General features: G+C 36.5%; 3 protein-coding genes across 4 annotated transcripts; all 3 read left to right on the top strand.

The window, feature by feature from the left end:
- Positions 1 to 31,248: 31,248 nt before the first annotated feature.
- On the top strand, positions 31,249 to 47,089 carry LOC149792979 (uncharacterized). The gene is made up of 3 exons (XM_089968931.1): positions 31,249 to 32,854; positions 43,982 to 44,147; positions 46,840 to 47,089. The coding sequence occupies exons 1-3, from the start codon at positions 31,939 to 31,941 to the stop codon at positions 47,087 to 47,089; spliced, it is 1,332 nt and encodes a 443-aa protein (XP_089825057.1). The 5' UTR covers positions 31,249 to 31,938.
- Positions 47,090 to 85,657: 38,568 nt separating this feature from the next.
- On the top strand, positions 85,658 to 217,988 carry LOC149792980 (uncharacterized). Of its 2 annotated transcripts, none has more exons than XM_089966843.1 (2): positions 85,658 to 86,630; positions 217,447 to 217,988. In XM_089966843.1, the coding sequence occupies exons 1-2, from the start codon at positions 85,712 to 85,714 to the stop codon at positions 217,629 to 217,631; spliced, it is 1,104 nt and encodes a 367-aa protein (XP_089822969.1). In that variant the 5' UTR covers positions 85,658 to 85,711; the 3' UTR covers positions 217,632 to 217,988. The 2 variants fall into 2 exon arrangements, with proteins under 2 accessions (XP_089822969.1, XP_089822970.1); XM_089966844.1 differs by lacking the exon at positions 217,447 to 217,988 and adding an exon at positions 121,136 to 122,541.
- On the top strand, positions 147,390 to 164,169 carry LOC149792981 (uncharacterized). The gene is made up of 2 exons (XM_089966845.1): positions 147,390 to 148,363; positions 158,207 to 164,169. The coding sequence occupies exons 1-2, from the start codon at positions 147,433 to 147,435 to the stop codon at positions 158,377 to 158,379; spliced, it is 1,104 nt and encodes a 367-aa protein (XP_089822971.1). The 5' UTR covers positions 147,390 to 147,432; the 3' UTR covers positions 158,380 to 164,169.
- Positions 217,989 to 224,676: the final 6,688 nt, after the last annotated feature.

Consider the following 224,676-nt stretch of genomic DNA (forward strand, 5'->3'; position numbering starts at 1 on the left):
AATCTCGACTTCATGCCAAATTAAATTGTCCATCATATGCCATCAGTTGGGGTAAACAAATTGCACAAGTACGGTCGTGATTGTTAGAATCGAGTCTCAATGAAGTGTTTCAGAAGTGAACTTTGAGAGCACGTCAGGTACTACAAGGCATCATTCACATGCCTCATTAAACTAAACATTTATTTGTTCGAAAAAAAATAACGTAACTTTATCACAAATGGCGGATCCAAGAGTCTAAAACAATGGCCTCTTCTAAGACGAAACTATCAGACAGAACAGTTGTGATACAGTGGTTATTGGGTTTATCTAAGAACAAACTGATAAGATTTTGTGCATTTAAAATACCTCACCATCGTCTGTTTCACATAATGAAGTCGATAAGACGCGCCGAAAAGTATTGGAGTCGAACTCGAGTATTCAAAGAACGTGGGATAAGATTAACGTCACTTCTTTTGCTCTGAAACAAAGATTTTACTCAGAACTGCACACCACCCTAATCATCTCATAAACAACCATCCTCCAACATAAAGGGAACAGATAATGGACTCCCTCCTTGTTTAGTTAGACAAACTGTTTCCTACGAAATGACCAAATCAAATGCTGTGATGCGAAAGCAAATCATTCTAAGAGCACCCAAGGAAATCATTGTGACCGTGTCTGAAAGTTACTTTAACATTTTGAAAGGAACTGCATTTGTGAAAGATAGAGAAACAGTGAATAGGAAAACATTAGAAAGTTCTTCACCAAAGTGTGCAAAACAAAATACCACCAGTCAAAAGAAAATGTTGGTTGATTCAAGGAGGATATATCAACCAATGCTGATAGAACCATTGATACAAGCGGCTGGAGAATAGTTAAGATTGATTGCTGGACCACCTTTAGAGGAATGGAGATGATATGGAGAACGATATAAAGTACACCATTTTCTGGAAAGTCGTTACACTTCTACCTTTGGGTATTAAAGAAGTACGAGAATTCACTGTAGTTCATATGAACATTGCATGGAACTCCATCATTGGTACGAAACACCCATAACTCATCGACTTTAGAATCGTAATCTCACCATCATGTTACAGTTACAACAAGAATTACACTCGTTGATGGATATAATCAATTCATTTACCCAAACTGATTCGACAAATTTATTCCAGACGTCAAAGGCAGCATACCGTATTCTCCCGAAATACTTGCTTTCAGGTATTTTCAAAATCAACTTGGGTAGTTTATTTGACTATATAAGTTCCAAGTTAGTGCAGGCTTTTAAACTGGTTTTGAAAACAAAGATAACCGACATCCTCGACGATGAGAAAGAGAAAAAGGCGCCGAATTTTTAATCAAGCTTTTCGAACAAACCTTTAAGAGACACCTTAATGTTTGCACCATTGTAATTCCAGAGGAAAAACCTAGTGTCATAGAACGTTTTCAATGAACTTTTAACGAACGAATATACAAATATGTTGCACATCAATACAAGTCTTGTAAAAGCTTACAGTCAATCGTGCCATCGAAGCACTGGATGTGCATCCTAACACGTGATACCTGAAAACAATGTGATGGTGTTTGATCGATTGTTTGGCACCTCAACTACCAGAAAAAAGAAAGAAGTGTTACACACCGTAGATTGGGTTGGAATTGAGAAAATCGCATGGACATTTTGGCAAAGTTTATTTACTTAACTGGAAAACCGAACTGGTTCGTTTCACTGGACAAGTGTTTGGACCCGATTCTCGTGTCTTTATGTTCAACGACATGGAAGAATACATGTTAAAAGGAACTTTGTATTTGCCTAAGTTACATAGAATATTAAAAAACTGAAGAACACTTAAAGTGATAAAATGTCGACTGCATGAAGACAAAATGCGTTGGAATCTATACCCACTGAGTTACCAGAAGTAATTGACTATAAAAAAGAAGACGCGATTACCGTGGTGTTAAACGCAACAACTTCCTCCTCGTTTGAGACTTCCTTTCTTCAAGAACTACAAAACCAACCCCAGTGAATGTGGTATAGATAAAATGCTACAAAAATCAAATCGTCTTTTTCTGCCAAATCTTGGCAGTGTATTGCGTTAACAGAGCCGAGAATGCAAATTTGAATTTTCAATGAGACAAGCAATTGTGGATGGGTTTACTCAGTGGTTATTTTAATTATTTTCTTCCCAGTCCGTTGTTCAGATGTAACACTGACAGTTGCAACAACAACTATTCTCCAGTGAAATTTGAACAACACGTATCCCGTTTACCAAGGGCTCGTGCGACAACAAGGACATGGCTTAGTAGATATGATAAAATCAGCTTTCGTCCGTGCAGCAGCATCTTTACAAAGATATCAAATCCCTCTAATAAAAACGACGTGTCATTGGCATATTGTGCCACTTTGTTTTCATATCTATTTATGCATCTGCCTTTAATATCATTATTTTTCCAAACCAAAATTCCTAAAATTTCTACAGCTAACAAAATAAGTGGATCCCACTGACAACAACCGCGTCCAACATAAATTAAACTGTGTTGCAAATCCATTTTGAATCACACTGCTCGCCAAAATTAAAATGGAAAACACTTCCTGTATAAATGTCCAGGAGACAGAGTTAAAGGCCTTTTTATAAATCAACCTGTAAAATAATACCATTCATATCATTATCTTCTGTAAAGCATATGTTATCATATGTCAGTCTGACTACCTCCCTCCTCATTTAATTGCCTTTGCCAAGCCTTTTTGACTTTAATATGTTAATTTTGGCAAATATTTTATATATAATCTGATAGCTATAACTAATTAGGCTATTCATTATGAAATATTTAGCAAAGTAATGGGTCTCCAATTTGTCAAAAATTCTTTACAATTTTTTTCTTTGAAAGTGATGTGAGACTTCACTCCATCTGTGTGACAGATAAACTCTATTTTTATAAATCCTTGATTTGCACTGATTTTATCAAAACCTGTCTGAAATCGTTCCAAAGGAATGTATAAGATTCAATAGTGAATCCATCACTTCCTGAACATTTACCATTTCTCATGTTAGTAGTGAATGAGGACACTTTAGCGACAATGGGAATTAGCATTACATGACCCACCCCCTGGGCCACCATAGCGACAACATTTATAAAATCTCCCCTGCCACTATAGCGACAATGGGAATTAGCATTACATGACCCACCCCCTGGGCCACCATAGCGACAATGGGAATTAGCATTACATGACCCACCCCCTGGGCCACCATAGCGACAACATTTATAAAATCTCCCCTGCCACTATAGCGACAATGGGAATTAGCATTACATGACCCACCCCGTGGGCCACCATAGCGACAATGGGAATTAGCATTACATGACCCACCCCCTGGGCCACCATAGTGACAACATTTATAAAATCTCCCCTGCCACTATAGCGACAAGAAAAAAAGTTAGGTTTTGGATAGGGACATTAGGAATGGAACGGGTGAGGTGACGGTACTGGAGATTAATAACAATGTAGCAAGGAGTTGACCTGAATACGCGCTACTCTAGGGAGAGACAAATGCAGGAGAGATATAGGCAAAGACATACAAACACACATATATGGCAAAGAGAATAAATATCGTTTAGAGGCATATGATTGGACCCGAAAAGGGCCTTTGATTTTTTTGTTATCATCATTCCGTTAACACAGAAGACATCGCATAGGTCTCCTCAAACTTCTTCTGACGTCTGGACCGTAGATGAGGACTCTCTTCAAACAGCCTTGTCTGTCCGCATAACTTCTGCTTTTCCAAACACTCGTATTGGTGATCCGGATGATTATCCATGATGATTTGACATAAATGGGTAAGTCCGTACAGAACAGTATTGACGATACGAGGGTAGATGATTCAACGTTAGTCCACTTCTTGTGACGAGAACAGGTGAAGGAAATTTAGTAAGCCGCTGTCATTTATAGTGGAAGAGTGGATCGAAACGGATTGAGATTTTTCACCAATCCCAATACGCGTTACAAAATTCAGTCACAGTGTGAAATCTGTCTTCAAATACGAAAAGAGCTGCCTGTGACGTCAAATTCCCTATATAGATGCGCTAGCTTCTATGCGCAGTGAATCAATGCAACAAAGTTTTCAAACATGATGGAAACTAAGAAGACGATGAATTGGGATGCACCGGCCGTGGAGACGATAAGCGATGGCATAGCATTGGCTACCAAAGTCAACCCAGTATTACAGATTTTAATTGGGATTTAGTGGATTTTCTCTCTTCGCAAGAATTTGTTCCAGTATCAGCACCATAACAACCTTCTCCTTTACGACACGTCGAGGATTTTAAACAGAGACAGAAAGAATAGGAGAAATTTTTTATTGAAGCAGAAAAAAGGACCAAACCATTTTTCCTTCAACAGTAACGGCTAGAAGAAGAAGAAAACAGAAGGAAGCGACAGAAAGAATCAGCAGCAGAGAAGAAACAAGGTCTAGGAGAGAAAGAGGACAGTGAAAGTCAAACGGTGACAGTACTCATTGTCATTTTGGAAGAGTTAATGAGTCTGAAACAAATGTATTAGACTTCTTTATTACTACCCAAGAGAAAAAGACCTGCCCGAGCCAAACAGCCCAATCCCGTTACTACACCTATAATACCCACCATAGTGATTTCTACCAAATCATTATCGACAGGAGCAAGTCCAGAAGTAGACCATGGCCGTGGCAAAGGCTCAAGGCTGTAAAAGCTGATTGCTTCCCGTTCGTGATTGTTAAAAAAAAAAAAACAACAAAACAATACCCAACGGTCCTTTTCAGGGCCACCCAACTCTCTTGAAAAGAAACAGATTTTATTTTGCCAAAACCAATTAAAACTTGAAATCCCTTTTTGTCCATGATGTACGTATGTGAGTGAGTACCGAGAGCAGGTCCAAATTAAAAAAATTCAAGACCAAGAGACACTTAATGTTTTCTCTCGGGTCTATTCTGTTACACATTTTACAATACAATTTACATAAAAAACACTTTAAACAGTTCATAGACTGCATCGGTGTCATTGTTCACTCTCTTTGTTTGAATTCCTTCACTTTCACGTGTTTTCCCTCCTCCTCTTCCCCACATTCGTCTCTTTTTTTCTCTCTTTTTTTTCTCTATTTCTGAACTTGTTGGGGTTCCTCATTTTGAGAGGGTATCCCTTCTTTTTTCCTGTTCGGAACCTCTCTGTTCCTTTTGCTCCTTTTGTTTCTTAGGGGTTAATGAAGACCAATGTCCTTTCCCTTGACAATGATAACAGGTATCTTGACTTTTGTCTCCTCTGACAGCTATCTTGCTTTTTTGACGGTCTCGACATTCCGTAGCCCAATGCCCTTTCTTCTTACAGGTATACCAAGTATCGTGACTTTTATTCGAAAGGAAGGGGAGTAGTGCATCGGCTTGTCTGAAGAAAACGTTCGTCTGACACCTCACAAAGCTCTGACCAGAAGTTCGATCTGTGTTGAATCTTAACCCGTTATAGTCGGTTTGAGAGTGAAATGAATACTGGATGGGAAAACACTGACCTTTTATATAAGGAAGACACAGGTCTTATATTGATGTAGGGACCCATAGTGTTTCAAATGTAGTCATTTGACTTTTTCTCTGTCAAGATGAAACGATCGCATCATTTCGTGGAGAAAGGAGACGAAAGTAAGAGGTAGAATGTTTGATTTATCGCCCCGCACAGTAGCTGCAGTCTTGGCTAAAATTCATGCCAGCGATGTTGAAGATGTCATGAGTGAGCCCGAATCCAGGCCTAGAGAGTGTACACCCAACCAAAGTCCACCAGAAAACCTATAAACGTACTACCACATCAGAGAGACGGAAAAGCGTTCCTCTAGAAATTTAGAATTATGACCTACACATACAAGGTTAAGTTTAAAGATTTCAGGTCCGAAGTACCGTTGGAGTAAGCAGAGGGGTTCATCACCGATGTGTGGGATTCTTTGTTAACTACACTGAAACGACAATGTTAAGCCAAAGAAGACGATAGCTTGAGACTTTCCATTCATCATAACAGTTTGAAGTCCCCCGTTTGGATCGAGTTTAACATCCCAACAGAATTAACATCTTCCAAAGTCATCGAGAAGATTCAACTCGTGCAACAATCCAACGGAAAATTTCACATCACCGATGGAAAAGCGACATTGTTTATGTCCCACGTTTCTTTTCCCCAAGGGACAGGATACAAAAAGGTGTTATTGGCGGACGACATCCACTGCACCAAATAGAGCCTCGTCCAAATCAACAACACTCAAGACCAGATATGTTTAGCCCATGCCATCCTGGTGGGACGAACTTATGCCGACAGGAACGACACGACAGAATCGAAAAAAGCCTGGAAAAATATTTAACGCTCGGACTGAGCCAAACAACGAAAATAAGCAGAACTCCTGTTACATCATGTTGGTATATCCAAAGACACACCCTGTGGCATTCCTGAAATGCAAAAGTTGCAAGACGTCTTGGCTGCATGCTACGACTTGAAGGTGCATCCTCAAGATGTGCGTGGACCTCTGTTGTTTCGAGGCAAAGATTCCAAATACTGAAAATAAATTCACCGGTATTATCACGATTAACATTACGATGTATCACTGGATTCCCGTGATTTAGACATCACGATTAACATTACGATGTATCACTGGATTCCCGTGATTTAGACATCACGATTAACATTACGATGTATCACTGGATTCCCGTGATTTAGAAATTACTTTGATATATTTAACTATAACATTTGAGAACAGCACAAGCATTCTGGATCGAAATGCTCAGGATCTTTGGCTTCAAAACCCTGTATTGACGAAGACAACAATGAGTGCATTGCCTTGCTTGTCAGCGCACTTTTGTCGGTCCAACCTGTTACCAACAACATCTGAAGACGCAAGGTTCACTGAAGAATCGTGCTTGTCAGCTGCTAAGATTGTGCCCTACTTGTGGACGAGGCATACATGCCAATAGTGCCAAGGCACACGTTTTTCGAAGAAAGAAACGATGTCTCATTTGTCACCAAATGGTGGACTTAGAACATGAATTCTACATTCAAAAATACCATTCCAAACATGAAGAGGAATTTGACCAGAAGAAGAAAAGGCAATTTCATCTTTTTCGATTTCGAATGCATGCAAGAGACTGTCATTCACATTCCTGATTTCTGAGTGGCTCACAGAGCGTGCTAGAAGTGCATCTTAGAGCCTAGCTTTAGTCATTGCCCTTACTGCAGCAAGATTCCTGGAGAACGTTAAGAAAAATATATTTCGGGGACCGAACACGTTGGTCGATTTCGCCCGATGGATCTTAGACGGCATCGAAGAGACGTGGAACCAATAGGACATCGAACGTTACGGAGACTGTCATCGCCATGCCAATGTAATGGCTCACAATTTCCGGGATAGTTTCTTCTGATACTGTGCTGAACAAAGTACCGAGCGTCCTAAAGTGACTTTAAACGGTGCCAAACTCATCTCCATGCAAGTGGGCCGAATGCAGTTTAAAGATTGGATGAGTTACTTGGCCATGCCTTTGAGCCCAAAGCCTAAAAAGTCTGTAATGACAGAAATGACCAAAGGTTATTTTCCGCACTTTGTCAATACCAAGGCCAGTGAACACACCGTTCTAACTCATTTGTCTGAGGCTTACTACTATGACCCTGACAACATGCGAACTGAACAACGATACGTGGACCGTTTATGGCGTTTCTGTGGAAAAGTTCGAGAATTATTCATGGAACACGGAGGGATCGATCCTTTGAAAGAAGCCTGCACCATTCCTAAAGCGTGTTCTTTAGTATACCCCTAACGATTCATGGCCCAAAACACCCTTGCTGTCATAAGCCCTCAGACGATGAACTTTATCAAACGTCGATACTTGGTGAAATCCTTACTCTGGTTACATTACTTGTGCGACAACATTACATGTGCGACAAGGACGAAAAATGGATCCAACATGCCCTCAACGGAGGAGGTGAAAAGCCCATCAGAACGTATTCAGTGGATGGTCATATAAGAACGTAAGCACAGCATAGAAAGAAGTTTGCACATTATATAAGGACGAAAGTACCGCATATAAAGAAGTTTGCACATCATATAAGGACGAAAGCACCTAATATAAAGAAGTTTTCGCATCATATAAGGTCGAAAGCACATCATATAAAGAGGTTTCCATATCATATAAAGAGGTTTCCACATCATGAAGTAAAATTGATAATCTTAAGACAGCTCTGACGTTCCATATATATCCACTGATATCTTTGAAGAGACTGGAAACTTTAAAATCTATATTTATTGCGAAGAGTATTGCCACGCCATGAGATCTGCCTGTACCAGAACTAAAGTAACTGGGTGAGGTTTGAGTACATTCTGAGACTGTTCTATCTACTTTGATTTTTTTTTTGCGTCTCTACCTACCTCTTTCCTAACAAACAAACTAGGTATCAGGCTAGATATATGTATGCGTTAGCAACAAAAATAAGTAAAAATATTAATAATAGAGAAAGAGAGCAGCTAAGTAAAGAACTGGATAAGCAATCTATAAAGTGACATAATTACCCTTATATGTAGAACTGGACGAAATGACTGAACGACAAAGGTAGAAATTAGGTGGGGAAATCGTACGTTCGTATGGTATAATGAAGAGACAGTCAATCAATGTTTCAAAACCATATCAAAGAAATTACTATTTCGCGTGTTCTATTAATTGAAATGTGTAATGAATAATGTAGTGACTATATTGAATATTTCATACTGCATTGTCAGGGAACACAAAGGTATCGATTTATTTTCCATCAAAAATAGTGAATACAGTATCTCGTTGCAGTTCTACTGAACATGCTTTCTGTTGATATTTTAAAACGAAGTACAACAAAACAAATTTTCATTTTGATTATAATTGATGGTGGAATGTATTTAATAGCTTTTGTTATTTTAATTAACGACCTATTTACGCAATTCAAGTCAAGACAAATGTTGTGACATTTGATAACATTAGCAAGCATGTATCAAGCATGATTCTATCACAATTTCCATGGTAAACTATTGGTAACCTTGGGTAAAATCCGTCATTAGAACGTTACAGCCAAAATACCTTCTTTATTACAGAGGTTGCAATTAATTAATTTTAATGGTGTTCAATTCTATTCCAGTTGTAAAAAATTATTTTTGTTTTAACTCTTATTGTGGGGTTTCTTTTCATTGTAGAGTTGTCATATCCCACATGAGTGGTTGGTGCAAAAATAATATTATTAATCTAAGAGAAAATGGTCAGCTTTTTCAAACTCTGGGTGATTACACTTTTTGTATTGGTTACAAATTTGTCTTCGTTGGAAAAAAAATTAGATACAAGCTTTCGATCCTCACTAAGACCTAGTTTATCTGTTGGGTACCTCTTCCATTGACACACACATTGTAAATTCTCTGACAGTCGCACAAAAGGGATATCAAATGAATCGATTACAATTACTGATCATTATAAATTCTGTGTGCCCAAAGAATCGATTACAATTACTGAGCATTATAAATTATGCGTGCGCAAAGATAACCGATACTCATTTTAAACCAGATGGAATACCTGAGCAATGCCCTATATCAGATGCCTACAATAATAATTTGCATCTGCATTTCCCAAAAGTAGTGTTCATATTGTGTACGTATAAGAGCTAATTTAATTAACTCTGTATACCATTCATATAGTTTTATTGAAAACAATCACACAATGTTATTTTTAAATTGTGTAGTGCAAAAATGAATCTGTAAAATAAATTCACAATAGAGACTAGAATTATCGACTATTTATCTTACTATCCAACACACAACCTCGCTGCCTAGCTAGTTATATTCTTTATATTAAGTAAGTTTCATCCAATGTGCATTTTTTTGTTCAACGAACCCCCCCCCCCCACCCACACACATACCAGTATAATCTTATTCAGTTGATGACATATTATTCTTCGCACGTGTTACAGGTGGCATACTATGCGAAAAGCTAGGAACTGGCATATAAGGTACATTGGACAGGGACCGATGACGTTATTGTAGTCCAATCTATTTAGCTGCTAGACGGTATTGAATAATTTGATATCGATCAAAAACAAGAACCGATCCCATTCAGATGTCACACATTTTAAACCCTTGCATATCTCAATTTGATCTGCCACTTCCAGTTACGAATAAGTACTATAGAAGTTCGTTTTATTTTTTTTTCTTTTCTTCTATCTTTTCTTGCGTATAATGTGGAATTGTCACTTTTTATTCAAATAAAACATATCGTAAGCATCGTAGTCAGGAACCTTCAGAGTACGTTGTTGCGTACAGCCAATTAAAATCTACATTTTCAAAATATATTTAGTGCTCGTAAAAGTTGTATTTATTAACCTTTTGCAAAAGTTCATTGGTATGTTCACGGTCTTTAAATGAATGCGGAAATAGATTTTAAAAAATAACATTGTTTTATTATTTTGAACCTTTGTTACTTGGAATCAACGTTAACACTTCATCAATAACACTGTTTAATTTATGACAGGCAATATGACTGTCCACAGTTTCATGAGCTTTCGCCAACTAGCATTTGGAACAATTTGTCATCGATTTCTGGTTTCGCACAGAATCCAATCAATATCACTCATACCAAGCATGTAAGGTAGATAAAATCGATCAATATCTTGTTATATTTTTAGACTTAACTTGAATTAATCTTTAAAACGGTGGGGGAAAAAACCCCATATGTTTAATCTTACAAATATGTATGTGCACCGATCGATTGGAACTGGGTTTCCGGTGCATCCTGACTCTAATCAATATCGGATCAAGTAGATTCTCTTTTATTCTTGATGAATAGAAGGCTTGGTTACCTTGACGTAAAGAACAAATTTAACATACACAAAGGTCTTAATGACGTCTCAAAAAGTGCCTAGTTAGACCATGTCGCAGTGTTATGTACTCAAAATATAGAATTGGTTACGAAATGAAGATTAACTAAAATATTTGATTACAGCTATCACAGAAAGTATTAGATTATAGTTAAATGTCCCGATCCTCTCAAAGTACAATTTTTATATTATATGCAGTGACGATGTCGTCATGAAACATAACTAAAATGCGAATCAATCAACAAATAACATCATTACATATTTGTGTGTGTGTGTGTGTGTGTGTGTGTGTGTTCTAGATAGATAGATAGATAGATAGGTATGTAGGTAGTAGGTAGGTAGGTAGATAGATAGGTAGATATGGTTAGTGGGAACGGGAAATATTAGACAAAACTCTTACATTCTGGCTTGAAACCGTTACTAGGATACCAAGAAAGTGGTCAGAGATTTAGGCTCAAGATTAATTAATAGAAATAGGTACACCTAAAGAAAACTGAATAACCCATTGTGATAGGATAGATAGATAGGCAGGCAGGCAGGCAGGCAGGCAGGCATAGAGATAGATAGATAGATGGATAGATAGATAGATAGATAGATAGATTATATGCGTGTTATAAATGTTATTGAGTTTACAAGTGCCTATCAAAACCATTAGACTACGAAACCTTACCAGCCATAGACACAGATCAACATACGAAACCTTTCCAGCCAAAGACAGGGATACACATACGAAACCTTACCAGCCATATACATGGATGCACATACGAAACCTTACCAGCCAAAGACAGGGATACACACACGAAACATTACCAGCCATATGCATGGATGCACATACGAAACCTTACCAGCTAAAGACATGGATACACACACGAAACCTTACCAGCCATATACATGGATGCACATACGAAATCTTACCAGCCAAAGATAGGGATACACACACGAAACCTTACTAGCCATATACGTGGATGCACACACGAAACCTTACCAGCCAAAGACATGGATACACATACGAAACCTTGCTAGCCATATACATGGATGCACATATGAAACCTTACCAGCCAAAGACAGGGATGCACATACGAAACCTTACCAGCTAAAGACATGGATACACACACGAAACCTTACTAGTCAATACATGGATGCACATACGAAACCTTACTAGCCAAAGACAGGGATACACATACGAAACCTTACCATCTAAAGACATGGATACACACACGAAACCTTACCAGCCATATACATGGATGCACATACAAAACCTTACCAGCCAAAGACAGGGATGCACATACGAAACCTTACCAGCTAAAGACATGGATACACACACGAAACCTTACTAGCCAATACATGGATGCACATACGAAACCTTACTAGCCAAAGACAGGGATACACACACGAAACCTTACCAGCCATATACATGGATGCACACACGAAACCTTACCAACCAAAGACAGGGATACACACACGAAACCTTGCCAGCCAAAGACAGGGATACACATACGAAACCTTACCAGCCAAAGACGTGGATACACAATCACCAGGTTTACAACTATGCAAAAGCCTTTCTTGGTTTTCCTTAATCTGTACAACCTGTTAATCTCAGCTAGTTATTCATTTGGTGAGTGACTTTTCAAAATCAGGGCAATCACAATACATATAATTAACGTGAGAATCATAACGTGCGTCTTGCAAACGGTGTACCATAAGAACACGTCAGAAATTCACCCTACTATAGATTAGGACATTTAGTTCAGATTGTTACATGTAACTGCTACATACATCACCGCTTCGAGTGGGCTCGATACTCAGGAAATAACCCGAACTTACCGTAGTTTAATATAGAAGGGATAATACCATAGAAAATCGCTATTGGTCACCTCCCTTTGTGCTTAAGTACTTTGGAGTAATCCGTCATGTACTTAAATTTAAGAGTAGGGTTAATATGATCTAAGGCATCAATAACCAGGCCACGATTGAATGATCTGCCAGTTGTCGTTAACACCAACAACCAGGCCGCGATTGAATGATCTGCTAGTTGTCGCTAATAGCAAATGAATTTGATACAACTTGCCACCGCAAAGTACACAAGGTAAATTTAATGAAATTATGGTATGGAAACTGAATATCATTTCTAATAACACGTTATCACTCTACCAGCAAGACTTATTGTTTGAAGGTTCAACTGTAGAAAACTTTTTAAAGCTAATACTACATTATGTTGCATGTCTTTAAAAAATATGATAATTTTTAAACTTGAAAGAAACAATTAATATGCTGTTATTCCTCGAACGGGTGTGGCAAACACCATGGTTAAACAGCTCGGTATTGTATGTATCAGACCCATAGAACTTAAGGCTAATAGATTAAAAAATTACAAATAAGAATTCATTCGCATACAAATAGCCCATGGTTCCATTTATAAAAGTTATAGACATTTGTTTCAATTTTTCCACACAAAAGCCAGATGTGAACAGCAGCTTCTATCATTGCGCTCCCAAACAAACTCACTTCTACACCCCTAATAACATGAGAAAATTAAACACAATTTATCAAAATCAAAGTAAACGTTCCATTGATAACCACTGAATAAAGATTGGTGTTTCTCAAAAGTGCAAAGGAAGAAAATCAAATTTATTGACTAGTCAATGGGTACCTCTGAAAATATCGAATACTCGATTTTGATATTTTACCACCACTAAACTGGATCTCTGGCTATACAGTAATTAGTTGTCCGATTCGTGCATGTATCATCGTGTAGTAATAGCGATAGTTGTGCATTTCATTTGTAACATCTGCAAAGTCGACAAAGTCAAGGTTTTGTTTGCCATTTCATTGTTGTCCTATATTATTATACTTATTTGCATGTATTTATACTTATTTGTTATGTGAAAACCCCTTCCAGCAACATCAATAGGTGTATCAAAAATACAAATACACGTGGGGTACATTTTATTTTCAGCTTAATCCGATAATTTAAAGATTAGCAAGATAATGGCAGGATTACAACTATTGTACTAACACAAATACTAAGCATGCAATGTATAAATTACACTGATTATGTTACTCTGACCTAGTGGTTAGAGCGTGCGCCTCGGAAGCGGGAGGTCGGGTTCGAACTCCGGACTAGTCATACCAAAGACTTACAAAAATGGTACTAACAGCTGCCTCGCTAGGCGCTCAGCATTAAGAGGTTAGTGTTAGGTTTGGTCGGCCTAGTGTCAGGATAATGTGACTGGGTGTGACATCATGATATATGTGTGTGGCATCATGCCACGGTGCTAGACATCACTGTAAACTGCCACACTACAGATATCGTAGCGATACGACTGAAAAATTGTTAAAGCTGTAGAGTTAAAAATCCAAATCACACACACACACACACACACACACACACACACACACACACACACACGACCCTAGATTCACAGATCAATCTACTGTCATGTATTTCTAAATACACGTCACTGTGACCTATATAGCTAGTGGATGCTAGAAGCTCTTTACAAGCAAAATCACTGGCAGTCAGTGTTAGTCATAAACCCATTGACATCATGGTTTATCTTTTTGAGGACTAGCTGGTATAGGATTTTAGACAATTGGAGCACAGTTTGCTTTCTTCAACAAGGCATACTGAGACAAAATCGGCACAGGCATGACTGGCATGGATTCCGAAAGTAAACATACTTTAGCAAGATTGATTGAAAAGTGTTTTATAATGTTGACTTATATATGCATTGATACTCTTACACATTCATGGAAGGACAGGTGGAACTTTCGGTAACTGGATATTTACATATATAAATAACTAGTCAAATCTGCTGATAATTATTTTACAAAACTATTTATTTATTTATTTATTTATTTATTTATTTATTTATTTATTTTAAGTAGTTAAATGACTGATTGGTTGTTCGTAGTAGGTGTTGCTTAATCGAATGATGCTACAACCTTTAGACATAATTTTGCGAGGTTTTATCACCAAGTTACAACTAATTTTATATTCGGTGTAGGTTATTTTATGGGCCACTTAGGCCGTAAACAGGACTTCTGTGTTAAGCCTAGTAAAACATTCATAGCCTCAAGCGGACATTTAAGACGCCGGAAATTATGGCTTCCAATGGGAATTTAACACTGAGTATAACTTATAACATCTGTAAAAGTAGTGGACTTATGCTGTAAACCGTTATAGGCACCCTGGGAATTTGACACTACATACTCAAGTGGAGAAATAAAGATTAGGTTTGCATTGAGGATAATTATTATATTAAAATTTATGGCCTCAAACATGAATGTTAATATAAACATTTTATGATAGTATCAAATAATCAGTTTGTGATATACTATCCAACACCCACATTTTGATAAATATCCAACAGAGACTTTTGGTATACTCTCCAGGACATATTTTTGACATACTATCTAACACCCACCCTCCCCGACTATTCAACGAAAGGATCGGTTCGAAACGCATTGAAACGTTTCACCAGTCAGAATGTATGCAACGTCGTTTAGTCAGGATGTGTTGTCTTCCTTCCAATTAGAAGACAGCAGATAAGTGACATCGCTTTCAATATATATATATATATATATATATATATATATATATATATATATATATATATATATATATATATATATATATATATATATATATATATATATATATATATGATTTACCGTTGCAGAAGAGTTTGAGTACATTGACTATGACTAATAAAATGAAGACGATGTATTCGGGTGCGCCTGCTTGTGATACATCGAATACAAGGAGTGATAGTACGACTACTACAAATTTTGCTATAGCAAATATTCTTACCGAGTAGGATGGCTTTGTGCGTCTATCGTTGCTGCAAGTGTTGTTGCAAACGCTATGATCACCTTCCCCTCCTTCTCCATCATTACCAGTTTATGATGAGTTCAAATAGGAAAACGAAGTTAAGATCTGGAGAGTTGTTTGTAACAGAAGAAGACCGAGTATTTGTTCAACAAAAACAACGACAACATCAGCAACAACAACAATAACAGCATCATCAGCAACAAAAAGAGAGTCTGAATACTTTGAACAGCGACTAGAAGGAAGATATTGAAAATAAAACGGATGGTATATTAAAATAACTTTTAGCAGGTTTTAAGCATTTGCTTGAAAAATTTCAGATTTCTTCAGCCCAACCGATGACAAAGAGACCTTCACGAACCAAGATTTCTAAAATGTCTATGACTACATCGACAGTTTCACCACCACCACTGAGACGCTAGCAGCAGCAACAGCAGTTATTAATGCCACTACCACAGCGATGACATAAATAGGACTTAGTTGTGGGAAAGGTTTACGACAGTTACAGCTGACGACGTCAAGATATACTGTGATTCTTCTTTCATCCTCGCAGATTGCAAATCGCATAAGAAAGGTGTCTTAGGGTGATCTCTCTCTCTCTCTCTCTCTCTCTCTCTCTCTCTCTCTCTCTCTCAGTATAGAGAAAGTGTGTACTCTAGTCAAATTAAATTCCGAATCAACGTGAAAAGTTCGAAACCTTACCATGCAGAGAGAGAGCAGAAGAAAAGACGATGATTTTCGATGTCGCCTAATAAGTAACCTATTAACAGAAGTACGTGCTAGAGAGTTTGAATATGACATGAGTGAACTTGAAAATACACCATCTACCTTTACGATAAGGTTGAGAGAGTCAAAATCGGCCAAGAAAAGAAAATCGTTTGGTAGTTCCTGAAGATTGTTTTTATATTCCAGAGACCCCAAACGTGATTTTCACATATTTAGAACATCACCTCACAAATGAATTGTTAAATTTGAATTCTTCTATTCCAAATGGTTGTCGTGTTTTTGCACGTACTGTTCATAAAGTTGCCACAAAGAACCTAATGGTTAATGAATCAGTTCTCTTAAAAATACTTGCTTACCTATTAAGTCTTGAACAACACCAGCGATTTTCTTCCATGGCATTTGGGGCAACACCGATGGCAGAAGTCATTGCATAACATACCTTATCCATTCCTCGGAGATGATTAATGTCTGCCCATTTGAAGACTTTCAAACTAAATATTTTTCTTATACCATTCAGACACCGATGATCAGAATGTATATGCCGTTGTGGATGCAGTTGTTCCTCACATTATTTCACTGGAATCTGTACAAAGTAGGGACTAATGTGTTAACGCAGCTCAGAAAGTACATTCTGAATGCACGTCTCTAAACAGTCTATGTACATGAATATCTTCTGACCATTTGAACATTTTCAAACTAATCACGATTTATTTATAATATTCAGGTACCACTGGCTAAACTATATTGGCAGTTGTTTCGTTATTTAATAGTAAATTCGCAAACCTTACAAATGTGAAATATTTTTGTTATTTCATGTTACACGCTCTAACATAGCTGCATCCTACTAAGAAACGGTTAATAACAAAAATAATTTATAAAAATGTAATAAATTATTTATTAGTGGTACAGATCTATTCATTCTAAGCAATTAATCAGGTATATTGGTACCTTTTCTAGTGATCATAGCTTAGACGCGATGTAGTTCAAGAAAAGTATACAAATAATGAATATGCGAAAAGTCTAGCAAACGAAAACTGCTATGCGATTATCCTACTGTCAGACAGCATGTAATAAAAGAGATTTTTGGACCCTTTGATTTTGGATATATCCACGTGAAATGTGATGCAAACAATGTCAATAGCTTTATGGGCTTCGATAACCTATATAGTTATGTAGAATGAATTGGTAGTATTTGTTGGCTTTTTCTTAATGTTTGTACATCCTATTTTGGTGCTTGAACGTGTCTAAACTCAAGTTCATGGTATACCTGACCAGTAACATTTATTTTGTAAACATCATGATACATTACAAAATATTTCTCTATCATTATGGATTAAATATTCAGATCATTATTAGTACTACATATGTTACGTCAATTTTAATTAAAGATACAGTCTTGATTCTGACCTTAGAAACTTCCAGAATGGAAATTTCCTCTATGTAGACAGAGCATTTTTATAAGCTTGTCAAGTAGAGGGCTATATAATCCTGTGTACCTAAGAATTACTCATTATTGCCTTTACATCAGAGGCAGAATCTGTCTTATTGTCATGTTCAGTTTTTTCATGTTGCTGTTTCTATTTTTCAAGTAATTATTCACTGGAATTTGAAGAGACCTTGACTTAGTGCTATATTATTTATTAATGAGATATCTAATATTTGACATTTCGTTTAGAGTGGCCATTGCCCGGTTGTTTTCTATCCTGTTTTCTACCATCAACACGCTGTTTTGGTACAACAAAACACCACGTTATTTACTATCCAGCACCCAGTTATCTACTATGCAACATTACGACTATACTATCAACCAACAACCAATACCAAACACTTAATATCCATTAAGCTGTTAGAGCGACCAAAACTCAACCGTCTACTATCCAACACTCCATATTAATTAGCCAAAGAAAATGGGAAGGAATATACATAAACTGTACTTGCAAGCAGACAAATTCATTACCATTCAAGAGGATATGATGTACAAGGTGTATGAAATTACACACAGACTATCACACACTACCACATTTTTTGTACGAATTAAGTTTCCAAATTTCGTTTTCAATTTTCATTTTCGATTTCATTTTCAAACAATTAGTTTTAAATTCCAGCTGTCAAATAATCATTATCATTTTATTTTCAAAGTTCAAATTTTCAGTTTTCTTTAACAATGACTATTTAGTTTTTATTTTTAAATTTTCATTTTTTATTTGGTTTATCTTTTTTCATTTTCAAATACTTTCTCTTTCACTTCATAATTTTAATTTTCGATTATAATATTTTTCTTTCTATTTTGTTAATTTTCATTTTCAAAGTTTCCTTGTTTATTTTTCATTTCCTTTCTTCAATTTTAATTTTTAATTTTTTAAACTCATATTTTTAGTTGGTAATTCCATCTTATTTTTTAATTTTTATTTTCAATTTTCTATTTCAATTTATAGCATATTATTTGGATTTCCATTTTTTTCTTTTTTGTTCATCTTTTAATTTTGATTTTAAATCTGGAATTTCAATTTTATGATTGTGTTGTTGCTTTAAATATAATCTTTTATTATGGCAAACCAAAGATTGAAATAGAGAGAGAGAGAGAGAGACAGAGAGACAGAGAGACAGACAGACAGACAGTCTGGCAGAGAGATTCTTGATAGGTTGAAAACGGTAAAACGCATGCATTAAACAGGATGGAAAGAAAGAAGGAATCAATGAATATATACGTTGTGCACAGAGTGTTTGTTCCTGCTAAGAAAACAATGTATGTCTATATGTAAAAATATGAAGGGTAGTAGTACTTTAGTTACAAATATGCATACGGTTTGATTTTGTTTTTCTTTTTCTTGTCTGTTGAAGGCATAGCCAGGTACAGCTGTTCCCGCAACGACTTAGCTTCGATCTCTTGGGAAGAAATACATTACTCAAATGATTAGGCTAAAGAAACACAAAAAATCCATCCATGATTACACCTGATATGTAAATTAGTGAACGTAAAAGTATATTTGTTTGTACAGTGTGTGTAAGCAGTGATGTTTTTTTAATCACCGAGCTGCTAGTACCAGCCAAAGAATAATAAACACAGGAGATTTGAGTTGGCATAGGTAAAGCGAAACTATAAAATAAAAGACATAAATGGAGAAGTGTTAAAAGGGACCTTTTCCTGGCCAGAGTTATAAATAGTGACTAAGAAAAAAGACCAATAACGATATCGATAGCATTCACACATCCAAGAAAGAAGTCATCCAAGACGAAGAGACATTATGTAACAGACCCTTGGAAGCTAACTTGCCACACGTAAAGCCACAGAAGAGCTGGGTGTCAACAGTTGTCACAGTATGTATCATGACGATTATATTACAGGATATGCTCTGCGAGGATTTGATTTCATTCCAGAGCAAGATATTGACGAGGGATATTTCCGCCCTATGAAATCGGGCAAATTCGTCTGGAATTTCAGTTTGCAGTAGTTTTGGCCAACACAACGGACATCATATTATATGCAAAATTTAACAATACTCGGGAAATCAAAAGATTGAGAGAATTGATCCTAGACTATTAGAAGAGAAAAAGATATGGAATATTAATCTATGGAAATAAGCGAAGATGAATTTTTCTTTCCAGAGCGACATCAACAGTCACAGACTGAAGACGAATATACAGTCGTGATGTCATGATAGCCAATAAAAGAATGTTTAGTATCCTAAGTCGCTTATGACTTGACTGAAAAAAGACCCCATCCATTGAACACGTCTGTTCCATTTTCCTGGTCAAAAACAACATGACAATTATTTGAGGATAAGTCACGACGAAAAGATCGAAGAGTATGAAGAAGACCCATTGGCCCTTCTCTTATAAGAAAAGAGTTGGAAAAAGTGATATAATGTTTGTAACCATTCTTTAGATCCGCCAACTTCATTGGAAATGAAACGCATCGAAGCCTTCCAGAAACAGAGTACGGAGATTGTTCATTCTGCTTCAAAGAGTTGGAAAATTGATGGAAGTAAATCAACATTCAAAGAGAGAGAGAGAGAGAGAGAGAGAGAGAGAGAGAGAGAGAGAGAAATGCTTTCCTTGAACATAGCAAGGGTTAATTATGAAAGTGATGCACGAAAGAGTGGCAAAGATCGAGGCAGCTTGGGCGAAGGAGACGAGAAGGCAAGGATCGGGAGAGAAAACATAGTAGGAATTCCAACGAATCAACACCACGTAATGAGATGTCGTGAAAAAGAACGATGTAAAGAGGGGATACAGATGAAGAGGAGAAAGAAAAGTGGGCGAGCAAAAATCACTGTCTCCGTTCGCCGTAAGAAGGAGAAGGATTACTTGGGGAAGATGTGTCTTTGTTGTTAACTAAGACCTCGGAGGTGCAGATGTTCTGGATATCGTTAGACACCAGCAATTTTGGACAACCCTATTGGCCCATTAATGGGCAACCCGTATCTCTAGAAAAGAGAGAAACTACCAATGGCACCTTGTGTTAGAATATTTGTGTATGTCTATGTTCACAATCTAACTGAAAGTTAAAACAATTTACCCCTCTTGTGTTTTATATATGTTTGCACAGGTATAGTGTGTCTAAAAATACTCTTACCCTTGTGTGATAGTATTGCGCGTTTTGTGTGGGAATAATATGTCTATATACCTACCTTTGCATTTCTTGTGTGATAGTATGTTTAAGAGTTTGTAAGCATAATGTATATATAGCCCTTTGGACAGTCGGTGTGTGTGTGTTTGTGTGTGATATGATAGAATGATATAAAGAAAGAATAAGTGTTGGGTAGTATGTCAAAAAGTGTGTTGTTTAGTAATCGAAGCATTGGTTTTGGACAGAATATCAAATAGAATGTGGTGGTTAATATTTTAAAATGTTCACAAATAAATCCCCGCTTAAATACCAAACATTTTTCAATTGTATCTCTCCTCCATGTAAACCTATGGGTTAATGTAATTTCCCGTTTTAGGCAATAGTGACCCAACCATATTTCATTTATTTCTTACGTGCTTGTTTTAAATTACCTGTTACAATTATAACTTTTTCGTTCTGATATGAACTTTCAAAATTTTTACTTTATGTGTATTGTGGTTACTGAAATTAATATTAACAAATGGGACAAGTTGGCACGTGCTCGGAAAGTAGTTAAGCAATTTTCGAAATTGGTGAGATATTTACATGGATAGCGGTATCAAAGTTAATTGATTATATGCAATTAGAAGTAAATATACATCATTCATGCAAATGAATTATAAAACACGTAGGGGTGGGTGGGTGGTGGTTACCTAATCTAAACAGTAATCGTCAAGACCAAAGACGGAATGGAATGTTGCACATCGGTAAACTGCGTTCACAATTTGGCATGCACTACACTGTATTGAGACGTATACTAGCTCAAATGTATAAATTCTCTTCGACCTATTGGAACAGTGCCTTTTTGTTTTCTTTAAAATACGTCACATGTAAATAGTGGCTATCTTTAACTGGTCTTAAGTCTGTGGTTGCTATTCTTCATATTGTCTTATTTGCTGTTACCTTCACCCAGTGGTTAATCGAAATGTACATCCGATGCGAGTCGAATAACTGGTCTAAAGAAAATTATAGAACAAAACAGTTCAATATATGAACAAGAAATTGTGTCTTAACTCCGTATTTATTGAATACAGTTTTCATGCATATCGTCGGTAAATGTAAGTACGCAGTAGCAATCCCAATTGATCTCTCCAGGGCATCTGATTGACTAGCCTGTTGTCTTTTTATTCTAAATACGTAGGATTGGGATTAAGGTGATATATCCTGGAATGTAATTTCAAACTACCTGTCACAACCAGAACAACTGGTTAAGCTGTGCTCATTTCAGAGTGACTGGGGCGACATGATAAAGGTAGTCTGACAAATATCTGTTCTTTGACCTTTCCCGTTTAGTATCTTTCGCAAATGATAGCTTTTACGTTACCATATAGTAAACACTAGATCCATTCTAGACTTTATTTTGCCAAACAGTAAACACTGTACAAGCATGATGCATTTAACTTTGCCAAACACTGTACAAATATGCAGACGATAATGCAACATCTTGAATACATGCATACGTTACTTAGATTATAGATGTCTTACACCGGACTAGGAATTCCAAAATGAAGGCCAACACAGACAAGTTCCAGCCCATTTGCATTAGCCAAACAATGCAAGAGGGTTGCTCCTTTCTTCATTGGGCACAATCAAATAAAATGCAAAGATGCTTTCTGGTTGCTTGGGGTTGATATAGGTTTTCTTTTTTTTTTTGGGGGGGGGGGGCACCAGACAGATGCCCCCCGCCCCCGTTCCAAAAAAAAGGAAAAGTTGTTATGTGGTCTGTATCCTCCGAAGGTGTGTATGTTTGTATCATTTATAATAGAATTTTGATCAAAAATTTACTTTTTTGAAATTTTTGATGGGGTATTTATTCCCTAGTGTTATTTAAAGGGTTGTTCATCCGACACTGGATTAGACCCCGGTGTCGAAATCCCTTCCCTTGTTTGTTTTGTGATCTATGCCAGAGATCTCTAAGTCCCATGTGTGCTATATGTGTATGCTATGTGTTTGTGTGCTATATGTTTCTATCTTGGGACGGCTTCTATAGTCAAATTTTCCCAGTTGTCTTCTCGTATACTATTGGGCTAATAATTTTTTCTTTCATTAGTTATTTAGATTTAGTTTTTGAGATTTGGTAGAGAAAACGATGTGATATTTTGGTTTTTATAAAGGAAACTTAGTGTTTTAAATGAGTGATTATGTGTGTCGTTTTCTCTCTATTTTGTGTTTCCGAAGGAGAGGTTTTGACCGGTGAAGGCTCCACATTTTTCTTTAATTTCTTAATGTTTCACCTTCAGCGGATTGTAGCTCTCTCCATTTTTTTTTAATGAAAAGTGTAATACGAAAGTTCCAAAAAGTTTTTATCTTGAGTATTTAGTATAGGTTATGTTAGTATTGTTAGTTTTATTTCTTCTCTAAATGTTATTATTCCCATGTTTCTGTTCTGTTTGTCCATTTCCTCTGCATGGGATTTTCTGTCACTATTTCGCAGGCCTGTTCACTTCGCGTAGCGCCTTGTGACTTAGCCCTGCGACGTCTATGCAACATACTTCTCCCATGCAGAAGTTCCCTGTATCCCTTTACTTAAATGTTAAGAACGTGAGGAAAAAAAAATAATATATATATAATCATATTTCATTTTCTAAAGGAATTGTTGGAATTAATTCTTTTTTGAGATTTCAAGTGATATTTGGAGGGAGATGGGGGTTGTGCCCCGGCGCCCTGACCCTTCCCGGTCAGTTCTCCCGAAGCTCCCCACCCTCCCTCTCCTCAAACCCAACAGAAACAATCCTAAGAAACTAAGATGATAAGATGAGTATGGTCAGGCGTATTTCATGTTTAGTATTAAGCTTGTTAAATTTATCCTAAGCTTCAAGTAAGAATTGGGTGTGTGATGGGGGCAGGGTCATGGCTTGCATATGCTTTACCGCTGATGGGTACTACCACAGACCCCGCCCCCTAATCCCTCATAACCGCAGAATTAGTGTTAGAAGGCTGTAGGTTAGTATATTCAGACGTTGCTTTGTTTTGGTAGATCTTTATTGTTTATCTTATTTGGAAATCGTAATTATTTGTCTACAAGACATCACTGTTTCTATTATATAATTTATTATTTTTAAAACAATTTTATTATCGTAATCTACATCTAAATATAAAATATTGTTTTTATGATAATTATATTTTTTGCTAATTTCCGTTATTAATATAGTCCTATTGTTTTACTTTTGTCGCATTGCGTTATCGTATGTACTTTGGTGAAGTTGGCCTTCTTACATAAAGGGCATTTTGGCATTACATTAATCATACGACGTTTAATTGCTTCTTCGCCTGTAAGCCAGGCGTCTTATAGATACTTGAAAATTATGCTTTGTATTTTTACAGATCTTATTTTTCCCCAGTTTTTCCAAGTTTTTGCCCAGTTTATCCCCCAGTTATTCTGCTCTACTCTACATATTATATATTTCATTTCTTCTTCTCTAATCCATGCATAACTTTGACTTAAATCTAAATTCCATAATTCCGTTTTGTCTCTATATTTTAAAAGTATTTCTTTGATGTATCTAAATTTTCTAGGTACTTCCAGTTTTTTAGTCAGCTTATTGTTTATATATATCTCTGGTCGGTTTTTCAAAGTGAAACCAAACCAGTATATATATACCGCTTCCCATGCTGTGACAGGGTATGGTTGTATCTTTTTGAATCTGTTGATTATATTTGTTAGTTTTAGTAATAGGGGGCTTGGCAAACCCAAGCCCCCTCTACTTCTGTCTCGATATAGTGTTTCCTTTTTTACTTAGTGCATTTTGAAATTCCAAACATAGTCAATTATTTTTTATCTATCCTATTTAAAACTGTGTTATTTATATCTATAGATTTAATTATGTAATTAATATTGGAGTATAGGTATGTCTTTGCCACTTGGGTCCGCTCTATGATGCATAGTGGCGCCATGGTCCAGATTTCCACATTTTCTCTTATTTTTTGGATTGTTTATTTGTAGTTTTCTATGGTCTCTTTTTTCCCAAAATGTATCCCTAGAGCTTTTGCCGTATCTCTTAGGAGGTCGGGGGGGGGGGGGCAACCCGGGGTGGTTGCCCCTCCAGTTTCCTATTTTTAAAATTTCAGTCTTGTCGTGGTTTATTTGTGAACCCGACGCTTTACCAAATTTTTCAAATTCTTCTTTTAAGTGTTTGTAGCATTTTCCCTCCCTTATAAAGTTGGTGCAATCGTCTGCATGTTGGAGCATTTTTAGTTCTATTTTTAGGTTAGGTATTTGTATACCTTCGATTTCTGGGTTATTCCTTATCTTGTGGCTTAAGATTTATATTGCCATTACGTATAATAGCATTGATAGTGGACATCCCTGTCTCACTGATCGTTGTATTTCAAATTCTTTTGTGCATTTCCCATTTACCTATACACGTGAAGTTATCCCTGTGTATAGAATTTCGGTTCATTTTCGGAAGTTCGGTCCGAAGCCAAATTTTTTTAATACACTCTGTATATAGTTTTGTTCTAATCGGTCAAAGGCTTTTTCTTGGTCGACGAGGACCATAGCACCCTTCGTACCTGTTTCGTTTATATAATCTATTACGGTTTTGATATTTAAAATGTTATTTTGTATATCCCTCCCTTTTCCCCCACAGGTTTGGTTTACATTTATTATTTTATTTATCCCCCCCCCCCCATTTACTCTGTTTGTTAGCATTCTGCTTAAAATTTGTAATCTGTATTTAGAAGTGATATTGGTCTCCAATTCTTTATCGCGTCTCTATCTCCTTTTCCTTTATATATGGTATAACGGTACCAATTGCACAAGTCCAGGTGGGCGGAGCTTAAGGTGTATGGAACATTGTATTCAGAATTAAAGAACAACACTAGCTGTGATTGGTGCATTATGTAAGAGTTGTACTTTCTGTTTGGCTTAAAAAAATGTTGAGCCTCTTGGCAACATGTGAGTTTGTGTTAATTTCTATCTAGATCATATTTTGTATTTTTTATGATTTTTTTAAAATATGGTACACATGGCTGAAAATGTGCTTGTTGTGACTAGATAACTCTTACCCCTGTCTAGTTCCAGTAGAGTTATCTCTCTTAAATGCAATGGAGTACCTGGTTATGTCATTGTCAAATTGACAATCTAGCATTGTTGTATATGACAGTGTGTGACATGCATGCCCAAGTAGGACAGAAAGTATATTTATTTCACAAAACATTAGCATTAAGGTATATGGAAAAACAACTGGTACCGTGATACCATATATAGTGTAATAATCCCCTCCCTCATGGATTTAGACATATGTTTCTTACTTAAAAACATATTATTGAATAAGGCGTTTAGGATCGGCGTTAGTTCACCGTGGAATTTCTGATAGAATTTCACGGTTAGTCCATCTTTCCCTGGCGATTTTTTCTTAGTTAGTGTAGCTATGTTCTTTTGGATTTCTTCATCTGTGATTACATCATCACATATGTCTCTATGTTCTGATGATATCCTCAAGCTATCGACATTATTTAAACAGCTGTCGATTGTGATGGGATCTATGTTTTGTGTAGTGTAGAGTTCTTTATAGTAGCTAAAAATATTGTTTAAAATATCTTCTTTTTCCGTGTAGGTTACATTATTTAATTTTATTTTGTTCATGATTTTTCCACAACCTTTTCTAAATTCTTCCCTTTTGTACAAGTCATTTGCTTTATTGTATAATTCTGTAAATTTACCCGCCCCTGTTATTCTCCCTTGGTACTCATTTTCTCCGATTTGTTTTATTTTGTCTGTCAGTTGTTTTTTTACCTCGTCGTTTGTCGTTTTTTGTAAGGTTGATTTAAGTTCATTTATTTCTTTTTTTTTGTTTCTCCGCTCGTCTGTTTGAGTATTGAATCGAAGTTCTTTTTATTTTGTTTTTAAGGATATCCCACTCCTTTATTATGTTTATATTTTCTGCATTTTGGAAGATTGTAATTTCTTCTTTTATTAATTCAATATATTCAATTTTGTTTAAGATTTTGTTGTTCAATTTCCACTGTCCCTGTCCCGATTTTTCCCTTGTCCTAATTTTTAGTTCCATAGTAACCATATAATGATCTGATAGTTTGGTGTTAGTTATTGCTGTATTGATATAGGTTAGAGTGTCATAATAATTGCCATAACATTTGTCAATTCCGCTTGCTTGGTTTTGTTTGTAGGTAAAAGTGAATTCTCTCCTTGGTAAGTTGAGTTTTCTATAGATGTCGTGTAATTGGTGTTTATTCAGTAAGTTTGTCATATCAGTCCTGTGTGCTTTGTCGCTTGCTGTTAAGTCTTTCGTTCTGTCAATTTCGTCCCCTGCCCAATTGAAGTCTCCCCCTATGATTAGGTTTTCCATTGAATAAGATTGTAAATAGTTTGATAGATTTTCGATATAGTTTGATTTTTTATTCCTGTTAGCTGGCACATACACATTTAGTATATGCCAGTTTAAGATTTTTACATGTATTAAGCGTCCTTTGAAGAACTCTCCCTCCTCTATCCTTTCCCAAATCTGATGAGAAGACAACTTTACGATCAGGAAGCATTAAAACGCTTCGTTATATGGCAAACTTTCAAAGGAAATTAGTAATAATTCAAATTTGCATTTTTTTTTTAGTTTGAGCTTTGGTCCCTTAACATGTAATTTTTGTATTAAAGCTGAATATTCTTAGTTGATAAAAATACAACTATGAGACCAAAGTTTCATCTACGAGATCTACTCTAGCTGCCACGATGGATCTCTAGCTGCCACGATGGATCTCTAGCTGCCACGATGGATCGCTTGCAATAGTAGGAATACCACTATTCCTGTTAAAGTAGTTTCGACCCATGGATGTGACATGAAATCAATTAACCTTTCAAATCTTGTTCCCCTACAGAATGTTTCCTAAAAATTCATGTGCAATAACATTTTGGATCTGTCTGTGATGAGAACAGCAATGTATGCCAAGACTTCTTTGAGGCTTGTTGTTCACCACGTCTGGACCAGCTGGCCAAACTAGATCCGGTTTGCTGTTCACCAGATCTGGCAATGCCTGCTAAACGTCATTCAGGTTTGCTGTTCACCGTGTCTAGAGAAGTCTGTCAAACGAGATCAGATGTTTTAATTCTTATGGAGTTTTCTGCAGGTTTTACAAACACGCGAAAATGCGACGTGTAAATGTAACCAATACAAAGTAAATTCATTTTAAAGAAAAACCAAAATTAATGTTATTTTACAATCTTTACCTTATGCTCAGCGTTGCTCTTTGTGTTGAAATATTACTATCTGTAAAAGATTATTGTATTGTAACAGGATTAAACAGGGTTATGATTCGATTTAGGGAAGACACTGAAAGGAATTTCGTGAATGAGATATTTTAGTAGCTTCGTTATATATTAAATCATTACATAAGAACTTTTGTACCTTGTTATTTTTTAATAACCATGTTCCTGCAATAAATCTGTGAACGACTAGAATAATCTCGTTGAATTACACAAACTCGAATATTACTCATCCTTTAATACATGCATATATATAAATTCAATTTGTCCTTTTTTATTTTTTTTATTTGTCTCTTCAGTTATAAAATGGCTATCTTGAAACAGACTATACTCTATCTAATAGCATAGCGCTATATGACTAAGGTCTGACCATCTGTGAAATTTACAATAAATACTGGAAAATTCATATATCAAAGTATTCTGTTACATAATATCGCAAGGGAAAAGCGAATCCACTTATATATTTCACATGCCTATACAGTGAAAGATTGCTACCGTAAAGTGGACAGCTTCCTGATAAAACACGTTGTGTTGCGATAAAGCAATGACAGTTCACTCTGCACGTACCCTCGTTGTGGTGAAATCCATAGTCGGAGAGCGTATATAATCATTACGGACACTTTGCTCGTGTAACAATGGGTAAGTCGAAGTCAGTATTTTTAAATAAATCCTAAAATAAATAAAGCTTAAAATAAATCACCTCCAGGTAACGCTTTACACGGTAACGAACCTCAATGACATTGTTGTTAATATATAAAACACTGAGGTTAAGTACACACAATTCCGTGGCATGCAGCCAAGTCTTTGTTTTATTAGCTTTTGAATGTGACTACTTTACCTCATCGGCTATTTTAATCTTGTGTTGCTTTGATCTCATTAGCCTCTTACATTCCCAATGACAATGTTTTTCTGCATTTTCTAAGTTTAAATTTTTTACGCCAGTTTTCATGCTCTGAATGCATGTTTTATCAGCCCTGAAATGTATGACTGTATATATGTATCTATCCTTTTTATAGCGTTGGTACGAGTATGCAATTATGGATGTGGCATAAGTGGTTAGAGAGTCCGCCTTGGATGCGGAAATTCACGGGTTCGAATCGCGACCGAGTCAGATCAAAGACTTATAAGAATAGTACTAGCAGCTGACACGATTGGCGCTGGTGTCATGATAATGTGACTGGGTGGGACATCATGCTATATGTTTGCGGCATGATACCCCAGTGCTAGACACCACTATAAACTGCCACACTGCAGACACAGCGATATGATTAAAGCTACGCTAAAATGCAAAACACACACATAAATAATTATAGATGTCAAACACAATATTAAGTGTTAATTTGTCTCCTATTATTTTTTATAAAAAAAAACTATTCGCACATCTAGAGTGTAATATGGTGTCCCCTGTCCGGTACTCACACGACCAAATGTCTTTACACGTGGTATTTTTATTCGTAAACAACCAACCTTTAATAACCGAAACTGAACGTCACACTGTTTGTCTTGATTGGTTAATATATGAGTCATTTAATTAAAGTTGCAATTATATTGGTCCTGACGGTCGGTTATGTATGTGGAAGAAACATTTTATAACCTCAAAACTGGGTGATTAAAGATTAATCAGTCATCGATGGGATCTTCTGTTAGGAGTTGGTGTTGTTGTTGTGGGGTTTAACGCCATTTTTCAGCACACGATAGGCTACACATGGCGGCCAGTATTAATGGTGGAGGAAGAACCCGGGAAAACCCGGGAAAGAACTACCGATCCACGAGAAGCTACTGGCATGCTTTCTCACATACCTACATTGGCTGAATCCGAGACTCGAACCCACGCAGACAGAGGTGAGATGGCAGTGATCCTGTTAGGAGATAGTTAACTCTAGTCGCCTGACAGTCGCCACGATAGGATGAGGCAATTATTTGTTACGAGTTTAATTGACGCACTTTACTATTCTCAAATTTGTAGTGTCATTATCTTCTAGCACAAATCTGTACAATGGATTGTTTTTATAGACGTCACGATTGAGTACGCAAACACCCACAATGCAATGCGCGCGCACCTTGCGCCGCCATTTTGAGTCCCTAACAGACCTTTGTCAACATCAGTCATCATGCATATTCAAGATAATAATCTGTTTTAACTGTCGATAAGGACATTTACTTCATTGAAACAATGGATAGATTAAACTTGAAATTAAGTGCCCTATAGAAAGAAAATAAAAATAAGGCTGGAAGTTCCCTTGCTTTTATAGAAAGACAGAATAGTGAATCTGAACCGTAATCATTTATATGACTATCATTTAGAAATGCATTCCTTTTTTACAAGCAGACAATATTGACATTTTTAAAAAGTGTGTCGTATCATATCCCTAAGATTGTCATCTTGAAAGAGTATTTCCGGACAATGATTTTCGGGATAAAATATCAGTTACGAATTAAAATTTCATAGCATGTGTTTTATGCCAGAACTTTTATGTACAAATACTTTTCGCGACAACAGGTGTTTGTGCCAAAGACAGTTGACAAACCAGTTTAATTAGTATGGTCAAATATTGTATTTAATGTGGAGATGATGGACGTAGGATGATACTGAATGAAAGCGATAACCGTTCAAAAAGACGTTTCATCTTCAGTGTATTCAAACGAAACACGTGCAAAACGGAACATGACTTTGTGTCTAATGTCAAAACGAAGTATTCCTGAAATGCTTTTAAAAATATGAAATTATATATTAACAATTAGTTTTTTAACTTGAACAATAACCAAATGATTCAGCCCATGAAAATTGAAAATCATTAAATGTTTATACTTGTTCGTGTATCCATTTGTTTATGACTTTGTTTATCGATCGATCTATTTGTTTATGAAAGAATAACAAGGATTGTTGAAATTTTAACTTTTTACTTGAAGAAAACAAGTAGAAAAGTCACGCATTCATCTCGTGCTGTTGACATGCACAACAGAATGTGATGTATTTTTATATTCTTATGCACAAAATGAGACGTGCCTTCGTATGCGGGAAGAACAATGTTATTAGGTGTCGGTTTATGGGGCAAGGGGCTCAAAATGGCGGATATGGAAGTACACACGTTTTGTGACGTCACGTGAAAACAAAGTCTTCAAGTTTGAGTAAATGGGTACAGCATGTTTCAAAATATCTCATGAACGAGGATAATTATGTTTGGCACATAACTGCGGATATAGAGTATGACAATAATGTGAAAAGGAAATAACCACTTATATAACCTTTGTATAATTTTCCCTGAAGCCTAACTACGTCTACAGTGAATGGATTATAGTGTATGTGAGTCACAAGGTCAAACAAATGCAGATCAAATGACCAATAATGTACACGGTAGATTTTTGCCGTTGATAAAGTGGAGAGTTGAACTGTCTCGACTGGATTTTAGTTTTATTACATCATGTGTCCATCAATCATCCATGGATTTCAAGTGATACTTATAAGATAAGACATGTTTGAACACAAGCAACTAGTACTACATCTGAGAAAATGTGTACTTAGCAAGTGTCTCGAAGCAAGAGCGTTTGAATCGCAACTTTTGATGCAGAGTGTACTTGGCTGTTCTCTGTCAATAGATGGTAATCGGCGAGTCGGTCTCTATAGCCAGCTATAACATAAGCGCAGCAAGCAGCAAGTAACATCTGCGGTATACGTTCCATTCACTTGGTGTTAATTACCAGCATACTACAAACATGATAGAACGAAATAGCAGGCTGTGTAAATCTCTGCTGAGACGAGTATCGCATCCAACGTTCAAATTCTTGTTTGTCGTTGTATTCCTTTTGATAATGTCCGTGATTGTTTTAGAACGCAAGCCAAAAATGTTTCAACCGAAGCATAGGATGTTTGACTTCTGTAAAATATCTGAAAGAAATAAAAGACATAGAGACGTTTCATTCGACAGTGATGTAGACTTGAGTATAATTGCAATTGTGTATGATAGAGCAGCATCTCTTCAGCGTCTGCTGGAATCTCTGAACAAAGCGCATTTCTATGGGGATAGCATCGTCCTACACGTTTGGATTGATAGATCAAAGAATGGGACTATCGACTCTAGAACATATATAGTGGCGAGAGATTTTACATTCAAACATGGCCAGTATTACGTCCATAATCAAACTTGTCATGTTGGAATATATGGACAATGGATAGGGACTTGGTATCCAAGGAATGGCAGTTCAGAATTTGCTGTTATTTTTGAAGATGATCTTACAGTATCACCTTATTTCTACAAGTGGTTGAAGGTGGTGCACAGTAAGTTTGACAATCGCCCTGATATCAATGGATATTCTCTACAAGGGATTAGCATCAAACACGGCATTGACCAGGGTGGATTTTTGGACGTAAATCAAACACATAAAGCATTTCTCTATCCCATACTAGGTACTTGGGGATTTTCGCCAAACAATCGAAATTGGCGTGCATTTTCCGATTGGTACCTGAAGGTAAGGAGTGATCCCTCATTCCAGCCTTACGTGGAAGGAATTCATCCAAGTGCATGGTATCGACACCAATTAGCAAGAGGACGGAGTGACCGGATGTGGTCAATGTGGTTCATATATTATGCTTGGATGAACAACGAATACACAATGTACAGTAATTTCAAAGGTGAGTGTATTTCTGTATTGCAAGTTTTAATATAACAGTTTAAAGGTGACATGTTCATTATCAATGCTGTAGGTGTTTTGCTTTTTTTGAATATTTGATTCCCATGAGTACTTTATACCTATACATTTCGTGTTTTATTGAAGTCTATATCACATATTTAGAATTCACCACCCACCCACCCCTGGATATTCTATCGAAAATGACCATTACCAAAGTTTGAATATCAACAGGTTTCTTGCCAGCAAAGAGAAAATTTCACACCTCCAAAACAAAACATCTTTTTTTTAATACTGTGATATTCAGCCATTCTTAAAGTGAATAAAAATAATACCAGTACACCTGCTAGATGGACAGAGTACTATTAAGAGCCTATATGTATCAACGGCAAATCGTCCTCAACGGTGGGCCTCATTTAGAATCAAACATAATTCAGCATAATCAAAATTTTAAATGGTCTTTATAAGATTCAGTTTTAAAATTCAAATCATTATTTGCCTAAAACGTTACCAGTTTTGTTTTCTAGCCGCCAATGACGTGCATATATAATTGTAGTACGTACGCCATGCAGGTGATGCGTCTTCTAGTTTGGATGGCCATTACCTATTTAATTTTAAACTCAGGCAGTGTTGGTGCGCTAACATGTGGAATGTCTTACGATAGGTTTCTATGGTAACCGTTGCTGTATCGAAAAATGGATGTGTATTTTGCAGATTAAGAGGATTCAACGCAGTTTAGACACTCCGTCAATCTTTCATTGACCAACGAACGAGGAATAAATTGTCACATTGCATAAATATCCATGATATTAAGGGCGATTGGTAATACACAATTCAGTACAGGTGTGGTGGTTGCTTGGTGGATAATGATAATAAGGGCGATTGGTAATGCACAATTTAGTACAGGTGTGGTGGTTGCTTGGTGGATAATGATAATCTCATTGTAAAGAAATGACAACACATTATGGCAATAGGGGTGTCTCATTCGTTTCAGTTAAGTGTTCTGCACCATTTAGCTGCGAGTTTGTGAAAGAAATAACTTGTGATAAAAATATTACGTAAATTTTTGCCCTCAACAATATGCAGTCTCTTTGTAGTGAACAAATGCCACTGACACTTGTGAATAATCCGTGTAGTGGCATGGAGAAGCAGATCGTGTATCAGACTGTCAGACACTAAACATAGACTGCTTCTCTGCACGTACGATTTGTAAATAAAATTCTAGTCAGTCCCGAAAAACACCGACAGTAGTTCATTGAAAAAGTACGAAGGCCTGTATTGGCCATATGAAGTCTTTCATATTCTCTGCTCACACATCTTCATATACATTTTATCTGACTGTGTATATATATATATATATATATATATATATATATATATATATATATATATATATATATATGTCTATCTGTCTGTCTGCCTATCTATCTGTCTATCCTACCACAATGGGTCATTCAGTTTTCTAATTGTTTACCTATTTCTATTTATTAATGAATCTTGAGTTTAAATCTCTGACCACTTTCTTGGTATCCTAGTAACGGTTTCAAGCCAGAATGTAAGAGTTTTGTCTAATATTTCCAGTTCCCACTAACCATATTATGCTTTCTCTCTTTGTATCATGCTTTCTAAAGCGCTCTATGTCTTTTGTGTCTTCGCAAACGAATACGCAGTACAACGATAAAAGTTAATGTACCCATTGTTCAAAGGTCACACACAAAGCAGCGTAAACAATATCTATCAAAAGTACAGAAAATTTTCACTAAATCACCACTAACATTTGTACTGTATAAGTCATTGTACAAACAAGTGTCCACTCTTTCCCTATATACTGCCTATTTGAAAAATCGTTCATTGCACAGTAGAAAAGGATACAAATGGATACATACAGGATACATACATGTACACGTCATATTTACTGCCACTAAGCATGTTGCGCTATACTTAGTTTTAAATTCACGATAAGTGACAATCGTAAAATTCATCAGAACTGAAAGAAGTACGGTCTTCTAAAGTATGTAACTTTTCGTTATTATCAGCACTACTGAACTTTTCAATATGGAATGTTTGATAGCCATCGAGTTTCATTTATGCGTGAAATATGACTGTCATTCCAGGAACTGGGTTGACATTTATATGGCATCGTGATGTTTGTCACAGGCATATACCTAATGACGCGATATTTTGAGCGTAAAATGCAATATCAGATTGCCAGGTTTAGCTCATATAAATACATTGTCCGAAAAACAGTTTTTGAAGTTCGTAGTTTATAACATTTTTCACTTATTACTTACTATACGTAATGTTGGTTATACTACACCCACTCATCGTGTTAAGCCTAGTCGTATTATCAATAGCCCTTAAGCTGGAAGCGATCATGCGATGAAATGCTTTAGAAGAGATATGACGGTACACAAATGATTATGCAAAACCTCATTATAACGTCCGATGACAAAAATATAAATGATGTCCTGCTTCGGTATGTTTGTCACACACTATCATAGACAGCAATCTTTGATTTATAATTTGACAAGGACAAAGCCTATACACTCCAGAACTCTTAAGAGACACAAACCAGCATTACACAGGGGTAAGAGTGATCCTGTGACAAGAAATAAGTTTCACTGATGTGCATTACATTTAAACCCTAGAAAGGTACAAAATGATTTAAACATAAATTAGCTAAAATTACATGTAGCCAAGAGATAGAAAGCACATGTCTTATCTAATGCAACAGTCACAGCCAGCTTTGTTATTTAAAACATGCTCCCAACAACATTAACTGCGCCCCATAAACACTTGCCTTGTGCAATGGGTAACATTATACCTATTACAACAGAGCAGTATAAGAAACGCCGCCTCGAGCAGTCTAAGTAGCATCGGCACCAACGCCATTTGGAATCTTTCAGAGCATGTTGCGCATATATATATATATATATATATATATATATATATATATATATATATATATATATATATATATATATATATGTTAAGCTAATTAATAGGAAAATTAAAACCAGCTAGGTTAGTGAAGTTCAATACAAATTTATTTCCCTAGAATACAAAGTGAAAATTTAAAACGAGCTTACTGCATTTTGAATTAAATCCCCCAAAAGTCTGCAAGTTCTATAACAAGTCCAAAGGTATGGAGTGTTTCGAATGAATCATGGGTCTTGCTTTTGAATGTATTGATGTACCAGTATCTTTGAACGAGATGATGTGTCATTAGTTTTGGTGTATTACAATAATATAATCCTGATTGTTTTTTAATGAATTCACAATAGTTCCAAAGTAATAAAGATGTCCGAAATGTGAATAATCACTCTGAAGTTTCAATGAATAATTTTTAAATGAAAGATTCATCTCAAATCATATTTGAACGCAACAGTAAATACTTCTACATAATGAAATTAAAGGAGGTATGAATAATCTTGTTGATCTCAAACTTATATCCATCCACACTTGACTTGTGTCGCAATAACTTTTTCTGAAGAAAGAGAGGTTAAAAGGGATACATGCATACATACATACATACATACATACATACACTAAAACGCTTGTGGGGGCCCCGAGTGGCCGAGTGTTCTAAAGCGCTCTCCGTTACGGATCACTGCCATCTCACCTCTATCTGCGTAGGTTCAAGTCTCGGATTCGGTCAATGTGGGTATGTGAGAAAGCTTGCCAGTAGCTTCTCGTGGGTCGGTGGTTCTTTCTGGGGTTTTCCCGGGTTCTTCCTCCACCATTAATACTAGCCGCCATGTATCGTGTGCTGAAAAATGGTGTTAAACCCTACAACGACAACAATAAAACGCTTGTGTGTATGTTATTACCTTTTAGACTATTCTAATTCATTTATATCTATTTACACCAATATCTGCTACAAAAACTTCAAAAGGTTCAAAACACAGGTGATAGGATATATTTGGATGAGCAGTAACTGATCACTTCCCCCACCCCACCCCCGTTTTGTACTCTCCCCTGCTTTGTACTCTCCCCTACTTTGTACTCTCCCCTGTTTTGTACTCTCCACTGGCTACCCGTTCGATCCAGAATCAAACACAACATCTATTGTTTGTGTTAAATTTAAATGACTATTTCCAGTCCAAAATACTATCTGACATCACCCTTTCTATATATTTACAGTCCTCCTCTGATACTCACTCGTATTCTCATTAACTCACTCGTATTCTCATTAACTCACTCGTATTCTAATTAACTCTCTCGTATTCTCATTAACTCACTCGTATTCTCATTATTGCTAACAATCAAAACCTAATCATAACGGGCAGCGCTCTTTTCGTATCAAAGCCTAGCTGCCTGGAACGACTTGCTTCTTGAACTTAAACAAGAGGACACAGTGATCTCATTCACAAGTACTCAAAACATAGCCTATTAGACTACAGGAACAAACTTAAGACTTAACAATGTTTCCAAACGTTTTTTTATATTTTCACTGTCATTTTTTTTGTAATGTTGTATATACAATATGCGTATGTTTGAGTGTCAGTAAGCGGTAACTAATACTTGAAAGCACTCAGAGCTATTAAAGATTGAGACGCTGTACTAGTTATTATTATTATTAGTAGTATTATTTCAAGTGCCATTTTATATGACTGTTGTGGGGTTATCAAAGTTACTTGCACAACTGATGTATTCTGAAAAGTATTGCATAATGAGGTAAAAAGCCTAGACTCCTAGGGTGATCGGTTGGAAATCCTAATGGAATAGACGGGCTCTAATGGATTGGAAATCCTAATGGAATAGACGGGCTCTAATGGATTGGAAATCCCAATGGAATAGACGGGCACTAATGGATTGGAAATCCCAGTAGAATAGACGGGCACTAATGGATTGGAAATCGTAATAGAATCCATGAGTACAACAGGACTTTTAAATTAAAAATTTTGGAGACTCTTTTGTTAAAGCCAAATCTTTCAGACTTTGACATCCGCTGACTTCTGCTTGGCCCCTCTTGACATGCCTCTTGGAATCGTTCATCAGACGCTCAGATTGAAGTTTCCATAGGGGAAATTTGCTATCTATGGCTAAGGATCCGGACCCAGGTTCCAGCATGGAACTTTTCAAAGATTACACGTCATCTCACGTCCCCATAAGGCAGCAAAGTGCTCGCTTTCGGAATTATGTTTCGAAAAGGGCTCAATACCTTGAGGTCCCACGTCTGAGTACACATTAAAAATAACTCTGTGAAGTTTGTATACGACATCAGTCACATAACATGCCGATCTGAGTGACCTCGCTTCAGTGTGGGTCTAGATGAAATCCGCTTACCTTTTTCAAAATATACAGCGTAAGAGACAGACGTATGAACAGTAATGTGTACACCTTATTGTTTATGCTAAAGAACTGGAATGAACTGATTCATTTCATCAAAGCTGAAGAACATTTATCAAATGAAAATTTAGATTTATTTTGTACTAATGATTACAAGTCTAACCCAGTGTGCATGAAACCTCTTAAGCCCAAGATGAAACTCTATCTTAAGTTTTGACTTAAGTCTAATTAGCGCTGATCTTAGTTTAAACTTAATTTCCCTATCAACCTCACGACATTTTGTTTCTGACTGGCATGTTAGGTTGCCTCTGTAGCTCATGATTTATATAGTAACTTTCATTCTCCAGGGTTTGTTTAACTCGTTCGAGTATACACTAACTCTATAGCTCATCGTTCGAGTATACACTAACTCAAAACTGAGTTAAATCTTTAAGACTGATCCTAAAGACGCAAACTCATAATTAAGCTTCAAACACGGCGGCTACGGGAGGGGGGGGGGGATTTTGTAGAAAATGAAATATAGAACACAGAAGCAAATAACATAACATTGTCCGAGAACTTTTAGAATCAATACAAGTCAGACATTTTGTAAAATGCCAGACCAAGTCAAGTATCACAGGTTCCGCATTTAGTTCGTTTGCAACTCAAATTCTGTGTAGGTAATACAACCAGTGTACAACATTTCAAAATGGTGTTTGAATGGTTTCTATTTCCAATATTTGTTTTTAAGGAAATGACTATCATCATATTCAGTCAAACGCTCGAGTTATGGTAAACCTCTCCCCTCCCTAGGTTGGGTAGGAGCGTGGCCTATTTCCACTCAAGAAAAAACCCTGATTTAAAGACCACCTTGAAATACAGTGCAATATGCAAGGTCTGATGAGTGCAAAACAGCAAAATTTACTGAGATTTTATTAACACCAGCAAATTTATTACCACAACCTTTATGCGGGTAATCTCATTGATGCCTTCTGTACGCAAACTCAATAAGAAAACCTTTCTTTGTGACAACATCTTCTAGAAACCAGAAGAAAATGTGTTACCCTTATTTGCCTTTCTGTGAAACAATTTCGCTATCACGAGTGTTCATGCCACCAATAGTGACTATAGAAATAAAATATTTCAATACCACTAACATATCAAAAATCAATTTATTATTTACAGATTACTTGCTGTCTTTCATTATATAAATCACAGAGAATAAAAAAAAGTTACCCAGGCACTGACAAAGACAGTATCTCAATCAGAAACTCAAATCATAAATGGAGTATATTATATTTATATGCTGATACGTATATAATTCACATATAACTAAATGGAACTAACTGGAACATATTATATTTACTGACTGGTACCTGTATATATAAATTTAATATATTATATTTATGTACCTGTAGGAGTGTGTAATTTGAACATTTTAACGTAGCTTTAACAATTTTTTAGTCATATCGCTAAGATGTCTGCAGTGTGGCAGTTTATAGTGATGTCTAGCACTGGGGCATCATGCCGCAGACATGTAGCATGATGTCCCACCCAGGCACATTATCCTGACACCAGGCCGACCAGTCCTAACACTATCCTCTTAATGCTGAGCCCCAAGCGAGGCAGCTGTTAGTACCATTTTTGTTCAGTCTTTGGTATGACTCAGCCGGACGCTCTAACCACTTGGCCACCGGAGCGGTTTGTACCGGTAGGACTATAATTCACATATAACTAACTGGAATATATTTTATTTCCAGAGTTGTATGTATAAAATTCACATGTAACAGTACAGTAAAAACTAAACCGTATTTAATCATCATAAACCATTTTGTCGATAGTTGTCAGTTCACCATTGTGTTATAGAAAATAAAAAATCTTTATTTGCGAGGTCCAATTTTTTCTGGTGAACGTTTCAGAAATGCAGAGATGTTGTTGAACATAGACTGGTATCGGTTTCAAGTGGCTCATTGAATGCATCATAAACGATTGTAGTGAAAGTATTACAGACTGATATTAACCTCGCAAACGATGCACGTGGCCAGTCGTGTAAGGGGACAGAGGACAGATTCGTCTGTCAGTGCCCACAAGGATCAAGTGAGACCAAAACCCATACATTTATTACGGCGCAATTTTTTGTCGAAGCTACCATGACTTTGGGCAACTTTCTTTTGTTACCCACTTGCAGCATGTTTTCAACAAACTATTATATCTACACCGTAAAACAAAACACAAACACGGAAAACAAAAATAAAATCCAAAAGCAAACACCGAAAACGAAATAATAATAATTTTAAAAAATCAACCAACCCCCTCCCGCAAGCAACTCCAACACAAATGCAAAATCCGAAAACAAACACAAACATCGAAAGTTAAAACCAAGTCAAAAACTAAACACAAACACCAAATCAAATCCCAAAACCAAACAACAAAAATCCAAAAACTCGCCCTACTATACAACAAACAACTGGAGAAATAGGGTAGCATGAATATAGAAAATGAAATACAAGGTCGCTACAAAATACGAGGCATCCGAACAAACCACAAATGTATCTTAAAATACCACCATAGATATTACGTTTCATAGGATCGGTCTTCGTGCACGAACATCGGTTGCATTACACATGCTCCAAGCAAACGCATACGACAGCAATCAGGTCCCGGACATATCTACTATCGACTATCTACAAGAGCACGAGGGTCGCACACATTTGTCGACGTATACGTGTTTAGATAACTTCGACGGAATAATCTGTATACGCGAAAGGCAGCATGCTCTGTACAACCGGAGATAGTGGATCTGCTCTCTCTCCAGACCTCAAACATTTGTCGACAACGTATACGTGTCTGAATACCTTCGACGCGAGGATCTTATATACACGAAAGGTACTTGGTCAAAATTTATTGCAACCCTTGCTGAAGGTTTATAATATATGGAAAATTAAATAGAAACAATATAAATATAATGTAATTCTTTTCAACTTAACAGTTTGACTGGCGATGTAGAAAAGGTTGAATTTGTCTGTTTTGTTTGTACGCTATCAACGGTTAAGCGTTCAGGCAGGATTAGTGCAAATTGAACATTTACATGACAATTGCGGGCATTGAAATGGTCTACCTTTCGCACTCGTTTTTTTTTTTTTAATACTCATTGTCAGAGATGTACTTGATATTAAAAACTGAATACTCTCCGATCAGCTGTATTTTTTTATGGACATGCTCACGTTGAACAAGATTGATGCACCATTGTGTGTATTGTAACGAATAAATACAGCTTATCTCGCTCAACTCACCAGCTTGTACCAGGGCCCCGAGTGGCCGAGTGGTCTAAAGCGCTCTCCGTTATGGATCACTGCCATCTCACCTCTGTCTGCGTGGGTTCGAGTCTCGGATTCGGCTAATGTGGGTATGTGAGAAAGCTTGCCAGTAGCTTCTCGTGGGTCGGTGGTTCTTTCCGGTTTTTTTCCGGGTTATTCCGCCACCATTAATACTGGCCGCCATGTGTAGCCTATCGTGTGCTGAAAATTGGCGTTAAACCCTACAACAGCAACAACAACAACAGCCAGCTTGTACCTCTGACTGAGACCCGTATTTTAAAAAAACGTGACGTCATATACATCTTTTCCTAAAGCGGCTATTTCGCCGTTTGCTAGTGATGAAACTATATAACTTACCCGTTTGTTGGTAACAACACCCCTCTTCCGATTTTAATAACGGAAATCTTTAATCTGATAAAAAGTGCACAGAACTTAGTCAATTCATTCATTGATATAACTTCTAACCTGACTGTGACTAGAGTGGTCCTAACACTGGCATCCTCGGAGCGTTTCATGTTTAATGGACTTTCCGTACTAGCACGGTGCCAATTTGCTTATACATTGTGGGAATCTTTTTTCCTCAAACAACAGAATATATCTCATCCTATTCAGTAACTACCGGATAATTCCGTAAATTGCCATAATGTGAGAGTTTAAAGTCATTTCTCTGTGCACCCATTAGCATCGAAATTACACAGCTTGTTAAATCCACGTCAAAGGCAAATTTGTACTTGTCATTCTTTGCCTCTGCGTGATTCGACATTGTAAATATCGGAAGCAGACTTCATGGTATTTTCCTTCCATGTACATACCTATGTAGTCGTGCACACACCCCATTCGCCGAAAATGGACTTGTCCAAGAACTGAAAATCACTAGAGAGTATAGGGTTCGTCTTTTACACTGAAAACTTCCGTTTGGAATGAAACGCGCAGACGATAATGGTGTTAAGGCCCCCTTCCCTCCCCATCGGTCTTAAACAGGTTTCACATTATAAATCAATGAATAAACTAAATTATGCGCACATTTTATCTCATTGTGCTTTTTCGTTTGTTTTTTTTTTAAATCGGTCGAGGGGGTATAACAAACGTGGAGGTATATTCAGACTCTAACATCTGATCTTACATGTATTGCCAAAATCTGGTTGGAACAAAGTTCCTCAAGCACAAATGCTATGTTAGTAAATAGATAGTGTCATCACCCAAAACGGGTTCAAAATCTCCATTCATATTTTGAATATGTTTGGAACATTCAGTGGATTCATCATTATTCAACTGATGCCCACACTGTTTAAAGTTGTATCAGGCATCCAGTCGTAGTTAGAAAATTACCAGTCAATGCCTCACGAGCACAGATAACTAACAAACTAGTTACAAATTGTCGTGTATGCAAATATTTCAAGTTCGGTTTCCAGCTTGCCTGATGACGTATTCACGTATTTATGTATAGGTTTACACTCGACCCGTTTTAGCATTTTGTTTCATATAAAAATCAACGATTTCATTCCAGATATTGTGGTAAGACATTATCCAGAACAAACTGCAACTGAATTTGCTATACAAGAAGCTTCCGTAAGATCTCATTGTTACTATTTTTATCGGTTGTGCACGTACGCTAATTTCAGGAACCAAACCATCCATGGTATTGTGATGAGTTTTCACAGACTGGCCAAAAGACGTGCGTTATCGTGCCATTTTCGTTTACCAGGATCAAGCATTTCGCATCATCATGGCATGCGATAAAGGCATCATCGTTTTGGACCACTTTATCAGAGACATTATACCTTTCGTTTCTTGAATCGAAATCTCCCCTTCTCTCCGTCCAGTAGTAGTTTCTTGCCGTATTTCAAACAGGAAATGTGGTAGACTGTCGAAGGACTTATTCTAATGTTCTTTGGAGCTTTGTCACCTTTAGATAAGACTCTTAGTACTGACTTCGCCTGTGGCGTTTGGTTCGTATCTTTTTATTTATATAACTTAATAAAATGTTATTGTATTGCTGTTTACAGTCCAAGTAGATTATGTTCGTTGACGGATTAAAGGTGTAACAGAATGATCCCGACTGGGATTATATTATAGCGAAGACACCGAAAGCAGTTTCGTGAATGAAAGGTTTATTTATAATATGCCTGAAAAGTTAGTTAAATCTGACACATCTACCAGTACGCATAAAATCCAAAAATGGATTAACAGAATGATGCGTACAGAGTTAAACTGATTTAAGGAAACGATATTGTTCCAACCTGGAACTAACAAGAACAGAAAACTTCATCAAGCAATTAAACAAGAGTGAACGGATGAAACGTATGAACAAATATGATTGATATATGTCACTATTACAATGGATGATCAATGTTTAGAATTTTAAACACAAAATGAACAATACTTCATATGCCACCAGAGGCATCAAAGTATAGGATTCACACAACTATGAATAAGGTATGATTATATCACCTTTGGGAATAAAAGTATGGATTTGTACAAAAATACGAATCATGTTTGGTCCACAAGTAGTATAATTATATACTTCATTTTCATTCTTATAGTAATACTGGATACTTATTTAACAACGGAATATACAAATCGTGACATCGAAGTGACGATCAGGAAGTATTTTCGGTTCCACAGCTCTCCTGGAATGGTCATGGAGCCACCAAACATAGACCGCTGTCCCCAGTCTCCCGAAGGATCCCTAAAGAGCCTCGTTGATCGGTTGGCTCTGAAACTTTGACCCACACCGCGAAGAAAACATTACCTTCCTCCTAGCCAACGTCACCACCGGCAGTAGCACACGTTACACGAAAGTCCTCAAAATCCTACCATTCCCCTAAAGGCTGCTCCCTGATAGTGGACTGCTTCTGGACAAAACGTGTTGAGTTGTGATAATACTGTCTTATGTTACGTGTTTAGGATCGATTAAGCAGTAACACAAGAAATTGAGAAAACAACAAGCTTGAAAAAATATAGTATATAATTTATTTCCCTGGAAAAGATATTGTAAAAATTAAAAAAATACGAACTTACGGTTTTAAGAATCAAATCCAAAAATAATACAAGAATATTCAATTTTAGAAGTCTTAATAATGAAATGTTCTAATGATTTCAAGTTCGAGTCACGACAAAGAATCCAAGATGGAAGGCGATGACGTATGCTTAACATGTACTGTGTTGAAGTCTACAGTTCCTTGTAGAAACACAATAATTAATTCTCCGGTGTTGGAAATCCAAATAAAATTTTTAAGAAATGTCCTTGTTCAAGAATTCTGTATGGATACGATAATATTTCCAGAGAAATGAATTAATCTTTTAGAGTCCAAATAATCTGAAGAAAACTTAACATGTAACTCAAAAACTCAAAGCTAGTCACAACAGAAGAAAACAACTTGACATCAAGTGTTTAAAAGCCCCAAAACTCGGAGATCTTTCTCTCTAAACATCGCTATTAATACTAAGTATTTTTCAATTTTAGAAATGCCTAATTGCAAAATAGAGGATCACGTGATCATGTTTACATATAAAAATCTTGTAGCCCCTGTATGTCTTTGATAAGACCCAATCATTTTACTCTGAGAAAAACTTGTTGACTTGACCTTCAATCAAGGCCAGGAACTAAGTCAAAAATAGAAACATTTTTTTCTATTATTAGGTATTTATGGAACGATTCAGGTCAAACTGAATTTTCTCGAAAATATAAAATTCTTAGTAAACAAAATTACATTACATTGACATGTAAAGAAAACAAAAAGATTCTAAAACCCACAAACAATAAAATCAAATCAAGCACAAATCAAATCAAATATACGTAACAACAGTCTGCCTTTACTCTCTACGTACCCTGGTTATGGTGCAATCCACGGCTAGGGGACTTAAGGTAATCGGCTTTCTCCGTGCAAGTACTTTGCTAGTGAAGCATTCGGTGAACCGGACTCAATATTTGAAATAACTAATGACGTTAAAAGAACTGCTCTCGGGTAACGTTGTACACGGAAACGAAATTCGAGCACATTTCAGTTCAAGTAAATGCATAAACATTAGGTACATACAACTCTCAAACAAAAGCCGCCATTCCAACAACCACAAAGTTTACCTCAATTTACGTGGCTGTTCTCGTGTTATCAACCAAAACTTCGTCCCCAACATTCAAACGCGCTTCATTCACCTATGCGTCATATTAATTTTGTTTCTTTTTTCTCCGGGGAGGTTTAATATTGTCAGCTACATTGTTTCTATTGCATGTCATATTACCATCACATCCATTCCTGAAGGAGTCATCCCCACGTTTCCGCACTTAAAGTTGTTATGTATGTGTGTGTGTGCGTGCGTGCGTGCGTGTGTAGTGTGTTTAGCTTTCAGCCATAATTGTAGATTATACTTTAGGTTATGATCATTTGTAAACAACATGTTTACTCGGATTTGAGTACAGGGCTTAATTTTCCCTTGGAAAGTCGTTGGTCAACCTCATTTTGTTTGGTTGTTCGCTGACATTTGAGTAAACAAACCTGAACTTGCCAGCAAATGTGTTGGAAATTTCTATTAGAAATGATCTGGCTCCAGCGGATGCTGTTTTGAGTCATAGGTCAGTCTGTATACAAGGAAGGCCAAGTAAACAAGTATTCATTCCTATTTTAATATCAGTCATTGTGGAATCACTTTTAGTTGTGTTCAGATATAATTTGAGAGGATTTTTATATTTTTATTATTAATTGAAATTACAAAGTGTTCATTTACATTTTGGACTTAAGGACATTCTAGATGATATTTCTTGTGATGCATCAAGACTGTTGGTGCGTCAGCACATTCAAGATTGGAATACAGTCTGATAAAAACTGGACTTCATTCGGAACACTCTATACGTTTGAACTTGTGATAGAACTGTTGGTTGTATTTGGGATTTAATTCTCACCACAAAAGTTCCTCTTAAATTTTCGTTGTACAACTTAGAGAATTAAATTATTTATTGATTTTATTAACCTGGTTGGTTTTTCTTCTTTCGGTTGCTAAGTTTAAAACCACAGAGTCGCAATAAAGGAATATCCATTTCCACAGTAAGTCTAGCAGCTCCGCCATACGCTAGGAAAACGTGGTGGAAACCTGTTCCGCTTTTCTGAGTGCAGAGGGAATGCATGACAATTTCTCAACGGAGTCATTGTGTTGTTTTTAGATATTTAGATAACATGTTGCACTGTGACCTATTATATCTTTCACTTTGTCCAGCAGCTTTGTAGGTGATTCTGCGAAGCTATGCAGTGCTGAGTTCCCAGCTTTTGACAATAAACTGCATTTAGGTTATTGCAGAAATCTCTGCCATTGTCTGTAATAAGCACTTTACGGAATATCATGGCAGGAAACAAACTTAATCAAAACATCAAGAACTTTTCTGCTATCTTGTCTACCATTGTTTCAGCTTCCACCCATTTAATCAAGATTTTGTGAAAACTACACTGTATGTTGCCTGCTTACAAACTGAGAATATCAGTGTCACACAGACTCAGAATATCAGTGTCACACAGACTGAGAATAGCAATGTCACACAAACTCAGAATATCAGTGTCACACAGACTCAGAATAGCAATGTCACACAAACTCAGAATATCAGTGTCACACAGACTCAGAATATCAGTGTCACACAGACTCAGAATAGCAATGTCACATAAACTCAGAATAGCAATGTCACACATTCTTGAACCGGAGCTGCGAAGGCTCAGTTGTTAGCTTGCCGAATTCGCGACAGAAACAATGCGGATTCGAATCCTAAATGAAGGAAGGTACAGTTAAGAAATTGACGTGAAGTATCTTTACCAAGTGTTACATATTATGGCAGTAAAAGTTCCCAAAATAAAAAATATTGTTAAATATAACCTATTTCGGGGTATTCTAGGCGAAATCCGGGTTTGGGCACATGCTTTTACGTTCAGCAACCCAGGTTGAAAGTGCTTTCTACGGCGCTGTTAGGTGTTACACTGAACACGAATGTCGCCTTAAAACATTTTAAATAAAAGCTGACAGCAAACAAAAATAAATGACTTAGTTTCCAGAAAAGCCATTCGCCATTATATGTGGACATAGCAGTATATGTACGGCTTCAATATAATGTCACGTTCATAGAAAATGTATTCCCATTCAGCAGTTTAAATTGGCATAAGATTGATTCATCTAAGTCATGCCATTATTTCGTCATTTCTAGAGGCTGTACCAGGTCCATGTCTATTAAAGGAGATGTTGTTGATGCAATCACTATTGGGCGCAGTGGTTTTTCTACTTCTCTATCTAAACAATCTGCTTCTAGTAGTTATTCATCATCTTTTTACAAAGTCATAAATGCATTTAAAAAATGACCATTAAAAGTCGTCGCGAATAATTCGGGAGATTACAGCCAACCATTTTTACTTTTGGAACTTATGTACTCTTTAAACAAGTCCATAATACAGCTGTTGAGCCAAATAACCCACATTACCAACTTCTAAAACACCTACCATAAATGTCTCTGATTGCTCTTCATGAAAATTGTAATGGCATTTGGAAAGCTGCAATCTTCCAAATGCTTGGAAAGACAGCAGTAACTCCAACGCCCAAATCGGCAAAAGACGACAAAGATCACAATTCCATTATTTTGAGGAGCTGTAATTATACAACTTTTGAAGTGAATAATTAATGCAACATTAGTTCATGGAGCTAAACAGTCTAATTTATCCTTCTTATAGCGGTTTCCGACACTCTGAGGCAGTAAGACCAATCATCTAGTCAGACTTGAACCTATGTTCCCGATGCCTACATTAAGAAGAAACAATTTATATCAGATTTCTTTGAGCTAGAGCTGGGGAAAAATTCAATTTTCCTTCAGGTAGAAAATTTAAAATACGAGTAGGTTCTAAACGCTACACAAACACGTGATGGGTGTGCCTCGAGGCAGCATTTTGGCAAGTACAGGTATAAAAATAAAAATTAATAACACTATGAAGATTATAGATCATGTGTTGATTGCTCTTTGTATATTGACGATTTTTTTAATGTTAACGATCCAAACATATGTATACAGTTTAACGACAGTTGCACCAATGTATAAATAAAATCAATAATAGGGCAGCCGTCAACGGTTTTAAATTTTCAAAATCCACATCAGCTTGTTTGTACTTGTCAATTACGTCAACAAGATGACGAACCTAAACACACGTTCCGATTCCATCTGTGGAGGAAACTAAGAATTTATGATTTCCTTTTGACAGAACACTCACTTTCATTCGAAACTATACTATTACAAGCTAAATGCTTAAAAGTCCTTGACCTACTTAGGGTGGATGCACATACTGACCCGGGCTGAAGATCGAAACGTTCTTCTTGATTTTAATAGAACTCTTATCAGATCCAATCACGAGTATGGCAGTATTGTTTATGACTCAGCCATAAAGTCCCACTTAAGCATACTTTATTCAAGTCGCCATCATGGCATTCGGCTAGCCATGACAGCCTTCTGAATGTAACCAACTGAAAATCTTTACCTGGTATCCAATGATCCAATCTAATCAACTCACAGAGAAAAAAATATTTCTTCAGTACGTCATGCAATTGTGTTCAATTTGTTCCCATCATGCTTTCGTATCAGTCTTCCATCCCAACTGTAAAACGCATATTGACACCAAAACGGCCGCCATTTCAGTAACTGGAATATGATATCACTATATCTTGATATGTAAACTATTTAGCTTTCAAAACTCGAGAAAAACTTCCATCTCCGAAATACCGCCATGGCCATTAAAGTAACCAAGATTTCCTTTCAGATATTTAACATATGCAAAGATTTTTAACGATGGTTCAGAAAAGGGTGTGAAGGCTGTTACATCTTTCTTCGGTGGGCAATTACACTGTAGCATGTCGTTTCACAGATGGAGCATCGATTGATGCTGCCGAAATTTAATTCTTGTCCTATTCTCTGTCGATACGTCATTAACTTCATAACAGAAGGTATGAAAACCTTCTTTTAAGAAATATTCTTGTCAAATACACCGACCTATCTACTTCTCACTACAGTGGGGGAATTTTTTGGTTGGATATCTAGTCACTTGGGTATGAAATGTGATCTAGTTGCCGAAACTGTGTAGGTAAGTCGGAACTGCTGACATAATGTATTATGGGAATAAAATGATGTGCTTTAATAAGTTTATAATTGACGATAGAATGTCACATCGGGAAAGTTTATTAAAAGGAAAAGGGAGGTAAAAAGTTATTGGGGTTTCCTGTACCGGATCAAACTAAGCCCCGAGCCCACCACCCCCACCCACATTCCCACCAATCTGTTCAAAAAATAGCCCACCCTTCTCCCAAAAGAATCTCATCAACAACCAAGATAACGAGCTTCCATACAGGAAGCCAGAACTGGTTTAGATTATTGGATTGAAATTTAAAGAACATTTAAGAGACAAACAAATATATAAGTTTCGCTAAGTAACAGACAATTTTTAAGATAATACCAAATATTAAAGAGCATGGTTAGTGAACGCTTCTTAAAATATGATCAAACATTAACAATAATATTTTAAGGCTCTTAAACTGAACTTTATTTCCATTATTAGTAATTTTTTAAATGCTCTAAAACTGCCCTTTGCCTCCATTATTAATAATATTTCAAGGCTCTAAAACTGCCCTTTACATCAGTTATTAGTAATATTTTAAGGTTCTAAAACTGCCCTTTACATCAGTTATTAGTAATATTTTAAGGTTCAAAGCTACCTTTTACATCCATTAATAACAATATTTTAAGGCTCTTAAACCGCTCTTTACATCCCTTATTAGTAGGCTCAAAAACTGTCCTTTACATTCAATTAGAGTAATATTTTAAGGCCCAAAAACTGCCCTTTACATCCATTAATAGTAATATTTTAAGGTTCAAAACTGTCCTTTACACCCATCAATAGTAATATTTTCAGCCTCTAAAACTGCCCTTTACATCCATTAATAGCAATATTTTAAGGCTCTTAAACTGCACTTTACATCCAATTATAGTAATATTTTAAGGCTCAAAAACTACCCTTTGCATCAATTAATAGTAATATTTTAAGGCTCTAAAACTGCCCTTTACATCCATTAATAGTAATATTTTAAGGCTCTGAAACTGCCCTTTACATCCATTTATAATAATATTTTAAGGCTCTTAAACTGCCCTTTACATCCATCAATAGTAATACATTAAGGATCTAAAAAGGTCCTTTACATCCATTAATGTTAATATTTTAAGGGTCTAAAATGACCCTTTTCATTAATTAATAGTTATATTGTAAGGCTCTTAAACTGCCCTTTTTTCCATTATTAGTAATTTTCTAAGGCTCTTTAACTGCCTTTTATGCCATTATTAGTAAATTCATAAGGCTCTAAAACTGCCTTTTACATTCATTAATAGAAATATTTTAAGACTAAAACTGACATTCACATTGATTAATAATAATATTTTAAGGCTCTAAAACTACCCTTTGCATCCATCAATAGTAATATTTCTCTAAAACTGCCCTTTACATCCATTATTAGTAATATTTTAAGGCTCTGAAACACCCCTTTACATAAATTAATAGTTATATTTTAAGGCTCTAAAACTGCCCTTTACATCAGTTATTAGTAATATTTTAAGGCTCTAAAACTGCTGTTTACATCAATTATTAGTAATATTTTAAGGCTCTAAAACTGCCCTTTACATCCAATTATAGTAATATTTTAAGGCCCTAAAACTGCCCTTTACAACAATTATTAGTTATATTTTAAGGCTCTAAAACTGCCCTTTATATCCATCAATGGTAATATTTTAAGGTTCTGAAAATGCCCTTTACATCCATCAATGGTAATATTTTAAGGCTCTAAAAGTGCCCTTTATATCCATTAATATTAATAGTTTAAGGCTCTGAAACTGTGCTTTACATCCATTAATAGCAATATTTTCAGGCAGTATTGGTACAGCTTCAATATAATGTCACGTTCATAGAAAATGTATTCCCATTCAGCAGTTTATATTGGCATAAGATTGATTCATCTAAGTCATGCCATTATTTCGTCATTTCTAGAGGCTGTACTAGGACCATGTCTATTTAAGGAGATGGCTGCAATCGCTATTGGGCGCAGTGGTTTTTCCCCTGCTATATCTAAACAATCAGCTTCTAGTAGTTATTTATCATATGTCTTTTTACAAAGTCATAAATGGAAAAAAAGAAATGACCATTAAAAGTCGTCGCGAATAATTCGGGAGAGTACAGTCAACCATTTTTACTTTCGGAACTTATGTACGCTTTAAACAAGTCCATAATACAGCTGTTGGGACAAATGACCTACATTACCAACTTCTAAAACACCTACCAGAAATGTCTCTGATTGCCCTTCGTGAAAATTGTAATGGCATTTGGAAAGCTGCAATCTTCCATATGCTTGGAAAGGCAGCAGTAATTCCAACGCACAAATCGGCAAAGAACGACAAAGATCACAATTCCATTATTTTGAGGAGCTGTAATTATACAAGTTTCGAAGTGAATAATTAATGCAACATTTAGTCTGGTTCATGGAACCAAACAGTCTAATGTATCCTTCTTATAGCGGTTTCCGACACTGACGCAGTAAGACCGATCATCTAGTCAGACTTGAAACCTATGTTCGCGATGCCTACATTAAGAAGAAACAATTTATATCAGTTTTCTTTGAGCTGGAGCTGGAGACAAAATTCAATTTTCCTTCAGGTAGAAAATTTAAAATACGAGTAGGTTCTAAACGCTACACAAACACGTGATTGGTGTGCCTCGAGGCAGCATTTTGGCAAGTACAGGTATAAAAATCAAAATTAATAACATTATAAAGATCTTAAAATCTATGTGTGGATTGCTCTTCTTTTGTTAACGATTTTTTTAATGTTAACGATCCAAACATATGTATACATTTTAACGACAGTTTCACCAATATATAAATAAAATCAATAATAGGGCAGCCGTCAACGATTTTAAATTTTCAAAATCCACAACAGCTTGTTTGTACTTTTCAACTACGTCAACAAGATGACGAACCTAAACTCACGTACCAATTCCAGCTGTGGAGGAAACTAAGAATTTATGATTTCGTTTTGACAGAACACTCACTTTCATTCGAAACTATACTATTACAAGCTAAATGCTTAAAAGTCCTTGACCTACTTAGGGTGGTAGCACATACTGACCCAGGCTGAAGATCGAAACGTTCTTCATGATTTTGATAGAACTCTTATCAGATCCAATTACGAGTATGGCAGTATTGTTTATGACTCAGCCATAAAGTCCTACTAAAGCATAATTTATTCAAGTCGCCATCATGGAATTCGGCTAGCCATGACAGCCTTCAGAATGTAACCAACTGAGAATCTTTACCTGGTATTCAATGATCCAGTCGAATAAACTCACAAAGAACAAATATCTCTTGAATACGTCATGCAATTGTGATCAAATTCTTCCCATCATGCTTTCGTATCAGTCTTCCATCCCAACTGTGAAACGCATATTGACACCAAAACGACCGCCATCTCAACAATTAGAATATAATACCACTATATCTTGATAAGCAAAACTACTTAGCTTTCAAAACTCGAAAAAAAAAAAAAATTCCATCTCCGAAATACCACCATGACCTTTAAAACAACCAAGACTTTTTTCATATATGTAACATATGCAAAGATTTTTAACGATGGTTCAAAAAAAAAAAAAAAAAAGATGAGAAGGCTGTTACATCTTTCTTCGGTTGGTAATTACACTGTGGCATGTCGTTTCACAGTTGGTGCATCGATTGATGCGGCCGAAATTTAATGTTTTTCCTATTCTCTGTCGGTACGTCATTAACTTCATAATAGACGGTATGAAAACCTTCTTTGAAGAAATATTCTTGTCAAATACACCGACCTATCTACTTCTCGCTATATTTTTTTTGGGGGGGGGGTTGGGGGTTGGATATCTAGTCACGTGGGTATGAAATGTGATTTAGTTGCTGAAACTGTGCAGTTAAGTCGGAACAGCTGACATGATGTAATATGGGGAATAAAATGTTGTGCTTTAATAAGTTTATAATTGACGATAAAAGGTCACATCGGGAAAATTTATACATAGGAAAAGGGAGGTCAAAAGCCCAAAAAGAATCTCATAACCAAGATAACGAGCTTCCATACAGGAAGCCCCAACTGGTTTAGATTATTGGATTGAAATTTAAAGAACATTTAAGAAACAAATAAATATATAGGTATCGCTAAATAACAGACAATGTTAAAGAAAATACCAGATCTTAAAGAGTATGGTTAGTGAACGCTTCAACAAAGATGATCAAACATTAACAGTAATATTTTAAGGCACTAAAACTGCCCTTTATTGCACTATTATTAATTTTTTAAGGCTCTAAAACTGCCCTTTACATCCATTAATAGCAATATTTTAAGGCTCTAAAACTGTCCTTTACATGCATTAATAGTAATGTTTGAAGGCTCTAAGCTGCCCTTACATCCATTTCTACTAATATTTTAAGGCTCTTAAACTGTCCTTTACATCCATGAATAGTAATACATTAAGGCTCCAAAACTGCCTTTACATCCATTAATAGTAATATTTTAAGGCTCTAAAACTGCCCTTTACATGCATTAATAATAATGTTTTAAGGCTCTAAACCGCCCTTTACATCAATTTCTAGTAATATTTTAAGGCTCTTAAATTGTCCTTTACATCCATGACTAGTATAATAGATTAAGGCTGTTAAAGGCCCTTTACGTCCATTAATAGTAATATTTTAAGGGTTTAAAATGATCCTTTACATACATTAATAGTTATATTTTAAGGGTCTAAAAGTGCCCTCCACATCAATTTATAGCACTATTTAAAGGCTCTAAAACTGCCCTTTATTTCCATTATTAGTAATTTTTTAAGGCTCTATAACTGCCCTTTATACCATTATTAGTAATTTCATAAGGTTCTAAAACTGCTCCTTACATCCATTAATAACAAGATTTAATGGCTCTGAAACTGCCCTTTACATCCATTAATAATAAGATTTTATGGCTCTAAAACTTCCCATTGCATTCATTATTAACAATATTTGAAGGTTCTAAAACGGCCATTTACATCAAATATTAGTAATATTTTAAGGCTTTAAAACTGCCGTTTACATCAATCAATAGCCATATTTTAAGGCAATATAGGTACGGCTTCAATCTAATGTCACGTTCATAGAAAATGTATTCCCATTCAGCATTGTGTTTTTATTTTGTTTTTTTTTTTGTGTGCATAAGATTGATTCATCTAAGTCATACTAAATGCATAAAAGTCCTTGACCTACTTAGAGTGGTAGCACATACTGACCCGGGCTGAAGATCGAAACGTTCTTCTTGATTTTGATAGAACTCTTATGAGATCCAAACACGAGTATGGTAGTATTGTTTATGACTCAGCCATAAAGTCTTTATACTTTATTCAAGTCGCCATCATGGCATTTGGCTAGCCATGACAGCCTTCAGAATGTAACCAACTGAAAATCTTTACCTGGTATCCAAAGATGCAATCTAATCAACTCACAAAGAAAAAATATCTCTTCAATACGTAATGCAATTGTGATCAAATTCTTCCCATCATGGTTTCGTTTCGTATCAGTCTTCCATTCCAACTGTAAAACGCATATTGACACCAAAACGACCGCCATCTCAACAACTGGAATCTAATATCACTATATCTTGATAAGCAAACTACTTAGCTTTCAAAACTCGAAAAAAACTTCCATCTCCGAAATATCGCCATGACCTTTAAAAAAGTAAGATTTTCTTTCATATAAGTAACATATGTAAGGAATTTTTGACGATGGTTCAAAAAAAAAAAAAAAAAAGATGAGAAGGCTGTTGCATGTTGCATCTTTCTTCGGTGGGTAATTACACTGTAGCATGTCGTTTCACAGATGGTGCATCGATTGATGCGGCCGAAGATCAATGCTTTTCCTATTCTCTGTCGGTACGCCATTAACTTCATAACAGAAGGTATGAAAGCCTTCTTTGAAGAAATATTCTTGTCAAATACACGGACCTATCTACTTCTCACTACAGTGGGGGTCTTTTTTTTGTTGGGGGGGATATCTAGTCACGTGGGTTTGAAATGTGATTTAGTTGCTGAAACTGTGCAGTTAAGTCGGAACAGCTGACATAATGTAATATGGGAATAAAATGTTGTGCTTTAATAAGTTTATAATTAACGATAAAATGTCACATCGGGAAAATGTATTAAAAGGAAAAGGGAGTTCAAAAGTTATTGGGATTTCCTGTACCGGATGAAAATCAGCCCCGAGCCCCACCCCCTACCCCCTTTCCCATCAATTTCTTCAAAAAACAACCCACCCTTCCCTATTTTAAGGGTCTATAACAACTGTTTTGCATCCGCTAATAGCAATATTTAAAACTCTAAAACTGCCCTCTACAGCCATTAAAAGTTATATTTTAAGGCTCTGAAACTACCCTTTACATCCATCAATGGTAATATTTTAAGGCTCTAAAACTGCCCTTTACATTCATTAATAGTAATATTTTAAGGCTCTAAAACTGCCCTTTACACCCATTGATAATAAGATTTTAAGGCTCTAAAACTGCCCTTTACATTCATTAGTAGTAATATTTTAAGGCTCTAAAACTACCCTTTACATCCATCAATGGTAATAGTTTAAGGCTCTAAAACTGCCCTTTACATCCATTAATAATAAGATTTTAAGGCTCTAAAACTGCCCTTTACATCCATCAATGGTAACATTTTAAGGCTCTAAAACTACCCTTTACATCCATCAATGGTAACATTTTAAGGCTCTAAAACTGCCCTTTACATCCATCAATGGTAATAGTTTAAGGCTCTAAAACTGCCCTTTACATCCATTAATAGTAATATTTTAAGGCTCTAAAACTGCCCTTTACATCCATGAATAGTAATATTTTAAGGCTCTAAAATTACCCTTTGCATCCATTATTAGTAATATTTTAAGGCTCTAAAATTACCCTTTACATCCATTAATGGTAATATTTTAAGGCGCTAAAACTGCCCTTTACATCCATCAGTGGTAAGATTTTAAGGCTTTAAAACTGCCCTTTACACCCATGAATAGTAATATTTTAAGGCTCTAAAACTACCCTTTGCATCCATTATTAGTAATATTTTAAGGCTCTAAAATTACCCTTTACATCCATTAATGGTAATATTTTAAGGCTCTAAAACTGCCCTTTGCATCCATTATTAGTAATATTTTAAGGCACTAAAACTGCGCTTTACATTCATTAATAGTAATATTTTAAGGCTCTAAAACTACCCTTTACATCCATTAATAGTAATATTTTAAGGCTCTAAAACTGCCCTTTACATCCATTAATAGGAATATTTTAAGGCTCTAAAACTGCCCTTTATATCCATCAATGATAATCTTTTAAGGCTCTGAAACTGCCCTTTACATCCATCAATGGTAATAGTTTAAGGCTCTAAAACTGCCCTTTACTTCCATTAGTAGTAATATTTCAAGGCTCTAAAACTGCCCTTTACATCCATTAATAGGAATATATTAAGGCTCTAAAACTGCCTTTTATATCCATCAATGATAATCTTTTAAGGCTCTGAAACTGCCCTTTATATCCATCAATGGTAATAGTTTAAGGCTCTAAAACTGCTCTTTACATCCATTAATAGTAATATTTTAAGGCTCTAAAGCTGCCCGTTACATTCATTAATAGTTAGATTTTAAGGCTCTAAAACTGCCCTTTACTTCCATTATTAGTAATATTTCAAGGCTGTCAAACTGCCATTTACTTCCATTAATAGTAATATTTTAAGGCTCTAAAACTGCCGTTTACATTCATTAATAATTAGATTTTAAGGCTCTAAAACTGCCCTTTACATCCATTAACAGTAATATTTTAAGGCTCTAAAACTGCCCTTTACTTCCATTAATAGTAATATTTCAAGGCTCTCAAACTGCCCTTTACTTCCATTATTAGTAATATTGTAAGAAAACCTGGACTCACGAGTTTCGTCTTAATAGTCCCAATAGAGGGATACAGCGACCATGCAGGTAGATCAGAGTTGTCTGTGATTCTTATGTTTGCAAAGTTCTATCATCAAAATAGATATTATATAATATAATGTATATGAACAAAGCTGCTAACTTCGAGTCCAAACGTAAATGATTATGTGAGAATGTATCCGAATGGAAGCTTCATGGAACAGTTTTGTTTTCGACATGGGTTTTAGTGTTTACTGTGTATTGATGTTTCTTATTAGTTGTATGATTCTGAAAGTTTCTTTAATACGGCGATAATTTTCTTATTCATTACAAGGTTTGTTGCACGGGCGCGACGTTTTTCGTTTGTATCATTGATGATTTTATCCCTGGTAAGATTATTCGATTTGTACGAAATATTTATTTTGTTTATGTGGTGTAGTTGGTTTTGCTATTTGTAAATTAGTTTTAAAATATAAATTTATTATAATAGAAAAATATAAATGTTTTGTTTACCTTCATAACAGACCTAAACTAAATTTCATTTTCTTTATTATTTATGCTGTTAATTGTCTGGAACATATGTATCTACAATTATCTACACTTACACAATATTAGTGTCTGGGGGTGAGGGTGCGTATGTATGGTAGGAAAGTTTTGTTTTAGCAACATTTGTTTGAATCAATTCCCATGCTGCTTTGGCAGTTACGTTCCCTTACTGGGGCTCTTTGGGTAGAGAAGGGTGATTTGAATCGGTAGAAATTTCAACGAAGTAAATCATTGAAAGGAAATATAAATGCAATAACACCAGTTTTTTTTTGTTACTGTATTTCAACATCATCCTTAAGGCATACACACGCTCATATTCACATACTGTTTCATGAAGATAATATTAATGCATCAAAATAACTTTTTTGCTTTTTCTCACCTGAGCTGTATTTTCTAAATCACTGACATTGCTAGCCGCTATTTCCCGTTTTTGTGTTCTTGTGAGGGAGTGACATGATGCCTGCGTGTTATGGTGCTTTGGTTATCGTTATCCGGGAAATGATCAACCACGGTGTTATTGCCCGGTTCGAGCAACAATAAAATGAATATGAAATCAATGATGGAATGCCAAAGATCTGGCAAAAATTACAGAATAGAACAACACGAGTCCCCGCATATAAAATATAACAATTTAATCAACTGCATAAACAAAATTATATTGAACATGACCTTTGAATGATCCACTTTCTCTTAGTAATGGAATTACAACATTTATGCAACATGCAATTAGACCCTCCATTTTATCCTTAAAACATAAAACAACTGTCGTCATAGGATCAAATAAATAATCAAACTCAAAGTGCCGGAATGGCGACATAACCTGCTTGCTTCCGGTCCTTTCCAAACCAGTGTTCGTGACAGACCAGCATTCTCTCTCTCTCTCTCTGTCTCTCTCTCTCTCTCCAGATCATCAACCATAACTTGGCTGTCTGCTGACTTTTTCCCACTACGTGTTGCACAGTTGTAGAGCAATTTTACACTTCATATAAATACAACACACAACCTAAATGTTTGTCATGGATTTTTTTTTCCTTCTTCTGGGATCGAACAATATTCCCACTCTTTATACGTCTGATATAGTTTTGTCCTAATTCAACAGAACTACGCTCATGTTGACAGTTTGCGACCTGATACACACACAATCTACTATCATCAGCTTAATGTCTGTCTAGTGGTTACTCGCCTTCCTAACTGGAATCATGACATTACTGGACCTGTTAGATACACTATTACAATTCACTGTAGGCTATTAATCACTAACTGGACGATATTGGTCGATACGTCCGATTTTTCAATTATTAGACTTCACGTTTTAACTACATTATTCGCTAACTAGCAATTCATTGATATATACATGATAAAATGAATTATTAGCATACAGATATATGTAATTTAAGATAGATAAATTAATTCTCACAATTCATATCACAGTAATGTGTGAAATTCCTACAATACGCGATTTCTATTGCATACACCACTAAATCCGAACAAATTCATATCAATGAAATATTGTATTACATTCTTACAATACATGAATCGTATAACTTTCATGACAATGAATGCACGATTAACTTCTGAACTCAAGAAAAACAGAAGTTTGACTTTGAAATAAATAAATAATATAAAAAAATTAAGAGACTACATCAATGAGCAGGTTGTATGTGACTGAGACAATAATTTGTACCTATTCGAGACTCGTTCTTTATATTCACTCGAATCTCTCTCTGGTTCTGGGTTTCTCAAATTCTTCTAGACCCCCGTCACTTGGACGGTTTATTTAACGAGAAAAATTAATTGTTAATTTCTTCGCAGTCCCAAAGACTTCCTTTATGACAGAAAACCTGGAGTGACGAATTTCGTCTCGGAAACACTCTCTCCTTTAGCTTAGCCGGTCAAGATTAACTTCTCTAACCACCAAAACTTTGACACTCCCATCGAAATGTAGAACAATTCTCTCTATTCCGCTTATGTTAATAACTATTTTTGGAAAATTTCATTTTATGACACAGTTCCAAATGGCACATGCTGTCTCTGGACTGTGTCTTCTTTGTCCTAATTAAAATCCAACCATGCTCCCAAACAGAATATCCCATCATTCACAGGCAGCAATTTATTGTGATTCTAGCCCATACGTCAATGTTAATTGTTACGTGTCACCCTGAGCACGACAAAATATGCTGTGACAAAACATCTACAAAGATTTAGCAGAATCACGGCTGGTTTTGAACGTGGGACCAAATGGGAAACAATCAATACAACATTAGGTTTCCCGCTATAGTTACTTGCACTTCTGAGAGAGGGATTGGGATACGGTGAAGTTGTTTGCAACATGTGCAACGGAGAATTCTGACATACCTCTATGCTACTTTCATGTACCGTAACTGAAATTTCTTTACATGTAATTTTGGAAACTATGCACCATGTAAACCAGACAGGGATCAAAATGTTTACTCACGTGAGCTGAAAAAAATGATATCAATCTAATTCAAAGTACAATATTCAACTTTAACAGCTGTTAAATAAGGAAAATGAGTTTTGCCATTGTCAACAATGCCAGCTTCTGAAAGTGCAATAAATAAATTATCAAATATAATAACTAAAACAAAGGAATCGGCCTGTTCATTTCCAATTTACTTTTGAAGTCCAGAAAATACAAATGACCAAGCGGAGTTTGCAGTCTATTGAGAGGTGTATATCTAAAGTAACACCAAGTCGTATACAAAAAAAAAAAAAAAAAAAAATTACGCAGATTACATCAATCATCATACACCAAAATAAAAACCATGTGCAAAGTTAGTAAGTGTGAACAGAACTTTTAAGCACACGTTTGAAGATTGAGTTTTACCATGACAGTGCATTGGAAAATCACCTAGAGGTATATGAGTTTTACAATGACAGTGCATTGGAAAATCACCTAGAGGTATATGAGTTTTACCATGACAGTGCATTGGAAAATCACCTAGAGGTATATGAGTTTTACAATGACAGTGCATTGGAAAATCACCTAGAGGTATATCATAAAATGCACTTATTGTACATATGTACAGCGTATAAAGGTAGCAGTTATGTAAGTGATCAGTAATTTAGGTAGTTATGTATATAGTTATGAGGTAGTTATGTACATAGGTAGGTAGTTATGTAGATAGTTATGTATATAGTTATGTATATAGTTAGGTAGGTAGTTATGTACATAGTTATGTAGGTAGTTATGTATATAGTTAGGTAGGTAGTTATGTACATAGTTATGTAGGTAGGTATGTCGATATTTATGTAGGTGGTTATGCAGATAGTTATGTAGGTAGTTATGTATATAGTCATGTAGGTAGTTATGTAGATAGTTATGTAGGTAGTTATGTATATAGTTATGTAGGTAGTTATGTACATAGTTATGTAGGTAGTTATGTATATAGTTATGTAGGTAGTTATGTAGATAGTTATGTAGGTAGTTATGTATATAGTTATGTAGGTAGTTATGTGTATAGTTATGTAGGTAGTTATGTACATAGTTATGTAGGTATGTCGATATTTATGTAGGTAGTTATGTAGATAGTTACGTAGGTAGTTATGTAAGTAGTTTTGTAGATAGTTATGCAGATAGTTATGTAGGTAGTTATGTAGATATTTATATAAGTAAGTGATTATGTAGGTAAGCAGTTGTGTAGGTAGTTGTGTAGATAGTTATGTAGGTAAGCAGTTATGTAGGTAGTTATGTAGGTAGTTATGTAGATAGCTATGTATGTAATTATGAAGGTAGTTATGTAGATAGTTATGTAGGTAATTATGTAGGTAGTTATGTAGGTAGTTATGTAGATAGTTATGTAGGTAGTTTTGTAGGTAGTTATGTAGATAGTTATGTAGGTTATGTAGATAGTTTTGTAGGTAGTTATGTAGGTAGTTATGCAGATAGTTAGGTAGGTAAGCATTTATGTGGGTAGTTATGTATATAATTAAGTAGGTAATCAGTTAGGTAGGTAGTTATGTAGATAGTTATGTAGGTAGTTAAGTAGGTAATTAAGTAGATAATTATATAGGTAAGCAGTTATGTAGGTAAGCAGTTATGTATGTAAGCAGTTATGTAGGTAGTTATGGAGATAGTTATTTAGGTAGTTATGTAGATAGTTTTTTTGGGTAGTTATGTAGGTAGTTATGTAAGTAGTTATGTAATTAGTTATATAGGTAGTTATGTAGATAGTTATGTTTTTAGTTATATAGGTAGTTAAGTAGATAGATATGTAGGTAAGCAGTTATGTAAATGATAAAAAAACGCAACTCTCCTTTTCAAATCTGTCTACCTCTTTAAAGTTCCTTCACCTGCGTAAACGTTTGACAATCCTCCTTTAAGATACGAAACCGGGTGGGGGAGAGATGCAAATATGAAATGAAATCAAACATTCGTGGTGTATTACATTCTGAATAGATTTTCTGTTTTAACAAGAGTATTTGAAAATGATATAAACAAACAACTGTCGACGAAACAAACGCCAGTTTCTTTAGATTGGCAGAGAAACACAACAACAACATATGGATACAAATCAGACAAACGGACAGACTGACAAGAAAATGATGATTAGGAAGGCAAAGAGAACGGTCGGACAGACGGAGATTGGAAGCAAACGGACTACTCGTTGAAGAGTGAACTAATGGGAGACAATAATGGAAGCGGAACAACAACTGCGAGATGAACTCACCAAGGGAACCTCGCTACTCATACAGTACTATTTGCGGAGTCACCTTGGTAACTTCATTTGTCTGGATGTGGCAGGAATCATGACTACGTTAACTATACGTACATCAACCGGAATTTGTTGTTTGGACCATATTATTAGTAATGGGTATCAATGGCTTCGCTGATAAAACAGTCTTGTTGCGGATGCATTCCCGAATACGTTTCTATCTTCTCACGGCGGCACAAAGTAGTTTGAGCTCATTTACCAAGATGTGTTCGATTGCTGTTGAAGATAAAAGGATTGTTATGGCTGAGTTTGCACCATGTTGTCGGAAATGGAAAACCACCGACAGCTTCTGGCACAGATATGGAAAGGAGTGGAATAGATATACAGGCAGCAAACATGGAGTTATTTTCTATTAAAACATACAAGTGTATAAATACTATGAACAAGCAGTCCATTAGAAAGCTGGTACCGACACAAGGGATCTACAGCCTATAATTTATAGTATTAGGTCCATTAAAAAGCTGCTACCAACACAAGGGATCTACAGCCTATAATTTATAGTATTAGGTCCATTTAAAAGCTGGTACCGACACAATGGATCTACAACCTATAATTTATAGTATTAGGTCCATTAAAAAGCTGGTACCGACACAATAGATCTACAGCCTATAATGCATAGTATTAGGTCCATTAAAAATCTGGTACCAACACAAGGGATCTACAGCCTACAATGTATAGTATTAGGTCCATTAAAAAGCTGATACCGACACAAGCGATCTACAGCCTATAATTTATAGCATTAGGTCCATTAAAAATCTGGTACCGACACAAGAGATCTACAGCCTATAATTTATAGTATTAGGTCCATTAAAAGTCTGGTACCGACACAAGGGATCTACAGCCTATAATTTATAGCATTAGGTTCATTATAAAGATGGTACCGACACAAGGGATCTACAGCCTACAATATATAGTATTAGGTCCATTAAAAAGCTGATACCGATACAAGGGATCTACAGCCTATAATTTATAGTATTAGGTCCATTAAAAATCTATTACCGACACAATGGACCTACAACCCACAATGTATAGTTTTAGGTCCATTAAAAATCTGGTACCGACACAATGGATCTACAGCCTATAATGTATAGCATTAGGTCCCTTAAAAAGCTGGTACCGACACAAGAGATCTACAGCCTATATTTTATAGTATTAGGTCCATTAAAAGTCTGGTACCGACACAATGGATCTACATCCTATAATTTATAGTATTAGGTCCATTAAAAAGGTTGGTACAGACACAAGGGATCTATAGCCTATAATTAATAGTATTAGGTCCATTAAAAAGCTGGTACCGACACAAGAGATCTACAGCGTATAATTTATAGTATTAGGTCCATTAAAAGTCTGGTACCGACACAAGGGATCTACAGCCTATAATTTATAGCATTAGGTCCATTAAAAAGATGGTACCGACACAAAGGATCTACAGCCTACAATGTATAGTATTAGGTCCATTAAAAAGCTGATACCGACACAAGGGATCTACAACCTATAATTTATAGTATTAGGTCCATTAAAAAGCTGGTACCGACACAAGGGATCTACAGCCTATAATTTATAGTATTAGGTCCATTAAAAATCTATTACCGACACAATGGACCTACAGCCTACAATGTATAGATTTAGGTCCATTAAAAATATGGTACCGACACAATGGATCTACAGCCTATAATGTATAGTATTAGGTCCATTAAAAAGCTGGTACCGACACAAGAGATCTACAGCCTATAATTTATAGTATTAGGTCCATTAAAAGTCTGGTACCGACACAATGGTTCTACAGCCTATAATTTATAGTATTAGGTCCATTAAAATGCTGGTACCAAAACAAGAGCTCTACAGCCTATAATTTATAGTATTAGGTCCATTAAAAAGCTGGTACCGACACAAGGGATCTACAGCCTATAATTTATAGTATTAGGTCAATTAAAAAGTTGGTACTGACACAATGGATCTACAGCCTATAATTTATAGTATTAGGTCCATTTAAAAGCTGGTACCGACACAATGGATCTACAGCCTATAATTTATAGTATTAGGTCCATTAAAAAAGTTGGTACCGACACAATGGATGTACAGCCTATCATTTATAGTATCAGGTCCATTAAAACGCTGGTACCGACACAATGGATCTACAGCCTATAATGCATAGTATTAGGTCCATTAAAAAGCTGATACCGACACAAGCGATCTACAGCCTATAATTTATAGTATTAGGTCAATTAAAAAGCTGGTACCGACACAAGAGATCTACAGCCTATAATTTATAGCATTAGGTCCATTAAAAAGCTGATACCGACACAAGGGATCTACAGCCTATAATTTTAGTATTGGGTCTATTTAAAAGCTGGTACCGACACAAGGGCTCTACAGCCTATAATTTATAGTAAAAGGTCCATTGAAAAGCTGGTACCAACACAAGGGATCTACATCCTATAATTTATAGTATTGGGTCCATTTAAAAGCTGGTACCGACACAATGGATCTACAGTCTATAATTTATAGTATTAGGTCCATTAAAAAGTTGGTACCGACACAATGGATCTACAGCTTATAATTTATATTATTAGGTCCATTTAAAATCTGGTACCGACACAAGGGATCTACAGCCTATAATTTATAGCATTAGGTCCATTAAAAAGCTGGTACCGACACAAGGGATAAACAGCCTATAATTTATAGTATTAAGTCCATTAAAAAGCTGGTACCAACACAAGGGATCTACAGCCTATAATTTATAGTATTAGGTCCATTTAAAATCTGGTACCGTCACAAGGGATCTAAAACCTATGATTTATAGTTTTAGGTCCATTTAAAAGCTGGTACCGACACAAGGGATCTACAGCCTATAATTTATAGTATTAGGTCCATTTAAAAGCTGGTACCGACACAATGGATCTACAGCCTATAATTTATAGCATTAGGTCCATTAAAAAGCTGGTACCGGCACAAGGGATCTACAGCCTATAATGCATAGTATTAGGTCCATTAAAAATCTGGTACCGGCACAAGGGATCTACAGCCTATAATTTATAGCATTAGGTCCATTAAAAATCTGGTACCGACACAAGGGATCTACAGCCTATAAGGTATAGTATTAGGTCAATAAAAGTACGTAATCTCGACAAGAGAGATCTAAAGCTAATGTTTAATAATTTCCGGACAATAATTGATATTTTTTCTGCAGCAAAAACCACCTAACCTTCAGAAGGAGAAAAAAACGTATCAGCAAGAGACTAAAGAAATGTGATACCATTATAAGAACTTCCAACACCTACACTACTTTCACCTGTAATCGGACGAAAATCAGAGCATTTTAAGGAAGAACGATGGTCTAAAGGAGGAAAATAGTTGACATGAGAATTGTAACGTTAAACAAGAAATCTATGAAGAATTGCTGAAATAACCTGTTGTTGTACCGAATACGTTGTACCCGTCCGGTTTGTTTTCCACGTGACCATTGATGTAAATCATATATGTTCACGTTTGTCTTCACGTATGTAGTCACGTATGAACGTATGTTTGGAACTACAGACGTTCAAATGTTGTGTCTGCAATACAATTCTAATAAAAGTGATCATTTTGTTTGCCACATGAGCATTGAAGAAAATCATGAAAATGGGCCATGAACGTACATTGCATACCACGTATGTATTTGTCATGTGTACAACAATCGTGGGCGTGGACAGTGGACCGTGGTAAGATATGGAGGGGGATTACCGCCATAATTCTATGCATGCATTTTCTAATCTTCCTTGATGATCCATTGTAAATGGCTGCTTGCAAGTGCTACTTTCATAATTCTATCAATGTACATTGTATTCTTCTTTGATGCAGATTGTACGTGGTAGTTTGCAAGTGCTACTTTACTTCTGCATTATAGTCAATGACTGCTTGCAAGTGCTACATTCATAATTGTAGTCATGAATTTTCTATTTTTCATTGATGCAAGCTGTAAGTGGCTGCTTGAAAGTGGCCAGATCTACTTTCCCTCTGCGTCCTTGTATCTTGCAATTTGCCAACTACTGAACTGATTCTGTAGTTTGTCGTATGCCAAATGCTATGTCAGTTATTACAAGTTTTAACGTTCCATTTATAAACTTGCTATATCACAAGTTACACAAATTGCACCTTCCAAAATCATGACTATAATGTAGCATGAAGAACGTTGCAAGTTAGAATCAAGGAAGTTAGCATAAAATAATGCCTCATTATGACAATAGATGACGCTGTGACACGTCAATTTCTTAAAATACGACTACTCCCCTGATCCTAGCAACAAGAGGTTATACCACTTTACAGCATGTTTGGGCGTCTTAATTTAAAATATGAGGGGCCCCGAGTGGCCGAGTGGTCTAAAGCGCTTTCCGTTACGGATCATTGCCATCTCACCTCTGTCTGCGTGGGCTCAAGTCTCGGATTCGGCTAATGTGGGTATGTGAGAAAGCTTGCCAGTAGCTTCTCGTGGGTCGGTGGTTCGTTCCGGGGTTTTCCCGGTTCTTCCTCCACCATTAATACTGGCCGCCATGTATAGCCTATCGTGTGCTGGAAAATGGCGTTAAACCCTACAACAACAATAATTAAAAATATAATTCGAATTACATTACAGCAGCTGATGTCTCAGAGTATTAACATTCGGAAGAGAGGTGGCCTGCAAGTAGCACAAAACAAATTAAATGTATCAAATTGTATACAATTAGATGTATTTACACAACGTTATATTTCCGCTAACCCTTCCCACCCCATTTTATTTGAACATTTTGTCTGTTTAACTTACCGCTGCCGCACGGTGGCAGAATAGGGTAGCCGCTTACAAGCAAGATTTAAGGCCCTAATTTGTTTATATATTCTCATTCACAATGTTATCAGTCAGTGGCGTCGCTAGGGGGGTGCGGGGGGTGCGGACCGCATCGGGTGACACTATCTCAGAGGGGTGACACCAAAATGAAAAATTGCAAATTTTACAGAGCACACACTGCTCGGTCTAGTCAGATTTCATAAGCGGATAACCGATCATAGTTAAATACATGACTAGCAGGCACAGCAGTGGCGTCGCTAGGGGGATGCGGACTGCACCGAGTGACACCATCAGAGGGGGTGACACCAAAATGACATTACTAAGGATTCTGTATGGTCTGTTACGGAAGGAGGACCATGGGGGTGACACCATGAGCTACCGCACTGGGTGACACCAACCCGAGTGACGCCACTGTTACCAGTTTAGAACACATTTATTATTTTAGAGTGCAGTGCAAATTCTACTTTTTGTAGCAGTAAAGACCTCATAAGGTTTGAGCAAAAAAGTGCAGAGAATTGCACCTCGAGGCCATACTTTCATTTCTTTATCCACGAGAGAGAGAGAGAGAGTACATTACAGAGATGAGGATTCTGTTTATTCTCTCAACCATATGTAATTAAATTTTACTGTTAATCTGCAGTTTACAGAGGCATTTTAATTATATATATATATATATATATATATATATATATATATATATATATATATATATATATATATATATATATATATATATATATATAACAAGAAGTAAGGTAAATAGTCAAATTATACAGAATTCTTATATATGTATGGCATGGATGATTATGCAATAGCCAGCAAGTATTGTCACTAGTTGTCTGTGACAAGTATGTCATATCTCCAATTTCATTTTAAATCTCCAATTCCAATACAACAGCAAGAGACAAATGCCTTGAAACAAGGACATCATATACAAAGCATATATGCTAAAAATATGAACTTATTTCATTATATAAGAAAATAAATTCTAAGAGTATGAAATATATTTTCTATATGTAGACATAAAGAACACTTCCATACAGTTATGAGATACTTTATTTCGACAGATACCAAACTGGAAACTACATTTTTTTTATTATTTAAAACCGTATTCATCCATATATGAAGCGATATTTATAGTACAGATAAGATGACTGATTGTATGGTACCTCACTGATAAAACATCAGACTCCTTTGGTAGCAATTATAAAAATATAATATATTGAATATAAATAACATTGCTACCGCTACCAGTAACCAGCTCAGTTTGTTTGTATTATTACTGCTACAGTACAGTACTAAAAGTGCTTGATACATTTGGATATGAAATTAATGTAGTAGTTAAAAAGATTAATACAAATTTTTACATGTATCTTATGCAGATGTGATTGTTTTCTATTAGAAGAATAAGACTCCACACACACACATCATTTTCTATAAAACGTGTAAAGTTTTCAAAGCTAGTCACAGCTCAGGCTGTTGTAGCATCCATCACCCCCATCACCCCACATAAACACCTTCATTTGTCTGTGGTTTTATCATTATTTTATCCCGTTTAAAATATAAGCTAATATTGTCATGACACAAAAAATATCAGCACAATACAAATATACAATAAAGCAAAATAAATAAATAAAAACAATATACAGTCCTATGTTTAACTTTTCATAGGAAATATAAGAGGAAAAAAGTTTAATCCGGCATTCATAAAAACAATATTGTTAGATGAATTAGTCTGAAACAAAAATTATCATTCAGGTAGGCAATTATAAGGAACACATACTTGGATTGTATTGCTACATTGTTCTTATAGATTTATTTGCCAATCCCTTTTGTTTTTCACTATCACATGAATAAAACATGAATGAAGACAAGCTTTTCACACAATCTGGCTTTTGGATTGGATATACACTCCTCATTGCAAATTCTGAGGAATTAAAACTGTAAATTCTGGATTGGCCAAGACACATTACCTTTTGTGTACCACATACATTTGTAAATTATGACTCAAGAACAGTCAGGAAATACTCCCTAATATTTGTTTCAAGAATTAATCCCCTAAAACATTCCATTACTGAATCTGCATTCAATATACTGTACAAAAATGCTCACTATTTGATGAATTTATTTTGTGGGCAATAAAAACAAGTTTTTTGCACTTGCTATGAGCAAAATAACATGAAAAGGATTATAGCTCATTTGCTACGTTGTTATTTTTTATACTTTGACCTTCACAAAACTATTATATTTATGAACCTGAGATGAAATTTTAAATTTGGCCTCTTATCCCTAATGTATGTGCTGTAGAACAATGGATAACGTAAATTCCATAATTTAAATGTCTTAATCACTCAGCAGAGAGAGAGAGAGAGAGAGATTCAAAAGTAAGTTAGTTTCTTCACAGAATAATAGAAACCACTAGCCAATTTCTGACTGCCGTTGTAAGATATCTGAGCAGAAAGTAACAGCTATTTTATAAGCATGTAAGTCATTTTAATGTGAGTTATAGGCCCCCAGGTGCTATTCCTCAGAGAAGACGCAAGACTGGGTTTTAGAAATTAAAGCCACACAAGTACCAAATTATTACTTTGTGAAAAATGGGGTAATTATGAGAAAATGGAGACACCTGATGTACCTGCTGGTGATGAGTGGTCAGTGAGCAATCAAATTGTTGTTCCTAAGTCATATAGACATGAAATGCATAGTCTAGCCAATAAAACTCCTTAAGCTGGTCCTTTTGGTGTCAAAAAGACTTATCACAAGATCCTGAATCATTTTTTATTTGCCAAAGAGTATAAGTGATGTTTATTAGTACCATAGATCTTGTCACACTTGTCAAATGGTAGGAAATCCCAATCAGAAGATATCAAAGGCACATCAGCAACCTATTCCTGCATTTGACCATTTGACAAGCCATTTAACAGACAAATGGTAGACTGTCGGTTCTTTACCAAATACCAAGTCAAGCAACCAATACTTGTTGACCATAATGTGTGCGTCCTCAAGATTTCCATATTATATTCCTTTGAAGAATATTAAAGCAGAAACTGTTCTAAAAGTTAGGCAATGTTTTTAACACTTGTTTGCTTCCCCAAATCTGTCCAGCAAACTTTGTTTGATTATTTCCAACAACTTATGCGTGAATTGAACATCCAACAGTTTAATTTTTCTATCTGTCACATTGAAAGTAATGGGGCTAGCTCAAGACTGTCCGAAAACACTATCACCTATCTAGGATACATGCATACCATTATATTGAATCAAACCTTAAAAAGGACAGTGATCAGTAAAATCCTGCATCGTATAATTATCGAGTAAGATCAGGAGAGGTTTTTTCTCTCCTCCGTATTGATATTTATCACCAGAGAAAGACCCCATGACTACCCTAAAACAACAAAAGACTGTCCCAAAACACCATCAACTACCCAGGATACATGTAGGCAATTAAATAGAATAAAACCAAGTAAAAAGACAGTGATCTGTAAAATTCTACCCAGTATAATTATCGAGTAAGATAGGCAGATTTTATTCTTTTGTTGATACTTGCTGAAGACTGTCCCAAAGCACACTCATCAACCAAAGATACATGTATACAATTACAAAGACTTAATGAAATACGCAGTTTTGGCGCATTCTCTCTCTCTCTCTCTCTGTCTCTCTCTCTTTAATCATAGATAGTTCACTAAACTACTTTCATATTGCAACGAGCAGCACAATTAACAAGCCAGAATCATGCATCACTACATTCATATTTCACAAATTCTTTAAACCTTTTTTTTAAATCTTTAATGTGAAAAAGAGCAGCTGAATAATTAGAATCCAAGGGTGCTATATCTATATTTTTAAAATTCTTGAACCAAATTCTTAATTTTAATTGGTTTGATAATGGTAAGAATTACAATAAATAAAAGTAAAATCTCCTGTAACATCTTTTGTCTCTGATTACTTCCACTTTTAGAGACAAACGTTTTAAGCTGGTTTTTTTTTTTAGTTTTTATTTTTTATAAATACATTCAAAGGTTGAGGTCTGTACATTCACAGTGCAAATTAAGTATTGGAAAACTTACGATACGATCATTATTTTCCACAGTTTGATTATTTCGGTTTTTGCGGCCAAATATTTTCCAAAATGAATATCGTGATAAGAATAAGAACACCTTTAAGAAATGCTTAATTTTTGTTTTAATGTCATTTTACCTATAAACTTTTTTTAATGTGCTATTGATGTTCCTCTGAAATATTTTATTTTCGCGGGAGCTTATGTACAAGAGTACCATAGGCAAAGATAGACGTCTATGAGGTGCTTCAAAATGGGTGACTTGCAATACAATCTTTACAAATAGGGTTCGTCTGATGAAAGCTCGTTAAGAAGAGAACGAAGGAATATATCATTGTCATTTCTGATCCTTACTAAAATAAATAATGTTTCCAAAGTAATGAGAGATATCACTAAGAAGTAGATTTCTTAAACGGTGAAGGTAAATACTTAAGCGCGTCAAAACTGGGGTTGAAAAAGATGGACCATCCTGTTGTACTGCATGCGTTTTTGTTTTCGTAAGGTGCTATACATCACTTAGATCTTCGAGAAAGCATATGGTTTTAGAGACGATTAAAACTTTTTGCTAACATACACCTTAAAAATGGGACTGAAAGAGTTATCGACACAAAATGAATGTCGTAAAGCTCTGTGGGGAGCATTCATTATTTCTGGTAAAGGAAAAACTGTAGAAATTTAGAGCGCCGTCTGATGTTATAATGCCATGCTAATCTCTAGTATGCCATTATGACAACAGATGGCGACACGAGTTGGACAACAAAGACGATACATATAAAACTTAGTATTTCCATTGTTGCAAGGCCAAATCTGTATGAAAACAGCGGTTGGAATGATGTAATTGTAAAGTTTATGAATAGAATTTACAAAACTTATAATAACTGACATAGCGTTTGTCATACGACAAACTTCAGAATCAGTTCAGTAGCTGGCAAATCGCAAGATACAATGACGCAGAAGGAAAGTAGATCGAAAAACTTGCAAGTAACCATTTACAGCTTGGATCAATGAAAAATAAAACAAAATCATGATTAGAATTATGAATGTAGCACCTGCAAGCAGTCATTTACAATAATGCAGAAGGAAAGTAGGAACTCCAAACTGCCACGTCCAATTTGCATCAATGAAAATACAATATACATTGATAGAATTATGAAAGTAGCACTTGCAAACAGCCATTTACAATGTTCATCAAGAAAGATTAGGAAATACATGCATATAATTATGGCGGTAATCCCTCTCCATAGAAAGATGTCGCGTATGTAATTGTGCGCTGTGTGTGCTTGGATTTTTAACGTAGCTTTAACAATTTTCGGGTCCAATCGCTACGATGTCTGCAGTGTGGCAATTTATAGTAATTTCCACCACTCAGGCATCATGCCGCAGTCATGTAGCATGATCTCCCGTCCAGTCACATTATCCTGACACCAGGTGGACTAGTCCTAACACTAACCTCTTAATGCTGAGCGCCAAGCTAGGTATATGCTAGTACATTTTTATAAGTCTTTTGTATGACTCGTCCGGCGTTCGAACCCGTGACATATGGCATCCGATGCCGACGTTCTAACCACTTTGGCTACCGGAGTGTCCATGTGCGCTGTAGTTGCCCTTGTCACGTTGACGGTCGTATACTGACGTAGTAAGATTATCATGGTTTTGTTGATTACTGATCTATGTTGAAGTCTACTCCAACGCCTGACTTTCCTCTTGCAGTGGCACCCTGGGTAACGTTCACGCCAGGGTATGCGCGTGTGATAGGAGGACTAAGTCGTGTAAGGTAAAAGACTGTGACCTAGTTCAGCTAAAAGATAAAATCTAGTATAATGATAATCCCTGCATCGAATTTCGATAGAAATTATTACACAGCGCTATTTCAATAGAAATTATCACACAGCGCTATTTCAATAGAAATTATCACACAGCGCTACAGGCTGACATATGACTGAGAGATTTATTTGAAGAAATGCAGAGGTAAGCCAATGATAGCATGGCAAAGTATGTATTTGTCTCCTTGGTGGCCGACTTAATGCATGCACGGCAAATTAACAGTCCAAACATTTTAGATTAAAGTCAAAATCAGTTAGATGATTTTCAAATAGATATGTTAATTTTTTTCAAACTTAGATGCTTGGGTATTCCTCTCAAGGGATACAAAGACAAATGGTAATAGCTATAGCCTACTTGGACTGTGCAAATCCTTGAATTCATTTATCCTAAACGGATATATGGTAGTTGGTCGAGATATAAATCAATTCACTCATACGAATACATCGGTTATTGATTATGTTATGTCATCAGCTGAAACACTTGAGTACATCTCTGATTCTAAAATTTATAAAGTCAAAACATTTTTTCTTCTTTCTGATCTGCATTAGCATTATAATGTGGCGCTTGAGTGACTCGATGAATCCTGTGGTAACAATGGTACAACAAGATTAGCCTCTAACGTGAAATTAACATAACGCGGAGTGGTGAGTTTGTCTTTTTGTAAACGGTTGAAATAGAATAGGTTGGTTCTATTTTTGGCTGGATTAGGTGAATTCTACCTGAAATGAAATGAATATTATTTGTGATGCGTCTGTCTGGCGGGAAGTGTAACAGTGTAAGATGCTACGTTCGCTTTTGCGGGAAATGTTACCGTAAAAATGTGTGTGTGTGTGTGTGTGTGTGAGAGAGAGAGAGAGAGAGAGAGAGCACGCGTGGTGGTGGTACATATTACTAAGTACACACGTAATAACTAACTTAATATAGCTATGATAATAATAATTATAATAATAATAATAGTAATAATTATGAACAAGTCTAATACTGAGCCTAATATGGCTACGATATTTATACATACACGTAATACCTAACTTAATATAGTTATAATAATAATATTAATAATAATAATAATAGTAATACTATAGTAATTATATTTGCGTCTAATACTGAGCCTAATACAGTTATAGTAATAATATATACGTCTAATACCTAGCCTAATACAGCTATGGTAATTATATTTACGTCTAATACCTATCCTAATACAGCTATAGTAATTATATTTACGTCTAATACGTTGCCTAGTACAGCTATAGTAATTATATGTATGTCTAATAATTAGCCTTATACAGCTAAATTAACTATATTTGTGTCTAATACACATCCTAATACAGCTATGGTAATTATATTTACGTCTATTACCTAGCCTAATACAGCTATAGTAATTATATGTATGTCTAATAATTAGCCTAATACAGCTAAATTAACTATATTTGCGTCTAATACACATCCTAATACAGCTATGGTAATTATATTTACGTCTATTACCTAGCCTAATACAGCTGTAGTAATTATATGTATGTCTAATATTTAGCCTAATACAGCTATATTTATTATACTTACGTCTAATACCTAGCCTAATACAACTATGGCAATTATATTTACGTCTAATACCATGCCTAATACAGCTATAGTAATTATATGTATGTCTAATACCTAGCCTGATACAGCTATAGTAATTATATTTACGTCTAATAGGTTGCCTAATACAGCTAAATTAACTATATTTGCGTCTAATACACATCCTAATACAGTTATGGAAATTATATTTACGTCTAATACCTACCCAAATACAGCTATAGTAATTATATGTGTGTCTAATACCTAGCCTAATAGAGCTATAATAATTATGCACATATAAACGACACTCAAGCGCTACTGTCATGATGAATTTGTACATCTGTGAGGGCCCTAAACCCCTCCCCTTATTTTGCGACATGGAGAACGAGATCAGTAGGTAAATACACAGATATGTCTCTCACTTATCAAATAGGGATAGATATTGCCATTAATAGTGACAGATATTGCCATCGATAGTGACAGATATTGCCATCGATAGTGACATATATTGCCATCAATAGTGACAGACTCCTGATGTCCACATGTTTAATATTATGGATGACCAGGGTGGGTATAGGGACGATGGGAAATATGCAGGCCATGGATTTGTGTTATTCTCGGGGACAAGGGCGAAAACTGTGTTAACAGGTTATAAAAAAATCTAGAGAATCGGGCAACATCGGGGTTTCCTGTGTTAGAAATGTCCATTCATGTCTCCTTTAAAACTTAAGATTCTTGTCGCAAATTTAAACACACACACACACACACACACACACACAAATTAATGTATGTTTTATTGTTTTATTTTCAGTCACTTTCAAGGCAGGTAAAGTTTTGTCATTTATCAACGTTTTTCTAGACCAGGGTTTTTTTGTTTGTTTGTTTTGTTTTGTTTTCTAAAGTCAATCTGAATTCTCATTCTTCAATTCTTGCGATATGCCAGTAGTTAGTACATTTTTCTTTTTATAAACTTACTGATTTCAGTTGACGAAAATGGCTGTGAGAGATTGTGCGGCTGAATTTAATTTGTGGCAGATTCAGTTGTCAAGATGTTCCATTTATTTTAGCCTTAGATCCGTGGGTTATGTCATATTGCAATAGTTTATCCAGAGAAAAGCTATAGTAGTCTATTATGTGTCTTATTCGTTTTACTTGACAAATATATTTGTCATAAATGGTTTCTGATGGGAAGTTAACATTGAGGCTATATTGTGTGGTTTCAAATAAAGTACTCTAGATTTAACAAATGGCACGTGAGATCCAAATGGGAATTCTATGTTAAACGGGGTCGAATAATCTTGGGGGTTTATAGCGACAAGTGGAAGTCCTATACTACAAAAAAAGCTTCTATAGGTTTAGCATACGCTACGACTGGTCAGCACGGAAGAATTTACTATCCAGCACCCAGTGATCTGCTTCCCAAAACAGCCCTCACCTTCCAAGTGTGTCCCTGTGTTGTTTTTACCGGAAATTTACATTACGTCTTAGATTTAAGATCTATCTGCCCTCTTGGAAATCTAGGTTTAACATGACGAATGATTATAGGAACAAGGAGAAATTTACGAGAGGGTCATATTCTTGTGTAGGATTCAGGGGACAAAGGGAAATCCTATGATAAATGTCTACCCATAGGTTGGTCATGATGAATGATTATAGAGACAAGGAAAAGTTAACGTTATGCTGCCATTATGTTTGTAGGATTCAAGCGATATCGTGGCAGCCTATGCTAGAAATGTCCATAGGTTTATCCTGTATAAATTCTGTATGCATACAGTGTAGAAAAATGACTTATTGATTTAACAATAACACCAATTTTAGTGCAGAAAATAATCAATCGTCCACCCAGGGTCCTCTCATAATAGTGAGACAAACAAGACCAAAATAATGACGTTTTCCGTTCTAGTACCGCCCAATATGGTGAATAAACTAGTTTTCACGGTTGCACTCACTTTACTGAAGAAACGTGAGTTTTACTGTTCAACAACACTCATTTTAGTGAAACAAATAATTATTACCGTTCCAGTAAACCGCATTATAGCTACTGAACTGATTGTTCAAGCTACAGGGAAGAAATTGACTTTATATTTTGTAGTAGTATACATGCAGTGAAGAGAATGCCTGTTCCAGTTGGATTTTGAATAATGTGGTTTGGATAGTAGATGACTAAGTGTTAGATAGTAGATTACTAAGTTTTGGATTGTAGATAATTGGGTGCTGGCCCCACCTAACGGAGTTTGATTATATTGAGTAGGTAATGGATAGTAGATCGCTTGATATGTAATCTGGCTTTTATTCTGTGCAAATATACTGGTCCAAAAACACTTCCATAAGCTCTAATAGTGATCCATCCAATGAAGCCCCAGACGTACTCATTATACTACTTATATAATATTTGTTCTCTTTGGCTACGCATATGACCAAAAATAATCGGAAGATTTACATTCTAATGCCAATAGGCGTATTCGTTTTGTCTCGATTACATCCTCAGAATGGGTTCTTTTTTTGTTTCGATTCCGTATACATTATGCTAACCTGAGGGAGAAATAATTGACTTCGGGCTATATTTTATAGATGTCTATAATTTGATATAAACTCAGAAGTTTAGGAAATTAAATTGTCTACAATGTCAAAAATGAAACCTCTAAGACAGGAACGGAGAGACCAGTAACACATAATTCGGTGAAAAGAAATGGACTTCTACTGGTGCACTCAATTATACTATCCTACATGAATATTTTGAGATTACCAGCCCGCTTGCTGGATATAGACGTACATATTTAGAATCTAACTTTAAAGCTGCGATAACGAATTTACATAGACTTTTTGCAGAATCACATAAAGCCATATTCAAAATCGATTCTAGATTTTAAAACAAGTAGAACAAGACTGATTCTTGGGGAAAACTGCCATCGACACAAAACTCTAATCAGTACCATGAGATGAAGAACTAGGGAATGAAAAATAGAAGAAGAAGAAAGGGCACGTGTTGTTGATTTGTATCTTCATTGACTATTATTGAAAATGGGCTGGATTTTACATTTCTAACTTTTTTATCGCTACTCGCTCTTGGAATTAGTGAGGATTATTAACCGAACTATGTTTGTTTGGAACAAATCTGAGATTTTTTTCCATTCCTCTCAATATCTCTCTTTCCCTCTGTTCATCAAAGTTTGCGATCAGACAAGATAGTTTTATTTATACTGGATTTAAATTATAGTGCTTTTAAATTCAAAAGCTACGGGTATAGAAAACAGCATGAGTGAATATATAAAATTTATACCGATCATTATTTTTTTTTAAAACTCTAAACGTTTCAAATAAAAAAGACCTAAAAATCTTCTTCCCTACTATCGATATGTTACATTACTGACTTGTTTTGGAAATTGTGTTTACCTCTTTTTCAAATGCAAGTGGTTTTGCTGTTGGTTCTTAAGACACTTTTAACATATTCTTGGCTATATCATCCCACGGAAATGGGAGCTAAGTCCCTAGCACACACCGATTCAGCCTATCTGGGCTGGACCTTGATGGAAATGGGAGCTAAGTCCCTAGGACACACCGGTTCAGCCTATCTGGGCTGGACCTTGATCGGTATCGAACCCGCGATCTTTGATTTAAGAATCCGACGCTCCATGTACTGAGCTACTGAGGCTCTCTTTAAAAACACGACTTAGACTATGGATTATCTTTTGATGGCTGGTTCTTTCAAGGAACATTATTTTTCTTTTTGAAAAGGACATTCCGCTCTTAATTATACCTATTTTTGTTCTATACATGCCCTTGAAAACATTTTGCAATCGAGTAGAACAAAATTATGTGATACATTTGTCAATTTCGACGCCTTACGGAGTACGTGGTTTTGAAAACAAACTGGTGCTAACTAACGTTAATGGTATACTGCTGGATATAATTAGCAATAATACGGTAACGTTATGTCACGTATTTCAATAAACCTTGTGAATTATTTGCTGCTCAGTGTGTCATTTACCCATTCACCCTCTTAATTTAGTTTGTCCAAATGATTTAAAAGAGGTTCTGCTTGCAAAAGTTGTAATTGTGTGAACATTGATGATCCCTACATTTAATTATACACACTATTCATTAGATACATTTACCTTATGTAATGTGGATGAGTATACATAACATGACCAGAGTGAAATGCTTTTCAAAATTGAAGAGTCGCTATACGATCGGTTTATCAGGTACATTTACATTATGTAATATGAGATAACACTGCGAAAGATTGGACTGAAAGTGTTTTCAAAGTAGCTAGCTATAAATTTGGTTCATTACGTATATTTACGTTATGTAATTTGAGTGATAATGAATCGTCACTAATTGATGCTAAAGGTGTGCGGTATCAACAGCATTCCGGTTTTTTTTAAGTATTTTGTTTTTCTCCGGTGGTACGAATAACGGTACTTCGGTAGTTTCCGTAAGTAAGGAATGCACGGAAATTCCCAAGTAATCTTTTTACGATTTATTGATATTAACAGCTTTTTTAAATTTCAAGACAAATAAATGAATCCAATTATTGATTTACCTTTCGCAAACATCTCATCACAAATTGATTATATAATTAGATTTATGATCTTTTAATTACATGTTTGGAAAGTATCATGTATAATGATGTGGCGGCTAAATGGAAGTTTTTAAAGATATTCAAGCCAAATGCAACTTACGGAAAATTTCGAATCCTACAAAACATTCAGTTTTAGCTTTTTACTAGCGTACGTTATTGTGTTAACTAAATGCATTTCTTTATAAGACTGCGAATCATCCCCAAATTGTGAGCAGAGCAATTGTTTTCTGACTGAAATTTTCGTAATTTCTAAGTCCACTAAATACGTTTTCGTTGTTTGAGTAAGTTTGTTTTATGTTTACTGGCTGTTTCTGATAAATACCTTGTCAGGGTGTTGGCATCCCACTCAATGTTTCGTTGCCTAACAACAGTGCAAATAGTAAATTGTAGGTTTGAGTGTCAACACTCATCACTTGTTATATCATTACGTCCTCTAATATCAGCACAATATTATTCCAACTGATTTTAGGTTGTAATTTATGCCAGTGTTAACATTTACATATCAATGCAATCTGCTAGAGGGTATTAACCATTTAATTTTCACATTTGAACGGAGATATTTTACTTTGTTTGATCTCAATATAACATTTAAAAATAATAATATAATGTATAAAATATGGTGTTATTTAACTATAAATATCAGCAAAATATTTTCAGCTATTGACAAGGCAGAGATTTTAAAAAAAGAAGAGTCAGGTTCCAGTCGTTCCCAGTAAAGGCATACAAGCACGTTATATTGTTGAATCCTAACATATCTGTGCTATTGCGTGGTACCTATTGCGGTATATTCAGAAATACCGGAGTACAAAATATTCCGCGATACCCAGTTCTAATTAATACAATATAACAAGTCAAGTTGAAAACATTTACTAGTCTCTTTCAAAAATCCAAATCACATTACATCACATCACTCTTTCAATCCGACGCAATAATTCAAGCTTAGAGCAGAATGGCCCTTTGAACTAGTTAAAATGTTCTTCATTTACAAGCTTCTTTCAATCGTTCCGCATACATACTGTTACGTGTCTAGGCTCGAATTTACAGTAACAAAAGAACGAGTGAAAACAACAAGCTTTGAAAAATGTAACAAATAATTTATTTCCCTGGAAAAATACTGAAGAAAAAAATATAAAAAAAGTAAGAACTTACGGTTTTAAGAAACAAATCAAAAACTAATCAAAGAATAATCCACGAAATGAATTTTAGAAGTCCTAATAATGAAATGTTCTAATGAATCCAAGTTTGATTCCCGAAGAATAATCCAAGATGGAAGGCGATGGCGTTACTGTAACCTTTCTGGTGTCGTAAGGTCTATAGTTCTGCTTTATTCACAAAATAATAATCCCGTGTTTGAATTTCCCAATAAAATTTAATGAAATATCTTCGTCAGAGAATTCTGTATGAGCACTCATATATTTCCAGGAAAAAGAATTAATCCTTTTGAATTTAAATAATTCGAATAAACATTAAAATGTAATTCCCAAACTGGTCACAAACAAACGAACACCTTGACATCAAGTGTTTTAAGCCCAAACTGACGAAATATCTCTACACAAAAGGTTATATAGTAACTTGAAACGCAAAACAGTTTCACGGATAGGCGTCAACTCTCCTGAATCATCGAGAAGTATTTAAGTCTAAAAGCACGTAGTCCCAGTATGACCTTGAGAAAAAGCAATCATTTTACTTTAAGACTAAGATGAAAATAAAAATTTGTTTACTTGTCTCAGTGATTTCTAAACTCAAGGTCGGGAACTAGGTCAGATTTAGGTGTTTACAACTAAAGAGTCAAGGTCAAAATATTTTCTGACAAAATATCAGATTCCTAGTAAACAAAATTACATTACATTGACATGTAATGAAATTAAAAATTAAACAAAATTAAAACTTACAAACAGACAAATAAATTTAATCAAATATACATAACAATACTTACATACGTACATATATACATACATACACACACACACATACATACATACATACATACATACATACATACATACATGCATGCATGCATGCATACATACACATGCATACATACATACATGCGTGCACGCACGCACGCACACACACAATACATACATACATACATACATACATACATACATACATACATACATACATACATACATACATACGTACGTACGTACATACATACATACATGCATACATACATACATACAGACGGCAATCAACCCGATTGCTCATTATAATTGTTTTGGAAAAATTCGAATATGAGTGTTTCATTTTTATGTAATTTCCCAATCCCACTAAATACGCGTGTTTCATGTTTACTGCTCTTTCTGATAAATATCGTGGCAGGAGGTTGGCATTCCATTCAACGTTTTCCCCGACTTTTGTATTAAATTATAGTGTCCAAGCCCGGCCTAAGGGCAAGACGAACGAGGCAACCGCATTGGGCACCGCGCTTTCAGGCAATGCAGTTTGTTTTTTTTTTGTTGCTTGGGGCCCAGCGCTCATCGCTTGCTGCCTTGGGCCCCGCATGCTGCCTTAGGCCCCGCACATCCTAATGCCGGGCCTGATAGTATCAGCCATAGTGCAAGCTTAATGATCCCACTTTAGTTACAGGTTTTAGCCAATTCTTTTACTATAAAGTATTGACCATTTAATGTTGGGGTGGGGTGGAGGTGGTGGTGGTGGTGGAGTGCGATTCTCGTTTGAGCTGAGATATTATATTTTGTTTTAGCTTAAAACAATTATTTCCTTTCCAAATAATATAATGTATTCATCTGGTATTATTTTCCTATTTACCAGAGCAGGCCAAGTCCTAGGGCAAGGAAAACGAGGCAACTGCCTTGGGCCCCGCGCTTTCAGGAAATCAACTCCGCAATTTAATTTGTTTGCTTGTGGTCCCGCGCTCATCACTTGCTGCCTTGGGCCCCGCACATCCTAGGGCCGGACCTGTATCAGAGCAAGATATTTTCCTAGCTATTGACAAGGCGGATATTTAAAAATAGAAGCGTCTATCCCGTGTGCCAGCACATTATATTACTATATCTTTCCCGATACAATGCAATAAATTATATCAAGGGTCCTTTATAGCACGTGACCAACAACCAATCAGTTGCCTGCATAATTTGTTTTAGCGTCGAATTAAAATGAAAGAAACTTTTAAGTGCTGTTAAACCGTATATTTAAGCCGTAAAAATAGGTCACATGTGTAAGTCGTCGGATAGACAGACACATAAATAATCCATTAGGATAGAGAGAGAATTATAGCTTATAATAGATGTTACAGTGCAAAAAATGGATGAAAGACGAAAAGACAGACACGAAAAAAATAAATAATCCGTCGCAATCATACGTAGGTAGATACTTGGATGGAAAGATAAGAAGTTAGTCACACACACACACACACACACACACACATACATACATACATACATACATTCGTATTAGTTAAATAAAAGCTAGAATCAATGCATCGTTAGCTATTTATCAGTGAATATTAAAATATTAAGAATATTTTATTCCTGCGTAAGACTGAGAATCGTAATGCGATTGGCAGGAGACCACTTTTTTCTGTTTGAATTTTATGTAATTTCTCTAACCCAATAAATATTTTCTGTTTATGTTTACGTACTGATATATATCTTGCCCAGGTCCCACTCGATGTTTCACTGCCTATAATATAAAAAAGTCGTTACTAATTTGTAGGTTTCTGTGTCTACAATTTAAATGTTTGTCAATAAAATATCTTACGTCAGCTTAACGTGTTTCACAGTGTGTCACCTTTCCTATAAGCTTAATCATCCCACTTTAGCAAATCAATTTAATATAAGATATTGACAATTTAAAGGTTGAAAGGTTCGCGCTTGTGTGATTTTCTCTTAAAGCTGATAAATTTTCTTTTATTTTATCTAAAGATAATTTTTTTATAAACTGTGATAGATTAATATATGGTTTTATTTTTATAGAACAGCGAAAGATCTTTCTTCCAACTATTGACAGTCCTTTAAAAAAAAAAAAAAAAAAAAAAACATTGGTTAGGACCCTGACCCAGAACGATACATTGTTACTCCATAGTATAATCGTGGTATAGCATGGTGGTATACCGTGGTGCTCAGTTCTAATCATGTAATAATAAAAGCTTATAAGTTTGCACTCCGAGGAACCTATCTTCATTCGTGTTTCTGAAAGATGTAACTGTACTGGTGCATTTTTTATAACGGTTTTCTGTCTGCACCCTACAATATCTTCCGTTTACAAAATTGTTGATAACTGTACATATTGCTTTACATCTATCTTGAAGCCAAGTGTTATCTATCATCAACGTCTGACTAAATTAAACAGGAAAATATTATTCAGTTCCAATATGAGTTTTGCTGAGAAAAAAAAGACTTAAGATGGTCATTGTTTATCAGCGACCAGGTAAACCTAGCATCTACCTTACAATAAAGCACATTTGTTTCATTTTAACACTACTTATTTAGGAGCTACATAAATCTAACAATTTATGTGTCAAGACGAATAGTGATTTAAGACATATATATTTTCTCCCGGCATGCATTTTATGTACTACTCATATTTATACTTGCCCTTTTCAGAGTTACACTCATATTTATACTTGCCCTTTCCAGAGTTACACTCATAATTATACTTGCCCTTTCCAGAGTTACACTCATAATTATACTTGCCCTTTTCAGAGTTACACTCATATTTATACTTGCCCTTTTCAGAGTTACACTCATAATTATACTTGCCCTTTCCAGAGTTACACTCATAATTATACTTGCCCTTTCCAGAGTTACACTTGTGACTATCACATCGTAACTTGCAAATATTATTTTTCTAAAAAAAGACAGATAAAATAGTAAAAATGTAAATCACAGCAACTCGCATTGTATACATAGGTATGTATTGTATATATCGGTATGCATTGTATACATAAGCATGCAATTTATCCATAGGTATATATATATATATATATATATATATATATATATATATATATATATATATATATATATATATATATATATGTGTGTGTGTGTGTGTGTGTGTGTGTGTGTGTAACGCGCGCGCGCGGGCGTGTGTGTGTGATTGCGTCTGTGTGTGTCTGTGTGTGCATTGTATATATAGATATGTATTGCATTAGCAAATTAATTCCACCAACCCCGATCCCATTAAAGTCGGGATCTTCTAAAATGTTGAAACGTAATCTAAAATAATGGCAAAACAATCGATAAAACTTTAATTTAATAAACCATATGAGATACAATAACAGACAGCTCAACCATTCAGTTACTCAATTTCTGACCGTAATAATCCCCCACCATAAGTTGTGCATAATGGATGAAATTATAGTACTGCACAGTGACACTTTATCCAAAAACTCAGTCGTCTTTAAATGATACTGGTGTGATTAATACAGCCAAAAAAAAATGTGGCGACACATCTGGAAATAACTGATTTTTTTAATTTAAATAATTACTTCATTATTGACAACGCATGTTTCTATTAATTCCACCATCTTGAATTTTTGTACTAGTATAGGCCATTCAACGGCGCATGCCTCGCAGGGTTCTGGGTTAGCATATATGGAGAATTATATATAGCCACAGAAAAAGTGGAGAGTTTTAATAAGTTTGTAACGGATATTTATTTCTGTCATGTAAGGTGTCCATAAATTGGCCATGAATCTGAAGTGTTATTAGAGGATTATTCATTTCTTAATGTTGTGTCATATCACAAAGTTAAGTAAAATCTATGGACACAGTCCAGTTTTTGAAATAGTCTAAAATTGCAATGTTGTCAAGAGCAATAAACCCAGCCATTTTTATAGTAACGTTGGTATAATTTCTGCTATATGTAATTCGGTTTCATTCCATCTCTAATTATGTGAGTAGAAATATACAAGCTTTGCTCACCTATTTGTTTTATTTGAGACTTTATTACTGAGAAAAAAAAAAATGTCTCTTTAGTTCGGAATCCTACATTTGGGAAAAAGTATACCTATGAGTCTTTCAAAACGAGGCTTTATGCCTTTAATTCAGCTGGTTGTAGTTGATTTTTCTTAACTTTTGGTACGAAGTATACTTGATTTTACTCTGTCAATACTGGATATTCACGGAGTCGTGCATTCTCCATAGCCATATAAAACCTAAGCGAAGCAGCTAATCGCATTCGCTGTATACGTTCAGTTCAGTGGGTGTTGTTTACAAATGTACCATGCACATGATAGTGGTGACTCGTCGACTGTGTAAACAGCCATTAAGAAGAGTATCGCATCCAACGCTCAAGTTTATGTTTGTCATTGTATTTATTTTTATTTTTGTGCTTGTTTCCTTACGTACGTCAAACCTGTTTCAACCGAAGCATAGGATGTTTGAGTTCTGTTCAGTTTCCGAACATAATGGGCGGTATACAGACGTTTTATTCGACAGTGATGTAGACTTGAGTATAATTGCAATTGTGTACGATAGAGCAGGATCTCTTCAGCGTCTGCTGGAATCTCTGAACAGAGCGCATTTCTATGGGGATAGCATCGTCCTACACGTTTGGATTGATAGATCACAGAATGGGACTATCGACTCTAGTACATACACAGTGGCAAGAGATTTTAAATTCAGACATGGCCAGTATTACATCCATAATCAAAGTTGTCATGTTGGTATATATGGACAGTGGATAGGAACTTGGTATCCAAGGATAGGCAAGTCAGAATTTGCCGTTATTCTTGAAGATGATCTTACAGTATCACCTTATTTCTACAAGTGGTTGAGGGTGGTGCACAGTAAGTTTGACGATCGCCCATATATCAATGGATATTCTCTACAAGGGGTTAGCGTCAAACACGGCATTGACCAGGATGGATTTTTGGACGTAAATAAAACACATAAAGCATTTCTCTATCCCGTACTAGGTACTTGGGGATTTTCGCCAAACAATCGAAATTGGCGTGCATTTTCCGATTGGTACCTGAAGGTAAGGAGTGATCCCTCATTCCAGCCTTACGTGGAAGGAATTCATCCAAGTGAATGGTATCGACACCAATTAGCAAATGGACGGAGTGACCGGATGTGGTCAATGTGGTTCATATATTATGCTTGGATGAACAACGAATACACAATGTACAGTAATTTCAAAGGTGAGTGAACTTTTGTATTGCAAGTTTTAATATAACAGTTTAAAGGTGACATGTTCGTACAAGTGGTAAATTTAACTAAACGTCAGCAGTGTGGTGGAATTGACGCACATATTAGCAATGCCTAATGTATTTTGAGTTTTGTTAGCATTGAAGCCTTTTTGTTACATCTTTAGAATTCACACACACACACACACACAGAGACTTACTTTTGTTAATAGATTGTGTGGTGTGAGGGGTTGTTATGCCGTCACTGTGATAAGTTTGTTATGGTTGGGTGGGGTGTTCCCAATATACTATTTAAATAATTATAGAAGTCCCACCCATGATCGATTTTGGTTGGAAGTTAAATTAGTGAAAGATAGATGTAAAGCTTCGAGTCCCTAGTCAGCAATGCCGATGGTTAAATGATTAAATATACAAAAAAGGGAAATTCAACTATTAACAATTTGATGACAACACCCATGGTTCTAGAGGCTTTTCTCTTGTACGCATTGAATGTGCCACCTGAAAAGATATCAGTGTAGACCAGTGTGAATTGATAGAGAACAAAAACAGTATGCATTACGTATTCATTATTACTGTATAGTACAATATGGCGGTGTAAACTAGCTATCCATTTCTATGCGTCCAAGGATTTGTAGTTTTTAAGCTGCTCCTTGGAGTACACTGATTCTTGAAAAACAAGAAAGTGCAGCACGTCGACATATGAGATTTCGGGCCACATCAGACGATCGGCGCTGAATTCTTCTACCCCAAGTACGTAGGGGTTAACATGGATCTTGGATATCTTCTCGTCATACCTCTTACGAACATCCTCCATGAGGGTTTCACGGTAAGAAATCTGTGATGTAGAGGTCCTTTTCTCCATATCAATACACGTTAAATTTAAAAACAGATCTGATAAAAACTATGTTATTTCTACGAAATAACTAACCTCATCCACGATTAGATCCGTGATTTGTCTGATCTTAACAGCGGTTTGCTATGGAAGAAAAATGGCGGCGCAAGGTGCATTATGGATATGTTCGTGACGTCAGTAAAAACAACCCATAGTCAAAGAATTAAAATTTCCCAAGTACTCTCACTCCTTCCGCTCAACCCTGTGATAGCCTATTGCATCACTTGATTAGTAGTGTGAGATAGCTTTCCACCTGTCCTTGTGCGCGTGTGTGCGTGTGTGTGATTTGAATTTTTCACGTAGCTTTAAACAAATTCAGTCACGTCTGCTAGTCACACCTCCGTCTCCCCTGTTAGAGACTCTGGATTTAACTTAACCGGAAGTTCTGTCCGCCCAAAAGATTCCTGTGAAATCACAAGGACGGTACAATATTTTCCTAAGCCCTCTCATCTCACACTACACCCAGCATATCATCAGATAACGGCTATGAAATTTCTTCGGCCACGCATTCATTCACACCTGAATACTAATACGTTCTTGTATCGTAAAACAACGTCGTAATTAAAGCACGGTATAAATTACTTCTCATACATACATCAAGAAATTGCCTCACGTCAGTACATATTCCTAATCCCATTATACTAAATAATATTACAGCAATCAGAGGAATTTATGTACATTACAACTCATACAAAGCACACATATATTCAAATATCCATGCGCTGATATATCCATACATCCATATTAACTAATCTATCACACTTTAACCATTTTCCAAATTCACAATTCAAGCATGTTTAAAATCTAAAATATCACATGAATAAATGCACATGTTCACTACGAAGTAACCTAATAGCGAATTACAAAATTAATTCTGACTACAAGCTAACAATCTACAAAATTCTCTACATAATACTCGACCTCATTTCTCAAATAGTATGTATATTAAACACTACAAAGGTAATTCTAAGTACTAAACAATCCTAGTAATTAAGTATACATACTACACATAATTACAATTACAATGCCGTAACATTCTGCAAAAATCGAGCAAATAACTTACTGACCTTTACGAAGCTTTGTCTTTCCTTAGAATCTCCTCTATAAGTTTTACCGCCAAGTTACAAGTGGCATCCTCGAAGTAACCCTATATTGCTCAGCAATCTTCCTAGGCGAGACTAAATTTTCGCTTGCTAGTTAGAAGTCATGATTCGGATTGAAATTATTATCACAGCCTCCGTCTCAATTCCGATTGACATCTCTTTGACCCGATCCAATCAAAGTTAGCGGTCAGTGTCCTTCTCGCTGTCTAACCACGTAGGGACGGATTTAGAACACGCTCCGTTCATCGCGGGTTCATCTGATCTTAGGAGAACGCTCTAACACATAGGTGGGAAATCGCTCGATCTAACGCCTGTGCCGATTCAATATGCTGGATCTTCTCTATGGTCACGGTGACCTTGCGTAAGAGATTCACTCTAGCCTGTGGCAATGTTCAAACATCAAACCATGGCTTGTAATAATACCGTAGTTTATACACGACTTATAAACTGGGGCTGAACAAACGTGAGAGATTGAATCCTCGATAATGCACCTTTAAAATGCACACACGCAAACACACACACACACACACACACACACACACACACACACACACACACACTTCTGGAATATATTGAAGTCTCGATATACATCTTTAGATTTCACACACGCACGCACATAGAAACGCAGAAACACATCATTGTGATCTATTGAAACTTCGATAATAAATTTTTAGAATTCAAACACACACACACATATACACACACACAATCATTTTGAGATTTATTGAAGCCAGGATAATATATCTTTAGAGTTTACAGACAGAACGTTTGAAATTTTTTAAAATCTCATTATAAAGACAGACATTGTTTTATCATTCAGTGTCAGGCTACGTTTTTTTTTCTTTCTGGCCTACGTCTGTTTTTTAGAACACTGGAAACCAGTATGATCATAAGCGTGTTCTGTTGTTCAGTTTTTCTTCCTAGAATAGTCTGTCTAGAACTTGCCGAATTTGACAAATGAATTCTCCACTGATTGTTTGAAATACCATGCAATATACGTTATGAAAACATCTTCGTTTTCATTGTTTCAATGCATGTATGTACGTATGTATGTATGTATGTATGTATGTATGTATGTATGTATGTATGTATGTATGTTTTAGGAAAAGGATACGCCAGTCTAGATTTTGTTTTGTTCTACATGTCTTGTAGAAATTTCAAAAGAAAGAAAAATCAGATTTTACGGATTATGTGGGAAAGGTAATCGACACTGTGTGGAAGATATGGCGTCGGAACTATTCGACACTGTATTTAAAGTAGACTGCTGGATGCAATTAGAAATAGGTGTGGCAGAATTAAGTCATGTGTGTATATCATTCAAATTTTTTTTTTTTTTTTTTTTTTTTTTTTTTTTATCTGCTTGTAAGTGTGGAGCAAGACAAGGTGAAAATCGTCCTCCGATCTTATCTTTCTTTTGTGTTAATGATTTTGACGAGCTTTTACTAGAAAAAGATTGTAACGGTGTTAACCGTGAATATCAGGGAACAGAATTTAGGATGTACTGATTCCTTCTATCCTTTAAATGTACTGCCAAAAGAATGGAGATTTATAGAAAATAGTGAAGAAAAAAAAAACAAGAATATTAATAGCTGGATCAACACGATAAGTTTGTCCTTTGTTTTTGGTAACATATAATTGGATTTATATTGCTATTTCTTCTTAAACACGATGGTTCAGTGTATTCGGCAAAAATACGGATCACTGAACAAGGTAAAAGGTCGATGCTTGTTTGTACAAAAGAATTAGAAAATTGACTTAACCACTGGAATTACAGTTAAATGTTCTGATGATAACGGTTTGCCGACATTGTTCTCTGGGTATGTGACTGGGGTTTTAGTGATAATTGTGAAATTTCGGAAATGTGCACTCTGATTTACTGAGAAAAGTTGAATTGTTAAGGAAAGGCCTCAGCAACATATGTGGATGGAGAGACCCATAGGTTTCCTACATGCATCTATTATCAAAATTATTGATGGTTTATTTTCAATCCAGATTTGTTATTAGAAAATGAGTAAACGTTTAACACTGTTATACACCATCATGTTACACGAATCTGCTGGTATATGCAGTTTTAATATCTTTTCCTCATCAAACAAATTGTGTGATTTAGGTCTGAATAATTCAGGGTGTCCTTGAGCAGCAACTAGAGGAAGTGAGAGGATCAGTAGTACACTCATGTCGTATTCGTCGGGAAGTGGCTGCACGTCATCAATACAAGAACTTCATTAAAGAAGTCATAGAAGAGGAAACGGAGCAGATTAAGGTTCAAGGACAAAAGGAGATAAAGAAGAGAATGGACTAAAGGAGATAAAGAAGAGAATGGACAAAAGGAGATAAAGAAGAGAATGGACAAAATGAGATAAAGAAGAGAATGGACAAAAGGAGATAAAGAAGAGAATGGACAAAAGAGAGAAAGAGATTTGAACGCTTAAATTTCAACTGGATGAAGGTACAGGACAAAGTCCAAAGATGGGTCATCTCGACTGGATCCCTGAGGAAGAAAAGAAAGTCTCCCCCCCCCAATCTCCATAGAAGACATGGTGGAAAAAATGGTGGATAATAGTGAAGCGGAAGAGACCCTAACGGCCTTTTCAGGGCCATTCAGCTCTCTAGAAAATATGCTATTTAACTATTGCCCAGAAACGTGCACCTTAATGTTTGTGTTTGTGTGTCTATGTTTTCAACTTAAACTTAAAAAAAATTATCATTACCCTTCCTATTTAATCCACAGGGCCGTAGAGAACGATAACGGGCCCTGGAGTAAGAAACATCCGGACCTCTCATAGTTTTGTTCAAACAAAATATTTCTTTTATAAAAGAAAAGATATCAAATGTAGACCAGTGTGAATTGATAGAGAACAAAAACAGTATGCATTATGTATTCATTATTACTGTATAGTACAACATGGCGGTGTAAACTAGCTATCCATTTCTATGCGTCCAAGGATTTGTAGTTTTTAAGCTGCTCCTTGGAGTACACTGATTCTTGAAAAACAAGAAAGTGTAGCACGTCGACATATGAGATTTCGGGCCACATCAGACGATCGGCGCTGAACTCGTCTACCCCAAGTACGTAGGGGTTAACATGGATCTTGGATATCTTCTCGTCATACCTCTTACGAACATCCTCCATGAGGGTTTCACGGTAAGAAATCTGTGATGTAGAGGTCCTTTTCTCCATATCAATACACGTTAAATTTAAAAACAGATCTGATAAAAACTATGTTGTTTCTACGAAATAACTAACCTCATCCACGATTAGATCCGTGATTTGTCTGATCTTAACAGCGGTTTGCTATGGAAGAAAAATGGCGGCGCAAGGTGCATTATGGATATGTTCGTGACGTCAGTAAAAACAACCCATAGTCAAAGAATTAAAATTTCCCAAGTACTCTCACTCCTTCCGCTCAACCCTGTGATAGCCTATTGCATCACTTGATTAGTAGTGTGAGATAGCTTTCCACCTGTCCTTGTGCGCTTGTGTGCGTGTGTGTGTGATTTGAATTTTTCACGTAGCTTTAAACAAATTCAGTCACGTCTGCTAGTCACACCTCCGTCTCCCCTGTTAGAGACTCTGGATTTAACTTAACCGGAAGTTCTGTCCGCCCAAAAGATTCCTGTGAAATCACAAGGACGGTACAATATTTTCCTAAGCCCTCTCATCTCACACTACACCCAGCATATCATCAGATAACGGCTATGAAATTTCTTCGGCCACGCATTCATTCACACCTGAATACTAATACGTTCTTGTATCGTAAAACAACGTCGTAATTAAAGCACGGTATAAATTACTTCTCATACATACATCAAGAAATTGCCTCACGTCAGTACATATTCCTAATCCCATTATACTAAATAATATTACAGCAATCAGAGGAATTTATGTACATTACAACTCATACAAAGCACACATATATTCAAATATCCATGCGCTGATATATCCATACATCCATATTAACTAATCTATCACACTTTAACCATTTTCCAAATTCACAATTCAAGCATGTTTAAAATCTAAAATATCACATGAATAAATGCACATGTTCACTACGAAGTAACCTAATAGCGAATTACAAAATTAATTCTGACTACAAGCTAACAATCTACAAAATTCTCTACATAATACTCGACCTCATTTCTCAAATAGTATGTATATTAAACACTACAAAGGTAATTCTAAGTACTAAACAATCCTAGTAATTAAGTATACATACTACACATAATTACAATTACAATGCCGTAACATTCTGCAAAAATCGAGCAAATAACTTACTGACCTTTACGAAGCTTTGTCTTTCCTTAGAATCTCCTCTATAAGTTTTACCGCCAAGTTACAAGTGGCATCCTCGAAGTAACCCTATATTGCTCAGCAATCTTCCTAGGCGAGACTAAATTTTCGCTTGCTAGTTAGAAGTCATGATTCGGATTGAAATTATCATCACAGCCTCCGTCTCAATTCCGATTGACATCTCTTTGACCCGATCCAATCAAAGTTAGCGGTCAGTGTCCTTCTCGCTGTCTAACCACGTAGGGACGGATTTAGAACACGCTCCGTTCATCGCGGGTTCATCTGATCTTAGGAGAACGCTCTAACACATAGGTAGGAAATCGCTCGATCTAGCGCCTGTGCCGATTCAATATGCTGGATCTTCTCTATGGTCACGGTGACCTTGCGTAAGAGATTCACTCTAGCCTGTGGCAATGTTCAAACATCAAACCATGGCTTGTAATAATACCGTAGTTTATACACGACTTATAAACTGGGGCTGAACAAACGTGAGAGATTGAATCCTCGATAATGCACCTTTAAAATGCACACACACACACACACACACACACACACACGCACACTTCTGGAATATATTGAAGTCTCGATATACATCTTTAGATTTCACACACGCACGCACATAGAAATGCAGAAACACATCATTGTGATCTATTGAAACTTCGATAATAAATTTTTAGAATTCAAAGACACACACACATATACACACACACAATCATTTTGAGATTTATTGAAGCCAGGATAATATATCTTTAGAGTTTACACACAGAACGTTTGAAATTTTTTAAAATCTCATTATAAAGACAGACATTGTTTTATCATTCAGTGTCAGGCTACGTTTCTTTTCTTTCTGGCCTACGTCTGTTTTTTAGAACACTGGAAACCAGTATGATCATAAGCGTGTTCTGTTGTTCAGTTTTTCTTCCTAGAATAGTCTGTCTAGAACTTGCCGAATTTGACAAATGAATTCTCCACTGATTGTTTGAAATACCATGCAATATACGTTATGAAAACATCTTCGTTTTCATTGTTTCAATGCATGTATGTACGTATGTATGTATGTATGTATGTATGTATGTATGTATGTATGTTTTAGGAAAAGGATACGCCAGTCTAGATTTTATTTTGTTCTACATGCCTTGTAGAAATTTCAAAAGAAAGAAAAATCAGATTTTACGGATTATGTGGGAAAGGTAATCGACACTGTGTGGAAGATATGGCGTCGGAACTATTCGACACTGTATTTAAAGTAGACTACTGGATGCAATTAGAAATAGGTGTGGCAGAATTAAGTCATGTGTGTATATCATTCAAATTTTTTTTTTTTTTTTTATCTGCTTGTAAGTGTGGAGTAAGACAAGGTGAAAATCGTCCTCCGATCTTATCTTTCTTTTGTGTTAATGATTTTGACGAGCTTTTACTAGAAAAAGATTGTAACGGTGTTAACCGTGAATATCAGGGAACAGAATTTAGGATGTACTGATTCCTTCTATCCTTTAAATGTACTGCCAAAAGAATGGAGATTTATAGAAAATAGTGAAGAAAAAAAACACAAGAATATTAATAGCTGGATCAACACGATAAGTTTGTCCTTTGTTTTTGGTAACATATAATTGGATTTATATTACTATTTCTTCTTAAACACGATGGTTCAGTGTATTCGGCAAAAATACGGATCACTGAACAAGGTAAAAGGTCGATGCTTGTTTGTACAAAAGAATTAGAAAATTGACTTAACCACTGGAATTACAGTTAAATGTTCTGATGATAACGGTTTGCCGACATTGTTCTCTGGGTATGTGACTGGGGTTTTAGTGATAATTGTGAAATTTCGGAAATGTGCACTCTGATTTACTGAGAAAAGTTGAATTGTTAAGGAAAGGCCTCAGCAACATATGTGGATGGAGAGACCCATAGGTTTCCTACATGCATCTATTATCAAAATTATTGATGGTTTATTTTCAATCCAGATTTATTATTAGAAAATGAGTAAACGTTTAACACTGTTATACACCATCATGTTACACGAATCTGCTGGTATATGCAGTTTTAATATCTTTTCCTCATCAAACAAATTGTGTGATTTAGGTCTGAATAATTCAGGGTGTCCTTGAGCAGCAACTAGAGGAAGTGAGAGGATCAGTAGTACACTCATGTCGTATTCGTCGGGAAGTGGCTGCACGTCATAAATACAAGAACCTCATTAAAGAAGTCATAGAAGAGGAAACGGAGAAGATTAAGGTTCAAGGACAAAAGGAGATAAAGAAGAGAATGGACAAAAGGAGATAAAGAAGAGAATGGACAAAAGGAGATAAAGAAGAGAATGGACAAAAGAGAGAAAGAGATTTGAACGCTTAAATGTCAACTGGATGAAGGTACAGGACAAAGTCCAAAGATGGGTCATCTCGACTGGATCCCTGTGGAAGAAAAGAAAGCCTCCCCCCCCCCCATCTCCATAGAAAACATGGTGGAAAAAATGGTGGACAATAGTGAAGCGGAAGAGACCCTAACGGCCTTTTCAGGGCCATTCAGCTCTCTAGAAAATATGCTATTTAACTATTGCCCAGAAACGCGCGCCTTAATGTTTGTGTTTGTGTGTCTATGTTTTCAACTTAAACTTAAAAAAATTATCATTACCCTTCCTATTTAATCCACAGGGCCGTAGAGAACGATAACGGGCCCTGGAGTAAGAAACATCCGGACCTCTCATAGTTCTTGTTCAAACAAAATATTTCTTTTATAAAAGAAAAGATATCAAATGTAGACCAGTGTGAATTGATAGAGAACAAAAACAGTATGCATTATGTATTCATTATTACTGTATAGTACAACATGGCGGTGTAAACTAGCTATCCATTTCTATGCGTCCAAGGATTTGTAGTTTTTAAGCTGCTCCTTGGAGTACACTGATTCTTGAAAAACAAGAAAGTGTAGCACGTCGACATATGAGATTTCGGGCCACATCAGACGATCGGCGCTGAATTCTTCTACCCCAAGTACGTAGGGGTTAACATGGATCTTGGATATCTTCTCGTCATACCTCTTACGAACATCCTCCATGAGGGTTTCACGGTAAGAAATCTGTGATGTAGAGGTCCTTTTCTCCATATCAATACACGTTAAATTTAAAAACAGACATGATAAAAACTATGTTATTTCTACGAAATAACTAACCTCATCCACGATTAGATCCGTGATTTGTCTGATCTTAACAGCGGTTGCTATGGAAGAAAAATGGCGGCGCAAGGTGCATTATGGATATGTTCGTGACGTCAGTAAAAACAACCCATAGTCAAAGAATTAAAATTTCCCAAGTACTCTCACTCCTTCCGCTCAACCCTGTGATAGCCTATTGCATCACTTGATTAGTAGTGTGAGATAGCTTTCCACCTGTCCTTGTGCGCGTGTGTGCGTGTGTGTGTGATTTGAATTTTTCACGTAGCTTTAAACAAATTCAGTCACGTCTGCAGTGTGACAGTTTATAGTGATGTCTAGCACTGGGGCACCCACCTGTCCTTGTAGTCTAGTCATCTGTGTATTCTTCTCTCCTATTCCTCCAATTCCCTCTCCTTTTCCTCCCGACTTTCTCCAAATGCATTCTCCTCCTCGACTTCATATTCCTCCTTCTTCTCCACTTTCTCCTCCTCAACTCCTTTTCCTCCTCCTCCTCGACTCTCTCCACCGACTAGACTTGTCGACTCCGACTGCTCTGCTATTCACACCTCCGTCTCCCCTCTTAGAGACTCTGGACTTAACCGGAAGTTCTGTCCCTCAAAAAGCTTCCTGTGAAAACACAAGGACTGTACAATATTTTCCTAAGCCCTCTCATCTCACACTACACCCAGCCAATCATCAGATAACGGTTATTTAAGTTCTTCGGCCACGCATTCATTCACACCTAAATAATCATACGTTCTTGTATGGTAAAACAACGACGTAATTAAAGCACGGTATCATTTACTTCTCATACATACATCAATAAATTGCCTCACGTCAGTACATATTCCTAATCCCATTATACTAAATAATATTACAGCAATCAGAGGAATTTATGTACATTACAACTCATACAAAGTACACATATACTCATATACCCATGCGCTGATATATGCATACATCCATATTAACTAATCTATCACACTTTAACCATTTTCCAAATTCACAATTCAAGCATGTTTAAAATCTAAAATATCACATTAACAAATGCACATGTTTACTGCGAAATAACCTAATAGCGAATTACAAAATTAATTCTGACCACAAGCTAATAATCTACGTAATTCTCTGCATAATACTCGAGCTCATTTCTCAGATAGTATGTATATTAAACACTACAAAGGTAATTGTACGTACTAAACAATCCTATTAATTAAGTAAACATGCTACACATAATTACAATTACAATGCCGTAACATTCTGCAAAAATCGAGCAAATAACTTACTGACCTTTACGAAGCTTTGTCTTTCCTTAGAATCTCCTCTCTAAGTTTTACCGCCAAGTTACAAGTGGCATCCTCGAAGTAACCCTATATTGCTCAGCAATCTTCCTAGGCGAGACTAAATTTTCGCTTGCTAGTTAGAAGTCATGATTCGGATCGAAATTATTATCACAGCCTCCGTCTCAATTCCGATTGACAGCTCTTTGACCCGATCCAATCAAAGTTAGCGGACACGTAGGGACGGATTTAGAACACGCCCCGTTCATCGTGGGTTCATCTGATCTTAGGAAAACGCTCTAACACATAGGTGGGAAATCGCTCGATCTAACGCCTGTGCCGATTCAATATGCTGGATCTTCTCTATGGTCACGGTGACCTTGCGTAAGAGATTCACTCTAGCCTGTGGCAATGTTCAAACATCAAACCATGGCTTGTAATAATACCGTAGTTTATACACGACTTATAAACTGGGGCTGAGCAAACGTGAGAGATTGAATCCTCGATAATGCACCTTTAAAATGCACACACGCAAACACACACACACACACACACACACACACACACACGCACACACGCACGCACTTTTGGAATATATTGAAGTCTCGATATACATCTTTAGATTTCACACACGCACGCACATAGAAACGCAGAAACACATCTTTGTGATCTATTGAAACTTCGATAATAATTTTTTAGAATTCAAACACATACACACATATACACACACAATCATTTTGAGATTTATTGAAGCCAGGGTAATATATCTTTAGAGTTTACAGACAGAACGTTTGAAATTTTTTAAAATCTCATTATAAAAACAGACATTGTTTTATCATTCAGTGTCAGGCTACGTTTTTTTACTGGAAACCAGTAAGATCATAAGCGTGTTCTGTTGTTCAGTTTTTCTTCCTAGAATATAGTCTGTCTAGAACTTGTCGAATTTGACAAATGAATTCTCCACTGATTGTTTGAAATACCATGCAATATATGTTATGAAAACATCTTCGTTTTCATTGTTTCAATGCATGTATGTACGTATGTATGTATGTATGTATGTATGTATGTATGTATGTATGTATGTATGTATGTATGTATGTATGTAAGCACAAACACAAACATTAAGTTCTAGTTCTTGTTCAAACAAAATATTTCTTTTATAAAATTAAAGTGTTGTTCGGCCCGGGCCTCGGGGATATATCCAGGTGCACTTTTAAGTTCTGTTAAATTATATATTTCGGAATAAAATTTATGTCATAAAGTCACAGTTCTAAGACGCCGGATAGATGGATTAATGGACGGACGGACACACATACTTAAACAAATAGACAGCCAGACAGACATATAGACAGATAGAGAGATACATACATGCATGTATACCTACATCCATCCATCCATCCATCCATCCATCCATACATACATACATACATACATACATACATATATACATACATACATACATACATACATACATACATACATACATATATACATACATACATACATGCATACATACATACATACACACGGCAATCAGCCAGATTGCTCATTATAATTGCTTTGGAAAACTTCGAATACTAAAAACCCTAAAAACGTTGTTATCTATTTACCAGCGTATAGTAATGTGTTGAGAATATTCCTATTTAAGACTCAGAATCATGATGAAATTTTCAGGAGACCATTTGTTTTCTCTTTGAATTGTACGCAATTTCCCAAGCTCTATTAATATTTCCTCTCTTGTTGAGTAAGTGTGTTTTTTTTTTGCTTTTTTTTACCTAGCCTTTCTGATAATTATCTTGCTTGGGGTGTTGGCATCCCAAAGTTTCGATGCCTATTATATCGATAGTGTATGCTTCATTGTTAAAAAATCTAAATTGTATTAACAAGATTTCTAATGTCAGCATAATGTGTCTGTCAGGGTGTTAGTTATCGTTTAATCATTCCATTTTAGTTACAATCTTTGATAAATCCATTTACTATCAGGTACAATCTATGATAAATCCATTTACTATCATGTATTGTCAATTTAATGTTGGAAGGTGGGTAGGAGGCATGTGCAATTTTCTTTCTAAGCTGATATATTTTATTTTATTTCGGTATAGATCAGACAAAGATCTTTCTTCCAGCTGTTAGAAACCAGTTTTTATATATAAAAACATTGTGTTAAAGACTTTGCCCCAGAACATTAACTGGTTAGTCCCTAATATAACTGCGGTATTCCGTTGTACGTAATGCGGTATGTTCTGAAATACCACAGTATTCAGTGGTACGTATCGCGGTATGTTCTGAAATACTGCGGTATACCGCGGTACGTATCATGGTATATTCTGAAATACCGCGGTATTATGTGATATGTATCGCGGTATGTTCTAAATACCGCGGTATACCGTGGTACGTATAATGGTATATTCTAAGTATCGCGGTATACCGCAGTACATTTTTAGTGGTACCCAGTTCTAATCGTATGATGATAAAAAAAAAATCCATTTAGTAGACATGATGCATTGATAGCCATCTTTTTTCGTACATGAATTATGCTAAAACAAAATCCCGTAAGTGTTTACCAGCAACCACGTAAACCTAGCATCTACCTTACTATAAAGCACGTTAGCTACATAAATCTAACAATTTATGTGTCAAGACGAATCAGTGATTTAAGATATAGACATTTTCTCCCGGCATGTACTTTATGTAAGACTTTTATTTATACTTGCCCTTTCCAGAGTTGCACTCGTGAATATCACATCGTAACTAGAAAATACTATTTTTTGTTCTAAAGTAGATACAATGGCAAAACTGTAAAGCACAAAACATTTGCATTGCACACATTGGTAAGTATTGTACATATAGGCATGTATTGCATTATAAACCTAATTCCACCAACCCCGATCCCATTAACATGTCCATTAATGCATTACTGCTGCATGGCAGTAAAGTCGGCATATTCGAAAATGTTGAAACGTAATCTGAACTAACTACAGAACCATGCAATTACAGGATCCATCACTGTAATTCCCCCACACAGTCGTCAATAATGGCTAAAAAATACAGTACTGCACAATGACACTTTAATCAAAAACACAGTACTTCTTAAACTGATATAGATGTGAGTAATACAGCGAAAATCCAGTGGTGACACATCCGTAAAAAAATTATTTCTCTATTTAAATAACTATTTATTGTCAATTCATGTCTGTATTACTTCCGACATCTTGAATTTCTCCACGCACATTATAGCAAGGCTGACGGTATCTTGAATATTGTTAGCCCTTTAATGAAGCCCCTATATGACATCTTTAGATTTCGCACACACTTTTGTTATTTATTTTAACCTCGATAATACATTTTAAGAATTAGAACACACACACACACACATATGCTTTTCGGATTTATTAAAGCCTCGATGATACATCTTCAGAATTTCTACACACATACATTTTTTTGTGTTTTATTCAAGCTTCGATAATGCATGTTTAGAATTTTACGTACACACACATTTGGGGGATTTATTGAAGACTCGATAGTACATTCTTTAAAATGTACACACACACACGCACACTTTTGGGATTTATTGCTGCCTCGATACTACATCTTTAGAAATCACACACACACACACACACGCACATACACTCGTTTGAAATTTATTTAAACCTTAACGTACGTTCTTCGAGGGGGGCCCCGAGTGGGTTCGAGTCCAAGGCTCGGCTAGCGTGGGTATGTGGGAAAGCCTGCCAGTAGCTTCTCGTGGGTCGGTGGTTCTTCCCTGGGTTTTCCAGGGTTCTTCCTCCACCAGTTATACTGGCCGCCATGTATAGCCTATCTTGTGCTGAAAAATGGCGTTAAACCCTAGAACAACAACAACGTTCTTCGAGCCAGGGATAAAGGACATACACTTTACTATTATTAAATACCACGCTCGACATATGGCCAGGAGTTATTTCTTTCAGGTAAACATTTTTTTTACATCATAGCAAGCCAATAATTTCATCAGCACCTTCTGCTCTTCTTTTCCAAGAAAAGTCTGACTAGAATCCATTGTATTTGACAAACGAATTTCCATGCAATAGTGTTTTACTTCAAACGACGACTTCTTCGCTTTCATTGTTTCCTTGTTTTATGTATGTATGTATGTATGTATGTATTAGGAACAGGACATTCCTGTCTAGATTATATTTTTTACATGCCATTGTAGAAATTTTAAAACAAAAAGCAATCTGTCGATGTCGAAAAGGCATTGGACACTGTTCAGAATATGGCGTTGGAAATAAACACGACTGGTTGTTAAAATTTTTTAATGTAAACTGCTGGGTGTAATTAGAAATAGGAGTGGCAAACTTCAGTCATGTGTATATATCAATACAGATCATGTTGTATATCGTCGGGGTGGAACAAGACCAGGTGAAAATCGTTCACCGACTTGTTTGGAACAAATAATTATGATGAGGTGTTTGCTAGCGAAAGGTTGTAACGGCGTGAACCTTGAACATATATAACTGAGAATGGAGATTTAAAGAAAATGATTTTAAAAAACTGCTAAAAGTTAGGTCAACACGATCTGTTTTTCTTTTGTATTAGGTAAGATATCTTTGGATTTAAATATACTATTGCCTTTTAAACAAAAAGGTTCAAAATGTTTTGGCAAAAATGTGGATAACTAAACAGAATTATAGGGCATTATTTGTCAGAACAAACGATTTTGAAAATTGTCTTTACGACTGGATTTACAATTAAATGTTCTGATAATAGTGGTTAGCCGACATTGTTATTTGGGTATAAGACCTGGGTTTTTAATTAATTCTGATTTTTTGGACATGTGGATACTGATTTCTTGCGAAAGGTTTCGTTTTCAAGGCAAAGTCATGGAGAGACGGATGGATTTCCTACATGTATTTATTATCATAATTAGAGATGGTATATTTTCAAGCTTGATTTGTTACTGGCAAATGAGTAAGCTTTTAGAATTATTATATACCATTATGTTACGCGAATCAGCTGGTATATGCTGTTTTAATTTTCATTTCCTCATCAAAGAAATTGTGTGATTTAGGTCTGAATACTGATCGTTATCTCCGTACATAACCTCTTTTGGTTGACTAAGTAAAGAGTCACAATGAAACTAAAAAATAAATATATACTAAAATTGGTTTCTAGTGCTTTTTATGAAAATAAAAAAAAAACTTAATTCATACCATATTGAAAAATGTTAATTTTAAGCATTTTTAACACGTATGCTACAAACATACTAGCAGCAGGGGGGGCGAATCCGACATTTTGTCCAATCGTTATTTTGCTTAATTAATACTTTCTGCAACTCAACGATCTAGTGTCGTCAGCGCCTGGTAAAAAAAAAACGACGTCGTCGTCGGGGGATCGTCCAATCGTCATTTGGTTTAATTAACACCTTCTGCGCGCCGATCCCCAGCGTCGTCAGCGTCCGGTAAGCACATCGACGACCGCGTCGATGTCATCGCCCCCCCCCCCCCCTGCTGCTAAGTGGCTACTTACAACTAACCGAATATTTGGTCAAGTCCGATACGATATCGTGTCCGAGGATCATGTAAATTTATCGTTACGAATCCATGTGGGGTCGACTGAGCATGACTAAAAAAGTTTCGAAAAACATTGAAGTCCATGTCACTGCCGCACCATGTCTGCCAAATATTTCGTAGCGTGTGTGTATCAACGCCGTTGAATACGGCAAGAATATTACAGTTGTCTCTGATTACTTTTGGAATCTGAGTGTATCGTTGAGTGACATATATCACGTCGGTGTTTTTATGCCTGCCTCTGGAAAATATCCTAGCTGGGTTTTTTTGATTGTCTAACATAACATCATCGTACACGACTAGATTGTTAACGTCGCCATCAATATCATCAATGCCCGGTGCATCATTGATATCTGTAATAAACTCAATAACATTTTTTTTAGCTATCGCTGATGCATTCTCGTTGAAATCTTTTAACACCTCGTAGCATCGTTAATCATCTACGCTAGGAGCAACCAAATACAACTTATCCCACTTCATCCATCTCATTATTAAATTGAGTAACAATTGCGTCTTGCCGGATCCAGATGGTCCGATGATAATCATCCGGATCGAGTTTGGTAACGCTGCAACATGCTTAACTGGTTCTCTTGTTTTAGTCGCCGAAAAATCAATTATATTCATATCTCTATACATAAATTATGGATCTATATTGTGTGAAGTGTAGAGTACGTACTGGCACAAATGATATGACAACCGCTACAACAAGAAATAACAGATCGGCCCTTACTGGTAAGTGTGCACAATGCGGTACAAAGAAATTTAGATTTATTTCTATTGAACCCGGGGATGTTTTAAAAAAAAGCGAGGAGGTGATATTGCAGCCAGGTTATCAAAACTCCCCGGAACACCGTGGGCAAAGTATCCAGGAGAAAAGCACCTCCCAGGATATAGCTACTGTGGCCCCGGAACACGATTAGATATCAGACTCGATGATCAAAATCAACCCAAACCCGGTGAGTATTCAATAAATGCTATCGATAAGGCGTGTCATGCTCATGATGTTGCTTACAAAAGTAGCGATCTGCAACAGCGTCATATCGCGGACGTAAAATTAATTCACGCGTTAAATGCTATTCCTGATAAATCCGTCAAAGAAAAATTAGCCTCATGGTTGGTAAAATCGGCTATGAAAGGTAAATTAATGATGGGTGCTGGTAATTAATAACAACATGGAATCCATCTATTATTCTCCGAGAGGATACTGGAAGGGGAAGGCCGCAATTGGTAAGCTTGCAAGCGCTGCAAAGGTAACAAAGGCCACTGCGGCTAATTGGTTATCCAAACAGGCTATATGGCAAATCTATCTACCACCGCCTAAACAAATCAACTTCTCGCGCTTTGATGTCAGCGTACCTAATGAAGTTCATCAGGCTGATATACTATTTCTGCCGCATGACAACGGTTACAAATACGCGCTAACCGTAGTTGATGTTGCGAGTCGATACAAACAAGCGGAGCCGTTAAAAACAAAGTCAGCAACTGAAGTGGCCGATGCGTTTGAGCGGATTTACCGAAGGGGTCCTCTGCGCTGGCCAAATCTATTACAAGTTGATCCTGGCAATGAATTTCGCGGCGCTGTTTTATCAACGCTGAAACATCATAGCGTCGCGATACGACGAGGTCATACTGCGCTACATCGTGATCAGGCAATTGTTGAACGATTCAATCGGACTCTTGCTGAACGGTTATTTGGATATCAATACGCGAAGGAATTCATCCAAGAAAAACGATCTCGTGAATGGGTCAAAAGGTTGCCAGGCGTAATTGCAGCGTTAAATAACGAGATTACCCGAGCAATCAACATGAAGCCCAGCGACGCGATTAAATACGAGTATATACCCGGAAGATCAAAAATAGATAGCGTTTCCAAGCCGATTTTCGGCGATGTTACCGTGAGATATCTGTATGAACCAGGAGAGCTTGAAGGCGGTAAAAAAAGGGCTACCGATCCTATTTGGAGTGTTACCACACATAACATATCAACGATAACACGATCAACTGGTAGACCACCGATCTACAGACTGGATTCAACTGCTCCTCAGCGCGGATTTACTCGCGAGCAACTACAAGTGATACCTGACGATACTCAATTACCCCCGCGTGGTCTTAACTAGCGCCGTTGCGTCTATTACACTCAAGACAGGTCAACCTCACATTGTTTTTAACATGAGCGAGACTGTTATCGATTCTGTCCACGGTAAATTGGCGAGCGTCTTTATCCGAATAACGTCAGCGCATTACACAATTACAACTTGCGCAGTGATTATTCTGTTGTTGTCGTAACGCAATTATTAATTCGGCATCAATATCAAAACGCCGCTGTTTTTTTTATCCTGTTGGCGGTAACCCGAGAGTTTTCTATCAATGACGCTTGCATCGATGATGTCGTTGTCATTGGTGACTCCGTCACTGACTCCGTCAATAACAATTCTTCGAAGCTGATTTATCCTTCGTACTCTGGACACTGCAAGATAGACTAGATTTGACCATTCGATGCGATTATCAACTATCCAAACAATTGTGTCCGTGATAGTCAGTCCCTGCGAGGAATGTATTGTTGTTGCGTATCCTAGCGTCCACGGGGATTTATCAGCACGTAGCGCGTCCTCAACGACGCTGATATCAACGAGCACGATATCATTCAGCACGAGAATTTGTTTTTCTGTCCGGCCTGGAATTTCAACTTCAATGTTCTGCCGCCGTGTGTCCGCGGGTCTATAACATAACGGCACTGGGCGCGTTGGAAACTTTTCCTTATGCAACGTAAACAACCTCCGCTGAAGTGTGTCTCTGACTATCTTTCTACTCGCTACAATCAAATCGTTTGGTCTCCATGTTTCCCAGAATTCATTTAACGGCGTTTCCGGAATCACCTCGCGGATTATTTCACATTGAATTCTATTCGGCTGTAATCTGATTAATTTTTTAACCTCGCGCAGTTGTTCATCAAGTGCCCGGTAATCAGTATCGGTTTCTTCATAATAGTCCACAAACCCGCTCAACCAATCATGTGGACCCTCGCCGACAAATGGTGGTGGTTGGCCATGGTCGCCACACATGATCACCGCTGTAGTCGCGCGCAGCAACCACTCAAGAAACATTTGTAAAACATCTAACGAAACAGTACATATCTCATCCCAGATGATAACCTCAGGAATAAATTTTTCACCCATTCGATCAGGAGTCCACTCACCGCCGCTGTATCGAAAAAAGCTGTGATAAGTAACGGCGTCAACATTTCGTTGTTTTATCTCTCGCGCTAGTCTATGGGTCGGTGTAAGCACGATTATACTTGCCCGCGTTCGAAATAATTCAATTGCCCGAGTCGTCTTTCCTGACCCGCCACAGCCGCTTAAATAAACCGTCTTGTGTCTACAAATTGGATCAGAACACGATGGTGCATTAGACCATTCTGACAATTTATCACCGCGTAAGTAGTTGTTCTCAACGGTGACATCTGCTGACGGGGAATAATCGCGTCGTATTTCATTTTTAATTCTCCATGTACCCCAACTCTCGTCCGGACTAGTAAACTCGGCTACGTTTCCCTTATACGCTACGTCAACATAAAATGAATCAACGGCTACTCTAACCGCGGTATCGGGGAATCTATTTATCATCGAGAATAAATTGATAGCGGCATAACCCAGCATAGACGCCCTCAAATGCGGGTATGCCGGGCTGTCTCCATCACTGTAGGTAACAACTGTACCCAACCTCGTTCCATTGGACAAGAAAGCTGTTTTGCAGTTCACGTATCTATTTTTTGCCACTGCGTCCTTGATTACGAAATCATGTTCTGCGTCATCTATAATCAGCCGTGAGCAATATCGTTTGTAGTCGTGGTTTTTTCCACCTTGTGTGAACTTACCAATTATTCTTCTACCGAGATCTTTTGCCTCGCGGTTTCGTTGGTTGAATATCCTCCTGGACCATTCGATGATATATTCCTCGTCGGCATCAATGTGTTTTCTGGACTCGTCAATTATGCTATCTAGACGCTCCGGTTCTGGTAACCAGACTTCAGTCTGCGCCCGGTATGATATAATCGCGTCACTGACAATCAACGAAACTAGCATTTTACGATCAATCATATACCGTAGCAGCGCTATTGGCAGCCACTTCTTTTCAGCCATGTGTCTACCGATCCAAATATAGCAACAGCGATGGAGTCCTGCCGCGAATTCAAATGATACTACGCGAGCGAATCCGGTTAAATCAAAATCAGGCAGTGGTCCATTAATAGCAACACGAGTCATTTCATGACTGGGGTGTCCAAATCGTCTAAAGTACTCAGCGGCGGATCCATACCCGAGAAAACTCGCTGGATAACAGGCAACCATATCAACCGAGATCATAGCGTCGCGGTTGTATTCAGTGTTCCATAATCCACCGTGATAATACTCCAAACAACTGGATTGTACATCCGGCAGAAATTCCTTGCGCGTTGGTCTCCACGCATTTTTCCTTGCTGCAACATGAGCTACAACCGATGGAATCGTAAAACAATTTGTTAGCAGTTGTTCATCATGCTCTTCAAATTCCATGGCGGTTTTTTTCATCCTGTTGTGAAATGCTTCAGTGCGATATAATTCACCGTTTGGTCTTACAAACTGATCAAAGGTATCCGCATCGTTTTCAGCGCTGCGAAGTAACCACACTGATACAGGGTCGTTTTTACACAAACAAGCAATAGCATCAAATAGTTTCCTCTCCGCGAGAAAACCATCCCGGGAGAATTCTTCGGGTATATACTTTACTGTTCTATCCCGTGGAAATATTGTGATCGCGGGCGTCCATGCGTGTTCGTTATGATCAATAATTTTGATTGCGGCCCCATTTGATTTATACTTCGATTCGTATAATACTTCACCGGTTATCGTTGTAACGGTTATTGGAAATCTCAACGACGTTTCTAATCTCGCTATGTCGCTGATGGTTGCTCCACGCTCTTTTACGGTTAGTTCCCACTGGTTGATTTTGCTACGTCGTAAATCAGTTAATTTGTTTCCTCGACATGCATTTGTAAAATGCTCTATTACTCGTTCTGCTACACAATTTATCCCCGTTGACTGTTTCATCGGTTTCAGTTTTCCGATATCAGGTTTCTTATTTAACGGGTATATTCCATAAACAACTGCTGTTTCAGGATACGCTCGTTCATAGTATGGTCTGTCAATTCCGGTTAACAACCCCGGCTTGGAGTCGCGGCTGACAATGACTGTTTTCTTGTCGCTGAGAACTGATTCAAATTTATCACGTATGATCCAATCGCTGATTCCACCCGGACAATGAATTTTACTCTGAAGAAATACCTTTTACCGTCAAGTTGTGATATTATCGTTGCCGCGCGTTTGTCGTTCATGGTAGCATCAACAACACCATCAATTCGAAATGTTGACCAACTATGAGATGCACCATCACGCTTGAATTCATTGATACAATCGCGTATTTTACTCAACAGGGTTTTATCGTTTATTAACGCTTTTGGTGTGTCCTTGAGGACTCTATCGAGATTGAATTTAATATTTTTCCAGGGCTTAATTACTGCTAATCTCTCAAACTCATCCATATAATTAAAACAAGTATTTAAATAAAAGAATATAGTATAATGAATAAATGCAAATGGTTGATGATTGGGTCGACAACCCCGTGCAATAAATCATGCAGAGGTGAATTCTGCGGGTATCATTTACAAAGCGTTCGTAATGGTTCTCTTGGCCCCCTCCCGTGCTTGGTTTGCCACGTTGGTGTAAGAGGAAAATCGCAGTTGTGTATCAATTGTGTCGGAAAGCGATACAGAGAGTTAAAGCGTTATTACGATAAACGAATAAAAAACGCCGTCATCGACCCCACCGCAGACTTCGTCATCAAAGCTCCTCAAGACTACATTGAAAGGTTTATAATTAAACCAAATAATGAATTAGACAAGCAGTATTATTATACAAATGGACCAAGAGTTCAGACCTCACCCTGTGTTTGTTAATTACGAGGCATCTCGCGACGGCGTTGTTAGAAATTGTAGACTGAAGAAGCCGGTTGGTACCGTAAATAATCACGGATATTTGATATTTGGTGCCGGGAAAAAAATCTGTCTTGTTCACAGGGTGGTATATGAAACGTTTAACGGACTGATCAACGACGGTCTCGTTATTGATCACATTGATGGATGTCCTCAAAATAACAGACTGTGTAATCTAAGAGCTGTTACACCGAGTCAGAATAACAAAAAAGGTAAAACAGGGAAGCACGCAAAAAAAACAAAAAGTGTCAAATCGTTTGATACAATAACGCACGAAGAAAAAATATTTCGCTCTATGAATGCGGCTGGTAAATACTTCGATATTTGTAGTAAATCAGTTCGAGATGTTGCGGAGAATATAACTAAAACAGCGATCTCAAAAAAGACGGGTCACAGAATTCGATTTTTATATATAACATCAAAGGGAGATAACTCGTTTTGTGATAGCGTCGCATGACAAGAGTTACGTCCCTTGAAGTCCAATTAATGTTGCGATTAATTAATCATTTTACGATGAAAACTAATGAAATACACGCTGTTATCTAACAGCTGTATTCTTTTTTTTAGTGTTTTATTTGAGTATTTGGTTTCATTTTAATGCCGTGAAACACCATTAATAAGTATTTAAGGGTTTAACGATTCAAGGGAATTCAAATTAACACACACCTTGTGACTGACGCCGCTGTATTAGTCACTTTATATATAAGATGACTCGTTATAAGCCTGGGGCTTTCGAAAGCCAATTCAACTAATCAAAACTAACCCACGCTCTTGACCCAGGCGTGTGGTTGTCTTTTGTTCACAATCATGCAACCGGGTTAATTTAATTGGGTTGCTTTTGATTGGTTGAATTGGCCGTAGAGTTCCGCCCCGCCGTTTTATGTTTGTGCTGTCTTGTGCCGTCCCATCATCCATCAATCATTTCATTGTAAATATATCTATCCTTAATTAAGTACATGTAGTGACGTCCCCCAAGCATATCTTCTGGGCGGTCTACGATGACGTTTGTCACCCTAGGCCTCCCTCCCGGAGATGTATGTTTTGGGGTTCCCTTGGGCTCAGATGGATGCGAAGGCACCCAAGGGGTTTGTCCTTAATTAAGTATATGTATATGCCTGTAATCTGCCACAACACTCGAGTGGAGATTTATGGCATTGTATTGTCCATGTATGCCTGTAATCTGCCACAACACTCGAGTGGAGATTTATGGCATTGTATTGTCCATGTATGCCTGCAATCTGCCACAACACTCGAGTGGAGATTTATGGCATTGTACTGTCCATATAAAAAACGGGGTCAAAAATGACCCCCAATAATAACTTTAAACTTAAATTTTATTAAAATTTTTGATATTAGAAATAAGATGTTTATAAGAATATGGATTCCCAAGACATCAATAATATATTAACTGAGATTTCAAAATTAAAAAATCAAGGAATTGTATTATCTGATAGGCTCAACAGCGAGGAAATATTATCCGATTATGAGGCTATAAACGAACAATCGAAGCGAGGGCGTTTTACGCTAGCCCGCGAGTATTCTTTTATAAAACGATTACAACATACAATTAATGAGAACCTGTATGGCAATGACGTAAGCGTATTCATTGGGTTATTCACTGCCGTTGAAACAATACGAAAAAAACTCGGGCAGCTTTATGAAAAACGCCGCGAGATCTCTAGTAAGATTAAAAACATTAGGAGGATTATAGACGAAACCCCCGTGGGAGCCTCAGCTTGAAGTTACCTGTGCCCACGTCGCGTGACGAAGTCGGCATACCAATGTAACATTATATACATGTGATGTACACAATGACACCATGGAAAGACCCGGCGGAAAATTTTATTTGAAATTGCGGATCAATTTACAATAATGGTAGGTGAATCACTTACTACTCGGCTAGCCAGAGAGCGGCTAGCAGCGCTTAGAAAGTTTATACCGTTACGAGACAGAGTGAGAGAGAAACTTCAAACGCGACAACAAATGCAAACTGATTTTGCTGTTGGAAGTGAACAGTTATTTACCCCGGTAACTAAAGCGACTAAGGATGTTACGGCGGCAACTGTACCCGTTCTTGGTGCGCTTGAAAAGATAGCGGCAGAGACAAAACAAACAAAAAGGTCTTTAGAAACACTCCCTGCAAAAATAGCGGCTGCTACAACACGGAGGCCACCACCACTCGCTATAGCCGAACCACAAGAACCTTATGTTACAATGGCCGACGAAGAAGAACTAGGTGCTACTGCGAAAAAACCAGAAGAAGAAATACCCGAAGAAATACCCGAAGAAACACCGGAAGAAAAAAAGAAAGAGGGAAATATACCCCGTAATGTTCTTAAAAAGTCCGCAATAGATCAAATTAGAGACATCGACGACGATGAGGAATTAATTAATTTTGTTGTTACAACATCAACTAAGAACCTTCGAGATGAGTATATCAATGAAGGTTACAAGAAAAAAATAACCTCGACGGAGAACTGGGCAAGAATAGTGTATTTAGCGAGTAAACATAGAGACGCATTACCACATCGTGGTGATCCCGATTACGATGAATTCCTCGAGAAAGTTAAAAGTAGAACACCAAAAAGGGGAAAAGGATACTCTGTTGGTAAAGAATCCTACGGCGTTACCTGTCCTGGTAGTGTTCTCAGTGATATATCACGGCTGAAAGTACTAATCGGAGGAAAACGAGCTGGAAATAACTCTACGGAAATAATCAATGAGGCCGCTGATATTTGCAAGCGGTTATTTGCAGGCGGTATCATGGACATTAATGCATATCGAACGCTCATAGACGAGCTCGTGGATGATTAAAATTATAAAATTATAAAATTATAAAATTATCGTTTTTGTTAATTTTTGACTGTTTTTTGACTGTTTTTGGCCATTTTTTGACTGTTTTAGGCCATTTTTTGAGGGCAAAAACCCAAGGAAATCATTTAGAGAAAATCGATGTTTTTCTGAAAAATCGAGAAAAAAACGACTATAGGCAACCAAAAATGACTAGAAATCAAGAAAAAAACCGGATTTTTATCGAGGGCAAAAACCCAAGGAAATTTTGTCAAAATTTATTCCGGTTTTCCACACGGCGGTGGGAAGGGGGTCAATCACTGGTGATCACAATCACTAATTGGAAAACTGGTGTTTTTAATAAGGATGATCATACACTACAACCACGATAAACCAGTACTCGTCTACGTGGTAAACTCGCGATTGCCTGTTTACCGCGCGTACTATGGAGATGGTCTCGGTAGCACCATTGCGGGGTTATTTACAAGAATGGCTCCAAAAGTAGCGCCGTTAGCCAAACAATTAGGAATGAAGGCTATTGATGTTATTCGTGATAAGGGAATCGATGTTGCCGGAAAGGCGCTTTCAGCCGCGCGGAACAAACTAATGTCGTTGGTGAAATCCAGGAGAAAAAAACAGATGCCATCAACGACAGTGATGCCTGCGAATGTCAGTAAAGTAATAAATAACGCCGTGGAAGAAAAATTAGAGTTGGCGACATCGCCATCCACCGATGCGGCAACCAACGCGCTCATGAACGCGATAGCGGGAAGTGGTCTACGACGAAAAAATCGCAATTGAAAACACCGACATGAATAATAATAGAAATGTTTGCGCGAACCGCTGATCCCGCGTTTGATATGGACGCCCCAGTGCGCAGGGATGATTCTGTCCGTGATTATCAATTTTATTCTTATTATGCAGCGCAACCTGACCTACGATCGCGAATTGAACTTCAAGTCCAAGATACCAGTAAATATTTTTTGCCGTGTGAAGCGTTTATCGAAATCGAGGGAGAACTCGTGACAAATGCTGCCGATAATGCACCATACGCAGATGACCATCGTGTTCGAGTTGGCTTCGTCAACAACGGTATCATGGCGTTATTTGAGAGCGCCAGATATCTTATTGACGGGCGAGAAATTGAATCAATAGAACGCGAGGTTGATGTTGCAACGACGATAATTGGGTTGGCGAGATACTCGGATGATTATACAAGATCGGCGGGCCCATCTATAATGTTCGCAAAGGACACCACTAATAACGCTGATCATCTTCAGTACATCAACGTGCTGGTGGAAAGAGATACCGCAACTGACCCACAGGCTGAAGCAGCCAATCCAGATCGCAGAGCAAGACCAGGCGTTAATTTCAATATTATAAAAAGTCTTAACGATAATTTTAATCTAGGGTTTGCAGCACGAGTAGGAATGTTGCAAGGACCACGCCGAAAGTTTTCATGCGCGATTCCACTCCATCACATATTTGGATTCTGCAGAAATGTCAGGAAGGTTATCTATGGGGCTAAGCATACAATCGCGCTAACGCGAAGGGGCGATGATAATAATGCAATATGGCATGCTGCTGGCGTCGCTGCCGGTAAAGTCATTTTAACTAAAATGGCATTGTGGATGCCGGTGCTGACTCCATCAGTTACCACGGAAGCACGATTGTTAGCATTTATGGAACAGGGAGGAAAATCGTTGTTGAGTTGGCTAGCGGTAACAACTGATGCTAAAGAGGATAACGTCGCCGATACGTTTACATGGCACTTGGCGTCAAAACAGGGTGTTTCAGCCCCGCGTCATATATTCATAGCGCTACAGAATAGGGAACGATTGGGTAATCAAGAACGCAGCCATATGATATTTGATCAATTAGGAGTCAGGGATGTTTCGCTGAGAATAAACGGACAACAGGAACCATCCGAGGATATACAGCTTAATTACGGCGACAACCATATCGCACGTGTGTATCATCGATTGCTGTCATATATGGGTCGTGATCAAAACGTCGACACTGGTTTGCAAATATCACAACTTGATTTTAAAAACCTGTATCCGATTTATTATTTTTCGCTGGAACATCTTGATTTAACGAGACAATCCGTCGTTGATATACACTTCCGAGCTCGTATAGCCCCGGGTGGTGTCGATTATAGAGCGGTTGCTGTCATTCTCAGCGATAAATCAATGCTGTTGGAAGGCGTTGGTGGACGAATGAGAATCGTTGATGCGCCAGTGGAAAACATGTAATTGAAAACACAAACGCGTTTACAATAAAATGTCGTATAGTGTTGTCGGCGTAGAGTTGACTGATGGTCAAGTCAAGAAATTACGATCAAAGTCGGCTAAACAATGTGGAACCACAATAACGCTGAAGCCGTCACAGATGGCAGGTGGTAATCATAAGATATCGTTGACGGCGCGTCAAATAAAACATTTCAATAATGCGATGAAGAATAAAAAGGGTGTTCAAATAGATTTTTCGGCCGCAGCGATTAAAAACATGGAAAAGACCGGTGGGATATTTCCGCTGTTAGCTGCGATTCCAGCGTTGATTGCCGCGGCGGCCCCAGCAGTGGCTAAGGCGGCTGCGTTAGGAGCCGTTGGTACCGCGGCGGGAATGGCATTGAAGAAGGCAACCGGGAAAGGCTATAAAAAAAAACGACCCGTAGCCGGAAAGGGTCTAAGACTACCGGGGACCCCGTATTCATGGTACTCGGGAAAGGGTCTGAGACTACCGGGAACCGTTTAATGACTCAGGAGTCAATGACTCCCATGTCTAATTTTGATTTAATAGACGCCGCAAACGCGCTAGCGATAAAAAACTTCAGAGGTGTTTTTATGAGGGATCAATTACCGGCGGCACCAAGGAATATTGAAACCGGCATAATTAACCTCGATGGGTCCTCCGGAGCGGGGACTCATTGGGTTGCATACGCGATTGATCCGCGTGCGATCGTCTATTTTGATTCATACGGGTTAGCCCCGCCGAAAGAGTTCATGCGGTATATCCGGGCGTGTTCAGCCCGGGCTTTTTATTCCACGCTGCCAACACAACAATTAAGTGACCCACCGATATGCGGCCGTGAGGTATTGAACGTACTCGCGGCGATTTCATCATCGCGGAAACCACCTCATGTGGTTGTAAACGAATACACTAGTGGGGTCGTAGAGGCCCGGCGGGTTAATTAAAAACACTGTTTTTTTTTACAATAATAATGATTGATATTTGGGGACGACCGGTTTCGGCGCTGAAAAAATCCACGGAAACACTCGCCACCGATGACGTAAAAAAACTAATTGAGGATGAAATCGCTGATACGTTGAATCTAACAAGTGTTGACCCGGGCGAAATAGTTGTATTTCAAGACCGCCAGGGTAAACTGAAATCCAGTAATGTGTCGCTGAATGACGTTTTAACACGAAATAATGATGCCGCCGAGAACACCATCGCGTTGTATACCGATGACGGACGACTTAAATCAGGTGAATCTATCTTGACGATAAATGGAAAAATAAGTACACTTGGCGACAATTATATATCCGTGTCGAATTCGTTAAAAAATACTATTTCGGAGTTTACAACGCTGTCGGGCCAATTTTACACGTTACGAAAAAATTTTAACAGGGCTGATAACACCATTGATAAATTCTTTGGTAAAAAAAATACCAGACCGGAAGAAATTACAATAACTATAAATGATATCACTGCGTATGGACAGGAAATAGGAACAATCAAAACTGATGTTGAAACGAACAAAGAGGGGTTATACGTGCATACACGGGAAATAGGAACAATCAAATTTGATGTTACAGCGATCATAAATAATGTAGACGCGCATACACTGGAAATAGGAACAATCAAAACTGATACTGCAGCGAACAAAAAGAGTGTAGACGCGCATACACTGGAAATAGGAACAATCAAAACTGATGTTGCAGCGAACAAAAAGAGTATAACCATAAATTATTATGAAATAGGAGTAATTAAATATGATATTGCAGCGATTAGAAACAAACTACCGGAAATGACAAAAATAAAAATCCCTCATGAAAAAACCATCAACATAGTATACACGATTCAGCATGAATCATTCGATTGGACTCCTACGAATGATACAGTAAATATCACCGCAATTGTTAAGGGCATTTATCGATTGACATTGATTTCAGCGATGCAGTTTAATATATCATCGTCGAGTTCATCCGGGTTTAACAATACAATATCAACAATCATTGACAAGAATGCAACCGAACGGTTTATAATTAAAGCCGTTGATAGCAGTCTATTTAGGGCAAACATTACATGGTATGTGGAATTTGTAGCGGATCTAAGTAATTAAAAACACTAGCTCTTTTAAAATAAAAATGACCACCAAGGTAATTGAATCAGAGGTATCACCGACGTCACATCAATATCGATTCAATACCGTAAAAGAATTCTCCGCGAATTTGAAAACGCTTTCCGAACAATACCGTGTAAAAATAAAAAAATACCGCCGAAAAATAACCACCATCGACGCGGTCGTGTACTCGGTGTCGGGTATAGTAGCCGGTACCGGTGTTATTTTATCCACGGTGACCATGATAGCCCCGATCGCTGTTTCAATTGCTATCTCCGCGGCGACAACAATTGCTGGAGTCGCCAACGCAATCACTAGAAAGATATCATCGTGTTCTCAAAAAAAACTCAACGAGTATACAGTAAAACATCAAATAGTATCCGACGCGTACTCGAAATTATCCGAGTTGATCTCGTTGGCGATAGATAATTCGTTTATATCCGATGCTGAATTCTCCACGATGGTCCAGTTGTATGACTCCGCGATGTCAAAAATCGAGGATTTTTCAACTGGAAGCTGGAAACCACGTGGCTGAAACAACTTCAATGGGCTTAAAACATTCTCCTGAAACAACTTCAATGGGCTTAAAACATTCTCCTGAAACAACTTCAATGGGCTTAAAACAAGCAGGTTGTTAATATTCGGTGTTGAAATTAAACAATAGAAACGACGAATAATAATAATGTCGCTGAACCCCGAAGGGTTTCAATTGCTTCAACGGATCGCGGAGAACACCACTCCGGTACAAACAAATATGATATCGATAACGTCAACGAAGCCAGAATTCAGTGTAAACTTCCCTTCTCCGATTCCAGTAAAGGAAATAGCGCTGGCAAAATTGCGAATATATCACAGTTGGCCTAATATCCGAGCGGAAGCATTTAACGGACAACAACCTAATAACTCGCTAGTTTTTGCATGGACAAATAAAACCGATGGGACCCCAGACTGGAATGAGGTTACAATACCAACTGGGTCATACCAAGTAGAACAAATCAATAAAGAATTTCAACGCAGGATAAAATCGATCACAGGAAAAGAATCAAAAATCGCTATTACGGTTCATGAACCGACGTTATCGTCAACGATTGAAATAAGCACACCGGGGTATATGGTTGATATTTATAACAGTTCCATAAGAACCATACTAGGTTGGCCTAAGAATCCACCTAATGAAATCCCCGCGTATTTGCACACGAATGCGCAATCGTATCATGAGATTAATCCCAGTTATCTGGATGATTTGTCTATTATGAAAAGCACGTCATTACCCAGTAGGTTTTTATTTCATAACAGGAATATCATACAATGGTATTTTCCGTATAAGGAAACTCCTGAATCGCAAGTCATATTAACAATTATTTTAGATGATATCGATAGTTTTTTTAGCGAGATTAATCGTAATTACCAATTGCAACTAGAACAACTACGGAAAACAAAAGCACGAAAACACGTTGAGATGTTAAATCAACTTATATCAGACATGGAATATATCAATGAACGATTAGTTAAAATAATATCCGATAACAGCGATGGTAATAAACAAAAATTCCTAACCGAGTATAATATCACAGAAGCCGATTTACCCGATTTCAAGTTTTCAGGATACAACGCGCCAGAACTAAGAAAGTCTCTTAATGATTTTCTCGGTCCATCAACTATCCTCAAACACGATAACGGAGATGGTGGTAGGCATATTGCTCCATACAACGTAAATATCGCATCGGTGATAGCAATCAATCTAGTGTGTGATGTTATCGAAGGGAGTTACCAGGTAGATACCAAGCAATCAAATCAAGCTCAACAGGGGTATATCCTTTATTCATTTTCACCAACGGCCCCTCCCGGATTCTTAATCGTTGAGAGTCCGATTAATCCGGTCTATATGCGATGCCATGATCGGTTTTTAACGAGAATTAATTTTAGAGTTACCGATCAGTCAAATAACCTAATTGACCTACAAGAGGAGGAGTTAGTGATCACTCTGTTTGTAAGATCATTGTAAGCAGCAGGGGGGGAATGACATCGACGCGGTCGTCGATGTGCTTACCGGACGCTGACGACGCTGGGGATCGGCGCGCAGAAGGTGTTAATTAAACCAAATGACGATTGGACGATCCCCCGACGACGACGTCGTTTTTTTTTTACCAGGCGCTGACGACACTAGATCGTTGAGTTGCAGAAAGTATTAATTAAGCAAAATAACGATTGGACAAAATGTCGGATTCGCCCCCCCTGCTGCTATACTGAACCATTATATAGAAGAGGTCGTGGATTCGAACCCCGGTCGAGTCATACCAAAGACTTACAAAAATGGTACTAACAGCTGCCTCGCTTGGCGCTCAGCATTAAGAGGTTAGTATTACGACTGGTCGGCCTGGTGTCAGGATAATGTGACTGGGTGGGACATCATGCCACGTGCCTGCGGCATGATGCCCCACTGCTAGACATCACTATAAACTGCCACACTGCAGACATCGTAGCGATATGACTGAAAAATTGTTAAAGCTACGTTAAAAATCCTAGTCACACACACACACACACACACACACACTAAACCATTCTATAAAAGTTCCAAAAACAAATCAATGGTTTATTATTGAAACCGGAAGGCGGCAACGTCTGGATTAAAGAACTAAAAGAATTACGCATCATATATAGATTTTTAAGATTTTTGGTATCAATATTTTGTTGAAAAAGAAAATAATAGATAGTACGAACTATCTGATAAATGATAATACATACAAAATAATGAGTTGCTATAATGACACATGTGTTAATGAGGTGATTCTATTAAGTAAATTATTGACCAGATGTTTAAGTCATTCTGTTCTGATGTAACCTCATAATAGTTAAGTTTATTCATCCCATTTTGTCACAAATATTTCAAAAATCGTTTGGAACATCTCTCGTTGTACCTAACTGTTTCTTCCTTTTTTTGTCTCCTATACCAACACCATTAATAATTTGCATTTGTACGTAATTTCATTGACCCCGTGTGACGAAGCGGTCTAAAACACTTGTCTTTACCGATTACTGTCATCTCACTTATGTCCGCCGGGGTTCTAGTCTTTGCTAGGGCGATGTGGGTATGTGTGAACGCTTGCCAGTAGCTTCCCGTCTGTTGTTTGTTCTTGCCTGGGTTTGCCCTTGATATGTCTTCACTGGTTATAATGGCTAACATGGAAAACCTATCTTGTACGGAGAAATGGCGTTAAGTCCGAAAACAAAAAACACCTTAATTTCACGTGACTGTTGTTAGACCTCAGCTGCAAACAAACTTCTGTTTAGTTCGCTTCTAATTACAGAGTTGACCGTCGTCACGGAAGCAATCAACGTATTTAAAAAAGACTGCGGGCATCGTAACGTGACAGGCCAGGATTGATTGCTCTTTTGACACAGAGACATGTATGCAGTTTTTATAGTTCGTTTTTAAAAATAAAGTTTGAGAATAAAATTAATCAGCTCTCAGGGAAAAAAAAATGTATCATCTGTGCAGTGCAGATTAAACATGCTCTCTTTTGTTGTATGATGCAGGAAAAAATATAGGTTTTGACTATATCTGGTTGGTTCAGACACATGCAAGCAAGACCTATCTTTAATCCATTTAGATGCCAATGGGGTCCCGGAAGCGCTGATACATTATGGACATTGCTTCGTCGTTCTTGGCTATTTTGTGAATGTGTGGTCAGACAGATCTACATTACTCCAATGCAGGTATCTAAACTTGTCATATCGTTCCTGATCGGGCGTAGCTCTTCAGCTTCATCGCAGGTAAAATATTTATTAACAAATCGCTACTCTCCTATTGAGTATGACGCGTTTCTGATTGAGCAGGATTCTCAAATCCTACGTTATATGTGAGCATGTTTAAAACAACATGATAAGATACATCCATCTATATATGTTTTTTTGCTGCTAAGCGTCAGCTACACTGGAATGTACTATTTCCTTCCAGAAAATAATGTGTGATATATAGACGTTTCATTTGACAGAGATGTAGACGTGAGAATAATTGCAATTGTGTACGAGAAAGCAACATCTCTTTAGCGTCTGCTGGAATCTCTGAATAACGTCAATTTATATGGGGATAACATCGTATTACACGTTTGGATTGATAGATCAAAGGATAGGACTATCTACTCTAGAACATATGTAGTGACCAGTATTACGTCCATAATCAAACCCGTTACACCAAAAATGACATTTAGCAGTATGTGATACTGACTCAGGTTATTGGATATACAGAGAAATGCGTTACTATGGAAGAGAAGTAATAACAACTTTCTTTCTGGAACATGACTTACCAAACTACGTCAATCTTGAAAACTATTGCACACAAATGACACAAAACGAGGCATAAAGACTGGGTGAGAGACAGTAGAGTGATATTTTGCAAGAAGAATATTAGAAAAATGCCTGTGGTGATATAAAATTATCCGTCAAGCATTGTTTTAGTGCAACAAATAATTTTAAAAAAGTAGATTCTAGAGAGCATTTCTAGAAAGAAGACCTTGCCGGGATTTTGACATATTGGAAAGTACCTTTGATCCGTTGAAACGCCACATGGTAAGATAGGATCAAATTCGGCCAAAGTCAACCTGTATTTCATACATATTTTTATCCATTTTGACTCTATATGAATAGTAGACTACATTGACTCCGTTTGAAACGTAGACTACATTGCCCCCATATGAAAGATAGATTACATTTCCCCATATGAAAGGTAGACTACATTTGAAAATGGTGCCAAATTTATAAAATCCTGTAAGGAAAAGAGCTGCTGGATATATAGCTATTGTAAATTAATTATGATGGGCGTTGTTATCAACGTGGTCACACCTGAAACGCACGTTTATTACAAATACATGGTCAGACCTTTTGAGCTTGTAGAGACAAGCGTCAACGCTCTCAGCTTTGCACCGCCTTTGTCAAAAGTATGCGCTCTGGTTTCTGTGTTTGCTAAAATACCATTGTATAATATTAGAACGAAAATGTACATGCGTTTCGTTGTCGTGGACAAGGTTTTTCGGGGGCGGGATGGGTTATAATTCATTCTTGGCTATTTCAGAAGACTTGAATTCGGATCACCCATTGCTGTCAGTGAAAAAGGCCGGCTGTAAGAAATCAGAATACCTCGAGTTCTCAAGCCGTGCATTTGACTACAACTAGGGTACTTACACCCAAACATTCTCCCAGTAGAGTAACAATACAGATGGATTTTGTCAGGAAGGTGTCCACTTTACTGAAGCAATCTTCAGGTGTAGGGCTGTTCACATGGAGTCATCGAACTATGATACTTTTCATCTTTTAGTGAATTTAATTAGTGTAACCCGGATGTTGTTGTCAGTGATGACCTTGGTTCGAAGTACGGGTCTGGTTTACTCAGCATGAGGGGCAAAATGTTTGGCATCAGCGGGTCTGCTGGATAAGGAGGGTCTCTATGGATCCTTCTGCAGGCTGGAAGGAGCGGAACATTCAGGGGCGTTTTATCAGCTTAGGAAGGTATCTGCGGAAGTGGAAACATCATGCGATTGTCGACTAGACAACACGAGATAAATCACATCATATGTTTCATTTTTTAATTAATTGAATTAAATGTCATTACATGTGTAAAAATCTAATTCCGCACCGCTATATATGTGAAAATCAAATTCAGTGTCACTATATCAGTGAAATTCTAGTATTCACTCATCGCGATTACTATACATTAATCATACATCGGTAGATCCGCTAGTCAGCCATAATTGTTTAGTACGTGTATCTTATCCGTTGAAATACGGAATCATTTGTTAATTTGTTTAAATTCTATTCTTTAATCTTTTCCATTTAGGAACGATATAATTTTCTTATAGCCATTGTTGAACTTTGTGCTCATCATTTTGTGCTATCTACGTTTGTACTTAATGCGCACGAGTAAATAGTCTGATTCATTCATAATTCCTGTGCATTGTATATACACATCTTAATTACGAATGAATGTTTTATTTTTTCGCTAGATCCAATTCCACCCAGCTTTACTCATGTTAAATTCGATTAATTTGTTTTAGTACACTTCCCCTCACATAGCAGAGGCGATCCGAAGCACGAAGAATCAGTTATGGGCAATAATTTGTATGGGCCTGGTAAAGGACTACACAGATGTCGTATGCACACACACACACACACACACACACACACACACCAGATCCAGACATGCAATGTACACTTTACAGGACACAAAACAGAAGTGTGGAAATTAAACACATAGAAAAAAAACATTGATAAAATCAGCATAGTTTCCAAATGCTAGAATGCTAGGAGGGAAATGAGTGGTCTCCGAATAAGAAAATGAATAGATATTGCTTTTAGTACAGGGCGTAAAGAGCGTCCATGAATCCTTGAAATGTGCTAAGAAGGTCATATGTGTATTTATGCGTAATCTTTTATACGGCATAATATAATAATATGTACACGTGTTATTTGCTTTTTTCATGAACAGAGAGTCAATAAAAATTTTCTTGAACACTGTAACTTAGAATGACAGATGGTTATTGAAATAATTTTTTTTTACAGTTATCGAGACCTAAACCAAGAGAAAGAGTCAGTTGGGAGCATTTTGTACAGTGTAAAATATTTTGGTCCACAAGATGAAATGATTTTGTTTCTTTTCTTTTTATATAGTTATATACTGCTCCAGTAACATCATCATTATGTGTTGTATTTATCCATTCGTTTATAAGTTTACTCAAAACAGCATGAGAAAAGAATTGGACTCGGAAACCTCCTTGTATTGTATGTAAACGGTTATATTGATTACTAACAGATAAAATAATGGTCAACGTGTTTTTCCAATATTTTGGAAAGAATCCTTTTTGAGATATATATGTTTGGACTTAACTTCAGCAAGATTGAATGCTTACAAGAAGACCACACACGTACATACATACATACATACATACATACATACATACATACATACATACATACATACAAACATACATACGTACATACGTAGGTACGTACGTGCGTGCACGCACGCACGCACGCACGCACACACACACATACATGCATACATACATAACTTTGTATATTAGTGACCAAGGACATTATCCTTGGTGTTGGAATGTGCGTCTTGTTGATTTTCATCCGGATTTTACGCATTGTCATCCAATAAGTGCATCATTTGTTCATCAGACCCTTTTCGCATTTACTGGCCACAGTATGTCAAATCTCGTTCCATGGAGCCGCAGAAGCTCAGCTGCATTGAGGTCTTAAGGGGGCACTCACCAGTTATTATGTACGTTTGAGAAAGTGGCGTATGTAAGGTGAAGTTGTTTGCATTTAAAACATGCACAGAGAGAATGTTGACGTACCTATATGCTACTTTGATGTAATGTGGCTGACATTTCTTTAGATATTGTACTTATGGAAATCGTACATGATCTTAGCACAATGCTAACTAAAACGAATGATCCCTTATGCTAAAAAAATCAGCCTGAATTAGTCTAAAGTACACTATCTTTAGCACCTATTAAAATAGGGAAAATTAATTTTGCCCAACTAGACAATACCAGCGTCTGAAAGTGCAATGGATGAATTACTACATAAAATGTATTTAAAAAAAAGTTATCGGCTCCTTTTTTACAGTTTGCCTCTAAAGTCTAGGAAGTAAAAATGACCATGCGGAGTTTGCAGTTTTTGAAAGGTGTACATCTGGAGTAAGGCCAAGCTGTATACACTATAACCCGTATTATACCATTAATGATACACCAAAATTAAGATAATTAAAGGTTCTTTGAACAGTACCTAAAATATACAAGGTCTTTTTTAAATAGCCAGTATAACCAGTGAGGCAACCCGGGGAAATTCTTTTTCTTTAAAATTCTAACCCTCCCTATGCAAAATACGAAACTGTAGAGCGCCATCTAATCCAGAGGTTGCGGGTTCGATACCCGACCAGGCTATAACCTATGATTTTCTCGGCACGGTATAGCTTTTAAAGTGCTTTAACAGAAATTTAAAAAAAGAAGTCAAACAATGTGTCGTAACTTTATGTACGTCACTGGTCATTGAATGTGCTGGAAAGTCCTACGTGCAGGTACATGTCGTTAAAAACCCATTCACGCCCATTTCACATTCAGTCCTTAGTTATTATTACATTTTTAATAAAGACTTTAGTAAATCCTTAAAGGCCAGTATGCTAATTCGTGACGTTCTTAAAAGGAGCTGAGTGAAAAGTTGAACTGCAAGAGGTTAAGTACTGCAGTTTGATAAGGTTTCTTCTCTTTCTTTCTTTTTTCCTACGACGACAGTCAATCAAAAGAATCTATTTTCGGCGGGCTAATTCCAGTCTGGTTTCTTGCTCTTCAAGTTTTAATATTAATTACCCTGGGGTGCAGTATATGAACTTCGCAAGCGATAAATGACTACATAAAACATGGCTGTTATAATAAAACATCGATGCTGGATCATATGATAATATCCATACTAGATTGTATAATAATGGATTATTCGAAAATAATTTACATTTCTAATACACAGAATTGCATGGAGGGTATGCTGATTTCTTTTCAGATTGTTTAGGACAACACGGCTGTCATTGTTACAGAGATGTGTGTGTGTGTGTGTGTGTGTGTGTGTGTGTGTGATTTGAATTTTTAACGTAGCTTTAAAAACAATTCAGTCATATCGCTACGATGTCTGCAGTTTGGTAGTTTATAGTGATGTCTAGCTCTGGGGCATCATGCCGCAGACATGTAGCATGATGTCCCACCCAGTCACATTATCCTGACACCAGGCCGACCAGTCCTAACACTAACCTCTTAATGCTGAGCGCCAAACGAGGCAGCTGTATGGACCATTTTTAGAAGTCATTGGTATGATTCGGTCGGTGATCGAACCCACGACCTCCCGCATCCGACTCGGACGCTCTAACCACTAGGCCACTGGAGCGGTCGGGGGTGGGGGGAAACAGGCCTACAGGTTTAGGTTTCTCGAGAAATGTATGTATATATGCATGTCATTTACTTACTCATGAAATGGTACCAAGCTTTCTCGCAGCCTCTGCCTGGCCATGAAACGGCCAGTGGTATTTTACAAAATAAACAACCATAACTGGTTCTTAAAAAGTACAATTCGTTGAGTGCCATTTCGTGAACGTACCCGGTTCTGAAATGGCGCCATACCGTATCTTAACCAATAAGTAAATTTGTTTTAACCCATTAATGGGGGTTGGGATGGGGTGCGGCAGCACTGTAAGCGGTTGCTGTTTTGAAAATAATGTTTCTTCAGCGATTTAGAATTGTTATCACTGGAAGAGAGATACAGAGATCGATACATTTATAGCCTATTTTAATCATTTACTGAGCTCTTTATGTTTGTCGAGTGTAAAACATTTCTTCGGGAAATTATAGGTGCCGTTACATCACAGCTTGAGAAATCATGTAACAATTCATTCAGTATTTGATAAATTGAGATGCTGAAAATGCTAATATTATGGAAACGAAGAACGTATACATCTACAGGTCTGCCTTTCTGAGAACTAAATTTTTTATTTAATATACTTATTACATATGTAAATGGATAACACGATGACAATGTTATATTTACTGGTGTAAATGGATAACACGATGACACTATACTATATATACTCGTGTAAATGGATAACACGATGATAATATGCTATATTTACTGGTGTAAATGGATAACACGATGACACTATACTAGATGTACTCGTGTAAAAGGATAACACGATGACGATATGCTATATTTACTGTGTAAATGGATAACACGATGACGATATGTTATATTTACTGGTGTAAATGGATAACACGATGACACTATACTATATATACTCGTGTAAATGGATAACACGATGACAATATGCTATATTTACTGGTGTAAATGGATAACACGATGACACAATACTATATGTACTCGTGTGAATGGATAACACGATGACGATATGCTATATTTACTGGTGTAAATGGAGAACACGATGACACTATACTATATGTACTCGTGTAAATGGATAACACGATAATAATATGCTATATGTACTCGTGTAAGTGGATAACACGATGACAATATATGTACTCATGTAAATGGATAGCACGATGACGATATGCTATATTTACTGGTATAAATGGATAACACGATGACAATATACTATACGTACTCGTGTAAATGGATAACACGATGACAATATCCTATATTTACATGTGCAAATGGATAACACGAGGGGACTGGATAATGGGTGTAGCACATTTCCATGGCCCATAACCCGCGCATCCGCCTGACACCGATGTCTGCCAGGTATAAGCATGGATTTGTGGAGAATTCTGCCAAAAATGGTCACACATTGTACAAATTTCTCAATTTCTGTCAAGCGTAACTGTGAGACGGGATTGTTGTTGTTGTTGTAGAGTTTAACGCCATTTTCAGCACAAGATAGGCTATACATGGTGGCCAGTATAAATGGTGGAGGAAGAACCCGGGAGATGGCAATGATCCGTAACGGTGAGTGCTTTAGACCACTCGGCCACTCGGGGCCCCGAGACACGATTGCTTTAGCACATATGCTGTTAGTGAAATGTTTTTTAATATGGCAAATCTCTTATTAAATGAACATCAACAATTGAATTTCTACATTGAAGGAATAGAACAGGATACCACTCTCGAAGGAGGCAGGGAAAGGGTGAAATACTGAAGATGGAGCTCAATGCATGAAGATCGGACCATGCATTGTAATGTATCCATGAAATTGTTCTTACTTTAATTTTCAGAGCCTGTTATCAGTGCGCAACACTTGTATATAGTATGTCTGTGCACGTACATGATTTCGATTTTTTCTAGACAGACTACAACTGTTATGTACCTAACTGGCGCGAAAATGACAATTACGGTAGCTTTGATCGTTTACGCTTTAGGGACATTTATCTCGAGAAACATACGCGAAGTGCATCATGTTTGTTCAGAATGTTTGCATTTACTTGAATTAGGAAGTATATTTCTGGTTTACCTAGTGCACAAGATGTCTTTCGATTTCCTCCAACGTTAATATTGATTACGAAGAATTAGTGGTCAGGGACGTCAGAGTTAGACATTGAGGAGAAAGAATAAGTGGAATGTGATTTCAGAATCTGACAGGGCTAAGAAAACCGTTACACTTTCATTAATGATTATTCTTATTTGTTTGTTTATGTTGATTTTAACTGCACTTTCATCATGCCGAAGAAATGGGAGCGAAGCGCCTTTCCTAAGAACACACAGAGAAAACCTACCGAAAATGGCCTAGCCGCGTATTAAACCTGCCATCATTGGATTACATGTCCGACGCTTTATCCACCAAGGTAGCACAACTCCCTTAACGTGTCAGATAATTATCAAAATGTAGAATTCATTTGACGAGTGATATATATATATATATATATATATATATATATATATATATATATATATATATATATATATATATAGACCCTCAGGACAATATTAATATACCTACGCCGAATCGTACGAATTAATTGGCCTGAGTCGGAACAAAGAATCTATGTGGCTTTCTATTATTTACATATGACGTTTTTTCACAACTACCTTATTTATTTAACGTATTATGGCTGCTTGAAAGTGCCTAGATCTACTTTCCTTCTGCGTCTTTGTATCTTGCAATTTGTCAACTACTGAACTGATTCTGTAGCCTGTCGTATGGCAAATGCTATGTCAGTTATTACAAGTTTTAACATTCCATTTATAAACTTGCTATATCACAAGTTACACAAACTGCACCTTCCAAAATCATGACTATAATGTAGCATGAAGAACGTTGCAAGTTAGAATCAAGGAAGTTAGCATAAAATAATGCCTCATTATGACAACAAATGGCGCTGTGACACGTCAATTATTTTCAATACGACTACTCCCCTGACCCTAGCAACAAGAGGTTATACCACTTTACGGCATGTTTGGGTGTCTTATTTAAAATATCATTCGAATAAAATTACAGCAGCTGATGTCTCAGAGTATGAACATTCGGAAGAGAGGTGGCCTGCAAGTAGCACACAGTAAATTAAATGTATCAAATTGTATACAATTAGATGTATTTACACAACGTTATATTTCCGCTGACCCTTCCCACCCCATTTTATTTGGACATTTTGTCAGTTTAATTTACCGCTGCCGCACGGTGGCAGAATAGGGTAGACGCTTACAAGCAAGATTTAAGGCCCTAATTTGTTTATATATTCAAATTCACAATGTTATCAGTTTAGAGCATATTTATTATTTTAGAGTGCAGTGCAAATTCTGCTTTTTGTAGCAGTAAAGACCTCATAAGGTTTGAGCAAATTGCAGATAATTGCACCTCGAGGCCATACTTTGATTTCTTTATTCACGAGAGAGAGAGAGAGAGAGAGAGAGAGAGTACATTACAGAGATTAGGATTCTGTTTATTCTCTTAACCCCGATGTAATTAAATTTTACTGTTAATCTGCAGTTTACAGTGGCAGTTTAATTTTATATATATATATATATATATATATATATATATATATATATATATATATATATATATATATAAGAAGAAGTAAGGTAAATAGTCAAATTATACAGAATTCTTATATATGTATGGCATGGATGATTATGCAGTAGCCAGCAAGTATAGTCACTAGTTGTCTGTGACAAGTATGTCATATCTCCAATTTCATTTTAAATCTCCAATTCCAATACAACAGCAAGAGACAAATGACTTGAAACAAGGACATCATATACAAAGCATATATGCTAAAAATATGAACTTATTTCATTATATAAGAAAAGAAATTCTAAGAGTATGAAAGATATTTTCTATATGTAAACATAAAGAACACTTCCATACAATTATGAGATGCTTTATTTCGACATATATCAAACTGGAAGCTTCATTTTTTTAATTATTTAAAACCATATTCATCCATATATGAAGCGATATTTATAGTACAGATAAGATGACTGATTGTATGGTACCTCACCGATAAAACATCAGACTCCTTTGGTAGCAATTATAAAAATATAATATATTGAATATAAATAACATTGCTACCGCTACCAGTAACCAGCTCAATTTGTTTGTATTATTACTGCTACAGTACAGTACTAAAAGTGCATGACACATTTGGATATGAAATTAATGTAGTAGTTAAAAAGATTAATGCAAATTTTTACATGTATCTTATACAGATGTGATTTTTTTCTATTAGAAGAATAATACACACCCCCACATAATTTTCTAAAAACTTGTAAAGTTTTTAAGGCTAGTCACAGCTTAGGCTGTTGTAGCATCCACCCCCACCCCACACCACCCCACATAAACATATTCATTCGTCTGTGAATTTATCATTATTTTATCCTGTTTAAAATATAAGTTAATATTGTCATGACACAAAAAATATCAGCACAATACAACTATGCAATAAAGCAAAATAAATAAATAAAAACAATATAGTCTTTTGTTTAACTTTTCATAGGAAATATAAGAGAAAAAAGTTTAAGTTAAACCTGCATTCATAAAAATAATATTGTTAGATGAATTAGTCTGAAACAAAAATTATCATACAGGTAGGAAATTATAAGGAATAAATACCTGTATTGTCTTGTTACATTGTTCTTATAGATTTATTTGCCAATCCCTTTTGTTTTTCACTTTCACATGAATGACACATAAATGAAGACAAGCTTTTGACACAATCTGGCTTTTGGATTGGACATACACTCCTCATTGCAAATTCTGAGGAATTAAAACTGTAAATTCTGGATTGGCTAAGACTCATTACCTTTTGTGTACCACATACATTTGTAAATTATGACTCAAGATCAGTCAGGTTATATTCCCTAGTATCTGTGTCAAGAATTAATCCTCAAAACATTCCATTACTGGATCTGTATTCAATATATATACTGTACAAAAATGGTACATTTTTGATGAATTTATTTTGTGAGGAAATAAACCAAGTTGTTTGCACTTGCTATGAGCAAAGAAAACACGAAAAGGATTATATTTTATTTGTAAATTGTCATTTCTGATACTTTGACCTTCACAAAAGTATTATATTTATGAACCTGAGATGAAATTTTAAATTTGGCCTCTTATCCCTAATGTATGTGCTGTAGAACAATGGATAAGGTAAATTCCATAATTTAAATGTCTTAATCACTCAGCAGAGAGAGAGAGAGAGAGAGAGAGAGAGAGAGATTCAAAAGTAAGTTAGTTTCTTCACAGAATAATAGAAACCACTAGCCAATTTCTGACTGCTGTTGTAAGATATCTGAGCAGAAAGTAACAGCTACTTTATAAGCATGCGAGTCATTTTAATGTGAGTTATAGGCCCCCAAGTGCTATTCCTCAGAGAAGACACAAGACTGGGTTTTAGAAATTAAAGCCACACAAGTACCAAATTATTACTGTGTGAACAATGGGGTAAATATGAGAAAATGGAGACACCTGATGTACCTGCTGGTGATGAGTGGTCAGTGAGCAATCAAATTGTTGTTCCTAAGTCATATAGACAGGAAATGTACAGTCTAACCGATAAAACTCCTTAAGCTGGTCCTTTTGGTGTCAGTAACACTTATCACAAGACCCTGAATCATTTTTATTGCCGAAAATTAAAAGTGATGTTTATAAGTACCATAGATCTTGTCACACTTGTCAAATGGTAGGAAATCCCAATCAGAAGATATCTAAGACACATCTGCAACCTATTCCTGCATTTGACCATTTGACAAGCCATTTAACAGAAAAATGGCAGACTGTCAGTTCTTTACCTAATACCAAGTCAAGCAACCAATACTTGTTGACCATAATGTGTGCATCCTCAAGATTTCCATGGTCTATTCCTTTGAAGAATATTAAAGCAAAAACTGTTCTAAAAGTTTAGGCAATGTTTTTAACACTTGTTTGCCTCCCCAAATCTGTCCAGCAAATTTTATGTTTGATTATTTCCAACAACTTATGCATGAATTAGACATCCAACAGTTTAATTTTTCTATCTGTCACCCTGAAAGTAATGGGGCTAGCTCAAGACTGTCCGAAAATACTATCACCTACCCAGGATATTTGTATACCATTATATTGAATCAAGCCTTAAAAAGGACAGTGATCAATAAAATCCTGCATTGTATAATTATCGAGTAAGATCAGGAGAGGTTTTTCCCCTCAATATTGGTATTTATCACCAAATGAAAGACCCCATGACTACCCTAAAACAACAAAAGACTGTCCCAAAACACCATCAGCTACCCAGGATACATGTAGGCAATTAAATAGAATAAAACGAAATAAAAGGACATTGATCTGTAAAATTCTACCCTATATAATTATCGAGTAAGATCAGTATTCTTTTGTTGATATTTGCTGACGACTGTCCCAAAACACACTCATCAACCCAGGATACATGTATACAATTACAATGACCTAATGAAATATGCAGTTTTGGTGCATTCTCTCTCTCTTTTTCTTTCTCTCTCTTTCTTTGATCATAGATAATTCACTAAACTATTTTCATATTACAGAGAGCAGCACAATTAACAAGTCAGAATCATGCGTCACTACATCTATATTTCAAAAATTCTTTAAAGGTTTTTTTTTTAAAAATCTTTAATGTGACTAAGAGCAGCTGAATAATTAGAACCCAAGGGTGCAATATTTATATTTTTAAAATTCTTGAACCAAATTATTAATTATCATTTCTGATCCTTACTAAAATAACTAATGTTTCCAAAGTAATGAGAGATATCACTAAGAAAGTAAATACTTAAGTGCGTCAAAACTGGGGTTGAAGAAGAGGGACCACCCAGCTGTAGTGTATGCGTTTTTGTTTTCGTAAGGTGCTATAAATCATTTAGATCTTCGAGAAAGCTTATGGTTTTAGAGACGATTAAAACTATTTTGCTAACGTACACCTTAAGAAAGGGACTGAAAGAGTTAACGACACAAAATGAATGTCGTAAAGCTCCGTGGGGAGAATTCATTATTTCTAGTAAATAAACACTTTAGAAATTTAGAGCGCCGTCTGTTGTCATAATGCCATGCTAATCTCTAGTATGCCTTTATGACAACAGATGGCGACACGAGTTGGACAACAAAGATATACTGATAAAACTTAGTATTTACATTGTTGCAAGGCCAAATCTGTATGAAAACAGCAGATGGAATGATGTAATTGTAAAGTTTATAAACAGAATATACAAAACTTGTAATAACTGACATAGCGTTTTGTCATACGACAAAGTACAGAATCAATTCAGTAGTTGGCAAATCGCAGGATACAGTGACGTAGAAGGAAAGTAAATTGAAAAACTTGCAAGCAACCATTTACAGCTTGGCTCATTGAAAAATAGAAAATAGAAAATTCATGACTAGATTTATGAATGTAGCACTTGCAAACAGTCATTTACAATAATGCAGAAGAAAAGTAGCACTTGCAAAGTGTCACGTCCAATTTGCATCAACGAAAATACAATATACATTGGTAGAACTATGAAAGTAGCACTTACAAGCAGCCATTTACAGTAATGCATCAAGGAAGATTAGGAAATACACGCATATAATTATGGCGGTAATCCCCCTCCATATGTTGTAACTATCCTGTTTTCAGTGATGATGTTTGTTTGTTTTCAATGTGATAACCAAAGGAGGCAATCTGTAAATCTGAACCTTTTCTCAATAATTAAATAATGAACCTATCGACATTTTTATTTTCGTGACACACAACTAAGACTACATTTATATCCCATTAAGGCTCGTAAACAAATATTCACCATCAGTTCATGGAAATTTTTTTAAACGTAATGAAATGTAGTTTCATGCTGCTAATTACAATGCATAGATAATTATTATTGATTTTATGGCAATGTTTGTTCATATGTATGATATTTTTTGTTTATTGTCGCTGTTTCTTGCGCGATGATAACAATAACGTTTTATGAACAGAAATCACGTATATGTGTCAGCGATTCCACGAATCCGGAAATACGTTACTGTTGAGGTTTTCTCCTCTGTTGAGTTGCGAACTCCAGACTTTTCTATCTGTATTTCGAGGTCTTAAGGTCTTAAGCAAGCAGCAAACAGCCTGGTTTCCTAACCGATTTATGCTACGCAGATGTTTTTTTTTTTTTTGTTTTTTTTGTTACATTAAATTGTTTAGCAGATAACAATGTATGAAACCAGTAAGATTTCAAAAAGCAACATTGTAGGTTACAGCTTTACTAGATTAAACCCGGAGTACTGTACTATGAATTTTTATCGACATTTTATCGATGTATATATTTACACCTGTCTGAACCCGTCAAAAAAGAAATATTCCTATTTAAATTCACTGTGACCCAATACGCTCTATATTTACCGATTGTAAACATATGCAAAGGAGAAAATGCATTACAAAAGATTATAGAAGGAAGTTGATCTTACTTTCAAGGGCATTCAGTTATTTCTACAAGTCATTATATACGTGAACAGAGTGGTATTGTTCTTTACAATTGGAATTTTATTTGTAAGTCGTTAGATGGCTTAAAATGGTAAGGGGTTGTTTAATTTAAGATTATTTACTGTGTTTACCAGGTCTAAAACCTGACATTTGCCTTCAACATCCTTGCTGGCTTTTACATTGTGCATGGTATAGAATCAAATCAGGGCAGGTCTCTTTTCCACCAAAAAACCAACATTTGAAACAAAACTCACAATATAACTTTTATCAACTAATTTCATAACAAATATTATTTTTACTATCGAGTTAAGTTACACGATGGACAAAAATGAAATTAGGTATGAGAGAGAGAGAGAGAGGAATGGAAGAGTAACAAGATTTTGTGCATGCTTTTTGTTGCTATCAGACTTTTTTTCCAACGATCAATGTTTCTTAAACATTTTCTTTTCCATCAACGGCAAAACACGTACTTTCTTGCACAAACATACACAATAACGGGAATATAGATTTTCTAAATGTATTTTAGCATAAAGATAACAGTCTTTGAGAGAGCAGTTATACTTATTAGTGAAATATTCTTGTGTACTATGGTCAAAGAAAATGCAATTTCACTTTGACTGTGGAGGTTCGGGAAATATCTTTGATTGGCAGGGAAGCACGTCGCTGCAAGAAAAATCATAGTTCCTAATTTTTTGTTTTACCATTTGTCCATTCACACTTTCTACCGCACATTCCTAGGTCGGCTGCCTCGGTGTGCCCATGGGAACGGCTTTAGTTTTTCTCTCCTCAGCATGATAATGCCAAAAATGAATTTTAAAGTGCTGTTAAAACCAAAATATGAAAAGTAAAATAGTCTTTAAGTTTTACTAGAGGCTTAACTGTGTGTCTAAAATACATCGGTATTGAATATTTGTGTGCATTATTTATTACTTTGTACGTGACTCTATTTATAGCAGTTAATATAAAGTAGTTCTCCGTACAGTTTATACAGAAATAAACGCAATAGAGTCTGATCACATGATTATGTTCTGACCAATGAAAATCTTCCATTCATTATCAACTGATGCAACTACAATTATATATACGATGACGTGTTTAGGAATGTACATTTAATCTACAAAACGTATATACGATGAAGTGCTTGGAATCTATATTTTAGCCTACATAATGTATATACGATGGGCGACAAAGAAGCATGCATCAGAGAACCGTTTCACGGTGTAGACTATTTGTACCCAGGCACAAATAGGTAATAACAAGTATTTACTTTTGAGCCAGTCATATTTCGCCAATGACGCTTGTGCCGCAGAGTGGACATTTTTTAAAAATGATAGTCACTTGTTTGCGATTTGTGCAGTGAAAAAGATAATGTCTAACTCTTCCGTGGAATATGATTCCTAAAGTTGAATCGAGTTAACGGTAAGTAAAAGCTTAATTTTGCATCTTCAGCTGTTCTGTAATTAAAGAAGGGATTTATCGTAGAGTCACAAACATGGTACATGTAGCTCTTTTCACCGGTTGTCACATGCGCTCGCACTTGTCCCAAGAGATAAAATTTGCGAAAATCGCACGTTTTGGAGCCCGTAACTTCAGTTCGATAAAACGCAGAAAATTCAATGATAGCTTGATGAATAGAAAAATATCACAGGCGTAATCCAAGCTATAGAGTATGGTTGCATGCCTTTAAAGACGGAAATAGCGGAAGGAAATCCAGGGTCATGGGTGGGACCAAGTATTTGGAAGTTACATACCTTCTCTCTTATATAGTATGATAGAGATGGTCCTATGTCAGAACGGGTCGTGGCGGTAATCTAAGGTATTTTTGTCATTCGGTATGATTATTTTCCTTCACATTATTGTTTTTTTTTTTCCTTTTCAACATCAAGCTCGCGTCCAGCACCAATGATTCCACACTAATACGATGATAAACCCAACAGTTTTCAACGAACACTGTCGAAAAACATCTGAACAAACAGGTCTCTAACAGGTTAAAACAAATCGCCATTCGCCCAGGATCTCGGCGACCAGACTAAACGGCGCACATCCTTTTGACGTTATCAGAGCAAGCTAGGTAAAACTGCATCCTCATATCTACATCACCACTAATATGCAAGTCAAAAAGAAGATCGTTCATAAGCATCTAACTAATCACAACTTAAAATAACACATTGTATCCTTACAAAGATCAACGCTAAAGTAAGAATATTACGGCAAACGCACTCAATAAGACTGGTTATAAAGGGCTTTTTAAGCTCCATGGCGTCTCTTAAAGGACACAAACCAATTCTAATTTATATCGACCATGTTCAGTGCAATAAAGAAACGACATCTAACCTTTGCATTTGAAAGTAGATGTTTCACATACTTAATTCCAAACAATATAACCAAAAACAAACGGGACAGCTGCCTTCACATTCTAACTATTGTACCTGTGGATTACGGGAGAGGTAAAATCGCTCCCCCCCCCCCCGTTAAACTCGTCCTAAAATAACAAATGTAGATTAAACATCGTTAGTCACATGGTGCGAGCGTTACTCCATTATATCTGCATCGAATACAATGCCAAAATCTTTTTGATCAGACCTGAACTGCGCATAACATAGAAAACCGTGTAAACGGCGCAGGACAACTGTAAACATTTTGTAAGATTGCTTGAGTTGAAATCCAAGGGCAAAGTTGAACATGTGCATTCTGATTTTTATACCTAACATTTAAAATAGTTGTTTTTTGTTATCATTGTTTATATACACACCAAGCATGGCTAGTTTGCCATAGTGAAGTGTTGTGATGTGATGTGATTTGGATTTTTAACGTAGCTTTAACAAGTTTTCAGTCATAATGCTTCAATGTCTGCAATGTGGCAGTTTATAGTGATGTCTAGCACTGGGGCATCATGCCGTAGACATGTAGCATGATGTCCCACCCAGTCACATTATTCTGACACCAGGCCGACCAGTCCTAACACTAACCTCTTAATGCTGAGCGCCAAGCGAGGCAGCTTTTTTTAAGTACCATTTTGGTAAGTCTTTGGTATGACTCGGTCGGGGATCGAACCCACGACCTCCCGCATCCGAGGCCATTGTGAAACCAAAACCAGTAATAGGGATGGTCTCATTCTGAAAACAGTGGTGATATGGATTTTGTGCGTGAATTGGTGCAGTGGATAGGGCCAGCAATAGAATCTCGTGCAACATCGACCTGAGACAGCTGCCAGAAATAGCGCATTCGTATGCTGTTAATGCACTACCCTGCTTGGTAATTTCTCCAAATATACTGTTTGTGATCTAATGAAAGACAAGGCATACAGTTTATCACATTAATAGTAGAAGTCTTGAAGAATTATAAAACGGTGTGTCCAAGAATAAATTAAAACTCGGTTTGCTTGATGGTCACTGTCTGGACATTCAAAATTAGGAAAAATGTGAATTTTATGACCACTCAAGGAATAGCTAACAGACAAACAATCAAGATGGAGACGTTTTTCTAATTCTCACCAGTTTCTCCTTAACACAGAATTATCTTCACCAGTAATATTTTCCAAAATCATTTGGAAAAATTTGGATCTAACATTACACAAAAATCTGGACCAAATAATTACGATACACTCTAATGCGTGTACATGCTGGTGAATGATACGCATAACTCCTTGTACGTCGATATTCATTCTGGATCAAATAATTACGATACACTCTAATGCGTGTACATGCTGGTGAATGATACACATAACTCCTTGTACGTCGATATTCATTCTGGACCAAATAATTACGATACACACTAATGCGTGTACATGCTGGTGAATGATACGCATAACTCCTTGTACGTCGATATTCATTCTGGACCAAATAATTACGATACATTCTAATGCGTGTACATGCTGGTGAATGATACGCATAACTCCTTGTACGTCGATATTCATTCTGGACCAAATAATTACGATACATTCTAATGCGTGTACATGCTGGTGAATGATACGCATAACTCCTTGTACGTCGATATTCATTCTGAATGAAGTGGGGTTACCGGCACTTGGAAATGATTGTGAGGAATCATGTTGTGTTTATATATAACTAATTTTACGTTAACATTTTTTTTTAGAAACTAATTTTGAATTGTCTCTCGCGAGAAATGAACTGAATATGGATAAGGTTGGATAAAACAAGCCAAATGTATTATGCTTCAAAGACCCAGTGTTTGTCGTAGTTAAAATTTACTTGATATCCTTGGGGTGAGTACACTATCTTAAACGTTATTAGTAGTGCACAATTCAATATAGGTGGGTGGGGGATTGTACTCTGATTGTAAAGAAATGGCTTCACATTATAGTAATAGTGATGTCCCATTTCATTCAACATTTAGCAGTCAGTGTGTAAACGAATAACATAAAATTAAAAATCCATACTTTTTGTCTAAAAACTTTGATGCAGTGTACCCAATATGGAGTCTGTACAGGGCCGAGAAGGGGGGGGGGGGGGCAGCCGGGTATATATTTCATGGGGCCAGGGCTCGTAAGTTGGCCCGGGCCGAACAACACTTTAATTTTATAAAAGGAAAAGAAGAACTAGAAGAGTCTGGGTATTTCTTACCCCAGGGCCTGTGACCCCTCTCTACGGCTTTGAGTCTGTATGCAGTGAAAATGAAATGTCACTGATACTTACAAATAGTCCTTTTAGTGACATGGCATTTTGTATAAAACTTGGAGAAACTGAACATAAGCTGTTTTTCTGCACATACGCTTTGCAAATAAAAGCGATTCAAGTCAGTCCTTAACAGCCTTGATAGCGATTCACTCCCGCCTCCCCCCCCCCCCAATAAAAGATGGTAGGAAGGTCTGTACTGGCGATAAGATGCATTTTATGAAAAAGACAGTAACACAGTTCTCCGTGTGTTTTGGGTAATAATAATAATGACACATTTTTAATCGCAAATATTACGATAATTTCCCTAAATTAACAGTCTAGAATATTTTCATATTCTCTGCTAAACGACAGACAGATCGATCGGTCTGTCTGTTTCTCTCTCTCTCTCTCTCGTTATATATATATATATATATATATATATATATATATATATATATATATATATATATATATATTCTACCACAATTAGTAATTCAGTTTTCTATACTTTATTAAATCTCTGACCACGTTCTTAGTAGGTTCGGGGGAAAATGAAATACTTTGGTTTAATATTTCCCCTTTATGTTGACCACCAGCCACATTAAGATGCGTTCTTGTGTCCTGCTTTCTAAAGCACCCGATTATCTTTGCTAATAAATACACCGTACAACGATAAAAATCAATTTACGGTGTTCAAATATCGAAAGCAAATATCGAACACAAAACCACAGTAATAACCTTTTATTACAAATACAGAAATAATGTCACTAAACCACGAATAATATGCATAAAGCTGATTGTACAAAAAGTGCCAACTCTTGCCCATGCGTAGCCTGTTTGACAGACCGTAGACTCCACTATAGAATATCACATGGATATGACATGTATACATGTTATATTCGCTACCACTAAGCAAACTGAGCTATACTATAAAGTCCATTAGTGACAATCGTAACATCCAACGGGACTGAACGAAATATATTCTTCTAAAGCATGCAACGGCTCATATATCTTACCTGAACAATTTGTAATTTTGTTTAAATTTGTCTGAATCTTAACTTGAATTGCACTCTTACCTTGTGTAACGTGCCTTCTCACTCACCAGCGGAAATGCATACCGCCAACTACAGTAGTCCTCACTTAAATTCAGTATGTAAATATTCATGTCTATTTAGGATGCGTACTTTTCATTATCTTTAGACGTGTTTCAAAATCGAAAGACGGCTGATGCCCAAATATATAAACAAATAAGTAAAACTGACAAGGTTTTGTGTCTCTTTATTCCTGCATTATAATGGGCATTTATCCTCTTCATGTATGCCCAACATGCTTGTGAGAAAGGACTGCAACATTTGCTGGTGGAACTCCTATTTTCACCAAAATTCTGGTGAGACCTCTCTCTCTCTCTCTTAAACACACAGACACACAGACACACACACAACTTACTGTAGAAAGTATAAAGTGGGACCCTTTAATATCTTGTAAGGACCCTATAAAATTCAAATGTGGGGGTCCTCGGGACTCCATAAAATTTCAATTTAACGAAAGACCTGCATCGACGTCGACTTTTCACTTAACCACTTTAGCTGTCATACCGCTCCGGTGGCCTAGTGGATAGAACGTCCGCCTCGGATGCGGGAGGTCGTGGGTTCGATTTCCGACTGAGTCATACCAAAGACTTTTAAAAATAGTACTAACAGCTGCCTCGCTTGGCGCTCAGCATTAAGAGATTAGTGTTAGGACTGGTCGGCCTGGTGTCAGGATAATGTGACTGGGTGGGACATCATGCGACATGTCGGCAGTATGATGTCCCAGTGCTAGACATCACTATAAACTACCACACTGCAGACATAGCGATATGACTGAAAAATTGTTAAAGCTACGTTAAAAATCCAAATCACACACAAAAGCAAACACACACACACACACACACACACACACACACACACACTTTAGCTATCGCATTAGTTCTCGGGCAGATCTTGGGTGATTTTAATGTTTAGCAATTATTTAAGATAAAAGAAGGAAAGACACGGACTTCGCCTGAATTATGTCAGATTCTTTTCGGCCAGTGGACCTGCATTCAATTTGAAGACTTTTGTTTTAACAACCCAGGCAATCGTAATATATTCTTTTGTATACCTCCCCATAAGATCAGTACCGGAATTAGCAAACGCAGGGCCTCATTTCGATCATTTTGGCAGGATCCCCTGGATTTACGCGCGGGCAACCTATGAACACGACATTTGGAAATAAACTTTTAAACGCGTTTTTTTTTTTAATGTGAAATTGAACTTCAATTTTTCTTCATCGCTTTAAAATTACTTTCTCTCTGTAGGTATATTTAAAAAAAAAAATACTAACTCCTGGGGCCTCTGTGAGCGCGGAGACCGATTGGGCCAAATCGGTCCAATCGGCTTAAGGCCAGCCCTGCGTAAGATCTATATATAAACGTAAATTGTGTAATATTATGAGAATTCTGTATCTTGTGTTGTTAATGGTTACAGCTTGTAAAGACAATGCCGCAGAAAAGTCAGAATATATAAATGAAAATAAAATATGATTTTGTTATTGTAAGATATGAATTACTTTATGAACCTTTAATTAATTTTCGACATTTCGAATTTCATAAAAAGAATAGACATTATTACAGTTACTATTATTATTATTTGTTGCAGTAAACAAACACACTAAATAAACATGTATATTTTAGTAATATATACATTAACAAATTACACACATTTTAATTTTGAGCATAAATTTATCTAGATTAAAGTGCACATTTACTTAGATTGAAGTGGACATTTACTTAGATTGAAGTGGAAATTTACTTAGATTGAAGTGGAAATTTAGATTGAAGTGGACATTTACTTAGATTGAAGTGGAAATTTACTTAGATTGAAATGGACATTTGCTTAGATTGAAGTGGACATTTATTTAGATTGAAGTGGACATTTACTCAGATTGAAGTGGACATTTATATAGATTGAAGTGCTCATTTATTTAGATTAGAGTGGAAATTTACTTTCATTGAAGTGGACATTTACTTAGATTGAAGTGGAAATTTGCTTAGATGAAGTGGAAATTTACTTTCATTGAAGTGGACATTTGCTTAGATTGAAGTGGACATTTGCTTAGATTGAAGTGGAAATTTACTTAGATTGAAGTGGACATTTACTTAGATTGAAGTGCTCATTTATTTAGATTGAAGTGGTCATTTATTTTGATTGAAGTGGACATTTATTTAGATTGAAATGGACATTTACTTAGATTGAAGTGGTCATTTACTTAGATTGAAGTGGTCATTTATTTTGATTGAAGTGGACAATTGCTTAGATTGAAGTGGACATTTACTTAGATTGAAGTGGTCATTTACTTAGATTGAAGTGGACATTTATTTAGATTGAAATGGACATTTACTTAGATTGAAGTGGTCATTTACTTAGATTGAAGTGGTCATTTATTTTGATTGAAGTGGACATTTGCTTAGATTGAAGTGGACATTTACATTGAATGAAGTGGACATTTACTTAGATGAAGTGGACATTTACTTAGATTGAAGTGGACATTTATATAGATTGAAGTGGTCATTTATTTAGATGAAAGTGAACATTTATTTAGATTGAAGTGGAAATTTACTTAAATTGAAGTGGAAATTTACTTAGATTGAAGTGGACATTGACTTAAATTGAAGTGATCATTTATTTAGATGGAAGTGGAAGTTTGCTTAGATTGAAGCGGACATTTACTTAGATTGAAGTTGACATTTATTTAGATCAGAGTGGAAATTTACTTAGATTGAAGTGGAAATTTACTTATTTTGAAGTGGACATTTGCTTAGATTGAAGTGGAAATTTACTTAGATTGAAGTGGACATTTGCTTAGATTGAAGTGGAGATTTACTTAGATTGAAGTGGACATTTATATAGATTGAAGTGGTCATTTATTTAGATTAAAGTGAACATTTATTTAGATTGAAATGGACATTTACTTAGATTGAAGTGGTCATTTACTTAGATTGAAGTGGTCATTTATTTTGATTGAAGTGGACATTTGCTTAGATTGAAGTGGACATTTACATTGAATGAAGTGGACATTTACTTAGATGAAGTGGACATTTACTTAGATGAAGTGGACATTTACTTAGATTGAAGTGGACATTTATATAGATTGAAGTGGTCATTTATTTAGATGAAAGTGAACATTTATTTAGATTGAAGTGGAAATTTACTTAAATTGAAGTGGAAATTTACTTAGATTGAAGTGGACATTGACTTAAATTGAAGTGATCATTTATTTAGATGGAAGTGGAAATTTGCTTAGATTGAAGTGGACATTTGCTTAGATTGAAGTGGACATTTATTTAGATTGAAGTGGACATTTGCTTATATTGAAGTGGACATTTACTTAGATTGAAGTGGACATTTATATAGATTGAAGTGGTCATTTATTTAGATTAAAGTGAACATTTATTTAGATTGAAGTGGAAATTTACTTAAATTGAAGTGGAAATTTACTTAGATTGAAGTGGACATTGACTTAGATTGAAGTGGACATTGACTTAGATTGAAGTGATCATTTATTTAGATGGAAGTGGAAATTTACTTAGATTGAAGTGGACATTTGCTTAGATTGAAGTGGACATTTATTTAGATTGAAGTGGACATTTGCTTATATTGAAGTGGACATTTGCTTAGATTGAAATGGACATTTACTTAGATTGAAGTGTTCATTTACTTAGATTGAAGTGTACATTTGCTTAAACTGAAGTGGACATTTACCTAGATAGACGTAAACGATGCAGCAATTAAGATAACGCAGACTGCTGCGAAAACTTGCGCATTGTTCGTACTGGATTTATTAAATACACAGTAATAAATACACAGTATTAAATTCACAGTACTAAATACACATTACTATTTTTTCCCCCGCAAAAATCGTCTGATTGGCAGAACAACTTCTCAGAATTAGAAAATGTCGTAAAATATGCACTCTCTCTATTTGCTACACTTGGTCTTGTTTCTCATTTAATAACTAAGGACGGCGCATTGTCTGCTATTTCAAATCTACTCTCTTAATTGAAAGATTCGGGGTAAAAGCTCATAAATTATATTATAAAATGTAAAGTTCACACTAATTTTGAAGATTTGAGACAGAAGATACATAAATAAATAAATAAATAAATAAATAAATATTAGAACGTTTGTACCATTAACAACACCAAATGCTATAGGCTATCGGCTATAAGGAATTAATTAAGAACGTTTCAGTGCGATGGAATAAAAAAAAATATAATACAAGGGACGCAAATCTGGAAACCACGTCTTACAACCAGCCTGTAGCACTAGTTGTTTCCCCTTCAAGTTTAATATAAATACACTGGTGTATCAAATTTATCAAGCAAGTTCTATATATATTACATATGTTGTTTAAAGATCTGATATGGCAATGTACAAACATTTTATGATATAGAAGATTTACGAAAATAAATATGTATTTTATACCTAAGTACTTGTACAATAAAATCTCCGTTTATATGTTCGTCTCTCACGTTTCATTATGCCCAATGATAACGATTTTCCCAGTAGAAACCGTTATTTTATTGTTCTGCTTTGTTCTATTTTTAGCCTTATGGCCAGAATGCCATTATTTTTTCGTTCACGTGTGTGTTTGTGTGTGTCAAAATTGTGCTCTTGTTTATGTGGGTTTTACGTCTTTTAAAGCAATACTGACTATATCAAGCAGAGGAAACGGAAGCGTTTCCCAAGGACACACTCGGGCATCCGAATGTCCATGTGTCATCCATTATAATAAACCCACAACCTTTTTATTTCGAATCCGATTCTATACTAAACAAGGTGACTGCTCATGTGGCCTAATGGTTATAGCGTCCGCCTCGGATGCGGGAGGTCGTGGGTTCGATCCCCGGCCGAGTCATACCAAAGACTTACAAAAATGGTACTAACATCGGTCTCGCTTGGCGCTCAGCATCAAGAGGTTAGTGTTAGGACTGGTCGGCCTGGTGTCAGGATAATGTGACTGGGTGGGACATCATGCTACATATCTGCGACATGATGCCCCAGTGCTAGACATCACTATAAACTGCCACATTGCAGACGTCGTAGCGATATGACTGAAAAATTGTTAAAGCTATGTTAAAATCCAACACACACACACACAAACACACACTAAACTAGGCACCGCAGCTACCCAAAAATTAAGGACGACCAATAATCAAGCAAACTGCATTTTCCTTTCGATTTTAATTTAAAAGAAATGGAAAATAAATTCGCTAAATCTAGTCGAGGGACGTGGTCATTTAACGCTATATGTCGGATTGTGGAAATATATACTTTGCAACAAACATCAAAGAAGGCCGAAACAAATCTGTGCAAATTATTTATAAACCGACTGATATACATATGGTCAAGTTTAAGTAGGTACGTAGCATTTTGTTCAAGTACAAAAGCTACAGTGCTTATTAATGGCTCTTTTTATGAGACATCTCCTGATAACTGGCAATATATATGGGTAATTTCGTTACTTTTGCTATCATTTTTACCTCTTTATAGAGACATCTGTCAGTTAAAGACATAGTTATGTGGTCGCTTTAATGTCCGTTATAGTCACTTTTTACGATACGTGTAACACCCAATTTTATTTTCTTATATCTCACGCCAATTTAAATTGGCTGTGTTTGAAGCAAACAATGCTCTGTGCTATATGTTACAGTACAATGTTCATCGATATATCTGTCTGTCTGTCTTTTTCGTTCTCTTTTTATTAACTTACTCGTAATTATACTTAGATCTTGTAAACAATGGCATGGTATTTTACTTTTTTGAAAATATTTTTCTCTACATACGGACATACTCTTTTCAGTAAGCAAAATCTAGTCGTAGCCTTTTGCATACAGGATATCGAAACGTACAAAATGCATGCGGTCGTCTCATGGGCAACGAGTGTCCATGTGCCATGCATTATAATAGATGCGATATTAAAGACAGATAAACGAAATGAAACAAATAATCAGCATAGCAGCGCTACACCTGAAGAGATTTCTAGATGACCATCTAAGATTCATTGCGGTAAATCTGCCGGAATTGTGGGAGGGGTTTGGTTACTGTAATATTTCCTTTGTTCCTAATTAATGTTGCTTCGGCCAATGCAAGCCTTCCTATCTTTTTAGTGTCAAGGTCTTTTACGACTAACTAGAATCCATTGTTTTTATTTGGCAAACAATATGTGCAGAAAAACAGCTTATATTCAATCTCCAAGTTGTATACACAATTTTCTTCTTGCCATTAAATGGACAAACAGGTATCGACTATTTTTTATAATTAGTTATTTTCTCACACGCTCACTGTTAAATCTCGATTGAAGCCTAACTGAAAGAAAAGGGACATCACTATTACCATAATTTGTAGCCATTTCTTAACAGAGTACCATCCCCTACCCACCTGTACTGAATTGTACATTACTAGCAGCCCTTACGCCGCTACTTAAAGGGGACAAAAACCCCGACCTGCACAATTGTATTGTAAATAGAAGGATATTTAGTAGTTTGTGTATATAATCTATCCCGACTATTTTTTTCTTTGCATCTATTGTATTTGCACAAACATTTCATACAAAATATTGTCCTGTATTCCGAGATCAAACGGAAAGAACCTGCCCCGAATTTGTTAGCTCCCTTCATACAAACAGGATGTGACGTCATTTGAGACGATTAACGTATAAGAGCTGTATTCAATTTGTGCAGCGAAGTGTCAAGTAGAAACAAGATGGTTCAATGCGCAGCTCTAACTTTGTGAATAATAGCATTTCTGGAACAACCCTCAATTATTTTACTCTTTTTTTTTCTCCATCTTTGAAAAGTAAGAAATTATCTACCAAATTAAATAACATTAAAGAAATGTTTACGCTTTTTCATTCAATGTTTCCAACATCAATTTATTATGCACGTTTAATTTTGTAAAACTGCATCGGATGAATATGCATTTTCTTCCACACTTACGTTCAAGACTGTTTTCCACTCGTTTTATAATAAACCCTTCCTTCCCATTCTGCATTCATCTTGTTGGTGTAATGTCGATAACAAAGAAAAAAAAAATCACTTATAATTGAAAGTCTGTGTATAAACTCGTTTGATTTCTTATAACTATACACACCGGAACACCACGATACAATTTTTTAAACAAATGTTACTGTCAACTTTCTTAATTGATAACTCTATTATACTAACATTATTCATTAATGTGGTAATTACTCTCAAACTCGGACCAGGCTGATTCGGTACAAATCGCTGACTGATTTGGCCCATATATCTGGCTGATTCTCCAAACTTCCAAGCTGATTCGGACCATGTGAAATATTATTCAGTTTAGTCCAGGATTTAAATGTGACATTTAAATTTGTTTTTAAAGATGATCTACTCATTATGTCCCAAGTACGATGAGCAGTTCAAATATGCATTTAAAGTAACAAAATCCCGTTAGTACGCGTGATCATGGTATTGTTATATATAATAAAATGATGTAATCATGTTTATTGTGCATCGGCAATTTAGCAGTGAAATATTTCTTGAACTTATCGTTCAACTTTAAATAGTTTGTTTTATTGAGAAATAATAAAATTACGAACACTGACAAAAAAGAAGAAATTAACTAAATGATGGGCGTAGTACATGTGAGCTTTCAGAAACTGTCCGAATTCTGTGCATTAGCCATGATGTTGAACTCAATAGCGACCGGATTTCCTGAGTAGGCGTCAGTGATGCTTTTTATCGAGTTCAAGTATCATTCATCAATGGTTAGCAAATCTCAATGAAAAATCAGATTAAATTGTTCAGTTAGAGAGATGATACTATAACCCTTTTTCATTATTGACGGTCAGCAAGAATTCAGTCGATTTTGGGTTATAGAGGTCCATGCCATAAAGTCGTCTCAGAATGACTTTAGCTATTGGGTTGGAGCCCTTTCATGTATAAAACTGCAGATGTCACATCATGCTTACACCCGCTCTAATTTTCCAATTAAAATGCATTTAATGATTTGAAGAGTAGAGTAAAAGGGATATATACCACTTCTTTTTCGTTAAGTTTATAGACTAAAGTACAGTGTTTGTCTTGATTGTTTCCCAGTCAACTATGTCTTGATTGTTTCCCAGTCAACTATGTCTTGATTGTTTCCCAGTCAACTATCGGCTTCGTGAGAATGCGTTATTTTACCTGTTCGCCTGTCGTTATCGTCCTTTTGTATCAGCTTTGCAATGCAAGAGAGATCCTATAGGATCTGCGTAAATGTAAAAAAATGCATTGTCCCAAATGTGTTAGATATAGACGTAAAACATTATTCGACATCGTCTTCCTTGCGTCTGTTGCTTGTGTAATAATTGTACAATGTGTGACGTACTTTATAATGGTAGCCAAAGTTAAGAAGTTCGCTGAAAAGGTGGACAACACTTTTCGGAGCTCGGAAATTTGCCGATTGACCGTCAAAGCTTTGAATATGGGGCGTAATAGAAACATTTCAGAGGACTTTCAATTGCATGCCATTGTTATGGGGTATAATAGGCCTTCTTCATTAAAAAGGTTGTTAGATTCTCTAAACAAAGCATATTACTATGGCGACAAAGTACGGTTGGAAGTCTGGATTGACCGCTCAACAAATGGAACTATTGATGGAGAAACGTTAAAAACTGCTAAATCATTTAGATTTAATCACGGCAGCTACGAAATATTTACGCAACATTGTCATGCAGGAATATATGGACAATGGATGGGGACGTGGAGTCCGAAAGAAAACAGTTCTGAGATTGGTGTTTTTCTGGAGGATGATATAACTGTATCTCCATATTTTTTTAAATGGTTGAAAGCAGTCCATAAAAGATACGACTTTATGGAACGCGTGAACGGTTATGCCCTTCAGGGTGTGAGTATGGCTCACGGTATTCATTCGACGAGAAAATATCTGGATGTAGACAAGAATCACAAAGTATTTCTATACCCGATTCTAGGAACATGGGGATTTTCACCTAAGATTAGAAACTGGTTACAATTCTTGAACTGGTACCAAGAGAGTGTAAAGAATTTGATATTCCAACCGATCTTTGAAGGCATATGGCCTAGTGAATGGTACAAGTCGTTCTTGCAGAGTGGTAAATCCGATACTATGTGGGAAATGTGGCACGTATACCATGCATGGAAAAATAAGGAATTTACACTGTACAGTAATTTTCCAGGTAGGCATGTTACTCATGCTGAACATAGTAACCATCCACGTCAGCAGTGAATATACTGCGGAAAGTCGCTAAAGAATAATAAAAATGTAGGTTTTTTTCGTGTGGGTTTGCAAACAATCAGATTCATAGAAAAATGTCGCCAAAGTCATATTCTAGTTCTATGTATTCGCTTTTCTAGTGCACCACATGCTATCGTGCTCTTACAAATTGAGATAGGCAAATGAATGATAATAAATATTTCAATTTCGGCATTTAAAAATAGTTAAATTAAACGGACAGACAAAACCTGGTAGAGATTTATTAGCAATTTTTTCCAGTGTATGTTACAGACCCGTATCAAAAATGAGTTTTTACAATGAGAACAAGACAGCGCCCGGTTACTTACAGGATGACTAGAATTCATACGTATATATTGCACTGCATATATGAATGGTGGAATTTCTATAAACGTTTCAATCCATATCAAAGAAATTTGCACAAATGGAATTTAATACAAATGTTGTTTCGCTTCGTTGCTGAGTTAAATACACATTTGTCTTCAGCTGACTATGTCTATTTAGCATGACTCACTGAAGTTATTATTCTGCAGCGACACTTGGTTGCCGCTTTGACCTTGGTGTTAAGGCCACATTCCTATAAAATTTGCATTTAAGGGTTTGGTAAAGGGGTTTTTAATTTGTTCATGAAGTTCATAACCTTGTGATGGATTTTGCTCTTCCTCGGGAGGAGTCATAATAAAGCTAAGACAGCAAAGCATACTGGCATGTTCTTGTGTACATGTTAAAGTTTTGGTTAAAGTTCATTATGGTTATATTTCCTAAATCCATTGATGGATATTTTCATACTTAGTATGCGTCATTAAACAATCTAAAACAATTTTTTATTCGCCCATTCAACCCTTTGACAGTTGGGTTAACATTACTGTCATAGCAAATTTGTGTTCAGCTTTTTATAATTAGTTCATTCGATATTAGTTCCTCAACCCCATAATGTTGTTCGTACGTAGAATTAATCATCATGAAACTAAGACAGTTGATTCTGCGACACACACGCCCGCCCTTTGCACATTAGGGTCAAGATTTCAGTCAAAGTTACAATCAGATAAAATGTTTGATATGGTTTGGGTTACTTATTTTCTTTTAATGCATTATATCTGCTAAAGCCACAGATGGATTTTGAATATACTTAGATTACATATTATGAAGGCAAGACAAATCATTCTGCAACGTGCTTTCTCAACAGTTTGACCTTAGGTCAAGTTGACGTGTTGTACGCAATGCATTAATTGTAGGCCCAACACGCATATCATGGCATTCTATTATGTCTTAGTAAGAAATATCTCCCTGTGTTATCTCTAAGTTTCTGACAGTTTCCTCTTGATTTACAAAATTGATTTCAGTATTAATGTTTACCATCATTGTCAAAAATATGGTTCTTTATGAACCTCAGGTTCATTTAATGTGGAAGTTTACTTATCCAACCATTTGGTTACACCATGCTTAAATAATGTGGACGCTCATTCTATCCGACCCATTGACTTGCCACACCATGCTTAAATAATGTGGAAGATCAATCTATCCAACCCACTGACTTGCCACACCTTGCTTAAATAATGTGGAAGATCAATCTATCCAACCCATTGACTTGCCACACCATGCTTAAATAATGTGGAAGTTCTGTCTATCCAACCCATTGACTTCCTACACCATGCTTAATTAATGTGGAAGATCAATCTATCCAACCCATAGACTTGCTACACCATGCTTAATTAATGTGGAAGATCAATCTATCCAACCCATTGACTTGCTACACCATGCTTAATTAATGTGGAAGATCAATCTATCCAACCCATTGACTTGCCACACCATGCTTAAATAATGTGGAAGTTCTGTCTATCCAACCCACTGACTTGCTACACCATGCTTAATTAATGTGGAAGATCAATCTATCCAACCCATTGACTTGCTACACCATGCTTAATTAATGTGGAAGATCAATCTATCCAACCCATTGACTTGCCACATCATGCTTAAATAATGTGGAAGTTCTGTCTATCCAACCCATTGACTTGCTACACCATGCTTAATTAATGTGGAAGATCAATCTATCCAACCCATTGACTTGCCACATCATGCTTAAATAATGTGGAAGTTCTGTCTATCCAACCCATTGACTTGCTACACCATGCTTAATTAATGTGGAAGATCAATCTATCCAACCCATTGACTTGCTACACCATGCTTAATTAATGTGGAAGATCAATCTATCCAACCCGTTGACTTGCCACACCATGCTTAAATAATGTGGAAGTTCTGTCTATCCAACCCATTGACTTGCTACACCATGCTTAAATAATGTGGAAGATCAATCTATCCAACCCATTGACTTGCTACACCATGCTTAATTAATGTGGAAGATCAATCTATCCAACCCATTGACTTGCCACATCATGCTTAAATAATGTGGAAGTTCTGTCTATCCAACCCATTGACTTGCTACACCATGCTTAATTAATGTGGAAGATCAATCTATCCAACCCATTGACTTGCTACACCATGCTTAATTAATGTGGAAGATCAATCTATCCAACCCGTTGACTTGCCACACCATGCTTAAATAATGTGCAAGTTGTGTCTATCCAACCCATTGACTTGCTACACCATGCTTAATTAATGTGGAAGATCAATCTATCCAACCCGTTGACTTGCCACACCATGCTTAAATAATGTGCAAGTTGTGTCTATCCAACCCATTGACTTGCTACACCATGCTTAATTAATGTGGAAGATCAATCTATCCAACCCATTGACTTGCCACACCATGCTTAAATAATGTGGAAGTTCTATCTATCCAACCCATTGACTTGCTACACCATGCTTAATTGATGTGGAAGATCAATGAATCCAACCCATGGCTTGCCACACCATGCTTAAATAATGTGGAAGTTCTGTTTATGCAACCCATTGACTTGCTACACCATGCTTAATTAATGTGGAAGATCAATCTATCCAACCCATTGACTTGCTACACCATGCTTAATTAATGTGGAAGATCAATCTATCCAACCCGTTGACTTGCCACACCATGCTTAAATAATGTGGAAGTTCTGTCTATCCAACCCATTGACTTGCTACACCATGCTTAATTAATGTGGAAGATCAATCTATCCAACCCATTGAATTGCCACACCATCCTTAAATAATGTGGAAGTTCTGTTTATGCAACCCATTGACTTGCTACACCATGCTTAATTAATGTGGAAGATCAATCTATCCAACCCATTGACTTGCTACACCATGCTTAAATAATGTGGAAGATCAATCTATCCAACCCGTTGACTTGCTACCAGATGCTTAATTAATGTGGAAGTTCAATCTATCCAAACCACTGACTTGCTACACCATGCTTAATTAATGTGGAAGTTCAATCTATCCAACCCATTGACTTGCTACACCATGCTTAATTAATGTGGAAGTTCAATCTATCCAAACCACTGACTTGCTACACCATGCTTAATTAATGTGGAAGTTCAATCTATCCAACCCACTGACTTGCTACACCATGCTTAATTAATGTGGAAGGTCAATCTGTCCAACCCATTGACTTGCTACACTATGCTTTATTAATGTGGAAGATCAATCTATCCAACCCATTGACTTGCTACACCATGCTTAATTAATGTGGAAGATCAATCTGTCCAACCCATTGACTTGCTACACCATGCTTAATTAATGTGGAAGTTCAATCTATCCAACCCATTGACTTACTAAACTATGCTTAATTAATGTTGAAGATCAATCTATCCAAACCACTGACTTGCTACACCATGCTTAAATAATGTGGAAGATAATCTATCTGACCCAGTGACTTGCTACAAGATGTTTAATTAATGTGGAGGATCAATATATCCTACCCATTGACTTGCTACGCCATGCTTAAATAATGTGGAAGATCAATCTATCCAACCCATTGACTTGCTACACCATCCTTAAATAATGTGGAAGTTCTGTCTATCCAACCCATTGACTTGCCACACCATGCTTAATTAATGTGGAAGATCAATCTATCCAACCCATTGACTTGCTACACCATGCTTAAATAATGTGGAAGTTCTGTCTATCCGACCCATTGACTTGCTACAAGATGTTTAATTAATGTGGAAGATCAGTATATCCAACCCATTGACTTGCTACGCCATGTTTAATTAATGTGGAAGTTCAATCTATCCAACCCACTGACTTGCTACACCATGTTTGTATCATAATATCATATCAATACATATTTGTTTTAGTAGTTGTTTTTAAGCTATACATTTTGTTTGTTTGCATGCATGTTGTAGGCTGTGCCAGTTTGCTTTATTGTTGTATGCCTTCGCTTTGTTCAATTGGTGTTGCTTTTGGCGAAGACTCCAATGTGTAAATGAAAAAGCCGTTAGCAATAAGCAACATAAAGTGTGATATGGGCAGTGTCCAAAATAATACATTTTCCTCTTTTAGTTATTCTATTAACTTGGCTTTTACATTTTAGTACGCGAACGTCTCCATTGCATGTCGAACTTTGATGTACCGTTGTTTACGTCATTATTTAACTGCATTAATGGCAGTTTAAATAAAAAATATAATGAATTTAAACAGTACATTTAAAGCAAGCTCAGTATTTACAGAGTTAAAATCGGATTACAACAAGGAGCAAAGAGATAACAAGCAACAAAATTAAACACATTTTGCAGCGAATACTGTTTACTTTCCAACTATATCCGACGTTAATATTGAAAAAGATTGTTTTATAATCGTTCTAGATATCTGTACCTTAAACTAAACATAGCTTCAGCGTTTCTCTGTTTATTTTCTGATTGCACCGCTGGAAAATGGTTCGAGATAAATGTGTCATCTTCTGCAAATAACCTCTGTAGAAAATCTGTTACTGCTTTTGTAATTTATGTAATGCTGTATTTAAAAGTGGCTACTTTTCAGAAGTTTGGTCCGAATTTCTATTAATATTGTTGGGTAAAAAAGGCATTTTAGATGTGTTAATATTTTATATGTATAACACTTCTGAGTTTCACTATACCTTGTGCATTGTATTATTTGCCATTCAGTTACGTTCGAGTAATTGAAAAACCAACTCCACATGATCCGTTTTTGCTATAAGAATGAATATAGATTCTTCTTATATGGTATAAACACCACCTTCCGATATCTCCTTCATTTTTTCTGTAAGTGTTTGTGATCATTGTTCTATGGACATTACATGGTTGTTACAGTCGTATGTCGTCAGTTTTGCCACCTTATTTTCGTATTCGATAACTGTAAGATCCTTATTTTTAACGTTCGAACTTGTATTTGCCCTTGCATTTTCCATTGCCATTATTTTCTGAATGAACAATACTGCTGATAATGTGAATCATGTAGAATAAAACTTATTTCATTAAATTCTCAGAGTAGATAGTAAATACTATAACCTGGGGAAATTGTTAGCAGTTTCAGCTTGAGGTTTTTGTTTAGGTGCAGCAAAATTCCTTTAACATACCGTGTGAAAAAAGTTTTTGTTCATTTATAGTTGTAAAAATCATCCTTGTCGGGAAAATAAATAAAATCCACAATTCTATATACATACCAACGCAACAACAATAAGCGTGCAGTTATTTTGATTGTTTGATAGTTTCCTTGACAATAAACGTTTAGACGTTTTGATCCTCTAACAGTCTTCATTTCTACTGAAATGGTTCTGCAAGTGCCCGTATTATTTCCCTATTCGTGTTCAACTCCTCCTTGTACTGTATATATTTTGAATTAATCTTTTTTTCCTTCTTGTTATTACTTTCCAGATTTTGTACTGTGAAATATTGCTATATGATCTGCAAACCGACTAGTTGATAAATACTATTTCGCCTTTCGCATGAATACGGAAAAATATCAAGGAAGGGTCAATCTCATGTAAATCGTTGAATGGTTAAGCGATTTCATATTTTTATAATTACCAAAGCGAAGTAGATAGATCCTATTTCACTTTTATTGTATCACTTTTGTGGAATATTTATTTTTTAACTGAAGTATTTTCGTGCTCTGTTGTCTCGTGTCACAATGTGGACTGCATCTGTGAACTCGTGTCAGAATGTGGACTGCATATGTTGTCTCGTGTCACAATGTGCACTGCATCTGTTGTCTCGTGTCACAATGTGCACTGCATCTGTTGTCTCGTGATACAATGTGCACTGCATCTGTTGTGTCGTGTCACAATTGATGCACTGCATATGTTAACAGAATCCTAATGATTTATATTGAAACATTTAGTTCCACTGCAGTAAATTTGCTTCGTTTGAGATATTTCTGTTATACCTTGGTTAACGTGAATGTTCAACTTAGTGGCAGGATATGGATACGGAGCAAGTCAACAGGTTGGATAGATTGAATTTTTAACTGTCAGAGATTTGTATACATAAGCAAAATCACATTTTACTTACAATTTAATTCTTTTTAACTTAACATTTTGATATCGCTATGATGCCCATAGAGATCGACCTAATGTGTGCTTTTACGATTGATTTTATTAGTGAAAATCGCAGTAGTTCTTGCATAGAAAATAGATGCTAATTTTATTATATTTTTGTTCGACCTAATATTGTTCATAATAATGAGCTGTAGGACATTGCCATAGTTGACATACTGGTTTACAGTAATTCTATGCATTTTGAAATTAACAAAACACGTATAAATATTTAAAGTTTATAGACCGATCTTCGTTTGGTTGATCTTTACAGGGTAATAAAATGACTTATGTTAAATAAGTATTATACTTTTACCGGATTCTGAATATACGTTTTACAAACTGAACTTGTATGCATGTTTGATGAACCCACTGGTAGTTTTCAATCCGTGACATGATTTTCTGTGCGCATTTTCACCCTCCACAATGCTTATGAATCAACTGTACCTCGTCGAATATTTCTGAAAGAAAATGTAAGACATTTGTTCCAGGACGATGCTACTCAACCGCAGAAAAGCGATATTCGTTAAGGCTCAAGACACTAATCTCAACGCAAAGCTTAACTGGACCTTAGTATGTACGGACATTAAGACGGATGGGTGGACAATGGTCAAGCTATTTGTCTGTCCAACATTCGTGGCGGGTCATTAAAATACTAAAGCCCGGTATTTGATTTCATTGAGTATTCATCTTATACAAGATGAACGCGTGTACCTAGCAGTGCAAATTCATACCGAAAAATTAAAATCAAAGACTTTATGTTCGAGAGCAAATTAAACTTGATCTGAAATATTGATCTATTTTCTAATGTGGGGTTGGCGACAGCGTCGTTCCGTTGGCTGCTGGTTCTTTAACTTCCTTTAAGATTTTATAATATTTATGTAGTTTCGATTCATTTAGTATTTTTCGTATTTGAGCTATATTAGGAGTAAGATATAAGAAGACCAAGAAAAAGTTTTATATTATCAAGGTAAATATCCATAAATTTTATGTATGAAACGGCCGAAATATTTCTTATTACTTTCTATGTTGACAAAGCACTGTTTGTGTCGAACGGTTGGAAAGTATGAACCAGGCATCAAAATGAATGGCTTTCATCATAAATGCACCACATTAGGGTTTGTTTGGAATATTCCACCTTTAAAATAATCCAGCTTTAATATGATTTTCCGTGAGGCTTTGCTTTGTTTTGTTGGAAAAAGAGATTGTCTTGTTAAAGAAAATAAAACAGCAGCCAATCCATCCTGGCCTGGGACTCGAACCCAACTACAGCTGTATTTTTTATAAATCTCTCTTCTGCACATATTAAAAGTCTTCTAAAATATCGCTATTGTAGGATTATGTGTATTGCCTCGCAACAGCTTTTAGTAAGCAGCGATAATAAAAAGAAATAAAAAGTTATGCCGGTTATGGAAACAATACACAACTCTTTGATAGCAGTAAATTATGTTCCCTACTCCTCCAGCAAAACTGAATTATTTTGCCTTTTTCCTCAATAAAACAAGTTGTTTGATGGGTAATTTGGAACCCATCTGCTCTGGCCCAACCCCACCCCATCCCCACCTCGCAGCTGATTGGGCTCGATTACGCTATCTCTGCTTGTGATGTATGTATATAGAAATTATCCATTGACTTCTTAGGACCAGTACTCACAATTGTACCCTTTATATGCAGTCGTAAACCTGTACAAGGTAGATATAATCTACATTTGCAGTATATAAAGGGTTGTGCACCTGTACAAAGTAGTTATAATCTACGTCTCCTGTACCTGTACAAGGTAGTTAGAATCTACTTTACATAACATAACGTCTGATGTACATGTACAAGGTAGTTATTACCTACCCCATATACCTGTGCAAGGTGGTTGTGTGTGTGTGTGTGTGTGTGTGTGTGTGTGTGTGTTTGTGTGTGAATGATTAAGATTTTTAGCGTAGCTGTAACAATTTTTCATACGCTACGATGTCTACAGTGTGGCAGTTTAAAATTATGTCTAGCACTGGGCCATCATGCCTCAGACATGTAGCATGATGTCCCACCAAGTCACATTATCCTGACACCAGGCCGACCAGTCCTAACACTAACCTCGTAATGATGAGCGCCTAGCGAGGCAGCTGTTAGTACCATTTTTGTAAGTCTGTGGTATGACTCAGCCGGGGATCGAACCCACGACCTCCCGCATCCGAGGCGGACGCTTTAACCACTAGGCCACAGAGCGGTCCTGCAAGGTAGTTGTTTTCTACACTTGTATCAAATAACGCCTTGTGCATGACGCTTTGTGCTTGCTAAAAAAGACAGATCATAAAGTGAGATCAGCAAAACATATAAATGACTGGACCACTTAATCAAATGCACAAGCAATCTACCATTTTAGGCAATTAAAGTAATAACTTTTACGTAGCAAAGACACTCTTGCTTTGATGCACATAAAATACATTGGACAAGCTCGAATTATATATATGTACCAAACTGAACATTTCTTGATAAGTTCGCTTTTGTTTCGTCATTTACCCACACAGACATAAAACTTTCTTCTAGATTTTCAATATATATGAAATTTGTGATGCAAGGGTAACGGTTAATTATCCATCGAGTAAGGTAATTTCAAAGTTATCTTCTGCGCCTTTATTAAAAGTCATACAGTTCATTACGCACATTTACTTATTTTAATTTTAAATTAAATATAAATTGTTGTTATAAAATAACATACTGCTCTTTATTAACCAAAGTCTAATCGATCATGATTAATGAATGATCTGCACCTTGACTGTTAAAAAAAAAAAACTTCCAGCCTAAAATTATCGATCGCATTGGACTTTTACAATGGTTGCCATGTACTAAACCTCTCGAAAAGAACATGTTGGGTCTAATCGTCATAATACAGGGTAGTACAAATTTGTTTATCAACATCCGAAGCTCATACTGACAACACAGCGCGATATTCAATCCGATATATAATGGACCAAACATTTAGATTGCTCTCGTCCAAAAATGTCAGCATACTTTAACATTGATTTGGCTGGAGCTCGTAAATAATGGTCTTCCAAAGAAATATGGAATTATGAGAATCCAAATAAAGCGAATAATTGCCATTTAAAGGTATCTAGAATCAAATTCTAAAAGATGACATCCATTACTGAAATAATCTGTGTTGAACGCCTACATGACCTATATGACTTTTAAAATAAGTAATAATTAGCTCCAGTCAGTCAATTAAAAAGGAACTAAGGACTCTTTATTTAAAGACGTCCAAACACAAACGAATGTACCCACAAACGAATGTGCCCATAAACTGTGTCGTGTCAGTGTGAGGTAGCAACCTTTTAAATTCAATGATGTATCATTCTCTTTTCCTTGCAGACCATCAGGGTTTAGCAATCAATTGGAAAGAACCCGGATTACACTACTCCAAGAACGACGATGTAACAAAACCAGACCCTTTACTGTTGGATTGGAAACCAGAATACGAAGATCTTCCAGAAAATCCGGTCATTGTGGATGTCAATGGCAACGAGATGATACCCGAATCTTGACGCTTCTGTCTCTCTCATTTTCTGAAAACTTCTGTCGAATTCCGTACAATCACTGTCCACCCAACACAAACACTAAGTAGCTCCACTGTCCTTCAGGTCAATTGCACTTGTACGATGACTTGATTTCCATCATTTTTCCCATAGCATATGGTTGTGAACACGATCCAAACTAACATCAATTGATAGAGATCAATCCTGACTTGTATTTCGGCAATGTCGTGAAGTAATTCGATAGTCAGCCCTATATGATCCAGGTTAAATATTACTGTTTCAATATTTGAACAAATATGAATTGATCTTGGCAAAATTTGAAACCAGAGTATAGTTTAACCAGTAAGATTTCAGTCAATGATCTTTGTCATTTTGAACATGAGAGAAGAAAAAAATCCGTAACGAAATTTCCAGAAAATGTGGCAGCTATACAAAACCTCAAGGTGATAAATATGCATGAAGAGTTTAAGAAGCTTCTTACACAAGCTCATTATTATGTACAGCTTCCTATAATATAAATTATACAAATAGTAAAAAAAAGAACTCGTTTATGTTCACATGTGAAAAATATGTGAAAATGCAAGATTTCTCATGATGGCATGTGACTCTTGGTGGTGTGTGCCTATATGAGTTAAATTTGCAATACGAAAAACGAGAGTTGTATGTGTTTGAGCAATAACTAGAAACTGCATTACTTTAGTGACCCAGGGTTGCCCAGTGGTCTGAAGCGCCCGCCTATACCGATCACTGCCATCTAACCTCTGTCTGCGAGGGTTCAAATCTCGTGATCGGCCAATGTGGGTATTTGAGAAAGCTTGCCAGTAGTTTCATATGGGTCAATGGTTGTTACCGTGGTTTTCCCAGGTTCTTCCTCCACCAGCTATAATGGAAATAAACCCGAAACTACAACAACCTTTCAGGCATAAACATTATTTTTTCAACACAAGATATTTTGCTTGGTACCATTTGCTTCTTTACGACGATGTGTATTTTAAAAAAATTTCCACAATGTAAAAATCCGACGTGCTTTAAAACTTAGTTAGACATGCTTTATCAGCCAGATGGGATCAAATAATTTACAAAATGCATTTATTGCAACAGGTTATGCAGTCCGGGATCTACCATGTTCTCAGATGGCTGATGTGTTGTGATCAACCAATATCATACAAGTTCGACTCCGGTGGCCTAAGTGGTTAGAGTGTCCGCCTCGGCCCAGTTATACCAAACACTTATAAAAATGGCACTAGCAGCCCCCTAGCTTGTCGATACTCCTTTTATCCACTAACTTTAAATTGTCACAATCGTGCAGTATTTTACGATACCGAACACCTTGATATTGCACGACAGGCGTGCATAAAATAGTATCGTGTATTGGGAACTACTTTGTAACAAACCATGTACACTCATATAGTAGACAATTTAGGTTTCAGTTTATTAAATTTGTTTCTGATCAAACTAAAGCAGCTGTTTTGTCTATTTGAAAGTAGAGATGATAAAGTGAAGAATGTCCACGAGTTTACTGAGTCATCAATGAACCTTTCAAACAAGTAAATAAATGAATGTGATATTCGCAGTGTCCACAACAAACGTGAGAAACGCAGTATTGAAAATACCATTCTGATGATTTCTTTACAGTTATATAAGAGAAATGTTCGTAACCTTTCGTTAATGGAATGGTTCAGACTATGGCCAGTGCTTTCTGAGGTAAATAAAAAAACAGTCGTAGAAAAGCATACATAGGGCAAGGGCTGTCACATATCTATTATAGACGTACCATTTTATTCGTGAAATTATTATATGCTCATTTTTTCTCGGTTAACTTTGCATTGTCAGAATTGTGCAATATTACCCGATACTGAACTCGCGTGCAAATACACATATTGCATTCACGTGCATAAAGAAACTACTTTCTTTTGTAAACAAACAATGGACGAAAACGCCAGCACTTTTTATTTGTAAACAAACCATGTACACTCGCGTAGTATGCGCTTTATGTCGTGGTTGTTTAAATGTGTTTCTGAATGAAGTAAAGCAGATGTTTCGTGGACTGCCACATACCAGCTGCTTTGGCACATTCCGCGTTAATATTTTTGATACAATATTTCCGATTTAGGCTATCTATACAACATACGCAAGAAAGATCCTTACAAATAACATACAAGTGACAAGGCATATAGTGTCTTCATTAGCTGGTGATAAGAATGGCAAAATTATACCTACAGTTTTACATCCTGAATTTCCTCAAAATGTACTTTCTTAGTTCTGAAAATCCGAATGACATGAGCCATGTCATAGGTTCTCAATCTGGATTAGACATTTCAAAATTGTACTGTAATTTCGAATATAAGTGTAATTACATCCTCCTTACTGCACTCAAAATGAAATATATTTCATGTGGAATTGTCACATATAAATCCAGTCCATAATCACGAAATTTCGTAGAATCGAAAAGAAATACCAAATCTATTCATTCCAGATCAAATGGAAAAGTTGTTGCAATGCGCATTGATTCACTGTATGACTCCAAATTTCGATTTTAACAAGACACGCCATTTTCTTTCTAAAGTTATGTCGAGCGCGCGACTAAGTTCAGATTTATCTGATTGGAGTTATTTGCGCAGTAATAATGTTGTTATTGTGTAATGATGAATCTGCGCTTGTGTATTTAGTTTGGAATACGGCATACATTCAGTTACTTTGTTTCTTGTAGTGTTTTTTGTTAATATAATTAAGCATTATGTAGAATAAAACAATTAGCATATAATAAAAAGTTTACTGCATTTGTATGGGAAAATATGAATTCGTTTTGTTGGATGGATATACTTCACTCCCAAGGTCGTGCCGTATTTCCATTCGAAAAACTTGTTCATATTTTCCCACACAAATGCAGTAACCTATAAGTACTAAATTCGTGGGATAAATGTAATTGAATGTTTTGGAAGGAAAAATATGGGCCTCACAGTCAATAAGCCAAGACAACGAATAATTCTTATTTCCGCTGGCTGAATGGACTGTCACACAGCGGCTGCTTTGCAATTTTCCGCGTTGACCTTGTTGATACAATATTTTGGATTTAGACTAGCGATAGACGCCATACAGGTCATAACATAGCTGGGATCCCTGCAAAGAGCATGCAAGTGACCAAGCATAAACATGTCATCTTTAGCTAGTAATAAGAATGGCCAAAATATACTTACATTTTTGCATCTTGAATTTCCTCAAAATGTACTTTATTCCTTCTGCAAATCAGAATTACATGACTTCTACATGAGCTCATTGGTTCTAAAGCTTGATTACACATTCTGAAATTGTACTATAATTTCGATTACATTTCCAACTGCAATAACATTCTCTTTCCTGCTCTTAAAATGAAATGAAAGTGATATTGTATAGTCTTCCCCACATGATTCCAAGCATTCTATGACAGAAACACACATGCAGTTGAGTCTAAACGCGTCCCTCCCTGCTCAGGTCACATGTAATATGTGTGGAATTGACACCGCTAATAAATCCAGTCCATCATCACCAGAATTGAGCAGAATCGACACCCCACCCAATCCATTCATTCCAAAACCAGCTATTGGGATGCGCATTCATACACAGTATGACTCTAAATTTCAATTTTAAGTTGACGAAAACGGAAATTCTTTTTTATGTCGAGCGCGCGACTACGTTCAAAGGTTTCTTGGCGGTGCTATGTGCGCATTAATGTTGTTATTGTGTATTGAGGAATCGACGGTTATGTATTTATTGCAGAATACAGCATAAATTCAGTTATTTTGATTCTTGTAGTGATGTTTGTTTATAATTAAGCCTTAAGTAGAATAAGAAAATTAGTATATAATAAAATTTAATTGTATTTTTCAGGTAAATTATGAACTCGTTTTCCCAGATGGATACCGTACTCCCACAGTTTGTGCAGTATCCATCCGAAAAAGAACTCGTTCATTTTTTTAACATACAAATGGAGTAACACACACACAGACATACATATATGGGCTTCACTCCATAAGAAACCTAGAATTTTGAACTACGCATCTGTGTGTGTGTGTGTGTGTGTGTGTGTGTGTTAGAGAGAGAGATGTGAAATTTTTAGCAGTGAAGATTGCTCTATGGTTGTGATGCAAAAGTCTTCCTGTCATTATTTGTTGACACACCATTTTGACATATTAGAATTCATTTTGATAGAATACCTATGTGGATATTTTGTATACAAATACTTTTTTCCAATTTGTTGCAACAGAAATCACCCCAAAACGTTCTATTCTGTCATTCATGACTATATGCATGATTTCTAAGTTTTATGTGATTTAGAGACAAACAATTTACCAGTTGGACTTGTTATAACAAAAACTATATATAAACGAAAAATACACGTTGATCCTTGATATTCCGTTTAGTATTTCTCTTCACCATATATAGAGAGCATATCAATTGTCTGCTTTCAGTTTCAGTGATATAATAAGTCTGATTTCTACGCCTGCTCTTCTTTTCTTTACCAGTAACTGCCTAGACATGTTGATGACGGAAGAAATAAAGAGGTCTTGATTTCACGTACTGAGCTGATTGGGGACATTAAAAATATATTAAATACTTCTTCTTTCTCACCTCTTGCATAAATACAACATAGGTTTACGAAAAAGGAGTCTAAAACATAAAATCTAGGAACATTTCAATTTACAAGGTGCTTACATGCTTGGGAAAGCTTTCATAAGACACTTCTGGTGCGGTCCTAGGTTCGTCAATCAAATGTTACCTACATATACCTCTCTCTGTTATGTATATTAATTTGTACCGTTTGCACTGTTTATTAGGGTTTTTAATTTCATTATGTGCTATTGATAACATAACATTGTATTTTGGACTTAACATTGCCCAAAATCAGGTCCATTGTCTACGTGACTTGAATCATTGATATGTTTTTAAAATTGTGTAAACAACTAATACATAACCAAAAGTTTCTTATGTGTATGAGTTTAATATTAGGATCATTATCAATGGATGTAAACATATTTATTTGTTTCTTGATCTGGGTTATTGGAATTCCTGTAGAAACATACCTCGCCTACCTGATATATTTCACAGTCTATATTATAATTTTAGCAGCAGACTTTCTAATCATAACTGAGATCTTATCTAGTAAATATTAGGATCCTTCTAGAAGGTTATTTACTATTAGGTAATAGGTTTTCTTTTTAGAAAATGCTAATTGTGACTTAATGTCAAGTAGAGGACTATACAATTTTGTTTTTTTCTAGAAACTATTAATTCGTGCTTTAAGGGGCCCCGAGTGGCCGAGTGGTCTAAAGCGCTTTCCGTTACGGATCACTGCCGTCTCACCTCTGTCTGCGTGGGTTCGAGTCTAGGATTCGGCCAATGTGGGTATGTGAGAAAGCTTGCCAGTAGCTTCTCGTGGATCGGTGGTTCTTCCCGGTGTTTTTCCGGGTTCTTCCTCAACCATTAATACTGGCCGCCATGTATAGCCTATCGTGTGCTGAAAAATGGCGTTAAACCCCACAACATCAACATCAACATCAACATCGTGCTTTAAGATCTTATTATTCTGTTCATAAATTCATTTATCCAATTTATTTATTCACTGGAAGAACGAGTGCTCGTTAAGAATGACACCACTTTCAGCGTTGGATTTAATTTGGATTTACACAAAAATTTAATCAGAACTTTAATTATTAGGAATTTAGGTCTGTAATTCTATGCTTATTTGGAATTTAATTGTTCCTTGTTTTACATTTTCACTTTGTATTATAGGGAAATAAAATTTTTCTTAAATTTTACAAAGCGTGTTGCTTCTCACTCCTTTCTATTATTTTCAGCACGAAATACTCTCTCTCTCTCTCAAACACACACGCACACACACGTTTTGTTTCTCTCAATTATGTGAGTGTTGTAAGAGAAGCTAAAAAATAAAAAAGTAAAAAGTAAAACAACTAATAAGAAATATACGTCTCGCTGCACCCTACGGGGGGGGGGGGGGGGCGAGTGGTCTAAAGCGCTCTCCGTTACGGATCACTGCCATTTCACCTCTGTCTGCATTGTTCGAGTCTCGGAGTCGGCCAATGTGGGTATGTGAGAAAGATTACCAGTAGCTTCACGAGGGTCGGTGGTTGTTTCCGGGGATTTCCCGGGGTTCTTCCTCCACCATTAATACTGGCCGCCATGTATAGACTATCGTGAGCTGAAAAATGGCGTTAAACCCTACAACAACAACACCCTACGAGATTACCAAGCATTGTAAGATATGTTGCACTGCCTAAACATCGCGTGTTTGGCAATTGTCTACGACAGCGAACATACCTATTTCCATACGACATTGTGTCTCGTGTCATCCCAAATGTTGACAAAACACGGTATACCAGCATATTATATTTGGACCGGTAAGTAATCTTTCTTGAACTTAACAGATGTAAAGATCATCATAAACCAGAAATTTATTCAATCTGCGTAAATGAAAATTCCATTCTGGTCATTGTAGCTAATATATTTTTATGCATAATCTGGAAGACAGTGAGGAGATAAACAGAAATGAGATGAAGAAAAATGCTATACAAACGGTTGATATACAGTTATCCCCGTGTGACCGCCTCGGGAATCGAATATAATACACCCTTCATATGCTTTGCCCTGCATTTTTAGATCCAACATTGTACACGCACTTAGTACATAATTCTGGAACATTTGGTAACGAAATTCTAGATTTTAAGTTTTGTTGTGCAAGGAATAGGGTAGCGGCTTACGCAAAGACGAAAGAGGAAAAAGTCGCACACATACTCCGAGATTTCATCTGTATCTATCTGTATTAGAAGTTTCAAAGTATCTATCTGTATTAGAAGCTTCAAAGAGTAATTATGGACCTGGAGCTAGTTATATCAGTTTGAGTTACAAATAAATAATAAATGTTGCTTTATGATTTTTCTGATAAGCAACTGTTATGTAAATAATTATTGTTCCAACCAAGGGGTCTCTCTCTACGGAGTGAATTATACACTCGCACAAGTATGGATTACGGCTAATTGGTTTCCTTCATTTTCAATGACAGGCAAACAACAGTCGTTGTCAAAAAGGTTCTTAATCGAGCGAGAATACTTCAAATAGTTTGTTTCTAATCACCTAACGACCAAACACCCGAGCCTAATAGTATTACTTCACGCCATGCAATACAAAACAAAAACCAAAACACCTACTTCAAAAAAGTATTATTTCTATTGCACGTTTCTAAATATGTATACTTAAAGTATCCAAGGAATTTCTTAGGTTAAGAAATTAAGGAGGGTCCATTTTACAAAGTGAATCCATGCTATGACAAAGTTTCTTGAATAATGCATGTTATAACGTTTGCTCCAAGAAATTGGCTGATTACTCGGCCTGAGAAATATCTTCACAACACCGACTCCCCATAATCAACAAATAATCACTAAAATCGAACAAAGCTATAAACAAGACGTAAATACAAATAGCGCATACCAAATGTTTGTTAATTACCAACGCCTTTGACAATTACTCCTCCCCTGTAATTACAAACGTCAGACTTGCGGTTATGAATTTTAAAAAAATCATTACTCCCCTATAATCAACCAGCAAACCCAATATGTAAAATGTAAATCCCAACATAATTTCATATATGAGTACGAATCATTTGATCTAATCTTCGAGATCCGCCATTCACCGTCAAACTAAAAAAGCACAGTAACTTTAAACCTAAAATAAAATACATATTAGCAATCATAAGGCCACAAAGAAATAGACAAATTTGCAGTCACCACCTGCTTCCACAACAAAAATACTACAGTAAGAGCTTTGTTGATTCTTACTGGCTTTCCCATGGTTCTCCAAATCATCACTACCATCATTACGCAACACAACGACAAAGAAACCTGGCGCGATACATTACTTCTGAACGTGTATAAACACGCGCTGTATGACAACTTAGAAGCTTTTTCGGGAAGCTCCGATCAGCATCCAAACGTTAGTAAAACAAACGCTGTATGACAGCTTAGAAGCTTTCTCGAGAAGTTTCCATCAACATCCAAATGTGTATAAACACATCCAAACGATCAACAGTCATGATCTCACTCCTAAAGGAGTTTTCAGAGAAGAACCTCTCACGTTTTCATCTTCCCAAGCCAATCCATTTGGTCGTTCTGTTACCGAACCTAGAAACATCACTGCTTGAAAGCACAGTCCTACACAATATCAAATAAATGATTACAAATAATCAGCGGTATGCAGTATCATTTCTCCCACCGCATAAAAAACCAATTCTAAAATAGACCGTGTGATGGTCTACATATCAATGGTGCTAATTGAATCTCTTGTACTATGAGTAGTCTTTAAAAGGTTCTTCCAATAAACATGATCTTTACAAACCGAGTCTTCTATTTATGTATGATGAAAACCACAGTATACTATTGCCGCTTCCATGCTGATATCCAATAGTTTTTGAAGTGCGCTGTAGGTAAAGCTTTTCAACAAACATGTCTATAACAAATAAAATTCGCTAACTCTAACCATGCTTACCACAACGAAGACATGGGCATAGAGACCGCGCTTCCTACAGGACAACGCATCTCTACGAAAACTCTCAGTCGTCCATATTACACGGTGGAACATCTACCGTTGCCATCAGACCATGTTAGCTGACACTGCATTTTACATCACCACTAATATAACATTGCTACACTGACATCTAAACAATCGAATAGTAATGTCGGCGTTTTAAAACTTCATAAAATAATATCTATTCAGCATAAAATAACGTCGAAAGCACAAAACAAACGGCTTCTGACCAGTGCATGTGGAAGTTAATACTACACATGATATCTCCAAAACAATTAATTTTTTTCTAACAAAAAGTGGGCATCAGCCTTTGATAGCAGCTTTCAAGATTTAATAACAAGATTAACAAATGTACATCACCGGGGACCACTTAGTTATTTGAGCTATCATTACATCTTTGTCTGTTTTCAATCTGTTGAACAATTCATAACCCAAACATTCAATTCAAGGTGGCACAACCGTTGTCAACCTTGCTTTTTCTATCACCGGTCAGCAAATAATAATACAAATTTAAAGACCACAAAAGAAATTGAAAGAAACGTGAGACTGAGGAAGAAACGTGAGACTGCGGAAGAAACGTGAGACTGCGGAAGAAACGTGCGGCTTAAATTCTAGCAAAAGACAAATGTCAGGGACACTGAAATGTTTTACAAACTGAATATGTAACGGTCCAAGTCACTATTGTAGGCATTCCTAGCCCGCTGTTGAACCTAGAGTTCTAGCACTACCGAAAATGGGACGAGGTCACGAAGCACTTCAAAACCCCGAGGACAAAAACCAAACATCGGACGAGGTCATGAAGCACTTCAAAACCCTGTGGCAAAAGACCGAACAAATGGGACGAGGTCTCGATGCACTTCAAAACCCCGAATTAAACGACAAAAAAATCGGACGAGGTCAGGAAGCACTTCGAAACCACGAGGCAAAAGATCAACAAAATGAGACGAGGTCACGATTTACTTCAAAACCTCGAGGCAAAAAGACCGAAAATCGGACGAGGCCAGGAAGCACTTCGAAACAAAGAGGTTGCCTTTCTGGCAAACAACCATCATCTGAGTAAAGCAAAGTACTTCTCCGACAACTGCGCTTTCTGGCTGGACATGGCTTATTGCATAAATATGGCATCATGGATGTACAATGAACATTACAAATGAAAGATGTTTCTTTGCGTTCTACTAAAATGCTTTACTAAAGCACTTGATCATCTGTGGACGAAACAGCTCTACGTGCTCTACTTCCTTGTAGGCCATTATCGGTACGTCTTACAGCATATTATCATACAAAAATGCCCTTACTATTCGCTTAAAGGAGGAATGCAAAACCAGAATCTTTTAAACAGTCTCTACAAGTTATTATCATTGACCCCGCCAAAAGGCTTTACAACTAGCTATGGTGAACTGACCCAATGTACCCTCGATGAGTGCTCTGCCACAAAAGCCCAGACAATAAAGAAAGACAAGTTTATGAAGTCAACGTTTTTTGGCCGTCATGCAGGTCGAAACGTACGTGTGTTCACAATTCCCTGCTCAATGAAATTCTAAATTAGGTCAATGGGTGTGTCATTAACTGCAGAGATCGCGACGGTTTGGACGATTCTGTCCGAACAATATATCTCAACACACGCAGAGTGCACTCACTTTCGAAAACTCCTGTTTGAATCTAAGCATTCAACATCTCAACTCAAGACTGATCAGCCTACTAGGTATAAAGTTGTTGCCAATGTTATATATTTATTGTTAACAATGGGGATCAAGAAAATATCGTCAGCGTTAGCTGGTGGGCGTGCTCAATCGGCTGGTACACCACCAGCATATGGAAAGTAAACAAGCCGTAGAAGAGGCCCGTGATGGGGCTTCTCCAAATGATCGATCGGACATCAGCAATAAGACGGTGGGTCCGGAGATTGATGAAAATACTGAAAGCTATTGAATTGTTAGGCTTTTCGAATTATTACTCAAGTAGACACTATAACACTTCCTGATCCAGTGAATGGCGAAAAGCAGACTAGGGATATCAATCGGAAAACAAGTATAAAACTGACAGACTACGATGATCCTGAGACTTTTAACCATTATAGCTTAAGGGATTATTTATCGACAAACAAAGTCAGTTATTGAGTCAACTGCTTTACAGCACAAAAAAAAGTTGGAGACAAGCAGCATAATGTGAAAACACTTGCAAGAATGAAACAACTAATACATACCATTCTGCTGATCATTATTTTGGCATCTTATCATAATTTTTGTATGCATATATTAAACACCGAATAGGTTATATCCTAGCACCGGTTAAAGAAACAATGGACTTCGACGAGGTATTCGACCACTTCTTTTCGCAGGGTAAAAAACAGAAAACATAAGGCTGAATCTGTTGTAAATAAAGAAGCTTGAAAGGAAACGAAACAAAGCTGACCCTTGCTTTGCCAGTGACTGGCGGTGCCGCTACACAATAAAGGATGAAATGGACGACGATGAAATCGAAAAGCTCTATGGTCACTATAATACCTATCTATGAATGGTGATGATCAATACTCTTGATGAGATTGTGCTGCGGATCTGCCCATCACCACGAAAACCAGTCTGAACAAGTAGACGACATTGAGTAATATATTTTTGTTGGGCATATCGTGAGCTTTTTCATAAATACGTTACATGGCACCGAATAGCGGCTTCTTAACCATGCCTTGGCACTGGCAACTTAGACATCACTATCCAGGAAACAAGAATGTGAATGCATGACAATTATCCCATCTGCCGCTACACTGCTAACAGGGCAAACGGACAATATAATGCAGCTAAAATCCCAAAGCAAAAATGTACACTGCTAACAGGGCAGACGGACAACATAATGCAGCTAAAATCCAAAACCAAAAGCTGTGTTCCTCTCATGGTGCTTGATGCTACTGCCGTCATGTCTGCTCAGTTGCTGGTCATGGCATTACATTAAACAGTGGACCATGGGTCTTTTATTATGCAGTATTAGTGTTTAGCAAATTTTAGCTTTACACTGAATACGGACGACAAGCAAATCGCCCATATGGTTTAAAGCAGTGTTGTGGATGCTAATTTGGCCATTAGCTATGGCCTAATAACGAAAATTATATTAAAGAGCTCAACCCCAAAACTTCTGATCTTACGATGCTGATTAAATAAGGCCTCATTCCATCGACATATTCAAGGAGGGACATCTTTTCCACAAGAGAAAATTGCAACTTGGGCAATGATCAGTAGCGCAGTAGTTATTGTGTTACCCTTCTCCGGGACAAACTATCTATTTTTAACGATGCAAAAGCGCTGACAATAAAGCCGTACAATAACTCCTGGCAGCCTAAGCTTTATGACCCATAAACTCACCGCCATATAAATGTTTCCATAGTCTTTTTTAGTTTGGTATACAGGTATAGTTGCAGTGACGTTAGCTCATAGAACAAAACTTACGTCATTGAAGCATAAAAAGTTGGCGGAATTGCACTTTTTGGATACGCCTTAAGTAGATATTTGGAGACTACTCCGATTGTTGGAATATATTCCTTGGCATCCGTCCGTCTACGAGAGACGATGGCATAGCTCCAAAGTACGCTTTTGCTTATCCTTCTTTTTAGCTCTCTTTTCAGCTTGCTTTATTCTTCTCTTTTCCTCTGCGTTTTGAACTCCCTGCCTGACAGCTAGACGCCAGCTGGAACGGTTGTTTGCACAGCTCTCCCAGTCATTGACATTGATGTTTGCTGTCTTCATATCCTTCTTGCAAACATCTTTGTAGCGCAGATGTGGTCGTCCAGTTGGTCGTGCACCTTCTGCTAACTCCCCATATAACAGGTCCTTGGGAATGCGACCTGGGTCCATTCTCTTGACATGGCCGAGCCAGCGAAGGCACCTCTCGCTGAGTATGGAGAACATGCTGTTCATGTTGGCGCGTTCTAGAACCTCTGTGTTGGGTACTTTGTCCTGCCACTGGATGTGCAGAATGCGCCGCAGACATCTCAGGTGGAAGCTGTTGAGTTTCCTCTCGTGTCTTGCATAGGTGGTCCATGTTTCGCTGCTGTAGAGAAGTGAGCTGAGCACGCACGCTTGGTAGACACGCAGTTTGGTCTTCTCTGTGAGGTTGGGGTTGTTCCAGACCCTCTGGTTAAGTCTGGCCATCACTGCTGCTGCCTTGGCAATCCTGCCGCCCACCTCAGAATCAATGGAGAGTGAGCTGGAGATGTTAGACCCGAGGTATGTGAAGTTCTCGACAACTTCCAAATTGTACCCATCGATGGAGACAGAGGGAGGAGAGTCTGTGTCCTGTGCCATGACATTTGTTTTCTTCAAACTGATGGTCAGTCCAAATTCCTTACATGCATGGGAGAGGCAGCATACCAGCTGCTGAAGTCCATCTTCCGTGTGTGATGTCAAGGCTGCATCGTCGGCAAAGAGCAATTCACGGATGAGTACCTCTGTGACTTTAGTCTTAGCACGGAGACGGGCGATGTTGAACAGCTTGCCGTCAGCCCTGGTATGGATGTACACTCCCTCGCTGCAGTCCTTGAATGCGTACTGGAGAAGCATGGAGAAGAAGATGGCAAAGAGCGTCGGTGCAAGGACACAGCCTTGTTTGACTCCGCTAACGACTGGGAATGCTTCAGATGTTGCGCCATTGAAGCACACTGTGCTGTGCATGTTCTCGTGGAACGACATAATGACAGCAAGCAGACGTGGGGGGCAGCCGATCTTCTGCAGAAGTCTGAAGAGTCCACTCCGACTAACCATGTCAAACGCCTTCGTCAGGTCTATGAAGGCAACGTAGAGGGGCATCCGCTGCTCGCGACACTTCTCCTGCAGCTGACGTAGTGAGAAGATCATGTCTACAGTTGACCTGCCGGCTCGAAATCCACACTGGGATTCTGGGTAGACGCGGGAGGCTAGGATCTGCAAGCGTGCCAAGGCAACACGGGCAAAGGCCTTTCCGACGATGCTGAGGAGGGAGATGCCCCGATAGTTGTTGCAGTCGCTACGGTCTCCTTTGTTTTTGTACAAAGTGACGATGTTGGCATCACGCATGTCCTGTGGGATGTATCCCTGTTCCCAGCAAAGGCAGAGGAGTGTGTGTAGGGGCTGGAGCAGTGCTGGTTTTCCGCTCTTGAGGACTTCAGGCGGAATGCCGTCGCTTCCGGGAGCCTTCCCACAGGCAAGGCAATCGATGGCTTTTCCGAGCTCTTCCAGGGTGGGCTGTGTGTCTAGCTCCTCCATGACAGGCAGGTCTGGAATGGCGTCCAGGGCAGTTCCAGTGACATTGTGTTGGGTTGCATATAGCTCGAGATAGTGCTCAACCCATCGCTGCAGTTGTTTCCCCTGGTCTGTGATGACTTCGCCCGTCTTGGACTTGAGGGGGGCGGTCTTGTAGCCGGGGGGGCCTGTCGCTTGTTTGATACCCTCATACATTCCTCTTGTATCCCCGGTGTCAGCAGCTGTCTGTATACTGTTGCAAAGGTTCAGCCAGTAGGTGTTGGCACAGCGGCGGGCGGTCTTCTGGGCGTTATTCCTTGCAATCCTGAGGGCTTGTAGTGTTCTCGGGCTAGGTGCAGCCTTGTATGCCAGGAGGGCTTTCCTCTTTGCCTCAGTCACGGGCTCCATCTCCTCCCAGTTTGCCTCATACCAGTCGACATTCTTTCGCTCCCTCTTCCCGTAAGCTGTGATGGCTGAATTGTACACAGAGTCACGGATATGGGACCACTTGGAATCAATGGTGTCATCAGGTGTCACTTTGGTGAGGGCTTCCTTCAGTTTGCTGATGAACTGCTGTGTTTTCTCTGGGTTGCTTGCACAGCAGGTGTTGATACGTGGGTGACCCTTCTTCTTGGCGTGGTGCAGCTTCTTGGGTAATATTCGCACCTTGCTGGCCACGAGGGAATGGTCCGTGTCACAATCGGCACTGTGGTAGCTGCGGGTAAGAAGGACACTGGCCAGTTCTGCACGCCTGGTGATGACGAGGTCAAGCTGGTGCCAGTGGCGTGAACGTGGGTGTCTCCACGACACCTGGTGGATCTCCTTGCATTTGAAGAAAGTGTTTGTCACACATAGGCTGTGGAAGCAGCACATCTCCAGCAGTCTCTGACCATTCTCGTTGATCTTGCCCCTTCCGTAAAAGCCGAGACAGGTGGACCAGGCCTCATGGTCAGCTCCCACTCTAGCATTGAAGTCTCCTAGTAAGTAAAGGCTTTCATTGTTGGGGATACTGGATATTGCCTGATCCAGAGCCTCATAAAACTTGTCTTTCTCCTCGTAGGTGGAGTAGAGGGTTGGAGCGTACACACTGAAGATGTTGACCGGGCCTAAGGATGTTGACAGCCGGAGGGCAAGGATTCTCTCAGTACCTGATGATGGAGGTTCAATGAAGGCGATTAGCGTGTTCTTGACGGCAAAGCCTACACCATGCTGCCTAGGTTCATCCAAGGGCTTCCCCTGCCAAAAGAATGTGTAATTGGCTTCCCTGATGGTGCCACTGTCAGCCAGTCGGGTCTCCTGGAGGCAGGCAATGTCGATGTTCAGTCGGGAGAGTTCTCTGTCAATGACGGCAGTCTTCCGTGCATCGTCGATCTGCTGTAGGTCAGTGGTCAATCCAGGACACATGGTCCTGATGTTCCAGGTTGCAAAACGAAGAGTTGGAGTCTTTTTATTTCTTCTTTTAGTCTTTCCTGGTGCAGAGTTTTGTGGCCCACTTGTCGAGATGGTTCTCTAAGCTCCACGCACCCAGTGAAGCAGGCAGGCCATGGCGGGCAGCACCTTACTGACTGGGGGCTGCCCAGCTTGAGGCGGGCGGTAGCTGTCCAGTGAGACCTGATGATCTCTCCCACCGTCAGAAGTAACCCCTGGCGCCAAGCTCTACGCCAATCGAGCTTTGACTTAGAACCGGTAAACTGCTACTTCTCGTGTTGTGCCGACGCCGTACGACGACGCTGGAGTGTCCTCTCCAGTGGAGCTATGAAGCCTGGGCAGGGTGGTATGGAGAATCAGCTGTTGCCCATGCAGCAGATCCCCCCTCTCCACGCAGCTGGTGTGCCCAAGGGAACGACGAATGCCGATACAGCTTGGCACCAACGGCGTCGCAGGAGTTGCCGGAATGACGTTGAAGTCAATGTCATACCGCCTTAGGGACTCCATCTCCGGATTTTCTGTCGGGGTTTACTCCCTTAGCCTTTCCCATGAGTGGGTATAGCCACAAGGCAGCAGAGGTTTGGAATCGGAGTTTTCCTTCTCCTAGATGAGCTACCATCCAAGGTTTACGAGTCCCATCTACCCGAAGCAACTGGTTTTAAGGCGCCAGTGGGCCGCCTTCACCCCTTCTCCTGTTAGTAGAAAACATGGTCTGCCGGGCTTCAAATCTAAGCCACTCGCGAAGGCCAGGAGCTGGATTTTAGTTGACAGAGGCAGTAAGAGACGCAGGCCGTATGGGGCATTTTGGAGGATTGGGGCGCTTGTCTCCCACTCCCACCCCGGGCAATGTCAACCTTAGACCACTGTTGGAATATATACGCGATGGATAATAAATTGCAGCAAATCTACTACAGCCAAAAAGACAATGTCGCAATATTAGTGCAATTAAAAGACTTTTCGAAGCAGCCTAGATCTCTCAAGATGTTTACAGGATATGGCTGAAAAAAAACCCAGGCCCACTGGTAACTTAGTTTCTAGCCTCAAAGGCATTTCAACAGTAGCGATTTGATTTCAGCCTAAAAATATTCTGTTATTGTGGCTGTTATCGCGAATAAGTGTCCATTCGGAACTTCTCGTGGCAGCGAAAAGTAGTATCAGCACGACTGATAAGTTGTACTCGGTGGCTACCAAGGATAAAATAATTAGCATGGCCTAGTTCGAGACTGTTGGTGAATATAGAAAACCAACTGCGACTCGGCGCGTAGGTACAATACCGAGGCGTTAGCGAACAAAAACATGTAGCAGATTTGCAGACAGTAAAAATAGAATGACTGTTTGTGTATATTGATCAGCTTGCCGGTCCCGTTTCGCTTTGCCAAATCGTGTTAAGAGCATGGATTAGTTTCGCAAAATGGTATATTTGTTTACGTGCTTGAGATGGGGTCTGAGCAGGACCAAATGTTTCCAATTGGCATGAGGCCAAGTAGTTCTTATCTTACTTAGGAGGTGTTATTCGGCTGTGTCCTTCCATGAGAAATATTCATGACATGGCCGATATTTTTCCCATGGAATAATTGTGAGGGAGACATTTCTCTTTTGTTGTGTCTTTTATTGTAAATGTGAACGCGTTACATTAGAGGGTATTTGTTTAATGCAGTTCCAGGCTGTGTTTTTGACTGACTCTGAGATGGAACGGAAACATTAATGTTCGGCCTTTGTCATAGTATAGAAGCCATGCAAATGGGAAACATGCAGAACCCACGCAAATATGAAACAAGGAAAAGCCATGCAATTGTGAATTCATTGTTGCCTATTTGTGATCATTGATTGATCAAAATAAATTTTGTATAGTCTCTTTGCGTTTATGTAATTTTCCAGTTGACAACGACCGTATCTTGAAGTCCTCGGAAATAAGGAAGAACAAGGACTTCCAGTCAAACCCACGCAATTGTTTGCTTTGCTCGGTAGATGGACCATTGTGTGTAACAGTATTTGCCGGATAATAGCACCTGCATAATTTTACGATAGTCGACTTTACTAGCGTTATAATGATAGTTTAACTTTCTCATAGAGCATACATTTGCGTGTGACGATCGCGGTATAACTAAAGTCATGAGGTATAGAAGGTGTTAACCTATATCAGTACTAAAAATGTAAAACACACCATATCGTTCTACTGCTGAGATGAAGATAGTTCCCATATTAAAAGGACGCGTTAAAAAAAGGGGTGGATAATGCTTACTATTGCTAACATTGCCTTAGAAAATCATATTGTTTAATATGTGTGACTCTTAGTCTGTGCAATGAAATACCAAAATAAACAAATTTCAAGGACGTGGTAACTCGACAATGTTTTTGCTCCAATCTATCTCCTTATTTATTACTCTGCCTGGTTTAATTCATAACATAAAAGAACAAGTAAAAAAACTTGGTCATGCCAAAACAAGTTTTAAGCAAATATTAGACTGATCCCAAAGATCATTCACCATGAGATCGGGATTATCTTTCAACCCTTGTTATCTTTCAAAGGATGAACCCCGAACTATCTCTTCACAAATAAGGTAGGAAGTTATAATGGATATCCCCAGCTAAACAAACATACCATTAACTATAAACACATGAAGTCTTGTGAAGTAGGGAATGATAAACAAAATATTTTATCTGGCAGACTTGTTAAATCCGAGAGATCTGTAAATAAATAAACTTGGGATCGATCCCAAAAATATATCAACGGGCAAACATGTGACGCATTTTATCAGGAGAAATTAGTAATGACCTCTGAAATATATTCCCACAAACCTACGATCGATTCCAAAATTCTCTTGCAAGATAAACTTGGGATCAATCATAAAAAAAGGTTTTTCGGTAGCAAAACTTTGGATTGAACCCGAAAACCTAACTAGAATAACAAGTCAATAATAATAATAATAATAATAAGAAGAAGAAGAAGAAGAAGAAGAATAGCGCAAATGTGTGGGAGCGCAGATGCATACGTCTACAACCAAAACGTGAGGTCTGCACAGCCATCATGTTGCCGAGTCGGAAGTACGTTTGCGAAATCTGGACGTTGTACCGAACTGAACCATTTTCACATAAGCCGCCTGTCAGTGTAAGTTCACAAAGACATCGGCAGACCTTCCAAGAATCTACACACAGTGCTGATAAATTGCAGTTGAGATGGGAATGTTACCTGGGAACCAAAATCGTGACTACCAAAAAAAGATATTCAATGGCGAGCTGAAGAAAGGAAAGCGATCTCAAACAGGTCAGAGGAAATGCTTCAAAGATTCTCTCAAGTAAGCCTTGAACCACTTCAACAATGACCCTGAGTCTTGGGAAGGTCTCGCTCAAGATCTCTCCACTTGGCTCAGTCTCAGTCATATTGGAGTTAACAGACACTGACCGGAGGAAAATTGCAGAAGCAGCGCGCGAGCATTGTAAATCTCAAAACTGCAGCACGTCCTCCATTGATTAAGTAAACTCAAGCGACATGTACATGTACTCTCAAGTGAGCCATAGACAGTTCAGAGCAGAAATTTGCCTGACCAGCCTATCAAGCAATCAAGAAATCAAACCAGTTAGTGATGTTTTGGTCATCTTTAAACTCGAAGGACGAACGACAACTAGTTCTAAAAATCTGCTAATAAAAACATTTTAGTATAGTAACCAAATACCTCCATTGCATGAGGATAGAAAATATGCAGAAAATAAATTGAAATTGTGTTGTCAAGCTTATCTCTAATGGTTTGTACTTTGTCACGGAAGAAATTTGCATATATATATATATATATATATATATATATATATATATATATATATATATATATATATATATATATATATATTGATTTGTACAAACATGATTGGTTGCTAATGAAAAGTTGGCATTTAGCAAAACGAATCTTTACAGGGTAACTGAAAAATTTGGGACAGTGTGTGGAGTAAATAAGTTTGATTGTGAGGGCAGACTTTGTCATGATAAATTTTGCCATGATGAATTCTTGGCAGGCTCCATTGAGAAGAACTAACTCTACTGAGAAGAAAGATTCGTCTCGGTTTACCCTATTTCTTGTAAAAGATTGAAATTAAATTATTATTCTTTGTCACATACAATTCAGAAGGATATTAATATTTTCAAATATTAACAGGTCTTGTAGATTAAATCTTTTTTGTTGTTTGACTTTCAGTATAAATGTGATATTGTGTGTGTGTGTGTGTGTGTGATTAGGGTTTTTAAAGTAGCTTTAACAATTTTTCAGTCATATCGCTACGATGTCTGCAGTGTCGCAGTTTATAGTGATGTCGAGCACTCGGGCATCATGCCGCAGACATATAAGCAAGATATCCCACCCTGTCACATTATTCTGACACCAGACCGACCAGTCCTAACACTATCCTCTTAATGCTGAGCACTAGGCGAGGCAGCTGTTAGTACCATTTTTGTAAGTCTTTGGTATGACTCGGTCGGGTTTCGAACCCACGTACCAGCACCCACCCCCCGCTTCCGAGGCGGACGCTCTAACCACTAGGCCACCGGAGCGGTATGTGATATTTTGTAATGAATTTATGCAGTTTAGTGATTCGACTCTTTTTTTACCTCTCTCCTGGAATAACCGAAATGTAAAAGTAATTTGTAATCCGTGTTTTTATATTTTGCATTACTTACTTACAAAGGGTTGGCAAGGATTCTTTTTTATGAATTCAGTCACAAAGGAGATGTCCAACGATTTCTTCCTTTCATTTCTTCAAAGAAACTACGTAGATTAGTTTTGGAGTATACCTATATTGTTTATACAGCTTTAACATGAACTATTATGCAGTGTAGTCAAGACTCGAAATATTGCAGTTTAGAGTCTCTACCTTGTTTGAATACCTTTTTATAAATACGAGACCAATACAATTACTTGACTTCCCTTTTGGATAATAAGTGTTTTCCTGAGGTTTTGAAATATACTAAAGTTAACTCCATCAAAAATATCGCTTATAAAGTTCACCCCCTTAATATACCAAACTGTGCAAGACGAAAAGCATTTTTTTCCCTGTAACCTCAGTATTTTCATCTTCCCAGATAGGCAAAATTAAACATTCTTCCAATGAATTAATTTTTTCTCCTTATTTCAATCGGCATAACTTATAAAAATTATCATTAATAAATTCGATATCGGTCACATTTACAGCATTTCATTCCTCGAATTTCTAAACAGGTACTGTGTTGTGTATTTTCGTTGTGTTAGTTGTAAATTTGACTTTTCATGCATACTCTAGAACCTTTAAAAGACTTTTATTAATTACCAGGCCCCTTTTCCGTGTGAAAGGTTATTAAGCTTGAATGATCTAGTAATTCTACCTGTAACCTAGTGTACATTTTACGTCATATACTAAGTTTGAAAGACATTCACAAAAATCTAATCTAGCTCTTGATTTTATCTGATTTGTCCTGCACAAAGTGTATGGTCTTTGATGTAGGTTAAGGACTGCATAATAATCAACCATGTTTTGATCCGAGTAATTTGTTTCTTACAATCTCGTGTTTGGGAGTTATATATAACGATATTGGGTTTAGACTCTTCAACTGTCACTGTCACTCTTTCCAAAATTGTATGATCAGGTGAATTAGGGATATACCCATTAATAAGCGTTACTCAAGTCAATTCCTAGCAAATTAACACAGGTGAATTAGGGTATATCCATTAATAAGCGTTACTCAAGTCAATTCCTAGTAAATTAACTCCCATCTTTTTCTTTCTCTTTGACGTTTAATTTCAAAATTGTTGTTAACAATTATGCTTAACTGTCTGGAATTTGACTCATAATAATAAAAGATGCATCTATATCATCCCTACTGTGTCAAAATATAGGGCTCCTCCTTTGCCACATGCTTTAACGTTAAAGAAATTCAAGACATCCAGCAGCAGAGGGGGCGAACAGACCTTATGTTGAAACGTCATTTGCTTTAAATAAAAGCTTCCTCCGAAATAAAAAATAAGGTCACTGACGCTAAACCAAAGCGTCTAACTTAACCGAGAGTTTCTCTAATTGGATTACTTTATTTTTGTCGAAATTTGTATGTGATTTTGTTTACCCACCGGACGTCTCATTGAGGTCCCGCCCCCCTCTGCTGCTATAATTAAATCATTATCATTTCAGTAATGTCACCAGCTAAGGAATCTCACATTGCTAGATTACCTCGAGAGAGACTAAAAGCAATCAAAACATTTCTTCCTGTTCGTGATTCTGTTAGACAAAAATTGCAAGAACGTCAAGAAGCCCAAGTTGAATTTGCAGAAGGCACAGAACAGTTATTTAAACCGGTCACAAAAATTACTGAAAGAGTTGCAGAGGCTACTGAAGGTCTACTTCCATCGGTAAAACAAACCGCTGAGCAAACTGCAAAAATAGCAGCGAGAACTATGAAAACAAAAAAGATTTTACGAGATCTTCCAACTGATATAGCTGCAGCTCAACCTCCACCCGTCGGCGAAGAAATACTTGAAGGTATTGGTAAAATTCGTACTGAATTTGCAGACGTGAAAAAAGAACTTGCATCTAAACCAATAAAAGAAAATATTGGACTGATTGCAAAATTTAGAAGGATTTTGTCGAAGATATTAGAAATACTAAAATAGAAAAATTACCTGAAAAAATATTAATTAGTATGCTTAATAAATCTTGTATTTTAAACCCCGGTTCTGAAAAAGTAAATGATGATAATCTTATTAAATGGATATATCGCATATATAAAAACAAAAAACAAGCCAGAGATGATGATTTAGAATACAGAGGTCTTTTTGAAGAAGTACAGAGACTTTATAAAGATCGAGTGAAACAAATAGAACAACAGCAGCAACAGATAGAACACAACAATGTTCTTCATCGCAGCAAAGGTTGATGTCGGAATTTAAAAAGTATAAGAAGCTACTTAAAAAAGCAAAAGGGGAAGAAGGAGCAACCGGAAGTGGTTTGGGAAGTGGTCTTATTGCCTGTCCTAATAATATCCTCGATGATGTGCAACGGTTAGAAGTTCTTATAGGAAGAAAACGAGCTGGAAATAATTCTCCAGAAACTGTTAATGAAATATCTGATATTTGTCGACGATTATTTCAAGGCGGTATTATGGATCGCAGCATTTATCATTCCCTTAATGATGAAATTGCTGATGATTATCACAGCGACTAAACAATTAATTAATCAGTATATAAAAATGATTATACACACTGCTCAACGTGGACCGATCATCGTCAGGGTAGTAAACCAACGACTGCCAAATTACAAAACAATTTACGGAGATGGACTTGGTGATATTGTTCAAGGTCTATTTAGAAGGATGGCTCCAAAAGCAATACCTATTGCAAAGCAATTAGGGATGAAGGCTATTGAGGCTGTTTGTGATAAAATTCCTGCCGCTATTGGTAATCTTGCCAGTAAAGCGTTCTCGACAGTCAAGGACAGACTAGCTCGATTAGTACGAAGAAAACCGCAGCAACCAGTGAAACTGGCCAGCACTGAAGTTATGCTCGCAAATGTCAGTAAAATAATAAATCAAGCCGCAAATAAAAAAACTAGCGGAATTATCTGAAGAAGCAGAAAAAAATGTAGCTTCAAGTTTAATAGCAGGAAGCGGTCTTCGTGTCCTTGGCAAGTCAAGGCGACCATGATTTAGATCATGGCAATTATAATAAATGTTCAAACGTGTATACGATCCGGCGTTTGATATAGACGCTCCAGTTCTTAAAGATGAATCGATACGTGATTATCAATTTTATTCCTACGACGCACGACAACCAAACCAACGTGGTCGAATCGAATTACAAGTTCAGGATACAAGTAGATATTTCTTACCCGCCGAAGCGTTTATTGAAGTAGAAGGTGAAATTATAAAAGCAGATGATACTGAATACTCAGCTGATGTCAGAATCGGTTTTGTCAACAACGGTATTATGGCGTTATTTGACAGTGCCACATACATGATTGATGGAAGAAATATTGAATCGATTCAAAAAGACATTGATGTTGCCACAGCGAAAATAGGTCTAGCAAGATATTCGAATCATTATACAAGATCAGCCGTTCCGACAACGATGTTCGCCAAAGACACTTCTGATCACTCAGATCACAGAGAGTATAGTATAAGACGACCAAGAAATTTTGCCAATAACGCTGATGCTGATGTGTGGCCAGTTGTTCATGATGCTAATTCAGAGTTCAATTTAGGATTTTCATCACGACGATCGATGTTAAGAGGCGATCGTAGAAATTTCTCATGCGTGATTCCATAATCCCATATCTTTGGATTTAGCAGAAATGTTAGAAAATTTATCTTCGGGGCTAGACATACAATTGCACTGGTAAGAAAAGCTTCCAATGATGATGCACTCTGGAGAGCTGCTGGTGATGCTGGTAAAGTAATACTGACAAAACTTTCATTGTGGATGCCAGTAATGACTCCATCAATTGCTGAGGAACAAAAATTACTCTCTTTTATGGATTCAGACGGTAAATCATTGTTATCATGGCTGACAGTGACCACAGACAGTATTCAAAGTTCTGTTAATGGTTTATTTACATGGCATATTGCTTCACCGCAGGGTGTTTCCGCACCACGACATGTATTTGTTGCTTTCAGGATTTTATGCGAATGAGTTTCCAAACACGCAGTCACATGATATTTGACAAACTTGGAGTTAATGAAGTTTCTTTGCAGATAAATGGACATCAAGAGCCAGCTGAAGATATATTGTTAAATTTTGTTCAAAATCATGTACGTGTGCATATCATCGTTTGATGTCATTTATGGGACGTGATCAAAATATAGATACTGGTCTACAAATATCACAACTAGATTTTACAACATTATATCCGATTTATTACTTTTCGTTAGAACATCTTGATTTATCTAGACAATCTGTCATTGATACTCACTTTCAAGCTCAGGTAACACAACCTCCTATTGCCGTAGCTGGTCCACCAGTTGTTTATGGTGCTTACAGAGCAGTTGCTGTTATATTTAGCGACAAATCAATGTTGCTTGAGGGTGTTGATGAACGAATGAGGGTTATTGATGCACCAGTGGAAAATCTTTAATCATGTTATTTAAAAACACGAGTATTGTCATAAAATGTCATATCACGTTAGTGTCAGTTTGACTCCTGGTCAGATTAAAAACCTTCAATCAAATTCAGCAAAAAACTGCGGAATGAAAATATCACTAAAGCAAGATCAGATCACGGGTGGTCAAAATAAATTATTATTATCAAAACGTCAACATAAACATTTCAACAGCGCTAAACAATCAAAAACAGGCTTCAAACTTAATCTCTCTGCGGGTGCGATTAAAGACTCAATTAAAACAGATGGTACTTTTCCACTTCTCGCGGCTATTCTAGCATTAATTGCCGCAGCCGCACCTGCCGTAGCAAAAGCATCCGCATTAGATGCTGTTGGAACGGCTCCTGGAATGGCATTAAAGAAAGCAACAGGAAAAGGATTTTAAAAAAGAGGACTGGGTCTAAGATTACCAGGATCTCATCGAGGAAGAGGCCTAAGGCTTCCAGGAACACTTCGTTAATTATTTCAGCATTAAATTTTGATTTACTTGATGCTGCTAAACAGCTAAAAATAAAAAAACTTCAGAGGTGTTTTTATGCGAGATCAATTGCCGGACCGACCAAACAATATTGAAACGGGTATTATTAATCTTGATGATAATTCAGGACCCGGTACTCATTGGGTATCATACGCAATTGATCCACGTGGAATCGTTTATTTCGATTCGCACGGGTTAGCTCCACCTCGTGAGTTTATCAGGTATGTCGCGCCACTTCACGCAGCGGTTTGGTATTCAACGCTACCAACACAAACAATGACAGATCCGTCAATATGCGGCAGTGAAGTAATTAATGTACTTAATGCTATATCAAAGTCTTCCAATGCACCTCATAAAGTCGTGCATGATTATACAAGTAACCGCTTCGTTTTGAACGGATCTTAAATTATAATGGTTGATATTTACTGAAGATTTTCTTCTATCAAGGACAAGAAAAAAAAAGATGATATTGATTTGTCGAAGTACGCGACTAAAGATGAACTCGCTGATATTATGAACCTGGCTGAAGTTGACGGAGATGAAGTTGTTGTTTTTCAGGACCGATACGGAAAGCCAAAAGCGAGCAACATCAAATGGAATGATATAGTTCGACGAGTACTCGGTGCGGTCACGGATAACATTCCCGTGTTTACTGACGGCGGTAGAATCAGAGACACAAGTATATCGTTTGCAACCATCAGAGATGAAATTGCAAAAAGTTTTGCTAATCGCTTAAAAAATACCGGTGACATAATGACAGGTGAACTCAGCATGAACGGAAACAAGATAACAGTGTTAAGAGATCCAACGCCGGACGAAGATGCCGCGACGAAAAAATATGTAGACGTTAACTACAGCACCGTTGACGGTAAATTATCCATGTTGCGGGCCGAGTATGACGTCGGCTACAGCACCGTAGATGGTAAATTATCCACGTTGCGGGCCGAGTATGATGTGCACGTAGGCGCTTTTGCAAGATTTCGCAGAAATTTTCAAAAAACCGATGAAGCCATAGATAAATTCTTCGGCACTCCGCTCACCGTTGACACAAAACTTTCCGAAATCAAAACTAACCTAGACACAGCTAAAAAAAACGCTCGAAGATGTCGTAAGTGGAATTCCTGATATCGTTAACAAAATTAGTCTGATTAAAATTCCACCAGGAGTAACTCCCGGGCATATTACCAATATCGTATACACACTATCATCCGGGTTCGCAACATGGTCACAGCAAAATAAAACTCTCAAGCATACCGCAACAGTCACTGCTGTTTACAGGCTGTCTGTGTTCAGTGCTGCAAAATTCGAGATATTTACAACGTATCCATGTCGTCATTCCACCGACAAGTTTTCTGGAGTTGTGTCTATCATATTAAATAGCGGAAACGAAAAAATATTTATTCTGGAAGCAGCTGATACGAAATTAACCGCAACATCTTACTGGTGGTGTCTAGAATTTGTAGCTGAAACACCTCAATTGGTTACTGTATAAAATATAATGAGTACCTCAATCGACGTTCAAATATTCAGGTACAATCAAGCACGTGAATGGCAAACAAACTTAAAAGATCGAGTCGAACAATGCACAATAAAAGTAAAGAAATATCGTAGACGATTAGTTATCGTCGACGTAATCGTTTATTCAGCAGCCGCTGTTGTTGCGTCTACCGGCGTATTATTATCAACGATAACAATGACGGCGGCAGTAGCCGTAACAATCTGTATTTCAGCTACAACAACAATTGCAGGTGTCCTCAATATCATTGTAAAAAAATATGCACCTGCATGAATGAAAAATTGCATGATTATATGATAAAGGTGCACACAGCGACGGTAGCATGCTCAAAGTTATCTTCGTTGTTATCAGCAAGTCTTAATGATGGAATTATATTTGATTTCGAGTTTTCAGAAATGATTAAAATATATCACGATGGTGCTGGTATTAAAGGTACAAATATATTAAATAATGACATCACTGACAACGTCAGGAGAGCTACTTCAACAAATTGTAACGAACACAACTCCGTTGAAAACCATGATGATCTCAGTAAGTTCGACTAATCCTGAATTTAACTTCAGTTTTCCAACTGCGATTCCAGTAAAAGAAATCGCACTAACACAAGTACGAGTATATTACAGTTCGCCAAACCTCAGATCGAAATCATTTAATGGACTGAGAGCAAATAATTCGCTTGTATTTGCTAATAAGAACAAACCGGATGGAACACCTGACTGGCAAGTTGTTGGGATACCCCCCACTGGCAATTATGAGATTGAACAAATCAACGATGAATTTCAGCGCAGAATAAAATCAATGACTGGAAAAGAAGTTACAATATCAAGTAAAGTTCATAAGCCGACTTTATCTTCTACGGTTGAGATACATTCTCCTGAACCACCAGAACCGAAGTTAAATGATTTGATCACAGATGAAACAAAGTTTACAATAACTCCAGAATATCGAAGCAAATAGCCATGGAATAACAAATTACTATATAGGTGATGTTAGAGTTGTTTTTACTGCACCTGATGGCACACAACTTCCTATGATGGTAGGAAATAATATTGTGTACTATGTTAGTAATGAAAAAGAGTTTGTCAATGAAGGATTTATTGGTTTACTTTCCAGTGCAATTAAGTCCGAGTATGAACGTGTATTCGGTAATCTACGAAATTTATTTCTTGATATAACACATCTTTATTAAGAAAATACAAGACAACAGATTATTGAAACAATACAACATTTAAACCATGTTATATCAGATCTTAATTACATTAATAAAATTATTACTCTATCACTTACTATCAACACTGTAAGACAGTCTGCGTTTACTGGTGGTAGGGTTATTTATAATACTGAACCTCATATAACAGTTAAAAAAATTATTTACTGATCATTATAAGATAACTGAGGCGGATATATTAAAATTCATATTGCCAGGATTTTCCACAGACGAATTTAAAAAAAAAATCTCTCAACGATCTTATCACGAAAAACTTCCTAAAATCATCGAATCATGGAAAACAATAGCTCCACCTCCGGTTGTTCTCAAACATGACAATGATCCATACGGCAGCGGCAGAAATATGTCACCAGGAATCGTCAATATAACATCAACGATCGCAATGAATCTCGTTTGTGATGTGATCGATGGCAGCTATCAAATAGATCTTGGAAAGTCAAATCAGGCTCAACAAGGATATATTTTGTATACGTTCACACCTCAAGTCCCCCCTGGAAGTTTAATCGTGCAAGAACCAACTAATCCTATTTATCTGTGGTGTCATAATAATACGTTAACACGAATAAATTTTAAGTTCACAGACCACCTTGGACGCTTAATTGACCAGCGGGGAAAGAAATTAATTGTGAATCTGTATGTAAAATCGTAGATTTTTATCCTAAGGATTTTTATCATAGATTTTTATAGGAATGATCTTTGATCAGAAGTATTTTATTATTATTCTGAAACATTTTATTATTATTCTGAAATATTTTATTATTATTCTGAAATATTGTATTATTATTCTGAAATATTTTATTTTATCAGAAATATTTTATTATTATTCTGAAATATTTTATTTATTCTGAAATATTTTATATTTTATGAAATTGATGGGGTGGTTGGTACTTAAAATTGTGTAAATCGATCAGTTCGTTAATACTGATATGTAGTTAGGTAGTCAAAATCACGAAAATCGATCAGTTTTGCAAAAAATACTACAAAAAAATATCTTATTATCTAAAATATTTTTTATTATTCTGAAATATTTTTTTTATTCTGAAATTGATGGGGTGGTTGGTACTCAAAATTAACAAAATCAATCAATTTTGTAATTCTGATGGGGTGGTTGGTTCTCAAAATTATACAAATCGATCAATTTTGTAATTCTGATGGTAGTTAGGTACTCAGAATTATACAAATCGATCAATTTTGTAATTCTGATGGGTAGTTAGGTACTCAAAATTATACAAATCGATCAGTTTTGCAAAAAATACTACAAAAAATATCTTATTATTATCTAAAATATTTTTTTATCATTCTGAAATATCTTATTATTATTCTGAAATATTATTTTTTATTCTGAAATTGATGGGGTGGTTGGTACTCAAAATTAACAAAATTAATCAATTTTGTAATTCTGATGGGGTGGTTGGTACTCAAAATTATACAAATCGATCAATTTTGTAATTCTGATGGGTAGTTAGGTACTCAAAATTATACAAATCGATCAGTTTTGCAAAAAATACTACAAAAAATATTTCAGAATAATAAAAGTATTTCTGAATAATAAAAATATTTCAGAGTAAATAAAATATTTCAGAATAAATAAAATATTTCGGAATAAATAAAATATTTCAGAATAATAATGAAATATTTCAGAATAATAATACAATATTACACGTGCTCGGTCGTTTCACGATCTGACATAATTTTTCTTAATTGTCTTATACGAGTAATAATCGTTTTCTTTGATTCGTATTCTTGGGATAACTCTAATCTACTGCGACAGAGAGAGGAACGAATCCTTTCACCTGATCATCTTCTACAGTAGCTAGTGACTGGAACATCGCCGTCTGAATTCGTTATATAAACTTGTATTCAGACGGCAGTGTATAACCGCCATCGTTTTTACTTTCTTCTAAAATTTCTTTTCAGGATTCAGTTCATCAGATGTATTAATACCGTCTTTTAATAGCAGAAAAAATATTATGGTTCATTATACAGTATATATATATTAAAATTTTAACTATGAAACAGTCGCAAATATACCACCGCATTGTAGTAAGTTCAGAGGGTGTGCTCACAGTACATAAATCTTAATACGGGAGGGGGACATTCTCTACGCACAACAGATTTTTGCACACCCCTCCCAACCAGTGCCAGTAATTTTCCATTGGCCTCAGAATAGGCAGTAATCGGTGCCAGTAATTTTCTATTGACCTCAGAATGGACAGTAACCAGTGCCAGTAATTTTCCATTGAGGTCGAAATGGAGAACTAATGTCAGAAAAAATTGAAATCTACTAGTTGGTTTAATCAGACACTGTCGGTGTTCACCCAAGACGACATTTATACAAGTTTGATTATGGACAATGCTGAGTTAGATATCGGATATTTCGTCCGGTCTTGATTACAGGGCCACACTGTCCTGGAAAATATAAAAATCGCAAATATGCGTTACCTCCGACAGTTGTCAGTCATGGGACTCGATCGCCAGACCTCGAGTTTCATAGTTCAACGCGTTCGCAATGAGCTACTGAAGCATCTGACAGATATACGTTTCAGAAATTATTAAATAGTTACGGTTTCTGAATAGATTGCAAACTATATAGATTTCTGCATTAAACAGCAGTTTCTGAGTAGATTTCAAATATTTCTGCATTTAAACAGCGTGTTCTGCCTTGATCTAAAAATAACTTGCTATACTGTATAATGTAACCACATTTATTTTTCTATTTTGTATATTATATCATAAATATCATTCTACTAGTACAATTACGACGTAGATATTTAATTATTTAATTACAACTGCAAAAATCACGATCTACGGAGAAAAACTATGTTATAGAATTATCTACCTTCGCTCAAGTCAAAAAATAAGTAGTATGCGAGAGGAGAATGATGACCCCCAAATAAAAAATTAAATAAAAAGTTTATAAATATAATTCGAGGTAATTACTTGGTAAAAATAATAGTTATCTCCATCATTAATATTGGAAGGTGATCCTTTGTTTATGTTTTTTTGAAAGAGTGGACTTGGTTATATTTTCTGCGACATATTTTACCACACACCGATTAATATCAAAATATTCCGCAGCAGTATTCATTGATTGAAACATTTTCTTTTCGCCGGTCACCATGTTTATAGATACAACTGCTCTGGTACTCTTATCATTATAGCCGGTGTTTCCAAATCTACAATTTTGGCTTTGTATGACATCCCTCAGATTCGATAAATAATTATGGGTTTTTATACCGTCGATATGATCGATCACAAGACCATCCTTTATTATCCCAAGGAAACATTCGAAAATAAATCTATGAGAAAGATAATTTTTCTTCCCAACAGTAAACATTAGATAGCCAGTATTACTAACAACACCAACTGGTCTCTTCAACCTACAGTTTCTGATCACACCATCACGATTTGTTTCGTAGTTCGTTATTAAAGGATGTTTTACAAACTCCTGGTTTATATTTTGCTCCATATATATAACATTATTTGTTTAAATCATAATTTGCCTGAAAACTTAGATAGTCCTCTACAGATTTTATAGCTCTGTCAGGGTCATTATTTTTTTATCATAATATCTTTTAAGTTCGAGATATTTTTTCCATCTCATTGTACACACAACTGTGTTTAACTCGTACTCCGACACCACATCGTAGACATGGTATTGGTCCTAGACTTCCATCACGAACGCACTGCAAGTGTTGTCCGCAGAATTCCTTTTGACAGGATTTATTACAAGGATCTATTTGTTTGAAATATAATATGAACGAATTCGATAGACTATCCAGAATCAAGCCCTGGAAAACATATAAATTTAATCTCGACAGGATATTTCCCGACCTACCAATAAAAGATCTGGTTGATCTGAAAAATAAAAGTTTGATTAATAAAATTCACGGCGGCAAGAAAGAATTTCACACAGATGGTGCATATCACGTATGGTCAACGTTCAAGATTATGCACAACACCAAAGGTGTCATCGACGCTACGATGAATGACGAACGAGCAGCAACTATCATTAACTACCTCCTTGATCAATCGAAAATATCTTTTCAGAATAAAATTTGTCGTGTTAACAGAAACAGATAATTGGATTATCCGTGACAAATATGATCCTGTACACTATGGTGAAAAAATTGCCATACTGAGTAAAAATTCCAAACCAGGAATGTTGACTGGTATTGATAAACCGTATTATGACGGAGCGTATCCTGTAACAGCAATTATTTATGGAATCTATCCGATAAATGAAAACCCAGCGTTGATAATCTGAAACCGATGAAATTTTCAAAACTAAACTGTGTAGCCGAACGAGTAACAGAACATTTTACCGTTTCGACTCGTGGAAACGGTCTAACGGATAAAAGACGTAAAATAATAAACGAGTGGGGAGAAATGGTTAAATATACCGGGGCGTCTATCAAAGATGTCGCTGAGTTAGGAAAAAAAAACCCTAAAATTCCCAATAACCGTAGCGACGATAACTGGAGAAATATTATATGAATCAAAATATAAATCAAAACGAGCTTCGATTGAAATTATTGGTCATAATGCGCATGCATGGACTAGCGCAGTAACAATATTTCCACGAAATCGAACTGTTAAATTTTACCACGGAGACATGTTTGATTTTATTAACGAAATAAGTAAAAACGATCCTGTGTCAGTATGGTTATTTCAGAGTTCTCAGAACGACGAATCAGATGGAAGTATTTGTATGGAAGAAAAAATAAATTTGATCAGTTTGTACAACCTATTGGCGTTATTTATCGAACATATCTTCTTCACACAAAAATGAAAAATCTTGCGCTTCGATATACTGATGATACTGACGAACTATTCAGCAACTGTTTTACTGTTCCGTCAGTTGCGGCTCATTTTTCCAGAAAGAAAAATTCGTAGAAACCAACTAGGTTTGATTTTCTTGATGATATAATATCGAGTTGTGTCGAATACGGACACGGTGGACTATGGAATACTAAATACGATCATAAATATGTTATTTCGGTTGATATGGTTGCATGTTGTCCGGGAAGTTTTCTCGGATACGTAGATTGTTCTGTATACTTTAAAAGATTCGGTCATCCGACGCACGAAATGACGCAAGTATCGATAAATGGACCATTACCTGATTTTGACCTGACTGGATTCGCTTGTATCGAGTCATTCGAGTTTGCTAAAGGACTTCATCCAATTTGTTATGTTTGGTTTGGAAAACATTTTTCAGAAAAAACGTGGGTACCAATAGTACTGTTACGGTATATGCTCGATTGTAAAATAATAACATCGCTGATTGTAAATGAAGCAATTATATCATATCGGAAACAAACCGAAGTTTGGTTACCACAACAAAAGAAATATTCTAATGATGAAAACCCGGACAAAATCGATTATGAAAATAAAATTACGAAAGATCTTGGCAGAAAAATAATTGGCAAGTTCACCCAAAGAGGATCATATGATCATAAACGACATTGTACAAGACTGATCATGGACGATGCTGAGTTAGATTTTATAATCGTTGATACAACGAAAAGAAATACGTTTATAAATCGAGAAATAGTTTTCTTGCCAAATGGAAATAAACTAGGTACAATTGTGAGCTATATGGACGGTGAGTCACCTCAATATACTCATTTTAGATCTTCAATGCTCGCATACGTTTCGATAAATCTATTATCGATGATAAACAGAGTTTCTAAGTTTGCTGTCAGAGTTGCTACTGATTCGTTTTATATCAATAAAAAATATTCAGGATTGCTAGAACAACTACATATCGATACTTGTGCACAATGGGGTTACTGGAGGATAAAAATGAAAGTATACTCGATTATTCCGAATCGGCTGATGTTATGATTAAACATACTTACCTGATAAAATCAGGCAGAAATAATCAGATATCAAAATTATCATCTGCACCATCGGTGTACGATCCAATAACCAGAAATAAAACGGTTTATCTAAACGGACCGGGAGGTTCTGGTAAGATGACTCGAGTAATCGAATTATTTCAGAATTCAGATATGATTGTTTTAACACCTACACATAGACTCGCGCGAGAGATAAAACAACGAGGAGTGCAATCATATACCTATCACAGCTTTTTTCGATACAATCGTGACGCATGGACTTCTTCGAGGATGGGAGAAAAATACATTCCGAGGATTATCGTTTGGGATGAAATATGTACGGTACCGTTAGAAACATTAAAAACATTTCTTGATTGGTTATTAACAAAAAATACTGTTGTGATAATGTGTGGCGATCACGGTCAACCACCACCTTTTGTTGCACCATTTCCACATGATTGGCTAAACGATTTTGTTGATTATTATGAAGAAATAACTGATGACCATAGAGCACTTGATCCAGAATTAAGTGAGCTAAAAAAATTAATCAGACTACAGCTGAATAAAACTCAATGTGAAGTAATGCGTGAAGTGATTTCAGAAACCTCTATGAACGACTTTCTGCAAACGTGGAGACTAAATGATTTGATAGTTGCAAGTAGAAAGATAGTTCGTGATACACTTCAACAGCGGTTGTTTCAGTTACAACGAGAGAAGTTCTCAGCGTTACGTGTACCATTATGTTATCGACCAGCAGACACGCGACGGCAGAATATTGATGTTGATATACCAGGACAGACCGAGAAACAAAATTTCGTATTAAATGATGTTGTCGCAGTTGATGTCAGTGTTGTTGAGGTTGCGCTACATGATGATAAATCTCCGTGGACGCTAGGATACGCGATGACAATTCACTCATATCAAGGGTTAACTACTACTGATACAGTTGTTTGGATCGTCGATGAACGTATCGAATGGTCAAATTTAGTTTATCTCGCAGTGTCTCGAGTCAGAAGAATTTCTCAGTTGCGGAGAATTGTCTTGGATGATCCTGCGATCAACGATGACCTCGATAAATGTCTAGGTGAGAACGATATAATCTGAAAAAATTGGCTGGTTATAAACAAAGTGACATAAAAAATGATCGGGCATTTGATATCGATGCTGAATTTATTAATATGCTGAAACAGCAGCAGAATAATCACTGTGCGAGTTGTAATTGTTTAATGTTATGGCGGTATCTGAAAAATGATCCAAGACAATTTACCGTGGATAGAAGAGCTAACCGTCTTGGTCATACACGACAAAATACGATGTTGACCTGTCTTGAGTGTAATCGACGTAGGGATGCTGGTACCCTTGGCGCTAGTTAAGTGATCGAGGCGGTAATTGAGTGTCTTCAGGAACTATTTGTACTTGTTCACGCGTGAATCCACGTTGAGGAGCGGTTGAATCCAGTCTGTAGATTGCGGGTCTACCAGTAGATGTTACTATGTTAGATATATTGTGCGTCGTAATACTCCAAATAGGATCAGTCGCTCTTTTTTACCACCTTCAAGTTCACCGGGTTCATATAAATATCTTACAGTAACACTACCCAATACTGGCTGCGCTGAAAAACTACGTCGTTGTATTGGTATATGTTTTTTTTTTGTGACTGCTCTAATGGGTTTCATGTTGGTTGTTCGAGTAATTTCGTTATTTAGCGTGGCTATCACACTTGGTAATCTTGAAACCCATTCGCGAGATCTCTTGTCTTGAATGAATTCCTTCGCGTATTTATATCCAAATAACCGCTCAGCAAGTGTTCGATTGAATCGTTCAACAATTGCCTGATCACGATGATTCGCAGTGTGTCCTCGTTTGATTTTGACATTACGTTGCTTCATTAACAATGATACTGGACCAAGAAATTCTTTGCCAGGATCAACCTGTAATAGTTGTGGCCATCGTAGACCACCTCGTTGATAAATTCGTTCAAACGCAGAAGAAACTTCGGTCGCTGTTTTAGTTGAAAATGGTTCTGCCTCTTTATACCTACTCGCAACATCAATGACAGTTAACGCGTATTTGTACGTTATTTGACGTCTTCCAATATTGATAGCATCGTGTGGTAAAAACAAAATATCTGCTTGATGAATTTCATTAGGAACGCTAACATGGAAATGTGCGTACTGAATTCATTTCGGTGATGGTAGATAAATTTGCCATATTGCCTGTCGTGTTAACCACGCTGCGGAGGAAGAACGCGTGACATTTGCTGCATCAACGAATTTACTAATTGCTGCTCTACCCATCCAGTATCCCCTTGGACTATAATAAATTGATTCCATTTATAATAATTGATTAATTAATTACCAGCCCCTCACGCCAGTTTACTTTTCACGCGGATCTTACCAACCAATTAGCTAATGATTCTCTGATATTTTTATTTTTTATGGAATCTAGCGAATGAATCAACTTCACATCTGCAATATGCCTATGTTGTAGATCTTTATTTTTATAAGCCACATCATGAACGTGACATGCTTTATCAATATCATTCATGGGATATTCACCTGGTTTTGATTGATCTTGATTGTCAAGCCTGATATCAAGTCGAGTACCAGGACCACAATAATTATATCCTGGTAGATGTTTTTCTCCAGGGTATTTAGCCCATGGGGTTCCTGGTAACTTTGACATTAATGTAGCAATACCACCACCATCTTTACGTTGAATTCTGGGTAAAAACGAAAATTTCTTCGTATTACATATTGCATATCTTCCACTGTATGCTATTCTTTTAATTTTTGTTGTTGTGGATAAAAGATCATATAATTGACTTCTCAGCGACACGAAAGAAAGTGCCAGTTAAACACCATCCTGCGTTACCGAATTCCATCAGAATGATAATAATAGGTCCATCTGGATCGGGTAAGACGCAATTATTACTTAATCTGATAATGAGATGGCTAAAATGGGATAAGTTGTCTTTAGTAGCACCATCGGTTGATGATCAACGATGTTATGATGTACTTAAAGATTATAATGAAAATACAAAATTACTGGACGAAGATAACGATGTTATCGAGTTTATAACCGATATTGATGAAGCGTTGAGTGTTGATGTTTTAGACGGATTTATTAATAATTTAGTTGTATACGATGATGTGATGCTGGACAAACAATGAAAAATCCTGCTAGAACATTTTCACGTGGCAGACATGAAAACACTGATGTGATTTATGTTACTCAGCGATGCACACAAAATACCAAAGTGATCAGAGATAACTGTAATATTTTTTTGTTATGTTTAATGGAGTCGATACGCATACGTTGCGAAATATTTATCAAACTTGGTGTAGCGGTGACATGGATATAATTAAATTCAGAAATTTCTTTTCACGAGCACAATCAACCCATTACGGGTTTATAACAATAAATTTGTATGATCCTAGAACAAGATATCGTATTGGACTTGATAAAATATTTGGTTAATAGCAGCAGAGGGGGCAGGATCTCATTGAGACGTTCGGTGGGTAAACACAAATTTCGACAAAAATAAAGTAATCCAATTAGAGAAACCCTCGGTCAAGTTAAACGTTTTGGTTTAGCGTCAGTGACCTTATTTTTTATTTCGGAGGAAGCTTTTATTTTAAGCAAATGACGTTTCAGCCAAGTGGTCTGTTCACCCCCTCTGCTGCTCATCCTTTCTCTATGTGAGCGTTCCCAATCCCTGACAGTCTCAATATTTTAACTGTGTCATCCATTTATAGAATTCATCGAAAACGCACCATGTTTATTCTAGCTTGTATCTAAACATTGCGTGAAGTAATCTACTACATTGATATTCATTTTGACGTATTGTCATTTAAGGGCAGAAAACCTCCATAAAATGCTATCGATTTGGATTTTTTTTGGGGGGGTCATCAGAATTTTTGTATCAAGACAGCTAGAGACAACGTATGATATTGACGTTTGGCAGTGGAGAGAATCATGAAATGGGTCGAAAAAACAAAATTCTTGATAAGCAATAATAAAAAGCATATATCTTTCACAGTAGCAATTCATTATTGAACAAGTATGAATTATTGCTAATAAACTCTAGGTATGATGATTTTTTGTAACAGTAGCAATCACTGCACGGGGATGGGGTAATCATGCCTGATAAATATAATATTTGTCGTCATATATATATATATATATATATATATATATATATATATATATATATATATATATATATATATATATATATATATATATATATATATATATATATATACATACATATACATATATATATATGTAATGTTTACATCATTCGATAACATCTAAGTCATTAAAATAAAATATATAATGATATGATTACAAAATTTGAACATCCTTGAAACTGGAAAACAAAAACATAAATAAAAAAACATGCTTAAAATATGTAAGGTATGAAACATTATTAGGTCTTTAAGTTTGTTCTTGCAGTCGAAATAGGTTAGTTTTAAGAGCACACTTGAATGAAATCACTGTGTATTTGTGTCTAGGTTCAGTGGGCAATTCGTTCCACGTTTCTGAGCCTTGGTATGCAAAAGAACGTTGTACATATGACTTGGTTTTCATAGTGGGAATAATGAGTATACGATTGTCAGAAGAGGAGCGTAAGTGTCTTGCTGGTGTGTAGACATGGGTGAGGTCGGATAGGTATGTTCGACTGGAGTCCGTCAGTGAAACGTAGCACAGAGAACAAATTTTGTGTTTGATTCTGGATCAAACGGATAGCCAGTATAGGGTACAGAGCAGGGGTAGGTGTGTTCTGATCGTGGTACTCTAAGGATGATCCGAGCAGCTGTGTTTTGAGCTTTTCGAAGTTTCTGGAGTAGATATTGAGACGAACCAGACAGAATTGAGTTTCAATAGTCCAGTCTTGAAAGTACTAATGAACACACAAGTGTTTTAGTGGCATCAACTGACAATTATTTGCGAATGGAGCTGATGCTTCTCTACTCAAGATATGCAGCCCTGCATATGTTCATGACATGTTGGTGGAATGTGAGAGTACTGTCCAGAGTAACACCTAGGTTTCGTACTGACTGTGTGAATTTATTGTTGGCGTTGCTGATATTTATTGCTTGAGGCAAAGGATGTGAACGATAAAGTCTTTGCGTTGTGATAAGAATGGCTTCAGTTTTATCACCATTCATCTGCAGCTTGTTACATGTCATGATTTCACATCAGAAATGCACCTCTCTACACCTTGGATGGTAACATTACTTCAGTTGAGTGGCTATATTTGCATATTCGGGTGTCATCAGCGTACAATTGGCGAGACACTGGATGATGATCTATGTATGACACAAGAGAACGGCGGAGTGTACAGATTGAAGAGAACTGGTCCAAGAACAGACCCCTGGGGAACACCACAACATAGATCAACTGGGCTGAAGTGTATTCCATTTGCGGACACAGTTTGTGTCCTGTTTACCAAGTAGGACTTGAACCATATTAAGCCTGTATCATGAATGCCAAATACATGCTGGAGACGGTGAAGTGATTTATCATGGTCTATTGTGTCAAATGCTGCAGACAAATCAAGGAGGATGAGGACTGTAATCGTTCCGCTATTCAAAGCAGGGAGAAGTTCATTAACTACTTTCAGAAGAGTAGTTTCAGTACAGTGGCAAGGGTGATTTGCAGACTGTACATTGCTAAAATAGACCGTCCGAATTCAGGTGAGATGCAAGTTGGATTAGAACAAATTTTTCTATGATTTTTTATATGAATGGGAGGTTAGAAATTGGGCGATAGTTCTTTAAATCGTTGTTGTTTTTTTTTAGTAGATGCTTTACGATGGCAGTTTTGAAAAATGATGGGAATTCCCCGGATGAAAGAGAGGTATTAATAACATCAGATAGTGAAAGCAATTTTGGATCAAAGCACTCGCACTCAAACAACAGTAATGTTAGAATTGGATCAAGTTCACGTGACTTTGGTGCACTCTTCATCACGATTGTATGCTGACGACGAGTCAATTGAAATTGTGTTGTCAAGCTTATCTCTAATGGTTTGTACTTTGTCACGGATATATATATATATATATATATATATATATATATATATATATATATATATATATATATATATATATATATATATATAATACCTAAAATCAATATGCAATGCACAATAATCTATTTTGTCTTCGACAAAATTCAATGACAGCAGCAGATTCGTATAGTTAATGATCGGCCACGATTCCACATGTACATATACCTGGATACATTTTATATATTAAAATAAAACAGTTATACATGCATGAAGGGATACCAGATGTAAATTTTTAATCATTTTTAATCATTTTAATCATTATCAGATACTAAATCTCAGTGTAAAATGTATATTGGGCGAAACAAGAGAGAGAGAGATAGAACGGGTACACTTACATTGTGGGTGAGTTAATTTATACATCTACCCATCACTCTTAGCACGATAACAGAACAAAGACATTAGAAAATAAATATATTTATCCAGGACTTTATTTCATCAAAGCAGAGAGGGGTGAGACAGACAGACAGACAGACAGACAGACAGAGACAAAGAGAGACAGAGAGAGATAGGGTAGAACGCTGAAGGTGTGGGGTGGGGTAGGTGTAACACTGAATATGCTAACATCATGTCGCTATCGATGTAGTATATTATTGTCCACTCGTGAGCTGTTTATTGTGAATAATTAGTTAATAATTAGAAAGAGTTTATTTTCGTTAATTACATCAAATATATATATATATATATATATATATATATATATATATATATATATATATATATATATATATATATATATATATATATATATATATATATATATATATATATTCCTATCTTCCTTTAATCTCTACATTATCGGACCTCACTACAATGAAACCTTGCACATTAGCAAATGTGTCCCTAAAACGTATGAACGATTATCGATTAAATCAAAGGAGTTCACATTTCTCTTTAGCGACAACGCTATGCGTCTTAATGGCCTTGTCCCTATATCGCCACAATTATTAAATTAAATTTGTGCTTAATCTCATATGTCTATTGTTTCAGTATTTAACTGGGGTTTTTTTCAGTGATTGACCATTTGTAAAGATGCTATATTAACAGGAATGCAACGTCTAATATTTGTATTGGAAGGTTGGGGTTTGAGGAGTAGAAAAATCATATTCCAGTGTACACGAACGTTACTTCTGTGCTCATTTTTCTGCATATATTTATACGATGTATTTTTGTATTCACCGTTATGATATTATGATTTATTGCCGCAGTAGTAATTATGCTTGTTTGGCATGTATCCATTCTCTAATGTAGCAATTTGTGAAATTTCAACATCATGTATTTTCCTATAAAACCGTTTAGAAACCATCTCATTTAAGAATATGTTTCGGAGAGTTTTACGGTTTCTCAGAAATAAGAAAACAAACTCGTATTTCTCATTTGTATACACCATCAAAAATTATACTTTCATGTCTCTATGACTTTTCCCCATACATCGATAAGTACCAGCTAGTAATGTCTGTAAGTTTGTCTCAGCAACAAGGATCATTTGGAAATCCAATCAATTAACTGTTAATTATTATTTTTGTAATGATTATTATGATAACTACTCTCTTTCTCAGTTTGAATGCCTGGAATTTTTTAACATCCACAAACGTTATATCCGGAGGTATCTGATTAAAACTGTGATTGAGAAAGATGATCAGATTAGCAGCAAGATGACAAGATTAGCAGCAAGATGATCAGATTAGCACTGATAAACAGATTAGCACCAATATGATCAGATTACCATCAAGATGATCAGATTAGCACGAAGATGATCAGATTAGCACCAAGATGATCAGATTAGCACCAAAATGATCAAATTAGCACCAATATGATCAGATTAGCACCAAGATGATCAGATTAGCGCCAAGATGATCATATTAGCACCAATATGATCAGATTAGCGCCAAGATGATCAGATTAGCGCCAAGATGATCAGATTAGCGCCAAGATGATCAGATTAGCGCCAAGATGATCAGATTAGTACCAAGATGATTAGATTAGCAGCAAGATGATCAGATTAGCAGCAAAATAATCAGATTAGCACCAATATGATCCGATTCGAGCCAAGGTTATCAGATTAGCACCAAGATGATCAGATTAGCGCCAAGATGATCAGATTAGCGCCAAGATGATCAGATTAGCGCCAATATGATTAGATTAGCGCCAAGATGACCGGATTAGCACCAAGATGATCAGATTAGCACCAAGATGATCAGACTAGCAGCAAGTTATGCTTGGATTTGGCATCAAGCAGTTCAAGTCAAAAGTGAAAATATGGTTCGACAGAACTTCAATGGAGAGAACTTTTGAATCTGGTGATGGAGGTCTGTCTCTCGCTCATTCTTCAAAATTTCCTTCAGATTAGGTATTACGGTCTTTACAAAGTTAAAAAGAAAATGAATGAGTTAAATTATAATATTAGTACTCCTGGGATGTAAATAAATTAAAGGAGAACCGGTATGTTGATATAGATAGCCAGGTTAATCATGCAATTACTTCAGTTGTACCTGTCCCACTGAATGAGGATTTAAGTGAAGGAGTTCAATCTAACTCTATTGACTTTGGAGTAAAAAATCTTCGGAATTCAGAAATTACGAATAATCTGGACCAGAAACTTTCACATTTGCAACAACAAGAAAGGAATGAACTTAAACAGTTATTACTTGAATATGAGCACTTATTTCCAGATGTTCCTACAAGAACAAACAAAATCTACAATGACGTTGACATTGTAAATGCCACACATGTGAAACAACATCTGTACGTAATGAACCCTCTCAAACAGAAATATTTGAAAAAAGAAATTCAATATTTGCTGGAGAATGATTTCATAGAGCCGAATACAAGTAGCTGGAGTTCACCATGCATAATTGTTCCGAAACCAGATAAAACGTTCCGCATGTGCACTGATTATAGAAAGGTGTACAGTGTGACTAAAACAAATTCATTTCCATTACCAAGAATTGATGACTGCATTAATAAAAATGGAAATGCAAAGTATGCACCAAATTTGACCTTCTGAAATGATTTTGGCAAATTCCACTGACGGAAAGGGCAAAGGAAATTTCGGCATTCGTGACTCCAGATGGATTTTATCATCATAAAGTGATGCCTTTTTGGATTAAGGGTTCACCAAGTACTTTTCAATATTTAACAAATATGATTACCTCTGATGATCATCATCTACAACGACACCTGGAAGGACCATTTAGTGACAAATCGGAAATTCCTTGACAGGCTCGCTGATGCAAATTTGACAATTAATTTATCCATAAAGGAGTTTTTCCGTGCTTGTGTAGGATATATAGTGGGACATGAACATGTTAAACCAATAGATGCTAAGGTCGAGGCTATCTCTGAATTCCCTGTGCCTATCAGTAAAAACCAACTGATGATATTTTCGAGTATGGCTGGATTCTATCGGTAATTTTGTTTCAATATATCCACAATTGCTGAACCCCTGACAAATTTATTGAGCAAGAAAACCAAGTTTCATTGGACTGAAAATGTAAGGAGGCTTTTTATAAGATAAAGGCCATACTTAAGAGTGCACCAGTTCTTACAGCTCCAATTTTCAGCCAATAATTTAAACTGTCTGTTGATGCAAGTGATGTTGGGGTTGAAGCAGTATTGATTCAAGAAGATAAAAATGGTGTTGATCATCCAATGTGCTTAATATCTAAGAAATTAAATAAGCACCAGAGAAATTATTCAAGAATCGAGAAGGAATTTTTGGCTTTGATGCTGGCATTACAGCACTTTGAAGTTTACATTAGTTCAGCCCCTTCTCCGATTCTTGTGTTTAGTGATCACACCTCCCTTACTGTAATCGACAAGATGAAGAACAAAAATCACAGATTGTTAAGGTGTAGTTTGTCGTTACAGGAATATAATATTGACATCAGGCACATCAAGGGAAAACACAAGTTAATAGCCGATGCACTTTCGTGTATATAAAAATATATTATTTCATGTATACTATGTATCATTCTTAAAATTTATTCTTATGTTTTTCTTTATTAACCACATGTATCATTGACTTGTGGTATATGAGAAGATTTATTATATAAATCTTTCTTTTTCCTTATGAGGGGAAGTGTTATGTGTATTTAATTTAATTGTTTGCTAGGTTTAATATTTTTTATTCCATTACATGCTATTTTATTATAGCATTGTTTACTGGACTTGAATTTGTCCAGTATTGAGCTCAGTGCTGTTTGAACTGATTGACTTTTTTAATTTGTTTTATTCCATTGATGTAAACAACTAATACTAGCTTCATGAAACATTGTAACTAGTTGCTGACCTTGTTCCAAAATCAGTGACAGTTTTGGTAAAAAAACTTTTGTAAAATTTGTTTATCTTTCTCAGGGTAAGAATCATTAAGTCGAGTCAAGGTCATACCTGGACTACCTGATATTTATTATTTGCCAGTTGGTAACAAGCTTCTATTTTTTTTCCAGAAGAATGAACTTTTGACCCTCATCCGGGTTATCTGTTTTGCGTTTTGATTAGTAGTATAACTAATGCTTTGATAAACGCTAGTCAGTCGGGCTTAAAACATTTGACACGTTAAGTTATATTATATTGTGTCCAGTTTGGGTTGAATTTTATTTTTCTTCAAATTATTGAATCAAGTGGTTATTTTCCCTGGAAATACAAAAGTGATCTGACAAAATTCTTGAACAAAGATATTTACTGGAATTTATTCTGAGTTAAAAACTGTAATAATATTTTATGTGATTAAACAAGACACTGTTGACATATCTGTACTTCGTAGGCTATTACATACGTCATCGCCTTCCATCTTGAGTTTCATCGGTCCTTGAACTGAGATTCCCCATAGAACATTTCATTGATAGGACTTGTGTTATAGTTCTTCGATTACAGTTTGGATTTAATTCGCAATACCGTAAGTTCTTTGTTCTTATTTTTCACTTTCTATTCTAGGGAAATAAATTATTTGTTAAATTTTACAAAGCTTGTTGTCTTCGCTCTTCTGATACATATTTTAAGAGCATAGACAATGTATGTATCAGAAGTCGTGATCTTGTTTTTGTTATAGCCTTTACTTACAAGCGCGTGTGGAATAATTAGATGTAAGTGTATGAGTTGACCTAATGATTTAATTGCCATTATGCTGATTAAAGGTCTGTGAGAGTGTGTTAATTCTCCTGTTCGAACAAGGAGGCACCAGTGTACATCCCTTCTAATCCATAGGAAGCTTTCCGGGTGGGACCGGACGCCACCTGAAGATTAAGGAAGAGAAGGCGTGGAGAGCACGTAGAGTTAGACAGTTGTGAGAGGAAGGAGGGCCGGAGACGGAGACGAGGGTACCGGAAGTACAGACAGGGAGGAACGAGAGAACGGAAAAGAGGGTACCGGAAGTACCGACAAGAAGGACAAGAGAACGGATACGCGGGTAGCGGAAGTACCGAAAAGGAGAGCTGGGAGTTACATATGAGGAACATAGAAGGAACAGGGGAAGGAAACCCTCTCACCTTTAATTTCGCAGGATAAGATAATTGGCAATTTAGATAGGTCGTGTAGTGATTGGAAGCAGTTGCATTGAAAAATTGTCATGTAATTGTGGAATACTGTGATATAATTTATTAAATTGTTATACCTTTCACCTTATAAATTTCGTATTTTAACAACTTGACCGTCGGCTCTGCTCGTAGCTATTTAACCTTTAAATTGTCCATCCTTCTCCGGGGTTAGCAATTATTCCGCAGGGGGCACGTGACATGTACCTGTGACAAGCGCAATGCAATATGACGGTTGGCGTAGATTCTAATGCGGATGTAAAACTTTACTTTAGTTCTTGGTGTTTACCTACACGACGATTATGTGATGGATATCACGCATGCGCGAACAGTTTCGAGGCTCAGAAAATGTCCTGGTGGCTGATATAAATAAAATGTCAATTTCAGAGACATGCTTACTACATGTGCTTTTTATGGTGCCTCATAGAACTTTGCCACGTTGGAGTTTGGTACATTACTTAAACAAGTTCATTATAATGGTGACGTGACCGAGTGATGTTCGAGACCTGAATTGATCGCTTAAATAATGGAATAAAAGAATTACAAACACGCCATTTTACCACTTCATTCCAGTTGATTGCAGAGAGTTTATAACATTATCAACAATTCACGCCATTCAGGTACACGTGAATGGTACAAAATATTCTTGCAGAATGGCAATGAGAAAACAATGTGAGGAATGTGGCACATATACCATGCTTGGAAAAATAAAAGAATTCATACTTTACAGTAGTTTCCTTGGTATAATCTACTACTAATAATATTCATTGTTGTTTTTACCCATATCATCGTCACCAGCTGCAGCAACACTACAATCACTATCACCACAATCACCATAACCACTAACATCATAAACAACATTATTGATATCATCATTATAGTCATCGTTAGGAGCTTATCTAGTTCTTTGCACATTGCACATCAAACGATAATACTTAACTGAAACAATATTTGCTTGCTTTTTCAACAAAACTAAAATATATAAGGGTTATGTATGTTAAACCTCGTCCAAAAACTTCTGTCTTGTTTCTTTTTCGGTTGGCAGGTAGGTCCGACTAATTGATGAATCAACGGCATAAAAGGAGAAAAACGAATTGTCTTCTCTTATTATTACTGACCGATATTAATACAATGTCATGGGTTACGTGTATGAGGGTGTATTATCCCCGAAGCTTACAGAAATCATGCACACATATTTCCGGTAAACAGTTTGCTGCTGACTAACGAACACCTTGTTACATAAATCTGTTCTTTAATAAGAAGGTATGTCCGTTGTCTTTGGCGGTAATTCTTTAAAATATTACGTCCCTAAGTCTGAGTAGTATAACATTTTCCTGGTGATATTTGATGTTGAAAATGCAAAGGTTAAAAAACTATGTTTAGAGCAGAAATGAGTAACTTTATTTGACGGTGATCATAATAGAAAAAAAGCAATCTGCTCAGTTTGAGTAAAACTACCTTTGTCATAGTACTGCAGAGATGCAAAATAAATAATATTCTCTAGCCAGGGCTCTTATCGCCGTCCTGTACAAAATTGACATCCTACAAGTGGAATGATCTGCGATTGGTTGATTATCGCTAGGTCTAGGCACTGCTTGCGTCATTCAAAATTCTGGGGCAGGACGCTCTTCGTCGGTAATAGTTGTGGCTGAGCTGGTAAAACTAAGTGAAATTTAATATCTATGACATGCACAATGCACCATCCCGGATGGCTGAAATACATGTGTCGAGGGTTCGTTTTGGTAGTCTTCACAGCGGTGTTTTCGTACGTACTGATTGTGTGGTTTGTGTCATACATGCCAAAAAATGTCACAAAATACAAAGCCAATATAGATTTCGAAAATAATGTGGAAATTTTTCGAGGCTCAGAAATTCGTCGGGCGGCTGACATGCAGTTAGAACTTGGAAATAAAAAGCAAATTTCAGAGGAGTTTGAACTTCGTATTATTGTTATGGTGTATAACAGAGCTGCGTCACTTAGGAGACTGCTAGAGTCCTTAAATAAGGCGAATTATTATGGAGATAAGGTGATGCTCGAAGTCTGGGTCGATCGTGCAAACAATGGAACAATAGATTCAAAGACATACCATTTTGCCAGGTCTTTCAATTTTTTGCACGGGGTTTATAAAATTTGCAATCATACACGTCATTCCGGTATATATGGACAATGGATGGGAACATGGAAGCCAAGTGTGAACAGTTCTGAAATCGGTATTTTGCTAGAAGACGATTTAACTGTTTCTCCATATTTCTACAAATGGTTAAGAGTAGTTCATAATAAATATCAACATTTAGAACATGTAAATGGCTTTGCACTTCAGGGTGTAAGTATAACTCACGGTATAGGTGCAAAATCACAGTATTTAGATGTTAACAAGGAGCACAGAGCGTTTCTATATCCAATATTAGGAACATGGGGATTTTCTCCTAAGGTTAAAAACTGGTTAACATTTTTGAACTGGTACAAGGACAGCGTAAAAGATTTGACATTCCAACCGATTGTTGAAGGCATATGGCCAAGTGAATGGTACAAAATATTCTTGCAGGATGGGAAGGAGGACACAATGTGGGAAATGTGGCACATATACCATGCTTGGAAAAGAAAGGAATTAACACTTTACAGCAATTTCCCAGGTGGTGTATACTACTACTACTAATACAATACTATTACTACTGCTACTACAATACTATTACTACTACTACTACAACAACAATTAATATTACTACTATTACTACTACTACAGCTAATACTATTACTTGCTGTTGTCATCATCACTGTAGTCATTGTTATCATCAGCTCCACCAAAGCACTTTCACCACAATGACCATCACTATTATCATTACCAACACCATTATCATCATTTTATTCTCGGCGCTTTGCTCAGTTAAAGTAAATACGTTTAGGTTTTGTTCATTCTCCAAGACATTATGCCACGATGGCATCATTCGGCTGCCTTTTAATTGCCTACTACAAAAATAAAAAACGAAGTATTGAGCATCAGTGCAGAATGAAGATGTTTGTAAGTTGCACAATATGAAAGATTTAAACTCAGCAAGAAAGTAGGCATTGTATATAGCTATTCCAACTCCATACGTATGAAGGCTTCGGTAGTAAGAAACATACAGGAAGAACAAAAGAGACAGAATATTAGAGGAAGAGATAGAAAGAGAAAATAAATGTATGGCATTTATATTTCTATATTGTTCATCTTGTAAATTATTGAAAAGTATTATATATATATATATATACATATATATATATATATATATATATATATATATATATATATATATATATATATATATATATATATATATATATATATATATATATATATATATATATATCCCATCCACCTATATATTCATAAAGCATAAATATCACACATATCCAAAGTACAATGCCACAAATCTGTGCATGTATCTCAAAACAGTTTTATTCAGTCATCTTTGAAAAACTAGAAATGTGGCCTTTCAAAGCAGATGGTTGGACGTTTACTATTCCACATAATTTGATATCATTGTAAACAAGTTTATTATTTTTATAAACTCGTCAATAATATTTAAAAGTACTAGGCGCTATCAATGAAGGCCACGCAAGGGAGTCAAGAACATTTATAATTCAATTAAAATAATTAGGTCATTATGTTTTTTTCTGTGTTTGTTCCCTTAATAAAGCTAGTCTTATAACTTATTTTCTATTATACGGAGAACTTGTGTGGGTCTTTAGTCTATTTACAATGCATGCCAAAAAAAGTTATTGGAAATACTTAATAAAGAAATTGGCCTCAAACTGATCAAATATTTTTTTGGTTTGTCACCTTTTAAAAGACAAGTAAGAGCACCTTATTTCTGGGTGGATGACAGTGTTCCAGAGTAATATAAATAATTAATTGATTTGACAAACCAAAGGGCCAATATCTCTCCAAAAGAAATAAAAATTAAAATTATATTGTACATTTACCAGATCGTTGATTTTATTACCTGGCATCTTATAAAGCTACACTTGCTTCAGGTAAGGCGACTGGGCCAATAATTGATTATATCTGAATATCGTCAAGGTTGAAATATTCTGATTGTTTAGGAGAAGCATCCTACTAATTGGATCAACTTTATGAAAATAGTTTTATTTCTAATATATTACTAAAATGATACATTCATTTGCTAGGCATTAAGCAGAATCATTAGAGATTAATTTGTTTTTGGATAAACTCAAAATGTGAAAAAGTTTCTATAGAATTATTACACAAAGTACACGATTATTTGGAATTATTACACAAAGTACACGGACTATATGGAATTTTACAAATTTTATTTGCGAAACTATTGCTGTTAACATGAAGAAGGTTTCTTTGCAGTCACCAACGTTTAGGTCACTGAGTCAACTTGTGAGGTCGGGAAAGGCAACAATTCTATTTTTCTTCTGGTCTAAATCACGATTTAACTAGATAGTGAATATTGGAGGTAATGTTTAAATCTAATATAATTGTGTATTTTCTGTATTTTCTGGCATTTACTGGGCCTAAAATTCTAACATTTCGAATGAAGCCAAAACGTTGTACAGTTTAATCCATGAACCATCGCTTACAAAGTTATGTATGCCGAAATTTTCTTTTTCAGTCCAATATAAATAAATAAATAAATATATATATATATATATATATATATATATATATATATATATATATATATATATATATATATATATATATATATATATATATATATATATATATATATATGTATATATATATATATATATGTATATATATATATATATATATATATATATATATATATATATATATATATATATATATATATATATATATGGAATTTTAATCTATAATTTTGGAATACGTCCATGTTTGTGTTTTGTAATATTTCTTCCATTCTTTTTACTATAAACTTTTATAGTTTAATATACGCTGAAAAAGAAGAAATAATAATAAAAGAGCAAGATCTATCCAAAATTAATTTTTGGACTGTATGACTTTCTTTATTAAATCAATTCCAATTGAACAAACTTTATATATGTTCAGCAGAGGCAGCTAAAATATTTTATTTTCAATTTTGACTCTGCAATAATTATTCTTTTAATCTAAGGTAACTTATAGGTACCTTCCTGGTGATCCTTAATAACAACTTTTCCATTAATTCCATATTTTGCCCCCGCCACAAATAAATCTAAAAGAAAACTAGCTCCTTAAGTGCATTATCATTTGGTAGGGGTATGTTAATTAATACAAAACGTATTTTCGATACTGAGTTTTAATGACTAGTATTTTACTAAGAGGTATGAAATTGTCGACCGTTTCTCAAGATTTCTCAAGATTTCAAATTTTCTTAATACAAGTATCATAAATTAATTTCAACATTTTCTTTAGGTCTATAGAAACAATTATACTGAGGTAATCAAATTCGGACGAATCTCACATTAGATTATATTCCAAACAATAATTGAAATTACTGCATTAATTATTAGTACTTCCTTTAGTACTATCAATCTAAATTGTTTTAGTTTTTTTTTTATTTGTACTAAAGCCTGAGCATTTGGAGTAGTGATAAAACTAGGTCCAAGGATGACCGAAGTGACTTTACAAAAACATCAAGAGTGCGTGCTGTACCCTCTGCAAATTATGAAATAATATGTTAAGTAATCAGCTTCACGTTCAAACTTTGCCCGATCATATGGGAATATGTCTCTACACATAAGATGAAAATGAAAGATGAAAGATATCTTTTGGCCTTGACATATCTTGAGCATTACCATTTTACAATTGCAAATAATTTTATATTTTCGTAAATCACATGTGTTCATTTTTTAACTTCATCAGCAAAATTTAACGATGTGAGACATTATAAATGAAGGGCCACGCAAGTGAATCAAGAACATTGAAAAATCAATAAGGAAAAGACGTCCATTATGTCATATTTCTTTGCATTATACAAGAAGTCATATAACACGCGGATATTTTTCTTGTGTGTGGTCCCGTAATCACATCAATGTCAGTCTTACTAACTATTATAAGAAAACGTGCTTTGCTCTTTTGTTTATTCGCTGTGCAAGCTGAAGAACCTTGATAGGACACACTCAATAAAGACAGTGGACTCCAATTTCTTAAATAATTGTTCAGTTTGTCAACTTTCGAAAGACAAGTTTTAACAACTTTTCTCGGGTGGATGATAGTTTACTTGAGTTATATGAATAATCAATTGATTTGACCAACCAAAGTGACAATATCGGTCCAAAGGAAATAAAATTAACCTCTATTGTACAGCCCGCTGACCATGGACTTTTGTTATCTTTCATATTTTTCAGCTTAGGCTTTTGTGTCGATCATTCAATCTGTCTTCTTATTATCTGGGAAAAGGAATATTCTTGTATTACAGCAGAGACCTGAGCTCGCTTTGTACATGGAGTATAGTTTATAACAATATGACTTTGCTTCTTCCAAAATGTACCCAGATAATTAGTTTTGGTTTCATCTAATTTGATAAAATCTGCATAATGTTTAATATAATTCCTATTTCCCAAGTGACATAAATATTTTCTAACCAATTGACCCTTTTCAATCCATTTTGTTTGTGATCTTATTTTCGTATTTTCATGTTTTAGGTCTATGACTCTCCTGCATCTGGTCCGTTTAACTCTTTAAGTGTTGTGTCTGATCAGCTTGAATACTTTGTTCCAAAAGATTGGTTCCTTTCGTAAGCTTGTTTATCAAATGCTCTTTGATATCTTTATAAGAAAGAAGAAATTAATTTTTTTTTCTTCTTCTCTAATATCGAAAAGTTACTTTATAAAGAAAAGCTGATCTTTTTTAGGGATATACAAAATGTTTCACCTAGCACTGAGTTATGAAATTTCCAAACACGTTTATGCTTTTCGGTTTTTCATTTTTTTTTATAAAAAAAACCATCTTTACAAGGGATGGATGTGTCCGACAACCAAGTTCTTCCATTCCTTATATACATCTAGACTTTGTTTACACAGGCGTCATTAGCCGATTTTTCATTCTTCACCGAGTGTGTCGCTCCTTATCTCGGAGCACCTTGCAAATCGCGTGTTGACTGTTAATCAGACAATGTTGTTAAGACGGCCTCTGATCCCCGTCTGTGTTGGCTGCCAGTTTTTTCATCACGTTTAAGCCAGATCCAACAAAACAGTCTGTGCCTTGCTCGGTGTTTGTACAGACATTTTCCGTGCTCTTTCTCTTATTCTCAGTGTAATAAGCATTCCGAACAGGAAAACCCTTGCATTATTCTTCCATGTGGAATAGTCAATTCTTCGATCCTTGTGCTCTACATCCCCATACCAGTTCCTGTGTTTGAGATAAATGCCACTCTCTTTGTTGTCTTTTCTTGATTTATCTCTCGCAATGGTCCTGCGGCCCTGGTAGTGTAAGGAGGTCTCTGAGTGTGCTGGACAATTTCTGCAAAACCGTATTATCCATGCCATTGACTTTCCTAAACTGCTTCCTAAATGACCTGAGCTATTGGAGGATGTTCTTATCTCCCAATGGCGCCTGTTTGGCTTAGTTTCTGCTGCGTCACTTGAGCGTTCCTTTAAAGCCCGGATCTCTCATTCCAAACAGTATATACGATTGTAGATAGAGATTTCAGTGTTTCCTCCACACGTATCTGAATGTTGCTTCTAGTGTTTATTTGAATCCGTCGTCCAGTTTTTTCCTGGATACATCAGTTGTTTCTTACAATATATATTCAGGTTGAGTATTTACAAGCCATGCTTGTAATCATGTAAATCAAAAGACTTCTCAACGGTTTAAGTTTCAAATGATGTTCAATCTGTCTCTTCATTGTAATTGGATGCTCATAATTATCTAAATCTCGAGAACGTGGAACTGTATCGTGACAGTTTCAAACCAGCAATTAGAGGGTCTACTAGGTAAAACACCTTAGTTTTGAAAATAAACCGACAAATATGGAAGTTCCCATCAAGTTCTGTCTGTTGGAGAGAGAGAAAGAGAGAGAGAGAGGAAGGCTGAGAATTAGACTCACAAGTTTCTGCATATGTGTGTGTATTGTGATGTGTGTGGAGGACAGAACAAAGGATTAATTGGCTAAAATAGTTAAGGAATAGTAAGGAACAACGGGAAGTCAAGGCGGCTGATCTAAATCGGTCCAAATTATGTACTTATTTGCTATTATTTTTATGAAATGTTATTATTTTTCGGTGACTCAGGTGGCATCATAGACAAGATGGATCACTTATGGAATCAATACGTGTTTAAGCCATTTCTTAGATATTCGTTCGACAGGTTGACTTTGCATTTTAGAAACTGTTTGCAATCGGCGGTTCAAGCTGAATGAACCTTTGTTTTCTTTACACTGATTAGCATTTTGGTTTTCACCATCTAACGAAGGTAATCACTAAGATGTCCTCTCTTAGTCAATTTCATCTTTGCTTTCTAGACGTTTAAACAACGTTCAAACACGGTGTCGATGATATCTTTTGTTGTATTTCAATTATTTCTTTTCTAAATGGAACATGTGGCACGAAATCGAAATGGTTGGCCAAATAAATAGCGAGTCCACTTTTTCCTTTGTTTTTGGACGAATTCCTCCTTCGATGTGCGAACTTTGTGACATCTTCGTTTCAGGAGAAAAACTGAAATATATCTTATACAGCGCTGATTTGTTTTAGCTGGAATTCGTCTCCATTGATTGCATGTCATATCTACTTTACCCTAGGTATTACCGTTGGTTTCAACGGATTTAAAGCTTGACGTTTCTGTTTGGACAATTCCAATAAACTTTGTAAAATGCCTGTTCTGTCTTTTACCTTTCGCTCATGAGATACCCCTTATTTAGTGTGCAAAGATGAATCTCGATAATTTTGGCATCAAATTGGAAAGCAATGACCTTAATTTATGTTTGGCAGCTATAATCATTAATGGAGGAGAACACAACGAAGCGACAGAAAAGAATTCACCAAGCGAGGACATCTTCAGGTCATGTGTGTTCAAATTGCCAAACCCATCTTTCTTGCAGGAGACGTTTCGTTTTTGTTTTTGTTGTTGTTGAAATAAATCGAGAATGGTGTAATTAGTAGTGCCATTACAATAATGTCCTTTTACTGTAAACCAAATAATTATTTGTTCTTCGTCTTCTCCTAACATATCATGGAAGAGGATAATATGTGTTTGACTACACGCTACACTGTGGAGGACAATCAAGCACATGTTATTTGTGTTCGATCTTACGTTTGACAATTTCGGCTCCGCCCGAACCACGAGGTCCAGCCATCAACTTAAAGAGATGGTAATACACGGTGTCTCACGAATTTGACAATAAAATTATACGTTGAACTCATTGAATCTGAGTCTAAACTGGTTCCTCGCACGATTCCTGGTTTAATTCATCATTATTGGTCAGTGTCTCTGTTTGCAATGATGTTTCTGTTTAAGGACACTCTTCACAAGATAAGGTTGTGTAATGGAACGTGTTGCGATCGGAAAGTCGCACTTCTATCTGGTAGACAATCGGATAAACGTTTTCAAGGGCGCACCTTATCACACGAATGTCTTGCTCTTGTCCTGACGTTAGGGAATCTATTAACACGTCAAAGTTGCTCACTTGATTGGAAGGATAGCTGAGAGCTTGTCCGTTTACTTTACATTTGGTATAATGTTTTCTTTGTGTGTCTCAGTAGTGGTAGCCATAATTGTTAGGTCCACCACTGGCACAACGTTTCATCGATTCCAGTCCAAAACGTTCGCCCTCGATTTGTGAACTATCTATGCACATACAACTATAGGGAAAAAACCCATCTCCATTGGTTCTTAGACGAAATGCCAGACAAACGTAATTTGTGCTCATTCAATATCGAACCGTGAGCCAATATTCCTACAGAAGATTCAACTTGACTTTTGCCAATGCTAATCTTCCTTGGTTCTGTTCCACATCTACGAAAGTGATGCCGTCTATGTATCAACGCCATTCTTTTAATTCGTCTTCGTCTTCTTAAGTGTTAAACCAAGAATGATAACCATAAGCTTCTTGCTCCAATGTTAGAAATTCATTAACGCGGCCAGAAAAAATTCCCTGCTGGTGTTGTTCACTAGTAGGAAAGTGCCAAATTTCGTATACGTTTAACAAGCTGTATTTGCGACCGACAGCATGAAACAAAACCACATTCGAGATTTGTTCTCGACCATCGTATCATCATGGTTGATCTTGATTACATGTTATGTTTCTGCGCTCTTATTTCATAACTATAACATTAGTATTTCGTGGAAACGTTGAGGTAATGGTACAAGGTCAGCGGTGGCAACACTGTTCATCGAACCTTGGAATTGGCGAATGTGTTCAAAGTCGATCTGTTCTGTAAATGATTCTAGATGACCGATGGAAATTTGTAGATACTTGCACAACCAAGGATAAAAGGAACACACCTTGATGTGTTTGATTTGTTCTCTATGAGATTTGTCCACGTCGTATAGCAAGCGTGTCTCACTGGTTCATCCTCCAAATAAACTGTCGTGTGGATTGTGAGGTTCGATGTCCACCACATCTTAACTTTCGACCATGCTTTTAAATTCTGGATCTGTTTTCAAACATTTATCTTATATTTAGTTGTGTTCCCACATTTTCGTTTACATGGTATAATTCCTTTTGGTCGTGCAAATTCGATGGTGAATCCTCAAAAACGTATCGAAATCTCGGCATGGAAAACAAGTTAGTCATCCTTGAAATCGACATTTCTGAAATTCTTAAACCATCCATGATTTTTTTAAAGTCCTAACCATTTACTGAAAGGGTTACAAGTATCTATTCTCCGCCTTTTCTAGCATTTGTATCCACTTGTCCTTAGTTTCATACAATTAATGGAGTCAGCGCAAATCTTTGGCTGAATACCGGCTGCAAACAGATGGACAGGAATTATGTGGTATGATGCCGAATATGTTTTCGGAATGAACGTTTTTAGTAACCTGTTCCACGCGCTATCACATTGGTAGAAGCTTCCTTGAAGGGACTGATACCATGTGATCCAGTTGTAATTATCAACATTTTCCACCAAAAAGAGGTCAAAAATGTCCATGCCGGATGGAGAATATTTCAACTTTCTTCTTAGAAATCAAAATGCTCTGAGGAGTGAACTTTGTACCAAACGTTGAAAGCTTCTAGTTGTTACGTTAACTGCAAGTGCACGACGTGCTGATTGACTTCGGTACGGGAAACGTTTGGAAACTAGCATTTAGCAATTTCTGTCGTTAAAAACATTTTAAGTATTCTGCTCAAAAGTACAGCCAATATTGAATCTTGTCCCACTTTCATGAATTTGATTCTGTTCATGGTGACTGCAGTGATCAATAATTAAGGTTTACGGATGTAGGCCAAAACATATTTAGAGATTAAATCTTGGGGATGACAAGTACTCCATAGCCCCTATGTGCGGGGGCCCATGACCTTAAAATCCTGGTGTCAGCTTCTATCTTATTTATACATTCTTATGATTCAGATGAATTTATTTAAGTTTCATAAGCGTTGTAAGAGGTTATAAACCCTTTCAAAACAAAGCTGTCCTTTCCTTTTTCATCTTTTAATAATCTAAAGGATTTATTCAAAGTCTGATGCCAGTTATATTCGTTTCTATATATGCTCTATTGTTGTTGCGTGAACATGGTGCCAGTTTGCTTGCATCAGTAAGATATGTGGGCAATTATGTGCAGATTTTGCAATGGTACAATAAAATAATATACTTAGATGAAGGTTACTATATAATAATGAAAACAATAACTCAACGTAATTGCCAGCCAGCTGATTAGTATGTTCTATTTTCGGACAAACGTGGCGAATATGTTTCCCGTGAATGAAACGGGCTGGTGTGATTCATTTTGTCATAGCTTTATCACGTGTTTTTCTAGCATGTATATTCTTGCATGAGTTTGCACACTGCACCGATATCGACTCAATTTATCTGAATGTGCCTGTCAGTATGTTTTAACTGTAGCACGCATATGCACTCGTTATCAAATGTCAAGTTGCGCCAAAAGATAACTTATCTCTGGGACACGTGTTATGACCTGTTAGCTGTGGCAATTCATATTTATTCATTTTGATTTTTTTTTTTGGTATATATTCGGTTTGTTTAAAAATAAGCAGACATGACGACTTTGGGATCTTGTACTTATACGTCTCTGGTGGAATGGATGAATTATAGCAAGATGCAGTAAATTGTTAGTGAGCTTATAACGAAAGACATCTGACTATATTGATTTCACCTCACATGACTTGGAAACTCCATTAATTAGGTCAAGGAGAGTAAAAACTTCGGAATCGCTCCAACCCGAACCTTGATTCATCAAGAAGGTGAAATTTCGTGATTACGCCAACAAAAGTCTGCAAACACGATAATTTATGCTTCATATCTACATAACTAACTTTATCTAAAATGGGATATCTCCTACAAATTGAGTTTTAATTAGCCGTCATTGTAAGATAACATATCCATAGTTACATAATTGATCTCTTGTCAGAGATAAGATAACAACAGCTTTCAATGATGATGATGATTATGGTGGTGGTGGTGGTAATAATAATAATAATAATAATAATAATATTTTAATAATAACAATAATTTTAATAATAATAATAATAATAATAATAATAATAATATTATTATTATTATTATTATTATTATTATTATAATATTTGTAAACGGAAATAACGGCTACTTTTATTGCTTGTAAATGTCACCGCATGATCATAACAGGATGACAACTGCCTACGTGTCCGTCAAGCTGGCACAAGATCAGACAAACTACAAACTGTTGTATTTGCATTTCATTCATGAGTTTCACAAGCCTGAATAATCAGTGGACTACTAGAATAAATACAATGCAGCGATTGTGAGCTTGGTGATTTGCGATTGAATGTAAGCTGTTTCAATTAGCATACGTATGGAGGTTGGTGATTTGCTTGTAATCTTCAAGCCCTATCCCTTTGTTCACGTGTCAAATTAGGCAATAGTTAATTTGTCTAATTTGACAACTTAGGCAGCGGTTTGATGACGAGACATCTCTCAATTGTTATGTATATGTAAACTGCATTGTTTGTTAATTTTTTTATTATATGAAATATAACATTGTATATCGGACTTGACCTTGTCCAAAATCAAATTCAATTTTTACTTTACCTGAATTTTTGAATTTTTAATTCTGTAAATAATAATACATAACTTAATAGTTGTTCTCTGTGTATAGGTTTAATATTAGGATAATTCTTAATAGAAGTACGCATATTTATTTTGGTATGGGTCTAGGTTATTGGAATTCCCCTATAAACATACCCTGCCTACCTGACACATTCCATATTCAATCTCATAATTTTTGTTACAGACCTTCTAATTATAAGTTAGATTTATATTGCAAACATCTGGAACCTTCCAGATTGAAAGTTTCCATTAGATAATAATTTTTATTAGAAAATGCTAATAGTGACCTGAAGTCAAGTAGGAACTATATAATCTTGTCACTGAAATAAGAATTAGTCATTCGTGCTTTAAGATCTTAGCAGAATCAATTGTATTATTGTTGTGTCCAGTAGTTCATTTTGGCTGGAATTTATTTGATTTATTTATTTACTAGAAATACATAGTGCTCATCAAAATTAACATTCTTGGAAACAGAAACATGAATTAGAAGTGAAATTTCAAACAATGATTACATTATTGGATTGTAGTATTGTGATCCAACAAAGACTGCTGGTACCTCACCACGACACCGGTCATCACATGCACATCAACACTTTCAGCTTTGGGTTTCCACTAAAGTTTATTATGAATATTAATCATTAGGACTCATGTCTGTAATGCTAGGATTATTTAGGATTTAATTTGCAATATCGTAAGTTACTTTTTATTCTTTTTCAGTTTGTATTTGTCAAAAATAATTTTTTTGTTGAATTTTACGACGCTTTTTTCTTCTCAGTCTCTTTTATTACTTATTTTAAGACCACATAGTCGTAATACAATAATATAACCAATGATACAATGATTTCCTTAAGAATTTATCCGTAAGGATGTATCTATACATCTTGCAATCGATTTCCCCCTCTTTCTTACAGGACATCAGGGTTTAGCAATCAATTGGAAAGAACCCGGATTACACTACTCGAATAACAAGGACATCCTACCAGATCCCTTACTACTGGAATGGAAACAGGAATACGAAGATCTTCCAGATTATCCGATCATAGTGGATGTCAACGGCAACGAGATGACACAAAATCCTGGCATTTTCCCTAATTAAAGAACTTATGAAGTTGAAGTCAAGCAACGCAAACGCCAATCCGCCCAGAACCAAAAAAAGTTTTTATTTGTTTGCTTGACTCTAGTTCCAACACTGAATTGATTTAAAGGACTGGTGTTAGTTTTGTTTTGTTTGGTTCTTTAAGGCACAGCAGCACAAATAGGTTTGTCGATTATTTTTGGTTAAAGACTAAAGTAAAGTGCCTTGCCCAAGGACACACCAGGATAGCTCACCCAGGCTGGTAAGATTCTAACCTGTACCCATTGGTCGTGAGGCCAGCACGCTAACCACTGAGCCACCGCGGCTCCTGAATTAAAGGAGCGTGTACGCGTTCTGATTAAAAGACAGTTACCTATACATATGTATGTTTATTTGATATGCCTACAGATTATATACCCGTTATCATAGAAAAGTGCCTATAATATACAGCAAACAAGTAAAACTGCATATCCACTCTAAAACAAACCCCGTCAGATATATTCAAATTCTCCGCATTGTGTTTCGTCGGCATATCATCTCAGCGTCATCCGCTCTTTCTCTTTGTGATCTTCTTTTTATTTCTTATTTTCCTTGTTTCAATATAGATGCAGTAGTTATACATTAATTAACGTCATTGTACCCCAAAGTATAATCTTAAACAAAACAAGGTCCGGGCCTATAACGTACAAAAAATATCGTAGTGGATATTAAATAAAATTGAAGAATTGATACAGCTCTCAAATTTAATGATTTTTCTACAAGATTTTAGATTTGGCCGTAAGTTTTTACATTTCAAGCCAACTCCATCTTTCCCTCTACCTCCTCACAGCCTTCAAATGGTTTAACATTATAAGGTCAAGGTTATTTCCACTCTTTTTCTCTGACTATGAAGCATTTTTGTTTTCATTTGCTACATTCATTAAATAACGCACATATGTAACGTCTTTTGTTTTTGGTCTCAGGGCCTGTGAGCTATAAATCGAAAGGGTTAGCAAAAGAGTCATCGCCAAATCAAAGCTCTTTGATACTATCTTTCGTACAGAATGAATTATAATTTTGGAGAAGGATAAAATGAAATTTGGATGTGGCAAATTTAAAGAATTATTACTATTCTTTGTTAGCGGATTAGCAGAGTAAAATTTTATGGAAATTATCGGATTAAATATTGATTGCATAGTTGTGCGGCGCATCTTAGTGCACTTTAGTTTAGATTCCGACCGCTATCTCACGGTCTTTATGATGGCAAGGAGATTATTGAAGGGTGGTGGTGGTGGTGACGGTGGTAGTACGTGGATGGAGAGAGCATGTGAGGGTTTGCAAAGAGCGATCGAAGTTGGACGTCTAAGTCCTTAAAATCCAAAACACGACACCACCTTCAAGACTAACTAAGTATATATTCACTCAGGAACGCTTATGTTTATTGCAATAAAGATTCCAGATAATTAAAAAAATTAATAGAATAATACCGGAGAGAGAATTTCCCTTTGCTCAAAGCACAAATGTTGCGGAAAAAACTTACCATTCTCCAAGAAACAACCCACAGGAGTTTACGTCTTTGAACAACTTAAAAAAAAAAACTTGTCGTTTACAGTATTTTTCAGTAATTTATATTTAGACATTTCATATGTGATGAATTACATCATCACTATCAAATTCAATTCATTTAATGGCTATCTTTATATTTGCTTATTTAAAAAAATATATTCTCTCTATTCTGCTTGACTCATGGATATTATTTTCTAAACCGTTGATGATTCTGCCCAAACTCCTGTGAGTGTTACTTTTAAGTTTTCACAGTTTGACTTGTGGTCTTTGACTGAATTTATTTGTATGAAATTTTATAACTAGTTAATAGCTTTTGCTTGCACTTTCAAGCTCTTCCTTGTTCATTGGCAAGATTTATTATATATATATATATATATATATATATATATATATATATATATATATATATATATATATATATATATATATATATATATATATATATATAATACTAAACTTCCTTGTTTGTTCCTTTCGCATGTTGCTGTGGTCCTTTTACTTTGTTATTTATTCAAGCAATTTCTACAGAATTTATGGCATTCCATTCACTAACATAACAAACATAGACTGCATTTGTCCTGAGTCACTACCAAACTATTTATTTCAACCAAGACCCTACCCAAAACTGTATAAATACAAGCAATTACAGGACATATGACCCTAGTGTACGCTAAAATTGGCTGTAATCCAAGATCCCCCTAATCCTACTATCCACTAAACAATTTGGAAAAAATATACTGCAAGCTTCAAAATAGTTTAAAACAAAAAGTAAAGACATTAAATTAAAAATAAAAAATAAAAACAAGAAATAAAATAAAAACTATTGAAATGGAAAAGAAGATGTTATAAGTTTCTACTTACAGAGCGAGTGCGAGAATCAGCTTTACGATAATTGCCACGCTAATTGGCATTCTCTAATTTATACATTTTAACTGGGACATAAAGCAATAAGCTAAACACAATAAATTAAACATAATAAACAAAGCATAATGCATAATATAAAAAAAAAACCATTAAGAAGTCAATCCATCTTTATTTCCTCCTTAGTAGGTTAAATTTACCCCGTTTCACACTAGCGTCACAACATAAGGAATGGTTCCGGCCATTTGACGACCGCTACTGTCTCCATCGTAGGGAGCACTGTGATAGTGCTGTCCCCTATATGTTAAGCAATCTTACAGAGTAACAACAAATAAATCAAATAACTCAAGTAATGCTGAAATTTTCCATTGTATATACGAAATTAACACACATCTTGTATCATCCCAATCTTGATGATTTTTTCTTCCGATCAGTCATATATATATATATATATATATATATATATATATAGAGAGAGAGAGAGAGAGAGAGAGAGAGAGAGAGAGAGATAGATAGATAGATAGATAGATAGATAGATAGATAAAAAGTATACAATACAATTTATAAGCTGGAGAACTAGGATAAATATTAGGTCAAAAGTACGAACAGTTGTATTACGACAAAATGCTGTGAAATCAATTTATCCGTGAGAAGACCCTGCGGGATATCTTTGGGTTAAGTTGTTCACTTATCTTCGTTTCATTAGCTGCCCATTTTTGAAAAGACAAACAAGCATTCAAACATTCCGATTAGTTGCAAATGTCATGAAAATATCTAACATCATAAAGGTTATGTAGATTTCAGAGTCACTCTGTCCCCATGTGTGGGGTATTCAGGCCATTGTAAGTGCTGAACAAATTTGTCACACAAACTCGTCAAGGTGACAGGTTTAGATTAGCATGTATCCTAGACAGAACATAGACTATGTTCAGTGAGTAATACTGACGATTAAAGTTTAAGGAAAATCATGTGTTCCTACAAGATACCCATGCTATTCGGAAAAGCAAGCTGCTGTGTATAAATTGGTGTATTTGGGCCAAATAAAACAGTCCGGGATAGAGGGCCAGTCAGAGATAGAGGCCCAATCAGAGATAGAGGGCCAATCAGAGAGAGAGGGCCAGTCCGAGATAGAGGGCCAGTCAGAGATAGAGGACCAATCAGAGATAGACGGCAAGCGTATCTACACGCACAGACTTCGCCGAGTAATCTGGCCGGTGTAGATGAATCTTAAAAATGAGTACGGAAGCCAAAGGTTTATGGCTGATTTATGGAACATGAAAATAATAATTAACTGTATAGACGAAAATTTGTTTTGATATATATATAATCTACAGTGACCTATGGAAGATAAACTATCCAAATTCTAGGCGAAGATTTGTTGCGTGATGTACGTACGGATCAAGATACAGGTAGCAAAATTGGATAATGTTGAGTTCCAGTTACAGTGTAATGCTAGAACTGAACAATAGAAAAGTGAACTGAATCAAAGTGCGAGTATACGCAATATTAGTCTTATATGTTAATAAATGTTATATTATCTGTGTATTTTGTGTTGTTCGTCTTATTTTAGTCTTCGTTCTTTGAGTGTTTGTCGTCCGTCTTAAGTATTCACCCTCTCCTATCTCAAGTACCTGAGTAGTAAAGGGGGGCACCCTAGCGTCAAGGGGAATTAGCATTACAAGACCCCTTGGGCAACTCTAGCGTCAAGGGAAAATTAACATGGAGAAAAATCGTGGGTCAGATTAGCGTCAAGGGAAATTAACATGGAGAAAAATCGTGGGTCACTCTAGCGACAAGGGGAATTTAACATGGAACTATAGTGTGGGTCTGTCTAGCGACAAGGGGAAATTAACATGGGAATAGAGTTTGGGTTTGTCTAGGGACAAGGGGAATTGAATATGGGATTTTTTTTTTTAAATTTAAATTTAAAAAAAGGGGTAGGCAATGGAAAGGCTATCTCTTTTCGAGAAATATGGCTGGCCCTGAAAAGGGCCTTTGGGTTTTCTTCTTCTTCTGCTTCTAATTTCTTCTTTTTCTCCACCAAGTTCTTATTTTATCTCCAACACTCTTTCTCTTCTTCTCTTTCTTTTTCTCCTGCTCTTCTTTCTTCTTCTCTTCCTCCTCTTCTTTCTTCCTCTTCTCATTTTCTTCTTCTTTTTCAATCTTTTCGTTCCATTTGCTTATTCTTATTCTTTCCTCTTCATCCTCCTTCTCCTCCTTTATCTCTTTCATCACACCACTAATCTTGTCCTTTACCTTTTTTAAGTTATTAATTTCCATCTTTACACGATGGGGACTATAGGAATAATGGTCTTCAACCAGTCTTATTAACATCTGCTCCATCATTCCTAAGTTGTCTAAAACGTCTTGTAATGTTTGTATTTTGTCCATTTGGTTAGAAGCCATCTTCTTTTTTTATTCTTTGCAGAATGGTTTGAACGACGAATACTATGGGTTCTTATACTTAAAGCGCGTACGTGAAGGAAAACATCCCCCTAAAACGTAAAATTGATCTTACCTAGATCATGACCAAACAACGCGCGAACGTGAAGGAAAACATCCCCCTACTTTTTCATTTCATATAATAAAACCCAAACTATACTTTCTCATTTCATATAATAAAAACCCAAACTATACTCTCCACATACGCTAAGAAACAATAAACAAAATCCATAATCTACTATCCACACAATCTTTACGTGAGCGCTTACAAAACCCAAACTATACTCTTCACATACGCTAAGAACAATAAACAAATCCATAATCTACTATTCACACAATCGTACGTGAGCGGGTACAAACACAAACACACAAACACATACGCTAAGAACAATAAACTAATCCATAATCTACTATCCACACAATCGTACCTGAGCGCTTACAGAACCCTAACTATACTCTTCACCTACGCTAAGAAATAATAAAGAAACCCATAATCTACTATTCCCACAAACATACCTGAGCTCTTACAAGTACCAACACACAAACACATACCCTCACACTATCTTAAAAAAGAGTTAGTGTTTATAATCACACTACTCTACCTACACACATTGGCAAATCGATCGTTATTTCTTTTCTAGAGTATTGGGTAGCCCTGAAAAGGGCTGTTTTTTTTTAACTTCATGGACACCTGGTTAATGGTGGCACCTTCCAGGCCTAGCGCCACATACACATCTTGTCCCCCAGTTACTTTTTACCTTTTTGGGGGAGAGAGCAGAGGCAGGATATGTCGCTTCAGAATCCCAATTTTCGCTCTCTGGGATTCTGAAATTTCTTCTTCTTCTCTCCTTTTCCTCCTCCTCCTCTTCTTTGTATCTTCTCTCCTCCTCTTTGTATCTTCTTTCCTCTTCTTCTTTATATCTTCTCTCCTCCTCTTCTTTGTTTCTTCTTTCCTCCTCCTCTCTTAGCCTTCCCTCCTCCACAATGGCTTCCGCGGCCAGTTCATTTAATATGCGCCTGGCATATTCCAGATGCACATGAAGTTCCAACAGTTTCTCCAGTCTCGTGTTCATTTTTGGTGTTGATCAATCAACAAGGGTAGCTGGACTGCCGAACGAGTTTCAATTTATAGTGAAAGCGCGGACGTGAACGAAAACATCCCCTAAAAACATAAAATTGATCTTACCTAGATCATGACCATAAAACAACGCGCCGACCTAAAAGAAACACTCACTCACTTTTTATGCTACCCATCACTATTTTAAAATTTTTTATAAATCACTTCAATAGACTATCCACATACGCAAAGCAATCCAATCTAACCCCAAATTTACACCTCAAACACCAAAAAAAAAAAAAAAGACATCATTTTAATCTACTATCCATACCAACTTACTTAACCACTTACAAACACAAACACACAAACACATACCCTCACATTTTTTTAAAAAAGAGTTAGTGTTTATTTTCACACTACTCTACCTACACACATTGGCAAATCGATTGTTATTTCTTTTCTAGAGTATTGGGTAGCCCTGAAAAGGGCTGTTTTTTTTTGTTTGCTATGGCATTCTTTTTTAGTTTCTAAGAATGCGATGTCCTCTGAGGATAGACTTTCTGGCGATAGGTCTGCTTCTTCGGAAAGAGAAGAAGAACTCTTTGGTGTCGATACGACAATCGACAAAGCCTCTGTCAGCTTCAGGCTGCTGCTGCTGCTCTTGTTGTTGTTGTTGCTGCTGTCTCTGAAGTCTGTACTTCTCTGTCCATTCTTCTTTTTCCCTGTTCATTTCTTCTCTGAAGAGCTCTTCTATCAGGTCTTCAGTGATTTTTAACATTCTCACATTCTCTATTTCTTCTGGCTTCGGTATCAGACTGTGTCTGACCCTATGCAAATTCACGTAGGCTTCGTTGAGTTTAGCTAGTTTGGAGCACATCTTCTTAGGAGGATGAGTCGACAATGGATGGTTAGACTGGAAACAACCCGGTTCTTAAAGTCAAAGCGCGGACGTGAAGGAAAACATCCCCCACACGGTTTTTGAGTCGCAACGTTTAGTGAGTGTCATGAGAGGGATAGTAAGAAATGAAAGAGCATCAATCCAACATTCTTATAGCTAAACAAAAGACAAAGGCATTTTTTTTCAAAACACAACATTTTTTATTCAAAAATCACTTAACACTAAACAACAACTCTAACATTTTTTAACAACAATGCAACACT

This window comes from Sinohyriopsis cumingii, chromosome 8 (genome assembly GCF_028554795.1).
Source record: "Sinohyriopsis cumingii isolate HCF-2022 chromosome 8, ASM2855479v2, whole genome shotgun sequence".
NCBI lineage: Eukaryota > Metazoa > Mollusca > Bivalvia > Unionida > Unionidae > Sinohyriopsis > Sinohyriopsis cumingii.

What these genes read in the sequence shown, in the direction of transcription:
- LOC149792979 (XM_089968931.1), top strand. Translation starts at nt 31,939, where the DNA reads ATGATAGAACGAAATAGCAGGCTGTGTAAATCTCTGCTGAGACGAGTA. An exon ending in AATGTACAGTAATTTCAAAG is followed by an intron (nt 32,855 to 43,981) that starts GTGAGTGTATTT and finishes TCATTCTTATAG; the next exon opens with TAATACTGGATACTTATTTA. An exon ending in CTAAAGAGCCTCGTTGATCG is followed by an intron (nt 44,148 to 46,839) that starts GTTGGCTCTGAA and finishes CCATTGTTTCAG; the next exon opens with CTTCCACCCATTTAATCAAG.
- LOC149792980 (XM_089966843.1), top strand. Translation starts at nt 85,712, where the DNA reads ATGCACATGATAGTGGTGACTCGTCGACTGTGTAAACAGCCATTAAGA. An exon ending in AATGTACAGTAATTTCAAAG is followed by an intron (nt 86,631 to 217,446) that starts GTGAGTGAACTT and finishes TCTTTCTTACAG; the next exon opens with GACATCAGGGTTTAGCAATC.
- LOC149792981 (XM_089966845.1), top strand. Translation starts at nt 147,433, where the DNA reads ATGCATTGTCCCAAATGTGTTAGATATAGACGTAAAACATTATTCGAC. An exon ending in ACTGTACAGTAATTTTCCAG is followed by an intron (nt 148,364 to 158,206) that starts GTAGGCATGTTA and finishes TTTTCCTTGCAG; the next exon opens with ACCATCAGGGTTTAGCAATC.